The sequence below is a fragment of the Lutra lutra genome, chromosome Y (assembly GCF_902655055.1).
Source record: "Lutra lutra chromosome Y, mLutLut1.2, whole genome shotgun sequence".
NCBI classification, from domain to species: domain Eukaryota; kingdom Metazoa; phylum Chordata; class Mammalia; order Carnivora; family Mustelidae; genus Lutra; species Lutra lutra.
Genome location: NC_062297.1, coordinates 36288 through 324645, shown reverse-complemented (window position 1 = coordinate 324645; position 288358 = coordinate 36288). Strand labels below are relative to the sequence as shown.

General features: G+C 38.6%; 4 protein-coding genes across 11 annotated transcripts in view; 2 read left to right on the top strand and 2 right to left on the bottom strand.

The window, feature by feature from the left end:
• Nucleotides 1–4996, top strand: part of LOC125092606 (ATP-dependent RNA helicase DDX3X-like) — a 16974-nt gene extending 11978 nt beyond the window's left edge. For 2 of the 3 annotated variants that reach the window (XM_047717009.1, XM_047717011.1), the window contains exons 11-17: nt 1–133; nt 226–370; nt 554–735; nt 825–942; nt 1178–1331; nt 2286–2422; nt 2572–4996. The exon at nt 1–133 is cut by the window's left edge and continues 12 nt beyond it. In XM_047717009.1, coding sequence (XP_047572965.1) covers nt 1–133; nt 226–370; nt 554–735; nt 825–942; nt 1178–1331; nt 2286–2422; nt 2572–2651 — 949 coding nt within the window. In that variant the 3' untranslated portion in view covers nt 2652–4996. The remainder of the gene's footprint in view (nt 134–225; nt 371–553; nt 736–824; nt 943–1177; nt 1332–2285; nt 2423–2571) is intronic. The other variant, XM_047717010.1, reaches the window with a different exon arrangement.
• Nucleotides 4997–54130: 49134 nt separating this feature from the next.
• Nucleotides 54131–227082, top strand: LOC125092595 (lysine-specific demethylase 6A-like). Of its 4 annotated transcripts, none has more exons than XM_047716961.1 (30): nt 54131–54618; nt 54825–54888; nt 57488–57596; nt 96447–96496; nt 127610–127668; nt 131604–131724; nt 150748–150802; nt 154422–154456; nt 158577–158670; nt 160864–160990; nt 167727–167825; nt 167950–168169; nt 168687–168821; nt 169410–169565; nt 170083–170172; nt 173773–173865; nt 174819–175193; nt 183911–184689; nt 191715–191844; nt 193579–193684; nt 194174–194379; nt 206443–206507; nt 206587–206661; nt 207265–207413; nt 213271–213385; nt 216279–216466; nt 217206–217347; nt 220874–221000; nt 223651–223821; nt 224889–227082. In XM_047716961.1, the coding sequence occupies exons 1-30, from the start codon at nt 54467–54469 to the stop codon at nt 224913–224915; spliced, it is 4314 nt and encodes a 1437-aa protein (XP_047572917.1). In that variant the 5' UTR covers nt 54131–54466; the 3' UTR covers nt 224916–227082. The 4 variants fall into 4 exon arrangements, with proteins under 4 accessions (XP_047572917.1, XP_047572919.1, XP_047572916.1 ...); XM_047716963.1 differs by having other exon boundaries at nt 173770–173865; nt 175104–175193; XM_047716960.1 differs by having other exon boundaries at nt 173770–173865.
• A 41987-nt stretch (nt 227083–269069) lies between these two features.
• On the bottom strand, nt 269070–278821 carry LOC125092636 (uncharacterized). Of its 3 annotated transcripts, none has more exons than XM_047717033.1 (3): nt 278786–278821; nt 272047–272184; nt 269070–269808 (listed from the first exon to the last, which is right to left on the bottom strand). In XM_047717033.1, exons 2-3 carry the CDS (start codon nt 272073–272075, stop codon nt 269145–269147), a joined length of 693 nt encoding a protein of 230 aa, XP_047572989.1. In that variant the 5' UTR covers nt 272076–272184; nt 278786–278821; the 3' UTR covers nt 269070–269144. The 3 variants fall into 3 exon arrangements, with proteins under 3 accessions (XP_047572989.1, XP_047572987.1, XP_047572988.1); XM_047717031.1 differs by lacking the exon at nt 278786–278821 and adding an exon at nt 276464–276534; XM_047717032.1 differs by lacking the exon at nt 278786–278821 and adding an exon at nt 276405–276439.
• Nucleotides 278822–283427: 4606 nt separating this feature from the next.
• LOC125092608 (protein Shroom2-like) overlaps nt 283428–288358 on the bottom strand; it is a 19064-nt gene continuing 14133 nt past the window's right edge. Inside the window, exon 5 of the mRNA XM_047717013.1 lies at nt 283428–286224. Coding sequence (XP_047572969.1) covers nt 285958–286224 — 267 coding nt within the window. The 3' untranslated portion in view covers nt 283428–285957. The remainder of the gene's footprint in view (nt 286225–288358) is intronic.

The window sequence follows — 288358 nt, the reverse complement described above, 5'->3', positions numbered from 1 at the left end:
GGATGAAGCAGATAGGATGCTGGATATGGGATTTGAACCTCAGATACGACGTATAGTTGAACAAGATACTATGCCACCAAAGGGTATTCGCCACACTATGATGTTCAGTGCTACTTTCCCTAAGGAAATACAGGTATGATTTACTGTTCTTTTAGAACATTTGTAAATAAGTATTTTCAGATAATTTTAAGAAGTTGGAGACTAACAGTGTTTTCTCCTTTTTAGATGCTTGCTCGTGATTTCTTGGATGAATACATTTTTCTGGCTGTAGGCAGAGTTGGCTCCACCTCTGAGAACATCACACAAAAAGTAGTTTGGGTGGAAGAATCAGACAAACGATCATTTCTTCTTGATCTCTTAAATGCAACAGGTGAAGTTAATAATAGTGTAGTGAGAATCTACTTGGATCTCTTTAGCTCCTACCCTTTTGCCAACCTGTCTAAATGATTAAGGCTTATTTTAATTATCTCTGTGTGCTTGCTTTATGGAGTGCAGAGAGAACCAAAGTGCTGAGTTCTTATTAGTAAACAAAACCTTATATCTAATTTTACAGGGAAGGATTCACTGACTTTAGTGTTTGTGGAGACCAAAAAGGGTGCTGATTCTTTGGAGGACTTCTTATACCATGAAGGATATGCTTGTACCAGTATCCATGGTGACCGATCACAGAGAGATAGAGAGGAGGCCCTTCACCAGTTCCGCTCAGGAAAAAGCCCTATTTTAGTGGCTACAGCTGTGTGTATATTTTTATTTTTGAGTTAGGCATGTTTGAATGATGCGCTTTTTTTTTTTTTTTTTTTTTTTAAACAAAAGTTATTTTTCAGGTGGCAGCAAGAGGACTAGACATTTCAAATGTGAAACATGTTATCAATTTTGATTTGCCAAGTGATATTGAGGAATATGTACATCGGATTGGCCGTACAGGACGTGTGGGAAACCTTGGTAAAGTGTTGATTTATTTAATGGTTTGTCATAGAATCCTTAATACTAAAAATTATCTTTCAAGGGAAAACTGATGTGTGACACCAGATAACTAAAATTACTGTTTAAATCTCTAGTTTGATTACATCACATATTACAACATTTTTTATTCCTGCTTACTATTAAATATATGAAGGAAGAGCCCAGACTATTTTATGGAAACCTCAGTTTTATGTATTACTTTGGATTTTTGTAGGCCTTGCCACCTCATTCTTTAATGAAAGAAACGTAAATATCACAAAGGATTTGTTGGATCTGCTCGTTGAAGCTAAACAAGAAGTGCCATCTTGGTTAGAAAATATGGCTTATGAACACCACTATAAGGGTGGCAGTCGTGGACGCTCTAAGAGGTACAGGTTGTTGTTTTGAGCTTCATTATTGTTACCAGCTTTGGGTAGAAAGTTGTGTCCAGGGTTAGCTAAAACACTGCCATTACTTAATATATTTTTGACAAGGGATAGTAGATGTGACAAAAAATTAAAATAGATGTTAATGGGGAGCATGGGTGGCTCAGTGGGTTAATCCTCTGCCTTCAGCTCGGGTCACGATCTCAGGGTTCTGGGATCGAGTTCCGCATGTGCTTGGCAGGGTACCTGCTTCCTCCTCTCTCTCTGCTTGCCGCTCTGCCTATTTGTGATCTCTCTCTGTCAAATAAATAAATTCTTTAAAAAAATATATATATAAATAAAAATAAATATTAAAGAGTTAAATGTCAGCCTGGTTAAGGGCTCAGGATTTTATTTTATTTTATTTTTTTTTTTTTTTAAGATTTTTTATTTATTTATTTGACAGAGAGATCACAAGCAGGCAGAGAGGCAGGCAGAGAGAGGAGGAAGCAGGCTCCCCGCTGAGCAGAGAGCCCGATGCGGGGCTCGATCCCAGGACCCTGAGATCATGACCCGAGCCGAAGGCAGCGGCTTAACCCACTGAGCCACCCAGGCGCCCCAGGGCTCAGGATTTTAGAAACACTATTGGAAGAGTATCATGGCAGTTGAGTTGAGGATTGGAAAGTACACGGGGGGCGCCTGGGTGGCTCAGTGGGTTAAGCTGCTGCCTTTGGCTCGGGTCGTGATCTCAGGGTCCTGGGATCGAGTCCCGCATCGGGCTCTCTGCTCAGCGGGGAGCCTGCTCCCTCCTCTCTCTCCGCCTGCTCCCTCCTCTCTCTCCGCCTGCCTCTCTCTCTACTTGTGATCTCTCTCTGTCAAATAAATAAATAAAATCTTAAAAAAAAAAAAAAAGAAAGTACACGGGAATTGTTGGTTTAATTGAGTTGAAAACATAAACTATGATTTTCCTTTTATTAGTAGATTCAGTGGAGGATTTGGTGCCAGAGACTATCGACAAAGTAGTGGTTCCAGCAGTTCTAGCTTTAGTAGTGGTCGTGCAAGCAGCAGCCGTAGTGGTGGAGGTGGTCACAGCAGCAGCAGAGGATTTGGTGGAGGTAATGTTAATTTTTCCTGTTTATGTCTTAAGTGACTGGTTTTTATTTTTTCTTAAAGTATAATTTATTGGAGAAATTTCCAAGAATACAAAATCCAGTAGAAACTTAAGTGGCTGAACTAATTTCTGTTTTCAAACATTTCTTGATAGGTGGCTATGGAGGCTTCTACAATAGTGATGGATATGGAGGAAATTACAACTCCCAGGGGGTTGACTGGTGGGGCAATTGAATCTGCTTTGCAACGAAGTCACCCTTTTCAAACAAGCTAATATGGAAACCACATGTAACTTAGCCAGACTATATTTTATAGCTTCAAGACCTTGCAGTACATTACCAGCTGTGATTCTCCTGAAAATTTAAGGGAGCTTCAAAGTCACAAGAAGAAAGGAACAATGAACAGCCTTATTCAGAAGTTGAAGACATAATTGCTGTAGTTTGGATTAACTCCCCTCCTGCTTATTATCACCCCAAACTGCATTTATAATTTTGTGACTGAGGATCATTTGTTTGTTAATGTACTGTGACTTTAACTTTAGACAACTTATTATTTTGATGTCCTGTTGGCTCAGTAATGCTCAAGATATCAATTGTTTTGAAAAAATAAATTTCCTGAACTTGGGCTAAAATCAAACCTTGGCACACAGGTGTGATATAACTTAACAGGAATCATTCATCTGTAGATAATAATATGGCAAAAAAACTTAGGCACTTCTTGGTACTTGCAGACTGGAAGAACAACATCTTAAGGCAGTATTAGTTTCAAAGGAGGCAATCCGTACTAAGTTACAGTTCTGACTTGCTCACTCTATCCTGGATAGGCACTCAGAATCTTTTAGTTTTTAAATAAGCCATTCTAGTCAAGATAAGGTGGCATGTATGAATACATTCACATTTTTCAAAGCATCCTTCAAAGTTAATGCAAATAAATACAGCAATTCCTCTTTTAATGTTTAAGTTAGTAATTTTAAGCTAAGCAGATGTGGGCATACTATTACAGGAAGAGTTTTAAGGGTTTGATAACAAAAGTGTTTGAGGGGGATTTCATCTAATTAGATTTTTTAATGCCTGCCATAAATAAATTTGAAATGGTAGGATAGTTGACCATAGTAGTGACCAGTCTTTATGGGCCTGCTTCGGTTTGGGTCTTTAACGCATGCTAGTGTTGATGTTTTTTGGTCAAGAGGATATGAGCAGGAGGGATTATGCAGCAGGCTTTACTTTAATATAGATTCACATTAACTCTTTAAGCTGCGTTGAAATGTTAAAATGGCTTACACTTGTAGACTTTGTAGTTCAGGATAATAAAAACACTAAAATCCTTGAGATCAACAGGTTGGAAATATATAGTAAACTGCATAAGATGTTATTTCTATATGCTGCAGTCTTAACCTATTTTAGTTGCATAGGTTTCCATTATAGTTATAGTCTATGATAAATTTGGCCAAAGATGATTATCCACCATTAAAAATGCCTCTTCTGCTTGAATTCTGTGGTGATTTTGTGGCCAGAATGCAGTAATCCTCAAAAACTATCTTTGTGATGGCATAAGGAGGCAAAAATTTTTCTTAAAAAAGTGCAATAGATTTTCAAGAATATTGTGCCTTGTTCTAAAAACCATGAAGTAGGTGCACTTGACAGTATTGAGGTCATTTGTTAACGGTGCTATTTCACTTAGTATGGGTTTAGACTCCTGTACATTTTGCCCATGACTTTTTACAAAGTACTTATTTTATTGCACATTCAGAGAATTTTATATATATATGTTGTGTGCGTGTCCTTAAACTTCCAATCTTATTTTGTCTCTTGGAGATTGTTGAACGCAGCTTGTTAAATAGATTCTAAAATTTTATTTGGGACCACGGAATGGTAGTTGAAAAAAACTATTTGCACACGACAGATTTTAGATACTTTTTGCTGCTAGTTTGTGTAATATTTATTGAACATTTTGACAGATATTTATTTTTGTAAGCCTAAAATGTGAATTCTTTGAAAGTTTAAAGAAACTTGACCAAAAGACAGTACAAAAACACTGGCACTTGAATGTTGAATGTCACCATATGTGAAATAATATATTTCGGGGTAGTGTGAGCTTTAAATGTTAAGTTCTATTAAACAATTGAGTCAAATTAAGCAGACCCGGCACTGGTGAAACAGCTAGTTGTAACTTTCTGACAAAACTTTAAGACAAAATTGGCAACTTGAAATTAAAACATGCCAAGGTTTTGATACACTTGTCTTAAAATACTAATGAAACACTTCTGAACACTGATAATGAAGTGTCCACATTCTCAAAGGTTCTGTGAGTTTTATTTTAGTTAATGTTTTTGTTTGGCTTGGTTTACAGTGGCTGTCTGGCATATTTGCAATTCTCAAACATGTGGTTATCTTTGTGTATTGTCATACTAGTGACTTTTATATTCAATTTTATCAGTAAGTATGGATTTAAAGCTGCTGAATGTAGATCTTGAATCTCAAGTCAATAAGTTAGTAATTGCTTATTGTATTAGTTTTAGATGCTGGCACTGCATGTGCTGTGTTTATTCTGATTTTACTAAAATAAAAAGTTGAACGTAATCTTGTTGCTGTCAGTTGTGCCTTAATCATGAGATGTAGAAATGAAATTGTACTGTCAACCTGGAGAATAATAGCTTTCCAGTCTCCAACTTTGGTCACACATCAAGGCAAGCAGCCCCTACCAGTTAGCTGATGTAACCAAACCAGCTTAACATGTTAATACAATAGATATTATGAAATTGGCTTTTTTAAGGGAATCAGTCTCAAATTTTTTGTGTTCTGTAGAACTAATTTCCCATCACTGAAGGATAGATACTATCCTGATTTCTAACATCAGAGATTGGCTTTTGTCCTTAAAATTTCTGTAAATGTAATGTAAATGTAAAATCATAGGCTATATTATTTTTCTGAAGATTTTAAGTATTTGAAGTGAGATAATAGAAGAGTGTACAGCGGGAGAGGGAGAAGCAGATTTGCCATCAATTATGGTACTTCATTGGTTGGTTTTTTACTTTGTTGTGGCAGAGGGATGGAAAGATGACCAAGAAAACTGCCTCAGTGCCTTGTTCTTGCACTTAGTTGCTATGTTTCCTGGAACATGATGGTGTTCCCTTTCCATGTGACTAGGCAGGAAACAAATGGGGTAAGGGAAACAATCTTAGGGAGACCTCTTCCCCATTATAAACCCTTTCCAAGGGGCACCTGGGTGGCTCAGTGGGTTAAAGTCTCTGCCTTCGGCACAAGCTTCACATCAGGTTCTCTGCTCAACAGGGAGCCTACTTCCCCCTCTCTGCCTGTCTCTGCTTGTTTGTGATCTGTCAAATAAATAAAATCTTTAGGGGGAAAAAAAAAAAAAAAAACACCTTGCAAGGTGTCCTAGAGTCCTAAGGCTTTCAATAGCAGTTTCAGGGATGTAAATGTAGGCTAGAAACTGCTCCCAACTTTGCTTTCCCAGCAACTACCCAGTTAAATGGTTCATGTTTGCTTATTCTGACATGGAACCCTCTAATTGAGGTTGCAAAGAAATGAGGCTAATGCCTATGTTGTAGGTATACACACCTGAGACTCCCTGACCTTTCATTTCATAGTGTTTAGTTCAACAGGGCAAATTCATGGTGTATCTTGGGGTTCCAGGTTTGTTTGTTTTTTTCCATTGCCTAATATGTATATCTCTGGCTGCCCTAGACTGGCCTAGCATGGTGTCTCAGGATACCTTTATTTATTTATTTTTTTAAGATTTTATTTATTTGACAGAGATCACAAGTAGGCAGAGAGGCAGGCAGAGAGAGAGGAGGAAGCAGGCTCCCCGCTGAGCAGAGAGCCCGATGCGGGGCTCGATCCCAGGACCCTGAGATTATAACCTGAGCCGAAGGCAGAGGCTTTAACCCACTGAGCCACCCAGGCACCCCTCAGGATACCTTTATTAATGGTTTTAGACCCCTGAGAAGTTTTAGACAACTTCAGGAATTCTTCCTATCATCAGTAAGAGCCTCCATCTAGACTGAAGCTTCCAGTCACTTTCAGTCACTAGCTGGAATTAAAATTTTTAAAAGGGGGGTGTGACTTTTAGGATGGGTTTTTATTACTTAAATCTGGAAACCGTGACAAGACATGTCTCGGGTCATTGGGTGACGCAGTTGGTTAAATGTCTGCCTTTGGTTCAGGACATGATCCTAAGGTCTTGGTAAGGAGCCCCATGTTGGGGGCTTGGCAGAGAGCCTGCTTCTTCCTCACCATCTGCCCCTCCCCCAGCTTGAGCACACACACTGTCTCAAATCTTAAAAAAAAAAATGTTAAGCAAAAACACATACCCAGGTTTTCATTCAATATGCAAAAATGAATGCACATCAGAGACCAAGAAATAAAATTCTGAAAAGAAAAAAAGGCCTGTGATATTTGAGAATTAAGTCTTCTATGTGAATGGTTACTTTCAATGACTCTATATAGATCTTCCCCAAAAGTAAAATTTTCTGCAAATTTTAGCTAGTCTCAGTATATACACACCCATGTTGGCTCTCAATCTTTGGGCTTAGTAACAAGCTCAAAGAAAAGGAAAAGCTAAATCTCTAACCCACACCTTAGGGAAACTTCAGGATAAGCCTAGGAAGGAGACATAGCCATAACATAAGTTGATAGAGCTATAGAGAGGAGATAATACCGTGTTTGGAAAAAGCAACGAAAACAGTTCAGTTGCTTCATACTGAGCTCCAGAGTACTAATTGTTAGCCTGTAACTGGTCTTGATATTCAGTGAAACCCTGGATATTGGGTAGTAAGGCCATTTCTAACATTTTTTGCACATTTTTGTGTGTGTGATACTTTTTCTAGAGCATCCCTCTGGGATGAGCATATTTCTTTTCCTATTCATATGTAAAGATAATGCATATTTCTAGGCAAAAATTGGAGTTTACCTACTACCCATTATAAAAGATTTAGGTTCTCTATCATCAGGGTTTTCTGTTTACTGATGCAAATCAACACTGGTTTTTATGTGCAACCACATGAACCAGACTAACTTATCTTGATAGGAGGGCAAAACCTTGTGACAGTGAGAAAACTGATGCTTAAGTTTTAATCACACTCTGGACAGCAGTTACCAGAACTTCTCAACTGATAGAACACAAACCGTCTAAATGACTCATCTGGTCTTGCTGTAAATCATTTTCCAGGTAATAGGTAATTTGCAAATTTTATCTTTTTTTTTTTAAGATTTTATTTATTTGACAGGTCACAAGTATGAGGAGAGGCAGGCAGAGAGAAGGAGGAAGCAGGCAGAGAGCCCGATCATCGAGCAGAGAGCCCGATGTGGGGCTCGATCCTAGGACCCTGAGATCATGACCTGAGCCAAAGAGGCTTAATCCACTGAGCCACCCAGGTGCCCCCAATTTATATCTCTTATTCAGCAAAAACATTCCAGTTATTACTATGGGCTTCCATGCTGATTTCTGCCAAGTGCCACCTTAATGCTAATTGCCTGAGAGTAATTAGAACACTGGGGGTCCCTGACTGGCACACATGGATGAGTGTACAACTCTTGATCTTGGGGTTTTGAATTCAAGCCCCATGTGGGGTACAAAGCTTATTTTAAAAAAAGTGAAAAAGGGGCACCCAGGTAGCTCAGTTGGATAAGGGTTGGACTCTTGATCTCAGCTCTGGTCTTAATCTCTCAGGGTGGAGAGAACCTAACCTATGTTAGGTTCCAGTGTGGGCCCATATGGAGCCTACTTAAAGAAATTAGAAAATGGGTAAAAAGATTTATATTTATCAACACTGTTCCCTGTGTCCAGTTGGACACCAGTCATCAGAAGCTTAAGACAGATATAAATATGCTACAATGTAGGAAAGACTGTTATATAGCATGAGTACAGATGTTGGCTCCAAGACAGGTAATCTAAGAAAACAGACTAAGAATCTTCTTGCCATACAATTTTTGACCCCTCTTGAAAACTGAAGTCAACTCCTTAGCCCTTCTCAAAATCATTAGTGTAAATCCAATGGCATGCCTCCACTGATCACCAACTTTTACCAATCCCTACTTTGGCTTATTTAAAGTCTACCCTATATCCTTATTTCCCACAGTAGCCTTAAACATTGGAAATAGAAAGATGGAAAACATTGCAAAGGAGGTACTATATTACTGCAGACTCTATAGCTTGTTTTATCTAATACATGCTATGGGAAGATGGGTAAACATTGAAGAAACCTTCTTTCCATCTTTTTTTTTTTTTTTAAGATTTTATTTATTTGACAGAGAGAGATCACAAGTAGACGGAGAGGCAGGCAGAGAGAGAGAGGGAAGCAGGCTTCTTGCCGAGCAGAGAGCCCGATGTGGGACTCGATCCCAGGACCCTGAGATCATGACCTGAGCCGAAGGCAGCAGCTTAACCCACTGAGCCACCCAGGCGCCCACCTTCTTTCCATCTTAATAAATCGGTACAGCCTAAAAGATCACTTAATAAAGCCACCATTTCCATCCACAAACCCTTCCTTTCCTGCACATCTCATACCCTTCTATTTTGCCTGTTTTATCCTGGTTCTAACCTGTTGTGCACTGACAGTTTTGCAGCCATGATCCTAAAATGACCCACCATTAGGGTCTTTCTGCTTTCATAGTAGTTGGGAATTTCATCTTCAGAATGCAAACCACTCCATACCCAGACTGCTTCAGGTTGACCTCAAGTAAGCTATCCTCCTACATTTGAGAAGTACATTACTCAGAAAAAAAGTACTTAGGGGGGCACCTGGGTGGCTCAGTGGGTTAAAGCCTCTGCCTTCAGCTCAGGTCATGATCCCAGAGTCCTGGGATCGAGCCCTGCAATGGGCCTCTGCTCGGCAGGGAGCCTGCTGCCTCCTCTCTCTCTCTCTCTCTCTTCCTGTCTCTCTGCCTACTTGTGATCTCTATCTGTCAAATAAAATAAAATCTTAAAAAAAAAAAGTACTTAGGAAATATTTGCCATGTTCTTCCTTTATTCTCCCTGGCCTGTTACCCATAGCATTCTGGTTAGATATATACTTTGTACATTACCCAACAAGGAATGCCTGTGTAGCTCAGTTAAGCAACTGCCCTCAGTTCAGGTCATGATCCCAGGGTCCTGGAATCAAGATAGAGCTCCACATCGGACTCCATGCCCAGCAGGGATTCTGCTTCTCCCTCTCCTCTCAGCTTATGCTCACTTGTCTCGTTCAGGCTGTCTGTTGCTATCTTTTTCTCTCTCTCAAATAAATGAAATCTTACTTGTTAAAAATCTTTTCCTCAAAACCTCAATTTTTTTTTAAGATTTCATTTATTTTACAGAGGATGACACAGAGAGAGGGAACACAAGCAGGAGGAGTTGGGAGATGGAGAAGCAGACTCTCTAAGCAGGAAGCCTAACATGGGGCTCAATCCCAGGACCCTGAATTCATGACCTGAACTGAAGACAGATGTTTAACAACTGAGCCACCCAGGCGCCCCAATAAAATCTTAAAAAAGAAGATGACTGGGTCTTCTTAAACTCCTGATAAGGACAATATAAAGTACAGTAAGTTATTTTGGTGAAATGCAAAATTTTTAGTGTCCAGGCAGGTTACTTTGCTTTCTAAATTAGAAACAAAAATAAGACCAAAAAAAAAAAAAAAAAAAAAAAAAAAAAAAAAACTTTTCAGAAAATTAACAAGAACAGACCAAATAGTCTTAAGAAAATTGTATCCTTTTATTATTTTTTAAAGATTTTATTTATTTGAGAAAGAGAGGGGGAGAGAGAGCACATGCAGGGAGGGACAAAAGGGACAAAGGAGAGGGAGAATCATGCTCTCCACTGAGCAAGAAGCTCAACGTGGGTTCCCTCTGGTCCCAAGACAAAGGTAGACACACCCAACTGACTGAGCCACCCAGTGCCCCTACAATTTTCTTTTTTATATCCATTTAGTTCTTTGTTGTCTTCTTCCCCGTTCTAAAATAACCATCCTGGGGCGCCTGGGTGGCTCAGTGGGTTAAAGCCTATGCCTTCGGCTCAGGTCATGATCCCAGGGTCCTGGGATCAAGCCCCACATCGGGCTCTCTGCTCAGCAGGGAACCTGCTTCCTCCTCTCTCTCTCTCTGCCTGTCTCGCTGCCTACCTGTGATCTCTATCTGTCAAATAAATAAATAAAATCTTTAAAAATAAATAAATAAAATAAAATAAAATAACCATCCTTATTTAGGAAAATTACTTTCATTTCACTTAGACTCATTATTTCAAATGCACCTCAATTTCTCAGACCTTTTCCTTAGCAAAAACAGATATCCTACTTCCCTTGCATACAGAGATGTTTCCCACATTATTTCTATTAGCTTTAATTGCATATATTAGAAGTTTTAGCCTCAAAAACCTTAATTTCTGGTGAAAATTAAGAAATAAGCAATTGTGAACTATTTGGCAAATTTACGAATACAATTTCATAATTCATAGAAGCATACAGTTCTAGAAATGTTGGACATGTCTGCTAACACAACACAAGTCTTTTTTTTTTTTAACTATTGTTTTTAATTAATTATTTATTTATTTGACAGAGAGAGATCACAAGCAGGCAGAGAGGGAGGAGGAAGCAGGCTCTCCGCTGAGCAGAGAGCCCGATGCGGGGCTCGATCCCAGGACCCTGAGATCATGACCTGAGCCGAAGGCAGCGGCTTAACCCGCTGAGCCACCCAGGCGCCCGTTTAACTATTTTTTTTAAAGATTTTATTTATTTGACAGAGATCACAAGTAGGCAGAGAGGCAGGCAGAGAAAGAGGGAAGCAGGCTCCCCACTGAGCAGAGAGCCCAACGTGGGGCTCAATCCCAGGACGCTGCGATCATGACCTGAGCTGAAGGCAGAGGCTTAACCCACTGAGCCACCCAGGCGCCCACAACACAAGTCTTTAATTCTTTTGTAATAGGAGGCCAAAATAGACACTGTGTTTATTTGTTATTTGTCATTGTGTTAATGAATACCCATTATTAAACCTATCTAAGTATAAGGTTTCAGGTAGCCAACAATGTGGAGACTACAAAGTCTCTCTGTATGGGCCACCAAATGTGGTGTCTCTCAGGATCAAATGAGGGCCCACAATGTGGGGCAATCAGGTAGAACCCGGCGGCATGGGCTATGAAAGCATTCACCTGTGGCAGAACAAACAAGATAGAAATTTACTGAATATAGCTTAAGGAAGCAGCAGGCAGGGTGGCTCAGTGCGTTAAGCCTCTGCCTTCGGCTCAGGTCATGACCTCAGGGTCCTGGAATCAAGTCCTGCATCGGGCTCCCTGCTTAGACAGAGAGCCTGCTTCCCTCTCTCCCTGCCTGCCTCTCTGCCTCCTTGTAATCTCTCTCTCTGTGTCAAATAAAGTCTTTAAAAAAAAAAAGAAAGGAAGCAGCAGGCAGGAAAAGGGGGAGACTATCTACAGCAAGGCAGTGTGAGGGAACAGTTATAGTGCAGAGTGAGGATGTATGGGAACATGTGGAATTTTTCCTTTTTTGGTAATGTGCCTGGTTGTAAGTAGTAGCCCACTGATTAGTTAGGCCCTATGGCTATTCTGTGGTGGGTTTCTTAATGAGCCTGTCTGTGTTGTCTGGTCTGTCCTCATTCAGTTCTGTGTGGGCGTGCGCCCTCTTACCTCAATCAAGTTGCATTGCTCAAGCCTGTTGGCTAAAAGTGCCCTCTACATACTCCCCTAAACAATTTGACCTGTAAATCTTTAAGGTTGCTTAGGGAGAAGGTCATATCTTATGTAATTGCTTATGCTGAATGAGGGATGTAGAGATAACTCCACCTAAACTTGTCAGTCCATTAGGACTTCTGTGCAATTATATACCATAGCCTAATTTTATATTAATACACTGATAGGTGATTTGAGTAAAATTCCTTGATGGACTGGCCCAAAGAACTAGGGGGGAAGGGAATTTCTGATGGTATAGGTTAGAATCCCCATTGAACCATTATTACTATAGAGAATTGTTGGATTCTAGAAGAGACAAATTTAACAGATTACAGAGAGGGGGTCAATAATTACAAGTATGACTATTGAGGCCAGGGGATCTAAGAATGGAAGAAGCCAGGATATCCATGAACTGGTTTCATTCCGTAAAAACCATGCTTGTGTTGCATGGTCCAAGAAAGAGGAAAGCAAAAGAAAATTAGGATGAGAAAGACATAAATTAGTCCCAAAGGCACAATGATCATGTTATGAGAGCCCGACATCAGTGGGGGAACAGCTCCGGGAAAGTTATGATTTCTTTTCTTTTTTTTTTAAGATTTTTTTTTTTTTAAATTTATTCATTTGAGACAGAGAGAGACAGAGAGAGCATGAGCAGGGGGAGAGGTAGAGGGAGAAACAGATTTCCCACTGAGCAGGGAGCCCGATGCAGGACTTGTCCCAGGACTATGGGATCATGACCTGAGCAAAAGCAGACTTTTAACTGTGTAAGCTACCCAGGCACCCCAGGAAAGTAATGATTTTTGACATAGATGTGTTGTAGATTTTGGAGTGATTCATGACCTTAATAATAAAAGGGGAAGGGAGCGTCAGCCAACATTTTGAGTTTCATGTGTAAGTTTTGTGAGAAGCCTTTTTATGGTTTGGTTAGCCCTCTCTACCATCTCTGCAGACTGTGGGTGGCATGCTGCACGCTGATGGTATTCTATCTGGAGGATTTCCTTAACTCCTTGTATTGTTTCAGAAAAAGGGGGCCATTCTGTGACTGCAAGAAGGAGGGAAAACCAAAATGGGGAAGATTGTGATTAAGGCATAATAGTGACCTCTGAAGCCCTTTCTGAAGCCCTTTCTGACACCCTCTCTGGTATATAAATATATAATATACATATATATTTATCTTTTTTTTTTTAAGTGGAACACAATGCAGGGCTTGAACTCACAACCCTGAGATGAGACCTCACCTGTTTTAGTGGGAAAGGCTTCAGTTCATCTCAAATAAGTGTCTGCAAAGACAACAGATACCTGAGCCCCTTGAAGGTAGGCATATGCATAAAATGTGTGTGCCAATTCTCCCCTGGAAGAGTCCCTTATGTATGGAAAAGTTGAAGTGGTGTAGGTTTCTGGAGCCTCTCCAGGTTGATAGTGGCTACAGGTGAAATGTGCTTGGGAGAGAGTTTATAAAGTTTGGGAAATGTCCTTGTTTATGAAAAGAGGTCTAATTAGGTCATCAAGGACCTTAGCCCAGAGGTGGGTTGCTTGATGTAAGTTATTAAGAAATTTCCATTGAGGGGCTCCTGGGTGGCTCAGTGGGTTAAGCCTCTGCCTTCGGTTCAAGTTGTGATCTTAGGGTCCTGGGATCGAGGCCCACATCAGGTTCTCTGCTCAGCCAGGAGCCTATTTCCTCCTCTGCCTCTGCTGCTCTCCTGCTGATTTGCTCTTGCTGTCTGTCAATTAAATAAATCAAATACATATTTTTTTAAAAAAGAAATATTCTCATTGGGCCTGCAAATAAGTAAATCAACATACTGAAGTAAGCTCCTCCTTTATTTTTTATTTTTATTTTTAAGATTTTATTTATTTGTTCGACAGACAGAGATCACAAGTAGACAGAGAGGCAGGCAGAGAGAGAGGAGAAAGCAGGCTCCCCACCAAGGAGAGAACCCGATGTGTACCTCAATCCCAGGACCCCAGGATCATGACCTGAGCTGAAGGCAGAGGCTTTAACCCTCTGAGCCACCCAGGCACCCTAAGCTTCTCCTTTAAATGTGAACTGTCTCTGAGCACTCAGGACTTTAGACACTGTCCAAGTTAGCTGTTGAGTAACCCAGGTGAGGGATCCTGCCACTCAAAAATAAGGAGGAACTGAGAATCCAGTGCACTGGGATGCAAAAGGAAGAATCCTACTGATACAGAAATGTTGAGGTTCAGAGCCAGGAGCCTAGAAAGAATTCTTGAGATGTCTTTGGTGCAAAAAGATGATTTTATTAAGCCGCCTGGACAGGACCCATGGGCAGAAAGAGCTGCACCAGGGTCATGAGGACTGGCCCTTTATATCCTTTCTAGTTAACAGGGGTTTAATGATAACATAACTCTTTAAGGAATTTTGGAATCAAGCCTTCCAGGAGCTTGAGGGAGATAGCTGTTGGGAAACAGTCATTTATTACTGCCTAATAAAACCTTATTCATGAACCTCTCAGATGTATATGAGTGGGCCATATGTTTGGGGGATGATTGCCAGCATATAGGCTGGGGCCGGGGTGGCATGGGTAGAGATAAGGGAAGTTTCCAAAGCAATTTTTATATGTTATAGAAGACTTATCGGTTCCTGAGGGTTGGGCTAAGACTTTAGGAAAGTGTCTACATTGGGACATCTGGGGTGCTCCGTTGTTAAGCATCTGCCTTCAGCTCAGATCTTGATCCCAGGATACTAGGATGGAGTCCCCCGTCCAGCTCCCTGCTTAGTGGGGAGTCTGCTTCTCCCTTTTCCACTCCCCCTGCTTGTGATGAAGTCTTAAAATATAGATGAAGTTCAATGATGTAGAGTTTGGAGCCCACGGACAAGACAGAACTCTTGAGCTGTCTTTGGTGTGAAATGGGATGCTTGGTAATGATTGTCAATACTATCTTGGATAAAGTTTCCAAAGAAACTTTGGAAATAAGTTTCCAAAGAGATAAAATTTCCAAAGAATTGTTAAAGTAGACTTACAGGATCCTGGTTGGGGATAGCGATTGGTCAGGCTAGGATCGCCATTTGCTTGTTCTTACTTAGCAAAGCCTTAAGGTGCAAGTAGTTGAGTCTCTAGAGGAATGTCACTCTGCCTGTTTTAAGGGCTTGTCAGTGGGTAAGGAAATTTAATAATTTTTCTTCTACCTCTGTTTCCCACATCATTCCCCCCTGAACAATTTTGACCCTTAAATATTTAAGATTGCTGAGGGTGGAAGGTCTCATCTTCTGTAACTTCTTCCTGCTGAATAGAGGGACATAGATAGGGTCATATCTATGTGATATGACCCATAGATAGGGTCAATATTGGTCAGTTGAGGAATGTGCAGGGGAGTTACGAAAGACAGAGGCAGCTGAATCCATCACTGACAGTAAAGAATTGTCTCTGTGCATTGTAAGGATCATCTGTCATGGTGAAGTCATTGCAGCAATGGAGTCTCGCACCAAGCAGAGAAATATTGAACAAGGTAACACAATAAGATTAGGAAGGCTAGACAACAAGAAGTCCAAGAAAGATCTTTAATTGTTTACCACAATCTTCCTTTAAACCAGTAACTTAACCAATCACTGGGAGTGAAAAGGATTTTGCAGAGTTCCAATTTGGATATTCATATCTTGTATTATAGTCTAGTGACATTTTTGTGATAATCTGGCATCTACACACAACATTTTCTTTTGATGATTGTACATGTGCCACCCTCTGCTTCTGTTAGGACAACTAAGTCCATTATATTTTGTAAAACTGCTTTACACATTTGTGTTTCAGTTATTTAATAGAGAAATGCTATTTTGAGCAAAGTCTTTAGCCATGTACTCGTTAAGACCTTTCATATGTCAAACACCCTCCATTCATAAAGGGGGAACAAAAATGGATGTTAATTTTTCACCAATGAGACACAGAATAAGCTCACCATTGTTTTAAGTTTTGGAAGGCTGGCCAAGTTGGTAATGGTTTTAATAATGCATCCATGGTTCCAGGCAAAACCCAGAGTACAGTGGCATATCCAGCCTGGGGGAAGCTATGAACATGAGTCAGAGTCATATAACATTGGGTCCTGTTAGAGGAGACCATCCTTCAAATTTTGGGTTTCTGCAACTGCAGTCAAGATATCAAGGACTATTCAGTTTTGGAGGGCCTCTCTTTAATTTGTAACAAAAGGCAGTCCATTCTTATTTTGTAGGGACCAAGGGAGTCCAAACCTACAGACAATTTTTCTTCACGAAGTTTTTGTCATCCCCATGGCCTTTTGGTTCAAACCAGTGGCCTGGTGTAAACCCTATATTACTTTCTTTGCTTCCTAAGTTCATATCCTTTGACATCCTTTGAAGTGAATTACAGCTATCTCCTTATGTAGGTGTACAGCCTCAAGAAGGGTCATGATTTTAGGCCCATATTTGATTGGGGAATTATGGCTTGATAATAATTCCCTTTCCATCCAAATAGCTCCATGAGCATGTAGTACCAGGAAGGCATATTTGGAGTCAGTAAAAGTATTGATTTTTAAACCTTTTAACAATTGAAGAGCACAGGTAAGTGCTACTATTTCAGCCTTTTGGGCAGAAGTATTTATTGGTAGGGGTTTTGCCTCAATAGTTTTAATTAGACTAACTACAGCATATCCAGCATTTTTTCTCCCTTATCCACGAAGCTACTGCCATCAGTAAACCAATTATAATCTGCATTTTCAATAGGGGAGTCTTTTAAGTCTGGCCTGCTACAATAGACAAGATCAATGATTTCTGAACAGTTATGTTCTATAGAAGTACAATGGTCAGGGTGACAAGTTATGCAATTGTTGGGGAATCAATCCCATATTCCCGTTGTTTAATCATGCACCATGGGGTTATTATTCCCACAGAATAAAAAGAAGATTGTCTAAATGAGCTACTGTGTAACATCTCTGAAGTTTACCTCAAATTGTCTAGTTTAGGTAAACAACATTTAAAGACAAATCTAGAATTTAATGTCCACATGGTGTGTTATTAAAACAGAACTGTTTCTTGAAAATAACCCTCATTTCCAGAGATAGTCAAATCAGGACTAATTTATTTGAAAAACAAGTCCAGTTTTAACAAACTTGACTTAATTATTTACATAAGCTCAGCAAGAACAGTAAGTGATCATATAGATCTTTGAGAATCTGCTTTGCTGGAACTTCATATAAGGAATCTTTAGGTTGAACTTTAGTAGCCTCTCCAGGCAAGAAGCCAAGCCACGTATTTGCCATCAGACATGCCTGCAATAACTGTAGATTTGGGCAGATTCTGTTTCACAAGGTTCCCAAAGTATCCTGAGGTTCCTGCATCTGCCACGAAGTGACATTTTTTACTCACCTGGTAAGGCTGCTGGGAACTCTGTCAGCAAGGTATCAGTCCAACAGTTTCAGGGGACTCAATAGCTCCAGGTTTTATAAAGTCAACCTTCATTCTTTTAAGCTGTCTGGTCATATATGTCTTTCTCAAATATGACATTCTAGTCAAAGCATTGGTAAAATAACCAGTGTTTCCAATAGTGTCCTGTTGCAAGGAAAACAGATTCTTACTGAACTCATGCAAATGACTGATTGCCATGGAGGAATACTTACTGAGACCTTTTGAGTTTCAGAGGGTTCAAGTACAGAGAAAAGTTGAATGCTTTGATTTGTTTACAAATGAGTATTTTTACATTTCTGTAAGTCACAGATATCTTTTTTTAATCACAAGTAGGCAGAGAGTTGGCACAGAGAGAGGGGGAGGTAGGCTCCCTGCCAAGCAGAGAGCCCAATGTAGGTCTTGATCCCAGAACACTTCCAGACACTGAGATCATGACTTGAGCCAAAGGCAGAGGTGTTAACCCACTGAGCCACCCAGGCACCTGAGTCACAGATATCTTAAGAAAAAGTTTCCTCACAGGGCACCTGGGTGGCTCAGTGGGTTAAAGCCTCTGCCTTCGTCTCAGGTCATGGTCTCAGGGTCCTGGGATCGAGCCCCGCATTGGATTCTCTCTGCTCAGCAGGGAACCTGCTTCCCCCTCTCTCTCTGCCTGCCTCTCTACTTGTGATCTCTCTCTGTCAAATAAGAAGTAATAATAATAATAAAATATTTTTTTAAAAAAAGAAAGAAAGAAAAAGTGTCCTTAGTCTGGAAGAGCAAACATAAGAGAATGAGCAATGTTTAAAATAAGAGAAACAACACTATAATCTTTTAGCTCATATAGTCCCACGTTAGTAATTCTGGTTTAGTTTGAATGCAGCTTTAGTCAGGATTGGAAATTCTTGGGGCATCTGGGTGGCTCAGTGGTTAAGCCTCTGCCTTCAGCTCAGGTCGTGATCTCAGGGTCCTGGGATCGGGCCCCCGTCGGGCTCTCTGCTCAGCGGGGAGCCTGCTTCCTCCTCTCTCTCTGCCTGCCTCTCTGCCTACTTGTGATCTCTGTCTGTCAAATAAATAAATAAAACCTTTAAAAAAAAAAAAAGGATTGGAAATTCTTACCCATTTCAGTTTTAGGATTTTCAGTATATTGAATACCTGAATATTTGTCCTGAAAGTCCTTTATATGAGTCTCCTTGAAGATTAAAACTCATATTACAAGAGAATTAGAACAATTATAAATGACAAAAAACTCAGAAATGGATATTGTTAATGATCTGAGAGTTCACTATGATACTATAGATAAGGAAACTCAGTTATCCCATGACACATTGCCACATTACACTTTCTTTGTTAAAGATTTTATTTATTTGACAGAGATCACAAGTAGGCAGAGAGGCAGGCAGAGAGAGGGGAGGAAGCAGGCTCCCCACTCCCACTGGGCAGAGACCCCAGTGAGGACCCTGGGATCATGACCTGAGCAGAGGATTAACCCACTAGTCACCCAGGCGCCTGTGACACTTAACACTTTAACAGCCAGAAACAGAATGTACCATGCCAAACAAAGAAGCCTAATTACTCAAGATGTTGTTCAAGAGTTAAATCTTGGGGAAGTTTGTTAAAACCTTTTAAAACATAGGCCTAAATAGAATTAGGGATGTTAAAGATCCAATAAACCAAAACATAGAAACTGGTTTGGTTTTGTTTTTTTCTGGGCAGGCAAAGTGAAAACTCTTTAAAACTTCTTAATAGCATGGGGCGCCTGGGTGGCTCAGTGGGTTAAGCCGCTGCCTTCGGCTCAGGTCATGATCCCAGGGTCCTGGGATCAAGCCCCACATCGGGCTCTCTGCTCAGCAGGGAACCTCTCTCTCTCTGCCTCTCTCTCTGCCTGTCTCGCTGCCTACCTGTGATCTCTATCTGTCAAATAAATAAATAAAATCTTTAAAAAAAAAAAAAAAACTTCTTAATAGCAGATCAATTAATCTAAACTTTGTCTTTTTGAACAAAGAAAGCAGACTTTCTATACTAGTGTCTTTTTAAAATTCATTTCAATCTTAGTCCATTCTGACCTAACCTAAAATTCCATTCCAAAGTTTTCCTTCACAAACTTACAACTTTCCTTTGCATTCACTTTTTGTCCCAAGCCATTTCCCTCCAAACAACCACTTCATTTAGGTCAAAATTACCTTCTTTTACCTTCAACAAAGTGCATTCCCATTTCTTATGTCTTTTTTACATGTCTTCTAGTTTTCCACATAGAGTTGTTTCCCTTATTTCCATCCATTTTAGTTATAGTTAGGAATTTTGCACTCTTCATATAGAGGAATTTTGCACTCTTCGAAGCACCTTAATCTGTAGTGATGGCTAAATATTAACCATTTGTGAACTGTTGTAACAGAATTCTTTAGATGGCAAATTTATGAATCACTTAGGTACAAAACATGTTTACCAAGAGTTTTACATATCCTTAATGTCTTTGCAGTAAGTCGAAAGCACAAACCTATGTCCAGTAATCAATGATTTAGCACTTTATCTTATTTGGAAAAGACCTAGGTGTCTAACAAATTTTTTTTTTAAGATTTTATTTGTTTATTTGACAGAGAGAGATCACAAGTAGGCAGAGAATCAGGCAGAGAGAGGGGGGGAAGCAGGCTCCCCACTGAGCAGAGAGCCCAATGCGGGGTTTGATCCTAGGACCCTGAGATCATGATCTGAGCAGAGGCTTAACCCACTGAGCCACACAGGCGCCCCTAGATGTCCAACAAATGTAATTCCAGTTGTCATCCAAGCAAAACTTTAAACTTTCAGGATACCAGAGACTTTGAAAGTTATCTCAGCAATTACCCATGAAAACTTTGAGACAGACAGTGAATCATAAGTTTAGTCATCTCTTTGCTAACAAATTTTAAGAGATAACGTGAGCTTATTTGACCTTCAATGAACTTGGGTAGAAATTTCACGTTTATCTTAATTAAACCAACAAGCTTAACTTGGTTTAAATACTGATTTACGTTTCACCTGGACCCACTCAAGTTTGAATGTTTACCTGAGACACGAGTGGGGAAATCTGGAGAGGGGCAATGTTAGGTCCAGGGGCTGCTCTTCTTGCTCCTTGACAGTGAACAGGGAAGGAGCCGTTGCACAGGAGGCACAAGGACAGTCTAGAAGCCAGTTATGCAGGCCACATGCATGTTGGTGCAGAAACAGGAGAAGGGGGAGACAGAAGAAACAAAAAGTACTGCCAGAAGGCAGAGAAAGGATTCCCGGTTTTAGAGCTCATCAGCCCCAACAGAGAAGCATACATGATTTTTCCCTCCAACAATGGGGGTGGGGTTAAGCAGTCCAGCTCAGGCTAGAGAAGACAGGGAATTTCTCCAAAACAAAGGGTGTTTTGGTAGCTGCTTGTAAATATTCCCTAAAGTCTCCATCTCAACTTAGTCTAGACTAACCCCAGTTGGCTCCAGTTACAGCCATTAACAAGGGAAATGAGGGAGGGAGAAGGAACACAAGTGGAACACAGAGAGATAAAGTCAGAGTCCCCTTTGCTACGGATGGCCTGTGTATCCTCCAGCAACCTGGGTTTACTAAGAGGCTTATTTACATATTTATCATCCAATGTCAGGAGGAGGTTTACTAGTTGACTCATTCAGGCAAATACATTCTGCAAAAGGCCCTTAGGTTGAGGTCCTGGTGTAGAGCAATGAAGGCCTAGGAATGAGCAATGAAGGTATCCTAGGTCCATTTGCCCTATGTCCTGCAGAGGAGATAGTTAGATCCCACTGAGGCCATGCAGTGTTACAGGAGCTCAGTCCTTTCCTAAGTTTTGCAATCCAAATTATTTCCAGTGGGTTAAAAGGCATCCCAAGGCAGAGTCCTTAGGAACTGAAGAAGCCTACTGAGGCATGTTCCCAAAAAAGTAAAGAAAGTCCATTACAAATCCCCCTGATGCCTGGGTAGCATCCCATGCAGGATATGTAAAGAGGTTCCCCTGTGCCAAAAGCGACCGGAGGCATCCCTCAACAAGACATCACTATTGATCATGATCCTGCCTTCCCTTGGAAGACATTCCTGCCATAAAAGGCCCTGGAGGGGTGCTGGTTCCCCTACCCTTCCCCATTAAATCAGAGTGCCTGGTGAATGGACTAAAATACCGTGCCGCGCCATGTCATTATTTGTCCTGAAGGATGCATACTATTTTGCCATTTTAACCCATGAAAAATACTACAAAAGTTTGCCAAGGGGAAATTACCCAGTTTTGTAGCTCTAATAGTAGAGGACACTGACAAGAAACAGTAAAGACTGAAATCCATCATGTCTATGCGACATTCCAACACATGTGGTCCTTGCAGCCAACTTCCCTAGGAAATAGTCCCCGGTTGATTTTAATTCAGTCGGGTACTGGTTTTGGCCTGCTCCTAGTGGAGGTCCTGTGGCCAGAAGTGGCTAGACCAGGGATGTGGAGGGGATCACATTAGATCAATCAGGAGGAAAACTCACACGGGAGTCTTAAGATTGGCAGCCGTCCAGATGACTTAGGTGGCTGTCCCATGCCCAACACAACTTTATATAAGAACAAAAATAGAGGGCAACGAGTTTCTGGGTCTTACTACCATTCTGGCCAGAAAAGCAGACATTCTCCTTCCCGTAGAGTAGCCACAGGCTAGAGGATTACACCCTGAGCAATTGACATACAAGTGTTCCAATAAGACCATATGCCTTGAAAAGCCCCTGAAATGAGACTAAAACAAGAGAGAAAGTACTCACCAATTTTGCACCGAAGCTCAGAGTCCAAATGTAAAGACTCAAAGTCCCTTTGTTGTTGCCAAATGATGAAGTCTTAGAATATAAATAAGATTCAATGATGCAGAGTTTGGATCCAACAGACAAGAAAGAATATTCGAGACGTCTTTTGTGCAAAATAGTCAATTATTAAAGCACAGGGATAGACCCGTGGGCAGAAAGAGCTGCTGCCTTGGGGCTGTGAGGAGTGGTTCATTATATGCTTGCAAGTTGGGAGGGGCTTAAGGAATAAAATAACTCTCTAAGGAATTTTGGAAGAAAAGTTTCCAGGACCTTGAGGGCCAACTATGGTTGGGAAAACGATTATTCATTACCAGTAATAAAACATTTCTATGAGACCTGTTAGATGTCTATCAGTAGGCCATATGCTTGGGAATGATTGTCAACACTATCTTGGAGATTTAAAGATGAAGTTTCCAAAAGAATTGTTAAAGTAGACTTAGAGGATCCTGGTTGGGGGTAGGGGGTCGGTCCAGCTAGGATTGTCCTTTGCTCTTAGCAAAGCCTTAACGTGGGAGTAGTTGAGTCCCTAGAGGAATGTTACTCTGTTTTAAGGGGTTATCAGTGGGTAAAGAAATTTAATAATTTTTCTTCTGCCTCTGTTTCCCAAATCACTTGTGTTCCATCTCTTGCTGTCTCTCTCTCTCTGTTAAATAAATAAAATCTTTAAAAAAAAGTAAAAGGAATGTGTCAACATTGGAACAGCTGAGCTCCCAGATTAAAGTCATTGTACCTGTTTCAAACAATTGGTAATGGGCAGTAGGGAAATTTAATTTTTTTGCCTTTGTTTCCAGCATCACTATAACAGCCTATTTCCAATGGATTTAATCAGATCTTTGCAAAACTGAACTACATCCCCTTTTATCAGTTGTGGGTTAAAAGAAGCACAGGTCAAATGCATTTGCCATGCTGTAATTGTCTCAAACACAGAATTTTCTATTTCTATTTCTAAAGTAAGAGCCATCAGTAAATCAGTAATAATCTGTATTAAGAGCATATATTGCAAGTCAGCAGGAGAGGTTAACAGGTAATCCATCAAACTCAAACAGTCATGGGAAATTTCCTCTATGGAAAAAGGAAGATGGGTATCAGGATTGAGACTATTATAGCAAGTCAGTGACATGAGGCGCTATTAGCAAGATGATTTCATAGGAAGTTATGTGGAAAACAAAGGCAATAGAAAAAATTAAACTTCCTTACTGATGAGGGGGAGAAGCCTGGCTGAGGACAAAGCAAAAGCTGGCACCTTGCACCCCTCTCCACCCGCTCCCCTCGGTCATATATGTGACATTCCTCAGCCACTCCTGACTGCCCTAAAAGAAAAAATATATAGTTAACTTGCAGAGATCATAATCCTGCAAGACAGGAGGGGGGAAGGGGCAAAAAAAATTAAAGTTAAACTGTCAAAGTGGGGTGCAAGATATGTATGTAGTTATGAAGATGAAGAAGTGCCTTGAAAATGCTATATAAACCCTTGGCTTTGAGTGCTTGTTGAAACAAGGACCTTGTTGAAACCTGCTGTGCCCCAGCTGGCTGGAAATAAACCTTGCTGTGTGACTTGCATTATCGAGACTGTTCTCTGTCTAATTGAGGGGCGGTTAACTCCGTACCCTAACAGCACAAAAGTGAGGGGCGCCTGGTGGCTTACTTGGTTAAGTGTCCAGTTCTTGGTTTGGGCTCAGGTCATTATCTCAGGTTCATAAGATGAAACCCCGTGGCAGGCTCTCTTCTTAGTGACAACCCTTCTTGAAATTGTCTCTCTCCCTCCCTCTTTGCTCCCATTCCCTGCCCATGTTTTGTGTGTCCCTTTTTCTGTCTCAAAGCAATAAATAAATAAAAAATTTTTAAATTAACCTTATGGGGTAGCTAGGTGATGGACACTGGGGAGGGTATGTGCTATGAAGAATGCTGTGATGGTGTGTAAGCCTGATGATTCACAGACCTGTACCCCTGGGGCAAATAATACATAATATGTTAAAAAAGAAAATAAAGAAAGAAATAAAAATTTTAAAACCCTAAAACTAAAAAATCGAAACTAAAAAAATAAATAAAATAATATAAATTAAAAAAAAAAACATGAACCTTGTATGCATTCACACATATACATACCAATGCAAGCAGCACAATTAACATAAAGAAGAGCCTTGCGAGAAACTCAGAATACCACAAAAGAATCAAACTATATTGGAAAAGTATGAAACAACCTCAGTGAGGTGGGATGAGGGAAGGCTAACTTAAGTAACTTTGGAAATGAATGTGGTTTATAAAAGCAAAGGGAGGGCGCCTGGGTGGCTCAGTTGGTTGAGCGACTGCCTTCAGCTCAGGTCATGATCCTGGAGTCCCTGGATCGAGTACCGCATCGGGCTCTCTGCTCAGCAGGGAGCCTGCTTCCCTTCCCCTCTCTCTGCCTGCCTCTCTGTCTACTTGTGATCTCTCTCTCTGTCAAATAAATAAATAAAATCTTAAAAAAAAAATCACTATATTTGTATGTTAAAATTGAACAATTAAACAAATAGGTGGTGAATATTCAGGTCCTCACTAATCAAGTGAGAGATCACTGATAAGCAAAGGGAGGATGTTTTAATGATTTACATGATAATGGACTAGCGTTGCAGATATCATTATGAATCCAAGTTTTGCTTAATTTAAAACTGTCTTGGGGCGCCTGGGTGGCTCTGTGGGTTAAGCCTCTGCCTTCGGCTCGGGTCGTGATCTCAGGGTCCTGGGATCGAGCTCCACATCGGGCTCTCTGCTTGGCGGGGAGCCTGCTTCCTCCTCTCTCTCTGCCTGCCTCTCTGTCTACTTGTGATCTCTCTCTGTCAAATAAATAAATAAAATCTTTAAAAAAAAAAAAAAAGAAGAAGATAAACACTGCATGTTTAAAAAAAAAAAAAAAAAACTCTTAATAGGGGCACCTGGGTGGCTCAGTGGGTTAAAGCCTCTGCCTTCAGCTCAGGTTATGGTCTCAGGGTCCTGGGATCGAGCCCCACATCGGACTCTCTGCTCAAGAGGGAGCCTGCTTCCTCCTCTCTCTCTGCCTGCTTCTCTGCCTACTTGTGATCTCTGTCAAATACATAAATAAAATCTTTAAAAATAAATAAATGAATAAGCTATCTTAATAGAGATAACATATAAAGAATAGTAACATATGTGTGTAACAATTTAATTTTCATATGTATATACATTTCTATTAGCTGAGAGGGACTAAAAAAAAAGAATATCCTAGTAGTAACAAGCACATGAAGTGCCTGGATCTTGATTTATTGGTGCTTCTTTTTTTTTTTTTTTTTAAGATTTTATTTATTTATTTGACAGAGAGAGATCACAAGTAGACAGAGAGGCAGGCAGAGAGAGAGGAGGAAGCAGGCTCCCTGATGAGCAGAGAGCCCGATGCGGGGCTCGATCCCAGGACCCTGAGACCATGACCTGAGCCGAAGGCAGCGGCTTAACCCACTGAGCCACCCAGGCGCCCCTATTGGTGCTTCTTAAAGAGTTCTGGGGTTTTTTAAAAATTTTTTGAAGTAATCTCTACACCCAAAATGGGGCTCAAAATTCCAACCCAAAATCATGAGCCACATGTGTTGCTGAGCCAGCCAGTTGTTTCTGGGTCTTGGTTCCTTTTCCTTCTTTCTCTTTCTTTCTTTCTTTCTTTCTTCCTTCCTTCCTTCCTTCCTTCCTTCCTTCCTTCCTTCCTTCCTTCCTTCCTTCCTTCCTTCCTTTCTTCTTTCTCTCTTGCTTTCTTTCTTTCTCTCTTTCTTTCTTTTTTTAAATTCTATTTATTTATTTGACAGAGAGAGAGCATAAGCAGACAGAGTGGCAGGCAGAGGGATTGAGAGAAGCAGTCTCCCTGCTGAGCAGGGAACGAGATGCAGGGTGTAATCCTAGGATCCTGGGATCATCACCTGAGCTGAAGGTAGAGCTTAATGACTGAGCCACAGCACCCGTCTTTTTTTTTTTTTTTCTTCAAGATTTTATTTGTTCATTTGAGAGAGACAGAGCATGAGCATGAGCACAAGCAGGGGCAAGACGCAGAGGAAGAGGGAGAAGCAGGATCCCTGTGGAGCAAAGGAATGGATATGACTCTCTAACCCAGGACCTTGGGATCCATGACCTAACTTGAAGGCAGATGCTTAAAAGACTGAGCCACCCAGGCATCCCACCTAGTTACTATTTCTTAAACACACCAAGCACATCCCTGCCTTACAATTCTTCCTTTTCCCCAATTTCTATACAGACATCATATCACCTCCAAATCTGTGCTAAGTCTCTATCTATTCAAATAGGCTTATGTTCCCACTTCATTGAAATTGTAATCTGCTCATTTCCCCCATATTTCAAATTCTCTCATATACTAGTCCAGTTTTCTTTCTTTTTTTTTTTTTTTCCAGTTTTCTTTCTTAATTTTGTTTATTTTTTAAAGTAAGCTCTACACCCAACATAGGGCTCAAATTCATAGCCCTGAAATCAAAAGTTGCATCGTCTATGGATTGAGTCAGACAAGGGCCATCCATTTTTTTCTTTGTTATAGAATTTATCAATTTCTTACATGTATATTATACATGATTAATTTTTCATTTGTAAGATCCTCTAGTGCCAGGATACCCTTTTGTTCCTTGATATACCAAGAGAACTTTTCACAGGTCCTGGCACAAAGTATTAGTTCAAGAAATATTTTATTTATTTAATTTATTTAAGATTTTTTATTTACTTACTTGACACAGAGAGAGGGCACAAGCAGAGGGAGCAGCAGGCAGATGGAGAAGCAGGTTCCCCACTGTGCAGGGAGCCTGACACAGGCTCAATCCCAGGACTCTGGAATCATGACCAAAGCTGAAGGCAGATGCTTAACTAGGGAGATACCTAGGTGCCTCTCAAGAAAAATGCACCAATGAACAAATTAATCCCAAAGGCAAAAGTGAATGAAAGTTAGCTTAAATGCTAAATTCTACTATGAAAATGTTTACTGAATAAGGAAGAATTTTAATTCTACTTAGGTGACTTTATGTGGACAATGATATCTCAAAGGAAAATGCTCTAAAACTAGGAAGCTAACAACTACACCTTGAACATAAATGAACATAAAGATAAAAGAGAAAGAAACCATTAAGTAGAAGGAGAAAACCAAAAAATCCTTGTAACCACTTACGATTTTTTTCTTTTCTTTTCTTTTCTTTTTTTTTTTAAGATTTTTATTTATTTGATAGAGAAAGAGAGAGAGAGAGAGAGACAGGGCACACAAACAGGGGTAGTGGGGGAGGGGGACGCCGACTCCCCACTGAGCAGGGAGCCCGATTCGATTCAGGGCTCAATCCCAGGACCCTGGGATCATGACCTGATCCAAAGGCAGAGGCTTTAACCCACTGAGCCACCCAGGCGCCCTAATTATGGAAACTCTTATCCATTGTTTCTTGGGCCATCATAACACTTTCCTCTATGATACAGAGAGCAAAGGTAAAAGAAAAAAAAAAAAAAACTGAACTTCCTTTAACTTACAGCCCATTGACAAGTACTTGGGATAGGCAGATAAGCCTTTCCTAAAGGCTTAGTTTGGCATTAGTCCAATCCCCAGAATCCTGTATATCTCCTTCAATATTTAAAAATTCCTTTGGGGAGTGCCCAGCGCTCCTGCTCAGCAGGGAGCCTGGTTCCCCCTCTCTCTCTTTGCCTGTCTCTCTGCCTATTTGTGATCTCTGTCTGTCAAATAAATAAATAAAATCTTTAAAAAAAAAAAAAAGTCTCCATAATTGAAATTCAAGCCCAACAAATTCCAAACAAATTACTAAATTACTATATACTGAAACTACAGTAAACCAAAGGACAGAAAAGATCTTGATAGTTATTCTAAAATAAACAAAAACAAAAAAAAAAAAAAAGAAAAAGAAACAAAGCAGTGGTGCCTGGGTGGCTGGACATCTGCCTTCAGCTCAGGTTATGATCCTGGGGTGTTGGGATTGAGTCCCACATCGGGCTCCCTGATCAGCGGGGGTCTGCTTCTCCCTCTCACTCTGCCCGCTGCTCCCCCTGCTTGTGCTCTCTCTTTCTCTCTTGCTCTCACTCTCACTCTATCTCAAAGAAAAAAAAAATCTTTTTTTTTTAAGATTTTATTTATTTATTTATTTGTCAGAGAGAGCACAAGTAGGGGAGAGGCAAAGAGAGAGGGAGAAGCAGAACTTCCTGCTGAGCAAGGAGCCCCAAATGGGACTCTATTCCAGGACTTGGGATCATGACCTGACCTGAAGTCAGATGCTTAACTGACTGAGTCACCAGGCATCCCTCAAATAAATAAAATCTTTAGAGAGAGAGAAAAAAAAAAGCAAAACCTACAAAAAAAAAAAAAAAAAGCATTACTCTTTAACAGCAAAAATTGACACCAGAAAATAGAAGAATAATATCTCCAAAGGAAGCAGATAGGTTCATCTGGGTGGCTCAGCCAGTTGAATGTCTGCCTTTGGCTCAGGTCATGATTCCGGAGTCCTGGGATAGACTCCAGCATCCAGCTTTTTGCTCAGCAGAGAGCCTGCTTCTCCCTCTCCCTCTGCCCGCCTCTTCCCCTACTTGTGCATTGCTCTCTCTCTCTCTCTATCAAATAAATAAATAAGTATATAAATAAATAAATGATCTTTTTTAAAAAGTAAATAAATAAAGGAAGCAGAGATAAAGAAACTAGAACTAGAACTAACAGAGATAAAGAAACTAGAAATCTGTGTGAAATAACTTAAAAAAAAATTATTTATTTATTTATTTATTTATTTTAGAGTGAAAGAGAGAGACATGAGTGGGAGGAGGGACAGAAGGAAAGGGAGAAGGGGAGGAAATCTCGAGCAGACTAGCCAAACAGGGAGCCAGCAGAGCTCACTGTCACAACCCTGAGATCATGACCTGAGTCAAAATGAAGAGTTACATGCCTAACCAACTGAGCCACCATGTGTCCCCAAACGACGTATTTATTCGGGAAGTCCAGGAAGCAAGATATGATAGTTTTTGTTTTGTTTTGTTTTGTTTTGTTTTGTTTTTAAAGATTTTCTTTATTTATTTGACAGACAGATCACAAGTGGGTAGAGAGGCAGGCAGAGAGAGAGGGGGGAAGCAGGCTCCCCGCTGAGCAGAGAGCCCGAGCACCGAGCTACCCAGGTTCCCAGAAATGATGTATTTTAAGCAGAAGGAAAATGACGGAAAATAGTTTAAGATGAAAAAAGGATAATAACCAAAGATATGACTAAAATAATTTAGTTGAATTAGGGACAACAGAGCAATTAACAGCCAAAATATCATTATAACATATTTAGAGAATTGGATGATTACAGTGAAGTACTGTAGGGTATTTGTATTTTTCAGCAGAAAGATAATATATTAATGAGTTAGATTGTGTTAAATATGTATTTCTAAAAATCACATGGGTGTGGCAGGCTGGCTATTGGATTGCGTAACTCTTGATCTCATGCTTTTAAGTTCAAGATCCACACTGAATATGGAATCTACTTAAATGAATATATGAACCAACCAATCAATAAAATCATAGGAGGGGCGCCTGGGTGGCTCAGTGGGTTAAAGCCTCTGCCTTCTGGTCAGGTCATGATCCCAGGATCCTGGGATCGAGCCCCGCATCGGGCTCTCTGCTGAGCAGGGAGCCTGCTTCCTCCTCTCTCTCTCTCTGTCTACTTGTGATCTCTCTCTGTCAAATAAATAAATAAAAACTTTAAAAAATAAAATAAAATAAAATCATAGGAATATGACTAAAATAAATCTGGATGGAACATACAAATAAATATGGGAAAAATGGAAAGGAAAGGGGCCCCTGGGTGGCTCAGTGGGTTAAGCTTCTGCCTTCGGCTGGGGTCATGATCTCAGGGTCCTGGGATCCAGCCCCACATGTATCTCTCTCAGCCCGCTGCTCTGCCTATGATCTCTGTTTGTCATATAAATAAATAAAACCTTTAAAAAATAAAAAAGAGAGGGGTGCCTGCGTGGTTCAGTGGGTTAAAGCCTCTGCCTTCATGATCCTGGGATTCTGGGATCAAGCCCGCATCCGGCTCTCTGCTCAGGGGGGATCCGGCTTCCTCCTCTCTCTCTGCCTGTCTCTCTGCCTATTTGTGATCTCTGCCTATCAAATGAATAAATAAAATCTTTTTTAAAATTTTTAAAAAATAAAAAAGAGAGGCTCCTGGGTGGCTCAGTGGGTTAAAGACTCGGCCTTTGGCTCAGGTCATGATCTCGGGTCCTGGGATTGAGCCCCGCATTGGGCTCTCTGCTCTGCGGGGAGCCTGCTTCCTCTTCTCTCTCTGACTGCCTCTGCCTACTTGTGATCTCTGTCTGTGAAATAAATAAATAAAATCTTTTAAAAAATAAATAAATAAAAATTAAAAAGAAATGGAAAGGAAAATAAAAAGAAGATAGTCCTTAATCCAATTGAAAGATAGAAATAAGAAACAGACAAAATGAGACAAATAAAAATAGAAATTCATTAAAAAATGAAAGTTATGAAATTTAAATTTAAAAGATAGCAAAATGAAGTAGAAGAGCAAGAGTCCCAGCAGGGTTGCCAATTTGGGCCTCCATTGACAGTCCTTCATTTAAAACTTTTATTTAAAACTGACCCAGGAGCCTGTGGCCTTATCATTCTTGTGGTATCTTGGCTTGACTGAGGACTGGTGATGACATCTTTAATGGCTTAGTTCTTTTTTGGGATTTGGTTATTCTTTGTTGGTCACCAGTGACTCTCACAAAAAAATACACTCCTCCCACTTGCCTAGAGCAGGGAGGTCTGGTTTGTTTCCTTATCTCTGGTTTCCTTATACCTCCGCATTTTGGGGCTTTCTGTGAGCCTAATCCCATAGCCCTATACCTATTTGTTACTACCCAGCCCTGCCTGTCCCTTACTCTAAAATAAAAAATATAGGCTAAATTTTCACTTAAAAGTTGTTAGGATAAAGAAAAAAATTTAACAAAAAAATACAAAGTTTTTTGTTTTTTTTTTAAAGACTTTATTTATTTGACAGAGAGAGATCACAAGTAGGCAGAGAGGCAGGCAGAGAGAGAGGGGGAAGCGGGCTCTCTGCTCAGCAGGGAGCCTGCTTCCCCCTCCTCTATGCCTGCCTCTCTGCCTACTTGTGATCTCTGTCTGTCAAATAAATAAATAAATAATATTAAAAAAATATATATATATATATGTAAGGGAGGGTCTGCTCTTTTTTTTTTTTTTTTAAGACTTTATCTATTTATTTGAGAGAAAAAATAGATAATGACAGAAAGTGTGACTAGAGAGAGAAACAGACTCTCTACTGAGCTGGAGCCCAATGTGGGACTCAATTCCGAGACCCCGGGGTCATGCATGACCTGAGGCAAAGACAGATTGTTAACTGACTGAACCACCATGTGTCCCTGAGGGTTCTGCTTATCTGAACAAAGTTCACAAGTTAAAAGACATATTCTCAGATTAGTTAAAATTAAATTGAGGGGCACCTGGGTGGCTCAGTAGGTTAAAGCCTCTGCCTTTGGCTCAGGTCATGATCTTAGGGTCCTGGGATCTCTGCTCAGCAGAGAGCCTGCTTCCCCCTCTCTCTCTGCCTGCCTCTCTGCCTACTTGTGATCTCTCTCTCTGTCAAATAAATAAATAAAATCTTTAAAAGAAATTAAATTGAGTTATATTCTGTTCATGAGAGTAATACTTAAAACAGAAAGACTGAAAACAGAGGATAAAGATATACTTTGTAAATATAAACAAAGGAAACTGCAGCCCCCTTATTATCAGCTGAACGAATTTTAAAGCAATGAACAGATTAAATTAAACTTTGTGAATGCCCAAATTTTGGCCTATTTTGTTTACTGCTCTTTCACAATATCTAGAAGATGGTTTGACACATACAAGATAGAAAATATATTTTGAATTTGTTTCAGGTGGTAATGTTACTATTCACTAAAAAGAAACAATTGGAAGATACAACAATTCTCTCTAAATTCAGGTAATCATACAACCCAAAACACACAACCGAGGAAGTTACAGAGTTGCAAGGGAACATTAAATTTCTAATACCTGTCTCCATAAATGACAGGTTAATTAATCAAAAAAGTAGTAGTCAAAATATTAAGCCACATCATATTGTTTTATATGTGTGTATGTAAAATTTTTTATCTAACATTTAGAGAATCTGTTTTAAAACATGTATTAAACATTTCACATAAATGGAGTACATATATGTCATACAGTGATTTTCAACGTTGAGAAAGAATTGACAATGCAAACTATGTCTGCTCAGAGTATAAGTAAAGAATAAATCCATAGATGTTTTAAAATCTATAAATACTGGATATTACAAAACACATTCAATAGGGGCCCATAAGTGGCTCAGTCATTAAGCATCTGCCTTCAGCTCAGGTCATGATCCCAGGACTTGTGGGATCAACCCCCATATCAGGCTCCCTCCTTGGCAGGAAGCCTGCTTCTCTCTCTCTCACTCTGCTTGCTTGTGTTCCCTCTCTTGCTCTGTCTCACTCCGTGAAATAAATAAATAAAATCTAAACACACAAACACACACACACACACACACACACACACATTCAATAAAGGATGTGAGAAGATTCTCTCTAAAAGTTGATTTTATTTTATTTTTATTTTTTTTAAAGATTTTTTATTTATTTATTTGACAGAGGGAGATCACAAGCAGATGGAGTCGCACGCAGAGAGAGAGAGAGGGAAGCAGAATCTCCGCCGAGCAGAGAACCCTATGCGGGACTCGATCCCAGGACCCCTGAGATCATGACCTGAGCCGAAGGCAGCGGCTCAACCCACTGAGCCACCCAAGCGCCCCTAAAAGTCGATTTTAAAAGATCTGCAATTGGGACACCTGGGTGGCTCAGTTGGTTGGACGACTGCTTTTGGCTCAGGTCATGATCCCGGAGTGTCTGGATCAAGTCCCACGTGGGGCTCCCAGCTCCACGGAGAGTCTGCTTCTCCCTCTGACCTTCTCCTTGCTCATACTCTCTCTCACTGCCTCTCTTTCAAATAAATAAATAAAATCTTTGAAAATAAATAAATAAATAAAAAATAAAATATCTGCAATTAAAAAAACAAGTGTCAGGGCACCTGGGTGGTGGCTCAGTCAAACATCTGCGTTTGGCTCAAGTCGTGATCTCAGGGTCCTGGGATGGAGTGCCGCATGGGGCTCTCTGTTCAGCGGGGAGTCTGCTTCTCCCTTTTTCTCTCTGCCTGTCTCTCTGTCTACTTGTGATCTCTCTCTGTCAAATAAATAAAATCTTAAAAGAAGAGAGACAATGTAATTTTGATGGTACTTTCCTTTTATACTCAATATTTATTTTTAAAAGATTTTATTTATTTATTTGACAAACAAACATCACAAGCAGGCAGAGAGAGAGGAAGGGAAACTGGCTCCCTGCCGAGCAGAGAGCCCGATGAGGGGCTCAATCCCAGGATCCTGGGATCATGACCCGAGCCAAAGGCAGAGGCTTTAACCCACTGAGCCACTCAGATGCCCCGAGATAATCTTTGATTAGATGGCAATTATCCTTATAAAAGACAAAAGGGAAAGAACTCTTCCAATATATTGACTTTTGAGTTTGTGGCCTGGCCTCCAGAACTATGAGAAAATAAATTTCTGTTGTTTTAAGCCACCAAAGTTCAGATAACCCATTATGACAGCTTTAGGAAACTAATGCAGTTGTTTATCAGCAGAAATCTATCAATGGGGTGCTTGGGCTCTCTGCTCAGCAGGGAGCTTGCTTTCCCCTCTCTCTGCCTGCCTTTCTGCCTGCTTTTGATCTCTCTCTTTCTGTGAAATAAATAAATAAATACATAAATACATAAATAAATAAATAAAATATTTTAAAAAATCTATCAATAAAACGTAATAAATATTCATTGTAAAGCACAAAAGCAATATAATTACCTATATATAATTATAGATGTAGAATATATTTGACTAAATTTCAGAAAAAATTCTTTTTTTTAATATTTTATTTATTTATTTGACAGAGATCACAAGTAGGCAGAGAGACAGGCAGAGAGAGAGGAGGAAGCAGGCTCCCCATGGAGCAGAGAGCCCGATGTGGGGCTCGATCCTAGGACCCTGGGATCATGACCTGAGCTGAAGGCAGAGGCTTTAACCACTGAGCCACCCAGGTGCCCCCATGATTAAAAATTCTTAAACTAAAAATAGAAGTGACTTATCTTGTCATTATGATGGGATCTATGAAAAGCTACTACAAACATCCTGTTTAACAAAACAAAACTGAACTAAAAAATCTTTTCATCTTCAAAAGTTAAACAAAGACATTCATGTACCTCCTCCACTCAACAACATGTTGGAGGTCTAGTCTGTCCAGAAAAAGGAGAAATAAAACTTGAAACAAAAGCAAAGTTTTTAGTGTCAGATAACATGATCATCTATTCAGAAAGTTCAAAATAATCCATACAGGAATTACTGGGGTTAATAAACCATTTAAGAAACTTCCTAATACAAAACTAAGAGAAAAAAAACAAAATCAATTGCCAGGGTGCCTGGGTGGCTCAGTCAGTTAAGCACCTGCCTTCAACTCAGGTCGTGACGCCAGGTTCTTGGGACTGAGTCCCATGTTGGTCTCCCTGCTCAACAGGAATCCTGCTTCTCCTTCCCCTACTCCCCGTGCTTGTGTTCTCTCCCTCGCTGTCTCTGTCAAATAAAATCTTTTAAAAAGAGAGAGAGAGCACAAATCAGGCTCATCCCTAGGTCCTTGAGATCACGACCTGAGCCAAAGGTAGAAGCTTAACTAACTGAGCCACCCAGGTGCCCAAAAAACATGCAACTCTTGATCTCAGGATTATAAATTCAAGCACTATGCTCGGTGTAGATATTACTTAAAAAGTAAAATGTAAATTTAAAATTTTAAAAATTTTATTTATTTATTTTAGACAGAGAGAGAGGTGGAGAAAACACATAAGCAGCATTAGGGGCAGAGGGAGAGAATCTTCAACCATGCTCCTACTAAGCAGGGAGTCTAATGTGGGGCTCCATCTAAGGACCCTGACATTGTGACCTAAGCAGAAATCAAGAGTTGGGATGCTTAATTGATTGAGCCACCCAGGTGCCCCAAAAATAAATTTTAAAAAATCTTTTAAGACTTGAAGTTGACACTATTAATAATAATTGTGCTAAAACAATAAGAGTAAACTAGAGTTGTTAGAGTTTCGATATATCATCACTCTACAAAATTCAACACATTTTCAGTTGAAATCCCAACAAAAGATGCATTGAATTTGCACAATCTGATTCTTAAATATACATGAAATAACAAAAGGCTAAGAACAGTACAATTTTCGGGGTGCCTGGGTGGCTCAGTTGTTAAGCATCTGCCTTCAGCTCAGGTCATGATCCCAAGATTTTGGGATCGAGCCCCACGTCAGGCTCCCTGCTCAGCACGGAGTCTGCTTCTCCCTCTCCCATTCCTCCTGCTTGTGTTCCCTCTTTCGCTGTATCTGTCTTGGCAAATAAATAAATACAATCTTTTAAAAAAAAGAGAGGGGGCGCCTGGGTGGCTCAGTGGGTTAAGCCGCTGTCTTCGGCTCAGGTCATGATCCCAGGTCCTGGGTTCGAGCCCCACATCGGGTTTTCTGCTCAGCAGGGAGCTGCTTCCTCCTCTCTCTCTGCCTGCCTCTCTGCCTACTTGTGATTTCTCTCTGTCGAATTAAAAAAAAAAAAAAAATCTTTAAAAAAATAAAAAATAAAAAATAAAAAAAAGAGAGAAAATAGTACAATTTTTAATCATAAGAGAAGGAGATCTTAACAGGTATGAAGACCTTTCTTGAGGTAATGGTAATTAGGAGAGTAGCATTCATTCAGCTACAGATAAATGATTAAGAGAATTGGCTGGCTTAGTCAGTAGAGCTTGTGACTCTTGATCTCCCAGTGGTGAGTTAAGCCCCATGTTGGGAGTAGAGTTTACTTTGAAAAAGAAAGAAAGGACAAATGATTAGTAGACCAAAGCAGGGATCCCATAAACAGAATAAATAAAAATAGGTTGTAAATCAGGAGATATTCTTCACAAAATAACCAATATCATACTCCTATCAAATTTCCTGCACAAAAATATCTTCCGTGTGTGTGTGTGTATGTATTTTAAATATTTATTTATTTACTTGAGAGATAGAATACCAGCAGGAGGAAAGGCAGAGGTAGAGGAAGAAGGAGAAGCAGACTTCCTGCTGAGCAGGGAGCTGGATGCGGGGCTTCATTCTAGAATCTAGTGATCATGGTGAGATGGTTAACCAACTAAGCTACCCAGTCACCAGCTCCACCGTCATCCCCCCCATCCCCCATACCAGTATATTTTTAAAAATCTAAATGAAAAGCAAAACAAGTTTTTAGGATAAGTAAGTTTTGGAGAATATCTTTATTGTCTTCAGGTAGAGAAGAATTTTCCCCATAAACCATTTAATTTCTTCTATAAGATAAAATACATACCATGAAGGAAAACATTAATAAAATTGTCTATTGGGAAAGCTCTAAGATGGCAATGTAGGATGGTCCTGAACTCACCTCCTCTATTGACACCCCAAATCTACATTTACATATAGTGCAGTTCTTCATGGAAAGATCCCATAAAGAACAGCAAAGGACGGGACTCAGTTAAGTGTCCTGGGATCAAGCCACTGTTTCTCCCTTTCCCTCTGCTTCTCCTTTTCCCCCTGCTTGTATACTTGCTGTCTTTCTTTCTCCCTCAAATAAATAAATAAAATCTTAAAAGAAACAAACAAACAAAAAAACCAGCAAAGGAAATGGAGACATGGTAACAAAGGGAACTTCTCAAGCACCAGTGCTGTAAAGTGCATTGGGAGAGGATAGTATTAAGAGACTGTGAGCAGATTTGTCTGCCTTAGGGCTCAGAAAAAAAGCTGTGGAGTAAAAGGGCAGATACAAAATAAAGAAACCACACCTAAAACCCTGCCAAATGACAGGAAGCTGCTGAAACTGTCTCTAAGTCATAGGAGCTGGGGATACAACTCCATTTCACATTGATAGTATGGATGGAAACAGTCCAGGCATCCTAGCCTGCATACTACCTTATTGAGCTGAGGCTCCTGGTCTGCATTAGCCCTAGTCATCTGACCAAGGTATCTGCAATGGAGCCCACACTTTATCAAGTCTCACTAAGAGCTCAAATCATATTACCAAAATGACACAAATTCAAAGCACAGACCACTTCAGGCCTACATTGCTTTGACTTTGGATGACTCATTGGGGTTCCCCCTGAGGAAGTGTCCCTGAATTCCCCCACGGGTGCTTGTCATGCCCCAGCCATCCAGCCAGTTTACTCCTTGCGCAGAGTGCCCTGAAACAGTCTGGCTTGCATCAATTTCAGCTATAACTAACTCTGCTAAGATATCCTACCTAATTAATAGAAAGTCAGAAAGTCAATCCAAATGAAGAAACTGAGGAGTATACTCCAAATGAAAGAACAAGACAAAACCCTGGATAAGGAAATAAATGAAATGGAGATAAGAAACCTACCTGATGGGCACCTGCATGGCTCAGTGGGTTAAAGCCTCTGCCTTTAGCTCGGGTCATGATCCAGGGGTCCTGGGATTGAGCCCCACATTTGAATGTGCTTGGTTAACTATAAACTTTATCCTCCTTCTTATTTGTCCACAAGACATGTGACTGTTTGACCTTCATCAGTTCCACTGTTGGCTATTGTTTCTATCTAATAAAAGTGAGACCGTGGAGTTGCTCGGGACAGCAGTCTTTTCGACTGTTGTCACCTGCTCCCAACCTCTTGCAGGTGACTTGTTTGTGCCTAATTCTTCTCCCATTCGCCGACTGGAAGTGGCAACAAACTGAGAACCCAGAAGTTAAAAAAGAAAGAGAAAAAAGAGTCAAGCATAATGCTAAGAAAGTAATGAAAAGAAAAGAGAACAAAAGAAGAAAGGAACAGAATAGAACTGCAAAACAACCAGAACACAATTAATGAAATTGCAAAAGTACATACTTATCAATAATTACTTTGTGTAAATGCTCTAAATCCTCAAATCAAAATACACAGTGGTGGGGCGCCTGGGTGGCTCAGTGGGTTAAGCCGCTGCCTTCGGCTCAGGTCATGATCTCAGGGTCCTGGGATCAAGTCCCACATCGGGCTCTCTGCTCGGCAGGGAGCCTGCTTCCCTCTCTCTCTCTGCCTGCCTCTCTGTCTGCTTGTGATCTCTCTCTGTCAAATAAATAAAAATTTAAAAAAATCTTTAAAAAAAATACACAATGGTGACAGAATAGACTATATATATAAAATTTCTTTTTTTTAAGTTTTTTTTTAAAGATTTTATTTATTTATTTGACAAGCAGAGATCACAAGTAGGCAGAGAGGCAGGCAGAGAGAGAGAGAGAGAGAGAGAGGAGGAAGCAGGCTCCCTGCTGAGCAGAGAGCCCGATGCGGGACCCGATCCCAGGACCCTGGGATCATGACCTGAGCCGAAGGCAGAGGCTTAACCCACTGAGCCACCCAGGCGCCCATTTTTTTTAAGATTTTATTTATGAGTCACCTGGGTGGCTCAGTCCTTAAGCATTTGCCTTGAGGGGCGCTTGGGTGGCTCAGTGGGTTAAAGCCTGGGCTTTCGGCTCAGGTCATCATCCCAGGGTCCTGGGATGGAGCCCTGCATCAGGCTCTCTGCTCAGTGGGGAGCCTGCTTCCTCTTCTCTCTGTCTACTTGAGATCTCTGCCTTTCAAATAAATAAAAAAAATCTTAAAAAAAAAAAAAAAAGCATCTGCCTTGAGCTCAGGACATGACCCCAGGGTCCTGGGATCAAGTCCCACATTGGGCTTCCTGCTCGGAGAGCTGCCTCTCCCTCTTCCTGCTGATACCCCTCCTCATGTTCTCTTTCTCACTGTGTCTCTATCAAAAAATAAATAAATAAAATCATTTAAAAAAATAAAATCATTTAAAAAAAGTTTTTATTTATTTAGTTGTCAGAGAGAGAGAGACAGAGAAAGCACAAGCAGGGGAAGTGTCAGGCACGGGGAGAAGCAGTCTCCCCCTGAGCAGGGGAGCCCCATACAGGACTTGATCCCAGAACCGTGGGATTATGACCTGAGCTAAATGCAGACACTTAACTGACTGAACTATCCAGGTGCCCCCGGAATAGACTTTTTATTTAAAAAGACTCATCTAGGGGCGCCTGGGTGGCTCAGTGGGTTAAGCCGCTGCCTTCGGCTCAGGTCATGATCTCAGGGTCCTGGGATCGAGTCCCGCATCGGGCTCTCTGCTCAGCAGGGTGCCTGCTTCCCTCTCTGTCTCTCTCTCTCTGCCTGCCTTTCTGTCTACTTGTGATCTCTCTCTGTCAAATAAATAAATAAAATCTTTAAAAAAATAAAAAAATAAATAAATAAATAAATAAATAAATAAAAAGAGTCATCTAGGGGTGCCTGGGTGGCTCAGTGGTTTAAGCCTCTGCCTTTGGCTCAGGTCATGATCTCAGGGTCCTGGGATCGAGCCCCACATTGGGCTCTCTGCTCAGCAGGGAGTCTGCTTCCTCCTCTCTCTCTCTGCCTCTCTGCCTACTTGTGATCTCTGTCAAATAAAAAAATAAAATATTTTTTTAAAAATGTGCTTGCTATTAATCTCTAGAAACATTTAAAATTTAAAAAATTATCTGATATTCCTGATTATGAGTCTTATAAGCCATGGCCAAGAGACTGATGTGGATGTAATATTTGATCTTCAATTTTAGAGGCAAAAAAACATGGCATAGGAGAGAATTGCTATGAGACAAAAAACAAGCAACTTTCTGGTGAGGCTTATTTCTTTTTTTTTTTTTTAAGATTTTTTATTCATTTATTTGACAGAGAGAGATCACAAGTAGACAGAGAGGCAGGCAGAGAGTGAGAGAGAGAGGAGGAAACAGGCTCCCCGCTGAGCAGAGAGCCCATTGCGGGACTCGATCCCAGGACCCTGAGATCATGACCTGAGCCGAAGGCAGCGGCTTAACCCACTGAGCCACCCAGGCGCCCGTGGTGAGGCTTATTTCTTAGAAAGATTCATCAATGAGCTATTTCTGTGCCTCAAAATATAGTACTGTCTGGTCCCATAGCAGATGGTAGTCAAGAAGTTGACTCCTAAGGTTGAGATTAGAAGAAAGTTTGGAGTGGCCCATCTGGGGGGACTCAATCAGTTAACTATCTGCTTTCAGCTCAGGTCATGGTCTCAGTGGGCTGACATTCAACCGCTCATTGGGCTCCCTGCTCAATGGGGAATCCGCTTCTCCTTCTCTCTCTGATGCTCCTGCTCATGCTTTCTCTCTCACTCAGTTTCTCAGATAAGAAAAATCTTTTTTATTTTTTTATTTTTTATTTTTTATTTTTATTTTTTAAAGATTTTATTTATTTATTTGTCAGAGAGAGAGAGGGAGAGAGAGCGAGCACAGGCAGACAGAATGGCAGGCAGAGGCAGAGGGAGAAGCAGGCTCCATGATGAGCAAGGAGCCCGATGTGGGACTCGATCCCAGGATGCTGGGATCATGACCTGAGCCGAAGGCAGCTGCTTAACCCACTGAGCCACCCAGGTGTCCCAAGAAAAATCTTTTTTAAAAAGGAAGAAAGTTGGGGCGCCTGGGTGGCTCAGTGGGTTAAGCCGCTGCCTTCGGCTCAGGTCATGATCTCAGGGTCCTGGGATCGAGCCCCGCATCGGGCTCTCTGCTCAGCAGGGAGTCTGCTTCCCTCTCTCTCTCTGTCTGCCTATCTGCCTACTTGTGATCTCTGTCTGTCAAATAAATAAATAAAATCTTTAAAAAAAAAAAAAAGGAAGAAAGTTTGGAGGGTAGTCGGAGGCTGGTAGAGGGACATCTGTGCATCTGTTCCATCCAAACACTGTTGAAGCAAGAGGCAGATCCAGAGGACTATTTGGCACCTTTGGCACCTTTACCTGACCCTACCCTACTTCTATCCTGCCATCCCCCACCAAGGGATTCAGTTCTATTTGCAAAAATATAGTAAGGAAGAAAATTCTCTGAGTTTGCTAAGTTTGTGCCATTCTGCCTACACTTGTTAATGAAGGCTTTAAGGAAAAATTTAAGAATATGAATGAATATGGGACCTCTGGTTGGCTCAGTTAATTCTGCAGCTGCCTTAGGCTCAGGTTATGATCTCTGGGTCTCAGGATCAAGCCTCAAATCAGGCTTCCTGCTCAGTAGGGAGTCTGCTTCTCCCTCTGCGCCTCTCTTTCCACCTCCCCCTGCTCATGCTCACTCTTTCTCTCTGAAATAAATAAATAAAATCTTAAAAATATATGAATGAATGTTTTAAGAACAATTAAGCTAGGCTGAATGAAACTGTTATCGTGAGGGCACATGACTGACTTAGTCTGAGGAACATGTGATTCTTGACCTAGGTTGTAGGTTCGAGCCCAACAGTGCTGGTAGAGATAATTTAAAAAATAAAATCTTGGAAAATGTGGATTGGTTTTTTTTTTTTTTTTAAGATTTTATTTATTTATTTATTTGACATAGAGAGAGATCACAAGCAGGCAGAGAGGCAGGCAGAGAGAGAGGAAGGGAAGCAGGCTCCCTGCTGAGCAGAGAGCCCAATGTGGGGCTCGATCCCAGGACCCTGAGATCATGACCTGAGCTGAAGGCAGAGGCTTTAACCCACTGAGCCACCCAGGTGCCCCAAAAATGTGGATTGTTAAAATAAAAATTTAGAGTAACCTGGCTAGCTCAATTTGTAGGGCATATAACTCTTGATCTCAGGGTTATGAGTTCAATCCCATCTTAGGCATAATGATTACTTTTAAAATATTGGTTAAAAATAAGAGTTTTTAACAAAAATGTGGTGTTTTGTCCAATTGGGCAGGTGCCCCCAAAAGTTGGGTGGAAGCCAGCAGCAAGGGAAGTGAAAGCATTCACCTGAGGGAGAAAAAAGAAGATAGAAATTTATTGAATATAGCTTAAGGAAGCAGCAGGCAGGACAAAGGGGAGACTATCTACCACAGGGCAGTGGTGAGGGAACAGTTATTGCTGGGTCCATGGTCAAAGGAGCGAGACGGATGCAAAGCGAAGGTCAGGCAAAGCTTTATTTCGCGCCAAGCATCAAGAATCAAACTGACTGGCCAAGGATGTCTCTTGCAAAGAGGCGATGACCCTCTGCCTTACAGCCTAGCTTTTAAGGGCAAAGGCCATGTGGTTGGGCCTGGCCACCCTCAGGTGGCCAAAGAGACTGTAACACAGAGAAAGCTGCACAGTCCTGCTAAGTCACACATAAGTGACCAATTGAATTACAATTTACCCTACAGTAGATATTTGAACTAGCTTATCACCTTGGTCAGAATAGGTGCCCAAAAGTCACCCAAAGGGCGGGGCCCATACTCCTTGGTAGCTAGGGAGACAGTATGCGCCCACTGATTGAATGCCTCCACCTGGCCTGACCCACCCTTGTCTTTGGGCTTTGTTACCTGGGAATGGTTTCTGGTACTTGTTTTTAAGTAAGTTCCTTGAAGGGGAAGGGGCAGGGCCAGGATGGAGCTGCTCTGGCTAAATAGGCCCTTACATTATAGGGCAGAGTGAGGATGTATGGGAACATGTGGAATTTTTCCTTTTTTGGTAATGTGCCTGGTTGTAAGTAGTAGCCCACTAATTAGTTAGGCCCTATGGCTATTCTGAGGTGAGTTCCTTAATGAGCCTGTTTGTGTTGTCTGGTCTGTCCTCATTCAGTTCTGTGTGGGTGTGCGCCCTCTTACCTCAATCAAGTTGCATTGCTCAAGCCTGTTGGCTAAAAGTGCCCTCTACAAAAAAAAAAAGAAAAGAAAAGGAAAGAAAGAAAAGAAAAGTGCCCTCTACATTCCTCCCTGACAGGTCAAGAATGGCAATTCACATTTGGGCGGAGATGTAATTTTCAGTACTTTATTTCTCCTGAATGAGAAGCAGAGATAGATGTTCCTACCAATGTATCAACATTGGTCAGTTGGGAAATTATTTACTTATTTATTTAAATATTTTATTTATTTATTTGAGAAAGACAGAGGTTGAGTGGAGGAAGAGCAGAGGCAGAGGGACAAGCAGTCTCCCCGCTGAGCAGGCGGCCCAACATGGGGCTCAATCCCAGGACCCAGGGATCGTGATCTGAGTCCAAGTCAGACTTAATCAAGCCACCCAGGCACTTCAGTTAGGAATTTATATGTAGGAATTATGAATGGCAGAGGCAACCCAATCCAGGGTAGACAGCATGTATTAATTTCCCTAAGTAAAAAGGATCATTACTCAGATGCATAGGAATGTGTTTTTACTGTAGATTTGTAAGGACCTATTTTATATTTTTATTTTAGCCAGAGGCTTCCATTGAGGTTAAACAATAACTTTGTTGTTTAACCCTTAAACTGTCCCTGCTCCCTTCCCCCAGGGGACTTAAAAACAAGTCCCGGAAACCAGCTCCAGGTGTGGAGGCCAAGAAAAACAAGGCTGTACCCCCTCGGGTCTGGCCCTGACATAGTACAGCCATCTCGGCAAAGCAAAAGCCGGCACCTTGCACCGGAAGAGTGCGTTAGCAGAAGAATGGCCATCCTGAAGGCCCGGAAGCCATTTTGCTGAGCGCCCCTAACCAGCCCACAAGGCTTACTGTGACTTGAGATAAGAGGAACTAGCTAAAACCTAGGAAGCAACTTAATCATATACCACCAGGGCTGTTAGGCGATGACGCCACAGGGACCAGATGTTAAAGAAAACAAATAGTTAACTTGCAGAGATCACAATCCTGCAAGACGGGAGTCTCCCTTGGTTTGCAAATGTCCTGGTGATTTACAACAAAAAGGGCCATCTCTTCAATGGCCCAATTTCCAGAGACAAATGGCTCAGTTCCTTGAGGTCTAAGGTCGCACCATAAAACTGAAGGAGGCTGAGGCGGAGGGAAATGTAAATAAAGTTAAATTTCTTCTAAACCTAAATCTTGCCTAACCCCAGGGTGATGCTGGGATGGCAAAAGGTTAAACAAAGTTAAACTGTCAGAGTGGGGCGCAAGACATGTATGTAGCTATGGAAAAGTGCCTTGAAAATGCTATATAAGCCCTTGGCTTTGAGTGCTCGGGGTCCTTGTTGAAACCTGCTGCGCCGGGCAGATACTTAGACCCCAGCGAACTGGAAATAAACCTCGCTGTGTGACTTGCATTATCGAGAGTGTTCACTGTTTAATTGAGGCGTGGTCGACTACGTACCCTAACAAGATCAAGATGGCAAATGGATCGACAGGAACAAAGGAGGAGGGCAGGGTGAGAAAAAAAAAAAGATAGCTAAGAGTCAGCCCAGGAAAGGGAAAGGGTCCCAACTCAACGTGTAACATGTGCATATTTGCCCTGGATAAGCTGTAGATGGGAGGGAGAGATTATAGGAAAAGTATTCTTGGCCTCCTCCACAGGCATGGGCAACATGACACACTAATTCTCTGACCTAAGACTATACCAGGGAGCTGCTCTGGCCAGAGACCCTCTGTTGTCTGAGGAAGAACTAGATTAGATCACTGAAGGGCTGAAGAGAGAAAGGAGATGCACAGAGGGGTCTTTCGAAATGGCAAGAGGGGAGGAATGCTTGGGTGGCTCAGTCGGTAAAGTGTCTGTTTTCAGCTCAGGTCATGATCTCAGAGTCGTAGAATACAGCCGGCTCTTGCCCAGGAGGGAGTCTATTTCTCCCTCTGCCTCTCCCCCTGCTGTGTTCCCTTTCCTCAATGTCTTTCTCTGTCAAATAAATAAGTAAAATCTGGGGGCGCCTGGGTGGCTCAGTGGGTTGAGCCGCTGCCTTCAGCTCAGGTCATGATCCCAGGTCCTGGGTTCAAGCCCCACATCGGGCTTTCTGCTCAGCGGGGAGCCTGCTTCCTCCTCTCTCTCTGCCTGCCTCTCTGCCTACTTGTGATTTCTCTCTGTCAAATAAATAAATAAAATCTTTAAAAAAAAAAAAAAAAGTAAAATCTTTTTAAAAAGAGGGGGGGGGTGGGCTAAAGGAGAAATCCCTTACCCTTTTCTGACAAAGGCAGGCTAGCAAGTTCTTCCTGGGGCTTTGGATCTTCAGCAAAGAGTGACCTTGGCCCGAGGCTGTTAGTTCTGTGGGGGAAAGTTCTCAAAAGTTATTGGAAGAATCTGGGGAGAATCCTGGGCCAACTGAGGGTCTGGTCCCCATATGGGTCACAGTGTGGGGGTGACACAATTAGGTAGAGGCAGGCAGTAAAAGAATTTACCCCAGACAGAACAAAAGAAATATAAATTCATTGAATACTTTTCAGTAGAGCAGCAGGCAGGACAGCAAAGGAGACACAATTGGCTGTGGTGAACTAATTTTTAACAAAGATCTAAGTATGGGAAAGCTGCATGTATCTTAGAACAATTTACCTTTGATTTTTGTAGGCATTCCAGTTATCACAAGACCAGGATTAATGTTCACTGAATCTTTGATTCAGATTTTCTAATATTATACAGAAGAATAAATTGTACACCCAAACATGGTAATGATAAACGTAAGTGAAAACCTATAATGGAAAACAAACAAACCTATCATGAAATAGTCACTTTCAACCCAAAAGTATTGCCATGATAAATTTCCTTATGATCTTCCCATCTCTTGTCTCTACTTTCTTGTCATTTTTTTCTTTTTTAAAAAAGAGTTTATAGGGACGCCTGGGTGGCTCAGTGGGTTAAGCTGCTGCCTTCGGCTCAGGTCATGATCTCAGGGTCCTGGGATTGAGCCCTGCGTCTGGCTCTCTCCTCAGCGGGCAGCGGGGAGCCTGCTTCCTCTTCTCTCTCTGCCTGCCTCTCTGCCTACTTGTGATCTCTGTCAAATAAATAAAAATCTTAAAAAAAAAAAAATAAAAAAGAGTTCATTTATTTGACAGAGAAAGACACAGCAAGAGAGGGAACACAAGCAGGAGGAGTGGGAAAGGAAGTAGACTCCCCACTGAACAGGGAGTCCAACATGGGGCTGGATCTCAGGACACTGGACATAATCTGAGCTGAAGGCAGACGAGCCACCCAGGCGCCCCTTCTCCTTTTTTCCTACTAAAACTATGTGCTAAAGATATAACACATTTAAGAGTCTTTATATATTCAGGGGTCTTTGTTAAAACTGCTCACCTTTTCTAGGATCTTGCCTTGTCATTAAAATAAAGCTCCTCAGTTTTTGAGCTGCCCCTACTCTCCCATATTCTGTGTTTCAGAGTCTGTGAGTCCAAATAAAATGTTTAGCATCTTCTTTCATTACTACAGCTGCCTATATACATATTAAGATTTTATTTATTTATCTGACGGGCAGAGATCACAAGCAGGCAGAGCAGCAGGCAGAGAGTGAGGAGGAAGCAGGCTCCCCACTGAGCAGAGAGCCCAAGGCGGCCTCGATCCCAGGACTCTGTGATTATAACCTGAGCCAAAGGCAGATACTTAACTGACTGAGCCACACAGACAATCCAAATATATATATATATATATATATATATATATATATATATATATATATATGCATGCATATATACACACATATATAAATAATATCTAATATTTAATTATTGAGTAATTTAATATTAAAATTAAATAATTATATTATTTTATAATTATATATTATTATTTGTATATTATATAACATATATTTATTTATAATGCATTTAATGTATAAATAAACATACATGATATTATATAAAATAATTTAATGTTTATTAAATAATTGTCAAGGGGCGCCTGGGTGGCTCAGTGGGTTAAAGCCTCTGCCTTCCGCTCAGGTCGTGATCCCAGGGTCCTGGGATTGAGCTCTGCATCAGGCTCTCTGCTCCGCAGGGAGCCTGCTTCCTCCTCTCTCTCTCTCTCTGCCTGCCTCTCTGCCTGCTTGTGATCTCTGTCTGTCAGATAAATAAATAAAATCTTTAAAAAATTTAAAAAAATAATTGTCAAATACTAATATATTAATAAATAATATGTATGAATTTAATATTCAAATAAATATATATTTAAATATTTCATTTATTTGCCAGAGAGACAAAGAGAGCACAAGCAGGGGCAGCGGCAGCCAGAGGGAGAAGCATGCTTCCTGTGGAACAGTGAGACCAACGTAGGACTTGATACCAGAACCCTGAGATCATGACCCGAGTCTAAGGCAGACACTCAAGCAACTGAGCCACACAGGCGCCCCCCCATATTCAAATTCTTTAATAAATTCTTGGGTTTATCACACTCTTACGTTCTCTGACTTCTGTGTTTTTTACAGGTACGTAATTTCTGCCTTGACCATACTATTGTGTATAGCTCTTGCCAATCGATCCTCAGTTATGCAAGAGCTTTCTCTGATTTTGCCTCCCCTGATCTCTTCAGACTGAAGCACATGTCTCTTTTTTTTTTTTTTTAAGATTTTATTTATTTATTTACTTGACAGACAGAGATCACAAGCAGGCAGAGGCAGACAGAGAGAAGAGGAAGCAGGTCCCCTGCTGAGCAGAGAGCCTGATGCGGGGCTCGATCCCAGGACCCTGAGATCATGACCTGAGACGAAGGCAGAGGCTTTAACCCACTGAGCCACCCAGGCGCCCCAAGCACATGTCTCTTTAAGTTCTATAGAAATTTGGGCAAATCTCATGGCAATCATTATACTATATTACACAATTTACTTATACAGCTGCCCAAGTAAGGGTCACTTTGCAGCAGGGTGGACTGTCCAATGTCCTTTGATTTTTCATAAGTAGGCTCCAGCTTTGGGTCCGAAGTCACCAACCTGAGATCAAGAGTTGCAAGCTCTACCAAATGAGCCAGCCAGGTACTCCTACACAAGGTCTTTTTTTTTTTAAGATTTTTTAAAATTTATTTGACAGAGAGATCACAAGTAGGCAGAGAGGCAGGCAGAGAGAGAGGAGGAAACAGGCTCCCCGCCGAGCAGAGAGCCTGATGCGGGGCTCGATCCCAAGACTCTGAGATCATGACCTGAGCCAAAGGCAGCGGCTTAACCCACTGAGCCACCCAGGCGCCCACAAGGTCTTTAATAAATATTTGTTAAATTATGGAATGAAACAGTAAATATTTGGAAAATTTTTCAATTATTACATCTTTATCATTGATACCCTTTCTCTTTTTTACTGGTAGCAACTAATGTAATTCCATGTTTCTGTCTTCAATGAAATGATGGCTACAGTGCCTCCATTTGCAAATGATTTTCTACCTGTTATTTTTCTACCCTTGCTTTTGTGATTCTGGAAGGCCTAGCATAGCCTCACTCTTATGGCCTGATTTATTTATTGATTTATTGATTTATTTATTTTTAAAGATTTTATTTATCCATTTGACAGAGATCACAAGTAGGCAGAGAGGTGGGGGGCAGGCTCCCTGCTGAGCAGAGAGCCCGACTCGGGGCTTGATCTCAGGACCCCGAGATCATGACCTGAGCCAAATGCAGAGGCTTAACCCACTGAGCCACCCGGGCGCCCCTGGCCTCATTTATTTAGTTAAGATATGAAATGCAGCTCCTCAATGGGTGGAAACACAAATCTGTCAGGGAATATAAAGGATTTCTTTGTATATTAGTTGCTACAAAATGTCATTTCAGTGCTTTAAAGCTGGGAGTAGGAAGCCATTTTCTGGACGGTCAGAAATGCTCCATTTTTGGAGATCAGATTGTCAGCATCAGAATTTTGTCAATTAGTTTGTGTAGGGAGTTTTTCAAGAGCTGAGATCACAAAAAAGTCTCTTTCCAACAAACAAAGTAGCTAGATAAACATTAACAACAGTGAAAAGACTGTAGAAGAGAAGGCTGGAAGACATAATCATAGGAAAATGTGCTTGTCAGAAAAGAAAAAGGAAAATAAAAACCTGAGAAAAAGTTATTTAGTATTATTTATAGAACTACATTTTATATTGAAGTCTTTTTGCTTCCTTTCCTTTTTATTTATTTATTTCTTTGAGACAGAGAGGTATCATAATAGGAAAGCTGGCTAATATTTCAAAGTATTGGAATATATGTGGAAAGAGATGGGTCAGTGCTATAACCCTAATTAACACATAACAACCTATAGTGATATCCACATGATGAAGAAAATTATTATCCATACACCCATACCTCAAAAGACTCTAGACTAGGGAAAAAAAAAGCAAATTGTTTTTAAAGTGAAAATTTCTTTTTAAAAAAAATTTTATTTAATTATTTGGCAGACAGAGAGAGAGAGAGAGAATGAGAGCTCATAGCAGGGGGAGTGGAAGACAGAGAAGCAATCTCCCCTCTAAGCAGGGAGCCTGATGTGGGGTCAATCCCCGGACTCTGGAATCATGACCTGAGTTGAAGGCAGACACTTAATCAACTGTGCCACACAGGTGTCCCTTTTAAAAAAGATTTTATTCATTTATTTGAGAGAGAGAAAGCAAAGGTGAAGGGCAGAGGGAGAGGGAGAAGGAGAAGCAAACTCCCCTCTGAGCAGGGATCTGGACGCAGGACTCAATCCCAGGACTCTGAGATCATGACTTGAGCCAAAGGTAGCTGGTTAACCAGTGAGCCACCCAGGGGTCCCCAAAACTGAAAAAATTTAAATTTAAAGTCTGCTCATTCTCAGATCCCTACTTCCTTTCAACTGTAATCAATGCTTAGTTCTTTCATCAAGGCTTATCGATGTCAAGTAGGTAAATCAATGCTTAGTTTTTTCATCAAGGCTTATTGATGTCAAGTAGGTAATCTTTATGAAACCTATAAGAATAGGGAAAACTAAAAAATTAGGCTTGTGAGCAAATATTTTCAAAAGTATTTTTTGATGCTAAAGGATGACATTTAGGTGTACTTGTAAATCCAGATAAATCATGATTTTATTAGGCTGACTTTTAAGATCTTTATACTTTATAACTTACACAGGTTCTACAGTATCTGTATTTCTGCTTCTGAAAATAAATGTTCTAATTATTTGTACTAAATATGTGTCAAAACTCATTATTGAGGGTCATAATTTATTATAGTTAATGTACTGATGTTAATATGGTTACTGAAAAGAACTATTTTATTTACCTAGAATAGATCAAGAAGAGTGCTGTAGAGAAAGGAATTAAACATATGCTATAATCTAAAAAACTAGAGTTAGTTTAATTATTCCTTTCAAAAAAATAATGAAAATATGTCTGTGTACAAAAGTTGCTGGGATTTCTGTAGTTTCTCCTGTACTGTTAGAATTTATTGAGTTAGAGATCTTTAAATTGTCTTGGTCTTTACATTAATCAAAGTTTAAATATATCTTATCTATTTTAGTTGGAGGGAAATTTATTTCCCTAAAACATATAAAACTATGTATTTCTTAACATGTCTATTAAAACTTAGCATTTGGAGGCACCTGGGTGGCTCAGTCAGTTGGGCATCTGTCTTAAGCTCAGTTCGTGATCCCAGGGTCCTGGGATGGAGCCGTATGTGGGGCTCCCTGCTCAGCGGGGAGCCTGTTCCTTCCTTTCCCCCTTCTGCTCCCCCTGCTTGTGCGTGTTATGCCCAAGTTTTCACATCTGAGAGACCACCATGGAGCCAACACCGATGTAATCACACGAGGGTTTATTTGACAAGCTTAATCTTGGGCCCAAGTATACCCGACACAGCAGAGTAGGGACTTGGACCCCAAACCAGAATACAGTCAGAGTTTTTAAAGGCAGAGTTGGGGTGGACTCGGCAGTAGATTATTGGGCCACGACTGCTGGCTCAGCAGTAGGTGAGGAAAGGGGATGTTCAGAAGGGCTATCAGGATAAAAAAGACTGTCAGGATATTGGAGGCCTCGTTATTATCAAGTCAAGGCCGTTTCTCCCTCTAATGAGGTACTAACATGAGAACAATGGGAGTTTCCTGGTGGAATGTCGCATTTCTCCTATCAAGCCTTCTCATTACTGAGATTTAGGTTTAACTTTGTTTCCATTTTCTTCCGCCTCAGCCTTAGCCTCCTTCAGTTTTATGGAGGGGAGGGCGATGTTAGAGCTAAATCGAGGTGGGTACAGCCTTTTCTTGGCCTCCACAGTACACTCTCTCTCTTAAATAAATAAATAAATAAAATCTTAAAACAAAACAAAACAACAACAACAACCTTAGCTGGGGCACCTGGGTGGCTCAGTGGGTTAAGCCTCTGCCTTCGGCTCCGGTCATGGTCTCAGGATCCTAGGATGGAGCCCAGCATCAGGCTGACTGCTCAACAGGGAGCTCTGCCCACACCGCACCCGCCCCCGCCTGCCTCTCTGCCTACTTGTGATCGCTCTCTTAAAAAAAAAAGCCTTAGCATTTTTACTGATAAGAACTGGAGGTTATATCCTATAAATATGTTACAAGAAATTTATTTTTAAATTATTTTTTAAAGATTTTATTGATTTATTTGACAGGGAGAGAGTGAGATCATAAGTAGGCAGAGAGGCAGGGAGAAGGGTGGAGGGAAGTAGGCTCCCCGCTAAGCACAGAGCCATATTCAGGGCTAGATCCCAAGACCCTGAGATATTGACCTGAGCTGAAGGCAGAGGCTTAAACCCACTGAGTCACCCAGGCGCCCCATGTTACAGGAAATTTATTAAGAAACTTCCCTTTTCTGGGGCGCCTGGGTGGCTCAGTGGTTTGAAGCCTTTGCCTTCCGCTTGGGTCATGATCTCAGGGTCCTGGGATCGAGTCCTGCATCGGGCCCTCTGCTTGGCAGGGAGCCTGCTTCCTCCTCTCTCTCTCTGCCTGCCTCTCTGCCTACTTGTGATCTCTGTCTGTCAAATAATTAAATAAAATCTTAAAAAAAAAAAAAAAAAGAAATTTCCCTTTTCCGTACCATTTTTCTGCTTCTCCTACCCTTTTCCATGTGGTGTCCTGTCTGCAGTCAACGTTGAAAAGTCTGGTTCTGCCAGTTTCCAAGCGGTCTTCAGAATGATTTGCATAGATACAGCTATTATGTGTCCATGGGATGAAGTTAGCCCCGAATCCTACTCCACTATCTTCCCAGAAGTCCTAAATTTGCCTTTTGAAAAGACTGGACAGAGGCCTGTTTCTCTCTTGATTATAGGATTCATTTATTTACAATACGGAGGTCAGAACTAGAAAATGGTTATCTTTTATTTTCTAAATTTTCTAAGGTTACTGCATTGTTCAACCTGTCATGCTCTTAATTATTCCCCTTACAGTTCTTTGCAAGTAGCTCCCATTAATATTCCTTATGAGATCAGGACAGCAAATACGAAAGTGGGTAAAAGGAAACTTCCACTAACACAGTCTGGGGATTAGAAGGGAGAGCCTTACTACTCAACTTCAATTAGAGGCATACTTTTAATTAAGACTCCAATAGTAGAATCGTAGTAAGAATGATCAATTACAAGCCCCAAGAGGAAAAGGTATACATGCATTAAATCTTGTAGAAGAAGCTGATAATCCCTACAGTGCAAGGTTGCAGGGGTCTTGCCTCACTGAGTCAAAGAATGAATCTAACAGAAAAAAACTGTAAAATGAAAGTTTATTAAGTGAAGGTGAGAACAGAAATGAAAGAAAAGTATCCTTCTAGAGTCCTGAATGGGCAGCTGGAGGCCTTTTATGGTTGATCTTTTATGGAAAACTGACCAGAGAACTTGGTAAATATTCTAAAACAAGTAAGACAAATATTGTGGGTTTGTATCATGAGACTATTCTGTCTATATTTAGAACAAACAAGGTCGTTGGGACTCCTGGGTGGCTCAGTGAGTTAAGTATCTGCCTTTGGCTCAGGTCATGATCCCAGGGTCTTGGGATCCACTGTTCTCTGGGCTCCATGCTCAGCAGGGAGACTGCCTCCCCCTCTCCCTCTGCCTGCTGCTCCCCCTGCTTGTGTGCTCTGACAATCTAAAATCTTTAAAAAAAAGGAAGAACAAGCAAGGTGGATTCGGTTTCTTCCTTTCACTCTGGTACATATCTCACCGATAACATTTCTCCACATCTGGCATTTCTTTGCGCCTGGTAAGGAGCCCCCCTGGCGAGCCTAGCAGCCCTCTACGTCTCTCCCTTCATAGCCTTGCCTATCCCTTAGGTACAACTCAGGTAACGAGAAATTGTCGTCACCCTGCAGTCTCTTCTTTCTAATGGACTTTCACTCAAAATAATCCTTCTGAATTTTCTTTTTTTCATAAAATGTCTTCCCCTCGTTTGTTGGACTTGGCTATAGTTTTGCCCTAAACTGCATGTTCTGAATTGCAATGCTCTGCTATTGACTTTCACTTTTACGGTTAACACCACCCACATCTGGCAGTTTAGCTTAATTTGATATTTTCCTTAGACACCAAATGAATTGATAAACAGAAGGTGTGCAAAACTGTCATCAAGAGAACATCTGGAGAATTCAGGAAAGAAAACCCGTGAAACGATTCTTTATTCTGAGGCTTCCAGGTCTTTACTTCTTCTCTTTTCAGGTGGTTGAGAAGAAAAGGTAGACAGGGAGTCGTGCGCCGTTATTTCCAGAAGTGCCAAAAGTGCTGGACTCTTCCGCAGTTAGAGGTTCAGTGCCATGCACTATGTAAGAGTAACGCAGGTCTTACCAGACCCTGGAAGAGCCCAGCAACCATACAGATCCTGAATTGCAAAGCACATAAAAGATATCTATGCATCTTTCGCGAGCATTCGCATTCGTAGAACCTCTGCGCTATTTCACGGTCCCCATCGGCTTCTTAATTTAGCCGTCTTCACTCCAGACAAAAACAAAGACCCTACGACTACCCCCTCCCACTATCAGAGTTTACTTAACTAGCACTACCCAAGAGTTCTCTGCGTCTGGTGATTACGCTTTCCCTGACAGACGTGTCTATCAACCAATAACTTGTCCGAATTGACAGCCCTCCCGTCCCCTGGTAGGGGATCGCCATGTGGGCGGGGCGGAGGCAGCTAGCAAGTTCAGTGGAACCTAAACTGACGTGCGTCAACAAAGGTCATGTGACACGAACCGATCACGTCAATTGGCCGTGCCTGCTTTGGGGCGGGAGAAAAGGGCGTCACGGAGATTTGGGGTTCGCACTGTGACACAATTACAACTTTGTGCTGGTGCTGGCGAAGTTTGAGATTCTAGGAAATACTCCCTTTACTGCGAGCTTCCGCCTCTCCTGCTGTCTCCGCCTATTTCGCGATGTGATTCCATAGCCGAGCCCCGCAAACCTGGCATCCACTGCTCTTGCCATTATCTTGGGATTTTTCGTCGCCGTCACCCGGGGTGGAGGCGGCAGCTGCGATAAAGTTGTGCCAGTTTTACGCGACGAGAGCTTCTTTTCGAGCTCTTCACTGGGTGGTGGTGGGTTTCGGCATTGGATTTTACATTTGTTGTGTGCTCATGAAATCCTGCGAAGTATCTCTCGCTACCGCCGCCGCTGCTTTCGGCGATGAGGGAAAGAAAATGGCGGCGGGAAAAGAGAGTGGCGAGAGCAAGGAGGGGTCCTCTAGCTTGACAGCAGAAGAGAGGGAGGCGCTCGACGGATTGGACAGGTACGTCTGCCGTCATTCTCCCAGCTGATTTCGCACCGGCTGCGCGGCTCTCCTGGGAGGCCCATACAGCTTGCTTAATGGTAGCAATTGGGGGCTTATCTCCGCGCTGTGCAGACGGCCTCCGCTACCGAGGCCTTGGGCTCTGGAGGAAACCTGGCAGTGGCTTTCCCGGAGTGTTAACGAGCTGCTTGTATTTCTTTATACAGCCGTCTCTTCGGGTTCGTGAGGCTTCATGAAGATGGCGCCAGGACTAAGACCCTTTTGGGCAAGGTAGGCAATAGCAGGCCCAGACTTTCATTCCCAACCTTGCAGGCTTCCTGCACCCACTGCCTCCGAGATCAATCAACGGCCCTGTGGATGGAACTAAAAGCATCTTTTTGCTTTTCTCTCATTCGGGATACCTTGCTTACGGCCTTACGAAATGTTATTTTGTAGTTTGAGTGGCCGAGACGGCGGCGCTCTGGTGCTCCGCTCAACAGTTATTTCACAACGTTTCGGGTAGGAGATTTCTGAATCCTGTCATCACGTTATAGTGAATGTAAGCACTTCTAAAAATTTCCTACTTACATATTACTTTTCTCCTGGTGGTTGACTTGTGATGTAATTTTTACTGAACGTTTAGGTACGCTTCTTATATCCCTACTTTCAAGAGGAGTAAGTGAAAGTTACTTTACAGCCGTGTAGAGTTTGTATTTTGTATTTAACCTGTAAATACTGATTTGCATGTGACCTTAAGTTGTTTACTTGTTTGAAAGCTGCAGAAACACTGCTGTGAATGCGATTGTAGGAATCTGGAATTTTTTTGGAGTCCTTTTTCCTGTGTCTGATAGAGACCACGGAGGATTTCCTCTTTATTTGTGTGAAAAGTTGTTGGCACTACCCTTTAGTTAATGGCTGCTCCTTCGACCAAGATGGCGGGAAATAGAGGGAGGAGAAAGGAAAGGGGGAGGCGGAGCTTTCGGAAAGGGAAGAAATATAAACAGGGAAATAAAAGCAGTAAGTAGGCCTCTCTATCAGCTAGTGTAGTTTGATGGTGCTTAGTAAAAGCCACTATTATTTAAAAGTACAATTAGTATAGTTCTCAAGTTTCAGATTATATATTTGTAAATCTAGATAATATACCCATCAACCTGTAGCACATGTTGTTACTTTTATATAAGCTGCTGCACAAAAGCCATGCCGTTTCCTTCTCTGTCATTTTTCATCTCCTGAGTAAAATCTGTCTAAAATGTCGGCTGTCATCTGGCACCATGAAAGTTGGTCTGTGTGCAACAAATACCTTCCATTACATATTTTCTACGTAAAGCAGGTTAACTATGAATTTGATTAGTTGATGTTGTAATTGTGAAGGAAGTATTAAATACTTTTATTTATTTATTTATTTATTTGACAGATAGATCACAGGTAGGCAGAGAGAGGAGGAGGAGGCAGGCTCCCTGCTGAGCAGAGAGCCCCATGTGGGACTCCATCCCAGGACCCTGAGATAATGACCTAAGCGGAAGGCAGAGGCTTTAATCACTGAGCCTCCTTCTCCCTCTCCCTCTGCCATTTCCTTGCTTGGTTTTTATCTCTCTGGCTCTCTGGCTTTATATCTCTCCGTTAAATAAATTAAATAAATAAAATCTTAAAGGAAAAAAAAAAGAAAAAGTAAAAATAATTAAAAAATGGATGAAGTTAATGTTAATAATACACTTAATCAAATATCTAAAGTTACTTTACTTTGTTATTAGTGAATTTTTTTTTTAAGATTTTATTTATTTGCCAGACAGAGATCACAAGTAGGCAGCAGGGGGGCGGTGGGGCAGGCTTCCAACTGAGCAGAGAGCCCGATGTGGGGCTTGATCCCAGGACCCTGGGATCATGACCAGAGCTGAAGGCAGAGGCTTTAACAAACTGCTGAGCCACCCAGGTGCCCTATTAGTGAATTTTTAAAAAAGATTTTACTTTTTAAAAATTTTATTTAGTATTTATTTATTTATTTATTTTTATTTTTTATTTTATTTAATTTTAAAATTTTTTATTTTCATTTTATTTATCATTTATTTATTTTTATTTTTATTTTTATTTTTATTTTATTTATTAGAGAGGCGGGAATGAGAGCTCACACATGGTGGGGAAAGGGAGAGGGGAAGGATAAGCAGGTTCCTTACCAAGCCGAGAGGCCAATGTGGGGCCAGATCCCAGGACTCTGGGATCATGACTTGAACTGAAGGCAGATGCTTAATGAACTGAGCCATCCAGGCGCCCCTTATTAGTGAATATTTTATACCTTTTTTATACACAGTCTTTCTGACATCTGTTTTCAAATTACAGTACATCTCAATTTGAACTTGCCACATTCCAAAATTTGAAAATCACAGGTTGTTACTGGTTACTGAAATGCAATAGTCATTTTTCCCCATGCCTATTTGAAAGTAGTGTTTTTTATGAACAAAGACCAAAGTAATTATTCAGATCTCCAACTCATAAAAAGTCATTAAGGAGCTCCTATATTATATATCTTTGGCAAGTCTTTCCCCCCATTTTTTGTAAGGAACATATTCTTTTCATTTCTAGAGCAATTTCTTTCTTTCTTTCTTTTCTTTTTTTTTTTTAAAGATTTTATTTATTTATTTGATAGAGAGCACAATTAGGCAGAGAGGCAGGCAGGGAGAGAGAGGAGGAAGCAGGCTCCCTGTCGAGAAGAGAGCCCGATACAATTCTGGGCCTGATCCCAGGACGCTGGGATCATGACCTGAGCCGAAGATAGAGGCTTGAACCCACTGAGCCACCCAGGTGCCACTAGAACAATTTCTTATAAATACACATTATCTCAAGAAGGATGCAGTTATATTTCTTTTCTCTTAATGCTTATATTTTTCATTTCTAGGCTGTTCGCTGCTACGAATCTTTAATCTTAAAAGCTGAAGGAAAAGTGGAATCTGATTTCTTTTGTCAATTAGGTCACTTCAACCTTTTATTGGAAGATTATCCAAAAGGTAATGTTTTTCTTTTTTAAAAGTTTGGTTTGATATATGTATGCAGATTGTTTTTTATTTTTTGTCTTGGATAAATTGTTTTTGTTTTTTTTGTCACAGACAGCTACTGTTTTTTATTTTATTTTATTTTGTTTTGTTTTATTTTTTTTTAAAGATTTTATTTATTTATTTGACAGACAGAGATCACAAGTAGGCAGAGAGGCAGGCAGAGAGAGAGAGGTGGAAGCAGGCTCCCCGCTGAGCAGAGAGCCCGACACGGGGCTCGATCCCAGGACCCTGGGATCATGACCCAAGCTGAAGGCAAAGGCTTTAACCCACTGAGCCACCCAGGCCCCCCAGCTACTGTTTTTTAATCTCTCCTAAATACATTAGATAATGAGAAAGAGAGTAAGTAGAAATGTGAAATTTTATATAATTTCATGTAAATAGTAAATTTGATCATTCCATAAAACTCTTTTTAAAGATTTTATTCATTTGTCAGAGAGAGAGAGAGCCTGAGAGAGCGAGCCTGCACAGAATGGAGAACAGCAGGCAGAGGGAAAAGCAAGCAGACTCCCCACTGAGCAGGGAACCTGATGTGGGACTCCATCCCAGAACCCTGAGATATGACCTGATCCAAAGGCAGATGATTAACTCACTGAGCCACCCAGGTGCCCATAAAACTCTTAACACCTTACAGTGTAAATGGGTACTTTGCTTGTTCTTGTGAAAATCTGTGTTCTTTAAGATCTTTTTATTTATTTGTCACAGAGAGCGCGAGCGCACAGGCAGACAGAGTGGCAGGCAGAGGCAGAGAGAGAAGCCGGCTCCCTGCCAAGCAAGGAGCCGATGTGGGGAACTCAATCCCAGCACCCTGGGATCATGATCTGAGCAAGCCACAGGCAGCGGCTTAACCAACTGAGCCACCCAGGCGTCCCATATGTATTTTAAAATCTTAATTGGTAACCTGTTATTTAGTTTGATAATTTTGTCTATAAGTACAAATTTGGACATACTAGAAAAAGTAAGTCTGGACAGTTTTCTAGCACCATCAAAGCAGTTCTTAATTTTCAAAAGTGTCTTACAAATTTAACTCAGTTCTGACATTATATACCTGGAGATGTTAAAATTCCATGGGTAAAGGAGTTACTTGTATATGACAGCTCCATTTCAGATACCAGTTGCGAGTCAGGGTTGTTACCTATGCTTCTTATCAACCAGCTATATAAATCACAGGTTCCACAATCCTCTCCTTTGGTTTGATATTTTATTAGAATGATTCACAAATGTCAGGGGAACATTTGTTAATTTATTATAAAAGATGTTATAAAGGATACAGGTTGAACAGCCAAATGAAGAGGAATATAGGGCAAGGAATGGAATTATCCTGAGCTCAGGAACTTATCTCTCTCTGAGAAACCAGGGGTGTATTTACCAAATCAGAGTCTCATAAACTTCTCTAATTCCAATGTCCAACAGTTTATTATAGAGCTTAATTTGCATTATTTTCCCCACCATCCCAGCTTCATTTTGAAACTATTCATAAATTGTCTCTGGCAAAAATTCTGTTGAGACAAAAGAGCCTCTAATGAAAAACAAAAACCATTGCTACCTAAACTCAGGAAATTCAGAATGTTTTAGGAGCTCTCTGCCAAGAACAGGGATAGAGATGCTCTTATATATTTTTTATTCTGCAAACACAAATGGTATTTTTTTTTTTTAAGATTTTATTTATTTATTTGACAGAGAGATCACAAGTAGGCAGAGAGAGGGGGAGAAGCAGGCTCCCTGCTGAGCAGAGAGCCTGATGTGGGGCTCATCCCAGGATCCTGAAATCATGACCTGAGCTGAAGACAGAGGCTTAATCCTTTGAGTCACCCAGGTGCCCCACAAATGGTATTTCTTTTTTGTTCTTGATTTTGTTTTCCATTTTAGTTTGAAAATATTTAAAAGTCCACCTTCATCATATTATATGTAATAATACAGATAATCAAATATAAGTTTGAACTTTGAAGAACATTTCCCATTCATTTAGAGTATTTTTTTTCTCAGAAATAATGGGGCAAGGGGCACCTGGCTGGCTCAGTCATTAAGCATCTGCCTTTGGCTCAGGTCATGATCAGTGAGTAGCCTGCTTCTTCCTCTCCAGGTCTCTGTGCTTGTGTACCCTCTCTCACTATCTCTCTATGTCAAATAAATAAAATCTTTCGGGAAAAAAAAAAAGGAAAGAAAGAAGTGGAGGTAAATAATGAGGTAACCTTTTAAGATCTGTGCTTTTCCTAGTTCTACACTGCTGGCCAAAGATCATTATTCATTTAGTTAAAAATTACTTTGAAAATGCTTTTTCCTCTTTACCAGATAATCTCTACATCAAAGAAAAACCATCCTATAAGTAAGAGTCTGTTAAATTTTTGGTAGTAAATATCTTGGTTGAATTGGATGGTATGTTAAGATTTTTAGCAGACGTGTTCAGAAACAGTTGGATAATTGTTTTTTGTTTTTTGTTTTTTTTTAAGATTTTATTTATTTATTTGACAGAGAGATCACAAGTAGGCAGAGAGGCAGGCAGAGAGAGGAGGAGGAAGCAGGCTCCCCGCTGAGCAGAAAGCCCGATTCGGGGCTCGAACCCAGGACCTGGGATCATGACCTGAGCTGAAGGCAACGGTCCAACCCACTGAGCCACCCAGGCGCCCCTGGATAATTGTTTTAAGACTAAAGAGTTGGGGGGCACCTGGGTGGCTCAGTGGGTTAAAGTCTCTGCCTTCAGCTCAGGTCATGGTCCCAGGGTCCTGGGATCAAGGCCCGCTTCGGGCTCTCTGTTCGACGGGGAGCCTGCTTCCTCCTCTCTCTCTGACTGTCTCTCTGTCTACTTGTGATCTCTCTGTCATATAAATAAATAAAATCTTTTTTTTTTTTTTTTTTTTTTTTTACTTTTTAAAGATTTATTTATTTATTTATTTGACAGAGAGAAATCACAAGTAGGCAGAAAGGCAGGCAGAGGGAGAGGAGGAAGCAGGCTCCCCGCTGAGCAGAAAGCCCGATGTGGGGCTCGAACCCAGGACCTGGGATCATGACCTGAGCCGAAGGCAGCGGCTTAACCCACTGAGCCACCCAGGCGCCCCTAAATAAATAAAATCTTTAAAAAAAAAAAAAAGACTAAAGAGTTGGTGGTATGTTACTTTGGTTTATTAGTATGTATATGTTAAGTATATGTAGGGGAAATACCCAGGAAAACTGCACAGTACTATTTGAAAAGCCCTAAGCCTCCAACTTAAGCTCAGCAAAAGGCAAAAATAAAATAATGGGTAAGAAAAAGGCCAGTTATGGAAGTTGACCAGGGAAAGCACTTTAAACAAGAAAAAGTTCAGTTATGTTTTTGTTCCTTCCACCTTGAGAAGCATTTATGATTCCGCTTCTTGTATCGAGAGGTTGACACAAACGGAGATTTATTTACGTGTAGATTTTCCTTACGAAAGAGTAACTTCTAACTTCTACTATGTTTTTGCAGCTTTTTTGGTATCACTTCTTTCTAGAAATAGTCAGTGAACAGAATCACTATGCCCAAGAGTCCTATTTTAAGATGCTGTATTTTACGCTCAGTCATAAATAAGGCCAGTAACTGGGGAGGAGGGTAGACAGATGGGGTAACTGGGTGATGGACATTAAGGAGGGCACGTTATGGGTGTTACATGAAGACTGACGAGTGCTGGGGCACCTGGGTGGCTCAAGTGGGGTTAAGCCTCTGCCTTCGGCTAAGGTCGTGATCTCAGGGTCCGTGAATCGGGCCCTGCATCCAGCTGTCTGCTCAGCAGGGAGCCTGCTTCTCCCCCCCTCCCGCCCCCCTCCACCCCGACCCTGCCACCTCCCGCTCTCTGCCTGCTTCTCTGCCTACTTGTGATCTCTCTCTGTCAGATAAATAAATAAAATCTTAAAAAAGAAAAGAAAGAATGATGAATGCTGACCTCTACCTCTGAAACCAGAGCCAGGGGCTCTTGCACCCTTGTGGCCCAGTTACCTTACATTATATGTTAATGAGAAAAAAATTAAAAAAAATTTTAAGCCAGTAGTTTACCAGTGAAGTGCTATTTTGGTTTGAGACAGTATAGCATGCTATATGAGACACATAATATGTATTTATAATCCACACTCAACTTCATTATTTAGAAAAAATTTTTTTAATTTTATTTATTTATTTGACAGAGAGAGATCACAAGTAGGCAGAGAGGCAGGCAGAGAGAGATGAGGAAGCAGGCTCCCTGCTGAGCAGTAAGTCCGATGTGGGGCTCGAACCCAGGACCTGGGATCATGACCTGAGCCGAAGGCAGCGGCTTAACCCACTGAGCCACCCAGGCGCCCCTAGAAATGTTTTAAATTAAAGTGTTTATGTGTTTCCCTGGACTTTGCCTGTTCTGTAAATTGGGTAGTAGTAATACAGCAGCTTTATGAATGCTAAACAAAAATTTGACTGGTAGAAAGGAGTTTGACTCCAGTACATAGTTCTTACTAACAATAACCCTTTTTTTAAATAATTTTTTTTAAGATTTTATTTATTTGTTTGAGAGAGAGCCAGTATGAGCAGGAGATGAAGGGGGAGAGAGAAAGGTAGAAGCAGACTCTCTGCTGAGCAGGAAGCCCAATGTGGGGCTCGATCCCAGGTGGTTGGGAATCATGACTCAACCTAAACACAAATGCTTCACTGATGACTCACCCAAGCACCCCTGTCCATAATTTTAATCATAAGGTAACTGGGCCACAAGGGTGCAAGAGCCCCTTGGTCTGGGGGTCCCAGACCAAGCTCTACTGAACACCACTGACAGAATCCAAAGGCAGACACCAGTAATGAAACAAAAGAATTTACTTGTGAGGCTAATGCCACAAGGCTGGGTCCCAGGACCCATAGGATCCTGGAGGACTACCCAAGAGGGCCCCTTTCACAAAAAATGGAAATCAGACATAAGCTAGCAGATGAAAGCATGATTTACGGCATATGTATATGTAGAGAGAGAGATTGAGAGATAAAAAACATGGAGCATCTTGGAGACTCAGAAAGGAAAAGAGCCTAAGTCTCATCTTTATTTGGAGCCTGGGGATTTTTTTGGCAGTTGTAGATTGATGCATGTGTCTTCTTAGGCATCCAGGAGCTGGTCAGAACAAGGATTGGGTCCAGGTGTCCTTCATAAATCATTCATTCCCTGAAGTCAGGGGTCTTGGTATTCAGAGTATTTGTAGTCCCTGGTCTTGGAGAACATTTATGACAACTCTTCCTCATAATTCCTTAGATGTTATCTATAGTGTTGGAAGGCTCTAAAGGTACCATTATCTCTTTGTCCCTTACAAGGAGGATATATGCTATTTTCATATGCATGGGTAGATTGGGATTGGGAATTCAGGTCTGAGCAAGAACAGAATCCAGGGAAGAATGGAGTTCCTTCAGTTTCCTTGTCTAAAGGTCGACATTGGGAAGGCTGCAGGCAAAGAATGTTTCCAAAGTGCTGAAAATGCTTCCAGGTTTATATGAGGAAAATGTTGGTACATGCATGTGGGCAGTAAGGGTCATGTCAGTCATTATCTTGGGGTCAGTCATGGGGTTTTTGCTGACTCAGGGCAGTCCTTGTTGCTTGAGGGGGTAATTTTGGTTCACATCACAGGATGCTTTGCCTGCAGAGTTTGCCCATGTGAAGAGGTGATCTGAAAAGAACTTAATCTTTAGAAAGTACAGACTTAGGTCAAAATGGAGGTAGTTGATGTCCTGTTTCATTAATTTCCTTAATCTTAAAAATTAAGATTTTTAAATGTAAATTTGAGAGCAAATAACAAAAATCCCTTAATTGAAATTGCATAAGAGATTGCCTTTGTTACCTGTATTTAATTATTAGTGTTTTTAATTTCTTTAAGTTTTAAGGCTGATAATTTAGCTAAATTTTTATTTAAAAATGAGGAGGAAATTTTGTGTAGATGATAGTATTTGGCTGGGGTGTGAATAAATATTCCAGGACAATTTGTATTGGAGTTTTATTTTCTCCTTGGTGAGATTAGGTTTGAGCATGTGGTAAATTAGCTATTAGGTAATATTGGCTTTGATTCCTGTATACTCACTTTTGGGGAGACTAAGTTCTATGCCAGAAGTGACCGATTGTGTATGTTAAAATGATGCTGGCGGACAAGGTCTAGGGACCCAGAGGGGGTCCCCCCAGACCCTGCCAAGAGGGTCCCTAGCCCACGCACAAGATGGAAATCAAACTTAAGATGATAGGAGGTGAAAGCAAAATTTACTGAAGATACAGAGAACAGTGTTTGGGAGACTCAGGTTAGGAAAGGAGAGAGTCTTGTCTTGGTTTGGGATCCCAAGACATACACTGTTTGCATCTGAGGGATAGGTAAAGTGGGGGGTGCATATCCTAGCAAGAAAGGAGGAGGAAAAGAAACAAAAAGCAGATTTTTATGAAGGCCTTCAGTTTCCCTTATCTCAAAAAGCTTGATGAGCGTTTTCTTTCCCTCTGCCTTTTTGTGTGTCTTAAGTAGAATACTACTCTGTCCTGGGATATATAGTACAAAAACATAAACATAAAATGAGGGGTGCCTGGGTGGCTCAGTCATTGGGCATCTGCCTTTGGCTTAGGTCATGATGCTAGGGTTTTGGAATGAACCTCATATTGGGCTCCCTGCTCAGTGGGAGGCTCCCTTCTCCCTCTCTCACTCCCCCTGCTTGTGTTCCCTCTCTTGCTATTTCCCTCTCTATCAAAAACAAAAAAAAAACAAAAAACAAAACAAAAAAAACACCTTTAAAAAAAAACTTAAGTGTTTTTTTTTAGTTTATTCATTAAACTTAAAATGAATGCTATCCAGTGATTGGTCTTTGGGTTTGTTTTTTTCCAAAACTAAGCAGGTGGTTTTTTTCATCTCTATATGTTATATGTTAGTATTTGTTGCATATATACATAATTATGTTTTACATTTGTGTATATATGTATACGCATGTATGTATACACCTGTGTTTGTATCTGTCATGTGACAAGTTTATGCATACATTGTACATGTATATTATAAAGTTACATTATATATGTAATGCCATATATGTAATTTTTAAAATGTATTATTTATTTGAGGGGCTTGTGGATGTCTCCCTCTTTTAAGCTCGCCTTTGTCTTAGGTGGATCGAACCCCACATCGGGCTCCCTACTTGGCTTCACCCTCTCCCTGTGCCTGCCATTCTACCTACTTGTGCTCTCTTATTTCTGTGTTAAATAAGCGAATAAAATCTTTAAAAAAAAATATTTTATTAGGGAGAGAGAGCACAGAACAGAAGCCAAGGGTAGAGGCAGTCTCCCCAGTGAGCAGGGAGCTCCGAGTGGGGTTTGTTGGATCTCAGGCCCCTGGGATTACAAACTGAGGCAAAGGCAGGCATTCAACTGACTGAGCCATCCAGTCACCCCAAAAAGATTTCATTTTTACTTAGTGTGGGGCTTAAACTCACAACCGGAAGATCAGGAGTCTTCCGGTCTCCCAACTAAGCTCTCTGGTGCCCCAGTTGGCTTTATTAAACAATAAACAGTTCATTAGGGGCACCTGGGTGGGTTAAGCCTCTGTCTTCAGCTCAGGTCATGATCTCAGGGATAGAGCCCTGTATCCGGCTCTCCGCTCAGCTGGGAGCCTGCTTCCCCCTCTCTCTCTGCCTGCCTCTCTGCCTACTTGTGATCTCTCTCTCTCTCTCTCTGTCAAATAAATAAAAATAAAAATCTTTAAAAAAAATTAAGAACAAACAAAACCTATGCTCTCTGAAAGACTCATAGTATCCTTACACCTTGGAGCACTAGACAGCCCTTACTATGCATGTTTTTTATTTTATTTATTTTTAATTATTTTTAAAGGTTTTATTTCTCTGTTTAAGCAAGAGACAGGCAGAGATGGAACCCAAACAGGGTGAGTGGGAGAGAGAGAAGCCAGGCCTCCCGCAGAGCAGGGAGCCTGAGCCCCTGAACCCTGGGGACATGACATGAGCCAAAGGAGATGCTTAATGACTGAACCACCAAGGTTGCCCCTTGAAGGGCATTAAAAAAATTTTTTTTAATTAAAAAAATTATTTTTAATTAAAATTATTTTTAATTAAGAAAAATTTTAAGATTTTATTTATTTGACAGACAGATCACAAGTAGGCAGAGAGGCAGGCAGAGAGAAAGTGGGGGAGGCAGGCTCCCTGCTGAACAGAGAGCCCGATGCAAGGCTCGATCCCAGGACCCCGGGATCATGACCCACTGAGCCACCCAGGCGCCCCTAATTTTTTTTCTTTTTAAAGATTTAATTTATTTATTTGACAGAAGAAGAGAGAAATCACAAGTAGGCAGAGGGGCAGGCAGAGAGAGAGGGGGAAGCAGGCTCCCTGCTGAGCAGAGTGTGTAATGCGGGGCTCAATCCCAGGATCCTGAGATCTCGACCTGAGCTGAAGGCAGAGGCTTAACCCACTGAGCCACCCAGGCACCCCTTGAAGGGTATTTTAAACAAAAGATTCATTAACAAAACCCACAAAAAGTAAAAAAAAAAAAAAAAAAAAAAAAAAAGAAAGAAAAAAGAAAAGAAAGAAAGAAGAAAAGAGGGCGCCTGGGTTGCTCAGTGGGTTAAGCCGCTGCCTTCGGCTCAGGTCATGATCTCAGGGTCCTGGGATCGAGTCCCGCATCGGGTTCTGTGCTCGGCAGAGATCCTGCTTCCCTCTCTCTCTCTGCTTGCCTCTCCATCTACTTGTGATCTCTCTCTCTGTCAAATAAATAAATAAAATCTTAAAAAAAAAAAAAAGAGAAAAAAAGAAAAGAAAGTATAATACTGAGAAAAAGGACACTTACTTATAGTCTGGGAATCAAGAGAAGATAGTGTTACCTGTTTAGCCTAGCAGTGATAGGTGTCAGGCATTCAAATTTTGCTAATTCTGTATAGGTCCTAGGTCCATGAAAGAATATGCAAGTGTCATAGGTATTATTTACGAGATTACAAATAAATTGTAGTGAACAGGTGAATTTTCTAAATATAGAATTGGTGGATAATGAGAATTAGCTATGTATTTCAGGTAGAGATTAATGGAAAATTTATAAAATATACATATATTTTATTATAATGTGTATTTACTTAAAAGTTATTTATTTTTATTTTTTATTTTTCATTTTTTAAAAGATTTTTTATTTATTTATTTGACACAGAGATCACAAGCAGGCAGAGAGGCAGGCAGAGAGAGAGGAAGGGAAGCAGGCTCCCTGCTAAGCAGAGAGCCCGATGTGGGGCTCAATCCCAGGACCCTGAGATCATGACCTAAGCCGAAGGCAGAGGCTTAACACACTGAGCCACACAGGTGCCCCTAAAAGTTATTTATTTATTTTTAAATATATTTTATTTATTTATTTGACAGGGAGAGAGAAATCACAAGTAGGCAGAGCTGCAGGCAGAGAGAGACGGGGAGGCAGGCTCCTTGCAGAGAGGAGAGCCCGATGCAGGGCTCGATCCTTGAGATCATGACCTCAGCTGGAGGCAGAGGCTTAACCCACTGAGCTACCCAGGTGCCCCTAAAAAAAAAAATTTTTTTTTAAGATTTTATTTATTTATTTGACAGACAGAGATCACAAGTAGGCAGAGAGGCAGGCAGAGAGAGAGAGAGGGAAGCAGGTTCTCTCTCTGCCGAGCAGAGAGCCCAATGTGGGACTGGATTCCAGGACCCTGGGACCATGACCCGAGCCGAAGGCAGAGGCTTTAACCCACTGAACCCACCCAGGTGCCCCCCTAAAATTTTTAATTAAAAAAATTAATTTTTAATTTTTTAATTTTCTGCCTACTTGTGATAGGTAAATAAAATAGGTAAATAAAATCTTTAAAAAAATTTTTTTTAGGGGCGCCTGGGTGGCTCAGTGGGTTAAGCCTCTGCCTTCGGCTTGGGTCGTGATCTCAGGGTCCTGGGATCGAGTCCCACATCTGGCTCTCTGCTCAGCGGGAAGCCTGCTTCCCTTCCTCTGTCTCTGCCTGCCTCTCTGCCTGCTTGTGATCTCTCTCTGTCAAATAAGTAAATAAAATCTTTAAAAAAAAATTTTTTTTTTTTTAAATAAAAATAACTTTTTAAAATAGATTCCACACTCATTGTGAAGCCCAATGCGGGGGTAGGGGGGTTCCAGTCTTTCTTAGCCTCCCAGAAACTCTATCTCTCCCTGCATTCTGTATCTTCAATAAATTCTGCTTTCACTTCTGGCTATCTTGAGTTGATTTCCATCTTATGTGGGGGCTAGGGACCCTCTTGGCAGGGTCTGGGGGACCACCTCTGGGTCTTTGGACCTGGTCTGCCAGCATCATTTTAACAGTCACTCACTTTTGGCATAGGACTTAGTCTCCCTGTTAGTAAATGTATGGGAATCAAAACATTAAAGCCAATATTACCCAACAGCTAATTTACCACATTCTCAGACCTATCCTTAGCAAGAAAAGTAGGAAGAGAGATTGTTATTTTAAGTCTCAGAAAAGGAAGAGTTGCTTTAGCCACTCTGTTGTTTTCAGGGCTCTCCATGAATTGTTTTTGCCAGTGGTGACAGGCTCACTTGCTTTGTCTGAAGCACACATTGGATCTAATGGGGCAGAGTCTGCTTGGCTGTCTTATGCATCTAGGTTGGGGGATTTGAAACATTGTACTTTGCTGACTTTGTTTTGTGAGGCCTAGTCAGGGTTTCTTTCTTTTTTTTTTTTTTAAGATTTTATTTATTATTTATTTGACAGAGAGAGATCACAAGTAGAGAGGCAGGCAGAGAGAGAGAGGGAAGCAGGCTCCCTGTCGAGCAGAGAGCCTGATGCGGGACTCGATCCCAGGACCCTGAGATCATGACCTGAGCCGAAGGCAGTGGCTTAACCCACTGAGCCACCCAGGTGCCCCTAGTCAGGGTTTCTGAAGCCTTGTTTTTCTTTCAGACCTGGAATCCCAGAATACTCTGCATCCCTCTTTTACACTTAATTTTCAGTTGATTGCCCCCCCCCTTTTTAAAGATTTATAGTTTATTTTTTAGGGAGGAACAAGGAAAATAGAGTCTCTGGCATCTTACCCACATATACTGTCTTGAGGCATTTACTTTTGTGATTCTGAATTAGGGTTTTTGGGTATTTGTTTTTTGTTTTTTGTTTGTTTGTTTGTTTTTAAAGATTATTTATTTGACAGAGGGAGAGTGTGAGGGAGAAGCAGACTTCTCACTCAGGGAGCCTGACATGGGGCTCCATTCCAGAACCCCGAGATAACGATTCAAGCTGAAAGCAGACGCTTAACTGACTGAGCCACCCAGACACCCCATGAATTTAGGGCTTTTGAGAATACCTTCTCAGCTTATCATATAATCATATGCCATGTTTCTCATAATTGCTAATCATATAATATTTTTATTCCAAAGAGAATTTTCATGAAACCAAGTGATAGACTATTGAAAACATGACCTCTAAATGTGATCTCTGTCAAATAAATAAATAAAATCTTTAAAAAAAAAAAAGATTTCCATTGTGAATTATGGTTGGAATTATGTACTCTTAAATTACTGTTTATACCTCGTATTCTCCCCAAATGGAATGAACTTGAAAGAAATATAGTACATCTTAGTTTATTAAATGTACTGATGAAATAATGTGGGTTAAGCCAGTGTCCATTAAATTTAACTGCATGGCTCCACGAAACCTCTTTTTAGGATAAATCTTCCTAGAATTGTAGTTTTCTTAATAGTTCCCAGTGGAAAATTCAATCTAAGGCCATGAAACAATGATTCTCAAATTGCAGAGTGTACCAGAAACTCAAGATTATGTTAAATAATCAGGAAGACCCATTCACAGGTTTTTTGACTCAGTTTGTGATAGGGACTGAAGATTTGCATTTCCGAATGGAATAGGTAACTGATGCCTCTTAATATGGAATTATACTTTGAGAAATGTTGACCTAGAAATTGTTTTTTTTTAGCTCAATATTTAAATCATTTGACTATTAATTTATTAGCATGTATTTTTTTCCTTTTAAGCCCTTAAACATTCTCTTAAACTTGAACTTATTTAAAAGCAGGAAATGGACAACTTCAATTTAGATTACTTTCAGGTTATGAACAAAAAAAAATTAAAAAAATTAAAATTAGGGGCGCCTGGGTGGCTCAGTGGTTAAAGCCTCTCCCTTAGGCTCAGGTCATGATCTCCGGGTCCTGGGATCGAGTCCCACATCGGGCTCTCTGCTCGGCAGGGAGCCTGCCTCCTCCTGTCTTTCTCTGCCTGCCTCTGCCTACTTGTGATCTGTCTGTCAAATAAATTAAAAAAAATAATAATTTTTTTTAAATATTAAAAAAAATTTAAAATTAAAAATTAAAGCCTTGCTTTAATAATACCATACTAAAGTAGTATTTACATTTTCTGAGGCATTTAAGTCTGTACATTTTTTTTTTTAAGATTTTATTTATTTATTTGACAGAGAGAGAGATCACAAGTAGGCAGAGAGGCAACCAGAGAGAGAGAGGGAAGCAGGCTTACAGCTGAGCAGAGAGCCCAATGTGGGGCTTGATCCTAGGACCCTGAGATCATGACCCACGCCGAACTTTAACCCACTGAGCCACCCAGGCGCCCCTAAGTCTGTACATTTTTTTTTTTAATTTTATTTATTTATTTGAGAGAGAGAATGAGAGCGAGAGAGTATGAGTCAGGAGGGTCAAAGGGAGAAGCAGACCAGACTCTGCTGAGGAAGGAGCAGGATGTGGGCCTTGATCCCAGGACTCCAGGATCATGACCGGAGCTAAAGGCAGTCGCTTAACTAACTGAGCCACCCAGGTGCCCCTGTACTGAGTACATTTTATGGTCACCTGCTATTGATAGATAATTCTAATGAAAACATTACTGTAGGGCTCCTGGGTGGCTCAGTGGGTTAAGCCTTTGCCTTTGGCTCAGGTCATAATCTTGGGGTCCTGGGATTGAGTCCCGCATCGGGCTCTCTGCTCAGCGGAGAGCCTGCTTCCCCCTCTGTCTCTCTCTCTGCCTGCCTCTCTGCCTACTTGTGATCTCTCTGTGAAATGAATACAATCTTAAAAAAAAAAAATTACTGTAAAATGAGAAACTTAATTCAGTCATATATTAGTGAAGTTCATCATGACTTTAATCCAACTAAAACGTTTCTGTTGAGAAATGATGTTTGAGTTAACCAGTTTGTAGAGTGTGAAGGGAAATGCAGAAACTTTCCAAAAAGGCTCTAAACACACACACACACACACACTCACTCACTCACACAGATACAAAACTGAGCGTTGATCAAAATCAAAAGCAGGCTGAAAGGGGTATTTTGTTTCTGATTAAAAAGAAGTCAAGGGAGGGGCACCTGGCTGGGTCAGTTGATAGAGTGCAATTCCTGATCTCTGTCGGGTTATCAGAAATTATGTAAAAATAAAATCTTAAAACAAAATTTAGAAAACGAAGTACAAGGAAAAGAGGTGATGATAGATCTCAACATGCCAATATCTTCAAGTCACGGTTAATAGACTAAGGTTCTTGGGTTCTCCAGGCAGTAGAAATAGCTAGAATTCCAGGCAGACTTTTTTTTTTTTTTAAGATTTTATTTATTTGACACACAGAGAGAGAAATCACAAGCAGGCAGAGAGAGAGAGAGGAGGAAACAGGCTCCCTGCTCAGCAGAGAGCCCGATGTGGGGCTCGATCCCAGGACCCTGAGATCATGACCTGAGCCGAAGGCAGAGGCTTTAACCCACTGAGCCACCCAGGCGCCCCCCAGGCAGACTTTTATTGGGGCTTATACTTAAGCACAAAGGGAGACAGTACAAAGGAAGGAGGCCTTCAGATTGATTCCCTGAACCAAAGACCAGGGAAGGCTTTTAAAGAAACTAAGGTAGGAAAGGTGTGATCTCTAAACATGAATAGGCAGGAAGAGATAGAAAGTTGGGTGTACAGTTGCAGTGGACAGAACATGCTTTGATATGTATTATATGAATTACCAGCATGTTAAATTTCTACCTCAGGGTGTGATTTTTAATATCATGAGGGGAGGGACGCCTGGGTGGCTCAGTTGGTTAAGCAGTTGCCTTCGGCTCAGGTCATGATCCCAGCGTCCTGGGATGGAGTCCCACATCGGGCTTCTTGCTCGTCAGGGAACCTGCTTCTCCCTCTGCCTCTGCCTGCTATTCTATCTGCCTGTGCTCGCTCTCTCTCCCTCTCTCTCTCTGACAAATAAATAAATAAAATCTTTAAAAAAAAAAAATCATGAGGGGAAATGTCAGTGATAGGTCAGTGCTTAGGGTCCGCCTTGGTGCAGACTGCTTTGGTTGGGTCTTTGTCAGGCTTTCTAGTCAGCTGCTTCTGCATTTCTCTAAGATACGCTGCTCAGGGGTCAAGTTTTAGTTGTAAGGAATTGGGTTTTGTGTTCAGGATTGAAGGGACTGAGTCCAGAGACTTCTCTGTTGCTGGTATTTCTAGTTGTGTGTCTAGCGTACACTGACATCTTAGAGCCTTCTTTGTGTTGCTTCTTTCTGTATTTTGTATTGATTTTCTTTGCATGAATACATTTTTGTTAGCATCTTAAAGATATGTAAGATACAAAAGTCACTTTGAATGAAGACTTTTTTTTCTTTTCAAATTATTGGGTAGTATTCAGATTTTACTCCCTGATAACATTTATTTTTCTTTTCTTTCTTTCTTTTTTTTTTTTTTTAAGATTTTATTTATTTATTGGACAGACAGAGATCACAAGTAGGCAGAGAGGCAGGCAGAGAGAGAGAAGGGGAAGAAGGCTCCCCGCAGAGCAGAGAGCGGGGATGCGGCGCTCTCTCCTGGGGCCCTGGGATCATGACCTGAGCCGAAGGCAGAGGCTTTAACCCACTGAGCCACCCAGGCACTCCAATATTTATTTTTCATGTCATGCCTCAGAATTGATGTTTCTTTTAGAGTAGATGTTTTTATCAAATACATGTCTTTACCAACATTTTATATCCTTCCTCTTGGAAATGTTTCCTTCATAATTTAAAAGTGTCATAATTCTTTTCTGTTAATCCTTTCACTTTGAAACTCCAATGTATATGCCATACCACTTGCCCAGCTTTTATAATTTCCTTAGTTTCTCTTTTTATTTTTTATTCACTTTTCTACTTTCAGACAAATTTTTAAAAAATCATATTTTAATAGTACTACTGAATCATTCATTTCTTCAGTTATATTTCTCTGAATTTCCCTTCTCTGCCTTGGGAAACCTCTCTTACTGTAGAATAATTTTTGTCATTATTTATTTATCTTTTTATGAGATGTTTCTGTGCCAGAGTACATAATATATGAAAGTAGCTATTTTAACCCCTTTTAAGTATATAAGGTGAGACTTTAAATACAATCATGACTGTTACCACTCTACTTCCTATTTAATCATCCTAAAGAAAAGATCTATAGATGTTAAGCTGTAACTCTGCATTCACCACACTACTCAGTCTTTAGTAACCTCTTATCTAGATCATTTCTACAAGTTTACCCGTTCTACGTATCTCATATAAGTGGAATCACACAGTATTGTTCTTTTGTGTCTGTTTTTTTCTTCAATATTTCCTGGTTTAATGTATTGAAGATTCATTCATATTTCAGCAAATTAAAAAAAAATTTTTTTTAAAGATTTTATTTATTTGATGCACAGAGATCACAAGTAGGCAGAGAGGCAGGCAGAGAGAGAGAGAGAGAGAAGCAGGCTCCTTGCTGAGCAGAGAGCCCGACGCGGGGCTCCATCCCAGGTCCCTGAGATCATGACCTGAGCGGAAGGCAGAGGCTTCACCCACTGTGGGTGCCCACCCAGGTGCCCCTCAAAATTTCTTTTTAAGGCTTATTATTCTGTTGTGATATATATATATATATATATATATATATATATATATATATATATATATGACATTTTATTTATCCGTTTCTGCTTATAAACACTGTACTTGTTTCCACCTTTTGCCTGTCAAGACTAGTGAGGGTATTGTAAACATTGGTCTACACCCTGTTACTTAAAAAAAAAAAAAATCTAGTCTGATCAGTCTTGGTTTGATTGCAGTGTTACCCATTAGTAGTCACCCTCTTCTCCCCTCTTACATTCTGGGAACCACTGATTGAGTTTCTCTATAGTTTTGCCTATTCTACATATTTCATATAAATGGAATTAATAATGATTTGCACGGGGCTTCTTTCCCTAGACTTGTTTTTAGGGATCATTCATATTGCACTTTGTATCAATACTTCTTTTCATTTTATGGCTGAATAATATTTCACTGTATATGTATATACATTTTATTTAACCATTCGTCTGTAGGTGGGTACTTTGTTTATTTCCACATCTTGAATCAGTGGTACTGTGAACTTTGGTGTACAATACCTTTTGGAGTAACTGTTTTCATTTATTGTATGTCTGTGTAAGAGTAGAGTTGCTGTGTCATTCATACAATAATTATGGTTTTAGTGTTTTGAGAGACCATCAAAATGTTTCCCACAGCACCTGCACCATTTTATTCTTTTTTTTTCTTTTTAAAGATTTTATTTATTTACTTGACAGACAGAGATTACATATAGGCAGAGAGGCAGGCAAAGAGAGGGGAGGGAAGCAGGCTGATGCAGGGCTCCATCCCAGGACCCTGGGATCATGACCTGAGCCGAAGGCAGAGGCTTTAACCCACTGAGCTACCCAGGCACCCCTCATTTTACTCTTCCAGTAGCAGTATCTGAGGGTTCCAGTTACTTTTTTAAAAAAATATTTATTTATTCATGAGAGACAGAGAGGCAGAGGGAGATCTATGCTGCCCGCCAAGCAGGGAACCTGATGTGGGACCGGATGCCAGGACCCCAGGACTATGACCCAAGCTGAAGGCAGATGCCCAGCCACCTGAGCCAGCCAGGCACCCTCCAGTTTCTTCATATGTCCATGCCAACACTTGTTTTTCCCCCTTTTTCTTCTTTTTAGTGATCATAATATAGTTGACCCTCCACAGTTTTGAGAATCTGCATGTAACTTTTGACTCCTCCAGAACTTTTATTTGTTTAAAGATTTTACTTGTTTATTTGAAAAAGAGAGAGTGAGAGAAAGAATGCATGCGTGTGCCCATACAAGGCAGAGAACAAGACAACTCCCTGCTGGTTCTATTCCATGTAGAATTGTGGTTTTAATCTTTAACATTTTTGTGTTTTTTGCAGGTATATATAAACAACTGATTTTGTGTTGATATTGTAACCTACATCTTTGTATATTTTATTAGCTTTAGCACCTATTATATATTTTAAGATCTTTATGTATAGTCTCATGTGAATAGAAAGTTTTACTTTATTACCAGCTTGGATTCCTTCATTTTGCCCTGGCTAGAATTTATAGTGGTGGCTAAATAGTAGTGGGGAAAGGACCTATCTTTTCTTTCCTTTCCTTTCCTTTTTTTTTTTTTTAAAGATTTACTTATTTTAGAGAGAGTGCACTATTGGGCTTGCAGACAAGGAGGGGGAGGGGTAAGGGAAAGCGAGTGAGAATCCCAAGCAGAGACTCCATGCTCATCTAGGAGCCTGATTGGGGATTCCATCTCACCACCCTGAGATCATGACCTGAGCCACAATCAAAGGAGAGCTACTTAACGGACTTGACACCCAGGGTCTGCCCCTCTTTGACCACCTCTTTATTTTTAAAGATTTATTTATTTGACAGAGGGTGGGAGGCACAAACAGGTGGAGTTACAGAAGGAGAGAAGCAGGCTCCTGCTGAGCAGGGAATCTAATATGGGGCCCCAATAGATATCAGGACCCTGGGATTAGTATGAAGCCCAGGGCAGACAGTCAACAGAACCACCCAGACAGCCCTGTTTTTTTTTTTTAAACTTAAAGATTTTATTTATTTATTTGACAAATTACAAGTAAGCAAAGAGGCAGGCAGAGAGAGAGGGGGCAAAGCAGACTCCCTCCTGAGCAGAGAACCTGATGTGGGACTCAATCCCAGGACCCTGAGACCATGACCTGAGCTGAAGGCAGAGGCTTAACCCACTGAGCCCCCTGGGTGCCCTCCAGGTGGCCTTCTTTGGCCCATTTTTGGTTGTTTTCTTCTAGTTGAGTTTAAGAGCTCTTTGTGCAGTTTTGAAAACAATCCTTTATCACAGGTGTCTTGCAAATACTTTTTTCCATCCTGTGGGAGTTTTGTACCTGCAGTCTTCTATAATTTTTTTTTTTTTTTAAAGATTTATTTATTTATTCAACAGAGAGAAATCACAAGTAGGCAGAGAGGCAGGCAGAGAGAGAGGAGGAAGCAGGCTCCCTGCTGAGCAGAAAGCCCGATGCGGGGCTCGAACCCAGGACCCGGGATCATGACCTGAGCCGAAGGCAGCGGCCTAACCCACTGAGCCACCCAGGCGCCCCTATAATTTTTTTTTTTTTTTAAAGATAATAGAGATCACAAGTAGGCAGACATGCAGAGAGAGAGAAGAGGAATCAGGCTTCCCGCTGAGCAGAAAGCCCGATTCAGGGCTTGATCCCAGGACCCTGAGATCATGACCTGAGCCGAAGGCAGAGGCTTTGACCCACTGAGCCACCGAGGCGCCCTTCTATAATTTTTTAGTTTGAGGAGGTTTTTTAAATATCAGTTCTTTCTGATTTTCTATGTAAACATGTTGTCTGAACAGGTCATTTTATTTCTTCCTTTCAATCTGTATATCTTTCATTTTTCTTCCTTACTGCATTGGAGGACTTCATTACAGTGTTAAAAAGTAGTGGTAAGATGAGACTTCCTTTTTTTTGTTCCTGATCTTGTGGGAAAAATTTGAGTCTCTCACCATTAAGTATCATGTTAATTGAAGTTTTTTACAGATATTCTCTACCCAGTTGAGGAAGTTTTCTTTATTTCCACTTTACTCTATGTATGTTTAATCATGCATTGGTGTTTGATTTTATTAGATGCTTTTCCTTTACTTGTATTATATCGTTACATGGACTTTATTTTTTACTGTATTGATAATGTACAGTACAGGAAATTATTTTGAATGTCGAATTTGCCTTTCATTCCAGGCATCAGTTCCTGTGGGTATCATGTGTGATTCTTTTTCTAAATTACTGTATTTGATTTGTCAGAATTCTGTGGAGGATTACTGCATGTATGTTCTTTAGAGATACTGACCTGTAGTTTATCTTTGATTTTTGGGAAATCTGGCCTCATGGAATGAGTTAGGAAGTATGCCCACTTGCATGTTCTGTAACATGATAAAGAATTGGTATAATTTTTTCCTCAAATATTTGATAAAATTCATCATTGAATCCATCTGGGTCTGTTGCTTCTTGTTCTGAAAGGTTATTAATTATTGAACTAATTTCTTTCAGTCAATATATGCTTGTGTTTGCTTTTTCCAGAGAAAATCAGTTGTTTATATACATATATATTGATATATGTAATATGATGTTGGGGTCTGGGTATGAATTGTCATGAAAGAATTCTTGAGATGTCTTAAAAAGATGGCTTTATGGGGCGCCTGGGTGGCTCAGTGGGTTAAGCCGCTGCCTTCGGCTCAGGTCATGATCTCAGGGTCCTGGGATCGAGTCCCACATCGGGCTCTCTGCTCAGCAGGGAGCCTGCTTCCCTCTCTCTCTCTCTGCCTGCCTCTCTGTCTACTCGTGATCTCTCTCTGTCAAATAAATAAATAAAATCTTAAAAAAAAAAAAGATGGCTTTATTAAATAACGCACAGGTACAGGACACATGGGCACAAAGACCCTGGGATTGTGGCGAGTGACTGATTATATACTTTTAACTTGAGAGGGGTTTAGGGATAGCACAAGTCTCTAAGGAATTTGGAAGCCAGTCTTCCAAGACTTTGAGGAGCGACTGCTGTTAAGGTTATTTACTATTGTCTAGTAAAATGTGAGTCATGAGACCCTTCACGTATATGTCAGTGGGCCATAATGTTTGGAAGATGATTGCTAATATGTCACAGGTAGGGTAGAGACAAAGGACGTTTCCAAAAGGACTTTTATATGTTAACACTTGACAGGATCTAGGAGGTCAGGCTAATACAAAGCTAGGGTTGCCTTTTGCGTCTAAGCAGAGTATTATCATTAAGGTAGTTGTGCGTTCCTAGAGGAAGGTTACTCTGCTTATATCAAGCTGCAGGTTGTAAGGAAATTTAATTTTTTTCTATACTTGTTTTGCGTTTGTTCCCCGTATCATATAGGAGAAGATTTATTATAAGAATTGGCTCCGGTGGTTATAAAGGCCCACAAAATGCCATCTGTGAGCTGGAAAGACACTAAAGGCGGTTTAGTTTTTGGAGTGTGTTGTGTTGTTGGGTTTTGCAGCCTGTAGCCAAGAAAGAATTCTTGAGACTCAAAGCATGGGGACGGGGTGGGGAGGTGGATGTTGGTGGCAGAAAGTGCTGCATTGAGGTCATGAGGAGTGACTGATTATAAACTTGGGGGACATAAGGAAAAACGGAGGTTTTTAAAGGACCTTCTTCCATTAGAGAAGACTCGAGACTTTTTTATGTTAGAGAAGATTCAGGGTCTACTGGAGGCCTTCCTATTAGCAGGCTAAGGTGGTTTTCCCCTCTAGCAAGGCATTAACTTTAAGAGTTGCGAGTTTCGGGGCACCTGGGTGGCTCAGTGAGTTAAGCCTCTGCCTTTCGCTCAGGGCATGATCTCGGGGTCCTGGGATCGAACCCCACATCGGTCTCCCTACTCAGCAGGAAGCTTGCTTCCCTTCCTCTCTCTCTCTGCCTGCCTTTCCACCTACTTGTGATCTCTGTCAAATAAATAAAATCTTTAAAAAAAAAAGAGTTGGGAGTTTCTTGGAGGAATGTTATACTGTGTCTCAAGTATTTGTCAGTGGCTTGAAGGTTGTAAGGACATTTAAACTTACATTTCCTCTGCTTTAGTTTCCCACGTCAGTAGTATAATACATCTAATTCTGGACACCTGGGAGCCGGGGATCTCTGATGTATGTTTAGGATCTTAAGGCCTAATAACTAGAAATTCTGATATCTGAGGGCATGAAAAGATAAAGAGGTAGCCCTCCTTAGTGGTTTGTGGTTCTGTTTAGATACTCTGAGGATTCAGTAGTGTGTGCATTTACTGGTGAGAGGGTATCTTTTCCTCACCTTGTCTGCTGAATCTAATGCTGATCTCTAAATGCCATCATAGACATACCTGTAATAGTAATAGAACACATCATAGACACACCTAATGATATTTTACCTCCTCTCTGGGCATCCATTAAGTTCATAAAGTTGATGCATAGAGTTGATGATCTTAAGTGTTGTTTAGGTTGTCTTATTTTTTTCTTGTATCAATTCGGGTAAATTGTGTCCCAGAATTTATTCATTTCATCCAGGTTATCAAATTTATGAGTATAGAGTCCTAATATTTCTTTTTTCTTATGGTTAAAGACATTCACTCTGTAGTATGTCTATCTTTAATTTTTGATGTTAATCCTTTCTGTTTGTGTTCTCTTTTTCCCTAGTGTTCTCTTTTGCCCCTCTTTTTTTTTTTTTTTTAAGATTTTATTGATTTATTCGAGAGAGAGACACAGTGAGAGATGGAACACAAGGAGAGGGAGTGGGAAAGGGAAAAGCAGGCCCCCCACTGAAGAGGGAGCCAGATTCTGGGCTCAGTCCCAGGACCCTGGGATCATGACCTGAGCCAAAGACAGACGCTTAATGACTGACCAACCCAGGAGTCCCTCCTTTTAATTTTAGATGTCTTTACATTTAAAGTAGGTTTCTTGGGGCACCTGGGTGGCTCAGTGGGTTAAAGCTTCTGCCTTCAGCTCAGGTCATGATCTCAGGGTCCTGGGATCGAGCTCCACATTGGGCTCTTTGCTCAGTGGGGAGCCGGCTTCCTCCTCTCTCTCTGCCTGCCTCTCTGCCTACTTGTGATCTCTGTCAAAAAAATAAATAAATTGGGGCGCCTGGGTGGCTCAGTGGGTTAAAGCACTGCCTTCGGCTCAGGTCATGATCTCAGGGTCCTGGGATCGAGTCCCGCTCTCTGCTCAGCGGGGAGCCTGCTTCCCTCTCTCTCTCTCTCTCTCTCTCTGCCTGACTCTCTGTCTACTTGTGATCTCTCTCTGTCAAATAAATAAATAAAAATCTTAAAAAATAAATAAATAAAATCTTTAAAGAAACCTACTGTTTTTTTTTTTAAATGTAGCTGGTTCTTGGATTTTGATCTATTCTTAAAATCTGTCTTGATATAGGAAAGATGTTAGGGTTTGGCGTCGACGGCAAGAAAGAATTCTTTTTTTTTTTTTTTTTAAAGATTTTTTAATCCCTCTGGGATCATGACCTGAGCTGAAGGAAGCTACCCAGATGCCCTTCCAAAGGATTTTTGTGTGTGGAGGTAGATTTACAGGATCCTGGGGGTTGGGATAATGTTAAGCTAAGACTGCCTTTGACTTTAACAATGTATTAACTAACAGCTGAACTCCCACAGGAATGTTTCTCTGCCTGTTTCAAGGACTTGTCACTGGGCTTTGGCAGGAATTTAATTTTTTTTGTTTTGCCTCTGTTTCCCATATCATTAATTTGAGCCTTTAGACCAGTAATGTTCATAATAGTTATTTTTAAAAATTAACATAAAATGTATTATTTGTACATAATAATTTGTACATAATACCTGTACATTGTACAGGTTTGTGAATCATCAGTCTTACATAATTCACAGCATTCACCATAGTCCATACCCTCCCCAGTGCCCATCACCCCGCCTCCTCATCCCCCCCCCCCCCCCCCCCCCCCCCCCCCCCCCCCCGCAGCAGTCCTCAGTTTGTTTCCTGAGATTGAGTCTTTTATGGTTTGTCTCCTTTTCTGGTTTGTATTGTTTCCTCTTTTTGTCTCTTCTCCTATGATCCTCCACCTTCTTTCTCAAATTCACAAATCTGTGAGATCCACTGATAATTGTCATTCTCTGATTGACTTACCTCGCTTAGCATAATACCCTCTACTTCCATCTGCGTGCCTTGCAAATGGCACTGGGTGTATTATGTTCCATTGATCGATGTGTCTGTTTTTGTCCCCATATCATACTGTCTTGATGGTGAAAGCATTGTAATAGAGCTTGAAGTCTGGAATTGTGATGCCATCAGCTTTGGTTTTCTTTTTCAGCATTTCTCAGGTTATTTGGGGTCTTTTCTGGTTCCATGTAAATTTTAGGATTATTTGTTCCATTTCTGTGAAAAAAGTAATATGTGGATTGCTCTAAGTAGCATAGACATTTTCACAATATTTGTTCTTCCAGGGCACCTGGGTGGCTTAGTCATTAGGTGTGTGCCTTTGGCTCAGGTCATGATCCCAGGATTCTGGGATCAAGTCCTGCATCTGGCTCCCCGATCAGTGGAAGCCTGCTTCTCCCTCTGCCCCTCCCCCTGCTTTTGTGCTCTGTCTTGCTGTCTCTTTCTCTGTCAAACAGATAAAATAAGTGTTCTATAGTTTTCTGAGTACAGATCCTTTGCCTCTTTGGTTAGGTTTATTCCTGGGTATCTTACCGTTTTGGGTGTAGTTGTAAATGGGATTAACTCCTTAATTTCTTTCTTCTGTCTTGTTAGTGGTGTATAGAAATGCAACTGAGGGGCACCTGGGTGGCTCAGTGGGTTGAAGCCTGTGCCTTCGGCTGGGGTCATGATTCCAGGGTCCTGGGATCGAGTCCCGCATTGGGCTCTCTGCTCGGCGGGGAGCCTGCTTCCTCCTCTCTCTCTCTCTCTCTGCCTGCCTCTCTGCCTACTTGTGATCTCTGTCTGTCAAATAAATAAATAAAATCTTAAAAAAAAAAAAAAAAGGAAATGCAACTGATTGCTGTGTATTCTTATATCCTGCCACTTTTTTAATTCCTGTATGAGTTCTAGCAATTCAGGTATTATGTACAAATTATTATGTACAAATAATACATTTTATGTTAATTTTTAAAAATAACTATTATGAACATTACTGGTCTAAAGGCTCAAATTAATGATATGGGAAACAGAGGCAAAACAAAAAAAATTAAATTCCTGCCAAAGCCCAGTGACAAGTCCTTGAAACAGGCAGAGAAACATTCCTGTGGGAGTTCAGCTGTTAGTTAATACATTGTTAAAGTCAAAGGCAGTCTTAGCTTAACATTATCCCAACCCCCAGGATCCTGTAAATCTAGCAGTTTTGGAGTGGAGTTTTCTGGGTTTTCCATAGGAAGTTTCTTATCATCTGCGAAGAGTGAGAGTTTGACTTCTTTGCTGATTGGGATCCCTTTAATTTCTTTTTGTTGTCTGATTGCTGAGGCTAGGACTTCTAGTACTATGTAGAATAGCAGTGGTGATAGTGGACATGCCTGCCCTCTTCCTGACCTTAGTGGAGAAGTTTTCAGTTTTTCTCCATTGAGAATGATTTTTGCATGATTTTATAGATGGCTTTGATGATACTGAGGTATGTACCCTCTGTCCCTACACTTTGAAGAGTTTTAATTAAAGGATGCTGTACTTTGTCAGAACTTTTTGTGTCTATTGAGAGGATCATATGGTTCTTGTCCTTTCCTTTATTAATGTGTTGTATCACATTAGTTGATTTGCTGATTTTGAACCAACCTTGCACTGCTGGAATAAATCGCACTTGGTTGTGGTGAATAATCCTTCTATAAGTTTTTTAAAATTTTTATTTATTTATTTGACAGACAGAGATCATAAGTAGGCAGAGAGGCAGGCAGAGAGAGAGGGGGAGGCAGGCTCCCTGTTGAGCAGAAAGCCCGATGTGGGGCTCGAACCCAGGACCTGGGATCATGACCTGAGCCGAAGGCAGAGGCTTAAACCCACTGAGCCACCTGAATAATCCTTTTAATGTACTGTTGAATCCTACTGTCTGGTATTTTGGTGAGAATTTTTGTATCCGTGTTCATCAAGGATATTGGTCTGTAATTCTCCTTTTTGATGGGGTGTTTGTTTGGTTTGGGGATCAAGGTAATGCTGGCCTCATAAAATGAGTTTGGAATTTTTCCTTCCATTTCTGTTTTTTGGAACAGTTCCAAAAGAATAGGTATTTTTCTTTATTGTTTTATTTTTTATTTATTCATTTTTTAAAGATTTTATTTATTTTTGTGAGAAAGAGAACGTGAGTGAGCATGAGCAGGGGGAAGGATAGAGGGAGAAGCAGACTCCCCGCTGAGCAGGGAGCCCAATGCAGGACTCAATCCCAGGACCCTGAGATCATGACCTGAGCTGAAGGCAGGCACTTAAACAACTGAGCCACCCAAGTGCCCAATTCTTTTTAAAATGTTTGGTAAAATTTGGCTGGTAAGCCCTCTGGCCCTGCCTGGGTTCTTGTTGGTTGGAAGATTTTTGATTACTGCTTCAAGTTCCTTGCTGGAACTTTTCTGTTTCTTCCTAGCTCAGTTTTAGTAGTTTATATGTCTCTAGGAATGCGTCCATTTCTTCCAGATTGTCTAATTTGTTGGCATATAGGTGCTCAAAATATGTTCTTATACTTGTACTTCTTAGGTATTGGTTGTGATCTCTCTTTTTTCATTCATCATTTTATTTATTTGAATCCTTTCTCTTTTATATTGGATAAGTCTGGCCAGCAGTTTATCAGTATTGCTCTTTCAGAGAACCAACCCCTAGTTTCATTGGTCTGTTCTATTCATCTTTTGGTTTCTATTTTATTGATTCCTGCTCAGATCTTTACTATTTCCCTTCTGCATGGTTTAGGCTTTATTTGTTCTTTCTTCAGCTCTTTACGTATAGGGTTAGATGGTATATTTGAGACCTTTCTTGTTTCTTGAGAAAGGCTTGTATTGCTATGTCCTTCTCTCTTAGGACCGCCTTTGCTTTATCCCAAAGATTTTGAACAGTTGTGTTTTCATTTTCATTATTCCATGAATTTTTAAAATTCTTCTTTAACTTCTTGGTTGACCTATTCATTCTTTAGTAGGATGCTCTTTAGCCTCCATGTATTTGAGTTCTTTCCAACTTTCTTCTTGTGATTGAGTTTGAGTTTCAAAGCATTGTAGTCTGAAAATATGCTGGGGATGATCCCAGTCTTTTGGTACCAGTTGAGACTGGATTTGTGACTCAGGATGTGATCTATTCTGGAGAATGTTCCATGTGCACTAGAGAAGAATGTGTATTCTTTTGCTTTGGGATGGAATGTTCTGAATATATCTGCAATGTCCATCTGGTCCAGTGTGTCATTTAAGGCCTTTATTTCCTTGTTGATCTATTGCAGTGAGGGGGTGGTAAAGTCCCCTACTATTATTGTATTATTGTCGATGTGTTTCTTTGATTTTGTTATTAATTGGATTATGTGATTGGCTACTCTCATGTTAGGGGCATATGTGTTTACAATTGTTAGATCTTCTTGTTGGCTAGACCCAGTAAGTATGATACAGGGCCCTTCCTCATCTCTTATTATAGTCTTTGATTTTTAAAATCTAATTTGTCTGATACTAGCTGCCACCCCAGCTTTCTTTTGAAGTCCATTAGCATGGTAAATGGTTTTCCACCCCTCACTTATATTATGGAGGTGTCTCTGGATCTAAAATGAGTCTTGCAGATTGCGTATCAATGGGTTTTGCTTTTTATCCAATCTGATACCCTGTGTCTTTTGATTGGAGTATTTAGTCCATTTACATTAATGGTAACTATTGAGAGATATTAATTTAGTGCTATTGTATTGCCTGTAAGGTGACTGTTACGGTAGATTGTCTCTGTTCTTTTCTGGTTTATGTTACTTTTGGCCTCTCTCTCTGCTTAGAGGACCCCATTCAATAAATTTTTTAGGGCTGGTTTGGAGTTTGCAAATTCTTTTAGTTTCTGTTTGTCCTGGAAGCTTTTTATCATTCCTTCTATTTTCATTGACAACCTAGCTGGATAAAGTATTCTTGGCTATATAATTTTCTCATTTAGCACCCGAATATATCATGCCAATCCTTTCTGGCCGGCCAGATCTGTGTGGATAGGTCCACTGCTAATCTAATGTTTCTGTCCTTGTCAGTGACAAGCCTCTTGTCCCTAGCTGCTTTCAGAATATTCTCTTTGTCTCTGAGAATTGTAAGCTTCATTATTATATGTCAGGGTGTTGGATCTATTTTATTGATTTTAAGGGCGCTTTTCTGTATCTTTGGACTTTGATGCCTGTTTCTTTCCCCATATTAGGGAAGTTCTCTACTATAATTCACTCCAGTATACCTTCTACTCCTCTCTCTCTCTCTTTCTTCATCTGTGATCCCAGTTATTCTAATACTGTTTGGCTTTATGGTATAACTTTAATTAGGATTCTTCCCTCGTGATCCAGTAGTTGTTTACCTTTTTCTCAGCTCTTTATTCTTCATCTTCTGTGTTTGGTCTTCTGTATCAGATTCTCTCTTCTGCCTGATTTATCCTAGCAATTAGAGCCTCCTTTTTTTTTTCTTTTTTTTTTTTTTTAAGAGCCTCCATTTTTATTGGACCTCATTAATAGCCTGTTTGATTTGGACTTGGTTGATATTTTTTTCTCCTGAAAGCGATTCTCTAGTGTCTTCTATGCTTTTTTCAAACCCAGCTTGTATCTTTGTAATTATTCTGAATGTAAATTCCAACATCTTACAAAGGTCTGTATTGATTAGGTTCCTGGCAGGTGCTTCTTATTCTAACTTTTGAGGTGAAATTTTCTGTTTTGTCATTTTGTTGAGAGAAGAACAGATGAACAAAGAGAACAAAATGCTGAAAGGGTAACAGTGACCCCAGAGAAGGAGACCTGAAACTGGGTGGGGGCGGGAATATGATCAGGCTGGTGAACAGAACAGAGCCACCATACACTAGATTCGGGTGTATTTTGGTGTGTTGGGAGAAACTTCATCCCAAAATTTTAAAGAAAGAAAAACATGTATATATACACAAAAATAAAATTAAATACAATGAAGGGATGGAATATAACTGTAAAAATGAAAATTAAAATTTTAAAAAAGGAATTGATAAGTTGGTTGGAAAAGGAAAGAAGAAAAATTTTAAAAAGAGAGAATGTGATCAGGTGAATAGAGCAAAGCCATACTCTAAATTTTGGGTGTATTTTGATCTGTTAGAAGAAACTGCATCCCAAAGTGTGAAAGAAAGAGAAACAATACACACACACACAAACACACACACACACATATATGTATATAGATATACAAAAATAAGGTTGAATACAATGAAGGGATAGAATATGACTGTACAGAATGAAAGCTAAAGGTTTTAAAAAAGGAATTGATAAGAAGTTGGTTAAAAAAGAAAAGAATAATTCAAAAAGAAAAATTAAAAAAAAGATAATTTAAAAAATTAAAGTTGAATCATGGGGAATCATAGGGAAAAGGCCATGAAATCCATGTGCTGTATTGCCCTACCCTGGAGTTTCGCAGTTCTCATTCATCTTGGTAGTGGCTGGATGTTTGCTGATCTGGGGGAGGGAGGGACCTGTTGCTTCGATTCTCAAATGTCTTTGCCCCAGGCAGCATGGCTCTGCCCTTGCCAGGCTAAGTAATCTGTTTGGGTTTGCTCTCTGTAGCTTTGCTTCCCTGAAGGCTTTTCCACACAGCTTTTAGGATGAGAATGAAAATGGCAGCCTCCCAGTCTCTCACCTCAGAGGAGCCCAGAGCTTGGGGTCCTACTCCTCAGTGAACCCTGATAGAAAAGCAGTTAGTCTCCCTGTCTCTGTCTGCACTCTGTATTCCCCTGGCCTGTAAGCGAGCATTTCTGTCTCAAGCACAGAGCCCTGGTTGAAGTGTCCAAACCCAAGAGGCTCCTGCAGCACTCTCCCCGCCACTCCTTCTGTGGGAGGAAAGAGGGGTTCTTCCCGTCCTGCCATTTTTTGGACCCTTACGTAAACAGCAGTGGCCCAGCTGTGCTAGAAATCACAGTTTATGGCAACTGTGAGCTGAGAGCCCATTCGTCAGCCCACTCTTTTCAGTCGGCTTCCCTGCTCCAATATGTGGGTGCTCTTCTACACTCAGGCACCCCACCGTCTTCCTGTGACCTTGAGGATCCTGAGACCTCACTGTCCCAGCGATGGTTCCATCTCCCACTTAGTCAGCTGAGCAACATTCCTCACCAGAGCAGTCTCCTATAAGTTGCAGTTTTGTGCCTTGCTGCTCTGTCACTTGGCTGATGAAGGCTCCTTCCCTCTGCCCTGTGGTCTCTTTTCCCATGTGTCATCTCAGATTCACTCCTCCACACTTCCTATCCTACAGAAAATGATCGCTTTTCTGTTCATAGAGTTGCTGGTATTTTTTTCTTTGTTCTCCAGCTGAGTTCATAGGTTTTCAGAATGGTTTCATAGCTATCTAGCTGAATTCCTGGGACCAGACGAGATTTAGGTCTCCTACTCCTCTGCCATCTTGGACTCTTGGGGGATATAATTGTTATTGATAAAGTCAGATTAATAGCTGCCATAATTACTATTTGTCTTAAAAAAAAAGATTTATTTATTTATTTACTTATTTCTCACAGAGAGAGAGATCACAAGTAGGCAAAGAGGCAGGCAGAGAGAGGGGGAAGTAAGCTCCCTGCTGAGCAGAGAGCCCAATGCGGGGCTCGATCCCAGGACCCTGAGATCATGACCTGAGCCGAAGGCAGAGGCTTAACCTGCTGAGCCATCTAGGTGCCCTGTTTTTTTGTCTTTATTGCCTTTATTCTTCGTTCTTATTTTTTCTTCCATTCTTTTGCCTTTTCTGATTATAAATGATTGCATTTTTTCTGCTTTCTTACCAGTATTTTTTTTTTTTTTTTACATTTTATTCATTTGTTTGACAGAGAGAGATCACAAATAGGCAGAGAGGCAGGCAGAGAGCGAAGAGGAAGCAGGCTCTCCACGGAGCAGAGAGCCCAATGCGGGGCTCAATCCCAGGATCCTGGGATCATGACCTGAGCCGAAGGCAGAGGTTTTAACCCACTGAGCCACCCAGGCGCCCCTCTTACCAGTATTTTTAAGAAAAGATTTTATTTATTTGATAGAGACAGTGAGAGAGGGAATACCAGCAGGGGAAGTGGAAGAGGGAGAATCAAGCTGAACAGGGAGCTTGGTGTGGGTCCTAATCCCAAAGTCCCTGGGATCATGACCTAGCCGAAGGCAGACATTCAACAACTGAGCCACCCAGGCACCCCTCTTTTTTTTTAATTTTTAATTTTTTATTAACATAAAATGTATTATTAGCCCCAGGGGGACAGGTCTGTGAATCATCAGGCTTACACACTTCACAGCACTCACCATAGCACCTACCATGCCCAGTGTCCATAACCCAACTACCCTCTCCCTACTCCCCTCCACCTGGCAACGCTCAATTTGTTTTGTGAGATTGAGAGTCTGTTATGGATTGTCTCCCTCCTGATCCCATCTTGTTTCATTTTTTCCCTTCCCTACCCCTGAGATCCCCTACTTTGCCTCTCAAATTCCACATATCAGGGAGATCATATGCTAATTCTCTTTCTCTAAATGACTGATTTCGCTCAGCCTAATACTCTCTAGTTCCATCCATATCATGGCAAATGGCAAGATTTCATTTCTTTGGATGGCAGCATAGTATTCCATTGTTTGTATATACCACATCTTCTTTATCCATTCATCTGCTGATGGACATCTAGGTTCTTTCCATAGTTTGGCTATTGTGGACATGCTCCTATAAACATTGGGGTGCACATGCCCCTTTGGATCACTACATTTGTATCATTTTTTTTTTTTTTTTTTTACTGCATTTGTATCTTTAGGATAAATACCCAGTAGTGCAATTGCTGGGTCATATTGTAGCTCTATTTCAACTTCTTGAAGAACCTCCATGCTGTTTTCCAGAGTGGCTTCACCAGCTTGCATTCCCACCAACAGTGTAGGAGAGTTCCCCTTTCTCCGTATTCTTGCCAGCATCTGTCCTTTCCTGACTGGTTAATTTTAGCCATTTTGACTGGTGTGAAGTGGTATCTCATGGTTCTGATATGTATTTCCCTGGTGGTGAGTGATGTGCAGCACTTTTTGATGTTTCTTTTGGCCATTTGGATGTCGTCTTTGCAGAAATGTCTGTTTATATCCTCTGCCATTTCTTTTCTTTTCTTTTTTTTTTTAAGATTTTATTTATTTATTTGACAGACAGAAAGCACAAGTAGGCAGAGAGGCAGGCAGAGAGAGGAGGAAGCAAGCTCCCCGCTGAGCAGAGAGCCCCATGCGGGGCTCCATCCCAGGACTCTGGGATCATGACCTGGGCCAAAGGCAGAGGCCTTAACCCACTAAGCCACCCAGGCGCCCCAATCCTCTGCCATTTCTTCATTTGATTATTTGTTCTTTGGGTGTTGAGTTTGATAAATTCTTTATAGATTTTGGATACTAGCCAGGTGCCCCTCTTAACCACTTCTTAAAAAAATGTTTTGAAATTTATACTAGATACTAGAGTAATATACTAGAGTAATCAGTATAAATATAGAAGTAATTTCCATGTCAACTTTCAAATAATGCTTTATTGGACTGTGAGGCATGTTATAGTAAAGTAATCCCAGTTCCTTTTCCTGTCCTGTGTGTCATTGATGACATTTTGTGTTATATATAGGCGGTCTCCAATTTACCGCATTCAAATAGAAGGTGTATTTGAATTTTGAACTTGGATCTTTTCCCAGGCTAGTGATATATGGAAATGATGTGATGTGTGTCTCTGAGCCAGTGGTCAGAGATTTTTGAGATTTTTTTTTGGTTCAAAAAGGTGTTTTTATTCAAGTATGGGGACAGGATTGTAGGGCAGAAAGAGCTGCACTGGGATTGTAAGTGACTGATTATATACTCTCTAAGTTGGGAGGGGTAGAGATAAAGGGAGTTTCTAAAAGGATTGTCATATGTTAAAGAAGACTTACAGGATCCTGGAGGTCTGGCTATTATCAAGCAAACATTACTTTCTGCCTCTAGCAAAGCATTAATTTTAAGGCAGTTGCTGGAGCTTCTTGAGGAGGAGCTCTCTTTCTGAGGTGTTTGTTGGTGGGGTGTAAGTTGTAAAGAAATGTAATTTTATCTACGTTTCTTTTGCCTTTGTTCTTCTCTGCAGTAAGATCCTTTCATGTGCCTCTGGGCCACTGCAGTTCTTACAAAATGATAACTTCTTTCTCTACTCAGTACCATTTACCAAATAAACAAACAGCATTTGATGATGAGCAGGTAATTTATTGAGTAGCCAGAGAATGGGAGAAGAGGAACTCATGTTGTTCCTTCTTCTTCTTCTTCTTTTAATTTTTTTTAAATTTTTTTTTATTTTTAAAATTTATTTGACAGAAAGAGACACGGCGAGAGAGGGAACACAAGCAGGAGTGCGAAAGGGAGAAGCTGATTCCCTGCTGAGGAGGGGACCCGAAGTGGGACTCATCCTAGGACCCTGGGATCATGACCTGAGCTTTAGGCAGACGGTTAATGTCTGAGCCAACCAGGCACATTTTTGAATAGGTCTCATGGTTGGGGTTTTTGGTTAGGGTGACTTAGGGACTGGTATGGAAGCTGACCTAAGGTCATGACCTAGAGAAACAATTTGGGATTAGAATCAAGAGTGTGACCTCTTGGGGCGCCTGGGTGGCTCAGTGGATTGAGCCGCTGCCTTCGGCTCAGGTCATGATCTCAGGGTTCTGGGATCGAGTCCCGCATCGGGCTCTCTGCTCAGCGGGGTGCCTGCTTCCCTCTCTCTCTCTGCCTGCCTCTCCGTCTACTTGTGATCTCTCTCTGTCAAATGAATAAATAAAATCTTTAAAAAAAAAAAAGTGTGACCTCTTTTCTTCTCTAAAGTGGATGCAATTTGGTTCTGTTATGTTAATGGTACTGTTATGTTACTGGTACATTTTTATTATTACAGTTAGATGATAATAATCTGGAGGAAGGTCATCAGGCATATGAATAGGATGAAAGTGAAAAGTGGATAAATACGTTTTTTTGAAACTGTTTGGAGCTTGTCACTTCTTGGAGCTCTGGCACCAGTTTCTGCTAAGTATCACATGTAGCAGGGATGGAAAACTTGGATTATTGTGGCTTGTTTGGAGCTTTTTAAAGAAAAAGTGAGTCTCTGGGGATGCCTGGGTGCTTCAGTTGGTAAAAGACTAATTTCGGCTCAGGTCATGATCCTGGAGTCCAAGGCTCAAGTCTGCATCAGGCTCCCTACTCAGTGGTGAGTCTGCTTTTCCCTCAGACCCTCACGCCTCATGCTCTCTCTCATTTCCTGTCTCTCAAATACATCTTTAAAAAAAAAAAAAAAAAAGGTGAGACTCTGGTGAACACAGCAAGTCACATATTCTAATAAGTCATGGGTTCATGAGGGTAAACGTCCAGTATACCAACCACCTTTCTATACCCATGTAATGATTGCAATCATCTGTTTTTTCATTATGATATTCAATAAATTATTTGAGGTATTCAGCACTTTGTTATAGATCTCATTTTTTTTTTAAAGCGGCTCATGGCCCTAATATCAAGACCTGAGCTGAGATATAGATTGAAGACTTAACTGAGCCACCAGGCACCCCTCAGCTTTTTATTATAAAATAGGCATTGTGCTAGATTTTGCCCAGCTTCAAAAAGGCTAATGTGAGTGTTCTGAGCTCATGTAAGGTAGGCTAGGCTAAGCTATTATGTATGGCAGTTGGTTATATTAAGTGGGTTTTCCATTTATAATAGTTTCAACTTACAGTGGGATTATTATTTTTTTATTTTTTAAAAGATTTTATTTATTTGACAGATCACAAGTAGGCAGAGAGGCAGGCAGAGAGAGAGGAGGAAGCAGGCTCCCAGCTGAGCAGAGAGCCCGATGTGGGACTTGATCCCAGGACCCTGGGATCATGACCTGAGCCAAAGGCAGCGGCTTAACCCACTGAGCCACCCAGGCGCCCCCCCCCACTTCACTTTGAAGTGATAATTTTGCTTTAGGTTGGCTTCTTCCCCTCTTCCCTAGAATTTAAGTATTCTACTCCCATCTTCTGAGAGTTTGAATAATTCTTACCATTGCTTTTCTGTAGGAAAGGTGATTTTTCTCCCTCTAGTTTCTGGATTGTTTTTAAAAAATCTTTTCGGGACGCCTGGGTGGCTTAGATGGTTAAGCATATGCCTTTGGCTCAGGTCATGATCCCAGGGTCTTGCTTGGATCAAATCCTGCATCGGGCTCCCTGCTCAGCAGAGAGTCTGCTTCTCTCTCTGCCTCTTCCCTTGCTTGTGCTCTCTCTCAAATAAAGTCTTTAAAAAAATTATAATCTTTTAGTTTCTCTTGTTTAAAATGATATGCCATGGGATACCTGGGTGGCCCAGTTGGACCTCTACCTTCGGATCAGGTGCCATGGGATACCTCGGTGGCTCAGTTGGTTGGGTATCTGTGTTCGGGTCAGGTCTGTGATCCCATTGTCCTGGGATTGAGTCCCACCTTGGGCTCTTGCTCAGCAGGGAGTCTGCTTGTCCCTCTCCCTCTGCCTCTACCCTCTGCTCGTGCTCGCTTGCTCGCTCTCTCCCTCTGTATATCTCAAATAAATAAATAAAATCTTTAAAAAATAAAAGTAATATGCCTAAATTACTTTTGCCTTTGGACATTTTTTCCTCCTTGGTGTTCTCTTGAGCTTCCTGGATCTGTGATTTATTTGTCTGGCATTAATTTTGGTAGAAATTCTTTGTCATCATTATTTGAAATAATTTCTTTTTTCTCCCTGTTTTACCTTCTGGTAGGCCAATTACACACTGTTCAATTTTTTTGTAGCCCCACAATCCTCTTATCTCCCTCTCCCTGCAGCAATTATTCCCCAGTTTTTCGGTTTTTGAGGATTCTTTTGATAAATTCTTTATCTCCAATATTCTTTCCCCACCTGTATCCAGTCTACTAATAATCCCATTAAATACATTTTATATTCTTGTTACAGTGTTTTTGAAGTTCAGCATTTCTTCTTCTTTTTTTTTTAATTTATTTTTTATTTTATTTTTTTTTAAGATTTTATTTATTTATTTGTTAGAGAGAGAGAGAGCGAGCATGAGCACAGGCAGACAGAGTGGTAGGCAGAGGCAGAGGGAGAAGCAGGCTCCCGCTGAGCAAGGAGCCCGATGTGGGACTCGACCCCAGGATGCTGGGATCATGACCTGAGCCGAAGGCAGCCGCTTAACCAACTGAGCCACCCAGGCGTCCCTCAGCATTTCTTCTTGATCCTTTGTTACCATTTCTGTCTTCTCTGGTTCCATTGCTCTTCTGTTCTTGTATGCTGTTCTGTTTATGTACTAGTTATTTTTAGCATATTGTATTGTTGAATTCCCAGTGTGATAAATCCCATAAATTTCCATTTTCCTTCTGATGCTTGTTTTTTTTCAGATTGTGTTTTTGCCCTTCATATGTCTTGTAAACTTTTTCTAAAATTTGGATTAGTATATTAATTAAAAAGAACTGCTATAAACGGTAATGTGGTAAAGTGAGAGGGGTGAGGGAAAGTGTCTTATCAAGACTATGATTAGGTTTCCCTCTTTAGGGAACCTTTGCCTTTGTGAAGTGAATTGAATTTTTCTGTTTCTGTTTCCCCACTTAGAATAAGAGGACTGGAGTGGGCTGGAGTTGGGTGTTTCTCTTAACGTTTTGCTACCCTGACCTTTTACTACTTAGCCGTTTGCTCTGGGCAGTGTATAATATGCAATACAATGTGACTCATTGTATTATGAATTGGTTGTTTAGAGTTGTTTAAAAATAAATCCTTTAAAAAAATAAAAATAAACCCTTAATCATTTAGTCATTTCTTAGACATGAAATGTAGTGTATTAATGAGATAAGGATTCTTATATACACTCATTATTTCTAGAGCATTAAGTTTGCATACTTAAAAATTCTGATTATTTTTTTTTTTTTAAGATTTTATTTATTTATTTATTTGACAGAGAGAGATCACAAGTAGGCGGAGAGGCAGGCAGAGAGAGAGAGAGAGGGAAGCAGGCTTCCTGCTGAGCAGAGAGCCCGATGTGGGACTCGATCCCAGGACCCTGAGATCATGACCTGAGCCGAAGGCAGCGGCTTAACCCACTGAGCCACCCAGGCGCCCTGAAAAAATTCTGATTATTTTAATTTTATGAAAATATTTGAAAAAAGCAAGTTTAGAGTGTGTGGTTGGGTCCGTCAGCTAAGTGTATGCCTTTGGCTCAGGTCATGACCCCAGGGTCCTGGGATTGAGTACCTCCTGGGGCTCCCTGCTCAGCTGGGAGTCTGCTTCTCCTCTGTGCCTCACCCTGTCCATTGCTTCTGCTCTCTCTCAGCTATCTCAAATAATAGTAAAAAGGGAAGGAAGGAAGGAGCGAGGGGGGGGGGGCAAGTTTCCCTTTAGTTTTTTCTTTGTGTAATGAAGTCTATGGAAGATTGGATTTGATTTGTTTTTGAGAGAGCTTGAGCGCACTTGTGCTTGAGAGACCTTCACAGGTGTGTGAGGGTGGTGGAGAACCTGAAGCAGGCTCTATCCTGGGCTCCATCTCACGACCCTCAGATGGTGGACATGAGCTGAAATCATGAGCCAAAATCAAGAGTCTGTTGCCCAGTTGTTGAGCCACCTAGGCCCTCCCATGGAAGGAATTTAGATAATATTTACAGTTCTATTGTGAAAAATGTCTAAAATCGTAAAAATGATTGAGATATGAAAATCCTCAGCATATTACACTATGTACTAGCTCTTCTTCTGGTATACTACTGATAGGTCATTTTACTTGTACTTAGAGGGGCAAGTAAAATGAGCTCATTCCTAACTATTTTACTGTAAATGTTTCTCTTGAAGTAATTTAAGAAATAAATTTAGGGGCGCCTGGGTGGCTCAGTGAGTTAATAAGCCTCTGCCTTCGGCTCAAGTCATGATCTCAGGGTCCTGGGATCGAGCCCCATGTTGGGCTTTCTGCTCAGCAGGAAGCCTGCTTCCTCCTCTCTCTCTGCCTGCCTTTCTGCCTACTTGTGATCTCTCTTTCCATCAAATAAATAAATAAAATGTTTTTAAAAAAATTTAAAGACTTTCAGGTACTGTTGAAAATGTCAGAATTTCCTGTGCTCTTTATTTTTTAAAAATTTTATTTTTTTTAAAGATTTCATTAATTTATTTGAGAGTATAATAAGCTGAGGAGAAAGGCAGGAAGGAGAAGCAAACTCCCCACTGAGCAGAGAGCTGGAGGTAGCCCTCTATTTTAGGACCCTGAGATGAGCAGATGGCAGTCGCTTAACCCACTGTGTTGCCTATGTGCCCCCCCTTTTTTTTATGTGCCCCTTTTTAATTTACTTTAGTGTTGCCATAAATTCTAATAGGTTTATGTCATATCTCTTTTACCTTTTTACCTTCTGTGCCTTTTTTTTAGAGTTGGCAGGAACTGCTTCAAGTGATCCCAAACCTTTTATACCTTTGGATGGTTTAGGGAGCATAGGAATAACCATTTCGAAATTAAACTGAAACTAGTGGTAGCCCAATGTTGATTGTATTGATAAGGGAAACAAAAGCAATAGACATAAAGCTTAAATTAAATCTCCTTATGGCTTGCAGCCCACTGATATCTGAAACTGCAAAATGTGACCTTCCTTAAGGAACTTGGGGCTGTTTTGGTGCCTTCATGGTTATGGGTGGTTTTTATTCTTTTTTTTCATTTTTCATTTTTCATTTTTATTTTTTAAAGATTTTATTTATTTATTGGACAGAGAGACACAGTGAGAGAGCGAACACAAGCAGGGGGAGTAAGAGAGGGAGAAGCAGGCTTCCCACCAAATAGAGAGCCGGATGTAGGGCTCAATCCCAAGACTCTAGGATCATGACCTGAGCTGAAGGCAGATGTTTAATAACTGAGCCACCCAGGTGCCCCATTGTTTATGTTTTATTAAAGAAAAAAGTCACCTTATCTTAATAGCAGCTAGTCCCTCAAGGTCCTGAAAGTCTTCCTTCCATATTCCTTCTAGACTTACACTATCTCTAATGCCCAGTAATTAAAAAGTATATAATCAGTCACTGCTCACAATCCCACTGCAGCTCTTTGTGCCCATGGATACTGTCCCCATGCTATAATAAGGTCATTTTTTTGGACCAAAAATATCTCAAGAATTCTTACCCATTTGCTCATAAACTCCAAACTGCCAAATTTCATCAGTTTCAACAGAAGCGTGTATGTATGTGCTTTTATTTTATTGGGAAGTGAGTTGCATTTTTGAGGAAAAATTTAAAAATTTATTATATTATATAATAGGCTTAGAAAATTACCATGAGGAGCGCCTGGGTGGCTCAGTGGGTTAAGGCCTCTGCCTTCGGCTCAGGTCATGATCCCGGGGTCTGGGATCGAGCCCCACATCAGGCTCTCTGCTCGGTGAGGAGCCTGCTTCCCCCTCTCTCTCTCTGCCTCCCTCTCTGCCTACTTGTGATCCCTGTCAAACAAATAAATAAATAAATCTTAAAAAAAAAAAAAAAGAAAAGAAAGAAAATTACCATGAGATTTGTTCCATGAGGGAAACCAAAATGATTGAAGTAATTGTCAAGACTGGACATTTATTTAAGCAAGGAGAAAATCTGATAATGTTTTTATATTATAATGATAATGATTGCCAGTAGTTTATTTCTGTTGTGTTCATAGATAATTTTATTGGTACCCATAAATAGTAAATTGTTTGCTATTTATATCATAGTGTGCTGAGATGCAAGCTAGAGGGGCAGCTTATTAAAATCTTTGGGGCACCTGGGTGGCTCAGTGGGTTAAGCCTCTGCCTTTGGCTCAGGTCATGGTCCCAAGGTCCTGGGTTCGAGCCCTGCATCAGGCTCCTTGCTCAGCAGGGAGCCTGCTTCCCTTCCTTTCTCTCTGCCTGCTGCTCTGCCTTCTTGTGATCTCTCTCTCTCTGTCAAATGAATAAATAAAATCTTTATTTAAAAAAATTTAAGATCTTTGTTGTATGGATTTTCAAATGAGACATAAAAAATTCACTAATAATTACTTTTCTTTTTTCAGCATTATCTGCATATCAGAGATACTACAGTTTACAGACTGATTACTGGAAGGTTGGTACACATTTCAGTGCCAGATTTGTTTTCTTATTTTGGGACAAATTATACAACATTGTAATGCTAAGTAATTGGAAAGAAAAGATTATTTTCTGTAGCTGTTTTGTGTTAAAGTATCTTGTTCCTCACTGGTATTTTTGTAACATATTCTTAGTAAAAGATACTAAGTGTGGTGTGTTAATAACAAAGCGAAAGCAGGGAAAAAAAAAATTACTAATCTTTTTTAAGTCCAGAGCTGGGAATAATGAAGGATGGAGGATAGTTTTTTTTTTTTTTTTTTTCTTCCCCCTAAGGTGGGTGAGCTAGGCTGCCTGCTAAGGGAAAGATTCCTTATTTTTATATTTTCTCTGTGATGGGAACTCTGCAGAGAATTAAAATTAGTTTAGAAGGTCTATTTAAATGAGGAATTAGGTGTAAGGATAAATTATCCATTGTATTATATCCATTTAACCAGATAAACCAGTAGGTTAATCATTCACAGCATATGTACTTCCAAGTATGGTATAGGAAGCTGAATAGATTGCTTTTCAACAATAGTCACCATAAAGGAGGCTGGGTGGCTCAGTCCAGTTGTTAAGTGGCTGCCTTCTGCTCAGGTCACGATCCCAGAGTTCTGGGATTGAGCCCCACATCAGGCTCTGTTTGGTGGAAGGTCTACTTCTCCCTCTCTCATTCACCCTGCTTGTGTTTCTCTCTCTCTGTAAAATAAATAAAATCTTAAAAACAAAACAAAACACTAACTGTCATTATTTTATGCCATAAAATCAATGTATCTTATAATATGATATAAGCCATAATCTGTTTAGGTATAACTGCCATGAGGATTAGTTATAGATAATGTGTGCATGAATGGGAAATTTTAGGGTATGCAAAATCAGTGTGTTGGTCCGTAATTTAAATAAAAATGGAATGGAAAGAAACAAAACTGAAGTCTACTTAATCCATAAATATTCTAATAAGGTTTCGTTAAATTTGTTGACTAATTTTTCTTTTGGTTGCGTATTACAGAACTACAATTCAGTCAACCATAGAATGCATCCTTTTGAAGGTTAAAATTCAGTGTTTTGTTTTTCTTTAAAAAGATTTTATTGTTGGGGAGCCTGGGTGGCTCAGTGGGTTGGGCTGCTGCCTTCGGCTCGGGTCGTGGTCTCGGAGTCCTGGGATCGAGCCCCGCATCGGGCTCTCTGCTTGGCGGGGAGCCTGCTCCCTCCTCTCTCTCTGCCTCCCTCTCTGCCTGCTTGTGATCTCTGTCTGTCAAATAAATAAATAAAATCTTAAAAAAAAAAAGATTTTATTGTTAAGTAATTTCTCCACCCATTGTGGGACTTGAATATGCAACTTCCAGATCAGGAGTTGTGTGTTCCACTGATTGAACCAGCAAGGTGTCTCATGTTTTTTAATTAATAAAGTTGGGTAACCATCACCATTGTCAGTTTTAGAATATGTTCATCATATGAAAACAAAATCCTGTATTCTCTTCCCTAATTCCTCCATAACCCTTTCTCAAGGAAACAATTAATTTGCTGTTATGTATTTGCCTAGTTTGAACTGGTCTTTTCACTTAACATGTTTTCAAAGGTCATCCCTACTGTAGCTTGTATAGCCAGTCCTTAATTTTTTTTTTTTTTTTTAAGATTTTACTCACTTTAGAGATCGAGTGAGCAAAATGGGGGGAGGGGCAAATGGGTTGGGGGAGAGAGAAAATCTCAAGCAGACTCTATGCCCTGAGTGTGGAGCTGGACTCGGGTCTTCATCTTAGGATTCTGAGATCATGACTTAACTTGAAATTAGGAGTTGGACTTAGCTGACTGAGCCATACAGATGTCCCCCAGTACTTAAATTTTTTTTTTTTTACAAAATTTTTATTGCAGTGTAATTAACACAGAGTGTTAATGTTAATTTCAGAGGCATAGTATTGTGATTCACAATTTATGTTAGTCCTAATCAAGATAAGCGTACTCTTAATTCCCATCACCTGTTTCACCCATCCCCACTGACCCACTTGCCTTCTGGCAACCATTAGTTTGTCCTTTATAATTAAAAGTCAGTTTTTAGGTTTGTCCCTTTTTTCCCCATTTTTCATTTGTTTTGTTTCTTAAATTTCATGTATGAGTGAAACAGTATAGTATTTGTCTTTCTCTGACTTACTTATATTGCTTAACATTATAACCTCTAGATCCATCCATGTTGTTTCAAATTACAAGATTTTTTTTTCTTTTTAATGACTGAATAAGATTCTGTCTTATCCTTTCATTCAGCAAGAAATGGGCTGCTTCCACAATTCGACCATTGTAAATAATCCTGCAATAAACATAGCGAGTGCATGTATCCTCTTGAAATTGTGTTTTTGTATTTTTTTGTGAATACTCATTACTGAAAATACTAGATCGTAGAGTAGTTCTGTTTTTCACTTTTTGAGGAACTTCATGTTTTCCAGAATGGCTTGTACCAGTTTGCATTCCCACCAATTGTGAAGGAGTGTTCCTTTTTTATCCACATCTTTGCCATACCTTGTTCTCTCCTGGATTTTTGATTTTAGCCATTCTGAAGGTGTGTGGTGATATCTCATTGTGTTTTTTGGTTTTTTTTAAGAATTTTTAAAAAGTGGGGCGCCTGGATGGCTCAGTGGGTTAAGCCGCTGCCTTCGGCTCAGGTCATGATCCCAGGTCCTGGGTTCGAGCCCCACATCAGGCTTTCTGCTTAGCAGGGAGCCTGCTTCCTCCTCTCTCTCTGCCTGCCTCTCTGCCTACTTGTGATTTCTCTCTGTCAAATAAATAAATAAAATCTTAAAAAAAAAAAAATTTTTTTAAAAAGTAATCTCTATGTTCCATGTGGGGCTGGAGCTCACAATCCCGAGTTCAAGAATCACATGTTCCACTGACACCTAACCACGTGCCCCAGTATGTCATTGTGGCCTTGATTTACATTTCCCTTATGTTGAGTAATCTTGAGCATCTTTTCATAGGTCTGTTGGCCATCAGTCTTCTTTGGAGAAATGTGTGTTCATGTCCTCTGTCCATTTAAAAAATTGGATTATTTGGGATTTTTGTTTTTGTTTTGTTTTGTTTTTTGGTGTTGAGCTATATAAGTTGTTTACATATTTTGGATACTAACCCTTTATCAGAGATTTCTTTTGCAAGTTATCTCCTCCCATTCAGTAGGTTCCCTTTTAGTTTTGTTGTTTGTTTCCTTCATTTTGCAGAAGTTTTTTTTTTTTTTTTTAAGTATTTTATTTATGTGACAAACAGAAATCACAAGTAGGCAGAGAGGCAGGCAAAGAGAGAGGGGGAAGCAGGCTCCTTACCAAGCAGGGATGTGGGGCTTGATCCCAGGACCCTGGGATCATGACCTGAGCTAAAGTCAGAGGCTTTAACCCACTGAGCCACCCAGGCGCTCATTGAAGAAGATTTTTATTTTGATGTAGTCCCAATAGTTCATTTTCACTTTTATTTCCATTACTTTAGGAGGCGTACTTAAAAAAAAAAAAAAAAAAAATTGTTAGCGCCAGTGTCAGAGAAAGTCCTGCCTGTGCTCCCTACCATGATTTTTATGTTTTTCAGGTCTAACATTTAGGTCCTTAATCCATTTGAGTTTCTTTTTGTGTATGGCTTAAAAAAGTGATCCAGTTTTACTACTTTGCATGTAGTTTTCCCCACACCATTTGTTGAACAGATTGCCTTTTTCCCATTTGTAATTCTTGCCTCCTTTTTGAAGATAAATTGACGATGTAATCATAGATTTGGTTCTGGGCTCTCTATTCGGTTCCATTTATCTGGTGTTTATATTTGTGCCACTGCAATACTGTTTTAATAATACAGCTTTGTGTGTAGTATAATTTGAAATCTGGAATTGTAAAACCTCAGATTGCTTTGGCTATTCAGGGACTTCTGTGATTCCATAAATATTTTAGGATTGTTTATTCTAGTTCTGAGAAAAATGGTGTTGGTATTTTGATAAGGATTGCATTTAATGTGTAGATTGCTTTGGTAGTGTGGACATTTTAACATTTTGTTATTCCAGTCCATTCGCTTGTTTCATTTTTAATTCCTTGGATCACTGGTTTTATAGTTTTCAGAGTAAAGATCTTTCAGCTCTTCAGTGAAATTGATCCTAAGTATTTTATTTTATTTTATTATTATTATTTTTAAAGATTTTATTTATTTATTTGACAGACAGAGATCACAAGTAGACAAAGAGGCAGGCAGAGAGAGAGAGAGGGAGAAGCAGGCTTCCTGCTGAGCAGAGAGCCCGATGCAGGGCTCGATCCCAGGACCCTGGGATCATGACCTGAGCCGAAGGCAGAGGCTTCAACCCACTGAGCCACCCAGGCGCCCCTATTTTATTATTTTTGATGCAGTTGTAAATTGGGATTGTTTTCTCTTTCTGCTGCTTTATTATTGTATACATATGCAACAGATTTCTATATGTGATTTTCGTAATCCTTCGACTTTTCTGAATTCATTTATCAGTTCTGGTAGTTTCTGTTTGTTTGTTTTAAGATTTTATTTATTTGTCAGAGAGAGCACAAGCAGAGGGGAGCATCAGGCAGAGGGAGAGTGGAGGGGGAAGCAGTCTCCCCGCTGAGCAAGGAGCCCAGTGTGGGACTCTATCCCAGGACCCCGGGATCATGACCTGAGCCAAAGGCAGACACTTAATGGACTGAGCCACCTAGGTATCCCCAGTTCTGGTAGTTTTTTGGTAGAGTCTTTATAGGTTTCTATATGGAGTATCGTGTCATCTATAAATAGTAAAAGTTTTACTTCTTTCCAGATTGGATGCCTTTTATTTCTTTTTGTTGTCTGATTGCTATGGCTAGGAGTTCAGTATTCTGTTGACCAAAGGTGCGGAGAATGGACATTCTTTTTTTTTTTTTTTTCTTAAGATTTATTTATTTATTTGACAGAGATTGCAAGTAGGCAGAGAGGAGGGCAGGCGCGGGGTGGGGGGAAGCAGACTCCCCGCTGAGCACAGAGCCTGATTCAGGGCTCAATCTCAGGACCCTGAGATCATGACCTGAATGGAAAGCAGAGTCCCAACCCATGAGCCACCCAGGCGCCCCGAGAGTGGACATTCTTGTCTTATTCCTGACCTCAGAAGAAAAGAACTCCGATTTTCATGTGGAGTTTTCATATGTGACCTTTATTATGTTGAGATATGTTCCCTTTAAACATACTTTGTTGTGTTTTTGTCATGAATGGTTGTTTTACTTTGTCAAATGTTTTTCCTGTCCTTATTGAAATGATACAGTTTTTATCCTTCATGGATGTGATGATTTATCATATTAATGAGACTTCTAAATATTGAACCACTTTGGATCCTAGGACTAAATCCCACCTGATTGTGGTGAATAATTTTTTAAAAATGTATTGCTGTATTCTGTTTTGCTGATAATTTACTGAGGATTTTTGCATCTATATTCATCAAAGGTATTGGCCTAGGTTTTTTTTTTTTTTTTGGTAGTTTTTATGTTTTTGGTATTAGGGTAATTCTAGCCTCACAGAATGAATTTGGGTTTTCCTTCCTCTTCTATTTTGGAATACTTTGAGAAGAATATATATTAATGGTGTGCCTGGGTGGCTCAGTTGTTAAGCTTCTACCTTGGGCTCAGGTCATGATCCCAACGTCCTGAGATCGAATCCCAGATGGCGCTCCCTGCCATTCCCTGCTGGGTGGGAAGTCTGCTTTTCCCTCTCCCACTCCCCCTGCTTGTAATCTGTCTTGCTCTTTCTCTGTCAAATAAATAAAATCTTGGGGCGCCTGGGTAGCTCCATGGGTTAAGCCTCTGCCTTTGGCTAGGTCATGATCTCAGGGTCCTGGGATTGAGCCCCGCATCGGGCTCTCTGCTCAGCAGGGATCCTGCTTCCTTCCTCTCTCTCTGCCTGCTTGTGATCTCTGTTAAATAAATAAAATCTTTTATAAACAGAATATATGTTAACTCTTCTTTAAGTGTTTGGTAGAATCCACAGATGATCTCTGGTCCTGGAATTTTTTTTTTGTTTTTGGAGTGTTTTCATTTTGAATTCAATTTCATTGCTGGTTATGGGTTTGTTCTCAAATTTCCTATTTCTTCCAGCTTCAGTTTTGGGAGGTTATATGTTTTTAGGAATTTATCCATTTCTTCTAGGTTGTGGAATTAGTTTGCATATAATTTTTCATGTTCTTTTACAGTCCTTTGATTTCATTGGTGTTGGTTGTTATGTCCTCTTTCATTTATAATTTTGTTTATTTGTGCTCTCTTTGGAAGAGTCTGATTTATCAATTCTGTTGATGTTTTCAGAGAACCAATTCCTAGTTTCATTGATTGCTGTATTTTTTCGAGTTTCTATTTTACTTATTTTTGCATTCATCTTTATTATTTCCTTCTATTGGTTTTGGGCTTTCCTTGTTCTTTTTCTAGCTTTTTTATTTATTTCGTTTTTAGAGATTTTATTTATTTATTTGGTAGAGAGCAAGCCTAAGTAGGGGGAGCAGCAGGCAGAGGGAGCCGGAGAAGCAGGCTCCTCACTGAGTAGAGAGCCTGATGGGAGACTCCAGTCCCAGAAGCCTGAGACCCTGACCTGGGCTGAAGGTTGATACTTACTGACTGAGGTACCCAAGTACCCTTTTTTCTAGGCTCACCTTTTTTAGGTACTAGCTTAGGTTATTTGAGACTTTTCTTGGTTCCTGAGGTAAGTCTGTATTGCTATAAACTTCCTTTTAGAATAGCTTTTGTTGCACCTCAAAGGTTTTGGACTGTTGTTTTCATTTTCATGTTTTTTTTTTTTTTTTTTTTTTAATTTCCTCCTTGATTTCTGTATTCACCCATTCGTTGCTTTTAGTATTTTGTTCTTTGATTTCCATGTATTTGCCCAGAGTTCTTCCTGCAGTTGATTTCTAGTTTTCATTTTCATAATGTTGTGTTCAGGGAATATGCATGGTATGATTTTGATTTTTAAATTTTATTTGTTGACACTTGTTTTGTGGGCTAATAGGTGATGTCTTCTGGAGAATCTTCCATCTGCACTTTAGAAGACTGTATATATTGTTGCTTTAGGATGAAATGCTCTAAATATATCTGTGAACTCCATCTGGTCCAGTGTGTCATTCAAAGTGACTGTTTTCTTGTGGATTTTTATTGATTTTTTGTTCGGATCATCTGTCCATTGTTGTAAGTGTTTAATAGTAAGTGCTTAGATTCCCTTACTGTTGTCTTACTGTCAGTTACTTCCTTTATGTTTGTTAACTGCTTTATTTATTTGATTGCTCCCATTTTGGGTACATACATATTTATGACTTTTTAAAATGATTTATTTATTTATTTGACCCAAGGAACACAAGCAGGGGAAGTGGCAGGCAGAGAGAGGAGGAGGGAAAAGCAGGCTCCCCACTGAGTAGGGACCCTTACAAACAGATTATAACCCAGGGTTCTCTCTTTAGAAGCTTTTATGTGGGTGGAGCTACAGTCAGACTTCCCCATCCTATACTTGGGGCTGCAATTGTCTAGTCTTCCCCAGGGCAAGAGTCTTTTTGGAGTGATGCTGACCCCTACTGGGGCTGGTTGCACACTAACTGTGGCCTGTGTCGTGGATGAACTCTGTCCAGGAGCATATTGGAGGGGCAGATCTGCAAAGTGCAGTGTTACAAGTTAAACAGTGAGTTTTTTCTTGCTGGGGTCCATATGCTCCATTGCCAGGCATATGCCAGGTTGCGGGTGGGGTGGTAGGCAGCTGAGGGAGATGGTGCCTGTCAGCTCCCCTGTTCCAAAAAGAGTCTCCCAGGGACCTTTGTTCCTACAGGACATGCTCTGAGATTAGTAGATAACTCTCTCTCTCCCTTATGTACAGGCATCTTTCAAACTGCTGCTTCTATGCCAGATTTCCCTTAGCTTTTTGTTTTGCTGTCTTATTAGTAGAGGGGACTCAGTTTCCTCTAGAAACTAGACTCTAGTTTCCTTTATAATTTCAGGTATTAAAGTCTGTCTTTCGTAAGAACTCATACATTTGGTATTAGGGGATTGTTCTTCCCTGCTTGAGCTCACTGTGTGGGTGTTTGTGCCTTTCCCCTTCTTGCTCAGGGTTGTTCCTCCCTCTTACACTCGTTCTCAGATCTGTTCAACTTCCCGCTGTGTCTTCTCTCTTCCTCTACCTTGTTCTCTGTGGCCTCTGCTCTACATTTAGTTGTGGAGTTTGTTCTTGATCTCTTTGGGTTGTTTCTGGGTTATTTACACTGATATGGGTGTTACCTAGGTGTATCCTTGGGGCAGATGCCTTAGGATCCTCCTACTCCATCTTTCCTGGAAGGCAGCTTCATTACATTTAATAGCAAAATTCCTGTATTTGGATATTCACTTTATTCTGTTAACTGTTGATAGACATTTACTGTCTGTTTCCCATCTTTTGCATATAATGATTCATGCTACTGTGAACACTTTTGAACTTGTTTTTGTTGAATGCATGTTTTTATTTCTTCCGGAATAGAGTCTGATGCTAGTAATTAAAATTAAATTATCTGTAAGGCCAGGGTGCATACTGTATGTACCATATTACATTCTCACATTCTGTATTGAAGATCCCAATTCTTCCTTAATCTTGTAACACTTGATTCTGTCTTGAAAAAAAAATTTTTTTTTTTTAATTTGAAGACTTACTTATTTGTTTTAGACAGAGAGCCCTTAGAAGTAGGTAGAGGGGCAGGGGGATAGGGAGCTGATCTCAAGTAGATGCCCTGCTGAGCACAGGGGTCTAACACAGAGCTCATCTTCACCTGAGCTGAAACCACAAGCAGAGTCATTAACAGGACCGAGACATGCAGGTGCTCCTGTCTTTTCAAAATTCTTAATGGGTATGAAGTAGTAGTTTCCCATTGAAGTTTTCTTTTTAAGATTTTATGTTTTTATTGGAGGGAGAGAATGTAAGAGAACAAGCAGAGAGAGTGAGTGGGACAAGCAGACTTCGCTCTCAGCACAGAGCCAGACACACAACATGGGGCTTGATTCCAGACCCCCCAGATCATGACCTGAGCAGAAACTAAGAGTCTGACGTTCAGCCGAGTCATCCAGGCTCCCCTCTGTCTGAAGTTTTTATTTTCATTGCCCTCAAGACTAATGATGTTCGAACATTTTTTCTGTTAATTGGCCATTTATTTGTGTATTTCTTTTTGAGAAATGTGTATCAGATTCTTTGTCCAATTGTAATTACTTATCTTTAATATTAATTTGCTAGAATTATTTATCGTATATTTATAGAGGTTTTCTCCTGTTTTGTAGGTTGTCTTTTCATGTGTGATAGAATACTTAAAGGCACAAAACTTTGCTTAACCATATATCTATTTTTTTTCTTATGTTGCTTCATGCTTTTTGGTTCCTTTATACCCATTAACAATATGTAGCTATAAAATTAATTCTTGTTTTTTTCTTTTAAAAGTTTTAAAGTTGTTACTCTTACTTCTACATCCTTCATCATTTTGAGATAATTTTTGTATGTGGTGTGAGATCAAATTCAAACTTTATTCTTTTTGCAATTGGGTATCTATTTCTCCCACTACTCTTCATTCAAAACGTAATTTTTCCCTGTTTTGACTCTGTTAATAGTCTCTTGACCTTATATGTGTGGGTTTACTCCTAGAGTCTCAGTTTTATTTCATTGATATATTCTACATTCAGTGCTACATTTTGCATTTTATTTTTAAAATCTACTTATATTGTTGAATCTAAATTTTGTCTCATAGGCAGCAGATAGACGTTTATTATAAATGGAATTGTTTTTGTAGTTTTATTTTTCAAACATTGAAGTGTGAGAATTGTATATAGATTTTATATTTTCACCCTTGCTGAACTTGTTTATCGATAGGTACTCTAAGTTATTTTGGATTTCCTATGTGTAAGATTGTGTCATCTGCAAATATAGATTATTTTACTACTACTCTTCCAGCTTGGATGCCTTTTGTTATTTCCTTTTTTCTTCCCTCCACCCCTTTCCTCCCTACCATAATTGGCTTGATTACAATCTCTAATAAAATGTTAAGTACAGTTGCTGAGAGAAGGCATTTTTGTTTTGCTTCTGTTTTGAAGAGGAAAACATGTCATTTTTCATCTAGTATGATGTTAATCGGGGAAATTATTTATAGCCCTCTTTTATTAGGGTAGGAAGATCTCTTAATTGTGTTTACATCATGAAAAGGTGTTGAATTTGGTTGGATTTCTTTGTGTCTGTTTAGATTATGACTCCTTGTTTGATTCATTTAATTTAATTGATTGATTATTTAAAAAATACAGTCAATTTCAACCTTGGTAGGATTACTTTAAAATTTCATTACATTTTGTTCAAAGATACAGTTGATTCTTGAACAACAGGGCGTTCAAGCCATCAACACTGTGCATGAGAAAATCTGTATATAACTTTTGACTTCCCAAAACAGTTAATTGCTAATTGGTAATTTGAAGGCTAACTAATAAAATATTTTGTATGTTATATGTATTATATACTGAATTCTTAAAATCAAATAAGATAGAGAAAAGAAAATGTTAATAAAGTCACAAAGAGGAAAAAACACATTAATAATACAATACTGTATTTATGCAAAAAAATCCAGGTAAGTGAGCCCACATAATTCAAACTCGTTTTTTTTTCCCATCTTTTTTTTTTTTTTAATAATTAAAAAAAAATTTTTATAAACATATAATGTATTATTAGCCCCAGGGGCACAGGTCTGTGAATCGCCAGGTTTACACACTCCACAACACTCACCATAGCACATACCCTCCCCAGTGTCCATAACCCCACCACCCTCCCCCTAACCCCTCTCCCGCTGGCAGCCCTCAGTTTGTTTTGTGAGATTAAGAGTCTCTTATGGTCAAACTTGTTTTTGAAGGCCAGTTGTTCTTTACAGTCTTACAGTTCCTTTTAATTTATTCTTATTTATTTTATGTAATTGGATGTGGTTTTATCTTGGAGAATGTTTCATGTGCAAAGGAAGAATGTAAGTTCTGCTTTTGTTGGTTTAGGTGTTCTCTAAATATTAACTTTTCTGTGTTGAAAGTTTTCAGGTTGTTTTCCTGTTGAATTCTGTTTCTGTCTATGTTGAATATGAGATTGAACTATTGGTGAATTGCCTACTTTTGGGGGTCAGTTTTGTAGGTTTTTTGCTTCATATATATTCTGGTGCTCTCTTGTTAGGAGCATATATGTTTATAGTTATTATATGATTTTAATGAATTTTTTTTTTTCATTTTTATGGAGATATAAGTGACAAAACTGTTAGTTTATTTTTTTTATTTTTTATTTTTTTAAAGATTTTTATTTATTTATTTGACAGAGAGAGAGAGAGAGAGACAGATCACAAGTAGGCAGAGAGGTAGGCAGAGAGACAGGGGGAAGCAGGCTCCCCACTGAGCAGAGAGCCCCATGCGGGGCTTGATCCCAGGACCCTGAAACCATGACCTGAGCTGAAGGCAGAGGATTAACCCGCTGAGCCACCCAGGTGCCCCACTGTGTTAGTTTAAAGAATACATATAACTTGTGTTTAAGATATATAATGTGTTGATCTGATACATTTATGTTGCAAAATACTTGACATGCTTGCATTAGCTGTTACATTTATCATGTCCTAAAAATACCATTTTTTGGTCTTGAAAACTTAAAAATTTTGCCCTTAACTTTCAAATACATGATAGAGAGATTGATATCTTCACTGTCCTGATTAATTTCCAGCAACTTACTTACTTTTGTTTTGAAGTAGTTTCATATTAGTACAGATAATCAGAATTTTTTTTTTTAAGATTTTATTTATTTATTTGACAGAGATCACAAGTAGGCAGAGAGGCAGGCAGAGAGAGAGGGGGAAGCAGGCTCCTCACTGAGCAGAGATCCCGATGTGGGACTCGATCCCAGAACCCTGAGATCATGACCTGAGCCGAACGAAGGCAGAGGCTTAACCCACTGAGCCACCCCGGCGCCCCGATAATCAGAATTTTTATAATTGTTTTCATGATATATTGCTGCCCATCTTTTTATTTATAATCTGTGCCTTTGAATGTAAAGAATTTCTTCTGAAGGTAGTATGTAGTTATTTTCAGTTTCACCCAGTGTGATAATTTGCACATTCTCATCGTTTAATTCCATGTATGTTTTAATCATTCACTTAATGGCTGTACATTTGTCTTTACTTTTATATGTCTCTCTCTCTCTCTTTTTTTTTTTTTTAAGATTTTATCTGACAGAGAGTCAGCGAGAGATGGACCAAAAGTAGGGGGAGTCGGATAGGGAGAAGCAGACTTCCTGCTGGGTAGGGAGCACGATGCGGGGCTTGATTCCAGGACTCTAGGATCATGACCTAAGCTGAAGGCAGAGACTTAAGGACTGAGCTACCCGGGAGCCCCTCTATGTCTGGTTTGGGGTTTTTTTTTTGCTTGTTTTTCTTTTTCTTTTTTTGCCTCAGTTCTTACATTACTGCTTTCTTTTGCAGAAAGCAAATTTTAAAATATAATTTAATTTTTCAGACTTTTCTCATTTTATCTTTTTGAATTATTTCATTAGGGGTTGCTTTAGGGCTTACCCATGTACATACTAAGTTATGAATTTACTTAATTGAAATAATTTACTCCTTGAAATGTAGAAACAAAAATTATTCTTTTTTTTTTTTTAAGATTTTATTTATTTATTTGACAGGCAGAGATCACAAGTAGGCAGAGAGGCAAGCAGAGAGAGAGAGAGAGAGAGAGGAGGAAGCAGGCTCCCTGCTGAGTAGAGAGCCTGATGCGGGGCTCGATCCCAGGACCCTGGGATCATAACCTGAGTCCAAGGCAGAGGCTTTAACCCGCTGAGCCACCCAGGCACCCCGAAACAAAAATTATTCTTATATACCCCTACATATGTGTGTCCTTTTTTATTCTTGCAGACTTTATGCCTGTAAGTGTTGAAATTCCAGCATTTACATTGTTGTAAGGTACACATTGTGTAATAGTATAATTTTAGAAGATTAGTTTATATAATTTGTCAAGTTTATTTTTTATAATGATTGTATTTATTTATTTATTTGACACACAGAGAGAAAGAGACAGCAAGAGAGGGAATATAAGCAGGAGGAGTAGAAGAGGGAGAAGCAAGCTTCCTGGTGGGGCTCGATCCCAGGACTCTGGGATCCTGACTTGAGCCGAAGACAGATGCTAAACAAATGACCTATCCAGGCGCCCCAATTTATCAACTTTAAAAAAAAGAAAGATTATAGTTTTGTTAGCTTTTTAAATTATTATTTTTGATTCTCGTAATTATTTTGTATGTTTGATTTACTTGTATCCCTCTGTGCCTTTTAACATTTATTTGGGAGGGAAATTTGCTTAATACAGTGTAGGAATTCTGGGTGTAATGATTGCACTTTTTCCACAGGCCTTGTGTTTTTTTCTCCCTTATTTGATTAATGAACAGGTGGATTAGTTTTGTAAAGTATATTTCCCTCCTGCAGTGTGAAACCTCTGATGATCCTGTTTGGAGGTTGCAGCTTTGAGTATGCATGTAGTATGTTCTGGTGGTTTTTAATGTGGCCAACTTTTTCCCTCACAACTGTCTCCAGCAGTGAAGCTCTACTAGTTGCTTCTATGATGTTTAGTTTTCTTTAAAGATTATTTATTTATTTGTCAGAGCGAGAGAGTATGCAAGCACAGCACAACCAGGGGAAGATATAGAGGGGTAGAGAGAAGCAGACTTCTGTCGAGCAGAGAGCCTGATGCAGGACTCAATCCCAGGACCCTGAGATCGTGACCTCAGCTGAAGGCAGACGACGGTTAACCGACTGAGCTAATAAGGCATCCTGATGTGTAGTTTCCTGCAGTACTTCAGGACATAAATTGTTCTACAGATACCGTAATTAAAGTTTGGCTCTTTTGCAGTAATAGTTTTATGGTTGTGGGTTTTTTTTTTTGTTTGTTTGTTTTTAAAGATTTTATTTATTTGTTTGACACAGAGCACAAGCAGGGGGAGCAGCAGGCAGAGAGAGAGGGGAAAGCAGGTTTCCCACTGAGCCAGGAACCTGATGCAGGACTCGATCCCAGGACCCTGGAATTATGATCTGAGGTGAGGGCAGATGCTTAATGGACTGAGTCACCCAGGTACCCCAGGCGTAATAGTTTTTGAGGTGGTTGCTTGGGATTTGTCCTGATTTCAGGAAAGCTTTTGCTGTTTGGCTCTTTCTGTAGGTCTATGTGGTAAGCTGTCTCTGACCCGTGGGCTTCTAATTTGCTCCTAATTACAATGTGTGGGTTCTCTTCCCAGCACAACCAGATAATTTTCAGATACCAGGAGGATGTCCTACAAGTCAACTAAAATAGAGCGTCAGACTCAGTCTCATGAGGCATCCTCACCCTGCCACCTTCAGATGCCAAATGAAAGTCCAAGTTGACACTTGTGACTGACCATAGATTGGAGGTTCCTACCATTGTTACCTGAAACTGGGTTCACCTTTTGTTGGGCATTGTACCCAAAGACTCAATGAAGCCAAAAGATTGAACCAAGCCAAAGAATTTGAAAAGGAAGGTTTTACTTGGAACAAGTAAAGGAGGGCACTGGGGATTTTTTCAAAGCTGTATGTTCCCAAAAAGAATAGGGGCTGGTTTTAAGGTAAGGGTGTGTACATATTTATGAAGTGGCTTTCACCTTGGGGAATACATCATGGAGCAGAAGTCATCTTAATGTAACCAGTTCTAGGTCTAAGTCACAAGGTCTGGCCAGGGTCTGCATTGCCTGTTTTCTGATTCTAGTTAGAGTGTGGTATTTGAGTGCTCAAATGTGTCTAAATCCTGTGGAGATAACTCTAATATCTGTATCAGGTCAGTCTTCATTTTTGAGTTAGTACTGATTTATTGTCCATGATATATGTAGACTGTCTCCTGATTTGGCAGTGTTTGTCTGTTCATTCATAGTATGTTGGGAGACCTTAAAGGACTTTTGTCAGGAAAGCTATGTGTGTTTGTCTTTTTCTGGGGACCAGTATCTCCTTGTGCTTATATTTATTATGTAAGGTTTTCAGAAGCAGGCATTTGGAAGAGATGCATTAGGCAAAATGTGGAGAATATGTAAGGGGCCTCCATTTTCTCTGAATGTAGCACTCTGAGCATTTCCACGTATTCATCAAAAGAAGCTCTCTGAACCCCACCTGTAGATTTAGGAGACTTTATTACATAGATACGATTGACTAAAGCATTGATCATTGAAGACTGAACTCAATCTCTAGCCCCTCTCTCCTCTATGGAAGTTGGAAGTATGGAGCTGAAAGTTTCAACTTTCATCCTATCACATGGTTGGTTCCTTTGATGATCAGCCCTATTCTTAGGTAACCTAGGGGCACCAAATATATATTTCTTACTATAAAACTTTATTACAAGGTTTACCTTAAATATCTATGTCTTTTGTTTTACCACAATGTTGACTTCTTCTGAGAGTCATCTTATTCTTGAATTCCTCCATTATTCATTGGTAAGTGAAGTCAGTAGTTTTGGTAAAACTTTGTAGCTTAGTGAAGCTCTCTTCTCTGCCAAGATCTCTGAACCACAGTTTTTTATTTGGGTCTTGGGACAATGGTAAGTATAGTTTTCATTGACACTCTTGTTTTAGGGAGTTAAAGTGCTAAATGGGATGTTTGGCAGTAGCCTCAGATCTTCTCAAACTTGCTTCTTCTGGTATGGCCACCCTCTTACCAGCCCACCTGGTATATAAAAAGATGGTGGGGCTCCACTCTTCTAAGCGCCCTCTTTCCAACATAAGAGTCTTTGCCCCATGAATGGTGATTTCGTATGCATAAGAGAGTTAGCCATCCGTTCTCCTAACCCCATTCCCACCTGCTGTCAGGTGGAGTTTAGTTCTCCAACATACAGCTAGCTATTACTCCTCTCTGGAAGATACAAGATCCCTTTACTTGGGAGCTGGGGCAGAAGAAACCTGTATTCTAGATTGTACCCTTCTGAGATGAGTTTCTGTCACAGTAATGTAAGAGAGTAGATGGAAGGTTTCATGGTTCAAAGTCCAAAGATTAATCTTTTTTGTGGATTAGTAGTTTTTCTTCCACTAATGGTTTTGCATTTGCTATACAGTGTTAAGACATTTACAGATATTTTAACTGGTTATACTTTTTTAAAAATACTCTATTTATTTGACAGAGTATTAGCAGGGGGAGTAGCAGAAGGAGAGGGAGAAGCAGTCTCCCCACTGAACAGGAAGCCTGATGTGGAGCTCAGTCCCAAACCCTGGGATCATGACCTGAGCTTAAGCCAAACACTTAACTAACTAACTGAGCCACCCAGGAGGTCTGATTGTACTATTTGCAATGTTCACCATTTTTTCTGGAAGCTAGTCCACTTTACATTATCATGCAGAACATTGAATTACCACTTACAATTTTATATTTATTTGTGTAGTTTGATTTAACCATAATGTCTCTTTTGGGGAATGTTCAGTAGTGCTCTTGAAAAGAGCATTATGTAATATTTACATAATGTAGTCTCTTCTACCCTTTAATCTTAGTGTGTTTTTATATTTGAAATGTGTTTCTTTTTGTTAGCGTATAAACGGTATCTCCTTGTTTTTTTTGTGTGGTTTTGTTTTTTTTTTTTCTTTTAATCTGTTCTTAAGATCTCTGGGGTTTTATTTTGTTGTTTTTTGTTTGTGTTTTTTTTTTCAAATTGATAAATGCTTTTTACTTTTTTGTTTTTGTTTTTTGTTTTTTGTTTATTAGAGAGGGCACAAAGGGAGAGGGGGAGTGAGGAGCAGACTCCTCACTGAGTACGGAGCCTGATGTGGAACTCAATCCCAAGACTCTGAGATCATGACCTGAGGTGAAGGCAGACGCTTAACAGACTGAGCCACCAGGTCCCCTGATCTCGCAGTTTTAACTGTGCAACTGGGACAGAGAGGCCATGCCTCTAGGAGTCCAAACAACCAGTCCAGTTTTAGCCACTCGCCACTGACAAAATCCAGTGGTACGTGGTGAAATAAGGAGTTGATTTCACTGAGACTGACATCAGAAAGACAGTGGACCGAGGTCTCAAAAAACTGTCTCCAAAGTAATGAAAAGAGTTCTAAGTTTATGTAAGGAGATTGTGGGATGAAAGTGGGTAGGTATATACATGTGGGCAGTAAAGGTCAGGTCCATCCATCATTGTCTTGAGGTCAGTCCCGGGGTTCTTGCTAGTTAGGGCAGTCCTTACGGTTTGAGGGGTAGTTTTGTTGCCCATCACGAAATGTTTTGTCCTCAGCGTCTTTTGCTTCAGTTGAGAAATAAGCTGGAAAAGAAGAACTTAATCATTTAGTACACACAGAGGTCAGAATGGAAGTAGTTGAAGTTCTATTTTGATAGGAATCTTTAATCCATTTTTATTTAATATAAATTACTATTTATTTATTTATTTATTTTTTATTTTTTTTAAAGATTTTATTTATTTATTTGACAGAGAGAGATCACAAGCAGGCAGAGAGGCAGGCAGGCAGAGAGAGAGGAAGAAGCAGGCTCCCTGCCGAGCAGAGAGCCCGATGCGGGGCTCGATCCCAGGACCCTGAGATCATGACCTGAGCCGAAGGCAGTGGCTTAACCCACTGAGCCACCCAGGCGCCCCTATTTATTTATTTTTAAAGATTTTATTTATTTATTTGAGAGAGAGACAGTGAGAGCATGAGCGAGGAGAAGGTCAGAGAGAGAAGCAGACTCCGCATGGAGCTGGGAGCCCGATGCGGGACTCGATCCCGGGACTCCTAGGATCATGACCTGAGCCGAAGGCAGTCGTCCAACCAACTAAGCCACCCAGGCGTCCCAATTACTATTTTTTTAAAAGACAGAGATTCCGGGGCGCCTGGGTGGCTCAGTGGGTTTAGCCTCTGCCTTTGGCTCAGGTCATGGTCCCGAGGTCCTGGGATCAAGCCCTATATCGGGCTCTCTGCTCGGCAGGGAGCCTGCTTCCTCCTCTCTCTCTACCTGCCTCTCTGCCTACTTGTGATCTCTGTCTGTCAAAAAAATAGATAAAATCTTAAAAAAAAAAAAAAAAAGATCCCAAGTAGGCAGAGAGGCAGGCAGAGAGAAAGGAAGGGAAGCAGGCTCCCTGCTGAGCAGAGAGCCCGAAGTGGGGCTCAATCCTAGGACCCTGGGATCATGACCTGAGCCGAAGGCAGAGGCTTTAACCCACTGAGCCACCCAGGTGCCCCGGGATAAGGGATTATTGATTGCTGTGTTGACTTAGCATCATTCTTGCTAAGGATTTTAAAAGGAAGTACACAAGTGGGCCTAGGAGAAGGCTCAGGAATCTGAATAAAGTTTGGTCGAACTTGGAATTTTTGTCAGTTCACCCTGTTACTTGAGGGAATAAAAAATTCCGGGGAGCCTGGATGGTCCAGTTGCTTGAGCATCTGGCTTTTGGTTTCCGCTCAGGTTGTGATCTAAGTAGGGGTGGTAAGATTGAGCCACATGTTGGGCACTGAGTTGCTTGGGTTTCTCTCTCCCTCTGTTCCTCCCCACCATGCTTTCTTGCTCTCTCTTTTAAACAAAATCTTTATTTATTTATTTTTTAAAAAGATTTTGTTTGTTTATTTGACAGCGGGAGAGAGATCACAAGTAGGCAGAGCAGCAGGCAGAGAGAGGAGGGGAAGCAGGCTCCCCTCTGAGCAGAGAGCCAGGTGTGGGGCTTGATCCCAGCACCCTGAGATCATGACCCGGGCTGAAGTCAGAGGCTTAACCCACAGAACCAGCCAAGTGCCCCTTAAACGAAATCTTTAAAAAAATATATTCCTTTCCTTAGAACAACAAAAGTCCATTTATTGTTGAGTATCCTTTCATTCATTAAGGAACTGCTGAATTCTAAGTTGAGACTTAAGTACCAGAGGGTATGCTTTATGGTGCTACCCATCAGGCACTTAAGAGAAGTTTCTACGAAAATAAGAGAAAAACAATGATTAATGTTAAAAACCAGTTTCTGATTTCAGAGAGTATCCAGCTAAGATTTTGTGATGTTGGGTTGAAAGCCCTTTAGATGGAAGGGTAAGGACAGCAGTGGCAATCTAATGATTTGCTGGTTTTCATTTTGGGTGTCTGTGGTGATGATATTTGTTGTCCTGTTGAACTGAGTGGCCCACATAAGTACCAGGCAGAAAGGTTCTGTATTCATGATCTGTTGCAGTGATTTCCTTGAGGTTTGTATCAGGTATCCAGTTTTAACTTGGAGGGCTTCAGGAAAGGCCATTAGCTCTAAATTATTCCAAATAGAATGGAAAAAATCAGAAAGTTCAATTTGGGGAGTTGTAGCCAGATATTGGGGGAAAGTAGAAGAATTTGGGGTTTGAAATGGATTGACAAGGGCCACTTGTGTGGCTCATTTGGTTAAGCATTTGCCTGGTGATTTTAGCTCAGATCATGTCATAAGTTATAAGTTGGCTTGAGATTCTCTTCCTCTCTTTTTCTCTCTGCCCCTCCCCTCATACTCATATGCTCTCTCTCTCTCCCTCTAAAATAAATAAATAAAGGAAAGAGAGGGGGGGCACCTGGGTGTCTTAGTAGGTTAGGGCCCCTGCCTTCGGCTGGAGTCCTGATTCCGGGGTGCTGGGATTGAGCCCCACATGGGGCTCTCTGTTCTGCAAGGAGCTTGCTTCTCTGCTACCCCCCGCCTGCCTCTCTGCCTGCTTGTGATCTCTTCCTATGAAATAAACAAATAAAATCTTAAGAAAAAAAAGGAAAGTAAGAGGGGCACCTGGGTGGCTCAGACATTAAGCATCTGCCTTTGGTTCAGGTCATGATCTCAGGATCGTGGGATTGAGCCTGGAATCTGGCTCCCTGCTCAGCGGGGATCCTGCTTCTCCCTTTCCCACTCCCTCTGCCAGTTCCCTCTCTTGCTGTCTCTCTCTCCCTCCCTCCCTCTCTCTAATATAAATAAATAAATAAAATCTTTAAAAGAAGAGTAAATAAATAAAAATAAAGAGATAGGCAAAATATGCAAGATGGGACCCCAAAAAAGAGAGTTTGCATTGAAACATAATTTTTCTTCATTCAATCAGGGTATTTGGAGTAATACTAATTTGTTTATACAGCAAATCTTGTATCATTAAACTTGGTCCTGATTTTTTTTTAAGATTTTATTTATTTATTTGAGATAGAGAGCAAGCAGGAGAGCAGGAGCAAGGGAGCAGAGGGAGGGGGAGAAACAGACTCCCACTGAGCAGAGAGCCTGACTCGGGGCTCCATCCCAACACTCCAGGACCATGATCTGAGTTGAAGGCAGACGCTTCACCAACTGACCCACACAGGTACCCCTTGTTTTTTTTATTTCTGAAAAATTTTATCTATCTTTATAAAAAATTCCATAACCCCCAAACTTGGTGTGATTATGTATGTAAATGTAGCAAGAATATTGATTGGCCACATAGGTACTTGAGTTGACTTTGGGACTTTTCATAAGAAATCTTAGATTGTGGGGTACTTGGGTAGTTCAGATGGTTAGGCGTCTGCCTTCAGCTTGGGTCATGATCCAGGTCGTGGGATCGAGGCCTACATAGGGCTCCTGGCTCAGCAGGGAGTCTGATTCTCTTTCTCCTGCTGCCTCTCCCTCTACTTATGCTTTCTATCTGTATCTCTTTGTCTTAAATGAGTAAATAAAATCTTTTTTTTTTTTTTTTAAAGAAATCTCTGCTTGTACTTTTCTAAGTCTCTTGAACATAGGAACACCTTGCCTCCAAATTTTTCCTGTACTACAAGTAGATTTGGGTGAATTACTTTGTTCTTAGGATCACAAAAGTATACTGAGATTCCTGGGCCAGTGTGGATGTAACCTTCTTTTTGAAATGTAAGGTGGAAAACCCTGTACAACAGGTACAATGTGGTTTTTTCAATTAAATAATGTGTCAGTACCGTAGGGAAATTGGTCAACTACTGGGGAAATGGAGGAAAGGAAAATTATGTCTGGAAGACAGAACATTCCTTAGGATGTTTCTTAATATTGCAGTGCCCTGGGATTAATGTCAGTAGGAAACTGTAAGAACGGAATCCAATGCTGCTAATGGTCAGTTTTAGAATGTATAATTGGATTAGAGTCACTTAGTAGCGGAGGATCTGGAAGCTTCTTATTTGTCCCTTGAAATATGAAGTAAGGGCTTTTGGGTTGGGAAGGGCCATATGGAAACCATATTCACATCTTTTATCTGGTCTGTGCAGAATACAGGTGGACCTTAAAGACTCACCATGGATGTGGATTATTTTAAGCTTAATCTAGTGGTAACTGTAACTTCAGTTGCTATATTATATGTAGTTTCATTAATTGAGGGAGAGATTTATTTATTCCAGAGAGAGAGAGCAAGCAGGGGTTGGGGGTAGGGGCAGAGGGAGGGAGAAAGTCAAGCAGACTCCCCACTGAGAGCTAAGCCTGACATGGGGCTTGCTCTCACCACCCTGAGATTACAACCAGAGACAAGAGCTGGACACTCAAAACAATTGCACAACCCAGGCACTCCACTCATATCCCTTTTGAATTAGTATTTTTGTATTCTTTGGGTAAATACCTAGTAGTGTAATTGCTGTATTGTAGGGTAGGTCTTTTTTTAACTTTTGAGGAATCTCCATACTGTGTCCCAGAGTGGCTGCACTAGTTTCCATTCCCAGCAATAGTGTTAAGAAATTCCCCTTTCTCTTCATCCTGGACAACACTTGGTGGTATCTTATGTTGTTGATTTCAACCATTCTGACAGGTATTGGGTCATATCTCATTGTGATTTTGATTTATATTTCCCTGATGATGAATGATGTTGAACATCTTTGTATCAGTTGTTGGCTAAGTAAGAAACAAAACAAATAAGCAAGGTGGAGGGGTGGGTGGGGAAGAAAGTTGCAAGCAAGAAACAGATTCTTGACTTTACAGAGAACACATTGATGGTTACCAGAGGGGGGCTGGATGGGGAGCTGGATGAGGGGCTGGGTGAATTGGTGATGGGGATTAAGGAGTGCAGCCATTGTGATGAGCATTGGGTGATGTATGGAAGTGTTGAATCACTGTATCATACACCTAAAACTAATTTGGTATGTTAATACTGGAATTTGAGTGAAAATTTGAAAAAAAATCCACATACAAGTAAGTTCATGCAGTATACATCTTGTGTGCTTTATTTCACTTAGTGTAATAATCCTCAAGGTCTTCCCATGTTGTAACAAATGTACAAAATTTCTTTCCTTCTTCCTTCCCTTCCTTAATTTTCCATCGTGTGTGTGTATCTCTCTCATATTCTTTTTATTTGCTCATCCATGCAGGGACTTAGGTTGTTTTTCATGTATTGGCTAATACAAATAATGCTGTAGTAAGCATCCAGATGGCAGGTATTTCCTGAGTTAGTAATTTTGTTTTCTTTGGGTATATGCTTAGAGGTCAAATTGCTGTGTCAGGTATAGTTGTAGGTCTCCCCCCCCCCCCCGCCGGCCTCTTTTTTTGGGGGGGGTGGAGAATCCTTTGGTCTATCAAATTTCATTCCCTCCAACAGTGTGCCAAGCTCCCTTTTGCCTACATTCTAATCAGGGCTTATCTCTTGTCTTTTTTTTTTTTTTTTTTATAGTAACAGGTGTTCAGTGTTTTCTCATAGTTTTGACTTACTGATGATTAGTATTAGCAGCTTTTCATATAGCTGTTGGCTATTGACTTGTCTTCTTTGGAAATATTATCTATTCTGATCTTCTGTCTATTCAGGCAAATTTGCCTTTTTTTTTTTTTTTATAATATTTTGATTTTTGTTTTGTATTGAGAGAGAGCACAAGTGAAGAGAGGGAGGACAAGCAGACTCCCTGCTGAGCAGGAAGCTGGTGTGGGACTCTATCCCAGGACCCCAGTATCATGATCTGAATGGAAGTCAGATGCTTTATCAACTTAGCCACCCATATGGCTTTGTCTCTTTAAAGGAAAAGTGATTCTCATAGGTAGCATGTCATTGGACCTTCTTGTTGTTTTTTTTAATCCATTCAGGCATTCTTTGTCTTTTCAGTTAAAGAATTTAATCCATTTCTGTTTAAAGTAATTATTGATACAAGGATTTACAAATACCATTTTAATATTCTCTGATGTATTACAGATCGTTTGTTCTCTTTTCCTTCTTGGTGTTCTCTTTTGTGATTTGATGACTTTTAGTGGTGTGCTATGACTTACTTTTTTATAGTAATCTTTTACATAACTGTGAGTTTTTCCTTTGTATTTACCATGAAGCTTACAAAAAATATCTTTTAAATAACTTTCTGCTTTAACTTTATACACATACAACTTATATGTACATACATGTAAGTTTATACACATAAAATAGTTTTTCAATTAACATTTGATGTTCTTTTTTTTTTTTTTTTAAGATTTTATTTATTTATTTATTTGACAGAGAGAGAGAGATCACAAGTAGGCAGAGAGGAAGGCAGAGAGAGAGTGGGAAGCAGGCTCCCCGCTGAGCAGAGAACCCGATGCGGGGCTCGATCTCAGGACACCGAGACCATGACCTGAGTGGAAGGCAGTGGTTTAATCCACTGAGCCACCTAGGCGCCCCTACATTTGATGTTCTAATTAATGTATATTTTACATAATTTATCCAATAATAAATTGTTACACTTAAAGTTATTTTTAATACTTACATTTTTAAACTTTTAAATTAGATTTGTAAATAAATTATATACTACTGTCAGTATATTAAGAGAATCTGAATTTGTGTATTTACCTTTACCAGTGAGTTTTACACAGACATTCATGTTTTTACAGTGTTAATTATCATCTTTTTATTTTTCCTGAAAAACTCACCTTGGAATTTCTTGTACAGGTATAGTGAGTTGAAGTTTCTCAGTTTTTATTTGTTCAGGAAGAGCATTTCTCTCCTTCCTTCTGAAGGACACCTTTCAGAGTTGAGAGTTTTTCTTTCAGTATTTCAAGTATAACCTATTATCTTCTGCCTTGCAAAATTTCTGGTGAGACATCTGCTTATGGTCTTGGTGTTATATTCAAAATTTGGGTAGGTCAAGAAATTTGCTTCCCTTTCTGAGCAGGGTCATGGAATGATTTCCTTGGCTATTAAGGGCTGGATGTTTGAGCACTCTAATGAGACGGGGTGGCTCACCAAGCCGTCTTGGGCAGGTAGGACCATTGTGTCAGTTATCTGGATAGGTGGAACTACTGGGTAAGTTTTCTGGTAAAGTGCTGTGGTAAGTGGAGCTATCAGTTGGGTAATGCATCTTCCTAAATGTGTTCTGGTTAGGCTTCCTGATAGAGTAAGATTGGTGGCTATACTCAACAGTGGGTAGAGCCAAGAAATGGCTTTTCTGCTCAGTAGAGTCGTAGAATAGGCTCAAAGGCTGGCATGCCTTGTTGGCTGGGGACTTGAATCTGAGAGAACTGCAAACTGAGCTCCTTGACCAGCTGGACTTTCAGTCATGGCCTCTCTGCTCAAGTGCTGATTTAAGTAGTGTTACAAGGTGGAGTATGCATCTTTCCTGGTTTACTGGAGTGGAGGATGCACTTTGCCTAGGTAGACCTATAAATTAATTTTCCTGACTTGGTAGGGTAGTAAAATAGACTTCAGAGCTGGAAAGGCTAATTGTTTGGTGTTCTGAATCAGGCAGAACTTTGTACTGAATTCACTCTTCTGACAGGGCTGGTGGCTTGGTTCTGCAGGTAGAGTTGCTGGCTAGCATCACTACTTTGGTGCCACTGCAAAGAGGACTTTGTTTAATAAGATCTGTGTGCTGGTTACTGTAAGTCCATCTCCTCCCCTGCCTTCCTCAATCGCATTTTGGTTCTTAGCAGAAAGTCTCACATATTCTCTCCAACATCTCTGTGAGAGGAGGCTTGTAGTGTAGTGGGCAGCTCTGAAATAAATCCATAATGGAAGGGGAGCTAGATGTCCATGTTGGACTCTAAAAACTTTAGGCCTGGGGGTGCCCTCTTGATATGTTGCTAGCTTGGTAGTGGATCAGTGCAGTAAGAATATAGCTATTTGTCTTATGTTTCTAATGCGTGCTTCTCAGTCTCTGTGGTTCAGGGATGTGCTTTAGTCTCTACTCTTGTGTTCTGCAATTTTCACAGTACTGTCCTTTCTGTTGCTACTTGTAAATTGGTCTTTTAGTGAGGGGGACGTCTGGAATGACTTGTGTTGTATCCTGATAATTTTACCTTGGCACCAAATAACTATTACTCATATACATTTTTAATTATTTATTTATTTATTTTTTTGACTGGGGACTATGGGGTCCAGAGTTGGACAGAGAGAGAGCACACAGCAGGGAGAGCAGCAGAGGAACAGGGAGAAGTGCTCTCTCTCCTGAGCATGGACCCCAGTGTGAAGCTCCATCCCAATACTGAGCTGAAGGCAGATGCTTAACTGACTGAGCCACTCAAGCACCCCTACTACAACTCTTACCGACTTAACAGCAAAATTTTTCCTTCCTTTCCCCATTACTCTCTGCTCAGGTAGTAAAGAGGTGTTCGTCCAAAGAGAGGAATTTTTCCACCAGGAGATACAACAATGATTCTATCATACTGAAAGTTGAGACTGCTCCTTGGCCATTTGGACTCCTCATTTTTTATTTGAATTAACAACAGGCAAGGCAGAGAGTTCTTTTTTCTGGCCATGCCGATTCATCTTGATATGCAGGGGGAAATTGGACTCTTGTTTTACAGTGGATGTAAGGAAGATTATATATTTAATATAGTAGATCCCTTCGTGCATCTCTTAACACGACCATGCCTTTTGATATAAGTTCAAAGGGAAAACAACAAAAACTCATCACAGGGTGGAATAGTAATGGCCCAGACCTTTTAGGAATGGTTGGTATAATCCTAGCAGATAAAGAATGATGACTGGCTGAAGTGATTTGCTGATAGCAAAGGGAATAGAGAATGATTAACGAAAGAAGGTACTTCTAAATATCAGACATGATCACTTGACGATAGCACCAAAGACTTTAAATTGTCAAGTGTGCATAAAGTATTTTTTTCTTCCTCTTACTTTACTCTCTGATTATGTAATGTAATATGTATCAATTTTATATCATAGTATTTAAGAATTCATTTATAGGGGCACCTGGGTGGTTCAGTGGGTTAAAACCTCTGCCTTCAGTTCGGGTCATGATCCCAGGGTCCTGGGATCGAGCCCCACATTGGGCTCTCTGCTCCGTGGGGAGCCTGTTTCCTCCCCTCCCTCTCTCTGCCTGACTCTCTGCCTACTTGTGATCTCTGTCAAATAAATAAAATCTTTAAAAAAGAATTCATTTACAGAATTTTAAGGAGAAGTGATACTGTGACTGAAGGTCTTTATCTCCCCTTCTGTAGAGGGAGCTACCCGTTCTGGTGGTGTCTTTGCTCAACACTATACCAACAACACCCTGTTCTGGGTTGTATACGTGATAGTTGTACCCAGTTCAGAGTTCACTTGTATAATCTTTTCTTTTTTTTTTTGCCAGGGTGTGAAGGGGGTGGACTTTTTTTCTTTTTTACAGTTAATTTTATATGAGAGCCCAGTTAGACTGGGCCTAAATGTCTGTTTAACATTATTTCGGTATGGCTTTAAGGTTTCTTGATGAGATTAACGTATCTGTAGATGAGCTAAAGCTGATTTTCCTTCCCAATGTAGGTGGGCCTCTATCAGTTTTGAGACCTAATTAGTACAGAAAGGGTGACCATCCTGCTAATAGGTCTTTGAACTATGATTCTGTAGTTTCCAGCCCTTGTACTGGAATTAAAACATTTATTTTTCTGTTTCTGACTTGATTATTCAGATCACTGTATTTGTCAGCCTGCATAATCTCAAGTCAATTAGTTCCCTCTAATAAACGATGGACACACAGATATATATGCACACCTTCTCTCCTTCCCTGATGGTTCTCTTTTCCTGGACATGCATCATATGACATTATTGAACCCTTTTATTTTTTATTTATTTATTTATTTATTTATTTATTTATTTATTTTTAAAGATTTTATTTATTTATCTGACAGACAGAGATCACAAGCAGACAGAGAGGCAGGCAGAGAGAGAGAGGGAAGCAGGCTCCCTGCTGAGCAGAGAGCCCGATGTGGGACTCGATCCCAGGACCCTGAGATCATGACCTGAGCCGAAGGCAGCGGCTTAACCCACTGAGCCACCCAGACGCCCCCGAAGGCAGAGGCTTTAACCCCCTGAGCCACCCAGGCGCCCCAGTCTTCATTTTTTTTTTTTAAGTGAATTTGTAAACATGTAAAACCTATTTTTAGCATTGCAGTTTGCATAGAAAGATTGTGAGCCCAAATTGAATACTGAACCATTCCTTCCTGATCTGTGCTCTAGTGTATCTACTCAAAATTAACAGTATTTCTATTCATTTCCTTTTTTTTTTAAATTTAAGATTTTATTTATTCATTTGACAGAGGTCACAAGTAGGCAGAGAGGCAGGCAGAGAGAGAGGGGGAAGCAGACTCCCCACTGAGCAGAGAGCCCGATGTGGGGATGGGGGCTCAGTCCCAGGACCCCAGGAACATGACCCAAGTGAAGGCAGAGGCTTTAACCCACTGAGCCACCCAGATGCCCCTCTATTCATTTTCTTTGAGAAGTTACACATTTTCTGTTGTTGTCTTTGTCTTTGCCCCAAAGAAATTTATCATCTTAAGGGGAGGTCTGTGTGTTCATAGCCTGCTTAACAACTACTTTTTTTTCAATTGTCCCAAGGGACTCATGAATCTCAGACTAAAGAGCTAGGTGATTGGGTGACCATAACCGGAATGCCAGTCTTAAAAGTTGGGCACCTAAAGGTGTGGTCCAGACACTGTTCCTTAAGATGAAGGAAGACTGGAGTTTACATCATGATTATGAGAGGAAAATGTGGTGCGAGTGTTTTGGTCTTTTCTGCCTGTTTTGATGTTGGGTATTTTCTTAGTTCCTTCGTATGTAGAAGTCAGCTAGTTTCTGGGTTTTATTTAGGGAACTAAACTGAAAGTAGCTGTATATTTGACCCAACCATGAAGAGAGGGGAAGTTAGAAGCCTCCATATATCTCATCATCTTGGTAAAATTCAGAAAAATTAACATTTTTTTAAACACAGACACTTCATACAGGGTTATTAAAATGATAATCATATGAAACTATAATTATTTAACTGGGGTTTGTGATGGACATTTTGACAAATTATAAATCCTCTAAACCTCACTTGATTTCTGATTGATACAATGCAAGAATTTAATAAATTATGTATTTTGTAGAAAATTATTCTTAATCTTCAAAGTAGGTATAAAAATAGCAAAAAAGCTTTAGGGTCATTTTGATGTTAAGGTTTTTTGGTGTCCTTTTGCATAGATCACCATGATTGTCTCTGAGAATACCCTTGAGATTTTCCTCTGATTAGGGTACACTGATATTATTTGGATGTGTTGCTTTTCTTTTTCTCCAAAACGTTGTCTTTTTTAGTCTTCCCATCTTAGTAGGTAGGAAGAGATAACCTCTTTTTTTAAGGAGGAGATATCTTATTAAGATTTTGGTTTTCATTGTTGTGAAAGGTAATGATAAGCATTTCTCCATACACTTACTAACTGTTGTAAGCTTTATTTTTTAATTGAAATATATTTGATATATAACACTAAAAATTAAGATGTACATATGCTAGTTATATATATGTGTGTATATATATAGTAATATGATTGTCACTGTAGCTATAATTAGCATCTCACATTGTATAATTATCATTTCTTCTTGGTGGTTGGAATAGGAAGTTTTTGGTTTTGTTGTTGTTGAATAGCAAAGCAAGGTTTATTGAGTGATAGTAAAGTGATGGTACAGAGCTCCCGAAGAGGGTTGTCCAAGTTTTTTGTTGATAATACAGTATGGTTTTCTGTGTTCACTGTAATGTGCTCTAGATCTGGAGGGGTTATTTTGCTATTCACTGGTAGTTTGAAACAAAACCTATCCTATCCGTTCACTTCCCTTACCCTGATAACCACCACTTACTCTGTTTTAAGAGGTTTGGCATTTTTAATACCACACGTGATTGATACCATACAGTACTTGTTTTTCCCAGACATATCTTACTTAATCATCATTGCTCAAGGTCTTCCCATATTGTCACAAGTGGGAGGATGTATTTTCTTATGGCTGCATAATACCCCAATGGGTTTATGCACTGTATCTTATTTATCCACTCATCTGTGGTGGTATGTTAGGTAGTTTCCATATCTTGGCCACTGTGAATAGTGTTGCTGTAAACATGGGGGTGCATATAACCTTTCAGTACCTTGTTTTCATTTTGTTTGGATAAACGCCCAAAAGTGGAATCACTCTGTCATATGGTAGATCTAGTTTTTTAAAGAACTTGCAAATTATTTTCCATAATGGCTCAACCAACTTATATTTCAGCAGTGTTTCCCTTTTTTCCATATCCTTGCAAATACTTGTTACCTCTTCACATTCTCATTAGGAGAAGTAAAAGTTGATATTTCATTATGCTGTTGAATTGTATGTCCCTGATGGTAAGATGTTGAGCATCTGTTTTTTTTTGTTTGTTTTGTTTTTGTTTTTGTTTGTTTGTTTGTTTTACCTGTTGGTCATCTGAATGTCTTCTTTGGAACAGGTCCTCTGGTCATTTTATTTTATTTTATTTTTATTTTTAAAAGAGATTTTATTTATTTATTTGGCAGAGGGAGAAATCACAAGTAGGCAGAGAGGCAGGCAGAGAGAGAGGTGCGGGGAAGCAGGCTCCCTGCTGAGCAGAGAGCCCCATGCAGAGCTTGATCTGAGGACCCTGAGACCATGACCTGAGTGGAAGGCATAGGCTTAAGCTACTGAGCCACCCATGCACCTCCGTTTGGTCATTTTATTTTATTTTATTTTATTTTTTTTAAAGATTTTATTTATTTATTTGACAGAGATCACAAGTAGGCAGAGAGGCAGGCAGAGAGAGAGGAGGAAGCATGCTCCCCGCTGAGCAGAGATCCTGATGTGGGGCTTGATCCCAGGACCCTGGGATCACGACCGGAGCCTAAGGCTGAGGCTTTAACCCACTGAGCCATCCAGGCGCCCCTGTCTGGCATTTTAAATTAGACTTTTTGTTACTAAGTTTATGTGATTTCTTTATATATTATTATGGATATTAACCCCTTATCTGATACATGGTTTGAAGAAATTTTCTTCTCTTTTGTAGATTACCTTTTCATGTTTTTATTGTCGTTGTTGTGCAGAAGCTTTTGAAGTAGTCCTTGATGTAGTCCTACTTGATGATTTTTACTTTTGTTTCTTGTCATACTTAAGAAATCCTTAGCAAAACCACTGTCAGGGAGCTTCTTTTCTACATTTTATTGTAGGAGTTTTATGGTATCGGTATTGGATTAAGTCTTTGATCCACTTCAAATTAATTTTTTGAATTAGTATAAGAAAGGGGTCCAGTTTCATTGTTCTGCCTGTATTTATCCATTTTTTAAATCCTATTTGAAGACATAATCCTTTTGCCAGCACGTATTCTTGACTCCCTGGTTGAGTAATAATAGTAGACTGTAAATGTGGGGGTTTAATTCTGGGCTCTCTATTCTTTGCTCTTGGTCTGTAGGTCCATTTTTATGCCAGTACTGTAGTACTTTTACTAAAATAGATTTGTAATGTAGTTTGAAAGCAGGAAGTATTATACCTTCTGCTTTGTTCTTTCTTTGGATTACTTTGGTTGTTTGGGGTCTTTTCGGGTTTCACACAAATTTTAAGATTGTAATTTTGATTGTTTTCACTGTGGACTTCATAAAAAAGAAACTGAAAATATTAATTCAGGTAGTTTGGCTTCTGCATTACATGTCACCTTATGACTTCATTGTTTCTTTTCTTTTTTTATTTTTTTAAGACTTCATTTTTTATTTGAGAGAGAGAATGAGAGAGGAAGAAAGAGAGAGAGCATGAGAGGGGGAGGGGTCAGAGGGAGAGGGAGATTTCCCACTGAGCCGGGACTCCAAGATCATGACCTGAGCCAAATGAAGAAAGTTGCTTAACTAACTGAGCCACGCAGGTGCACCTCATTGTTTCCTTTAAGTGTATTACAATATGTGATAGAATTTTGAGAACATAAAAAGGATGTCATATGTACTAGATTTCTAAATAATCTAAGGGATAGATGTAAAAATTTTTACTGTGGAATTTCTTTTCTTCTTTTTTTTTTTTTTAACAGAATGCTGCCTTTTTATATGGCCTTGGTTTGGTTTACTTCTACTATAATGCATTTCACTGGTAAGTTGACTTAAACTTTGTGTTTCCATTTAGTGTGTATGTGTGTGTCATAAACACATACAATATTTTACTGTTTGGCTTATCCCTCATTGCCTCCACTCAGCAAATTTGCTAACACCTTGAGATCACCAAAAATTTGTAACTTGATTATAAACTCTCAATACCTACAGTTAGGAATAATGAAACCATTCCTCCATTGTTGAGGAGTAACTGATAGTCGTATGTAAGATTTTGTAAAGTACAGGAAATTCTTTGGGTCTTGTCCTTGTTTGTTTTCATTTAAGCTATATGAGAATCTGAGAATAAATTGGCAGTGTTTTACAATCATGTTGGATGGATCATTTGAATTTTTTTTTTACAGAGATCGTAAACATTCATTGACCAGTTTTTGTTATGGTTTCCTAAAGTTGGATATTTAGCTTATAGTTGGATGACTTTCCCTGCTGTGACTATTCTTGCTCTTTGGCTTTTGGGCCAGTTACAAGGGCTGCATTGTTTGTTAAGTAAACTTACGAATTAGAGATGCTGTAAGTTTTTTCCTACTAAATGACATATTGCTTTGAGTATTCTTAAACTTAAGCTAAAGACTTTCCTTTAGATGAATAACCTTTCATCCTTTAGATGAAAAACCTATACTGAGTAGATTAGGACGATTTTAATTAAATTCTCTATAAATTTCTTACAGATCCTAGTCACAGAATTTTTCTTTTTTTTAAGATTTTATTTATTTCACAGAGAAAGATCACAGGTAGGCAGAGAGGCAGGCAGAGACAGAGAAGCCGGCTCCCTGCTGAGCAAAGAGCCCAATGCGGGGCTTGATCCGTAGACCCTGAGATCATGACCTGAGCCGAAGGCAGTGGCTTAATGCATTGAGCCACCCAAGTGCCCCTAGTCACAGAATTTTTTTTTTTTTAAGATTTTATTTATTTATTTGATAAATCACAAGTAGGCAGAGAGGCAGGCAGAGAGAGGAAGGAAAGCAGGCTCCCTGCTGAGCAGAAAGCCAGATGTTGGGGCTCTATCCCAGCACCCTGGGATCATGACCTGAGCCTAAGGCAGAGGCTTTAACCCATTGAACCACCCAGTTGCCCCTAGTCACAGAATTTTTAATTCTAAACGTTAGAACTAGTTAAGTCCTTTAAAGATCGTTTGATTTTAAAACTCTTATTGTTGATAATGGTAAGTAAGATGTCTATATTTTTATTCATTCTTACATAATATTTAGTGGTAAAAACCAGCCTTATGTTCAGGACCCTAATCTTAATTAATACATATTCTACTAAAAGAAAAAAGTGGCATCATTTGTACACAGTGACATTAGGTTCATAGCCTTCTGATCACTTAAAAATGGGAAGACATTAGAAGGTTATAGAAGTGAGAGGTGGGACTTAGAAAATAGAAGAGATCTATTTAGGAATAAGACTATAACTTACACTAAATGAATAATTTGTTGTACTTTGCTGTTTCTTAAGATGGAAGGATGACTATTTAAATCATTACTTACAGTTCTTTGTGCTAGCAAATACAGTCATTTTAGCCAGCCACAAGAAGAAACCCAAGGTAAGGTTGAGAACAAACAACTGTAATGTTTAGTAGTAGTGAGGTTTCTATGTACCTTATGTTGCATAATTTTCACATAGCTATGATAACTCATAAGCCTTAAAATTAATATAAGAACATAAAGTTAGAAGGGATATAAGTTAGTGTAGATTGAAAATACTGCTTTTAATATTGTGTATGACAATGTTGGTTGTGAATGATGAATGTAAATTTTGATAATTTATTTTTTTTTTAAGATTTTTTTTTTTTTTTTTAATTTGACAGAGAGATCACAAGCAGGCAGAGAGGCAGGCAGAGAGAGAGGAGGAAGCAGGCTCCCCGCCGAGCAGAGAGCCCGATGCGGGGCTCGATCCCAGGACTCCGAGATCATGACCTGAGCCGAAGGCAGGGGCCCAACCCACTGAGCCACCCAGGCGCCCCATTGATAATTTATTTTTAAGTGATGTCTGTATGTTTTTTCTACCTTTTAAAATGCTTAATTTTGGGGCGCCTGGGTGGCTCAGTGGGTTAAAGCCTCTGCCTTCGGCTCAGGTCGTGATCTCAGGGTCCTGGGATCGAGCCCCGCATCGGGCTCTCTGCTCGGCAGGAAGCCTGCTTCCTCCTCTCTCTGCCTGCCTCTCTGCCTACTTGTGATTACTCTCTGTCAAATAAATAAATAAAATCTTTAAAAAAATGCTTAATTTTGTAATAAGTGTATATAGAAACACTCTACTTTAAAAGTAGGAACCTGGGGCGCCTGGGTGGCTCAGTGGGTTAAAGCCTCTGCCTTCGGCTCAGGTCATGATCCCAGAGTCCTGGGATCGAGCCCCGAGTCGGGCTTTCTGCTCAGCGGGGAGCCTGCTTCCCTTCCTCTCTTCTCTACCTGCCTCTCCTCCTGCTTGTGATCTCTCTCTGTCAAATAAATAAAATCTTAAAAAAAAATAAATAAATAAAAGAAAAAAAAATAAAAGTAGGAACATGACCAAAATGATTTACTAAAGACATGTGTTTTCTGTAGCTTACATTATTATGAGTTTGTTTTATAATACGTATTGTAAAATGTGTGTTAATTGAATTACGTTATCAATAAAGATTCCAATCAACAATAGGCTATTAATAATTAGGTTTTGGGTAGTAAAAAGTGGTAAGTGAATTTTCTTGTTATGATGGGAGTTGGTGCCCTTCATCCCTGCATTGTTTAGGGGTCAGTTGTAATTGAGATTCAAAAATCTTTTTAGCTTGTATCATACTCTTTTTTTTTTTTTTGAGGAGATAATTTACATAGATCAAATACTAAAAAATATTCAAAATATATCTAGCCTATATTTTTCTCTACTCATAATGAAAACTTATTAAAAAGACAAAATAATTAAGATGGTACAGAATTCAACAAAGATAGATAGACAAATGAACGTTGACATAGTTGAGGAAAGCAGAAGCAGTCCCACAAATATATGTCCTTGATTTATGACAAAGGTGTACTCCATTGCTATTGGGATAATAATATTTATGGAAAAGACTGTATTGTAGGAATTCCATATGGAAGTAGTAAATACTAACTCCTATATGTAACACATTATACCAGTGATAGTTTCCAAGGGGAATGTATAGAAAAATGTGGTGGGAGAAAGTGAAGTTTCTAAAAGTAGATTTATGGAGCTGTAAAGAGTGAAGATTAACATTCTTACCCTGTTGGTCTTTTAAAAATGTTCCTACCATTAACTGTCTGACATTCTTCACAAACATTTAAGTTAGTATTTTCTTTTTTTTTTTTAAAGATTTTATTTATTTATTTGACAGAGAGAGATCACAAGTAGGCAGAGAGGCAGGCAGAGAGAGGAGGAAGCAGGCTTCCCGCTGAGCAGAGAGCCTGATGCGGGGCTCAATGACCTGAGCCGAAGGCAGAGGCTTTAACCCACTGAGCCACCCAGGCGCCCCTTAAGTTAGTATTTTCACTTAAAATGTTATGAACCCTTTAAAAATTGTTGAATGATTTGTAAATTTTGAGGAAAAAAAATCGACTGAGATTCCATACCTATTTCTTTTTTTTTTTTTTTAAAGATTTTATTTATTTATTTGACAGAGAGAGATCACAAGTAGGCAGAGAGGCAAGCAGAGAGAGAGGGGGAAGCAGGCTCCCTGATGAGCAGAGAGCCGGATGCGGGGCTCGATCCTTGGACCCTGAGATCATGACCTGAGCCGAAGGCAGCGGCTTAACCCACTGAGCCACCCAGGCGCCCCTCCATACCTATTTCTAACTTTAAAATGGTCGTTAGTAATGTTTTTATAAAGTTGTAATTTCTGTTAAAATTGTGTAACCAGAATGTTTCCTGGACTGCCAGGAAAAGTACATGTAAATATTAGAACCTTAGATTCTTTTTGTCTTTGTTTTTTAGGGCAATTAAAGCATTTCAGGAGGTGCTTTATGTCGATCCCAGTTTTTGTCGAGCCAAGGAAATTCATTTACGACTTGGGCTTATGTTCAAAGTGAACACAGACTATGAATCTAGTTTAAAGGTAGGTATCTTGGGTTTTTTTTGGATACTCACTATTCCGTGTGTGTGTTTGTGTGTGTGTGTGTTAAATGTTAACAGTACTGAAAAATGTTGGTATTACACTACCACTTAAAAAATGAATGCATTTAGGATAGAAACCTAAAGGGTTAAAAAGGGTTGAATTTCAGGGTATTTGATGGTAAGATTTGCTAGATAAATGTTTAGTGTTTTAGATTTTGTTTACTTGGTTTGTTTTTACTTTATCTTTAAAAATGTTTAATCCTAAGGTTTGTTATTATGGAACATGGTTTTTATTCATTTGCGCGTGTAAAATGCTGGCCATTATAAAGACAAAGAGAAGTTGGTTATCGATGCTGTGCCAGTAATCTTTTGCTAGCCTTTATTTGAGATTGATTAGAAATGTCTCCACTTCTAGCTAATGGCAAAACACCTGTCAGAGCAAAATTCAATAAGAGATTCTTATCTGTTGAGACTGCTAGTTTTTGAGTAAAAGTATCACTGGAAAAAACAATATACATTATTGTTAAACACCTTAATTCTAATGTAAATACGATTTGTCAAAACTTATGATTTTCCAGTTTCAGTGTTTATGCTATCATTTTATGTTTTCTGAGGTTCTTAATGGGATTAGAGTTTCTTTGCAAAACAAAAGCATTGCTCTTTGAAAGAATTCAGGTTTCTGGGGAAAAACAACAGATTTTGTGAATGTGACCATTTTGAATGTTTGCTCTTTTCCTGATATAATTCTATTATAGAATATCTTGGTTGCAAAGGTGGTTCGTGTGTGTGTGTGTGTGTGTGTGTGTGTGTGTATTGCATATGGCAGGACTTACTCTGAGCTCACTAACATGCAGATGCTAAATAGACGTTATTTCAAAATTGTATTGGGGGTCACCTGGGTGGCTCAATTGTTAGGCAGCAGTCTTCAGCTCAAGCCACCGTCCCTGGCCATGGAATCCTGCTTCTCCTTCTTTCCATCCACTGCTTGTGTTCTCTGTCTTGCTGTGTCTCTCTGTCAAATAAATAAATAAAATCTTCAAAAAATTTATAAAGAATAAAAATAAAAAAATAAAAACTGTATGTGATTAGGAATCCCGTAAACCACCCTTAATGTCAGTGATTTTCTAGAAGTCAGTGGACTCAGAAAACAGTTGTATTTATGGCTGGTTTATTACAGTTAAAGAATACAGGTTAAAATTATCAAAGAAGAAAGTACAAAAAGATGGAGTCCAGGAGAGACAAGAGTCCTGTTTATCCTGTCCCATTGCAGAATCATGTGAATAATATTCAATTTTCCCTGTAAAGATGTGTGATAACATAACAGGATTCCCAACCCTGGATCGTTTATCCAACCCTTTCTAAGTTTTTTTTTTTCTTTTCCATTGTATGTGTGACGAAGTTTTAGAATATGAGTGAGTGGAGTGGAGTCTGGAGCTGACAACCAAGAAAGGATTCTTGAGACATCTTTGGTGCAAAATGGTGGTTTATTAAACATCAGGACAGGACCCGTGGGCAGAAAGAGCTGCTCTGGGATTTTGAGAAGTGGCCCGTTATATACTTGAAAGTTGGGAGAGGGTTAGGGATAGCATAAGTCTCTGAGGAATTTTGGAAGCAAAGTTATCTAATAAAACCTTAGTCATGAGACCCTTCAGATGTGTATCGGTGGGCTGTATGCTTCCGGATGATTGCAGCACACATCTTGGAGGGTTTAGAGATAAAGGAAGTTTCCAAAGGAATTTTTATATGTTAAGGTAGGCTTAAAGGGGATCAGCCAGGCTAGGACTGCCTTTTGCCCTTAGCAGAGTATTAAGGTGAAGGCAGTGGAGCCAATAGAGGAAGGTTACTCTCCCTGTTTCAAGGACTTGTCAGGGGGCTCTAGGTAGTAAGGAAATTTAATAACTTTTCTTCTGCCTTTGTTTCCCACATTACGTGTGTAATCTTGGGCATTGATAATGCGGATATGGAGAGCATACCTGGCTGACCTTACTTAACTCAGTCAACAGCAGCTCCTTCTAAGGTCAGACTGATAGCATGTGGCCTCAGGCCCTCAGCAAAAGTAATGGTCTCATAAATCATATGGATGACTCAAGGCTCTGGGTATAGAAGGGCACACTTTAGGATATTCCAAGGATTTATTTTATTTTTCTTTTTTATTTATTTTCATGTTTTTCAAAAGATTTTATTTATTTGAGAGAGAGAGCACGAGCAGGGAAAGGGCAGAGGCAGAGGGACAAGCATATTTTCCACTGAGCGGGGAACCCAACATGGGGCTCTACCCAGAAACCCTGGGATCAGGACACCTAATCGACTGAGCCACCCCGTTGCCCCTCTTCCAAGAATTTAGAGATTATCTCTCAGGATTTGATCAAGGGCCAGACATTTCTCTGAAAGTACAGTGTTTGCACAGTGGACATCTGAATTAATCCCTTATTATGCTCTGTATTCTTTCACTGCCTTGATTCTTCAGATGTTTAAAGTAATGAATTTAGTTGTCTCTGCATTTTAGGAACTTAAAAAAGAATGGTACTGAGCGCACAAATATTCGGTCAAGAACATAAGAGCCATTGCTGGTAAACTAAAGAATTTAAATTACATAGTATTGCTAAGGAATAAGTCCAAGGTTAAAATGCAGCAGATGTAGAGAGTGGAATCACATACATCACTTTCATGTTTAGAGAGGCATTTATCAGACTGTATATTATGGGAATTTAGTGGAATTAAAATGTAAGTATGGCTGTGACGATTCGAAGATTTTAACCCCTTCTTGACATTCACAGTATGTATATTAATATATCAAAAATGCAAATATGTCATATAGCACAAAATTAATACGGTGTTATTTTTTGGCAACATGTTATATCACAGGTGGAGGTTTTTTTGCTTGTTTTTTGGAGAGTTGTTTCATAGGTGTTCTGGAAATAACATTGGGAGTCTAGAAGAAAACCGAGAAAAGCACTTTTTCTCTTAAATATGGAATGTGTATATAAAGTTAGTGAAGAGAAGATAAACTGAATAATAATAATACAGTAGTTAGTACTACTAAGATCCGTTTTAAATTAAAGCTGAGCCATGATTTAGTGATTTGGCAATACTTACAATATCCCTTATTTACACTGAGCAGCTTTAGATAATGTTCACCAGCTGGTGAAAGTAGTTTTATTTAACTGATGCATAAGAAAAAATGTCCTGTATGTGCCTTTATTTCCTTAGCCTTAGGTAGGGAGTTCCAAACCTTCACATGATGTTGATTTTAATAAAAATGTCTTAGATACATGCAACTTTTTCTGTATACTTCTTTCCTTTGTTAAAGCTTCTGACAGCTTTCTTTTTTTTTTTTTTTTTTTTAAAGATTTTTTATTTATTTATTTGACAGACAGAGGTCACAAGTAGGCAGAGAGGCAGGCAGAGGGAGAGGAGGAAGCAGGCTCCCCACTGAGCAGAGAGCCCGATGCGGGGCTCGATCCCAGGACCCTGAGATCATGACCTGAGCCGAAGGCAGCGGCTTTAACCCACTGAGCCACCCAGGAGCCCCTTCTAACAGCTTTCTGGTGCTAATCTCATCTGTGTGAAAAATAGAATATTGGGATGTTTTTGACCATTAGTCTTTATATGTTATTTCATTTTTATTTCATCCTGGCCTTTGCTTTTTAACTTTACTCTTTTAATAGAAATACGGCTTGTCTGTTGTGGGACCATTTTAACCATCAGTAAGTTAAATTCAGGAGGAGAAATTTATGTATATTATGATATAATTACTTAGCATTTTTAAATGAATGATGATATGAATCAGAATGAAAATCTCCCTTTAGGAGGTCGTTAATTTTCCTAAGTTGGGCTGTAGTACTTTAACCCAGTCTAGCCAGGTATGTAACCTCTCTAATAACACTGTGGTATTTTATAGTGTAATATATTAGTGTAGAAACTTAAGTCCCAGGTCCACTTTGTTGAAATAATGGTAAACACTAGTTTATGTCATAATGGTAAACACTAGCTCATTTCATGACTAGTTCATGTCTAGACTTAAGCATTAATGATTCAGTTGTTCAGATATGAAATCAAGGATCCATCTTTTCTTTCTGTCTTTTCTTTCGACTTTTCCATCTTTGATTAAGGATATTTACCAGGCATGAAAGAAGTATATTCTCTCTCCTATGTTCATATGTAGGGAGAAAACTAGTGTAACGATGGTGGAATGGAAATGGAGATATTTATTTATTTATTTATTTATTTATTTATTTAAGATTTTATTTATATATTTGAGAGAGAGAGGGAGCATGAGAGTGGTGAGGGGCAGAGGGAGAAGCAGATTCCCCACTGAACAGGGAGCCCGATGTGAAATTCGACGCCCGGACTCCAGCATCATGACCTGAGCCAAAGGCAGTTGCTTAACCAACTGAACCAACCATGTGTCCCAGTAATGGAGATATTTAAAGTATTCATCTTCTTGAATTGAAAAAAATTCAGTTTTGTTCAGATGCCATTTTAGTAGCATTTTGCAACAGCTTATCCTATGAAGCTGTAGTTAAGTTACCTTTCAGTGAAGAAATGAATTCAAGGTCTCTAAATTTCCTATGCATGAGTATTTTTTAATGGAAATATAATTTAAGTTAATGAATTTCTTTTTAAAGATTTTATTTATTTGAGAGAGAAATAGAGTGAGAGAGAGCCCAAGCAGAGGGAATGGCAGAGGTAGAACCGACTCCCCACTGAGTAGACAACCTGATGTGAGGCTCAACCCCGGGATTCCAGGATCATGACCTGAGCTGAAGGCAAAGGCTTAACCAGTTGAGACACCCAGGCGCACCTGAAGATTTTTTTTTAAAAGATTTTATTTATTTGAGAGAGAGAGAGAAAGATAGAAATAGGAACACAGAGAGGGAGCATGAACGTGGAAGAGAGGGAAAAGCAGGCTCTCCACATAAATTGATGATTTGTTGAGGATGTTTTACAGATGTGAAATATTCTCATCCTCTGTTTCATGATTGTTAAATTTTGGAAGATGTATATAACAGGAATAGAAGTTGTTTCTGTTGGGGTCCATTATCAAAGGAAGGAGACTTAAACAAAGTGAAAGTTATGCAAAGCTTTATTCTGTGCAAAGCATTAGAAGTCAGACTGACCAGCCAGGGCCGCCTTCAAAGACCCCATCCCGATCTCACAGGCTGGTTTTTATAGGGCATAACCACAGACCTCAAGGTACGTGGCTTCTATTGTTAAAGTGTTTACTCCCAGAAACTGCTGGGGCGTTTATTCCCAGAATGAAGTCCATGGATGTAAACAACAGTATGTCTACCTAGGCAATATGGAGTTGCTCTGCCTAAGCAGGCCCCAATAGGGCCCAATAGGCCTGTTAAACAGGTTTTTTTTTTTTTTTTTTTAAGATTTTATTTATTTATTTGACAGAGAGAAATCACAAGTAAGCAGAGAGGCAGGCAGAGAGAGAGAAGGAAGCAGGCTCCCTGCTGAGCAGAAAGCCCGATGTGGGGCTCGAACCCAGGACCTGGGATCATGACCTGAGCCGAAGGCAGTGGCCTAACCCACTGAGCCACCCAGGCGCCCCAGTTAAACAGGTTTTAACATTAAATTGGCGCTAGCAGTTTCATGAGCTTCTGAATTATAATTTGCACTGAAAAATGTGATGTATTGCCTCTTTGCTAGAAGGGAAAAGATCATTAAAAAATTCTTCTTAGGGACGGCTGGGTGGCTCAGTTGGTTGGGCAGCTGCCTTTGGGTCAGGTCATGATCCTAGTGTCCTGGGATCGAGTCCCACATCGGGCTCCTTGCTCTGCAGGGAGCCTGCTTCTCTCTCTCCCTCTGCCTGCCATTCTGTCTGCCTGTGCTTGCTCTCTCTCCCTCTCTCTCTGAGACAAATAAATAAGTAAAATCTTAAAAAAAATAAAAATAAAAATAAATTCTTCTTAAATCAGAATTTTAGATCTGCTTCACAGTTGAAATTCAGTTGAAATTGTTTATATTGCAGTTAACACAGATTATTTTATAGGTAAAATATTATCATCAGAATATTTCTCCTATATATTCATATGATTATATTTCATAATCTCATTTGTAGTGTTTTATATTAAATCATAATCTGGAATTTAATCCTTTAGCTTTTATGTAGTTCACACTTTCTACTGCATCAGTAGGCAGATTGTTTATTTAGCAGTTCATTGTTGTTGTTATTACTAAATTATTATTTTGGGGGGCACTTGGGTGGCTCCCGTGGGTTAAGCCTCTGCCTTTGGTTTGGGTCATGATCTCAGGATCCTGAGATCGAGCCCCGCATCTGCCTTTCTGTTCAGCAGGGAGCCCGCTTGCCCTCCCCCTCTCTCTGCCTGCCTTTCTGCCTCCTTGTGATCTCTCTCTCTGTCAAATAAATAAAGTCTTTAAAAAAAAATATTTTTGTGGTAAGGCTTTCTTGATGAAGAAGGTAGTTACGGGGTTTATAGTCTGAATAAACTCCTTAATTTTGGTAGGTATTCCAGATTACTTTGTCTTTGCTACTGTATTTTCAGAGCATACACAAGAGTTTCATACAGAATTCAAATTATTAGCATATTGTAATCTCTAATTCATTATAGATTCATATAATTTAGAAGTATTTCTGTTTGTCAAAAGACTGAAAATAATTTCATTGTAAATTTCACATGTATTAAAAATGGTGACATTTAAGCAATGTATGTATTCATCAGATTGTAATGAAAAATAAAGCACTGCTAGCTTTATTTGCTTTTCTACTAGTTATTTCCTGAATGCTTGTTGTGTGAGAGGAAGGTGTATGCAGAATTATTTTCAAAGGCCAAAGACCTAAGAAAAACCCCAACAAGGTCTAGCTTGATAAAAAATGGTTTATTAAGAAGACTTAGGGACAGAAGTTTATCTTGGGCAGTCTCAAGGTCAGTAGAGCTCTGCAACTCCACCTCTCCTAAGACCTGCTTTTATAGCCTTAGAAGTTGGGAAAAATGCTTAAGGAAGAATATTGTGTGATAGAATAAATTTCAGAATAAATGTGTGTCACAGTCCTATAATTATGGCAGATCAGGAACATTATGACAGAAGGTATACCTAAGGGTGTGGTTAAACAAAGGAAAGAATGTGGTTTGGTGTCTGTTATAGTCAAGAAGGCTTTATGTTACAGAGTGCTCATCATAGCAGATTTGTTCAAGATGGCATTAGTTTGGTTCACACCATACCACAAGTTATGGTATAATTGGAGTGTGGTACTTCAAACAACCTCTTTTGCATTTTGAAATAAATACCTTTAATACAGACTTTCAATTATGTTTTGGCAGTGTTTGGTTTTCTAGGCTTAACAATATAAAGTGCTATTTTAGTAGAAGCCTGCATGAACATTATTAATGAAATAGTATCTGTTTCTATTAGCTTAATCGATACTTTTCCCCAAAATAATTGTTTAATTTTTAACTTCTGAAAAATTTACTAACTGATGTTTGATAGCCAGACAAGAAGGGAATGAGGAAGTAGAGAAAAACATGTATTGTTCAGAGGAAATTTGGTAGAGGAAAATCAGAAACTTTCCACAGCACCCTGCTGTCCACAGGGGTGGATAGCGGGTGGGTGGGGGGAGAATATTCAAGCTGGAACAGCACTCTGACATCAGAGCCCCATGTGGGGCTTCTGAGATCGTGACCTGAGCCAAAACCAAGAGTTGGACAGTTAACCAACTGAGCTACCTGGTATGCCAGGAACTTTCTACTGTTTAGGAGAGATATACAGCCCAATGTTTGAGGTTTACTTTATGGCTAGGACTTCAGTGTGAACATTTTGATAAAGATAACTCATTTTTAACAAGATGGAATTGGGAGGGTGACAAACCATAGGAGACTCTTAATCTCAGGAAACAAATGGAGTGTTCTGGGGTTGGGGGGATAGGAATAAGGTGGTTGGGTTATAGACATCGTGGAGGGTATGTGCTGTGGTGAGTGCTGTGAAATGTGTCAGACTGATCATTCACAGACCTGTACCCCTGGGGCAAATAATACAGTCTATATTAATAAAAATAATTTTGAAAAGATAACTCATTTTTATTTGGGAGTAATGCAGTAGTCCTATAAAAATGTCAAGCTTGAGAAAAACGTAACTAGATATTTTGTTTCAGAAAGACCACTCTTCGGAGGTGTAGTGAATTCATTTGAGGATTGGCATGGAACTACATTGAGAATTAGATCCTGGAAAAGAAGGCAGAATGTGTATAGTTTTTGTCACATTCCCTTTAGTGGCATAGTGTTGACCTTCTTTGTTGGTGGTATTTAACTGTTTTTTTATGTGAGAGTTTTTATATGACTTTAACGTCTTCCACAAGTATTTGGTTACCTATGGAGACTTTTATTCTCATGTGTATGTTTTTAAAGGGTGTAATTTCAGGACTTTTGTTTGTTTTCCAAACCAGGAAGACCAATATAACATATTCAAAACAAATATAACAGGTTGAAGAAAAAACAAATAAATCTCCTTATATATTAGTGAATTTAGCAAGCAGTTGGCAGTGTTAGAATCAGAATTATGGCAGGCATGACAAATAGATGTACTGTTACTGTATGTATTTTAGAAGTTTAGACTTTTAATATATTTAGTCAGTTTTTGAAGTTTTTGATTCAGATGATTTAGTTGTACCAGGTTTTTTTTTTTTTTCTTTGAAGATACTATTTTTATTTGAGTGGAAGAGAGAAAGAGAGCATAAACAAGGAGAGAGGTTGAGGGAGAGGGAGAAGCAGACACCCTGCTGAGCAGGGAGCCCAATGCAGAACTCAATCCCAGGACCCGAGATTATGACCTGAGCTGAAAGCATATGCTCAGTTGACTGAGTCTCCCAGGTACCCCATTTATACCATTTTTTTAATGGAGAAACAAGTTCCATGGTTCTTTGCTCTCATTCTTGGTAGCTGGTAGGATATTGAAATTTACTACTTTGATTAATGAATGGGAAGGCTGTGTGTATTTTAAACTAGAAGATCCGTCTTTCCTGGTAGGAAACAAAACAGAATGGATGATAGGCCACGTGTCCTTCTGGCGATGGAGCAAATCTAAGGCTTTCTCACCAACTCAAGTTTGGGTCATGTGTTGTGCATCGAGATTGCTGTTAAAGGAATATACACTGTGTACAATGGAAATAAGTGGGCTTGCTTTTTGAAGTTTCTTTTTCTGCATTTTTAAGTAAGCTATGCCCTTGGACTCAAATACTAGACCCTAAGATCAGGACTCACGTGTTCTACTGAGTCAGCCAGCCAGGCATTGCTTTCATTCATTTTCAGTGACTAATTATTATGTAAAATAGTCTCAAAAAACCAACCAGTTTTCCACGATTTCCTCACTTCAACACTTTAGTTATTAGTTCAAAAAATTGAGGGCGCCTGGGTGGCTCAGTTGGTTAAGCGACTGCCTTCAGCTCAGGTCATGATCCTGGAGTCCTGGGATCGAGTCCCGCATCAGGCTCCCTGCTTGGCAGGGAGTCTGCTTCTCCCTCTGACCCTCCCCCTTCTCATACTTTCTCTCTCTCTCAAATAAATAAATAAAATCTTAAAAAAAAAAAATTGAGACATGATATATAGCATTATATGTATAGTGTATGTACACAATTCAGATGTACAATGTGATTTGATATTTGTATATATTGCTAAATGATCACAAGAGTAAGTTTGGTTAACAAGTATCATCATACATAGGAAAAACATTTTTTTTCTTGTGATGAGAACTTTTTAAGTTTTTTTTTTTTTTTTTAAGATTTTATTTATTTATTTGACAGAGACACAGTGAGAGAGGGAATAGAAGCAGGGAGAGTGGGAGAGGGAGAAGCAGGCTTCCTGCTGAGCAGGGAGCCTGATGTGGGGCTCGATCTGAAAACCCTGGGATCATGACCTGATCCAAGGGCAGACGCTTCACTGACTGAGCCATCCAGGTGCCACTAAGTTCTATTTTTTTAAAGCAACCTTTAGATATACAGTACAGAATTTTTCACTACAGTTGCTGTGTTATATGTTACCTCTCAAGACTGACTGACTTATTTAAGACTTCACAGACTGGAAGTTGTATCTTTTGGCCCCCAGCACTCATTTTGCTCATTCCCCACCCTTTGCCACTGGCAGTCACCAGTTTGTTTTCTGTATCTTTGAGCTTTTTGAAAAATTATTTATTTTTATTAAATTTTAAAAATTGTTTAATTTCAATATAGTTAACATATAGAGTTATCTGTTAGTTTCAGTTGTATGGTGATTTAGTACTTCCATACAACACCTGGTGTCCATCACAGCTGCACTCCTTAATCCATATGACCTGTTTCAACCATCCAGCACCCATTCTCACACAGCAGTGGCAGGGGGGGCTCCTCCGCCCTAGTAACCATCACTTTGTTTTCTAGAGTTAAAAGTCTGTTTCTCAGTTTGGTCTTTCTTCCTTTTTCCTTTGATTGTTTCTCAAATTCTACGTATGAGTGAGATCATATGGTATTTGTCTCTCTCTGACTTACTTCACTTAGCATTATACTCTTAGGATCAGTCCATGTCATTGCAAATGGCAAGGTTCCATTCTTTTTAATAGCTGAGAAATATTCCCTTGTATCGTATACCACATCTTCATTTTCCATTTGTCTCTCGGTGCATACTTGGGCTGTTTTTTTGTTTGTTTGTTTTTGCTTTTTTAACTCGGCTGTTATTTAAAAAAAAAAAAAGGTACAATAAAAATAGAGGTGCATGTATCCCTTTTGGTTAATATTTTTTGTATTCTAACCCAGTAGTCTGATTGCTGGGTCATAGGATGAGCTCTGTTTTTTACTACTTGAGGACACTTTGTACTATTTTCCAGAGTGGCTGCAGCAGTTTGCATTCCTACCAATAGTGCAAGAGGGTTCCTTTTTGTTCATATCCTCTCCAACACCTGTAGTATATTGTGTTGCCTTTTAGTTTTCTTGATTGTTTCCTTTCCTGTTCAGAAAGCTTTTTTTTTGGAGAGAGAAAGAGACTGGGAGAGGGGCAAATGGAGAGGGAGACAGAAAATCTTAAGCAGGCTCTAAGCCCAGCTCAGCCCAGGACCCATGCAGGGCTCTGGATCATGACCCTGAGATCATGACTAGAGCCAAATTAAGAGTAAGATACTTAATAGAACCAGGTGCCCCCCAGAAGGTTTTGATTTTGATGAAGACCCAGTAGGTTATTTTGCTTTTATTTTATTTTCCTTCCCTCAGGAAACTTACCTAGAAAAATGTTGCTATGGCCAGTAGTCTAGGAGGTTACTGCCTGTGTTATCTTCTTGGATTTTTATGGTTTCATATCTCACATTTAGGATTTAATCCATTTCAAACTTGTTTTTGTGTATTCTCTAAGAAACTTGACTAGTTTCATTCTTTCCCATGTTACTGTCCAATTTTCCCAACATCATTTATTAAAGAAAATGTCTTTTTCTGATTGCTCTATTTGTTTTTAAAGTTGTATTTATTTATTTGACAGAGAGACACAGAGCACAAGCAGGGGGAGCAGCAGGGAGAGGAAGAGGGAGAAGCAGGCTCTCCACAAAGCAGGGAGCCAGATGTGGGGCTCAGTCCCAGGATCCCAGGATCATGACCTGAACGGAAAGCAGATGCGTAACCCTCTGATCCACCCAGGCGCCCTGCTTTCTGTTTTTTAAATTCGGGTTTTTTGAAATTTTATTTTCTCCATATACATGATAACATAGGATTTTCTTCTTACTTCACAAAACACAATACCCTCTAGGTCCATCCATGTTGTTAAATGGCAGGATTTCATTTTTAGTGATGGATTAATTTCCATTGTATATATGTATATGCTGATAAATACAGTATTTTTTTTTAAATACAGTATTTTCTTTATTCGTTCTGTTGGGTCCGTTATCAAAGGAACGGGACTGAGAAAAAGTTACGCAAAGCCTTATTCTATGCCAAGCATTAGACGTTAGACTGATGGGCCAGGGGAACAAGACTGAGACAAAGTGAGAGTTATGTAAAGCTTTATTCTATACCAAGCATTGGAAGTCAGACTGACCGGCCAGGGCCGCCTCCGAAGAGAGCGACGCCCCCGTGGTCTTACAGGCTAGTTTTATAGGGTACAATCGCAGACATCTACATATGTGGCTTTGGCTGATTGGATGTCTCCTACCTGTGTGTTTTAGTAACGGTTACCTGGAACTGGTACTAGTAACTGTTGAGGTGTTTATTAGACAACAAAATGGCCTAGTTTTAGGTGTGTGTTTTAGTAATAGTTACCTGGAACCAATATAAACAAAATGGCCTTGTTTTAGGTGTGTGTTTTAGCAACAGGTACCTGGAACTGATATCAATAACTGTTGAGGCATTTATTACCCAACAAATTGTCTACCTAGGCAACATGGAGTCACTATGGCTAAGTAGGCCCAGGCAGGCCCTAGGGGTTTAACATGTTTTAACGTGGAATCAACCCCAACAATTCATCTATCCTGATAGACACTTAAGGTGTTTCCCTCTCTTGGCTATATATAATGCTGCTAAGACCATGGAGGTGCATATATCTTTTTTGAGTTAGTGTTTTAGTTTTCTTTTGGGGCGGGGGGACCCAGAGGTAGGATTGCTGAATTGTATTGTAGTTGAATTTTTAATTTTTTGAGGAATTTCCATACTGTTCTCCACAAAGGCTGAACCAGTTTACAATACCACCAGCAGTGCATTCCTCTTTGCCAACACTTTTTTTTTGTTTTCTTGATTCTACCATTCTGACAGGTGTAATGTAATATCTCATTATAGTTTGGATTTGGATTTCCTTGATGATGACTAATGTTGAGTATTTTTTTAATCACTGGTAGGCCATGTTTAGTCTTTCTTGGAAAGTTGTCATTGCAGATATTCTGCCTATTTTTAATCAGATTTTTTCTTTTCTTTTCTTTTTTGCAATTCTGTTTAATGAGTTCTTTATATATTTTGGTGGTTAACCTATCTGATAAGTGATTTGTATATATTTTTTTCTCATTTGGTATATTGCCTTTTAATTTTGCTGGTTTCCTGTGCTGTGGTTTGATATAGTCCATTTTTTTTTTTTTTTTTTTTTTGGTCTCTGTTGCCTTTGTTTTTTGTGTAAAGGTTTTCAACGTTCTCAGTGTTTGAAAATGTTTAACATTTTATGTTGTCTTTGGTTTGGATTTCTGCTTCTGCAAGACAGGTTTCATTGTAAGATCTAGACTACTCAGATTAAATGCAGGGTGATTTAAACTATATACAACTCTTTGGTTTGGGGGATTTTACTGTAATAAGAGTACTGAAATACTATTATCTTAAATTCTTTTAGGGTCAGTTTGTTGTCTCATTTAGGAAAGGTCTTTTTCACACATTACATTGTAATATCCAGTTTCAAGATAAATAAGAATTAAGCATAGAGTGTGAGTGTCGTGCCATTCTTCCTGTGCAAAGGAAAGCATTTAGTAAATATGTTTTGCTTTTAGTAGTACATATATTTTAAAATAGTTTTGTCTTGGGGCGCCTGGGTGGCTCAGTGGTTAAAGCCTCTGCCTTCGGCTCAGGTCATGATCTCAGGGTCCTGGGATCGAGTGCCGCATTGGGCTCTCTGCTCAGCAGGGAGCCTGCCTCCTCCTGTCTCTCTCTGCCTGCCTCTCTGCCTACTTGTGATCTGTCAAATAAATAAAAAAAAATCTTAAAAAAGAAAAAATAGTTTTGTCTTGGGTGCCTGGGTGGCTCAGAAGGTTAAAGCCTCTGCCTTTGACTCAGGTCATGATCCTGGGGTCCGGGAATCGAGTCCCATGTCGGGCTCTCTGCTTGGTAGAGAGCCTGCAACCCTTCCTCTCTCTCTGCCTGCTTGTGATCTGTCCGTCAAATAAATAAATAAAAATCTTAAAAAAAAAGTTTCATCTTGCTGTGTTATCACATTAAGGAGACATATTTGGCTTGCAGAATGAGAAAATAGAAACACTATTCTAACTACTCAAATGTTGGAAAAAAAATTTTTTTTAAGATTTTATTTATTCATTTGACAGAGATCACAGTAGGCAGGGTGGGGGTGGGAAGCAGTCCCCGGCTGAGCAGAGAACCCGATTCAGGGCTTGATCCCAGGACCCTGGGATCATAACCCAAGCTGAAGGCAGAGGCTTTAACCCACTGAGCCACCCAGATGCCACAAATGTTGGAAGTTTCTTTAGTAAATTCACATATCAGTTTTGGTTTATTATTAACCTTATATTTTCAGATTATAGTAAATATACATGTAAGAAATAGTATAAAGAGTTTGTAAATCTCCTCAAAGTTTCATCCAGTGTTTATATGTTGCATGTCTGCAGTGTGCAATATATTGTGATCAGAATTGAATATTGCTAAAAATCGGGGTTTTTTGGAACTTCATACCCTCTGTGTCTCCATGGTTCTGTGCGTTATTTGTTCTTAATAATCCTTAATATTGGTATATTAATGACTAAAGTATTTACTGTTTAAAGGCCATATTCATGTTAATAATTTGTCCCATTTCAGGAAATAATAGGTATAATTCTTTTAAAGGTTTACTAGTTTTAGAGAGAGAGAGCACACACTGGGAAGTGCAGAGGAAGAGGGAGAGAGAAACTTTAGCAGCATCTTTGCTGAGCTTGCAGCCGGACATGGAGCTTTATCCCAGAATCCTGAGTTCATAACCTGAACTGAAACCAAGAGGCTGATGTTTAATCGACTGTATCACCCAGGGGTCCCCAGAATACATTTTAAAGCTTTAAAACGTATGAAATGTATTATATATGGGTTAGCCTAATTTTTTTCAGGTATTCTCTTGAATTATTAAAGTATTATTATTTTTATTATACTGTATCATACATAATACTAATTATTTTATTTTATTATTTTTAAAAGATTTTATTTATTTATTTGAGAGAGTGAGAGAGAGCATGAGAAGGGAGAAAGTCAGAGGGAGAAGCAGACTCCCCGTGGAGCTGGGAGCCCAGTGTGGGAGACACTTGATCCTGGGATTCTTGGATTATGACCTGAGCTGATGGCAGACAGGCAATGAACTGAGCCACCCATGCGCCCCAATACTAATTATTTTAGACATTGAAATGTGTGCATCATTTAGGTGTACAATTCAGTGACATTAAGTATATTCATAAGGTTCTGTAACTGTCACCACTGTTCATTTCCCATGTTTTCCAGCATAGTACAAAAATTCTGTAGCCATTAAATTGTGGGTTCTCATTCCTTTGTCTCCCAGGTCCCGGTACCTCTGTAATATTATCTGTCTCACTGAACATAAGTGGAATCACACAATACTTGTGCTTTTGTGTCTGGCTTATTTCACTAAACATAATTTTTTTAGGGTTTATATGTATTCTTATACCAGTGTTCCATTTCTTTTTTTTGGCTCAGTAGTACACATTGCGCATATATAACAGTCTTTTTATTCATTCACATATTGATGGACATTTTGTTTTTTCCACTTTGGTGGTTGTGGACAATGCTCCCTTCACCGGGAGTCTGCTTCTCCCTCTGCTCTTCTTCCCACCTGTTTTCTCAATCTCTCTCTCTCTCAGTTAAATAAAAATATTTATTTATTTATTTATTTATTTATTTATTATTTTTAAAGAATTTATTTATTTATTTGACAGACAGAGATCACAAGCAGGCAAAGAAGCAGGCAGAGAGAGAGGAGGAAGCAGGCTCCCTGCTGAGCAGAGAGCCTGATGCGGGACTTGATCCCAGGACTCTGAGACCATGACCCAAGCTGAAGGTAGAGGCTTAACCCACTGAGCCACCCAGGCGCCCCCTTAAATAAAAATATTAAAAGAAAAAATAAGGAAAAAGTAAGGATTTTTACAGTGCCTGTATAATGTACATTCACACCAGCTTACAAAGGTTTCAGAATCTTCACATCATTGCCAGCACTTCATTTTCTTTCCTTTTATTTAAAAAAAAATTATCAATCTTCCTTTTTTTAAAATGAATTGATAATACATTGCGATTTTATTTTGCATTTCTGAAATGACTAATTTTAAGTGCTTTCTGATGTGTATTGACCATTTGCTTTGTCTTTGGAGAAATATTTACTCAAATTGTTTGCTCATTTTTAAATTGGGTTCTTTGTTCTCCTGTTGAATTATAGGAGGTTTTTTTGTTTTTGTTTTGTTTATTTATTTATTTATTTTTAAATTTATTTATTTTTTTAAAGATTTCATTTATTTATTTGACAGAGAGAGATCACAAGCAGGCAGAGAGGCAGGCAGAGAGAGAGGAGGAAGCAGGCTCCCTGCTGAGCAGAGAGCCCGATGTGGGACTCGATCCCAGGACCCTGAGATCATGACCTGAGCCGAAGGCAGTGGCTTAACCCACTGAGCCACCCAGGCGCCCCTTGTTTTGTTTTTTTAAAGATTGTATTTATTTATATGGCAGACAGAGATCACAAGCAGGCAGAGAGGCAGGCAGAGCCCGATGCAGGGCTTGATCCCAGGACATTGGGATCGTGACCTGGACTGAAGGCAGAGGCTTTAACCTTCACTGAGCCACCCAGGTGCCCCATTTTATAGGATTTTTTTAATATACTCTGGATATTAATGTCTTATCAGATCTATGATTTGCAAATAGATTCTCTCAGTCTATGGGTTTTCTTCACACTCTATGGGTAATCTTTTTTTAATCTGCAGAATATTTTAATTTTTTGTTGTTGTTGTGTATGCCTTTAAGTGTCATAGCTGAGAAGTTACTGCCTGAATTAGAGTTTCTAAAGATTTTCCTTCATATCTTCTAGCAGTTTTATAGTTTGTTATATTAACATATTTGATCCATTTTGTGTTAATTTTTGTGTATGGTGTAAGATAGGGTTCAGCTTAATTCTTTTCCATGTAGATGGCCAGTTTTCCAAGTACTGTTTGTTAGAAAGGTTGGTCTGCATATCTTGCACAAGCCTAACAGGCTTGTGTTGCCACTCTTAAGTGTTTCTGCCTTGGATGCTATTTGCAACTATATTTTGATTACAGTATCAGAAACCTTTTTTTTTTTTTGGTCATTATCTGAGGCTGTTTGAAGAAGCATAGTTACATATTCCAGTGAATTCCACATTAATTCTGCATGTAAGAGTAGTTTTTAAAACTTGGAGAAGATAGTGTTTGAACTACTTGTACAACTTGGTATTTCAGACTTGAAATAATCAGTATGTTTCACAATTTTTTTTTAATATACACATTGTATGTATGAATAGCATTTTTTAGTTGATATTTTAATAATTTGTCCTGTGGTAATGATATTATAATTCATTATTTTAGTATTAAAAAATAAATGAGAACTTTAAAATGTAATGTACTTTGTGGGACTACTTTGTAGAATGATCAACAGGCCTTATTTTTCATTTAACTTTAAAAATTCAAGTGCTTGGGGCACCTGGGTGCCTCAGTCATTGAGTGTTGTCTTTTGCTCAGGTCATGATCCCAGCCAGGGTCCTGGGATTGAGCCCACGTCTCCCTCCCTGCTCACCGGGAAGCCTGTTTCTCCCTCTCCTACTCCCCTGCTTGTGTTCCCTCTCTTGCTGTCTCTCTGTCTCTGTCAAATAAACAAATAAGATCTTTAAAAAAAAAAATCAAGTGCTTATTGTTTTCTGTTGAGCAGTTTATGTTAGTGATGTTTATGGTGGCAAGTAATAGATGTTACAACCTAGTGTTTTTAGTAACAATTAGTTTTTTCATGTATTAACGTTATCTGTGTTTTTAATATCTACAAATATATAAATGAATGACTTGTATATAATTAGTATATTATGTATTATTAGATATCCTATAATGTAAATTATATATTATTAATTAATATTAGCAAATATTCTGTTTTATCATATAATATAAATTACATATTGTTATGCATTAACTGATTAGCACATGATTGGTAATATTAGTATTTTATGTAATATGTTTATTCAGGATATACTAGATATAAATTTGTCTAGACAGTTACAAATCTTTTTTTTTTTTAAAGATATTTTATTTATTTATCTGACAGAGAGAGATCACAAGCAGACAGAGAGGCAGGCAGAGAGAGAGAGAGAGAGAGAGGGAAGCAGGCTCCCCGCTGAGCAGAGAGCCCGATGCGGGACTCGATCCCAGGACCCTGAGATCATGACCCGAGCCGAAGGCAGCGGCTTAACCCACTGAGCCACCCAGGCGCCCTAGACAGTTACAAATCTACATTGTGCGTTATTCTTATTTGATAGAATAAGTAGTAGTGCGCTATATTGTTAGTATTACATTTAATGAATGATTCTTCATATTTTACACACAATATATAGTTTTTAAAAGGATAGTATAATCAGCCCACAGATGAAATTGAACATGGTTTGTTTTAAAATTTTACTTATTTGAGAGAGAATGAGGCAGGAGGTGGGGTAGGGGAGAGGGAGAAGCAGACTCCCTGCTGAGCAGGAGGCCTGACATGTGACTTTATCCCAGGAACCCAGGATGATATTTAACTGACTGAGCCATCCTGGTGCCCCGAACATGGGTCATTTGATACAGATGTGGGATTACAGCTTTAAACTGTCTTGAAATACAGTGATATGGAAGAATCAGTGAAAGCAAATATATTTTATTCTTTAAGATAATTCTCATAGAATTTTCTTGTTTCTGAATTTGAAGTTTCATTTTGAAATAATTTTTAAAAAAATCATTTATGTTCTTAAAGATACCGTTGGACTTTTCCATTTTTATATAATAAATTATAAAGCATGAGTCATTAAATATTTCTGTAACTTAATTTTTTGCTTGAATACTGAAATAGGTTTGTGTTTTCCATCTAATAGAAGTACTACACACAGGATAAATAAAGTTTTTTATCCCTCGCATTTTTCATTTTTAGCTGTCTGATGGGAATAAATAACTTGGTAACACTTTTCTTTCCATAATAGATTTTGAATGACATTAATTTTATTTGGTTCACTATTATGTTTTAGTTGTGTAACATCTTTTCATTATTATATGTTAGATCTTACAGAGCCTAACATAGAAAAGTTGATTTTACGAGCTCTGAGCTTAATGTGTTAATATTTTTGCTTTTCTCTCACAGCATTTTCAGTTAGCTTTGATTGACTGTAATCCCTGTACTTTGTCCAGTGTTGAAAGTAAGTATTTCTAAGTATAATAAGTCTTTTGTCTCTTTGGGAAATCATGACCATAAATACCTTTTCAAATCTACTGTATTTTTGTTTCTGTCTTTGAGTTGTTGAGAATAAGAGTGGAGCACAAGCCTGAGTCAAAGACTTTACATGATTGATTTGGGAAGGTGGGGGTTGTTAAAGATAATCAACACAATTACTTCCTTAAGAATAGAAATGTCTAGTTTCTAATTGAGTGGTATCACTAGTAGTGGTTGTTCAACTATCTACTTTAGTGGAAAAATGATTTCTTTTCCTTCTGTTAATATTGTTGAGGATTTGAATATTTCTCAGAGCATGACTTGAAATTCTTATGCTTGTAAAATTGGGAAGATCATAAGAATTCAAAGTGAAGTTAAAAACTGAATGGAAAATTTATTTCATTTTGTTAGTAAATCATAAATGTATAGTTTCTTTAAATAAGTGTATATTTTTTTTCTTTAGAAATAGCAAATGAATGTGTACCATTAGTATTTTTGAAAATAATTAGGTGATAGAAGAATGTCATATATATTTTCTTTGGAATAATATTCTAGTATAGTAATTAATAAAAATTAAAGTTTAAATTTCAAGACTGTTGTTGGCACCAGTGTCCAAATTTCAGTGTGTATAATTGAAAAGTGCTAGGTTGAACATTTTTTGTAGTTGTATTTTTATGCCAATGTCAAAGAACATTTAAGAATGAAATACCTTATAAAAGATAACACTGTATCTTACACAGTTGTGAGCCAGAGACATGGAATCTGAGACTATAATCTCGAGGAAGTTCAGATGGTATTTGGGTGCAAGTTAGCTAATCTTTGGTTTCTTTACCATTTATTAGATTCATGTGAAGTTTGGGAAATTGAGATAGTGATTTTCCGCGTCTCTTTACCTTATTTCTTTTTACCTATAATCCAGTTTCCTTCCAATAATGATGTAAGATGAGATTAGTAGTAACTGGAGTTGGCATGGTAAGAAGAGCTATCTTGAGAAAGGGCATCAAGAAAGAAAATTGGAACATGTAAAATAAAGATTTTAGCCTTTAGATAAACTATCTTCACCCGTAAAGTTTCTTAGCCTGTAAAATGAGCCTATGAAATAAAATATCTTTTTCTTTTTAAGATTTTATTTATTTATTTGACAGAGAGAGAGAAAGAGAGACAGATCACAAGTAGGCAGAGAGGCAGGTGGAAGCAGGCTCCCCGCTGAGCAGAGAGCCTGATGTAGGACTCGATCCCAGGACCCCAAGATCATGACCTGAGCCAAAGGCAGTGGCTTAACCCACTGAGCCACCCAGGTGCCCCTGAAATATCTCTTAATTACAGAATTAAATAACCTAAAAAATGAAAATAACTTACAAATAGACTCTCTGTTAGTTGTTAGTAATAGCTGTTAGTTGGTTTCTTTTTGTTTTGTTATCTTGTGATAGTAGTTTGTCCTCTCTAGGGAAGACATTTTTATTCTTTTTTTTTTTTTTTTAAGATTTTATTTATTTATTTGACAGAGATCACAAGTAGGCAGAGAGGCAGGCAGAGAGAGAGGAGGAAGCAGGCTCCCTGCTGAGCAGAGAGCCCGATGCGGGGCTCGATCCTAGGACCCTGGGATCATGACCTGAGCCGAAGGCAGCGGCTTAACCCACTGAGCCACCCAGGCGCCCCAACATTTTTATTCATGAAAGGGGATTAACATGCAGTGTGTAACCCTTTTTTGTACCAAAAAGTTGTTTTAGAGTTAAATACAGAATTTTGAGGAGAATTTCTTTTTTATGGAAAGGAATTTATGGATACCTAATGCAGTGTTCTCCAACCTGGATATAGAGAAGTTACTAGAAGGGTGGGGAACTTCCTAACTGAGAGTTTTCCAGGCCTTTATAACCAGGCTGACTGAACCAGGATCTTTCTTTTTTTTTTTTTTTTTAAGATTTATTCATTTATATTAGAATGAAAGAGAATGAGCAGCAGGTGGGGGAACAGATGGAGAGAGTCCTCAAGCAGACACCCTGCTGAGCATGGTGCTTGATCCCAGAATAATGACCTGACCTGAACCTTTACCAAGAATGGTAGCAACTGGGCCAGTCAGGCACCCCTGAATCAGAATCTGTAAAAGCTAATCTTTTTTTTTTTTCCCCAAAGATTTCATTTATTTATTTGACACAGAGAGAGATCACAAGTAGACAGAGAGGCAGGCAGAGAGAGAGAGAGAGAGAGAGAGAGAGAGAGGGAAGCAGGCTCCCCGCTGAGCAGAGAGCCCGACGCGGGACTCGATCCAAGGACCCGAGATCATGACCTGAGCCGAAGGCAGCGGCCTAACCCACTGAAACACCCAGGCGCCCCATGTAAAAGCTAATCTTAAGAATTTGAATTTTTTTCACGCTTCCTAGAATGAATTTTATCTTTGTGGTATTCAGTGAGAGAGAAAGTTTGAGTAAGAAGAAAAGGAGAGAGACAACATCTTGGTACTTTTCTTCCAGCAGATTTCATCACACTGTGAGACTGTCCTTAAAAAAAAAAAAATGCACATACATAAATAATCTCTATATAATTTTGACAGGTTCTCCTACTTAGAGTCTAACTGACAAAGCAAGAAGAAAATAATGTTGTTGTTGTTTTTTTAAGATTTATTTATTTATTTATTTGACAGGTAGAGATCACAAGTAGGCAGAGAAAGAGAGGAAGGGAAGCAGGCTCCCCGCTGAGCAGAGAGCCATACTTGGGGCTTGATCCCAGGACCCCGGAACCATGACCTGAGCCGAAGGCAGAGGCCTTAACCCACTGAGCCACCCAGGCGCCCCAGAAAATAATATTGTTTTTTTTCATTAATAAACGAAAACCATAAAATGCACAAAGCTAAATTTTAGTTAAATTTTGTGATCTTACTTTATTGACTATTATGGTCTTCACTGAATCAGTAATCCTCCAGTGATTGGGAATTGGGCAATAGTAAGAACTCTCAAAAAAGGGAAGTAAAAATGTTCTACTTTATTTGATTTTTCACATGTATTTACTTCATAATCTTGCTTTTTAGGTGGTTTGACTTTTTTTTCTTTTTTAAATTAAAGCTGCCTAATGCTAAAAACCTGAAAAGTACTCATTTCCCCATGTCTTATTTGTATTACACTGATCTATTACTTATAAGGAAGTACTTTTTTAGGATTTACTGTAAAGGCACAGCTTTTATAAAAACATGTCTATTAAATAGTAACTTTATTTGTAAGGTGAAAGTTTGCGAATGTTGTGTTATGATATATACATTTAAAAGATATATTTAGTTATTATTGCTTATTTGAGCTTCATATAACATTTATTGATTTTTTGATTTATTGATTTTTAATGCTCCAAATATGTTAAAGTTTTCTAGAGTTAACATTAAGTAATTAAAATTACATTGTAATTTAATAATGACTTCCAGTAATGTTTTCTTTATATGCTTTTGGTCTTTAGCAGATTTATTTTCATGTTACTTAAGTAAACACAAAAGACACACTCCTAAATAAAATTTATAATATTTAGTTTTAGCATTTCCTTATATTTTACATTTTCTTTATTTTTATTACATTTTGTCAACTCTCCTGTAATTAATTCTTTTCCATGATTTCATATTGCAGTTCAGTTTCATATTGCCCACTTGTATGAAACCCAGGTAAGTGTTTTAACTAAACAAGAACAAAATCTTAGAACCAGATCCTCCTCATGCTCTAAGCGAAATGAATTTTATAAGGCAATTTCATGCTTTAATTGAAATAATCCATTTGAATGATTTCTCAGCATATACTCCTGCATATATTTAATATAATCATATGTATATATTTATACTTACTACATGTATTTGCAATATTGCTTAGTGAAAAAGATATGAAGGTATTTGAGGTTTGTTTTCAATATGTGTATAGTGTTTGTACTACCTTCAACTCACTGTAATTTAATAAATTCTCCAGAAACTCTGCTTGCTGAATACTAGAAGCTGTCCTTTAATATGGCTTGTCTCTAAACTTAAATCATTTGCATGCTGTGAAATGACTTTACTTCAGTTTTCTACCATTTGATATTAATGTCTAATTTATTTTACAAAATGTTTGTGGAGGTTTATTTTTTATTTAAAATCAATTAATTTACATATAGAGTATTATTAGTATCAGAGGTATAGTTTGGTGATTCATCAGTCCTGTGGGACATGAATGCTCATTACATCACATGCCCTCCTTAGTGTCCATCACCTATTTATCCCAGCCCCCAGACTCCCTCCAGCAACACTCAATTTGTTTCCTATGATTCAGTGTTTCTTATGGTTTGTCTCCCTCTCTCATTTTGTCTTGTTTTATTTTTCTCTCCTTTCCCCTATGCTAATTCTGTTTTGTTTCTTAAATTCCACATATTAGTGAAATCATAATGATAATTGTCTTTCTCTGTTTGAGTTATTTCCCTTAGCATAATTCCTTCTAGTTCCATACAGGATGTTGCAAGTGACAAGATTTTGTGGTTTTTGTTTTGCTTTGTTTGTTAGATGGTTGAGTAATACTGCTATATGTATGCCACATCTTTATCCATTCTTCTGTCTATGGACATTTGGGCCCTTTCCATGATTTGGCTATTGTGGACATTGTTGCTATAAACATTGGGGTGCAGTGCCCCTTCAGATCACCACCAGTAGGTATTTACCTTAAAGATAACAAATCTTTACAAAAAATCTTTTTTGTAAAGTATCTTTTTGTAAAAGATTTGTATCTTTAGGGTAAGTACCCACTAGTGCTGTTGCTGGGTTGTAAGGTAGTTCTGTGTTCAATGTTCTGAGGAGACTCCATATTGTTCCAGAATAGTTGTGCCAGCTTGTGCTCCCATCAGCAATATAAGAGAGTTCCTGTTTCTCCACATCTTTGCCAACGTCTGTCGTTTCCTGACTTGTTAACTTTGTTTGTGGATGTTTATAATAAGACATTTTAGAATAGTTTCCTGTGTTTTTGTGTAATACTGAAATGCCTTTAAACATCTTAATATCATTAGGCCACTTATAGTCGGCATGCCTTTCTTTTTAATCCTTTTAGTGATATAACTAGAGTATTTTACAGTTTTTGCCTTTTCCAGAACGTCAGATTTGGAAGCATAGTATATTTACCCCTTTCAGATTGGCTTTTTTCATTTAATGTGCATTTAAGTTTCCTTTATTTCTTCATGGCTTGATAGCTCAGTTCTGTTTAGCTCTGAATAATATTTTATTGTTTAGATGGACTAAAGTTTATTAATACATTGACCCTATGAAGGATATCATATTGTGGCAATTATGAATGAAGCTGTGAAAAGCATTTTGGCCCTTTGTAAATATCACTCATCCCCTCTATACCTAATTCCATGAGAAACATACCTAATATAATGAGACAAAGTTTTTCTCATGGAAAGATAACTGAATTTTGTGAAACGGTTTTAAATTTTGTCAGGTGTTGAATCTTCACATTTTTTTCTGAGCCAGCTTTGGCCTTTGCGCTCTGGGTGGGGAGGGTGGTCTGCTTGAGATTCTTTGCCTCTGCATATCCCCCTGCTTGTGTTTGAGATTCTTTTCCCTCTGCCATCCCCCTGCTTGTGCATGCATGTGCATTCTTTTTCTCTCAAATAAATAAATCTTTTTTAAAAAACCCTTTTACACAGCAAAGGAAACAATCCACAGAGTGATAAGATAGGTAACAGAATAGGAGAAAATATTTGCAAGCCATTTAATACAATAAGGGATTAATCTTGCAAATATATAAAGAATAAATGTAACTCAACAGCAGAAGAAATCTAGTAACTGGGTTTTAAAATGGGTTAAGTGTTTGCATAGAAATTTCTCTGTTGAAGACATATAGATGGCCAGCCTGTAATGAAACAATGCTTATTGTCATTAATCAGGGAAATTTAAATAAAAACCATAGTGAGATATCATTCAAATCTATGTGGACATCTATAATAAAAAACTAAAAGGAAATGTTGGCTAGGATGGAGAGTAATTGGAATGTGGTATGCTGTTGGGATGGCAAAAATGGGGCAGATACTGTGGAAACCAGTATATAAGATTTCTTCAAAAAAGCTACCGCAGGATACAGTAATCTCACTTCTGAGTATTTATCCAAAAGATTTGCAGTCAGGATTTCAAAGAGATATTTGCAATCCTGTGTTCACTGTAGCACTATTCATAATAGGCGGGATGGGGAACAATTATTGACTGCTAAATACAATGTTCTTTCACAAATGAATGGAGAAAGAAAATTTGGTGTTCTATACAAGTCTTTTATATTCTCAGTAAATTTTTCTAAAAATTTTTAAAAAGATTTTATTTATTTATTAGGTAGGTAGAGAGGCAGGCAGAGAGAGAGGGGGAAGCAGGCTCCCTGCTGAGGACTCTCAGATCATGACCTGAACCGAAGGTGGAGGTGTTAACCATTACTGAGCCACCCAGGTGCCCCCTAAAAATGTTTAAGTAGAATTGTTTTCTGAATTTCATTTTTGGATCATTCTTTACCTAGTGGGTAGTATGCAACTGATACTTGGTTATTAATTTTATATCCTGTAACTGATAAATTTGACTTGGGTTTTGTGTGGGGAAGTCTTTACCATTGTATGTACAGGCATATTTGTGGATGTAGAGTTGGTGTCTGTTTGTATATCTGTAAATGCACATCTGATAGAAATAAAAACTGAATTTTTTTCTCCTAAGATTATTGTTTTTGGTCACATTTGGTTAGGGAAGAAACTCAGAATTATTAGCTTCAATGTATACATTTATTTGAATTAGTCATGTTGCTCTGCTCATTTAATACCAATATGCTTGAAATTACATTTTTATCCTTTTGTTATTATGCTTACAAAATGACTGATTGCTTTTCCAAATACATTAAAGAGATAATGCTTTAACTGATGAATCTCTAAACTCTGCCTCTGATACTAATAATACATTAATATGTTAATTAATTGAATTTAAAGTTTTAAAATGATGATGTTTTGTAAGTTTGTTAGTTTTTCCTGTTATGGAGTTGTATTAAGCACGAACACACTAATAGTAATAGAGTTTAGTCTTATTAGTACTTTTTGGGGAGAACTGTGGGCAGTGGACTCAATTAGAAATTTGCCTGTACCTTAAATATCATGAGCATTATTTGTATCATAACTGTGGAACAAGGGTTAGGTCTTTAACCCTGTGTATGTGTTTTTCAAGACTATTTTCAACAAGAGAGATGTATAAAGTTAAAATGTTATCTACATTCCTCTTGTGTTAGGTTTTGTAAAACACAGTACTACTTAACTGTATTTGCTTTCTACTTTGAATCTTTGAAAGTCTTCCCAGTTAGTTATACATTTAATAGAATACTTGTACAAACAAACAAAAAAGAAAACTTATACAGCTTTGTGAATGTTATTATAATGTATAAGGTTGAAGTTAACTCTATTTGTAACTTTTGGGATATAGCAGATTTTTTAAACGTTGTATTTTGTTGACACGCTGTTATATTGAATGTTAATTTTATCAGCTCTTAGTGTTCTGCATCATAGCTGTCCAGGGTTGAAGAAATATTCCATTAATAATTCACTTTGTACATTCAGTTATTTTTTTATAACAGAAACTTTGTATTATCTAAATTCATATAGTACAGATTCTTTATAGTATACATTTTAGTGTTCTTACTATTTCATTTCTCGAAAGTTAATTAAATCATGTCATCAATTCCTTATTAAAATCTTTATTTTTATTTAAAGATTTATCCTTTTATTTTTCTTTGACTTCTTTTCTACTTTAGAGGAAATATCATTCTGCAAAAGAAGCCTATGAACAACTGTTACAGACAGAAAACCTACCTGTACAAGTAAAAGCAATTGTTTTACAACAGTTAGGTATATAAAGATTTATTTTCTACTATAGATTCCTTTAATTACAGATGTTTGGGTGGTTGGTGGGTGCAGTTGGAACTCTTCTGATTAACAGTCCCTTTTTATTTGAAATTATGCATTAAGTTAATGATAACGTGTGTTAATTTGAGATTTTATTTAAAATACTTCATATTGTAAGTGTTCTTCTATAACTATTATTCCCTTTCCTCTTCTGTCCAGAATTGATTTATACCCACTTTCTAACACAGTCCATCTCAAAAACCTATCTAACTTAAGTGCTTCAGTGCAACTAGTCTTTTTAAACTCTCCGTATTAACCTCTTGTACTTGATCTCTGGAGTAAGTTTGAGTACTTTCATATGCATACCGCGTTATGAAGTTAATAAATTGACATCTTTCACACAGCTTCTGAGTGGCTGTTGTGCTTCTTTTCATAGACTTATTCGCAATATGAATTAGTGGAACTATGGCATCTAAAAATTATAGAATATTTCACTCTGTATGTTCTACGGCATTTCTTAAAATATTATGTTTTTCATAAGAAAATCTAATGTTTAATGTAAAGGTAACATTGTTATTTCTTAGAAGATAATAATGAATATTCCTTAGTAATGCATATTATTAGTTACTCATCATGTCTATTTTATATTTTGGTTGGAGTTTGTATTTGTTTTCACTGTTTCTATTCGGTTTTGAACAAATAATTCTAATTTTAATGAAGTTTGTTGATTTTATGCCTGTCTTCATAATGTCATTTGATTATTCTATCTGTGTCAAAGTAATTAAGCGTAGTTTTCCCTTAGTGTGGTATTTTTGTAAAGGTAATTTTATGCACTTCTTTAGATTCAAAACTGAAACACTGGTTTCTTTTGCCTTAAATGTAAATTTAACATATTTTGTCATGTTCTGGTTTTTCCATTATCTCTCTGTTTCTGTTTCTGTAATTATGAATCTGTTTATTTTTTTTAATTAATTATTTTTAAAAATAAACATATAACGTATTTTTATCCCCAGGGGTACAGGTCTGTGAATCGCCAGGTTTACACATTTCACAGCACTCATCATAGCACATACCCTCCCCAATGTCCATATCCCCACCACCCTCTCCCATCCCCCCTCCCCCCAGCAACCCTCAGTCTGTTTTTTGAGATTGAGTCTTTTATGGTCTGTCTCCCTCCCAATCCCATCTTCTTTCATTTTTTCTTTTCCTATCCCCTAACCCCCCCACATTGCATCTCCACTTCCTCGTATCAGGGAGATAATATGATAGTTGTCTTTCTCCAATTAACTAAGCATAATACTCTTTAGTTCCATCCACGTCATCGCAAATGGCAAGATTTCATTTCTTTTGATGGCTGCATAGTATTCCATTGTGTATATATACCACATCTTCTTTATCCATTCGTCTGTTGATGGACATCTAGGTTCTTTCCATAGTTTGGCTATTGTGGACATTGCTGCTATAAACATTCGGGTGCACGTGCCCCTTTGGAGCACCACGTTTGTATCTTTAGGATATATACCCAGTAGTGCAATCGCTGGGTCATAGGGTAGCTCTATTCTGAACCTGCTTATTAAGCAGGCACTCTGTACTGCTCTTACTGCCCTTTAAACCCATTTTTCATTAGTTTTCCGTAAGCCTTGGAGAGTTTTTGTTTATTATTTTTGTTCTTGGCTAAATACTGTGTTTAGAATGTTGATGAAAATACTCAGTATCAATAAGATATAGAGCCTTACACTCTAAGGTTTTTAAAAATTACTTAGCTGATGTATCTTCTTTGATTATGTAAGCTTTTATATATTTATTCCTTAGAAATCAGTATTGGCTTGCTACTTGTTTTAATATTCAAAGGAAAAGTAAATTAATCATCTTTATATTTTTGGTGTGTAGGATGTGATTTTTAAAAAAATTAAATTTGGAAAAGGAAAATCCAGGGCTACTAATTTAGTGTCAGTGCATTGCCCTAAATAAATTAAATTTCTCTCAGCTCTTTAAGAGCCCTGAGTGGCATTGACTCTACCTTTTTGAGTGAGGTAGACTTCCCTATAGCTATCTTTGTAGTTTTAAATTTGGGGGAAGTTTGAAACCAGATGAATAAAATGTACAGAAAGGATTTTATTTGTGTTTTTCATGATATTCTTAACAGTGGAAAAATAGTTGGATCACAGGTAAATGCTTATTATTTTTTAATTATAGGATGGATGCATCATAATGTGGATCTACTGGGAGACAAGGCCACCAAGGAAAGCTATGCGATTCAGTATCTCCAGAAGTCTTTGGAGGCAGATCCTAATTCTGGCCAGTCTTGGTATTTTCTTGGGAGGTGAGATTAGACATTTGAATTGTCCTGCATAGAGTTAATTTATAATCTAAAATGTTAGTTTATATAATATCTGCTCTTTTTTATAAATACATGATAGCAGATTCTTGATTGGTAAAACTGGATCACTCTAAATTTGGTACTTTTAGTGAGAAATTCTTATTTTGCTTATCAGTTTTTATTTTTACCTTGTCTTCATGGTCCTTGCATTACAGTTAGTTTTTGAAGTATTAAACAGTTTTCAAGAGACATCAGATACTAATCACTGATACTGTTTTTCAATTCAGTATATAATTTTGTCCCTTCTGTTATTTCTATCATTTTTAATGTATTTATTTGATGTTTCATTTTTATTCTCCCTGATAACCTATGGTAAAGTTCATTTGAATAGTTTGAGATGTTAATTTTCATTTCACATAAATGAAAATACTAGATCTGTCAGGTTGATTTCCTCAGAGTTACATACTTAATTGTCTTACTTTGATTTAATTGTAAATTTCACCTGATTCTTTTTCTCTTTCTTTTTTATTATTATTATTATTATTATTTTTTTTTTTTTTTTTAGATTTTATTTACTGGGTGCCTGAGTGGCTCAGTTGGTTTAGCGTCTCTCTGACTCAGGTCATTTTCCCAGGGTTCTGGGATCAAGCCCCACATTGGGCTCCCTGCCGAGGAGCCTACTTCTCCCTCTTCTTGTTCTCCCTCCTCCTGCAACTCCTCCTGCTTGTGCTTTCTCTCTGTCAAATAAATAAATAAAATCTTTTTTAAAAAAAGATTAAAAACATTTTTTTAATCTTTTTTTAAAATAGATTTTACTTATTTGAGAGAGTGCACGAGTGGTGGGGAGGGGCAGAGGGAAAGGAAGGAGCCAGCTTGCCAATAAGCAGGGAACCTGATGTAGGGCTAGATCCCAGGACTCCAAGATCATGACCTTAGGTGAAGGCAGATGCCTAACCAACAGAACCATCTAGGTGTCCCTCATCTGATTCTTTTTTACAAGGAATACTTTATTTTGAGAAACTTCGTCAAGTCTAATTCAGATTTAGTTTTTGTTTGTTTGTTTTAAAGATTTTATTTATTTATTTGACAGACAGAGATCACAAGTAGGCAGAGAGGCAGGCAGAGAGAGAGGAGGAAGCAGGCTCCCTGCTGAGCAGAGAGCCTGATGTGGGACTTGATCTGAAGGCAGAGGCTTAACCCTGATATGGGACTTGAGCTGAAGGCAGAGGTTTAACCCACTGATCCACCCAGGCGCCCTAGATTTAGTTTTTATGTTAACTTTAGTTTTTCTGTAATGTGTAGTTTTTTTTGTTTGGTAAAAATAAATAAGGTAGATTATTGTTAGGTTTTTTTTTTTTCTTTAAAAAATTTTTTATTATCTATTAATAATGTTTAATAACAACTGCTAAGTTAACTACTTTTATTGTACTTTTTTCTAGTTTCCCCAGGACTTATAGAAGAGTCTAATTTGAGTTGTTTGTAATATAAAACTTGTAAGTCCAAACTTAGTCTCTCTCGTCCACTTAAAGTTCTCAGAAAGAAGCTGAATCTTTTCTCTCTCCATTGTCTTGCATTGTATAATGAACAAAATGGGTATATAATAAATAAGTAAAATAGCATTTGGATTTGGAACTAATTTATTATTCTTAGCTTTGTATAATGAGTGTCTTTTAAAAAAATATTTTATTTATTTATTTGGCGGAGAGAGACACAGCGAGAGACGGAACACAAGCAGGGGGAGTGGGAGAGGGAGAAGTAGGCTTCCCACCAAGCAGAGAGCCCGATGTGGGACTCAATCTCAGGACTGTGGGATCATGACCTGAGCCGAAGGCAAATGCTTAATGACTGAGCCACCCAGGCGCACCCATAATAATGAATGTCTTAGGACTTAGTGTAAAACAGGCTTATTATGGGTCGCCTTGGTGGCTCAGTGGATTAAGCCTCTGCCTTCAGTCAGGTCATGATCTCAAGGTTCTGAGATCAAGGTCCACATTGGGCTCTCTGCTCAACAGGGAGCTTGCTTCTGCCTCCACCTGCCTCTCTGCCTACTTGTGATCTCTCTCTCTGTCAATAAATAAATAAGATCTTTAAAAAAAAAAAAAAGCTTTTTTATTAGAAAAAGAGAGAGCTAAGAAATTTGACTTCTAATTGTTTTATGGATTAGTACTGTTACTACTATAGATTTTAGGAGTGTAAATAATATGATACAAAATGAGAATTTTTAGCATAATATGCACTATGTATAGCTTTTTAATATAAGAAGTTATTACTCTTTAATTACAAATATAAACAGTTTAAAATGAAATATGTTTGAAATTAACATTTAAATAATGATGTACTTCTCTATCTAATTGAGAACAGTATTCCACAGAGGGCTTTGCCCATAGACAGCTGATATTAAAACATGGACCTGTGCTTTATTTTTAACTTTTTGGATAAAATTATCTGAATGTGCAGAACATTTTCTTGACTTCTCAAATAGAAGATTTAATCTTTTTCGGGCTCAGGATTATATTATTATAAACAGTAATTATTTTCAATCTTATTTTTTCTGTGATTTCTATAATATAATATAATAAACAATATAATAAAATATATAATTTTGCTTCTTTTGCTCTCATCTGCTGTCTAACTAATGTATTATTTTAATTGGCTTTATTGCTACAGAAACTAAGTTTGCAAAAATATATTCTGAAATTCATTAAAGCTTTGAATGAGAATCTCATTGTCAGTAGAATTCATAGAGAAATACCATGACACTAGTATTTCAGAGACTTTTATTTGTTAACCACTGCTTCAAGGTTGTGTTGCATATTGTTGCTTATTGCTTGGTGTATGTCTGTAAAAGTGAGATGGTGAGCACCTGCGTGGATCTTTTGAATATGTGTCTGCCTTTCCCAGCTCTGGTTGTGATCCTGGGATTCAGGGATTCCCTGTTTAGCAGGGAGCCCACCTCTCCCTGGTCCTCTGCAGTTCCCCATGCCTGTGCACTCAGTCTGTCTCTCTCTCTCAAGTAAATAAAAATACACCCCCCCCCCCCAAAAAAAGGTGAGATGGTGATATAGTAACATGGTTATCTTACACATAAGGAAAATGAGTCCAGAGAAGTAAACTGGTTTCCTTAAGTAATGTCACAGAAAAGTAGTAAATGTCACAGAAAGAGCTGGAACTGCAGAGGTGGAACTGAAGTTTACTTGGGGCTCCTTGTATTACAGGTTGGCCAACCTTAAAGGAACCTAAACAAGTTGAATTAGGGATACAGTTGTTTTGATTGGACTCAGACTTGGGCATATTGACATTCTCTCTTGACTTTTAAAAAGGGGGCATGAAAATGCTGGTTTCAGAAATTATTTCTTATTTCTTTGGCATTTGGGTGAATGTGTTAGATAATCTGAAATTTTGTTTTGTTTAAAAATATACTTTTCTAATGCTATTCACATCATCTCTGATGTCTGTCCCTGTTTCCAGTTACCGCTAACTCCCTTTTTAATTCTCTGTCCAACAGAGATTTTATGCACTCTCTAAAATCACTTTCTCTGTTTCCTTTACTGGTGTTTCTTCTGTCTGTCAGCCCACAAATTAGTCATCTTTCATGTTTATTTCTCCTCACTTCTGTTTCCTGAACATTAGAAATGTACACACCAAAATATCTTTTAAAACCTCATTTATTGGGGCGCCTGGGTGGCTCAGTGGGTTAAGCCGCTGCCTTCGGCTCAGGTCATGATCCCAGGTCCTGGGTTCGAGCCCCACATCGGGCTTTCTGCTCAGCAGGGAGCCTGCTTCCTCCTCTCTCTCTGCCTGCCTCTCTGCCTACTTGTGATTTCTCTCTGTCAAATAAATAAACAAAATCTTAAAAAAAAAAAAAAAAAAAACCTCATTTATTGGGGCACTTGGGAGACTCAGTTGGTTAAGCATCTGCCTTTGGCTCAGATCATGATCTCAGATTCTGGGGTCAGCCTCCAAATCAGGCTCCCTACTCAGCTGGGAGTCTGCTTCTCCCTCTTTACCCTGCTTGTGCTCTCTCCCTATCTGTCTGTCTCTCACTCTCAAATAGATTAAAAAAAATTTTTTTTAATGTTTTATTTATTTGAGAGGGAGAGGGTGAGAGAGCTTGATGGGTGGGGGAGGGTCAGAGGGAGAAGCAGACTTCCCACGGAGCAGGGAGCCTGACGAGTGGGAGACTTGATCCTGGGACTCTGGGTTAATGACGTGAGCTAAAGGCAGTTACTCAAGCAACTGAACTACCCAGGCGCCCCAATAAAAATCCTTTTAAAAAGGAAATAAAAGGGGCGCCTGGGTGGCTCAGTGGGTTAAGCCATTGCCTTCGGCTCAGGTCATGATCTCAGGGTCCTGGGATCGAGTCCCACATCAGGCTCTCCGCTCGACAGGGAGCCTGCTTCCCTCTCTCTCTCTGCCTGCCTCTCTGTCTACTTGTGATCTCTCTCTGTCAAATAAATAAATAAATAAATAAATAAATAAATAAAAAATTAAAAGGAAATAAAAGCTCATTTATCATGTTTTTCTTAGAGTAGCCACTTTATTCTTTTTTTACTTTATTCTTTTTCACAATAATTTACTTTTTTTTTAAAAGATTTTATTTATTTATTTGACAGAGATCACAAGTAGGCAGAGGGGCAGGCAGATAAAGAGAGGAGGAAGCAGGCTCCCCACTGAGCAGAGAGCCTGATATGGGGCCCTATCCCAGGACATGGGGATCACGACCTGAGCCGAAGGCAGAGGCTTTAACCCACTGAGGCACCCAGGTGCTCCAATAATTTACTTTTTTATACTGAGTTTTACAGTATCTCCTTTAGTATGTGGTGAAGTCAGGGAGTCTTCAGTCATTTGGTATTATTATTTTTATACAATTTTCATTACTTTCACTTTAATTCTGGCTCATGTGTGTGTACTCAGAATTACTTTAATTCTGGCTCATATCTGTGTACCAGCCTTGTGGCTTTCTGTCGCAAATCTATTTTCAGTCTTTGATATTTCAGTTTATACGTTGTTAGAAGATTAATGTTCTGTAAAGTGCTTTTGTCATGACACTTCCTTTTTTAGAAGGACAAACTCAAGTTGATCAAAGTTGGATTTAAATTTTCCATTTGTAGACTGACTAACATTTGTTTATATGAAATGCCTTTTTTATCATTTCTACTATAATCTGATTCCCATCCATTTGGATTACATGAATTAAAATTTAAATGAGTAATAGTAGTGTTCATCCTACACTGGCTGTACAGTTAAAAGTATTAAACATTTCTTGCTATTTTGTATCCTACAAAGCCATAAGAAGTAATATGACCCAAAAAGTTCCATTTTGGAAACACATATTTAAATAATTTCTGTGTCTTAAGAAAACAAATTTAAAAACAAAATTACTGGGGCACCTGGGTGGCTTAGTGGGTTAAGCCTCTGCCTGCGGCTCGGGTCATGATCCCAGGGTCCTGGGATGGAGACCCCATCAGACTCCAGGCTCTATGGGCAGCTGGCTTCTTCCTCTCCATCACTTGTGCTCTCTGATGCATGCACTCTCCCTCTCTCCCAAATAAATAAATATAATATTTTTAGAAGAAAAAACTTGAAGTTCTTGGGGCGCTTGGGCGGATCAGTCAGTTGATGTCTGGCTCTTGATTTTGGCTCAGGTCATGGTCTCAGGGTCCTGGGATGAAGCCCCACCTCAGGCTCCTGGCGGGATGGGGAGCCCTTTTCCCCCTCTCTCTCTGCCTGCCTCTCTGCCTACGTGTGATCTCTCTCTCTGTCAAATAAATAAATAAAATCTTTAAAAAAAAAACAAAAACCAAAATTACTTGTTGGGTAATTTCTATAGTCTAAATTTTTCTTTTCCAACAGCTAACATATAGAACAGTTTTTCTTCGATTCATTTTATATAAAGTTATATGGCTTGGGGTTTTATTTGTTGTTTTTTATTTTGTTTTGTTCTTGGTTAGTTGGTTGTTTGATAAAGTCTCCATATACTGTCCTTTGCTCTTAATATTTTTAATATAACTGCTTTTTTAAAAACAGGGTTAAAATACAAATTATTTAAAATACCTAAATTGGGAGTGCCTGGGTGGCTCAGTCGGTTAAGTGTTTGACTCCTGATTTTAGCTCAGGGTCATCAAGTCAAGCCCCACTTGATTTATTTAAAAAAAAAATAAGTAAAATAAAATACCTATTAAATTAGATAATTAAGATGGTTTATGCTGTCTTTCACATTCAGTTTGCTCAGTATTTGAAATTTTCATGAATTAAGGAATGTTTGTTCTGAGTGCTGTAAGTTTATAAAGAAAAACGCAGACTGTTAATCAATTTTTTTTTAAATTTATACCTTTAATCTTCATCTAAAGGAAACCTGAAGACAAACTGCATATAGAGACCTGTGTGCTTTAGTCTTGAATATTATGGCATTGAACAAATTGGTAATGATTTCAGTAGAGTTCAATATAACGTGTTAACACTTAGAGGAAAGTTCATTTAATAGCGAATTACAATATATATAATAATTACATATTTTTGTGTATTTAAGCATGTATGTACACGTACATTTATAGTAGGCTTTTAGGTTTCTTTTGTTTCTATATACATCATTTTGGCAATAAATATAGTTAACTTAAATATTAATGGAATATTGTGTATGTGTATGTATATGTATATATACAAACAAACGTGCGCATGCCCCCCCACCCGTTTGTCTATACCCATACCCAAATACACATAATTTTTTCCTCTGTTTTAGGTGTTATTCAAGTATTGGGAAAGTTCAGGATGCCTTTATATCTTATAGGCAATCTATTGATAAGTCAGAAGCAAGTGCAGATACATGGTGTTCCATAGGGTAAGCTTTCTGTATATAGAATTAATAGTATTTTCATAGATACACAAATTTATTTTAACATATGTAATATACTGTGTATTACTATTATACTCTGTTTCAGACAGTTTATTCTTTCTCTTTTCAGTGTGCTTTATCAGCAGCAAAATCAACCTATGGATGCTTTACAGGCCTATATTTGTGCTGTACAGTTGGATCATGGGCATGCAGCAGCCTGGATGGACCTAGGCACTCTCTATGAATCCTGCAACCAACCTCAGGATGCCATTAAATGCTACTTAAATGCAACTAGAAGCAAAAGTTGTAATAATATCTCTACACTTGCAGGAAGAATTAAATTTTTACAGGTAAAAAATTGAGATAGCTTATTTTAAAAGACTTTCCCATATGATAACTGTCGTGAGGAGGGTGGCTGGAAAGTGTGTCTCTTTCTTTTGTTTTCATGTCAGTAACTTTTTTCGTAATTTTTAATATTTTGTGATATTTCACTTTTCATTTAAAGTAAAAGATGTAGTGCTTATGGTGTTCTTTTGCACATTTACTTTGTTGATACACATTAATTTGCATGATTTTTCTGTGCACTATCTACATCTTTAAGTCATAGCATTTTAGAGAAAAGAACACATCGTTTTCCACTCTTGATTGAAATTTCCTGTGAGATTTCTGAAAAAGAGAAAGTGGTTTTGTTCTGACTCACATGAGTATATTCTAGTTGCCCTTTTTATATGGAACATATAAAACCCCCAAATTTAGACTCTATTTTCTGTAAGAAATAAATACTTGTAACATTGAGGAAGATTTAGTGGACTTGCTCTTACTCAAGTAGGCCTGTGTTAAATTTGCTTTTTACATAATTTTTCCTAGGCTCAGTTGTGTAACCTTCCACAAGGTAGTCTACAGAATAAAACTAAATTACTTCCTAGTATTGAGGAGGCATGGAGCCTACCAATACCCGCAGAGCTTACCTCCAGGCAGGGTGCCATGAACACAACACAGCAGGTGAGAAGTTGGGTTATCTTTGTAGGTGCCCAGCTTTAAGGGTTCTTTCCAATCTGTAGTGCTCAAACTTATATTACTAAGTATATGATTGGCTTTTTTTTTTTTTTAATAAAAATTCTTCCAAATTATATGCAATGGATTTTATATCAAAATAAAACTTCCTTTGGGGCACTTGGCTGGCTCAGTCAGAAGAGCATGCAACTCTTGATCTTTGGGACCATGAGTTCCAGCACCACCACGGGTGCAGAGATGACTAAAAAAAATAAATTTTATAAAGTAAGAATAAAACTTCCTCTAAAATGGGAAGAAAGTTGGGGTACCAATTTCAAAACTTTTATATATTCTCATAAATTCAAAAGGGTTTTTTCTTAAAGGGACTATTATACAGTGGTATATTAAAAATGAAAGTTCTTCAAATGAAGGTACACATTCCTCCATTAATGATTCATTCAGTTTAATTTTTATCACTATCTGTGATGTCCACATAACTTTAAAAAGTATGCAGCTTATAATAAATTTCTTTAATTTGAAGGGATGGATTATGAATATATGGAACCATATTTTTTGTCTTACTTCTATGATCCATAGGCTTACAAAGCTCATCACCCAAACACTGAACCTGTACTAGGCCTCAGTCAAATACCACTTTCACAGCAATCCTTGCCAGTACATATGATTACTTCTAGCCAAGTAGATGGCCCATCCAGTCCTGCCAAGAAGAAAAGAACATCTAGTCCAACAAAGGTATATATGTATACGTAGAGAAATGGAAAATCCCAATCAAAAGTGAAGCACTATGTCTTTGAAATTTTGCCTGTCAGGTGTTTTTAACTTGTGTACATCAGAGTGAAAGATTTTCAGTTTTCCTGTTACCTAAACAGCATTTTATATTATACCAGTGATGTAAGCATCATTTAAATTTAGAAGTTAGTGATAGATACTTGAACAAGTAATTTTATTCATTTCTTACTTTTATAAACTTAACACACTTATATCCCACCTAATGGGCAGCTTGTTAGCTGTTTGAGACGTGATTTACATAAGAGGCTTTTTAGGTGGAGGTAAAGAAGAACGTATGTTTCAAATTAGAAAGCTTTCAAATTGATTATACATTTTAGTTATTTTTAAAATAATTTAAATAGATAAGTCCTGTATATGTGTAAGTGTTCCAGTTACAGTTGTTAATGTCTCACTTGTCATAACTATTAATGTATGAATTTAACTAAATATTCCTTAATTTCTTTAAATAAACTTTCCTCAGAATAGTTCTGAGAACTGGAATAGAACTGTTTCACTTAATCCAGTACAACAGCAAGTTCATTCATGGTATTTGACACCACAGAAATTACAGGTATGAAATATATGTGTGTGTGTGTGTGTGTGTGTGTATAGGTATGTGTATATAAAATTTTTTTTGTTGTTTAAAAAAAAAAAATTCCAGGGTGCCTGGGTGGCTCAATGGGTTAAGCCGCTGCCTTCGGCTCAGGTCATGATCCCAGGTCCTGGGTTCGAGCCCCACATCGGGCCTTCTGCTCAGCAGGAAGCCTGCTTCCTCCTCTCTCTCTCTGCCTGCCTCTCTGCCTACTTGTGATTTCTCTCTGTCAAATAAATAAATAAAATCTTAAAAAAAAAAAAAAATTCCAGGTAGTTTTGGGGCACCGGGCTGGCTCAGTTGTTAAGCATCTGCCTTCAGCTCAGGTCATGATCTCAGGGCCCTGGCTGGGATTGAGCCCCGGGTCAGACTCTTTGCTCAGCAGAGAGTCTGCTTCTCCTTCCTACTCTCCTTCTCTGCTCTCTCTCTCAAATAAATAAACAAAATCTTAAAAAAAAAAAACCATACATAATTTTAACATACATAGTTTCAGGTGTACAATGTAGAGACTCAGCAGTTTCATAAATAACCCTGTGCTAATCATAACTGCAAACTTTAATCTCCAGCATCTGTTTAACTCATTCCCTCATGGGTAATCATCAATTAGTTTATAATTAAAAATCTGTTTCTTAATTGTCTCTCATATTTTGCTCTCTTGGCTCATTTGTTTTTTTAAATTCACATGAGTGAAATCATATGACATTTCTTTCTCTTACTGACTTATTTCACTTAGCCTAGTAGTCTCTAGCTCCATGCACGTTGTTGCAGATGGCAAGATTTTTTTTAATGGCCAAATTCCATTGTATATATACCATATCTTCTTTATTCATCAGTTGATGGACAATTGAGCTGCTTCTGTATTGTTGCTATTGTAAATAATATTGCTATAAAAATAGGGATGCATGTATCCTTTAAATTAGTGTCTTCATATTCTTTTTTGTTTTGTTTTGTTTTCATACTCTTTGGGTAAATACCCAATAGTATGCTGAATCATAGGGTAGCTTTATTTTTAACTATTTGATGCACTTTGGTAATGTTTTCCAGTGTGGCTGCACCAGTGTGATAGAGGGCAGTTCCTTTTCATCTGCAATCCTCCCCGACACTTGTTTTCTTGTGCTTTTTATTTTAGCATTCCTACAGCTGAGGGTATTTTTTTCATTGTGGTTTTAATTTGTATTTCTCTGACCATGAATGATATTGAACATCTTTCATACATCTTTTGACCATCTTGATGTCTTTGGAAAAATGCCTGTTCATGTCTTCTGCCTGTTTCTTCACTGGATTTTTTGGTTTTGTGGTTGTTGAATTTGAGAAGTTCTTTTTAAACATTTTGGTTACTATCCCTTTAGCAGATATGTCATTTTCAGATACCTTCTCCCATTTGGTAGATTGCCTTTTAGTTTTGGTGATTGTTTCCTTCACTCTGCAGGAGATTTTTATCCTGATAAAGTCCCTGTAGTTCATTTTTACTTTCATTTCCCTTGCCTCATGAGACATACCTATTGAGAAGTTGCTATGGGCAATATCAAAGAGTAATTATTATTGTCTGGGGGTGCCTCGGTGGTACAGTGGGGTGTCCCAACTCCTTGTTTTGGGTCAGGTTATGATATTAGGGTTTTGGGCTCAAGCCCTGTGTCAGTGTCTGTGCTCATTGCAGAATCTGCTTCAGACTCTCTCCCTCTTCTAGTGCCCCTCCCTGCTATATGCATACTCTCTTTGTGTCTAAAGAAAAAAATATATTGAAAAAAGAAAAAAAGGGTTACTGTCTGTGCTCTCTTCTAGGATTTTTATGGTTTCAGGTCTTACATTTAGGTCTTTAATCTATTTTGAGTTTATTTTTGTGTATGATGTTAGAAAGTGGTCCAATTTCATTCTTTCGCATGTTGCTGTCCAGTTTTTCCAACAACATTTGTTGAAGAGACTTTTTTCCCAGTGTATATCTTGCCTCCTTTGTCAAAGGTTAACTGACCATATACCTGTGGTTTGAAATATTCTTTTGACATATTTTCCCTCTATTTTAAAGCAAGAGGTAATAACCTTTAATCTTTTTTAGTCATTAATTCTTAAGATTGAATGGCAGTAAACCAAATTAATTGAAGTGTAATGAGCCTACATCTTTTAGAGTAACAGATTGAAATTGAAATTCATTTTATCCTTTTATTTTTTTATTTTAATTTTTTATTTTACGTATTTATTTGGCAGAGAGGCAGGCGGGGGGTGGGGGAAGCAGGCTCCCTGCCTAGCAGAGAGCCCGAGCCCGATGCGGGGCTCAATCCCAGGACCCCGAGACCATGACCTGAGCCGAAGGCAGAGGCTTAACCCACTGAGCCACCCAGGTGCCCTTATCCTTTTATTTTTTTTAAAGCAATAACACATGTATGTGTTTGAAATGCAAGAGTTACTAGAAAATACAGGGTATACAGGTTAAAGAATTATTCTTGTTCCTTAGTCTAGCCATTTAATTTCTTTTTCCTATAAATAACTAATGTTAATTGCTTCTTTTGCATTTTTTTTCCTAGAGATATGTTGTACATGTACAAAAAATACACTTATCTTATAGATTCCTTTTTGTTTTGTTTTAAAGATTTTATTTATTAAAGAATGTGTGCAAGCAGGAGCAGGAGAGATGGGAGGAAGTAGGCTCTCCACTGAGCTGCAACCGCCCCCCCCCCCCAAACCCCTAACATCAGGCTTGATCCCATGACCCTAGGATCATGACCGGAGGCTTTGCTTTTTTGTTTTCTTTTAAACAAGTAAAATGTATATACATTTAGAACTTTGGTATTTGTTTCTTTTACAGATGTATCTTCAAAACCTTTTCATGTTTATGCATTGCTTTATTGTTCTTTTATGGGTATAAAATGTTTTAGGACTTCATGGAGGCCACGCATTCTTTAACCAGGTTCCTATCATTGGACTTTTTAGGTGATTTCCATTGTTCCTGTTACTAACAATGCTGCTTCTAAGCTCTTTTTTTAATACTACATTTTTGTTACTTAAATAGTTCCTGATGCCTGTCGTTGGATTTTTTTTTTTTTTCTGTCGTTGGATTTTTTAAGGTGATTTCCATTGTTTCTGTTACCAACAATGCTGCTTCTAAGCAAATTTTATTTATTTTTATTTTTATTTATTTATTTTTTTAAAAGATTTTATTTATTTATTTGACAGACAGAGATCACAAGTAGGCAGAGAGGCAAGCAGAGAGACAGAGAGAGAGGAGGAAGCAGGCTCCCCGCTGAGCAGAGAGCCCGATGCGGGGCTCGATCCCAGGACCCTGGGATCATGACCTGAGCTGAAGGCAGAGGCCTTAACCCACTGAGCCACCCAGGCGCCCCTAAGCAATTTTTTAATACCACATTTTTGTTACTTAAATAGTTCCTGATGAACTTGTTTTTTAATCTTTCCTTTCTTAGATTTCTGGAAAGACTGCATTTTGGAATTGATTACTTGAGGTTAGAAATCACAGCATTTGATTACACAAGAGTTCCAAATTTATCATCATTTTTCAGAGTGACAAGTTGCCTGACAAACTTCTGTTTCTTAACTTTATCTTTGTATTCTCTTTTATTTTTCTAGGAGTTGGAACAGCTGCGTGCAAATAGAGATAATTTAAATTCAGCACAGAAACTGATGCTGGAACAATTGGAAAGTCAGTTTGTCTTAATGCAACAAGTATGTATTTTATTTTTATTGTAATGTTTATTACCATGGTAAATATTTTTCCCGAGTACAATATCATTTGAGAATATATTAATCATCATTTCTATTTTCTACACATTTTGTAGAACTTATATTCTGGGAGTGTCTGGGTGGTTCAGTCCTTTCAGCATATGACTTAATCCCAGCTGAAGTCTTGATCTGAGGGGGGTTAGTTCCTTGGGCCTCAGGCTGTGCTTGGAGCCAGCTTTTACTTACTTACTTATTTATTTTTAAGATTTTATTTTTATTATTTGATGGGAAGAAAGCACACAAATAGGGAAAGCAGCCGGAAGAGGGAGAAGCAGAGAGCCCAATCTAGGGCTTAGTCTGAGGATCTTGGTATCATGACCTAAGTTGAAGGCAGACGCTTAATGACAGAGCCATCCAGGTGCCCCATGGAGCCTACTTTTAAAAGAAAAGACAAAACACAGCCGTAAATTAATTTAGAACAAAACACTCCCATGTATATCTTTTTATCTTTTTTTGGGGGGGTAAATAAGTCCATAGGACAGGTGTGTTAGAACACAGAAATACATAGAACATAGTACACACTTGTTCTATGGACTTACTATTATTTTAAAACTAAAGTATTCCATCTTGAGGTGGAGATGTTTGTAAGGAATGTTTATTATGCAGGATTTGTCATAAATGTAATAGAATGGAAATTTGAAATCCCCCATTTTATGATATAAAACAAGGCCTATAGTTTACTGTTTATTTTAAAATGCTTTGTTTTGCCATTTTAACACTGAATAAAGAATTTTCTTTAAGTATATAATGAAAAAGATTTTTGGTTTCTCCATGTTTCATTTTTGAAATGTATATTTTTTAACTTAGAGATATTAAATATCATAATAATAATAAGGGATATATCGATTACATATTTTCAGAATCACACAAGCAGGTTTTCTTCTTTCTTTTCAAAGGGACAGACAGGACAGACTACTGGAATTCCTAATGGGCCAATAGCTAACTTATCACTGCCTACAAACTTTAGCCAGCAACCACATTCTTCTCTGCCTAGAGAATCTAGTGTCTCCCAACCTGAAGTACGCTCTGCTTGTTTTGAAAAGCCTTTGTCCAGTGGACCATTTTCTGGAGGCTGTGCTCCTTTTGGCACATCAAAATCACTGGGGAATACAGACATTACTTTGGTAGGCAATAATTATGTAACAGGAAGTGGAAGTAATGGAAATGTGCCTTACCTGCAGCAAAACATACTCACTCTACCTCATAACTGCACAAACCTGACCAGCAGCACAGAAGAGCCATGGAGAAAACAGCTGTCTAACTCCACTCAGGTAAAAGATTATCTCTCTACTTTGTTTGCTCTTAAATAATTTTTGTTTGGCTTGTGTATATTTTCAGAAGAAGAAATAAAGTTTAATCAATAATCTTATCTATAAAAATTACTTTTAAATAACTCATAATTGTATGATAATTTTAAGTGTTAAATTTTACAATAGTACTAATTAAAAGACTGCATTGTAGAGGAATTCTAAGTTCATAGAAAATGGAGTAGAATGTACTAAAAGTTACCAAAATTACTCCATCCTTTGGTTCCCCATCCTACATATCTTGTAGTAGTGTAGCACAATAATTGCAGATGATAATGTGTTATTAATACACTGTTACTAACTAAACTCCATAATTTATATTGATTGTTTTTCTTTATGTTATTATTACATTGGTCCTGACAAATTGGTAATGACATATATTTACCTTTATGGTGTCACACAAAGTGGTTTGACTGCTGTAAACATAACCTGGGTTCTTTCTATTCTTCCTTGACTATCCTGAACCTGTGCCAGTAACAGTTTTATTATCTCTACATTGTTGCCTTTTCCAGAAGTTCATAAGTACAGTATGTTGGCCTTTTTGAATGGCTTTTTTCACTTGCCATTATGTATTTTAGGTTCTTTTTTTTTTTTTTTTTTTTTAAGATTTTTTAATTTAACACACAGGGGGATCACAAATAGGCAGAGAGACATGTAGAGAGAGAAGGGGAAACAGGCTCCTTGCTGAGCAGAGAGCCCGAAGCAGGGCTCCATCCCAGGACCCATGATCTGAGCTGAGGACAGAGGCTCAACCCTCTGAGCCACCCAGGCACCCCACATTTTAGCTTCTTGCATGTCTTTCTTTGACATAATAGTCATTTTGTTTTTCATTACTGAATCATATTCCATAACTTGAATTTACCAGAGTTCAGTTATCCATTTACTTACTGAAGGACTTGATAATTTGTACATTTTTGCAATTCTGAATAAAGCTGCTATAAACATGTATTGCACTTTGGATGGATATAAGTTTTCATCTTATGGGGGTAAAAACCTAAGAGTATGATTGCTCGTCATAACACAATGTTTAGTTTTGCATAAAACTAACAAATTACCTTGTAAAACATTGGGACAGTTTTACATTTCCATCTGTAATGAATGACTAAGTCTACTTTTTGTTCACTTTTCCCAGAATTTGATGGTCCATGTTTAAACATGAAGGTTTTTAGTTTGGGCAGGTTAAAACAAAGTACAGATACATTGGGTAGTTTATAAACAACAGAAATTTCTTTCTCACGGTTAATGGAGGCTAGAAAATTCAGGATCAGGGTAATGGAAGATTTCGTAATTGTTGAGGCCCTCTACTAATCCTAGTCAGCATTCTTCTCACTGTCTTCAAATGGCGGAAGGAATGAAGACACTTTCAGGATCTTTTTTTTTTTTTTTTAAGATTTTATTTATTTGAGAGAGACGGAGTACACATGAGTGAGAGGCAGAGGCAGAGGCAGACTCCCCACCTGAGCAGGGAGCCCAATGGAGGGCTCTATTCCAGGACTCTGGGGTCTCTTTTATAAGGGCACTACTAATCTCTTCCTTGAAGGAATTTCCTTATCATTTCCTAAAGATCCCACGGGCAGTGGGGTTTGTAGTTTGGGCTTTAGTAATTTTAGTAGGGGTATGGTGGTATCTTATCTTTTAGTTTTACAAATCTCTAATGTGTTTGGAGCATCTTCTCATTCCATCTATATTAACTTTTGAGGCATGTGTTCAGACCTGTGTCTAACCTGTGTCCATTTTTCAGTTGTACTAGTTTCTTTTTATTAAAGATTTTTATTTATTTATTTGACAGAGAGAGATCGCAAGTAGATGGAGAGGCAGGCAGAGAGAGAGAGAGAGGGAAGCAGGGTCCCTGCTGAGCAGAGAGCCCGATGCGGGCCTCGAACCCAGGACCCTGAGATCATGACCTGAGCCGAAGGCAGCGGCTTAACCCACTGAGCCCCCCAGGCGCCCCAGTTGTACTAGTTTCTTAATGTTGGGTGTTAGATGTTTTTTCTTCCTTCTATATTTGATAGTCCTTCACCACATAGGTATATTGTGTTTTCTTCCCCAATTCCTACTTCTTTTTTTTTTTTTTTAAGATTTTATTTATTTATTTGACTGAGCGAGAGATCACAAGTAGGCAGAGAGGCAGGCAGAGAGAGAGAGGAGGAAGCAGACTCCCTGCCGAGCAGAGAGCCCGACGTGGGGCTCAATCCCAAGACCCTGAGATCATGACCCCAGCCGAAGGCAGTGGCTTAATCCACTGAGCCACCCAGGCGCCCCAATTCCTACTTCTTTTCTCATTCTTTGACAGTGCCCCTTAGAGAGCAGAAGTTTTTAGTTTTAATGGAAGTCTAGTGTACCAATTCTTTCATGATTGTGCCTTACAAGTACTATTGAAGAAGTCTTCACCATGGCTAATGTATCTAGATTTTCCCCTATGTTAATCATGCAGTTTTGTACTTCTGCATTTTACATTTAGATCTGTGATACTTTCAGTTAATTTTTTATGAAAGGTGAAATACCAGTGTAAAGGTTAATTTTCTTTAATTAAAATTAAAACTTAATTTTAAATTAAATTTAATTAATTAATTTAAGTTAAGTTAAAACTTTAATTTAAAATTAGTTGTTCCAGCACCATTTAAAAAAAGAATGTATCTCTCCATAATAATGCTTTTGCTCCTTTATCAAAGTTAACTATGTTTATGGTCTGTTTCTAGGCTGTATGTTTCGTTCCCTTGATCAGTTTGTCCACAGTGTAGTTCTTTGATTAATATAGTTTTATACCAAGTCTTAAAATCAGGTAGTGCAGAATTTTGTGTTGGGTATTTTGGATGTTTTATTTTTCCATAAACACTTAAGAATGACTTTGTAAGCATTCAGAATAATTGTGCTGGGATTTTTATTTTAATGCATTGAATCAGTGGATGAAATTTATAAGAATTGACATCTTAAAATATCTAACTATGAGGGGTGCTTGACTGGCTCAACAGCCAGTTGACTGAATGACTCCTAGAACATCCAGCTCTTGACCTTGGGGTATGAGTTCAAGCCACACTTTGGGTGCAGTGATTACTTAAAAAGGTGGGGAGAACTAACTGTAAATATGGAATATCTCTTAATTTTAGTTTTTCATCACGTTTTGTTTTTCTTACAGAACTTTTCATCATGTTTTGTTCTTATAGATCTTTTCATCATGTTTTGTTCTTACAGATCTTTCACATGTTTTATTAGATTTATCCCTAAGTATTTCATTTTGGGGATAGTATTGATGTGAATGCTATTAGTGATTTTTAATTTGAGATTCCATTTGTTCATTGCTGGCACAGGAAAGCAAGTGACTTCTGTATTATACCCATGTATCTTTAATATTGTTTATTAAATCCATGAGGTTTTGTTGAGTTTTAAACTTGCTATTTGGGCAGTTATGTAACCTTCAAGGAGTGTCTCCTCCCTTTCTTCCTCCCTTCCTCACTTTCTTCCTCCCTTCCTCACTTCCTTTTTAAGATTATTTATTTGGGAGAGAGAGAGCAGAGTGAACACACGAGTTGTGGGAAGAGACAGAGGGAGAGAGAGAACCAGGCTCTTCGCTTAGCAGGATCTCAGGACTCTGGGATCATGACCTGACCTGATGGCAGACCCTTAACCAAATGAGCCTTAGATATCTCAGTGCCCCTTCTTTCTTTATTTTTAATTTATTTCCTTTTTATATCCTTGCTTTATTGCATTAGAGTTTTTAGCATGGTTCTGAAAGAATTGTGAATAGGAACATCCATGCTTTGTTCCTGATCTTGGGGAATGCTTTGCGTTCCTCACCCTTCATATAATGCAGGTGTAGTCTTTTTAGAGATATTCTTACCAGAGGAGGAAGTTGCTCTGTATTCCAGGTTTACAGGAGTAATTTTACCATGCTTGTATTTGCTTTTCTTTTTCTGTATAGATCGTACAATCATATGGTTTTGCTTTTTCAGTGTTTTAATGTGATGGATTACAATGAGCGGTTTCCTAATGTTGAATCAACCCACATACCTGGGATAAATACCGCTTGGCCATGGTATATAATTCTTTTTATACATAGTTAGATTCTTTGCTGATATTTTGTAGAGGATTTTTGCACCTGTGTTTATAATACATATCCCCCCCCCCTTTTTTTTGTTACTGTCTTTTTATAACATCTTTGGTGATGTCATATAATGTTTAGTATTGATATTAAGATAATCATTATCTTAACCTCATTAAGTATGGTTATGAAATGTTCTCTCTGCTTCTATTTTCTGGGGCAAACAGTAGAGCTTTAGGATAATTTCTTCCTTAAATATTGGGAGAAACTCAACCAGTAAATTCATCTAGCTCTGGTAGTATTTTCTGTTATGGCAAGTTTAAGTTTTGGCAAGTTTAAGAATTAAGTATAGTTCACATACAATGTTATATTACTTACAGGTGTACACGTAGTGCTTCCACAATTCATAGATTAGGCAGTGTTCACCATAATAAATCTAATTCCTTTCTGTCACCATGCATAGTTACACAGTATTCTTTACTATATTTCTTATCCTGTCCTTTATATCCTGTAATGTATTTTATAACTAGAGGTTTGTACTACTTAATCCACTTAAATTGCCTATCCACATACAACCCTCCCCTCTGGCAACCACCAACTTTATTACTGTATTTGAGTCTGTTTCTGTTTGTTTATTTATTCATGTATTTTTCTGTTTGTTTATTCATGTAATTTGCTTTTTATATTCCACCTGCAAGTGAAATCATAAAATATTTGTCTTTCTTTTACTTATTTAATAAAATATCCTCTAGGTCCATCCATGCTGTCACAAAGACAGCATTTCATCTTTCTTATCATTAATAGTATTCCATTGTATATTTTTATACTACATTGTTTTTATCCATTCATCTATTCATATACTCCGATTCTTTCCATAATTTAGCTGTTGTATAAATAATGCTGCAGTAAACAGAGGGTAGCATTTATTTTTTCAAATTAGTGGGGTTTTTTTTTTCCTCCTGTGGGTTAACATTTAGTAGTGGAATTGTTGAATAATATGATGTTTCTGTTTTATAATACTCTTTTATTTTTTTATTCTTAATACTCTATTTTAATAGTCTTTACTCAGCATTTGCTCCAATTTACATTTCTATCAACAGTCCATGAGAATTCCTTTTTCTCTACGCCTTTACTAACATTTAGTTATTTTGTGTCTTTTGATTCTAGTCATTTTGACAGGTGTGAGATGGTATCTTATTATGTCTTTAACTTGTGTTTCCTGTTGAGTGATGTTGAGCATCTTTCCATGTGTCTGTTGTTCATCTGTATGTCGTCTTTGAAAAACTGTCTATTTGGGTCCCCTATCCATTTTTTAAGTCAGACTATCTGGTTTTGGGTATTGAGTTATTTATTAGTTGGGGATGCTAACCACTTATCAGGTATATCATTTGCAGGTTACCTTCTCCCATCCCATACATCGTCTGTTTCTTTTGTTGACTATTTCCTTTGCTGTGTAAAAGCTTTTATCTTAATAAAGTTCCAGTAGTTCCTTTTCGATGTTTTCCCTTGTCTCAGGATTCATATCTAGAAAAATACTTCTGTGGCTGACATCTATGAATTAATGTTTGTTTTTGTTCTACAAATTCTGTGGTTTCAGGTGTTGCATTTAGGTCTTTAATCTCTATTGGGTTTATTTTTGTGTATAGTATAAAAAAGTGGTCCAGTTTCATTTTTTTGCAGGTAGCCATTCAGTTTTCCCAACACCATTTGCTGAAGCGACTGAGACTGGTTTTCCCCCATTGAATATGCATGGCATTTATTTTCTTATGAGTACTTGGAACCTTTCATCCCACTGTTGTCTGGTATAAAAAGTCTTTTGTTTCTCTTAAAACTCTTATATTTTATTGTGGTGAGTCATTTTCTTTGCTGCTTCTGGATTTTTTTTTTTTTAAGATTTTATTCATTTATTTCACGGAGAGAGATCACAAGTAGGCAGAGAGGCAGGCAGAGAGAGAGAGAGGGAAGCAGGCTCCCCGCTGAGCAGAGAGCCCAATGCGGGACTCGATCCCAGGACCCTGAGATCATGACCTGAGCTGAAGGCAATGGCTTAACCCACTGAGCCACCCAGGCGCCCCTTCTGGATTTTCTTTTTGTAGATTTTGGCAAATATTTTATTATGATGTCTCAGGTGCAGTTTTTTTGTTTGTTTTAGTTAGGGTTTCTATACTTAACTGAGTTAGAAACAAGATTTTTTTTTTATTAATACAGGGAGATTCTGCCTTTTTTTCTTTCAGTACAGTTTTTGGTGGCCTATTCCTCTAAGTTTAGGCATTTTTTCTATTAGGTATTGTTCACTTAAAGTCTGTATTATAACTCTGTGTTTAATGTTGTTTTTTTTTCCCTCAATGTATGTTTTTTACCTTAGTAAAAAGGTAAAAGGAACCTCTGAATTTGTTTGTTCACAGCCACCATCTTGTTTTTATCTCTGGTTTTAACTTTTAGTCTAGTCTCCTGAAATATTTCCCTTTGTGCTTAATAGGTTGGGGTCTAATTCTGATTTCTTATTAAATTTACTAGGGTCTAAAACTAATTTATTATGATCAGCATTGTGACCATAGTCCCTCAGGCTTCTGTTGGCTGTCTATTCAGTGTGGGTTGAGGACTACATTGAAAATTTCAGTCTGTTCTCAAGTCCTTCTTTACTTTCAGTGTACCATGGAGTCCTGTTAAGAGAATAAACTCGAAGTACTCTGATCTATAGCTATAGAAGTAATACATTACTGCTTTTAAAATCTGTATGTCAGTTTGATGATGGTGAATGCGTTTTTTAATTGCCTACCCACTTTTGAATAGTATTGATTAGATGACAATATTTGTTACTTTTATGAAAATTGATTTTATACAAGGATTTTAAAGATTTTATCCTAATTACTCCATGATTATTCTTTTACTTAATTATTCCTCACTAAAGTATCCTTTGTACACTTAACCTCCATCATTTTTAATGTTTCCAGCATTAAAGTAGATAAAATATAAGTGATATTCTTGATTTAAAATACATTATTAGCTTAGGGTATCTTCGGTGGTAAAACAGTATCAACAGCATGCTGGCAGATTTTAATTGGCTACCTAAGACTGACTTTACTGTGTACATTACTTAATTCCGTTTCATATGAAAGCAGAAGGCTTTTGCCTTGTTGCTAAATTAATTACCAACTTAGAATTACTAATTCTAAGATAATCTCTAGCGTTTTAAGATTTAACTCCATATAAAGTTTCATATTAAAATATGTTAATGTATAGTTATATTTCTAACTCAAGAGGAGTTGTTTTCATGTTCTGTTATTAGAGTAGCTTGGGAAATATTAAACCATTGTTTTCTTATTCCATATTACTTTAATCAGTATTCCTTAATTACTGTATTGTAAAACAAAATGAGAATCTATTTAGAGCAGTTAACTATGCCAAAGACAAATTTCACTTAAAATTAATTCATTGTATATTTTAATTCCATGGATAAGTTTCCTGTTGGTTCAGAACTTAATGATTTAAAAAACTATCCCATAAAAATGCTCTAACATTATCCATATATTCTCCTAATCTTGTGAATTTAGGAAAAAGTGCCATCAATTCTTGAGTAATAAGTGAGGAACTACACATAAAATGTCTGTGGGTTATGAGCGGTGAGGGTGAGAATATAGAAATCCATGTAAGTTATTCCTTGAAATATGTTCATAGATTTAATAGTTTTTGGGTTTTGGATGAAAGATACGTACCAGATTTATATTATAGAGTAACTGGTAATTTCAAAGATTTAGTAAGTACACTTTCTGTATTAAATTTATAATACTTTAAAAATTTTTATTTATTTATTTTTAAGATTTTATTTATTTATTTGACAAAGATCACAAGTAGGCAGAGAGGCAGACAGAGAGAGAGGGGAAGGGAAGCAGGCTCCCTGCTGAGCAGAGAGCCTATTGTGAGGTTCGATCCCAGGACCCCGGGATCATGACCGGAACTGAGGGCAGAGGCTTTAACCCACTGAGACTCCCAGGCGCCCCTATAATACTTTTTAGATAAGTGATTTGTGCTCTTTAGTTTGTGTAATGGCTTTACTTGGTAATGACCATATGTATTTTTTACCATATGTAAATTTACAGATAACATTTCCATAAAGGTGAAAATCTATATAACAGAAGTGAGCATTAAAAATTCTTAAAGCCCAGAGGCGCCTGGGTGGCTCAGTGGGTTAGGCCTCTGCCTTCGGCTCAGGACATGATCCCAGGGTCCTGGGATCGAGCCCTGTATCGGGCTCTCTGCTCAGCAGGGAGCCTGTTTCCTCCTCTCTCTCTTTCTCTCTGCCTACTTGTGATCTCTGTCAAATAAATAAATAAAAATATTTTAAAAAAAATCCTTAAAGCCCAAATATGAAGAAATATCTTGGCACACTAATACAAATTATGCAGCCCAGTTATATAATTTTTGCTAAAGATTCTGACCATCTTAATCAGTGGATTATGGGACCTTGTAAAAATAAGTTTTAGGTTTTAGATTATTATACTGCACATTTAATTGCTTATTTTTGTGGCTTATTAAACATTTTGATCCTCAGTACTGTTCTGTGTATGTATTCTGAGTTTGCGTAATAATAGATTTAAACAAATCTTGGTAATTTCTTTCTTTCTTTTTTTTTCCCCCCAAGGGGCTTCACAAAGATCAGAGTTCACATTTGGCAGGACCCAGTGACGAACAACCTCCCTTTTTTACTGGGCCTGCCCAGTATCTCGAGGCAGCTAGCACTGCTATTCAGAAACAGACTGGACTTCGAACTCTGCCTAACAATTCAGTAACACAGGGAGCTGCTTTCTATCACCTCTCCTCTCCTATTCCTACCTCAGGTGGACAACAAGGCATTACCTTTACCAAAGAGGGCAAATCTTCAGGAAATCAATCCTTGGTGCCTGAAACAAGCAGGCATGTTGGAGACAAACCTAATGGCTGTGCTGGTGTCAAAGGACTTTCTAATCATGTTCAGCAGTTGATGGCAGAACCTCTTTGTAGTCCTAACCATGGAGATTCCACATCACCAAATATACAAATTTCAGACAATCCTCAGGTCTCTGCCTTGTTGGTTGGAAAAGCCAATGACAGTGGGGGTAGTGGAGCTTGTGACAAAGTCAGTAATTTTCACCCCACTATTTGTACAAAGACTAATAATTCTGTTGCCTCTTCACCCTCTTCGGTCATTTCTACTGCAACACCTTCTCCAAAATCCAGCGAACATACAGCTGTACACAGTGTTCCCAGCCTTAATAGTCCTCACAGTACGTTACATACATTTAATGGAGAAGGTCTAGAGAACTCACAGAGCTCTGTAAAAACGGACCTGCCTATAATTAGCCAAAAGACTGGTCCTCATATTATACCATCAATATCTGTGTCCATATATTCAAGTTCCTCAGAAGTTCTGAAGGCATGCAGGTTAGTATGGGGATGTCTGTCACAGAATGGGAATGGTTGACTACTATTGAGATCAGTAAATAATATTTTGACTTTATAAGTAATAGAAATTATGTTTCAGAAAAAAACGTAAACTGATAATAGTCATCTAAAATAACAATTTCAAAAGCATCTTTTTTATGCTTCTTATTATGGTTATAGTTTAGCAACGTATCACATGTGAAAAACATTTCTACAACCTGCTTTACCTGAGAGGAATGCCTTTTTTTTTTTTTTTTTTAAGATTATTTATTTATTTATTTGACAGAGAGAGAGAAATCACAAGTAGGCAGAGAGGCAGGCAGAGAGGGGGAAGCAGGTTCACCGCTGAGCAGAGAGCCCGATGCGGGACTCGATCCTAGGACCCTGGGATCATGACCTGAGCTGAAGGCAGAAGCTTTAACCCACTGAGCCACCCAGGTGCCCCGAGAGGAATGCTTTTAACTAGTATTGTCTTCTGTTGGTTATCTGAGTTATCTGCTTCTCCACTATTGACCTTATACTGGGAAATAAAACCTGAGAATGATTTAAATCATATTTGGTAGAAAACAACAAAGCCTGGAAAACTACACTGTATGTTTTCTTCTGTTAACACTTTGACTGTAGAAGAAGTTATAAAGTAGCCACTCTGGTAAGGGTTAGCCATATTCTGCTACTCCCAGAAATTCTTTTCTTAAGTGCTTGCCTTCCCACAAAAGAAGAATCAAAGAATAAGGAAAACTTTGTTTTGGTATTGTGATACAAAATAGATTTCCCCCTCTTACAGATCTTAATTTACCTTTTAAAAATACAGATTTACTCTGGTATGATTCACATACCACATGTCACTCATTTAAAATGTATAGTTCAGGGGCGCCTGAGTGTCTCAGTATTTAAGCATCTGCCTACAGATTGGGTCATGCTCCTAAATTCCTGGGATTGAGCCCTGCCTCAGGCTCTCTGCTTGGTGGGAGGCCTCCTTCTCCCTTTCCTACTCTTGCGTGTATCTCTTGTGTTTTCTGCTATTCACAACTGAATAGCTTCTGTACTGCTTGTATGTCTCTCTCTGTCAAATACATAAGTAAAATCTTTAAATAAAGTAAAATGTATACAGTTCATTGGTATTGTAATGTATTCCTAGGTAAGGGCAAGTATCACCACAGTCAAATTTACAGGAATTTTAGCACCTCAAAAGGAAACTAATTAACAAGTTTTTAATGTGGTTTTTTTTTTTTTTAAGATTTTATTTATTTATTTGACAGAGATCACAAGTAGGCAGAGAGGCAGGCAGAGAGAGAGGAGGAAGCAGGCTCCCCGCTGAGCAGACAGCCTGGTGCAGGGCTCGATCCTGGGACCCTGGGATCATGACCTGAGCCGAAGGCAGAGGCTTTAACCCACTGAGCCACCCAGGCACCCCACAAGTTTTTAATGTGTTTTTCTGTTTATACTAAACCCAATAGAATCTAATCATAAATTAAATAATAAATTACCTTTTTCCTTTCTTGAATTTACTTATAAATGTACTTTTTCATTGTTTAGAGACACTAATAAAACTTGGATAAAGTAAGTGCTTAGGGTAAATATATGAAATGCTCTATAAGGTTTTTATTATGTAACATTTGAAATTTGAACACTGATACATTGGTTTTTTTATGTATTTATTTACTTATTTATTTATTACTATTTTTTAAAGATTTTATTTATTTGTCAGAAAGAGAGAGAGAAAGCACACAAGCAGGCAGAGAGGCAGGCAGAGGTGGAGAGAGAGAGGCGGAGAGAGAGTCAGGCTCCCCGCTGAGCAAGGAGCCCGATGCGGGACTCGATCCCAGGACCCCGGGATCATGACCTGAGCCGAAGGCAGAGGTTTTTAACCCACTGAGCCACCCAGGCGTCCCTACATTGGGTTTTTTAAAAGATCTTTTTAATTTGAGGTTGAAATTAAGTAAAATAGAAAGTAAGTGCAGTTTAAATATTTTCGAAGTACCTTGGCTATTTACTACATGTTTTGAATTTCATAGTTGAAAATAATTCTTACTTAATTTAAGACTCTAAATCTCCTCTTGAAACTGCTGGTTATGTATTTCTCTATGTGATGAATCTAAAACTTGCTTAGATGTGAATTATTAGATTATTAGGATTATGAGTCAGCCATTAAATGTGTATCACTGAGAAAGTTAAGCAGTATAGCACATTTAAAAAAAATTTTTTTTAAAGATTTTATTTATTTATTTGACAGAGATCACAAGTAGGCAGAGAAGCAGGCAGAGAGAGAGGAGGAAGCAGGCTCCCCACTGAGCAGAGAGCCCGATGCGGGGCTTGATCCCAGGACCCTGGGATCATGACCTGAGCCAAAAGCAGAGGCTTTAACCCACTGAGCCACCCAGGCGCCCCACATTTTAAAATTTTTTATGTAATTTGTACTTAGCAGCCACCTAATGTGGAGTAATGAAAATAATTAATATTTTATGTAAAGTTACGGTCAAATGAAATTGGTATCTTTCATATTTTTTAGTAGATTCGAGATTTTAACCTCATCTCATTTTTGAAATGTCTGTAAATACTCAGTTTTGGGTAAACAAGGTTAAGATTCATTTTGGCTTAGGAACAGCTAAAAGGACTTCTTCCTTATGTCAGATATGATTTTTTTTTTCATCTTTTTTTTTATTAATTTTATTTTTTATAAACATATAATATATTTTTATCCCCAGGGGTACAGGTCTGTGAATCACCAGGTTTACACACTTCACAGCACTCACCATAGCACATACCCTCCCCAGTGTCCATAATCCCACCCCCCTCCCAACCCCGCTCCCCCCATCAACCCTCAGTTTGTTTTGTGAGATTAAGAGTACTTATGGTTTGTCTGATTTTTATTTTTTAAACTTGGAAGTATTGGGGTACCTGGCTGGCTTATTTGGAAGAGTATATGACTCTTTATCTCAGGTTTGTGAGTTTCAGCGCAACATTTGCTGTAAAGATTACTTAAAAATAAAATATTTAGAAATAAAGTTGCCGGATGCCTGGGTGGCTCAGTGGGTTAAAGCCTCTGCCTTCGGCTTGGGTCATGATCCCAGGGTTCTGGGATCGAGCCCCGCATCGGCCTCTCTGTTCTGCGGGGAGCCTGCTTCCTCCTCTCTCTCTGCCTGCCTCTCTGCCTACTTGTGATCTCCGTCTGTCAAATAAATAAATAAACAAAATCTTAAAAAAAAAAAAAAAAGAAAGTTTTGTTTTTTTTTTAAATATTTTATTTTAAATCTTTAAATCAGACAGAATGGCAGGCAGAGGCAGAGGGAGAAGCAGGCTCCCTGATGAGCAAGGAGCCCGATGTGGGACTCGATCCCAGGACGCTGGGATCATGACCTGAGCCGAAGGCAGCTGCTTAACCAACTGAGCCACCCAGGTGGCTGATTTATTTATTTTGTTCACAACTCTGTACTTTTGCCCTGGGGTTGACTCTTGTATTTTTAGCAGAGAAAAACTTGTGGTTTCTTTCTTATCAAAAATATGCATTAGTTCTGTGAGAGAAATTCCTATAGTTTCTGACTTGCACTTAATAGGTAGAAATGTATTAAGCAATTACCATGTGGTTTCATTGTATTACTTGTTCTAGGTTTTCTTACATATCAAAAACAGCAGAGAAAAACTTGTGGTTTCTTTCTTATCAAAAACATGCATTAGTTCTGTGAGAGAAATTCCTATAGTTTCTGACTTGCACTTAATAGGTAGAAATATATTAAGCAATTACCAGGTGGTTTCATTGTATTACTTGTTCTAGATTTTCCTACATATCTGTGTTCCTCATAGGTTTTTGAAGTCAATTTTATTTTTATTTTTATTTATTTTTTCTTTTTTTTTTTAGAGGGAGAGGTGAGGGGCAGATAGGGAGAGAGAGAATCTTAGAATGGCTTAGCAACCTCTCAGTCTCCAACCCTGAGCCAGACCTTAGGTTCCATTCCACAACCCCAAGGTCATGACCTGAGCGGAATTCCAGATCCAGGCACTTAACCAGCTGACCCACCCACGCGCCCTAAGTCATGATTATTTTTAAAGTGCTATTTGGTTCATCTTGGTTGCACTTACGGTATCTTGCTTTTCTTAGGAGTTTAGTTTGTAACTTCAGTATTCAAGAGATTGAATTAGTGTTAGCTCTCTTGCGCATGTCTTTTTTTTTTTTTTTAGAAATATATTTACACTTCACATTGCTTGAGTTTTCTGTATATCCGTATTCTGTTATAGAATTGTAAAAAGTATGGAGACATACACTATCTATCCTTTTTTATTACGTAGTCTTTTTTTTTCATACTGTGAATAGCTGAACTTGATGCCACATTAAATTGGCTTAAAAGACTTTGAAGAGCTTGTTAATATTTGACCCATATTTTGTGGTATTCTGAAATATTATCTGTTATATTCTATCACATTTCTCTCTATGAAACAAGTTTTTTGTAATCAATCTGAATTGTATGTACTATAAAGTGATACATAATCCAGCATTGAAACCATTTCTTTATTATGTAGAGATTGTATTGAGTCTTAATGCATTGGTCTAAGAAGATACTTGCATTTTCCCTTTATCAGCTTTAGACAGGTAGTTTTTACTTGTGAAAAGCAGTTATTCTGTGGATTTTGTAAATTAGAAACAGTTCTGTATTTTAAAACTTAAAAATGTATCATATCTAACTGGTAATGTAAACAATATGGGTCATCATGTTTTGTAGGTACTGGAACTATTCATTTAACGTTTAACCTTAATAAATACTTACAAGTATAGAAGTTTAGTTTAATATAGGCCTGCACATTGTTTTATTTTTTTAAAAAGTAATTTTAAACCTTTTTTTTTTTTTTTTAAGATTTTATTTATTTATTTATTTCTCAGAGAGGAAGGGAGAGCACAAGTGGGGGGAGTGGCAGGCAGAGGGAGAAGCAGGCTCCCCATTGAGCAAGGGGCCCGATGTGGTACTCAATCCTAGAACCTTGGGATCATGACTTGAACCAAAGGCAGATGCTTAGCTGACCAAGCCCCTCAGGCGTCCCTTTAAACCTCATTGTTGATTACAACATTAGAAGTTCTTTATTGCAGTTAAAAAAATAAGTTATATACCCTCAGAGCTATTTAATATGGCATCTGTATAGTTGACAGGTATTGTACTTGAAGCTTAGTTTTCATTACCCCAAAGGCCTAACTTTGAAAGTTTTTTTCTTTAGCAAAAATAGTTAATCAAGAAATGATAATTTTGCTTTCAGTTTATGTTACTATATGATCTGAAATTTTAAAAACCTAATCTGTTCTAAACGCAATTACTGATATATATTTTATTTCCCAAAATAGTTTGCAGATTCTTTCAATTTTAGTATTTTTAAGAATGGTTTTCCTTACATATCTTAATTCATCAGTTATTTTTTAATGTGGTAATTAGGGCAATCTAGTTGTTTTTTATTTTATTTTATTTTATTTATTTATTTGACAGAGCGAGAGCGAGCAGAGGTAGGCAGAAGGAGAGGGAGAAGCAGGCTTTCCACTGAGCAGGAACCTGGGATCATGACCTGAGCCAAAGGCAGACACTTAACCAACTGAGCCACCCAGGCGCCCCAATCTAGTTTCATTTTTAAAAAATATTTTAGTCGGGGAGGGAGAGAGAGTGCATGCACATTTTTCGGAGGGACAGAGAGAGGGGGAGAGAGAGAGAATCTCAAGTGACTCCCTGCTGATGGTGGAGTCCTGCACTTGCTCCATGCCACTACCTCTGAGATCATGACTTGGGCTGAAACTGAGAGGCTTATGCCCAACCAACTGAGCCACTTAGGCATCCCAGTTTCAGTGATTTTAAAGACTTAACAGTTTTCTGTATTTGTTTTGAGGGTTTTTTTTGTTTTTGTTTTTAAATTTTAAAACTTTAGAAATATTCCTGTAGTGTTCATATACTAAAAAAAGTATGCACTGGGGAGTAATTTTCCTGTACTTCAAAAATTTGTAACTTATATATATTTCACAAAGGAAAAAATATTAATCCAAAACTACACATATTATTCTTTAAATTATTGTAATAAATTAGAGTAAAATGATGTCCTCCTGAATATTAGGGAATTACACAAAATCAGTTTTAAAATAGAAAACATGGTCTTTCTGGATTTGATTGACAAAGAGTTACTCTGGAAATAAGACATTTAGGAAAAGAGACAAATCTTTTTTTTTTTTTTTTTTTTTTTAAGATTTTATTTCTTTATTTGTAAGAGGGGGAACAGCAGGCAGACGCAGAGTGAAGCAGGCTCCCCAGCAAGGAGCCGGATGCAGGGCTTGATCCCAGGAACCTGGTATCATGACCTGAGCCTAAGGCAGATGCTTAACCAACTGAGCCACCTAGTTGTCCCATGAAAAGAGACAAATCTTTTTTTTTTTTTTTTAAGATTTTATTTATTTGACAGACAAAGATCACAAGTAGGCAGAGAGGCAGGCAAAGAGAGAGAGGAGGAAGCCAGGCTCCCTGCCTAGCAGAGAGCCTGATGCAGGGCTCCATCCCAGGACCCTGAGACCATGACCTGAGCCGAAAGCAGAGGCTTTAACCCACTGAGCCACCCAGGCTCCCCAAAAGAGACAAATCTTAATAACATTACTTTCTTCTTTTTTTGGTTCAAAGTAGTCTTAGTACTAAGTGAAGAAAATCTAAAGAGGAAACCTGTTCGTAAAATTGGATTTTATATTTTCAGGCAAGAAAATAAATTGGAAAATTAGAAAAATTTTGTTAATCAAGTTATGTGGATATGTAGTGTATTTCACTTAGGTTTTCTTAAATGATACAAGAAATCAAAGTGAATTTCTGCCAAAATTAAGTTTTTTGTAATTTTTAATGAATGGATACCAATAACTTAGCATGACTTTATTTTTGTAAGTGCTATATATACTTAAACCTTAGGTATTTTACTTAATTTTAATATTTAATAAAAAATTTTACTTAATTTTACTTTTTTCAACTTTCTACTCTCAAAATTAATGTATAGCTGATACATTTTTTCTGCTTATTATTTTCCAGGAATCTAGGCAAAAATGGATTGTCTAATAGTCATATTTTGTTGGATAAATGTCCACCTCCAAGACCACCAACTTCACCATACCCTCCCTTGCCTAAAGACAAGTTGAATCCACCCACACCTAGCATTTATGTGAGTTTGTTTCACTGACAAAATACGAATATGTCACGTGTTTAAATTTGTCTTTTGAAGATAAATTTTTATACCAATGTGGATGCCCTTTTAGACAACATTAAATTTTTTCTCACAAGTTGATGATTCTGGAAAAACATATCTTATCCCAGAAGATGATAAATAACATTTCTCAATTTAAATACCAACCTCTTTTTATGAAAAATTATTGCTACACAGCGTGCTTTTTATTTACATGTTGTCTGTGATTGGTTTGCGCTAGACTGACAGACTTAAGTAGTTAACAAAACAATGTATAGTCTATTAAACCAAAAACATTTACCACCTGTCCTTTTGTAGAAGAGGTTTTTGTTTTTGTTGTTGTTTTGTTTTGTTAGATTTCATTTATTTAATTGACGAGAGAGACTGCAAGAGCAAGAACACAAGCAGGGAGAATGGGAAGGGGAGAAGCAGGCTTCCCACTGAGCAGGGAGCCCGGTGCAGGGTTCAGTCCTAGGACCCTGGGATCATGACCTGAGCCAAAGGCAGATGCTTAACGACTGAGCTGCCCAAGCACCCTAGAAAAGGTTTTTGGCTGGTGGTTTATTCAGAAAGATTTGTTAAAGTTAATATTTAAGTATCATCTCACAGGTGGACGGGGATTATTGGAGAGTAGCAAAAGAATTGTTTTTGTGTCATTTTTGGTTAACATTGTTTTATTTTTTATTTTTTTAAAATATTTTATTTATTTGACAGAGAGAAATCAACAACTAGGCAGAGAAGCAGGCAGAGAGAGAGGAGGAAGCAGGCTCCCCACTGAACAGAGAGCCGGATGCGGGGCTCAATCCCAGGACCCTGGGATCATGACCCGAGACAAAGGCAGAGGCTTTAACCCACTGAGCCACCCAGGCGCCCCAGTTAACATTGTTTTAAATGTACATTATATGTCTTATATTTTAGAAAATGTACATTGTTAGTAAAAGTTGATATAAACCAAAATAATTGATTGTTCCCCAAAGAGTTTTGTTGTCCATCCTTGCTATATTCCCTTAGAAATGTGCAAAAAAAAAAAAAAAAAAAAAAGTTTTGAGCTAAAAGTTGAATAATAAGCACTAAGAATGAATTTATTGATAGGAGATATTGAAATTTGGCCTTTTCTTTTCCCAGTGTTATATTATCCTTTATCAAATTAAAATGTATGCATATGTTCTTGTGAAGGGAAGATGTAAGATAAACATAAAATAAACTTGAGGGAATAAATGAAAAATGAATACTTTATAGGTCTTATTGAATCATTTTTTAATTTTGCTTTTAGTTAATAAAAAGCACTTTGATGTTGAACATTAAGTTTCACTTCTCCCACCTCTTTCATACAAGAAGTATTCAAGTACAGTTAAAGTACACTTAGGTAATCCTTTGAACTATTAAAATGTTTAAATATCATCATATCAGTTTTAGTATAATGTGATACAGTAGTGTAATATAACACATTGGTAATTTCATTTGAAACTATCAAATTAAGATGTGTTTCTTTAAGAGAAATTTATGTAGCTATTAACTTCTAATAATTTCCTGCAAAAACTAATGATAAAATCCTGTAACGTGTAGCAACACAGTATTAATGGTTAAGATACATTTTAAAATGTAAAAATTAAAAAAAATTTACATGTAAAAATGATGAAAAAGTGAATAGAGATTTGCACTATAATTTTTAATCATTTTTATGAAATCTAACAAAACATTTTAATTTTACAGTTGGAAAATAAGCGTGATGCTTTCTTTCCTCCATTACATCAGTTTTGTACAAATCCCAAAAACCCTGTTACAGTAATACGTGGCCTTGCTGGAGCTCTTAAACTAGGTAAGATTGAAAAAAGAAAGCCTGAAGTTGTTGTTGTTGTTTTTTTTAATTATCTTTAGTATTTTAAAACACTGGCAAAAACTTTTTTTCCCGTTCAATGTTCAGTGTTCTTTTGTTTTTCTCTCTGCCTCTTTAGATTATCTTTAGTAGGTGATGCCATTACTGACATATTTTTGATGGATGTTTACTAAGTTTTTAATTGGGTTTCGTTATGCAACATTACTGTTACAGGTTATGCAATGGAAGTCTTTCTAAGCTATAGAATATAGGTAAAATTATATCCTATTTGTAAGTGCTATAGCTCCTTTTTATATCCTGTCATGATAGTTATGTGTTTCAAGGAGTTGCTTTGCAATTGTGGCCGTACATGGCTTCAAGTAGTCTTCAGGAAAATGGATAGAGTTCCTTAAAGATTTTCCTACATACTTTTAAATGTCCAGTGTACCACATACAATTTTATTTATTAACACAACTTATTTATTTATGAAGATCTTGGACTTTTCTCTACCAAAACTTTGGTAGAAGCTAACAACGAACATACTGTAGAAGTGAGGACACAGTTGTTGCAACCAGCAGATGAAAACTGGGATCCCACTGGAACTAAGAAAATCTGGCGTTGTGAAAGTAATAGATCTCATACTACAATTGCTAAGTATGCACAGTACCAAGCCTCCTCCTTCCAGGAATCATTGAGAGTGAGTATTTATTTCCTGGAGATTATTTTGCTAAATGCCCATTACTTTTATAATAATCTGTTAGTTTGTAAAACTGTTTTATAAGTGCTGCACCTTAGAAATTACTGAACTATTAACAATTTAAGCAAAGGTGAAGATAAAAAAGAAAATTTCTGTCTCACATGATATCTTCTAATTTTGAAGTATTTCAATTAAAATAGTAAACTAAGTCTACATAATAGTTGTAGAGTGATTTAATATTAAGGAAAACTATCTGAGTAGGTCTCACGTTCATTTAGTCAAACATCAAAAGGTGTTTTCACTTTGTTTTTTATGAAACGTACTCTTTCTTTGTCACTTGTAGTCTTTAAAGAAAACTGCAGGAGAAGCAAAAATGTCTCAAAATATATGAGAAGTACAAAAATAAAAAAGAATGGTTCTAGGAAGTAAATCAGAAATTGAAACCTCTAGCAGTTACTTAAAATAGATCTTTGTGGATTCTTTCACATTAATTATCAGATCACTAAGTACATTTTTCAAACATTTCTCAAATTATGTTTTGTTTTTAATTTGAACTGTGTATTTGAAGATGGTAGACAGTTGTGAGTGTAGCATCAAGTATGGAGTTACTGTTGCACATTCTGTTTGTAAACCTGAAGCTTGTATAACATTGTGTTTCAACTTATATGAAAATAAATATAAGTAAAGTAAATAATAAAATTAAAAATCATAAAAGTAAAAACTGGGGTGCCTTAGTGGCCTAATGGTTACGCATCTACCTTTGGTTTGGCTCGTGATCCCAAGGCCCTGGGATCAAGCCCCACATTTGGCTCCTTGCTTGGCTCTTCACTCCCCCTGCTTGAGTTCCCTCTCTCACTGTCTCTCTCTCTCTGTCAAATAAATAAAATCTTTAAAAAAAAAAAAGAAGTAAAAACTGACTTTGAACTGAGTATATTACAGACAAAATACTGCAGAAATCTTATTAAAAATAGGATAAGCATTCTTGTTGAAGATCTTTTTAACTATATTTCTTTAAAAGAAAGACTAGAGTCTTTTTTAAAGCTAGTCAACTCTTTAAAGAATACATGAACAAGTACTAACGCAAATATATCACATATGGTATAAAGTTTTAAATTTGTAATTTTTCATGCCATTTATTTTTAGAAGTGTTTAAGGTTCTGACTTCATTTTACATTTTTTATAATTGATGCCAGAAGAATCAATGACTTATGTGTGAATTATGAATATATAGAATTTTTTGTGCTAAGGTATACATTACAAATTTACATTTCTATAATTTTTACATGTGTAGTTCATTGGCTTTAAATTCGGAGTGTTGTTCAGCTATCGCTACTATCTGTCTCTAGCATTTTTCATCATTTCACTCTGAAACAATCTTTTTTTTTTTTTTTCTTTCAGTTTTATTTGTCAGAGAGAGAGGCAGAGGCAGACATGGAGATGCAGGCTCCCCCCTGATGCGGGGCATGATCCAAGGGATCATGACCTGAGCCCAAGGCAGATGCTTAACCCACTGAATCACCCAAGCACCCCAAAAATATCTTTCTTTTAAGTAGGAAAATCACCATTATCTTTTTTCCATAATCCCTGGTAACCACTAATCTACTTCCATTTCCTATAAATGAGACAGTTCTGGTTGCTTACAGAAGTGAGATCATATATTTGTCCTTTTGTATCTGGCTTATTTCTTTTAGCAAAAAGTCTTCCTATACCATGTATTTTGTAGTACGTATCACAATTTCACTCCTTTGAAAAGCTGAAAATACTCTGTTGTATATATACAACATTTTGTATTTCCATGTATCTTTTGATTGCTATTATTTTCATTTGTCTATTGTGAATAATGCTGTGAAAAGTTGGGTTTAAATATGTTTTTACCCCTCCTTTCAGTTTTTTGGGTCTATGGCTATAAGAGGAATGGCTATATCATATGGTAATCCTGTGTTGAGTGTTTAAGAACCTGTTTTCCACCATGGTTATGTCATTTCATATTTCTATTAATAGTGCATACCAGTTCCAGCTTCTCTACATCCTCCCAGCACTTGTTATCTGGCTATTTGTGAAGTTTTCTTTATCATTTTTTTCAGTAGTACCTATTGTAGTGAGTGTGAAATGATATCTTATGGTTTTGATATGCATTTCCCTTACAATTAGTGATGTTGAGAATCTTTTGCTGATTAGCCATTTGTGTACCTTCTTTGGAGAAATATCTCTTCAGTTTCATTGCCCATTTTAAAATTTAAATTCTTTTACTTTCTTTTGTTGCAGGAGTTTTCTTTGTATTATTGTTGTTAATCCTGTATCAGATATGTAATTTGCACATTGTTTCCACCATTTTATTTCTTCTTTTCACTTAAGATTCATGTATTTATTTGAGAGAGAGATATTGTGTATGGGACGAGGAGTTACTGTGCCTGGGGAGAGGAGAGGGAGAAAAATCTGAAGCGGAGTACCTGCTGGGCATGAGCCCTATGTATGGTTCAATCTCACAACCCTGAGATTATGACCTGAGCCAAAATCAAGAGTCAGTCAACCAATGGAGACACGCAGGAACTCCCAACCAATGTAGTATCATCTAGAGAATTCCATTGCCTAGAAATTCTATGTCCTTTACCTAATTACAATTTCCTTCCAGGGTATCATTGATATTTTTATGTCTCTAATTTTGCCTTTTCCAGAATGTCAGATAGTTTGAATATATTTTAAGTAGCCTTTTCACATTGGATTCTTTTATGTAATAATATGCATTTAAATTTCCTCTATGTCTTCTTGTATCTTGAGAACTCATTTTTGTTTATCTTGAATAACATTTCCTTTTCTGGGCACATACCACAATCTATTTACTAATCTACCAAAGGTGAAAGAAGAAAAATCGCACTGTAATTTGATGGAACCAACCTTGCTTTGTTCCTGATCTTGGGGAATGCTTTGCGTTCCTCACCCTTCATATAATGCAGGTGTAGTCTTTTTGTAGATATTCTTTTTTTTTCTTTTTTTTTTTTTTTTTTTTAATTTTATTTATTTATTCGACAGAGAAATCACAAGTAGGCAGAGAGTCAGGCTGAGACAGAGTGGGGAAGCAAGCTCCCTGTCGAGCAGAGAGCCCGATGAGGGGCTCGATCCCAGGACCCTGAGATTGCGACCTGAGCCGAAGGCAGAGGTTTAACCCACTGAGCCACCCAGGCGCCCCTTTTTGTAGATATTCTTACCACAGGAGGAAGACGCTCTGTATTCCAGATTCATGGGAGTAATTTTACCATGCTTGTGTTTGCTTTTCTTTTTCTGTATAGATCATACAATAATATGGTTTTGCTTTTTCAGTGTTTTAATGTCATGGATTACAATGAGCGGTTTCCTAATGTTGAATCAACCCGCATACCTGGGATAAATACCGCTTGGCCATGGTATATAATTCTTTTTATACATAGTTAGATTCTAGTTGCTGATATTTTGTAGAGAATTTTTGCACCTGTGTTTATAAGACATATTCCTTTTTTTTGTATTGTCTTTTTATAACATCTTTGGTAATACCTTAAAATGTTTAGTGTTGCTGTTAAGGTAATCATCATCTTGGTCTTGTTAAGTGCACTAAGGAATTCAGCCAGTAAGTTTCACCTGGCCCTTGTGGTGTTTTCTATTATAGAAAGTTATTTATTATTGATGGAATTTCTTTAATAGTTACAGGCTCATTTAGGTTCTCTTTCTTCTCATATTATATTTGGTAGACTGTATTTTTCAATCTTACCCAGATTGTCAAATTATTCTTTAATGACCATGGTATTTATAGTGATGTCCAGTATTTTTTTTTTCTCCCCATGAGTGAAGTCTCCCCCCCCCAGTCCCCAATTAACATGGTTATAGTGATTTTACTAATCTGTACAAAGAGCCATTTTTTGGTCTCATTTTTTTTTTTATTTGTTGATTTTCCTTTTTCAGTTTATTGACTTCTGTTTTAAATCTGAATGTTTCTTTTTGCCAACTTACATTAAATTTAATTTACTCTTACTTTTTTAGTTTCCCGTGGAGGAAACTTAGATGAGCAGATCTTTTTTCTTTCTTTCTTTGTTGTTTTTTTTTTTTTTAATGCGTTGATTTTGCTGCATTTCAGTTTTCACAAGTTGTGTTTTCATTGGAATTTAGTTCAGAATAATCTTTTGAGAGTCCTTCTTCAACCATGTGTTTAGAAATGTTCTTTAATCTCTGTACATTTGCCTGTCTTTGTGTCAGTGATCTGTGGCTTAGTTCCATTATTGTCTGTGTTTAGGTGTTGTATCATCTGGTATTTTATTTTATTTAATTAATTTATTAATTAATTTATTTTTTAAAAGATTTTATTTATTTATTTGACAGAGAGAGAGAGAGAGAGAGATCACAAGTAGGTAGAGAGGCAGGGAGAGAGGGAGAGGGAGAAGCAGGCTCCCCGCCGAGCAGAGAACCCGATGTGGGGCTCGATCCCAGCAACCTGGGATCATGACCTGAGCCAAAGGCAGAGGCTTTAACCCACTGAGCCACCCAGGCACCCCTTATCTGGTATTTTAAATGTGTTAATGAATATATGCGCTATGAACTATGTTCTGCTATTGATGTACTAGTCTGTAGTTGTCCATTATATTCAGTTGGATATGTTGAATTCCATTACGAAAGTACTAATTTTGTGCCTGTTGAATCTGCCTATATCCTAATAGAGGATTGTTGAAATCTCCCAGCTGTAGTAGTGGATTCTTCTACTTCTTGCAGTTCTATTAGTTTTTGCCTCATGTATTTTGATGCTTTATTGTTAGGATCACGTTAGTATTATTTTGTTTCCTAGAGGAATTGATCACCTTATTGTTGCATAATGGCTCACTTTGTCTCGGACATCTCTTTTGTTCTAAAGAACAGTCTGTCTGAAATTTTAATACTAATTATCTTTACTTTCTTTTTTTTTTTTTTTTAAGATTTTATTTATTTATTTGACAGACAGAGATCACAAGTAGGCAGAGAGGCAGGCAGAGAGAGAGGAGGAAGCAGGCTCCCCGCTGAGCAGACAGCCTGGTGCAGGGCTCGATCCTGGGACCCTGGGATCATGACCTGAGCCGAAGGCAGAGGCTTTAACCCACTGAGCCACCCAGGCACCCCCTCTTTACTTTCTTTTGCTTGGTGTTAGCACGGCTGTAGTTTTCTCCATCTATTTATTTTTGAAGGTATAATGTGTATTTCTACAGAGCACATGTATTTGGGTCTTGTTTACTCACTCTTGACAGTTTCAGTGTTTTAATTGGTATGGTCAGACCATTTGTATTCAAAGTGATTCTTGATATGGTTAGATTATGTCTTCCATTTATTTCTTTTTTATTAATTGTACTTATCATTTGTTCTTATTTTTTTCTCCCACTCTGCTTCTACCTTTTTTTTTTTTTTAACTTGGACAAAGTATATGATTCTTTTTTTATCTCTTTTATTCTAATAACACTTCCAATTCTTTTTAAGTTTTTTTTTAGGGGTTGCCCTAGAAATTGAACATTACGCTTGGAAGTAATACAGATACACTGTCCAATAACACTATACTGTTACAGGGTTGGTGCATGTATTTTATGATTACATTTTATTTGTTTCACTTACACATAAGCAAATATGTAGATAAACATATACATACGAGCATATAAAATCAAACACCTTATTATAACTAGGAACAAAAGGTAACTTGTTATGTTAATTGAAAAGAAATAAAATATTATGTTTGTCTTATATCAAACATAAAAATCAACTCAAAATGGATTAAAGAGTTAAAAGAAAGAAATGAATTAATAAATTAATAAATTAATAAATTAATTAATAAAATTTAAAAAAATTTTATAATAAGAGTTAAATGTAAAATCCAAAACCATAGAACTACTGAAAGAAAACAGGGTTGCACTCCTTGACATCAGTCTTGTCAATGGGTTTTTTGCCCAGTTAATAAAAGCAAAACTAAACAAGTGAGACTGCATCACACTAAAAACTTGTGAACAGCTAAAGGAGCCATTATCAAATTGAAAGGCAACCTACTGAAAGGGAGCAGATATTTACAAATCTTACATTTGATATGGGGCTATTATAGAGAGAGAGAAGCTCTTCTCTTGAGAAAAAGAAACATCTAATTTAAAATGAACAGAATATCCCAGTAGACATTTTTCTAAAGAAGACATCAAAGAGGCTCACATCACAAATAGTGAAAGACATTCAGAGCAAAAACCATAGTGAGATATCCCCTCACTTAATAGCCAAAAGAAAACTACTATTAAGAAGAGAACAGATAAGTTTTTATAAGAATGTGGGGAAAGTGAACCCTTGTGCACTGTTAGTGTAAAGCAAACTGGTGTAGCCACTATGGAAACCCTGTTGGGGTTCCTAAAAAATTTAAAAACAGAACTAGCATATGATCCAGTAGTCTTGTTTCTGGTATATATTTGAAGGGAATGAAATCACTCTCTGGAAAAGGTATCTCTTTCCTGTTGTTATTATAGCATTTTTACAATAATCAAGACAAGGAAACAGTCTTAATGTCTATCATAAAGGGATAAAGATTGTGTGTGGAAGTAGGGAGCATGGAGGGGAGAGAGAAAATATTTTTCAGCCATTTAAAACAACATGGAAATACTACCATTGGCAAAACCTAGAGTGAACCTTTAAGGCATTATGCTAGTGAAAAAAGGCAAAAAAATAAATACTATATTACTTATGTGGAATCTGGGAAAAAACAAACTTCTAGATACCAGGAATTGGTTGAGGGCTATACAGAATGGGTGAATGTGGTCAAAAGATAAAAAGTTTGAGTGATAAGGAAGACCTGTGAATATATTATACAATATGGTGACTATAATTAACAATACTGTATTACATATTTGAAAGTTGATAAAGACAGTAGTTTTTTAAATTTCAGTTTGAACCCATTCTAAAAGCACTTAATTTCTTCTGCTCTCAGTCCTCTGTTTTAGGAGTGTAGTGTCGTATTTTATATACTTTTATTTTGTGTATCTCTTTCTGATTTTTACAGATATATCTAATTTGACTGCTCTTTGCTTCCTTGTTTTCTTACTCCTGCATAGTCTTTCTTTTCCACTCAAAGGAATCCCCTTTAATATTTCTTGTAATCTACTTTAGTGCTTATGAATTCCTTTAGCTTTTGTTTCTCTGGGAAACTATATTTCCTATTCTGAATGACAGCCTTGCTGAATAGAGTATTCTTAGCCAAAGGGTTTTTTTTTTTTTATTTCAGTACTTTAAATTTATCATACCAATTCCTCTGGTCCTGCAGAGTTTCTGGTGAAAAATCAGCTAATAGCTTTTTGGGTTTCCCTTGAATGTAACTGCTTTCTTTCATCTTTTTGCTTCTACAGTTCTCTCTTTATCACTACTTTTTGCCATTTTTATTACTATGTGTCTTGGTGTGGACATCCTTTGGTTGATTTTATCAAGAGTTTTCCATGCCTCCTTGATCTGGATTTCTGTCTTCCAGATTAGGGGAATTTTTAAGTGATACTTAAAATAAATTATTTTTCCCTTTTCCTTTTTCTTTTTGAGATCCCTTAATGCGAATGTTTTTATGCTCAATGGTGTCACTGAATTTCTGTAACCTATTCTCATTTTATATTATTCTTTTTCTCTTTCTTCTGTTCATCTTGATGGCTTCTGATTTCTCTTGTCTTCTGGGTTGCTGAGCCACCTTCTACTTCCTCTAATCTATTCTTTATTCCCTCTGGTGTATTTTTAATTTCAGTTACTGAGTTTTTCATCATTGATTGCTTCCCTTTAATGTTTTCTGTCTCTTTGTTGAGGGTCTTCTTGAGATCCTCCAGAAATAAGCATGTTGCTTATTTCTGGGATGTTGTTGGTTTGTTTGTTTTAGATTTCTTGCTGTGATATTGTCATGTTCTCTCATTTGGTACTTATTTCAGTGTCTCTTCATGTTGCCTAACTCCCTGGGTTTGTTTCTGTGTGTTAGGAAAGTCAGCTACATTTCCTGTTCTTGATAGTAGTGCCTTTATGAAGAAGGCCTGTGGTATCGTGCAGTGCGATTATGTACCCTGTTCCAGGGTGTCTCCTGTATGTGTGTTATATACGCTCTACTATTATGGCTGAGCTGTGTTTGCCATCAGGCCAGTCATCTGCAGTGGCTCTCTTTGTCTTTTGTAGGTTTGGTTCCTGCGGTTGTTTTGTTTGTTTGTTTTTTAAGTCAAGAGAAGAGAGTTGTTTTTTTGTTTGTTTCTGTTTTTAAGATTATTTATTTATTTATTTATGATAGCTACAGCACACAGACAAAGGAAAGGGAGGGGCAGAGGGGAAAATGAAGGGGAGAGAGAGAATCTGAAGCTGACTCCCCACTGAGCATTAGAGGCTTATGCAGGGCAGGGCTTGATCTCCCCATGAGATCATGACCTGAACCCAGTCCGAAAAGTTGGGTGCTTAACTGACTAAGCCACGAATGCATTCCTGGTCCCTGTATTGATTGTTATTGGACCAGTTTGGGGCCTCCTTAGGCTTGATTTGAATCAGACCAGGCATTTGCCAGTTACATTAGCACACAACTCTGTGTTGTGCCTGTAGAAGCTTTTCTTTCTTTCTTTTTTTTTTTTTTTTAAGATTTTATTTATTTATTTGACAGAGAGAGAGGAAGGGAAACAGGCTCCCTGCTGAGCAGAGAGCCCGATGCGTGGCTCGATCCCAGGACCCCGGGATCATGACCTGAGCCAAAGGCAGAGGCTTAAACCACTGAGCCACCCAGGTGCCCCTGTAGAAGCTTTTATTGATAGGCAGTCCTGTGGCCAGAACTGATGTCTGGTCTGCTCTGAGTCCATCTCAAGGGTAGTCAGATTGATATGTGTGGTTGGTTATCTTTTCCTTGTCCCTTGGGCAGAATTCCCTTTAGGATGGTGTTGCCCCTAGATGAGGCTACTTGCGTACTGGCAAGCTTGTGTTGCCACTCAGGATATACTCCTGCAGAGGCCAAGTCCACAGAATAATGCAGGGGTGGTGCTCACAGTGATAGCAAGGTGTGTACCTGTATGCTGTGGGGAGTGAGGGGGGGACATGGAGCTTCCTGACTGAGGCTATTGGGGTTAGAGGGGACATGTCCACGAGATAACCAGGGCAGGTCACACTTTCAGCAAACTAATTAGAGAGTGTTGACACTGTACTGGTTCTGGAAAGTTTCCAAGTATCCTGGTTGGAGGGCAAGAGAAAAATGGTTTCCACCCACTTCTTTTGTTCTGGAGAAGTGCTTTGCCCCTTCAGCACACCTCTGAGATTAGTAAACAAAATCTTTCACTTTTCGCACTGCCACTACTGTGCTGTGTCTCTATGAAACTGTTTATTTTATGTCTTTAAGAGTGGGTGCTCAATTTTCTATCACTGTCCCAGCTCTTCCAGAGCCCAACCCACAGATTTAGGAAATTGTAGGTGTTAAATCTGGTTTTCAAATCCGAATGTCATGGAGCTATACCTTTCATGTGTGGGTCTAGATTCTCCCTCTCTTTTAGCCCAAGGTATCCCTCCCTCTCATGGACAGTCCTGTGAGTTTGTTAGGCTTGCTACCATATCTCTACCCTTCCTACCCTCTTCACTGTGTTCTCTTCTCAGTGTTTACCTGTGGCAAGCATGCCACTCCCCAACCTCAGCTTCCCACCCCTATGTGTTGCCCTGGAGTATGTGTTTTGTTTTGTTTTTAAGACTTATTTATTTGAGAGTGTTTGAGAGAGAGAGAACATGAGTGGGGGGCTGTGGAGGGGGGGTGAAGAGCAAAGGGAGAGGGAGAAGCAGACTCTGCTGAGCAGGGACTCTGGGATAGTGACCTAAACCAAAGGCAGCCACCCAGTCAGTTGAGCCACCCAGATGCCCCTGCCCTGGAGTTTTTAACTCTTAGACATGCTTACATTGAGTCTTTGGCAGATTGTGAATTATGTTTCATTTTTCCTGCCACAGCATTGTTTCCAGTGGAGGTCTCGTTTCCTTTTACGATTTTTTACTACCTGTCTCCAGATTTGGATGCAGTATTTTGCCCCTGTGTCCTCACGTCTTTTACTCATCTGAAAATAGTTGATTTTTAGATTTGCTTAGCTTTTTAATAAATTCTTAGTTCACTGTGCCTGTTTCTGCTCTTCTAACAGGTCCAAACAAGTCCTCGGTCAAGTATTTAATTTGCAAATACTTTCCTTGTTCAATAGCTATGTTTTTCACTTTTTGATGGTGTTCTTTGGAGCACAGAACTTTATTTTCTATCAATTATTACTTTACTTTGATTGCTTTATCTTTGATGTCATAACTAAGAAATGACTGCCTAATCTATGGTTATGCATTTTACTCCTGTATATTTTATTTTAAGAATTTTATAGTGGTGGGGTGCTTGGGTTGGATAAGTGTCTGCTTTTGGCTCAGGTCATGATCCCAGGGTTCTGGGATCGAGCCCTGCATCAGACTATAACTGCTCAGCGGGAAGCCTGCTTCTCCCTCTCTCACTCCCCCTGCTTGTGGTCCCTCTCTTGCTGTGTCTCTCTCTGTCAAAAAATATCTTTTAAAAAATTTAAAAAAAATTTATAGTGGTACATCTTTCATTTATATCTTTGATTTATTCTGAATTACGGTAAAAGGAAGGAATCTAATTTCATTCTTTTCAGTGTGGATTTCCAATTGTTTTAGCATCATTTCCATATTTAATTATATTAGCACCTTTGTCAAGAGAGTAACATTTTTATTTAGCTTTTAAATTCCTCTCTAGTGCTGTGTGCTCTATTATTTTTTATTATATGTAATATAATATGTGATGATATATATATAGTCTCAAAAAATTAGACTATACAGAACTTGTTTATATGCCCTTCATTTTGTTAGTATTAATGCACACAGGCAGGCTCAAGATGACTAAACAAAATCACAACTTAAAATCGTAAATCTTAATTTTTCTTACTGTAAACATCTATAGCTATATTTGTACTCCTGGGCAAACACTCTTCCGGTTTAGAACATGTACTTCTGTCTTGCTACTTGACATTTGTAAAATAACTTTTTTAAAAAAATTTTATTTATTTATTTATTTATTTATTTATTTAGATTTTATTCATTTATTTGACAGAGAGAGATCACATGTAGGCAGAGAGGCAGGCAGAGAGAGAGGAGGAAGCAGGCTTCCTGCCTAGCAGAGAGCCCAATGTGGGGCTCGACCCCAGGACCCTGAGATCATGACCTGAGCAGAAGGCAGCAGCTTAACCCACTGAGCCACCCAGGCGCCCCTGTAAAATAACTTTTAATAGCCTCCTAAGTTGCTTTTATTTTTTTTTTTTCATTATCTTTATGAATTTGTGGCAAGCATAAAAACCTACATATTTCATTCCAGAACAATATCTATAAGGGAAACAAATTTTGCCTTTTGTTTTTGAAATATGGAATAGAGTGTTGTTCTTGGAGTTACGGATGTACCTCCAGAATTTTTTTCCTAAAAAAAGCCTCATTTTTTATATTTTTACTTTATTTTATTTATTTTATTTTATTTATATTTTTTATTTGAAAGAGAGAGAGAATATGTCTGACAGTTAGGGAAGAAGCAGAGGAGGATGTACAGGAACAAATAGGCTCCTTAGCCAGCTTGGAGTCTGAGGCAGGGCTTGATCTCACAACACTGAGATCATGATCTGAGTGGAAATCAAGAGTCTGACACTTAACTGACTGAGTCACCCAAGTGACCCTTTTATATTATTTTTATTTTTCAGTTCTCTTTAAAGTTCTCTTGTAATCACTTAAAATGAAATTCTTCTACCATTTTCAGAAGTCTCATGGTCCACAATAAAATTAGAATCGGTACATGTTTTTCTTATTTACATAATACCTGACTTTTATAATATTAATTTTGCGAATGATGGAGGAAGTTAGTACCATGCCATTTGGCTTGATTTTTTATTTAATGGCATCAGTGAAGATATTTTATGTGAAATGTGCGTATTAGAAACTTAGTTTTGAAATGAGTGTGCAGTGCTCATGTAGGTGAAACTGTTTTATTAATTATGTAATGGAAATTGTAGCCTGAAATACATACTGAGTGTTTCTGCTAATCTATAGGAAGAAAATGAGAAAAGAACACAACATAAAGAATATTCAGATACTGAATCCATATCTTCAGATTCGTAAGTACCTTTAATGTTTGTTCAGTATTTCTGTCCAAAATTCATGGACTTAATATTCTTTAAAACCTTTTTTTTAAAGTTCTGGAAGGAGAAGGAAAGGACCTTTTAAAACCATAAAATTTGGAACCAACATTGACCTCTCCGATGACAAAAAGTAAGTCCTCAAGTTATGTGCAGTTTGAATCACAAGATTGAAAACTGTCTGATTTCATATATATTTTTTTTTAATCTTACCATTGAAGTCTTAGTTAAAAACACTACCATTCTGAAATGATTTTTGCTAGGTTTTGCAATAGATTTTAGTTACTGAGGAATATCAACACATTAAATATACAAATTAGAAAAGAAACATTTTTTCTTTCTTTTCTCTTTTTTAAGGTTTTATTTATTTATTAGAGAGAGAGGAAGAGAGCAAGAGCCGGGGGGAGGGTCAAGGGAAGAGGGAGAAGCAGGGAGCCTAGCATCCTGACCTGAGCCAAAATCAAGATATGGACATTTAATCGACTGAGCCACCCAGGCGCTCCTCTTTTATTCCTAAAATTATAAATTTTTAGGATTTAATTCTTTTTAGTGATTTTGATTTATTTCAGAATTTTTTTCCTTGCAAGAGTTAACATTCTACTACTACTAACCTTAAAAATGTAATAATTTGAGATTTAAATGTGTTTCTGATTAGAACACAGTACTTTCAGAGACCTGGTAAAGCTCTTAAGTATTTGCAACAAGATGACACTTTTGATCTATTACTTTATTTCAGGTGGAAATTGCAGCTACATGAGTTAACTAAACTTCCTGCTTTTGTGCGTGTGGTATCGGCAGGAAACCTTCTAAGCCACCTTGGTCATACTATCCTGGGCATGAATACGGTTCAGCTGTACATGAAAGTTCCAGGGAGTCGGACACCAGGTTATTTTTGTGAACTAATATATCTTGTATAACTGAAGAGTTTAATCAGATATGAAACACACGTTCAACCAGTTTCTTCCCATTTGTAATTAATAAAGTCAGAAGCCAAATGGGTTTTTAATGCTTTCTAATACATAAAAATATTTGTAATTGTTTCTATAAATTAGCTGAGAGTAGTTTTCTCTATGTGCCTTTTTTTTTTTTAATGTGTAAACATGAAAATAATCCAAAACATTTAACTGGGAAGGAGGCACTAAATCAGTAAGGAGTAAAGGAGATAAGCAGTTTAAAAGCTTTGTCTTTATCCCATTGATTGCAAGCTCAGTGGTTTGCCAAATTTTTTTTGCCACAGTTAAAATTAGAGCTATGTCATAATAATGAACTAATATTCTTACTGTTTAAAAAAGAATTTCTTTGAAGATATTAAATATTTAATACACCAATATTTTCTATTCTGTTCTATTATGTTTCATTTTATAAAAGTGTAATTTGGAAATTTTCTAGTGAAGGAGCCAATTGAATTTCTTCATGGTGATTCTAAGTGTTTTAGGTTCTATAAGCCACAATGTAAAATTGAGGATATTTTGTAGATACTCATATAATGGAAAAAATATTTATATTACTTCTTATTGATGAAGGTCAAAATAGAAAATAATTTAGTACAGTTTTTCCTTCTCATGGGAGAATAAATTTCACTTCATTGGGGTTTGGGGTTAGCATTCCCTATGAGAGTCAGCTACAGATGTGCATCTGTGAAAGCTGTTCTACAATGAGATCTATGTATTTCATCTTTAAAAAATGTCTTTTCACACAAATAGGCACTATCAAATACTGTCAATCTATAATCCTATTTTTTTGAGCATATTAATTGGTTGGAAAGCATTTACCGAATTTTAGTTCTTTTACTTGATTTTTTTTTTTTAATTTTTTAAAATTTATTTCTTTGACAGGCAGAGATCACAAGTAGGCAGAGAGAGAGAGAGAGAGAGAGGTGGAAGCAGGCTCCCTGCTGAGCACAGAGCCCGATGCGGGGCTTGATCCCAGGACTCTGGGATCATGACCTGAGCTAAAGGCAGAGGCTTTAACCCACTGAGCCACCCAGGCGCCCCTTACTTGATATTTTTGTTTTATGTCTCATTTTGCAGATTAATCCTTTGCAGTTTGCGTTTGGAATGTTCTCATTTGCAGTGCAATATGGAAAGGTTTCCTACTCTGCATTGATTGAGATTTGAAACATGGTATTAGATTTGTAGTTTGTGCTTGAAAAATATATGCTGCAGATATTGGAGGGAATGGATGTCTGGCTTCTTCAGTTTTTAAAAATACAAAATATAGAAAACAACTTGCTAGTACTCGTAATTCCAAAAATACTGTTTTGCAAATGACTTTATAATTTAAGTTTTGCTTTATAATTTTAGGACTCTCTAAAGAATCGTTTTGAAGGTGCGCCTGGGTGGCTCAGTGAGTTAAGCCTCTACCTTCGGCTCAGGTCATGATCTCAGGGTCCTGGAATCAAGCCCCACGTTGGGCTCTCTCCTCAGCAAGGAGACTGCTTCCTTCTCTCTCTCTCTCTCTCTCTCTGCCTGCCTCTCTGCCTACTTGTGATTTCTGTCAAATAAATAAATAAAATCTTTAAAAAAAAAAAGAATTGTTTTGAAAACTGTAACAAAATTTTTTTTATCTGTCAGTGTTCATTCACTAACCACAACTAACAGTTGCTCTCAAGCAGAAAATGTTGAGTTTCAACCCTGATGGTCTAAAAATTATAATTTTGGGGCGCCTGGGTGGCTCAGTGGGTTAAAGCCTCTGTCTTCGGCTCAGGTCATGATGCCGGGGGCCTGGAATCGAGTCCCTTCCTCTCTCTCTGGCTGCCTCTCTGCCTACCTGTGATCTCTGTCAAATAAATAAATAATTTTAAAAAATTAAAAAAAATTATAATTTCACTATTGCCAAATCATGGGTCGGCTTCTATTTCTGACAAAAACTCAGCTAATATTCATTACCAAGAATGGTACATAATCAAATATCTACCAGTCAAATAATATTGTGAGGGATGCCTGGTGGCTCAGTTGGTTGGACGACTGCCTTCGGCTCAGGTCCTGATCTGGGGTCCCGGGATCGAGTCCCGCATCAGGCTCCCAGCTCCATGGGGAGTCTGCTTCTCCCTCTGACCTTCTCCTCGCTCATGCACTCTCTCACTGCCTCTCTCTCAAATAAATAAATAAAATCTTTAAAAATATATATATTGTGAATAGCCATAGGCATTATTCACTTTATGTTTTAACAAACTTCTCTAGTATGTCCATGCAAATTCACACATTTTCTCCACCATCAGTTTCTCCACCATCCAGTTCTAATGGATTCCATTGTAGCAGTATATAATGTTTCCCAACTTCTTTGAAAATATTCTGACTGTAGTTTGTCCTATAAAGACTAACACTTCAGGGGTGCCTGAGTGGCTCAGTGGGTTAAAGCCTCTGCTTTCGGCCCAGATCATGATCCCAGCCTGGGATCGAGCCCTGCATTGGGCTCTCTGCTCAGCGGGGAGCCTGCTTCCTCCTCTCTCAGCCTGCCTCTCTACTTGTGATCTCTGTCTGTCAAATGAATAAATAAAATCTTAAAAAAAAAAAAAAAAGACTAACACTTCAGTCACTTAACATTTGTCTTAATTCCTCAATTAGTTAAAATACGAATTAGCAAATACAAATTAGCAAAATCTGTTGACCTGTTAAGGAACAAGAAAAACTGCCTAAAATTATTTACCTTTTTATTATAATTGACTATTTGTATTGCTCTCAACATCTTCACTGAGTAGCTGTTCTCAAAAAAAAAAAAAAACCAATAAACGACTTAATAGTCTGGAACCATTTCATTTTCTCCAGATACAGTGATTTTTTATTCACTGAAGTGAAATACAATTTTATTAACCCATGATCTGTTCACCACTTTTTTTTGCTTGGCCAGACACTGACTTTTATTTCAGTCTCAATCTTTTTTATTTTTATTTTTTTCTTTTCCTCCTCCTATTTGTTTAATATTTGAAAAGAGGTTCAATGATGAGATACTGCATTTAACTTTTTTAATTTTTTTGTCCATTGTTTTTCTGTAAGATAGGTACATTGTAATGAACACTTTTGCAGTTTCAGTGTACAATCATCTTTTTTGCATAGCAAGTATATCCTTGTGTATTAAATACAATACTTATACTGTGAAATGGAGAAAATTATTTGCATTACCGCATGAAGTTCATTTATCTTGCTTTAACATGATGGATATGCACTGGTCTTTTTTCAGATAAAATATTGAAATATGGTGATATGTTTATCAGCTGAAATGCTGATGAATTATAGCTGCCTTAATACAATATTTTACCAATCAGCAGTGAGAACTAATGCTAATGTGTAATATTGTTACAGCTGCTTAATTGTGATTTGTTGAATGAAAAGACTAATATGCAAAACATAAACCAGTGGTGTATTTGTGTTCACCAGTGGTGTATTTGTGTTCCATGAAAGTCTTCTAAACAAGAACACATGTTTCAGCCATGGGCAGTAGTTTGCCATCCCATGATTTAAAATCTTAAAAATCTTAAAATTTTCACCCAGCACAAATCATCTTTGTTTCCTTTGCATTTACATAGATCATGTTACATATCATAATGCAAATATTTAACAATCTATGAATTCTGGCAACTATCCATAAAGGCATATAGGAGCAGCAAATAACCTGGTTCTATATATGTACTGATGCCTGTATAGCCTGTGTATAAGCCTCTTCTACTTCTGTTTTGTTTGTTTGTTTATTTATTTATTTATTTATTTATTTATTTATTTATTTTTAAAGATTTATTTATTTGACAGAGAGCACGAGTAGGCAAAGCGGCAGTCAGAGGAAAAGAGAGAAACAGGCTCTCCACTGAGCAGGGAGCCTGATTGGCAGAGCTCAATCCCTGGAGCCTGAGATCATGACCTGAACTAAAGGCAGACGACTGAGCCACGCAGGCGCCCTTCTGTTTTTATTTTTATTACTTGTATCAGTTAGAGTTTGCCAGAGTGCTTGCTTCTTTACATTTTCACTGTATATTAGCCATATAGTTTGTTTAAAGTAGGTTGTTGCTTATTTTTAAATGAGTTAGGGTTTGTGACTTTTCTTATTAAAATCTGAAAATCTTTTTTTTTTAAGGTTTTTTATTTATTTATTGGACAGACAGAGATCACAAGTAGGCAGAGAGGCAGGCAGAGAGAGAGGAGGAACAGGCTCCCTGCTGAGCAGAGAGCTGGATGTGGGGCTCAATCCCAGGACCCTGGGATCGTGACCTGAGCTGAAGGTAGAGGCTTTAACCCACTGAGCCACCCAGGCGCCCCAGATCTGAAAATCTTTTTGAAGAAATGCTGACTCAGGGTCTCCTTTGAGATTTTCCATATTTATTCTTCTCAGGGATTTTGATGTTAATGGAACTCATTGAGTGGAATGTTTATATTCCCAGGCCATTACTGTAAAGTCACTTACATAATACTTTATCACTAGTAGTGTTAAAGTTGAGATAAGGAGAGTTGTAGTTAATGAGAGAAGACTTTAGAGTCTTTATCCTCGTCGTCATTAATACTTTTGTAATACTAAGCAGGAATTGCATATGGCAAAGGGTTTTTTGAAATATATATATAATTATATATTAATTATTATATATTATTAATTATTTTAATTATATATTATATATAATATAATTAATATATAATTATATAATTCTATATTAATTAATATATAATATAATTAAATATTATATATATAATTAGACTGAGTTGGTTAAGGTTTATATCCAATTTGGATATAAAAGTAGATGTATGAAAAACAAAGGAAATGAAAATTCTTTTAAAATATTTGAGGGAGAACAAAACCTAATAGATCACTTCTTTGTCATTGTGCCTAAAAGTGCTTGAGGTTTCTAATATATTTGTATAGCATTACGGTTTTTCGTTTTGTTTTGTTTTTTTAAGATTTATTTATTTGACAGAGATTACAAGTAGGCAGAGAGGCAGGCAGAGAGGGGAGGGAAGCAGGCTCCCCACCAAGCAAAGAGCCCAATGCGGGCCCCGACCCCAGGACCCTGAGATGATGACCTAAGCCAAAGGCTCAGGCTTAACCTACTGAGCCACCCAGGTGCCCCTGTATAGCATTCGTTCTTTAATAGCATCCTTTATAATAACCCTGTGAAATTTCTTAGAGGAAATTTTGTTTAGTATATTTTATAATTGGTATAATTCCAAAGAAACACTTTTAAATTGCTGTTTACTTGGTAATGATTTTGTTTCTGTTCCAACATACATAGAAAAGGTACCTTACTATAATAATTTACATTCTGACATGATCTTGAAATGTGTTCTGAAAAATTCAGATTGTTCTCAGATCATTTATTACAAAGGTTTTTTTTTTTTTGTTGGTTTTTTTTTTTTTTTTTTTTTAAATAAATCTGTCATGATGTCCTCAAATCTCAAATTTAAAACTCTGTGCCAGGATAATATCTACCTACTTGTGGATAGAAGCATTTATAATTAATATGTCAACATCAAATTGGGATTTATAAGAGCTGTGGAAGAGCAACAGGTTGTTAAGCAACCAAATTACATTTTGAAAACCCTCCCTCTTCTTTAATTCTTTGATACTCTAAGAATTGAAAGTATTTTATGGAGGAGGAAGTAGAAATAATGACAGTAAGTAATATTAATTGCTTATCTTATGCTGTCTTCTGATTTATAAGCATATTTTTCACTCTTAAAACAACCCAGTGATTTAAAGGCACATTTTCTCCCATTGAATTTACACTATAATAATAACTCTTGTTTTCCCTTTTTCTTTTCAGGTCACCAAGAAAACAACAACTTCTGTTCTGTTAACATAAATATTGGTCCAGGTGATTGTGAATGGTTTGTTGTTCCTGAAGATTATTGGGGTGTTCTGAATGACTTTTGTGAAAAGTAGGTTTCTGAACAGATTTTGTTTTCAAATAATTTTGAGAAGACATTATAAAGGGCAAAGTATGATGCTAAATTTCCAAATATCCAGAAATTTTATTTTACCTTTTTATTTTTTAATCCAGAAATTTTATTTTAAATGGTATTATTTGAAATCATTTTTACTTTATATTCTGCAGAATAACACTAAATGAAAAATGCTATGAAACCAGTTCATGTAGTAACAACAGGTATGAATTCAAAAGACAGGGAGTTAAGAAATTTTTTTAAAGTTAGCTTTAAAAATTGTTGAGTATGAATGCACATTCTTTTCAGATGTACTTTACAGAAAAATATGATTTAATTATAAATGAAATTAGAAATGGTAAGAATTCAAAAATTAACCATCCTTATGCCTTGCTAATAATTCAACGATGTATGTCTCTAACAATGAGCCTAAAATGATAATGTTCAGAGGCAGGTGAATTCCCTGCTATTTAAAGAGTTGATTATGATACTGGTAAATGATATGTTTATGAAATGTAAAAAATTGGGTGAAATTCTAATAATTATTAACATATGTGACCTTTAAAATGAGTACACATTTTATATATCAATTTTGGAGGGCTTTTTAACTCAGTATATTTGATTTAGTAAAAAGTTTGATGGTAATTTAAACAATTTAGAGTTTTCTTAATGGCAAGGTATGATCATTTTTTATTCTCTTATGTATAATTTTTCTCATGTTAAGAAAAGGTCAGATTTCTAAATATTTAAAATTTATCAGGAAAATAATGTTAAGTAGGGTATAGGAAAGATCTGATGGGAAGTCTCTTGTGTGTTTAAGAACTGTTTCTTTTTTTAAGATTTTGTTTATTTATTTTAGAGGGAACATGGGCACGCATACATGCACACATTTGAGTTGGGGGAGGGTAGAGGGAGTGGGAGAAAAGAATCTTGAGTGTACACTGAGTGTGGTGGAGCCTGATGCCGGGTTTGAACTCACGACCCTAAGATCATGACCTTAGCTAACTGAGCAACCCAAGTGCCCTAAGAACTATTTCTTAAAGTTATAAGGAGGTGTATCATAACTTTCCATGTACAGTACAAATATTCTTACTATTCTGAGTGGGAACTATTTTCAGGGTTTAACTTCTTTAAAATAGAATGGGTATATTTAGGTCAAAGGTAGAAAACATATGGAATAATAATCAAGTTAGAGTAATTCATCTTAAGTTGAAGAAATCACACTTAGCATCTCAGGTTTTCTGTGAAGTTTATTTTGCAAAGAACAGAATATAGCTGCCTTTTTTTTTTTTAAGATTTTATTTATTTATTTGACAAAGAGAGCAAGAGAGGGAACACAAGCAGAGGGAGCAGGAGAGGGAGAAGCAGGCTTCCCGCAGAGCAGGGAGCCCAATGTGGGGCTCAATCCTAGGACCCCGGGATCATGATATGAGCCAAACGCACATGCTCAGTGGCTGAGCCAGTCAGGCGCCCCCAGAATGTAGCTTCAAATATTTAAGACTTTTATATTTATTTCAGGGCTATACTTAAAATCTTTAAATCAACCACTGTTTTTAAACTTTTGAAGGAAACATATAATCTGTTTGCCTTCGTTGGCTTCCCCCCCCCTTTTTTGTATGATGTTTTCTCCACTTTAATGTTGTCAGGGTATGGGTAAAATAAGGTTTATACCATGATTGTAATTTTTACTTTCTTGTTTTCTCTCCCTCCCTCTTCCTGACCCACTGCCCCAGGTCCTCTTCATGTTTTTCTGACAACATTCCAGAGTTTTCAGAAAACACAGTTTTCAGCAGTTCATTTATCAGTATCTGCTAGACTTACCTCTAGAAAAGTCCTTTCATTTTAGGAGGAAAAAGGAAGAGAGACAGGTTCCATGTACACAATTCCAAGACAGCCATTATCATTTTTGTTAAGAAAAAATAGAAATAAAACAGAAGTAGGGCAAGTGCTTTTCTTTGACCTTCATAAAGGAACAATTCTATGATTTGAGTTTTCTCTTGAGAACATTAAATAATTGAAGTACCTATAACAAAATTCTTACAGAAAAGAATTGGTATTGTAGTTACTTTAAAATATTTCATATTGTGATGAAGAAGAATAATAAAAAGTCACAATTTTTAATAAAAATTTGAGTTTGGTCTCTTTGCATTGCTGCTGTTGGTGGTGATTCATGTGAAGAAAAAGGACTTTATATTGATGGGAATTGAGGGGAAAGTTTTTGTTCTTATACCTGCCACAGTGCTTCTGGCTCAGAAGTTAAGTGGGTTCTTGTAATCCCTACTCTCAATTTCCTATTTATTTATTTAAAAGATTTTATTTATTTATTTGACAGAGAGAGATCACAGGCAGGAAGAGAGGCAGGCAGAGAGAGAGAGAAGGAAGCAGGCTCCCCGCTGAGCAGAGAGCCCGACGCGGGGCTCGATCCCAGGACCCTGGGATCATGACCCGAGCCGAAGGCAGCGGTTTAACCCACTGAGCCAGTCAGGCGCCCCTCAATTTTCTTTTTAGAGATTCCTTGATATTAAAAGGTTATTCAGAAAGAAAGGATAAATCAGAAAGAGAATTAAAAATTAGTCTAAGTGTAGTTTGAATCTTTGACTTTTGGACTTCTGAAAAGAATTTAAGCATATAGTATAGATAGATCTTTGAATTATCCTACATAATCATGTGCTACATAATCATGTGCTATTAGTATTTTTTTCAGGATTACCCCTTAATATTTACAAATCTCAACTTTTGAAACATGCAGTTCTTTTTACAGTGCTAGTAACTTTTAATGAAATACATAAAGTATCTTTTAACATTTGGAAATTGTCGCCCCATCTTTTATGAGACATTAAAAAAAAGTTAGTTCATTGTTATTTGTTCCTTCCCACCTATCTCCCCCCAGAAATAATTTGAATTTCCTGATGAGTTCTTGGTGGCCCAACCTTGAAGATCTGTATGAAGCGAATGTCCCCGTATATAGATTTATTCAGAGACCTGGAGATTTGGTCTGGATAAATGCAGGCACTGTCCATTGGGTTCAGGCTGTTGGCTGGTGCAACAACATTGCTTGGAATGTTGGTCCACTTACAGGTATTTTAATAATCTGTAAATAGATTTTACATTTTAAAGAATTATTTCTAATTGGTGGTATTCTGTTAGAAAATAATTCACTAGGTATTGGAAAATTGTGTCTCCTTGGGAAAGTCTTATTTGTATGGATAGTGCATTCAAGTTAATAAGTGAATATCTAACAACAAATATTTGGACAGCTAACACATGTATGCTTTTGTAGACTTGGTGTATATACTTTGGATATATCACAGTGTTTTGTGTGGCTTTTATGGAAGATCTGGTATATTATAGGAATAGTCAACCTTCTCAGTTATTAAACCTTGCTTAATATATGTAAGGTAAAGAACTCAGATTTGGAGTAAGAAAGACTTGATTAGCTTTGTTAATTTTTCGACTTAGGGCAAATATTTTAACCCCTCAGGGCTTAATTTCCTTACTTAGAAAATGAGAATTCAAATCAGTAAAGATTTGAAAGGATGAAACAAGATGTAAAATGAGCCTCACAGTACTATTAAATGCTGTTTGCATGATAAATATTTTCAAAACTTTTTAATTTGGGGGGGCTTGAACTCCCAACCCTGAGATCAAGAGTCTCATGCTCTTCTGACTGAGCGAGCTAAGTGCCTCTACATGATAAATATTTTTAAACTATTAAACTATTCTTTTTTAGAATTGGTGTTAGGTGGTAATAATTATCTTCATACCTTTTGTTAGTTGGGGTAGCTTTATAACTTAAAAAAACTTTGTTTTCTCCTAGCCTGTCAGTATAAATTGGCAGTGGAACGGTATGAATGGAACAGATTGCAAAGTGTGAAGTCAGTAGTACCCATGGTGCATCTTTCTTGGAATATGGCACGAAATATCAAAGTCTCAGATCCCAAGCTTTTTGAAATGATTAAGTAAGTGTTTACAAATCACTATAGTCCCTGTTTTTATGGGGTGTGGGGAAATTGGTGGAAATGTTAACTAATCAATATTTCCCCCCCAAATTATTATGTCAGTTAACATCAAGTGATAAGATGGTCTACAAGTCTTCACAAAAGAGAATCCACATGTTAAAAAGTATTTTCTTCATTTACAGGCTATAATTATTATGATACAGAGAGGAATAAAGGCATATATACATGATTCTATACCTTTAAAGTTAGAATCTGTTCTTTCTCTTGCTCTCTCACCAGAATGATTTCCAAGACAACTTTACTTTTAATATTGAAAGTCTCCCTGTAGCAAGAGAGAGTGAGAATGTGATTTTGAAATAAAAGTCCAATAAATAAATTAACATTTATAATAGTGATTTAACGAAAATGGTTGAATTTTCTGGCTTCTCTATCTAAACCATCTCCTTTTTAGCTTCTTAAACTTAAAACAAGCTAATAAATTAGCTTACAAAATTAATAGATTACCAATTTGAATACATGTATTGTAGTAATTTCTCATTTATTGACCTGGTTTCCATTCCATTTGTTTTACACGTTTATTTGCAGTAACATATTTTTAGACCCTGCCACTTACTGTATTTCTCCAAATTGTAGTGTATATGCTTTTCTTTCCTTCTCTGCATCACTATCACCAATGAAAAATCATTCTATTCAGAGAAATATGAAATATTATCGATTATAATAATTACGCTGCTGTTTTTTTCATTGTTATTTATTATTGTTTCCAGGGCATATATATGTATATGTGTATACATATGTATATGTGTGTGTATGATTCTTAAAGAATAATACTATTTTCCTAATAGTGCTGGTAAGGATTTGAGGAAACAAAATGTGATTCCCTAGCACTTAGAATCTCATTTTCATAAGAGAAAAGTGAGGGAGAGTAATAGGCAGAAAGTGAAGAGAGTATAGAGAAGATAACATTATAAGAAAATTTTGTCTTTCTGTGCTCCATTTTTCCCTCATTTGAAGAGATTGATAGTAAAGCCTCTTGGCATTGGACTTTAGTAGTGCAAGTATGTAAACTATCTGATCTCTGATACTGTTTATGAATGCACCTCTTACTGACATTTTCCTAATGACAGATTGCTGAGTTCATAAGCATTGTTGCATCTGCAAGTAAAAATTTACAGGGTTTCGGACATTATTTCAGCGGTGAAATCACATTGGAAAGGGGTAGGCCGAAGACATCAGTGAATGCTGCACATCTAGTGTATAGTGTTTCATATTGGATTTTTACTTTTTGTCTCCTCTAGTACTTTCTTCAACACACATGCATATATCACAAAGCTTTCCTTATTTTGAAATATAAATCTAGTAAGGCAAAGTTTTGTTCACAGTTATTTTAACTTGAAAAATTGCTAAAGGTAAACTGAAAGTGTTACTGTTTCATATGATACTTAAGAATTTTTCATGCAGCTTTAGACTTGAAATTATTATGCTCATTTTGTTTTTAAAGAAGTTAATAACTTATATTCTTAAAATCCTCTTACTCCAGGCTTATTTGTGTGAGTTTTGATACAGAATTTTAACCTGATACAGAAATACAAATTAAGAGAAATTTAATATGATGGTCCTATCATACTGTAATATGTAATTACTCACTTAAGAATCATGTATTTATTAAGCATTTTCTCTGTACCAGGCAGTCTTATTGCATTTAATAAAATAGACAAAGCCTTTGCTCTCATGAGTCCTGCATTCTAATGGGAAAGAAAGAGTAGGAGCATTGTAAACACTGAAGGAGGTTAGTTTTAGGTACTGATAATACTCAATTCTTTCAAATAATTACCTAAGTATTTATAATAACTGATCCAAATTCTAAGTCATTAGCAGTTCAGTCTGTTAACTGCAGTTGGTTTGGACCTTATCCCAATGGGTTATACTGTTCACAAATGTAGTTATTAACATCACTTTTATTAAACTGATCATTGGTAGTTAGGATTTTTAGAATAATTTTAGAGCTAGAGTGTGCCATATAGATCATCTAGTACAACTCTGCCTTCAAAGGGGAAGTTGAGGCACTTAAATTCATGGGAATGTTAGCAGATATTTCTGAGCAATGATAACAAATGATAGAAAAATTATCACTATTTATGAGAATTGACTTGCTAACCTTATAAGTATGAACGTTAGAAAAGTATAAAGTTGGGGTTTTTTTTTTAAGATTTTATTTATTCATTTGACAGCACAAGGTGGCAAAGTGGCATAAAGAGGGAGAGGGAAAAGCAGGCAATCTGCCAAGCAGGGAGCCTGATGTGGGGCTCAATCCCAGGATCCTGGGATCATGACCCAGGCTAAAGGCAGCTACTTAACCAGCTGAGCCACCCAGGCGCCCCAAGTACAAAGTATTTTTTAAAAAGGTTGTTAATGGGGCGCCTGGGTGGCTCAGTGGGTTAAATCCTCTTCCTTCAGCTCAGGTCAGGATCCCAGGGTCCTGGGATCGAGCCCCGCATCGGGCTCTCTGCTCGGCGGGGAGCCTCCTTCCTCCTCTCTCTCTCTCTCTCTGCCTACTTGTGATCTCTCTCTGTGTGTGAAATAAATAAAATAAAAAAAATAAAAATAAAAAGGTTGTTAATATATGGGCACCAAGGTGGCTTAGTCAACTAAGCCTCTTACTGTTTCAGCTCATGTCATGATCTCATGGGTCATGTGATTAAACCCTGTGTTAGGTTCCATGCTCACCTCGGAGTCTGCTTAGAATTCCCTCCCTTTGCCTTCCCTCCCACCCCCAAATGCACATATACTCTCTTTCTTTTTAAAATAAATTTTTAAGGGTATAAAAAGTTCGAACCAATAATATTCTTTTTATCCTTTAGTACTATAGTTTAAGCTGATTTTATGTTCTTTAATGTCTAAATCTACAGTTTTCTGCTTTGGAGAAGTTCCAGCATGGAATTCAGACTGATTTCAGAGATGAAGAACTTGACTCTATTATAAATTTACTCCCCCCCCCCTTTTTTTTTTTTAAGATTTTATTTATTTATTTGACAGAGAGGGATCACACAAGCAGGCAGGTGGCAGGCAGAGAGGGGAGGGGGAAGCAGGCTCCCCACTGAGTAGAGAGCCCAATGCAGGGCTTGATCCCAGGACCCTGAGATCATGACTGGAGCCAAAGGCAGAGGCTTAACTCACTGAGCCACCCAGGTGCCCCTATAAATTTACTTCTTTGGAAAGTTCTCTCAGTTTACCCAAATCAGAGCAAAAATTAAGATCATATTTTTGAACAAGAGATGAGTGTTTTGTAGATTAAGGTTGTATTTTTGTATTCAGATACTCTTTGTATTTTTGTATTCAGATACTCTTTGTGCTTTAGTATTACCATTGTGTTAAGGCATGTTATATGTGAAAAAATTGACAAAAGAAAAATACCATATCAATAAACTGTAAAACCAAGATACTCAGTTATACACAGATGGTATATCTTATATGCTACAAATATTCAATATTCAAATGTTGTCATAAATAATTTTCTCCACAATAGGTACTGTCTTCTAAAAATTCTAAAGCAATGTCAGACACTGAGAGAAGCTCTTATTACCGCAGGAAAAGAAGTTATATGGCATGGGCGGACAAATGATGAACCGGCACATTATTGTAGCATTTGTGAGGTAACTGCTCTTGCTGACAGTTGTTTTATTGTAGAATCTCTAGTTTGGGGGTGTGTTTTAAATTACAGATTTACCTATACTTTTATATAATGCATTTTTTTATTAACAATTATATTAAATTTTCATCTGATGGTATAATATTTCATTTAACTTAATTCAGAAGTAATGCCTACAGAAGCATTCATGTAGTAATTCCTTACCAGTTGACAATTATCTTGGATTTTAAACTAGCAGTAATCTACAATAAGTATACAAATGCCAGCAAACTTATCTATTTCTTTGTAGATCCAGGCATATCAGTCATAATGCAATTTATTAATATAGTTGTTGGTTTTTTCCTTTGACCGAGGCTTCCATAAAGTACAGAAATAAAAGATTGGTACTTCCTGGAGAGGAGCTTACTTCTACTTGGAGACAGAATGTAAACAAGTTATAGATGCACATGAAAGTGATGAATATGAAGCTGGACATGTATGGACTGTTATAGAAACAGTGAAGAAAATAATTGCTCTTACTGGTTTAGAACTTACAGGCTGTTTTAAAATTTGACTCCTAAGGACTGTAAAAGGAGATGGGTTTAAGGAATTTGATCTTTACTTTAATGTCGTTGAAGCCATAGAAGTTTCAAGCAAGGCACTAAGTGAAGATGTGTGTTTTATTAGAATCCAGCTAGAAGGCACAGGTGTCAGTTTGGAGAATATTGGAATGGTCTTGAGGGTTTAACAAGGGTTCAATTAAGCTAGTCTTTCATTTTAGGAATATAAAAAGAAAGGAGTTTAAAAGTGTTTAGGTCAGCAGGGTAGTTGATCACATGGGGAATGATGACAAGTTCAGGAATCCCAAATTTTAAAGTTTCGTATACTATGTTATTTATGGATAGTAATAAAACACCTTAGAAACTGACATTTTAACAGTCCTGTTCTAATATTATTTTAGTTGGTAAGTTTTTGTCATAAAATCAAGCAGTGGTTAAAGGACCCACTTGGATAGGAAATTGAAAATCCAAACTAAATCTTGAAATTGTGTGATAGCGGGGTAAACTGACTGTATCCCTTGGCTATTATAATATTGTGTAATCTCATCAAAATATGTTATTATAAGATCTACGAGATTCTTTCAGGTTAGGTGTCATACTTCAGTTAAATATATAATCTTCAGAGTATTTGAAAACAAAAGTGTTGCAGCTGTTATCCCGAATTTTGCTGGAGCTTTACAAATCATTATGGTTTCTATATTAAAGAGGTTCTTACTATCTTCCGGCGTAATACTCATGAATATGCTGCCTGTACTTTTCTTTAATATACAGGCCTTACAAGTGACCACTTCTTTTTACTCATCTGTCAGCTAAAAATAACTAGTTAATGGGGTTACTTGGTTGGCTTAGTTAACCACATAACTTTTGCTCTCAACTCAGGTCATGATCTCAGGGTCCTGAGTTCAAGCCCCACATTGGGCTCGCTGCTCAGTGTGCGGCCTACTTTAGGGCAAAAAAACCCAATCTGAATATATATATATATATGTATATACATATGTATATACATATATATATATATATATATTTTTTTTTTTTTAGGATTTTATTTATTCATTTATTTGAGAGAGTGAGAGAGAGGGAGCATGAGAGAGGAGAGGTCAGAGGGAAAAGCAGACTCCCTACTGAGCAGGGAGCCCAACAGGGGACTCAGTCCTGGGACTCCAGGATCACTACCCAGGCTAAAGGCAGCTGCCCAACCAACTGAGCCATCCAGGCACTGAATATGTATATTTCAATTACTTTGTTTTTCCTTTTATTATTAGCTTTCATTAAATATTGATGATACATGCTCTCAAGGTCCAAATTTGAATAAAACATAGTCACCACTTTTATGGAGCCAATCTGTGAAAGGAGAGAAGTATCTAAACACAAACAGCTAATGAACTGTTAAACACTACATCAAAAACTAATGATATACTGTATGCTATTTGAACATAATAATAAAAAAATTATAATTTTGAAAAAAAAAATAAACCCAACACTATGGATGCTATCATAGAGAAGTACAAAGAATCATTACTTTTACCTGATTACTTATACTGATATTTTGGATAAAATAAAAATAAGGTGACCTTTATCAAACTGAGTATTAAACTTTAGAAGTTTATTTTTGTTTTTTTGTTTTTTTGTTTTTAAGATTTATTTATTTATTTATTTATTTATTTATTTATTTATTTATTTATTTATTTATTTGACAGAGATCACAAGTAGGCAGAAAGGCAGGCAGAGAGAGAGGGAAGCAGGCTCCCTGCCGAGCTGAGAGCCCGATGTGGGACTTGATCCCAGGACCCTGAGATCATGACCCGAGCCGAAGGCCAGCAGCCCAACCCACTGAGCCACCCAGGCGCCCTAAACTTTAGAAGTTTTAATCAGTATTTGATTCCCTTGGATCGGTCTCTAAATACATATTATGGCTCTCGTTTTTGCCATACAAGTAAACCTGGTATATCAAACATACAACTATGAGGGTGTGTATTTTTTTTTTTTTTACATACTTCCATTTACAAAAATCACTGTCCATAATTTCACGTAAAGTAGAATTCCATAGTCACATTATAGTGCTGCAATCCTACAACTCTCCATTCAGTGCTTTTTTTTTCTCTTTTATTAAAATAGGTGGAGGTTTTTGATCTTCTTTTTGTCACTAATGAAAGCAATTCTCAAAAGACTTACATAGTACATTGCCAAGACTGTGCACGAAAAACAAGTGGAACTCTGGATAATTTTGTGGTGCTAGAACAATACAAAATGGAGGACCTGATACAAGTCTATGACCAGTTTACATTAGTAAGTGAATTCTATATGTGAGTACATAATTAGCTGGGTTTTTGAAGCAGCAGTGTTTGTTTTTGGTATCTGATAAATACAATTTATAATAAGATATTTAAATTTTCTCTTGGCTCAGTAGATATTGCATAATAATGAGATATTTCTGTGTTTTCCTTATACTTTAAAGCCCTTTATCCATGTGCAGTTGATACACATTACTATTTTTTCTTTTCAGTAAGAATGGCCTAAATAATAACCACAATAATTACATTTGAAAGTCTTTGTTTTCTTTTATAATACTGTGATAGTCTTTATGTTATTTTATTTCACTGATAAAAGATGGGTTACTTAATTCTATATGGATGCTCTATAAGGAAATCAGTATTTTTTTAATGTACTCGTGTTTTCAGAGATCACTGCATTTGTTTAAAATCTGTTGCTTATCTTAAGTGCTAAACTCTTGGGAATATTTATGTTTTTTGGCTTAATGGTATAATATATAAGGTGTGGAAAAACTAAATTCATATTATTTTAAATGCCATTTTTATGATTTCAAGGACATGTAGAGATACCATTTATATCTGGCTTTGAGTGGCAGTAGGATTGGAAACATTTAGTCATGAACTGTTGGCATTTTTCTGTGCTTTTTCTTCAAAACTTTGAAATCTAGATTCAGATATTTTTAATTAAATTGTTCTCAGAATTGCTTGAAAAAGAAAAAAATTATGACAAATATGTGAAATATGTATTCTACCAGAGAATTGTTCATAAGCCAATCACTCACTACCCAAATTTTAATTGACTTTTCAAATTATTTTCCACACTACTCTTTCAGCAGTCTAAAAAAATAGGTCTAAATGTTCCATTGTGGTTTTTTGTGTTTTTTTTTTTTTTTTAATTAAATTTTGAACTACAGAAAAATGGGGTAATGTTTCAGAACCCTGTTGAATATTGAACTTTGTGGGTATTTGGTGTTGCTTTCTAACTCATGTCATCAATAGGCTGTATGTTGATACTCCTGAGCCAAGAGCTGTATTAAGGATTAATATGCAAAAATAGTTAACATACCTTATTTTTAATTTTAGGCTCCTTCATTGTCAACATCCTCTTGATACTAGACCGTGAATATTAAATGACACCTTTTCTGCTCATCAGGAAAGGTCTTGCTCCACTGGTTTTATAGCTGTTCATAAGACTGCTGACTAAAAGCTACGTCTATGCAACCTTCCAAGAATAGAGTGTCAACCAACTGGATGTAGGAGAACACTGCCTCTCCTCCAGGACTCTCACAAAGTTGATCCAGCTGTAACTAATCATAATGGCATGTTTTATGATCTGACAGTATGTGGCAATGTCCGACTACTGACTTGAAGATAACCTTTTTCTATATTTCTGTATTTCTGGACAGCTAAATTAGTTTTCCTCTATAGTTTTCCCTTTCAGAATTTTTGTGAGGAAAAATTAATGTTATAGCTGGCCAGTCACTTGTTAAGATGTTTAATGAATTTCAAATCTTTAATCAACTTTTTTTATGTAAAAAATTAGATGAGAAAGCTTTGGGGGTTTTGTTTGTTTTGTTTTGTTTTTTTATCATTTTATATTTTTGTCTGTTGTTTGAGGCCACAGTGATTACACTTCTAATTTCCAAAATAAATGTTAAGAAAAACTCCTAGCCTAAGAGCCAAGACACAAAGATAATGGATTGCACATAGTATAAGGAATAAACTTCAGATTTGTGATTTTTCTTTCTAATCCTGACACAGATTTACACTATTTATGAATACATATTTATTGCTTGAAAATATTTGTGATGGAATGTTGTTAATTTTACCTGAGATTTACCTGCCATTAAATATTAAGGAGTTCTGTAATTTTAAACAGTGCTCCTTTTACATTTTCTATGTGTAAATAAAACTGTGTAGTATTGTACAGAAACTTTTATTAAAATTGTTTAATGTTTAAAGGGTTTTCCACAGTTTGAGTTTTAAAAAAGACTTCCTGTAAAGACCTAGCTTTTGTTCATTTTCAAATCTGATTCTATGTATTTTATATATACATATATATTCACACACGTATAACATAGAAATAAAAATATATAATTGTATAAAGATAAAACAGATTTTAAAATTTTCACATTTATGATCATTTTTGAGCTGCCTGCTGTAAAGTAGTGGCTTACAAAATATGCTTTTTTAAAGTAAATGTCTTTTCAGCCTGTTTTATTAAGTTAGTTATTGTAGTGATAGCCAGTATTTCAGGCAAAATGTATATTAGAAAACAAATAGTGAATTTGAGATTTTAAGGGAAACATTATAAAGTTTGATAAATTTTATTTATCACTTTTTTACTACAGAAAAGAGATTCAGACTGATGATGGCTTCCGCTGCAGAGAACAAATACGTTAAATGACTTATTTTTAAAAATTAGATAACTTTGAAATTCCATACTTTCCGTTTGTTGAATATAGCTGAGGAAGGAAAGAGGAGAGATACTCAAATTCTGTATCACTAGTCAATTTCAAGAAGTTCTATGAAGGCTTTTGTTTCATATGAACAAATAACATAACCATATTAATCTCATTTTATATTAAAACCTGGTTTCTACCTCTACTTTTTCTGAAGCATTTGGCATGTATTCTCATTTTATCACAGTGTTCTAAAACTTTCCTATGGACCTTTGGTGGAGTTCTATAAATGAAGTTGCACAAATATCTAAGAGAATTTTTAATCTTATCTAGTGAACTGCCTTGAGAGATTATATGTGTCAAGTATCTCTTTTCAAATAATACTCAAGTATTCTGGCTTCCTAGAAATAGTTTAAAGAAGAAACTTGTAGATACTTTATTAAATTAGGTAATAATTTTTCCAGAGTTAAAATCTTAACAGCAATCATCATGGTATAATTTCAAAGGAAAATAATTGCAATTCTGTTTTAATTAAGGGAAAAAAAAAGTACTTCATCCTACTCAGTTATTTTATAATTATTGTTATTTTTGTGGTTCTTTTGTAAAAGCTCTTATCCAGAAGTCATTGGTAATAAAAGTCAAGACATACTTTTTCCCCTCCCCAACTTAAATTCCAAACCAACCCCCGGGAAACAAAAATTATAAAGTACTAATAGTATATATATGAGTATTTCTTAACCACTTCTGTTTTGTATTACTTACAAAACATCTTATTGTCTCATCTCTTTTTGAAATGATTAATTGCCATGATTAATGTAAATTGAATTTATTGAATTGACTTGGACATAAATATGACTTAGTTCTGTTTCTTAATATATTTGGGTTATATGTTAAGAATTGTACTTTTAAGAAGGTTACAGTTATTAAATAGGATAGGAAGTGAAAAATCAAACATATCAGTATTACTTAGAAGTATATCTAGATAATGAAGTCCTCTGTTATGTATTTCATCAATTTAACATCCTTTGCAATTTGGATTTGGAGGGCATTAAAGAAATAGATTCTCTCTTTTTGTTCTTTTACTCCTAGAGGTGTGACACTCATTAAGATGTCTATCCAGGTGCCCTCAATTAAATTTGTATCATAGCACACACATTACATAAAATAGCGACTAATCCAGAAAGAGTGCACTTGGTCATATTCTTTTCTGTTTGTTACAATTTAAATAGGAACTCTAATTCATGGCATATAATTTATGAAAATCATAAATTTTGTGCAGTGGATATGCAATTCAGTTTGCTATATTTACCCAAATCCTGGCTTCTGCGTTGTCTGAAGAAGTAAATTGAGAATTAGGACCTTCATGTTTGTCAGTCATATCACTAAGTAGACTGGAAGTTAAAATCCCGCAAAAGAGAAGGACAGAGAACTCTTTGGAATAAAATTACATAACAAGGAAATGAGATAGAGCAAAGAAAACACCAAAGAGAAAAGAGGAGATAACATTTGTCACATCAGAGCTTTTGAAAAAACTATGTCTAAGTCATGAAAAGAGAATAAACGAAAAAGATGTTAGCATAGCAAGTGATACTAGTCTGAGCAGCTTTAATGAAGAAATGGGAGTAAAGACTGATAGCCATGGTGAGGCTAAAATTATGAATTTGAGAGGGATCAGTTGTGTCCAGAAACACCCTAGATATGAGATTATCTTCTTTGGTAAATGCTAGACAGACTAACAACTTCATTTGATTTGATTTGATTTGATTTAGTTTTATTTTTTTAGTAATCTACACCCAACATGGTGCTTAAATTCATGACCCTGAGATCAAGAGTCACATGCTCTTTCAACTAAGCCAGCCAGGTAACCCCAGGTTACCATATTTAAGCAACATTTTTATAGCATTGACCTAGAGTGCTTTATACAGTACTGTTCTCTTTCAGTATTTGAAACAACCCAGATAATGTTTTGCTTTTAGTATGATTTAATTATACATACTATCATGCATTTATACAGAGCATCATTCAAAGGGTTTTTTCAAATGTGCCTATTTAACCTTCAGTGATCTTTGGGTAGGCACTTGTTTTATTTTACAGATAAGGTATTAAGGGCTGGAAAGATAAAGATTTAAATTCTGGCTATATTACTCTAAATGGAGCGTTTACTCCATCCTACTATAGAAAATTCGGAATTGAAAGTGCTTAAAAAACCTTTTGTGTTTGAGGAATCTTTTCATTGTTCTCTCTTTAAATTTGAAAGCCTGTAAAGTAGGCATATGTATTTTGTGTTTTTTTTTAAAGATTTTATTTATTTATTTGACAGAAATCACAAGTAGGCAGAGAGGCAGGCAGAGAGAGAGGAGGAAGCAGGCTCCCTGCTGAGCAGAAAGCCTGATGTGGGGCTCGAACCCAGGACCTGGGATCATGACCTGAGCCGAAGGCAGCGGCTTAACCGACTGAGCCACCCAGGTGCCCCTGTATTTTGTTTCTTAATTACATTTTAATTTTCACATAATTGGGCATTCACTTGCAATGGTAAGAAAATAGTAACACAATTTTTGTATGTAGGTTAGTGTCTTTGCCCCAGAGGGAACATCCTGCAGAACTATAGTGTAATGCGCTATTTCAAGTTATGGATTATAATACAGTCAATATACAGAATATTGCTTTTAGGGCGCCTGGGTGGCTCAGGCAGTTAGGTAAGCTCAGACCTCTACCTTCATCTCGGGTCATGATTCCAGGGTCCTGGGATCGAGCCCCACATCGGGCTCTCTGCTTAGTGGGGAGCCTGGTTCCCTCTCTCTCTGTCTGCCTGCCTGTTGTCTGCTTGTGATCTCTCTCTTGCTCTCTGTCTGTCAAATAAAAATAAAAGAGTTTAAAAAAAAAAAAAGTACTGCTTTCACCATTTGGATCTCTCATGTTGCCTTTAATATTCAAATCCACTACACTTACCTGCCTTTTCCTGCCTTTGACTCTGGCAACATTGTTATATTCTCTATTTTTCTAATTTAGCCATTTCAAGAATATTCTAAAGGAAACCATGAAGCATGTTACTTTTTGCTAAAGGCTTCTTTGTAGTGTAATTCCTGGAGATGTGTCCAGGTTGTTGGCATGTATCAGCTTTCTGATTTTGTTGCTGAGTACCATTCAAGGTATGAATGTACCACAGTTTAGCCATTCATCTAATGAAGAACATGTGTATATGGTGTTTGAGCTATGCTAAATAAAGGTATCGTATTCATGTACAGGTGTTTGAATGGACACCTTTTATTTTTGTGGGGTAAATGCCTAAGAGGACAATTGCTGGATATATGGTAGTTGTACATTTAGTTTCAAATATATATATATTTTTCCCCAGAGTGACTGTACCATTTTTCATTCCTTTAAATTTTGAGGAATTGCTCCAGTTTTGTTTTTTGTTTTGTTTTTGTTTCTTTTTTCCCCACGTAGTGATTTCTCAGTCTTTCATAATCCTATTTTTGATGTACACCCGTAGTGATAAACTGTCTTAATTCTAATTGGTGTTTTGTGGTTTTGTTCATATTCGGTATTGCTAGAGGTTTATCAACAATATTGCCCATGTGGTTTTGAGAACCAGAATTTTGTTCTGTTGATTTCTTTAGTTTTTCCATTTTGTTGATCTCTTTTGTGCCATACTTCGGATTTATTTTAGTGGGTGGTTTTGTTTGTAAATATAGGAATTTAGTTTTAGAAGTCTTCGCTTAAATATTTGCAAATGTCTTATCAGATAAAGGGCTAGTACCCAAAAATCTATGAGTAATTTATCAAACTCAACACCCAAAGAATCCAGTCAAGAAATGGGCAGAGGACATGAAGAGACATTTCTCCAAAGATTTGCAAATGGCTAACAGACATGAAAAAAATGCTCAACATCTCTTGGCATTAGGGAAATTCAGATCAAAATCACAATAATATACCACCTCACATCAGTCAGAATTGCTAAAATTAACAGGTCAGGAAATAACAGTGTTGGTAAGGAGGCAGAGAAAGGAGCCCTCTCACACTGTTGGTGGGAATGCAAACTGAATGTAAACAGTATGGCGGTTCCTCAAAAGATTGAAAATAGAGCTACCCTGTAACCCAGCAATTGCACTATTAAGTATTTACCTGAAAGATAATAATGTAGTGATCCAAAAGGGCATCTACCCCAGTGTTTATAGCAATAATGTCCCCTTAAGCCAAACAATGGAAAGAGCCCAGATGTCCATTGACAGATGAGTAGATTAAGATGTGGTAACACACAGATACATAAACACACATTGGAATATTACTTAGCCATTAAAGAAAATTAGTGCCATTTGCAACAATGTGAATGGAGCTAGAGGTAAGTGAAATAAGCCAGAGAAAGATAATTTTATCTCCTTGTGAAATTTAAGAAACCAAACAGGATCTTGGGGAACACAGGGAAATATAAAACAAGACAAAATCAGAGGAAGACAAAAAACTGTAAGAGACCCTCAATCATAGGAAAAGAACTGAGTTCCTGAAGAGGAAGTAGGTGCTTGAGAGGGTGGAATAACTGAGTGATGGGTAGTAAGGGCACATGATGTAATGAGCAGTGGATAGTACATACAACTGATTAATCACCAACCCCAAGTTTAAATAAAGCAGCTAGGGATCTCATTGAGCAATGGGGGAAAAAAGAATTACTATACATATTTAGTAAAATAAATTTTTCTTAAGTGTTTTGTTTTATCTCACATTTGGTAGGTTGCAATTTGTTGTTTTTTGTAAAATTCCCTGTGGCCTTTTCCTCTTAAAAAATATTTAGAATTTGGGCACCTGGGTGTCTCAGTTAAGCGTCTGCCTTCAACTCAGGTCATGATCTCAAGAGTTCTGGGATGGAGTCCCCCATCACGCTCCCTGCTCAGAGGGGAGTCTGCTTCTCCCTCTGCCCCTGACCCCACTTGTGCTGTCTAGCTCTCAAATAAAATATAGAGACCATGTATTGCATGGAGCACTGGGTGTGGTGCATAAATAATGAATTCTGGAACACTAAAAAAATTTTTAAAAATTAAAAAAAAATTTTAAAAAGCTCATTGCCCATCTAAATAAATAAATGACAACCATATGATCTAGCAATCACACTACTAGATAACTACCCAAACAACAAAAATACCAATCCTTTCTTGGCACATTCTGGTTGCACAGTTGGTAAAGCAACTGCCTTCCATTCATGTCATGATCCCAGGGTTCTGGCCTTCCGGCTCAGTGGGGAGCCTGCTTCTCCCTCTCCCTCTGCTGCTTCCCCTGCTTATGAACTTTCTCAAGAAGAAAAAATTTTAATATTAAATATTGCATTTATTTCCAAGTATTTAAATATTTTCCTGGTTATTGTCTTCTTATGTTAATGATTTCTAATTTGGTTCCATTTTGGTCAGTGTATTGTGTTTCAGTTTCTTTTAAGTTGATTTTTACGTTAGGTCTCAAGATGCAGTCTTTGCTGAATGTTTTGGGGTGGTGAAAAAATTGTATATTGTGCTTTCAGTAGAAGTGTCCTGTGTATTTTAATTAGTTCATTTGGTTGGTTGATTGATTATAAATTGGGCTCAGATTTTTTGTATCCGTGCTGATTTTCTATATAGTAGTTTAACAGTTGTTGTGTCAAACTTTCTAAAATACCTGACTTCAGGGTGCCTGAGTATTCAGGGTACCTGGCTCAATCACTTAAGTATCTGCCATCTACCTTTGGCTCATGTCATGATCCAGGGTCCTCGCCTGGAGCCCTGCATCGGGCCCCCTGCTGAGTGGGGAGCCTGCCTCTCTCTCTGACTTGTGCTTCCCCTGCTTGTGCACATGCACTCACTCTCTCTCTGACATAAACATGAATCTAAATAAGTAAAATACCCAACTTCAGATTTGGGATATGTGTATTTCTCTTTTCAGTTGTATTCCTTTTTGTTTATTTTTAGTCTCTCTTACTTGCTCTGTTAAACATTTAGGATCATGTTTTCTTGGTGGTTTGATCTTTATCATTATGTATCATCTCTCTCTGTTTTTAACAATTTTCTTTGCTCTGAAGTATCCTTTATTAGATACTAATACATCAGCTCCCTCTTAAAAATTTTTGTTTTATATTGTTAGGTTTTGTTTATTTTACTTTCAACTTAAATTTGTGATGAATTTATTTAAGCAGCATGTAGTTAGTTGTCTTTTAAGCCACTTTGCCAGTCTTTGAATCTTGAGTAATGTATGTATGTATAGACTTCACATTTAAGATAGTTTTGGTATTTTAGGGCCTCATACTGCTGTTTTCATTATGTTCTCAGTTTTTCTTCCATTACTTCTCATATTAATGTTTTCTTTCCCTCTGACTTAACTTGAAAATATTTTGAAATTCTGTAGTAATCTACATACAGTGTTTTGAGTATGTTCTTTTGACTAGTTTTCTTAGAAATTGCTTTACGTGTTAAAACATACATTTGAAACTTACCCCTGTCTACCCGTTTTCCCCTTGAAGTGTGGAAACTTTACTTCCCTTTATCCCTTATTTTTTCTTTAAAGATTTTATTTATTTATGACAGAGTGAGAGAGGGAACACAAACAGGGGTTGTGGAAAGGACTGAGCAAGGAGCCAATGCGGGGCTTGATTCTCAGACTCTGGAATCATGACATGAGCTGAAGGCAGACACTTAACAACTGAGCCACCCTGGTGCCCCTGCCCTTTCCACTTTTTTTTTTTTTAGATTTTATTTATTTATTTGACAGAGATAGAGATCACAAGTAGGCAGAGAGGCAGGCTGAGAGGGAGGGGGAAGCAGGCTCTGTGCAGAGCAGAGAGCCCAATGTGGGGCTCAATCCCAGGACCCTGAGATCATGACCTGAGCCAAAGGAAGAGCTCAACCCACTGAACCACCCAGGTACTACCCCCGTCCCCCACTGTTTAAATAGTATGTAAATTATTTTCTTTATATTCACCAAGCATCACATCAGACAGTGTTCTAATCAAGAAATTCTTGAGAAGTTATTCATCACCCTAATTTTTCCTTGTTTTTGTTGACCCTCTTCTGAACCTTCGGCCCACCCATTTCATTTCCTTTTTGTTTAGAGAATTTGATTTGGCCTTTATTTATTATTATTTTCTTTTACCTTTTATTTATTTGTCAGCAAGAGAGAAGTAGAGAGAGAGCACAAGCAGGGGAAGCAGCAGAGGAGAGAAGCAGGCTTCCTGCTGAGCAGGGAACCCAACTCAGAACTTGATCCCAGGACCCGGACTCTGGGATCACAATGCTTAACTGACTAAGCCACTCAGGTGGCTCTGGCCTTTCTTTAAATAATGTTTTAGCAACTAGTATTTTGAGTATTCCTTCATCTGAGACTTTTTATTTCTCCTTAATTTCTGAAGGAAAGCTTTATTAGTTATGCAGTTCTGGATTGACACTGGTTTTTTGTGTTCTGTTGTGTTTTTTCAGTACTTGAGAAATCATGTGTCATTTCCTTCTTCCTGTAACTTCAAATCAGAAATCGACTGTCCTTCAAATTCTTTGAGCTCTTATGCTTTTGTCTTTGTCTCTGACTTGCTTTCCACACTTTTTCTTGGTCAGTAATTTTCAGAAGTTCAATTATATGTTTAATGTGAATTATTTTGAAATTCATCCATTTGATATTCATTTGGCTTCATTTGGTTTGATACTGATCTTTGACAAATAGCAGATGTGTGAACCATTATTTCTTATAATTTTTTTAGTCTCTTTGCTGTGTTCATTTTTTCAACCTGTTTTCGTTTGTTCAGCTAGGTTATTCTGACAGTCTGCTCTTGTTTTGTTTTGTATTTTGATTAATGGATTTTTCAGTTCTGTGCTTTACATTTGCATGTCTTGTTATTTGTATTTCCTGAGATTTTCTATTGGTAGTTCTAAGAGATTTGTAATTTCGTGTTGAAGTATTTGTATGATTGTTTATTTAAACTTAATCTCGGATACTTTTAGCATCTGATTCAAACTTTTTTTTTTTAAGTTTTATTTATTTATTTATTTGACAGAGAGACATCACAACCAGGCAGAGAGGTAGGCAGAGAGAGAGGCAGAGAGAGAAGAAGGGAAACAGGCTCCCTGCTGAGCAGAGAGCCCGATTCGGGGCTCGATCCCAGTACCCCAGGACCATGACCTGAGCTGAAGACAGAGGCCCAAACCACTGGGCCACCCAGGTGCCCCATCTGATTCAAACTTTTATCTATTAATATTTCCATCATTTTATGATATTCTAGGAATTTGTGTGACAATTTTCTATTGTATCCTAGCTGTTTGTTATTTTATTATCAGGCTCTGAATCCTATTTAATCATTTTTCAGACCTCCTGCTGAGATGTTGCCTGAGGGCCAGTTGGGTGTGTGTGTTTAGCTTCCTCCTGTGCCCCTCTGGCACTACCCCCACAGAAGATAGGCTTTGACAGTGACTTTTTGAGATCAATAGGACAAAATTTAGTTCTTTTTTGGCAAAAATTAACCCTGATTTTGGAATTGGATTACCAAATGATACAGGTCGATGAACAGGAATGTTTCATCTTGCACTAGCTTTATGTTACTAGATTTTTTTTTTTTTTTTCATTTCTAGAATGGAAATGAATGTGGTTCGGTTGCACTGAGATCTGTAATTGTTAAAATATGTTTTTTAAAGATTTTATTTATTTCTTTGTCAGAGAGAGGACAAGCAGGGGGAAGAGCAGAGAGAGGTACAGGATCATCGCTGACCAGGGAACCTGATGCAGGACTCAGTCCAAGGACCCTGGGATCATGACACGAGCCAAAGGCAGATGCTGAGCCGACTGGGCCATCCAGGCACCCCCTTCATTATTAAAATATTCAGGGATGAATAAGCAATAGGAAGAGGCAGTGAAGATGGGAGAAATACTTCCTATTTTTCAATAGATTTCTGGGGCACCTAGCTGACCATGTGACTTTATCTTGGGAGTTCAAACCCTACCTTGGAGGTACAGCCTACAATAACAAATGATAAAAACTAAAAACTACTCTCTTTCAAATCTTGAAAAGGTGGGTGAATGCCTGGCTGGGTCAGTTGGTTAAGGTCTGAATCTTGATTTCAGCCCAGATCATGATCTTGTCGTCCTCCCTTCTCTCCCTGCCTCTTTTCCTACTTGTGATCTCTGTCAAATAAATAAGTAAAATATATTTTTTTAAAAGATTATTTATGTCTGTGTGAGAGAGAGAAAGAAATGAGTATAAACAGGGAGAAGTTGCAGAGGGAGAGGGAGAAGTAGGGAGCCCGACACAGGTGTCCCCAGGTTTTGTAGTTTTCTTAATTTATACTCCATTCCGTTTTTCCCCCTGCCATTGAAATGAGGATATTATCTTCCATCTTGCTCTGTTTACATGCTGGCTATGACTTTCATATTTTAATTTTATATTCTACTATTGAATTATTGTTGCATTAATTTAGATTTGATTCTATGGAGTATTCCAGACAATCTGAAGTGATCCACAAATAGTAGTGATTGTACTTTCCCCTCACTGTTAAACTTTTGATTCTAATGTCTAATTTCACTGTGTAGTATCCCTAGAACAGTATTTGATAGTAATACAATAGCCAACATTATTCCTGATTATAGTGGAAACACTTCTATAATTTCCCTATAGAGACAAGATACTAACATTTCATATTTAGTCATTTTTATGACTGTGTTAAGTAGCTATAGTGACTTCCAAATTGGTGAACACATATTCAGATAGGGTGGCATGTTCCTGAGTTATATTCTAACTTAGAGTGGTGGAAGCACAACATCCAGAGATGTATCAGGCAGGAAAAGTTAAGGAAAATGTAACTGATGTGCATAATTTAATACTCCAGCAAATAATATTACCAACCTGAAAATGGTTTATTGAGTAAAGTCAAAATAGCAGCCCAACTTCCAAAATCATCTTTGATGCTTTAACCAAATAAAATACAAGTAAAAATAGAAGAACTGCGTTCAACTACCAAGGGAAATTTTGAAGTGGAAAATTGCTATTGTGTGCAGGTGAGAAAATCCTCACTGACCCCACTTCACACTTGGCCCACTGTTGATTGTACTTTCCGTACAGGGAAAAGCTTTCTGACCTATAGAACAAAGGTTATCCTTAGATGCACCCCATCACTGTAGAATTTAGACCCACTATGACCTCACCCTGAGCTACCTGTCAATGTGGCTGCAACATCTGTAGGTCAAAAGTGACCACAGGCCGCATCTAAATAACATCATGCTCAAAATGGAACACGTTGTGACTCCCCAATATGGCTTTGAGCATGAGGCTCCATCCTGGCTCAGTGCTTTCCAGGCTTCCAAGGTATGCAGTTTTTCCCGTAGCATCCAGGGCCTTACCCCAGGATCACAGCCTGTGCTTTGGTATCTTCTTTCATGGGATGGTCCAAATTGAATCATTTCACCAGCTTGTGCAGCCTCTCCAGACATTACTGTTGTTGATTCTCTACTACTTAGCACAATTCAGTACTCAGCCACATCTGTGCCTATTTTGAATCTGCCACTTACGCGGCTTCTGTGGAAAATAAAAGAATTCCTCAACAGGAAAAAAAAAAGCTCTTGATTCTTATTTTACTTAGTATTTCAGTCATGAATGGGAGTTGAATTTTATCAACAATTATCACCCCAGCATTTTTACAGATGATTATAACTTTCCTAACATGGATTGATTAATATAGAATATGATATTAATGAATTTTCTAATATTGAAACAGCTTCACTTTTGTAGACTGAACTTGATTTGATCTTGCCTTGTTTTGTTGTTTATTTGAGAGAGATAACAAGTAGGCAGAGACACAGAGGCAAAGAGCCGTGGAAGCAGGCTCCCCGCTGAGCAGAGAGTCCAATGCGGGGCTCAATCCTAGGACCCTGAGATCATATCCTGAGCTGAAGGCAGAGGCTTTAACCCACTGAGCCACCCAGGCGCCCTGTCTTTTTTGGGGGGATGGGGGCAGTTAGTAATCTCTGCACCTAATGTGTGACTTGAATTTATAACCCCAAGATCAAGAGTTCCATGCTTTTCCAATTTGGTAATGTGGTGTTACATTACGTTTGTTAATGTAAATTTTTATTTGAAATTATCTTCACAAGAAGGTGCAGAATTAGTATATAAACTTTCATCAATCAGTTTAATGCAATAGGGACAAAAAACTATGCTAAAATTTAAAACAAGGAGATTTTCAAATATACAGTATTTGTTAAGTACAACACTACAAACCTTAATTCAGCTTTTACAAATACAAAAACGCATACGTGTTTATGGAATTTGGTTCAAGTAAATTTACATAACTACTAACAGTTAAGATACAAAATTCTTTCCTTGCAACAATGGAACATCCTGATGCTAATGTTTATAATACTACCTATCAGTCCCATGACTACCTTGGAAACTACTTATGAATTTAAGTACTAACAAATTTATATCTCTAGATTTGTCATTTTGAAAATGTTATAAAATGCAAACAGTAGGGATACCTGGGTGGCCAGTCTGTTAACCATCTGCCTTCAGCTAGGTCATGATCTCAGCATCCTGGGATCAAGCCTCATGCTGGGCTCCCTGCTCTGTGTGGAGTCTGCTTCTCCCTCTCCCCCTGTCTGTCACTCACTCTGCTTGTGCTCTCTCTTCCTAACAAATAAGTAAAATATATTTTAATAATGCAAACAATATATGTATTATATTTGTGGCAAAATATACATAACAAAATTTACAATTTTAATAATTTACAGGTGAAGTTCATAAGCATTAAGTACGTTCACAATGTTCAACTATTCATTTGAAGAACCTTTTCATCATCTCACAGAAACTAACCATTAAACATTAATTCCTCATTCCTCATCTTGTTGCTGGTGTCTTTGTCTCTGATTTTGTCTGTTTACCTTAATAAGTAGAATCACAAAAGATTTGTCCTTTTGTGGCTGGTTTATTTCACTTAAAATAATGTCTTAAAATTTTGTTTATGTTGTAACTCATATCAGAATATTCTATTTTTAGGGTTGACTAATATTCCATTGCATGTGTTTTGTTTACTCATTCATTCTTGGATGGACATATAAGTTGGTTCCATGTTTTAGATCTTGGGAATAATGCTGCTGGGAACATTGATGTACAATTAGTTACATGCTCAAGTTGCTGGTACCAATTCTTGCAGATGTATAATTAGCATTAAAATCACTGAATCATACAGTATTTCTACATTTGACTTATTGAGGAATTGTTAGACTGTGTTTTATACTAGCTGCACCATTTTTCACTCTCCCAAGTAATTCACAAGTGTTAAAACTTCTCCAGCATCCTTCCCAAAGTTGTTATTTTCTGAGGGTTTTGTTTATAATAACCATCATGATGGCTGTGGAGTGGTACCTCATTATTATTTTGTGTTGCATTTTCTTAGTGTTTAGTGATGTTGGGTATCTTTTTATGTGCTCATTGTTCATTTCTGTAAGTCCTTTAGAGAAATGTGTATTCAAGTTGCCCATTTTTTGTTCAGATTCTTTGGTTATTTGTCATTTGTGTAATGTCTGATTCTACCCTTTCTGCACAGATTTATTGAGCTGTAATTGAAATGTAACATTGTGTAAGTTCAGTGATACACTCCTTTGTGGCAACATAATTACAATAGTAGGGTTAGATAACAAAGAAATATGTGTATCACTTTTCATACTAACACAAGTGAAATAAGAATTATATATTATTATATTATAAGGTGCCTCAGCGCAGTAGGTAGCACATCAGTCTCATATTATATTATATTTTGTTTCTTCTTTTGTAATGAATTATTTAATGTATATTTAACATATAAATAAATATAAATATCATATTATAGTTCTATTTTTAATTTTGGGGGGTATCTTCATACCATTTTTCATAGTTGATCTACCAATTTAACTTAATTCCCAATAACAGTACAGAAGTTTTTCCTTTTCTCCAATCAAATGTATCTCCAGTCAAATTATCTCTTAAAATGTGAGAGATGATATCTCATTGTGGTTTTGATTTGCATTTTCCTGATTAGTGATTTCGATCACTTTTTCATGTTACTATTGGCCATTTGTGTGTACCAGTTCTGCTCATTTTTGAATAAAGTTTTGGTTTTGTTTTTTTTTTTTTGCTGTTGAGTTGTATGATTTCTTTATATATTTTAGATATTAACACATCATTATCTAATGTGCAAATATTTTCTGCCATTGGTAGATTGAATTTTCATTTTGTTGATTGTTTCTATTGCTGTGTAGAAGCTTTTTAGTTTGATGTGGTCTGGTTATTATTTTTCATTTTGCCTCTGGGTTGGTTTTTTGTTTTTTGTTTTTTGTTTTTGTCAATTCCAGAAAATCATTGCCAAGATTTCCTATATTTTTTTTTAGAGTTTTATAATTATTGTCTAATTTCTTTTACCAATGTCTTACAGTTCCAGAGTACAGGTTTCTCATTTCCCTGGTTAAATTTAGTCCTAGGTTTTCTTTTTGACATAATTGTAAATGGCATTGTTAATTTCTTTTTTTTTTTAAATAAAGTAGTTTTATTTTTTATTTTTATTTTTTATTTTTTTAAAGATTTATTTATTTATTTGACAGACAGAAATCACAAGGAGGCAGAGAGGCAGGCAGAGAGAGAGGAGGAAGCAGGCTCCCTGCTGAGCAGAGAGCTAGATTGGGGGGTCGATCCCAGGACCCTGGCATCATGACCTGAGCGGAAGGCAGAGGCTTTAACCCACTGAGCCACCCAGGTGCCCTGTGAGTATTTTATGTGCTGTTGAATTTGGTCTGCTAATACTTCATTGAGATTTTTGTGTGGTTGGTTTTTTGCTTTTTGTTGGTTTTTTTTTTTTGTGTGTGTGTTTTGTTTTGTTTTGTTTTTAAAAGATTTTATCTATTTATTTTAGAGGGAGAAAGCTTGAGCAGGGGCAGAGGGAAAGAGAATCCCAAAGATACTCTGTTTAAGCATTAAGCCTGGTGTGGAGTTGAATCCCATGATGCTGAGATTATGACCAAAGCTGAAATTAAGAATCAGGAGCTTAACCAACTGAACTATCCAGGTGCCCCTTAGTTGAGGTTTTTTACAAGATGTTCATCAGGGATATTGGCCTGTAATTTTCTTCTTAGGTGGCATTCTTGTTTGGGTTTGGTAATAGGATAATGCTGCCCTCACAAAAGTATATCAATGGATGCAAAATAAGCATTTAACAGTTCAGTATCTTGTCTTGAAAAAATTCATGAGAAATAGTATAAATGGACCATGCCTCAATGTAATACAGGTCATAAATGACAAGCGCATACTTAACATCATGCTCAATAGTGAGATGAAAGCTTCTCCTCTAGATCAAGAAGAGGCAAAGGATGCCCATTTTCATTTTTTGTTCAACACAATATTGGAAGTTTTACCAACAGCATTTAGACAAGAAGAGGAAAAATCATCAGGATCATAAAGTAAGAAAAATTATCTGTTGCAGATGGCAAGATCATATATATATATAAAGACCAAATATATATATAAAGAAAACCTTAAATGTATACATAAACACTACACATGCACATACATACAGATAACTATTAAAATAACACAATTTTACAAGATACATTTCATATCAAGATACATTGTAGGGACGCCTGGGTGGCTCAGTTGGTTAAGCTGTTGCCTTTGGCTCAGGTCATGATCCCAGGATCCTGGGATCGAGTCCCACATCGGGCTCCTTGCTTGGCAGGGAGCCTGCTTCTCCCTCTGCCTCTGCCTGACACTCTGTCTGCCTGTGCTCCCACGTGCTCTCTCTCTCTCTCTCTAACAACAACAACAAAAAGATACATTGTAGAAGATACATTGTAGAAGATACATTGTATATTTTGTCACAAGATACAAAATCAGTATACAAAAATCAGTTGAATTTCTATATACTAATAATCTATCAAAACATATTAAAAAGGGCACCTGGGTGCCTCAGGTAGTTAAGCATGTGCCTTCAGCTCAGGTCATGATCTCAGGGTCCTGGGATCCATCAGGATCCCTGCTCAGTAGCGAGTCTGCTTGTCCTTCTTCCTCTCCCTCTCTCTCCCTCTCTCCCTCCACTCATGCTTTCTCTCTCTCTGGCAAATAAATAAATATAATGTTGATGGGGCGCCTGGGTGGCTCAGTGGGTTAAGCCGCTGCCTTCAGCTCAGGTCATGATCTCAGGGTCCTGGGATCGAGCCCCTCATCGGGCTCTCTGCTCAGCAGGGAGGCCTGCTTCCTCCTCTCTCTCTGCCTGCCTCTCTGCCTGCTTGTGATCTCTCTCTGTCAAATAAATAAATAAAATCTTTAAAAAAAATAAATATAATGTTGAAAAAAGATATTAAGAAAAAATCTCAATTGCATTTGTGTCACAATAAGTAAAATACTGAGTATTAAATTTAACTGAGAATGTAAATGGATATTAAGAACTATAAAACTTTGATGAAAGAAATTGAAAAGAGGCAATAGAAAAATACTGTGTTCATGAGTTAGAAGAATTAACAGTATTAAAATGTCTGTACTTGGCAAAATTCAGTGCAACTGCTTTCAACATTTGAAAGGATTTTCTTGTGACAGAAATACAGAAAAGAATCCTCAAATGTGTATGAAACTAAAAAGGTCCCATATAGGCAAAGCAATCTTGGAGCGGAACAATGAGAGGCATCACAGTTTATGATTTCAAGCCATGTTACAAAACCACAGTAATCAAAACACTATGGTACTGACATAACCAAAGATAACCAATGGAACATAATAGCCTGGAAGTAAAGCATGCATATATGGTCAATTTATTTATAACAAATAAGGCAAGAATATACAGTGGGGAGAGGATAGTCTTTTCTTTTCTTTCCTTTTTGTTCTTTTGTTTTAGGTTTTTTTCACCTAAGATTTATTTATTTTAGGAAGAGAGAACCCTTAAGCAGATTCCTCTCTGAGTGTGGATTCCTTCGTCGGGCTTAATCCCAGGAACCTGGGATCATGACCTGAGATGAAACCCAGAATGGTCTGCCTAACCTACTAAGCTATCTAGTACCCCAGGATTGTCTTTTTGATAAATGGTCTTGGGAGAAAAACGTCACGTCCAAAAGTATGAAACTGAACTCCTATCTTACACAAAAAGTAACTCAAGATGGATAAAGATTTAAACATCAGACTTGAAGTCATAGAACTCATAGCTGAAAACAGTCTTGGTGATGATTTTTACAACAGTTAGCAATGTAAGGCAATAAAAGCAAAAATAAAGAAGTGGGATTGCATCAACCTAAAAAAGCTCTGCCAAGTATAGGAAAGTATAGGAAACATTCAAAATGAAAAGGCAATATACAAATGGGAAAAAAAGTTTGCAAATTATGTATCTGTAACAACTATATGTATAACATATAAATATATATTTATAATATAAACTTAAATAAATTTTATTTATTAAAATAAAATTGATTATAGTATTTATAATAAACATTATATAATGTATAATATATAAATAACTATATATAATAATATAGTAAATATTTATAATAAATATGTAATATTTACATTTTATTTATTTATTTATTTATATAAAGAACTCATAGCACTCAATAGCCAAAGCAGTCTGATTTAAAAATGGGCAAGGAAGGATGCCTGAGTGGCTCAGTCAAGCATTTGCCTTTGGTTCAGGTCATGATCTCACAATTCTGGGATCAATCCTTACATTGGGCTCCCCTCTAAGGGAGGAGGAGCTCCCTCTACCCTTCCCCCTGCTCATCCTTTCTCTCTCTGAAGTAAATAAAATCTTTTAAAAATAAAAATAAAATGAGCAAGGATCTGAACAGATGTTTTTTCAAACGTTATCCAAATATCCAACAAGTACAAAAAAGTTCCATGTCACTAATTCTCAGGTAATGCAAATCATACCACAAGGAAATATTATCTCACAACACCTGCTGAAATACCTACTATGATGAAAAAGACAAAATATATCAATCCTTTGGGGCGCCTGGGTGGCTCAGTGGGTTAAGCCGCTGCCTTCGGCTCAGGTCATGATCTCAGGGTCCTGGAATCGAGTCCCGCATCGGGCTCTCTGCTCGGCAGGGAGTCTGCTTCTCTCTCTCTCTCTCTCTCTCTCTCTCTCTCTCTCTGCCTGCCTCTCTGTCTACTTGTGATCTCTCTCTGTCGAATAAATAAATAAAATCTTAAAAATATATATATATCAATCCAGTGAAGATGTGGATAAAAGGGAACCCTTTCTTGTACATTCATGCAGACACTAAGGAAAATAGTATGGAGGTTTTTTAAATACAAAACTACATATCCAGTAACTAAAAATAAAATCTTAAAAAAAAAAAAAACCCAAAAATTCAAACTGTTCCCCAAAGTTTTAGGAAATATGTTGAAACTCAGTTTATTTATGTATTTATTTTTAAGTAATCTCTACATCCACCCTGGACCTCAAACTTAGGAATCGAGATCAAGAGTTGCTTACTTCACTCACCCACTCAGCCAAGCACTCCTGAAATCAGTTTACAGGGCCTAAATTACCATGACCAAAGACACACACACACACACACACACACACACACACACACACACACCACACACACACACACACACACACATCCTCAGTAAAATACCAGTAAACCAAATTTAACAGTATTACAAGGCTTATATATAATGACTAAACAGATTTATCTTTGGGAAGTAAGAATAATTCCAAAAAGAAGAAATGACAAAGTTTACATAATCACCTCAAAATATCCAAATTTTGATTTGACAACATTCAACACATTTCCGTCATTAAAAAATACCCTTAAGAAACTAGAAATAGGGGCATCTGGGTGGCTCAGTGGTTAAGCCGCTGCCTTCGGCTCAGGTCATGATCTCAGGGTCCTGGGATGGAGCCCTGCGCCGGGCTCTCTGCTCTGCGGGGAGTCTGCTTCCTCCTCTCTCTCTGCCTGCTTGTGATCTCTGTCTGTCAAATAAATAAATAAAATCTTAAAAAAAAAAAAAGAAAGAAAGAAAGAAAGAAAGAAAGAAAGAAACTAGAAATAGGGGGAGCCTGGGTGGCTCAGTGGGTTAAAGTTCTGCCTTCACTTCAGGTCATGATCCCAGGGTCCTGGGATTGAGCCCCACATCCGGCTCTCTGCTCAGCGGGAAGCCTGCTTCCTCCTCTCTCTCTGCCTGCCTCTCTGCCTCCTTGTGATCTCTGTCTGTCAAATAAATAAATAAAATCTTCAAAAAAAAAGAAAAAGAAAAAGAAACTAGAAATAAAAGAATACTACCTCAACATAGCAAAGACCATATATTAAAAGTCCACAGTTAAAATCATACTCAACAGTGAATAGGTGAAATCTTTAAAATCAGAAACAAAAGAATCCTAATTTCTGCCACTTTAAGTCAACATGGTTTTGAACCCTGAAACTAATGGAACTCTGTATGCAAACTATACTGGATTTAAAATAAAATAAATTCCTCAGGGCACCTGGGTGGCTCAGTCATTAAGCATCTGCCTTTGCCTCAGGTCATGATTCCAGGGTCCTGGGATCAAGCCCCACATCGGGCTCCCTGCTCAGCGGGGAGCCTGCTTCTCCCTCTCCCACTCCCCCTGCTTGTGTTCCCTCTCTCACTATCTCTTTCTGTCAAATAAATAAATAAATAATATTTTAAAAAGAGAAATGTTAACGGAAAATTTTCAAGTGGAAATGTTATAATCTCAAAGAAGAAAATTATAAAAAGAAAAAAAATTCACTGGTGAAAACAAACCATACTCAAGGTAGTAGGTAATCACTTATAACCCTAGTATGAAAGTTAAAAGACAAAAGTAGCAAAATGAATTACATTTACAATAATTAACAAACTAATAAGATATAAATATGACATTATATACATAAAAGATGGAAAAAATAAAAATGTAGCTTTACGAATGACCATCAATTTGATACAGACTACTAAATGTTCACTATGTTACATATAAACCATGGGTAACCACAACCCCCCCCCCCCAAATTATAATAGAGACACAAAAATGAAAGGCAATCCAAGTATAATAATAGACATATTTAAAAAAAGGAATCTAAGAGACACCTGGGTGGCTCAGTGGGTTAAAGCCTCTGCCTTCAGCTCAGGTCCTGATCTCAGGGTCCTGGGATCGAGCCCCGCATCGGGCTCTCTGCTCAGCGGGGAGCCTGCTTCCTTTCCTCTCTCTGCCTGCCTCTCTACCTACTTGTGATCTCTGTCAAATAAATAAATAAAATATTTATTTAAAAAAAAAAAAGGAATCCAAGCACAATACTAAAGAAAACTATCAAACACAATGAAACAGAGCAAGAGAAGAAAGGAACAGACAAGAACTAAAAAAACAACCAGAAAGAAAAATTAACAAAATGGGAAAGAAAATACATACATATCAATATTTATCTTAAATGGACTAAATGCTTCAGTCAAAAGATATAAGGTAACTGAATAAATAAAAATACAAGACCCTTCTATACGATATCTAGAAGAGACTCACTGCAAACCAAAGACATATACAAAATAAAAGTGAGGGAATGGAAAATAAAATATTTCATGCAAATGAAGGCAAGAAAAAGAAAAAGATGGGTAATAATATTTATACCAGATAATATACAATAGAAGACAATAGAAGAATGACTAACCAGTTAAACATCTGTCTTTTGATCTTAGAATACTGGGATTGAACCCCTATCAAGCTCCCTGCTCAGCTGATGGTCTGCTTCTCTCTCTCCCTCTGCCTCTCCCCCCACTTTTGTTTATGCTTCTCACTCAGTATAAAATAAAATTTTTTTTTAAATCTTCAAAAGAAAGACTAATGAGAGACAAAAAATTGCATTACATAATAATAAAAGGATCAATCCAAGACAACTTTAGCAATTATAAATAACTATGTACCACATAGATCACCTAAGTAGATTAAGCAAATGTTAACCCCATAAAGGAAAAAATTGATTGTAACACAATAGTAGAAAAGGACTTTAAGTCACTCACGTCCATGGATAGATAATTGAGAAGAGAAAAAGGAAAATGTCTTTGAAAATCACATTAGGCCAAATAGATTTAACAGACATACAGAGAACACTCCATCCAAACCCAGCAGAATGCACATCTTTTCAAGTGCAAATGAACATTTTCCAGGATACATGACATGGCAAACCACAAAAGGTGTCTCAATAAATTTAAGAAGACTGAAATCATAACAAGAATACCTTCCAACCACAGTGATATGGAACTAGAAATCAATCACAACAAAGAGCTGGAAGAAACACAGCTAAAAAATGTCCTACTAAACTCCAATGAGTCAAGAAGAAATGAAAGAGGGGCACCTGGGTGGCTCAGTGGTTAAGCTTCTGCCTTTGGCTCAGGTCATGATCTCGGTGTCCTGGGATTGAGCCCCACATCCAGTACCTTGCTCAGCAAGTAGCCTGCTACCCTCATCCACCTCTCTCTGCCTGCTTCTCTGCTTGCTTGTGCTCTCTGTCCTGGGATTGAGCCCCACACCAGACTCCCTGATCAGTGGGGAGTCTCTTTCTTCTTCTCCTTTCCATTCATGCTCTCTGGTGCTATCTTTGTTTCTCTCTCTCTTTCAAATAAATAGATGTAATCTTAAAAATAGGAGTAAATTTAAATAAAATAAAATAAATTTCTCAAGTTCCATTGATTTCTGGCTTCCCTTAGTTTTGGGTAATGGGAGGACCTGGAATATTAGAAAACAAGAAAAGGAGAGATATCAATATGTTTTACTCTGTTTCTCTGATCTTACTATTAGATTTTTTGCAGCATCTTCTTCATGGGACCAACTTTTGTCAGACCAACTGTCCTGTCAGTCTTAATTTATGCTCCAAAATTCTACCGGGAATACAGTTCAATGGTTCTAGTTTGCTCCAGATGAACACTTATAGCTGAATTCTGGTAAAATTACCCAATGTCTCTTTTTGCATAGTGGAGGGAGAATTTTTCTTTTGTTGCTTCTCTCTTGGTTTCCTCACCATCCCCTATATAAGTTTTTACCACTTACGAAATCAATTCTATGTTAAATTCCTTCACATTTTAAAGACCTAGATAATTCTAGAAGCATGTAGATGTTTTCCTAATTGTATATTGGCTTACTATTGAAATTAATAAAGTGATTTAAGAGAAGCAAAGCTCTTCTTTACATACAGATATTAGAAGGAAATATGCATTTCTATCTTCTAAATAATCCAAATAAAGTAAATATAGCTATTAAAAATAATGATCGTACATGAATAGATTACCCAAATAATCAGTGAATTATTACAGGTTGTTTCTCACTAATAGTATCTATCATTCATATGTTGGTATAAATGTCTTCTGTATTTTCTTTATTTCAAGATCTCAATTGTAGGATCAGTGTGTGTGTTAGTCTCACTGGAATAAGTAGAAAACAAAGAAAGAATAAAGGAATAGCTCTTAAAGTTTCTTTTTGATGTAGGATATATTATTAATGTTCATATTTCATTGACCAAAACAAATCATTTAAGTGAACTTGACATTAATGGGGAGGGAGTATACTGCTTTTGAAGATGGTCCACCAGAGAAAGAGGAGGCAATTTTAAATTATAATAAGACCTATAATTTTTAAGTCATAAAGAAATACAGTAAACATAGTACCATGATAAGAAAGCTAGAGTTTACCAACAATTTTACATATTATTTTAGTGGAAGATGCTGTGATTTATCAGTTGCATATAACCACAGTGCTCATTGCATCACGTGCCCTCCTTCATGCCCATCACCCAGATACCCAACCCCCACCACATACCCTCCACCAAACTCAGTTTGTTCCCTAGAGTTAAGACCTAGTGTACAGTTCTATGGATTTAACAAAATAAACTTATGTACCCATGACCATAGTGAAGATACAGAACAGTTTCATCACTATAAACTTTCTTCATACTATTTTCTCCAGTCCATGATAATCACTCTTTTTCAAATACTGTGGCTTGGGCTTTTGAGAATGATTTTCAAACTATCAGTATGTTTTTTTATTCCCACTGGTAATTTATGATAATTTCAGTTTTTCTACAGGCTTAGAAGCATTTGATATTTTTATTGTTTTTGTTTTATTTTTCAGTCTTTCTGAATAGGTATTCAGTGGTCAAGTCGTGGGTTAGTGTTAATTCAAGTAAGATAACTAGGGCAAAATATTTAAGGAGGTTATTCACTGTCAGGCCTTAGCATGTCAGGCATTTCTAAAATTTTATACTATAGTTTCCTTCCTTGCTTATTACAGTCTTTAGTCCATATCTTGTTAGTGATATCTTAATAGCTTTAATATTTTCCTAATGACTGTTGAGATTATTGTTACGTGTTTATTTGCCATCTTAAAATCACATTTGGTTGAATATCTGTTTTGGCAAGATCATGTCTTCAGAGTTCTTTATAAATTCTGGATACAAATCCATCAATGTATGTGGTTTCTAAGTATTTTATTCCCAGTTTGTTAACTCGTCTTTTCATTCATTAAGACTGTACTCTGCAGAGCAAAGATTTTTGATGAAGTCTACTTTATCAAAAATTTTCCACTTATGTGTTATGTATAAGATCCTGGGTGACCACCAATTGCACTACTGGGTATTTACACCAAAGATACAAATGTAGTATCTAAAGGGGCACCTACACCCCAATGTTTATAGCAACAATGACCACAATACCCAAACTATGGAAAGAACCCAGATGTCTATTGACAGATGAATGGATAAAGATGTACTAAATATATACAATGGCATATTACTCAGACACCAAAAAATTAAAATCTTGCCATTTGCAATAATGTGGATGGAACTAGACAGTACAATGCTCAGTGAAATAACCTACAGAAAGAGAAATACCATATAATTTCACTCACATGTAGCATTTAAGGAACAAATGAGAGGAGCATAGAGGAATGAAGGGAAAAATAAATTAAGATAAAAACAGAGAGGGAAGCAAACTTTGAGAGACTTAACTCTAGGGGACAAACTGAGGGTTGATGGAAGGAGAGGGTGGGGGATGGGATAACTGGATGATGGGCATGAAGGATGGCAAGGACAGCACATAATGTGATGCACACTGGATGCTCTATGCCACTGATGAACCACTGGCCTCTACCCCTGAAACTATTTATACATTATATGTTAGTTAATTGATTTTAAATAAGTTGTTTTTTTTTTTAAAGATCCTGGATCAGAATATTTTCTCATCTGTACTCTTGTAAAAGTTGTATAAGCCTTTGATCCATTTGAGGATTTATTTATTGTACAAGGTGGAAAGTTTAGTCTAAGACTCATTTTTTTTTTCTGCCTCTTTATGTTCAATTGTCCCAAAACCATTTGTTGAAAAGATTGTCTTTTTTCACTGAATTGCTTTGACTATTTATTAAAAATCAATTATCCAGGTTCTTTAATAAGTCAAAGGTAGAACTATGATAGGAGTCAGCAGTTTTACTATTGGGTATATCTATTATCCATCAGCTGATGAAAGGATACACAAATATAGTATTAGAAAAGAATAAAATTCTAGCATGCTAAAATATGAATGAACTAACAACATTACATTAAGAGAAAGAAAAAAGACCAAAGATTTAAAAAAAAAAAAAGTCGGGACGCCTGGGTGGCTCAGTGGGTTAAGCACCTGCCTTCGGCTCAGGTCATGATCCCAGCGTCCTGGGATCGAGTCCCACATCGGGCTCCTTGCTCGTCTGGGAACCTGCTTCTCCCTCTGCCTCTGCCTGCCATTCTGTCTGCCTGTGCTTGCTCTCTCTCCCTCTCTCTCTCTGACAAATAAATAAATAAAATCTTAAAAAAAAAGTCACTTATTGTGTGATTCAATCTATATGAAATATCTACAATAGGTAAATCCTTAGAGACAGAAAGCAGATAATTGGTTCTTTGGAGCTGAAGGAAGATGATGAGACAATTGGTAACCTAGTAAGTACCTGATTCCATTGATGTAATGAAAATATTCTGGAATTAGATAGGGTGATGGTTGAACAACTTTGTGAATGCACTAAATGTGCATTATGGTAAAAGTCAATTGGCCATAAATGTGTAGTTCTATTTCAAAATTGTTTTTACTAGGATAGTTATTTTGCATTTCTGTATGAGAATCAGAATGTGTATTTCTATAAAACTTTTGTTGGGGTTATAATTCTCATTATCTATATGCATTGATCTGGAAAGAATTTACATCTTATGCTGTATCTTTCAATTCATGAATACCCAATGTCTTACTGTCCATTAGAGCATCTTTCTTTGTTTTCATCAATATTTCAAAGTTCTGCACATTCTGAGGTTCTGAATTTTGTAAAAAAAATTTTGTGGAATATTTAATTTTTGTTAGTATTATCATTGGCCCTTTTTAAAGGTTTGAGGCTTCTCCTTGAACATTTTTAATACAAGCATTTCTTTTTCTTTTTCTTTCTTTCTTCTTCTTGTTCTTCTTCTTTTTCTTTTTGATTAACATATAATGTATTATTTGCCTCAGGGGCACAGGTCTGTGAATCATCAGGCTTACACATTTCACAGCACTCACCATAACACATGCCCTTCCCAGTGTCCATAACCCAACCACTCCATCCCTATACCCCTCGTCCTGGCAACCCTCAATTTCTTTCCTGAGATTAAGAGTCTCTTATGGTTTGACTCCCTCCTGATTCCATCTTGTTTCTTTTTTTTCCCTACCTACCTCCACATAATGTCCCTGCACTGGCTAATTCCTCATATCAGAGAGATCATATGATAATTGTCTTTCTCTGATTGACTTATTTCACTCAGCATAATACCCTCTAGTTCTATCCACGTTGTTGCAAATGGCAAGATTTCATTTCTTTTGATGGCTGCATAGTATTCCATTGTGTATATATACCACATCTTCTTTATCCATTCTCTGTTGATGGACATCTAGGTTCTTTCCATAATTTGGCTATTGTGGATATTGCTGTTATAAACATTCAGGTGCGGGGCGCCTGGGTGGCTCAGTGGGTTAAGCCGCTGCCTTCGGCTCAGGTCATGTTCTCAGGGTCCTGGGATCGAGCCCCGCGTCGGATTCTCTGCTCAGCGGGGAGCCTGCTTCCTCCTCTCTCTCTGCCTGCCTCTCTGCCTACTTGTGATTTCTCTTTGTCAGATAAATAAATAAAATCTTTAAAAAAAAAATAAATAAACATTCAGGTGCACGTGCCCCTTTGGGTCACTACATTTGTATGTTTAGGGTAAATACCCTAGCTCTATTTTCAACTTTTTGAGGAACCTCCAGGATGTTTTCCAGAGTGGCTGCACCAGTTTGCATTCCCACCAACAGTATGGGAGGGTTCCCTTTTCTCCGAATCCTTGCCAATGTCTGTCGTTTCCTGACTTGTTAGCCATTCTGACCAGTGTGACGTGGTATCTCATTGTGGTTTTGGTTTGTATTTTCCCTGGTGCTGAGTGATGTGGAGCACTTTTTCATGTATCTGTTGGCCATCTGGAGAGACAGGTTCCATGTACACAATTCCAAGACAGCCATTATCATTTTTGTTAAGAAAAAATAGAAATAAAACAGAAGTAGGGCAAGTGCTTTTCTTTGACCTTCATAAAGGAACAATTCTATGATTTGAGTTTTCTCTTGAGAACATTAAATAATTGAAGTACCTATAACAAAATTCTTACAGAAAAGAATTGGTATTGTAGTTACTTTAAAATATTTCATATTGTGATGAAGAAGAATAATAAAAAGTCACAATTTTTAATAAAAATTTGAGTTTGGTCTCTTTGCATTGCTGCTGTTGGTGGTGATTCATGTGAAGAAAAAGGACTTTATATTGATGGGAATTGAGGGGAAAGTTTTTGTTCTTATACCTGCCACAGTGCTTCTGGCTCAGAAGTTAAGTGGGTTCTTGTAATCCCTACTCTCAATTTCCTATTTATTTATTTAAAAGATTTTATTTATTTATTTGACAGAGAGAGATCACAGGCAGGAAGAGAGGCAGGCAGAGAGAGAGAGAAGGAAGCAGGCTCCCCGCTGAGCAGAGAGCCCGACGCGGGGCTCGATCCCAGGACCCTGGGATCATGACCCGAGCCGAAGGCAGCGGTTTAACCCACTGAGCCAGTCAGGCGCCCCTCAATTTTCTTTTTAGAGATTCCTTGATATTAAAAGGTTATTCAGAAAGAAAGGATAAATCAGAAAGAGAATTAAAAATTAGTCTAAGTGTAGTTTGAATCTTTGACTTTTGGACTTCTGAAAAGAATTTAAGCATATAGTATAGATAGATCTTTGAATTATCCTACATAATCATGTGCTACATAATCATGTGCTATTAGTATTTTTTTCAGGATTACCCCTTAATATTTACAAATCTCAACTTTTGAAACATGCAGTTCTTTTTACAGTGCTAGTAACTTTTAATGAAATACATAAAGTATCTTTTAACATTTGGAAATTGTCGCCCCATCTTTTATGAGACATTAAAAAAAAAGTTAGTTCATTGTTATTTGTTCCTTCCCACCTATCTCCCCCCAGAAATAATTTGAATTTCCTGATGAGTTCTTGGTGGCCCAACCTTGAAGATCTGTATGAAGCGAATGTCCCCGTATATAGATTTATTCAGAGACCTGGAGATTTGGTCTGGATAAATGCAGGCACTGTCCATTGGGTTCAGGCTGTTGGCTGGTGCAACAACATTGCTTGGAATGTTGGTCCACTTACAGGTATTTTAATAATCTGTAAATAGATTTTACATTTTAAAGAATTATTTCTAATTGGTGGTATTCTGTTAGAAAATAATTCACTAGGTATTGGAAAATTGTGTCTCCTTGGGAAAGTCTTATTTGTATGGATAGTGCATTCAAGTTAATAAGTGAATATCTAACAACAAATATTTGGACAGCTAACACATGTATGCTTTTGTAGACTTGGTGTATATACTTTGGATATATCACAGTGTTTTGTGTGGCTTTTATGGAAGATCTGGTATATTATAGGAATAGTCAACCTTCTCAGTTATTAAACCTTGCTTAATATATGTAAGGTAAAGAACTCAGATTTGGAGTAAGAAAGACTTGATTAGCTTTGTTAATTTTTCGACTTAGGGCAAATATTTTAACCCCTCAGGGCTTAATTTCCTTACTTAGAAAATGAGAATTCAAATCAGTAAAGATTTGAAAGGATGAAACAAGATGTAAAATGAGCCTCACAGTACTATTAAATGCTGTTTGCATGATAAATATTTTCAAAACTTTTTAATTTGGGGGGGCTTGAACTCCCAACCCTGAGATCAAGAGTCTCATGCTCTTCTGACTGAGCGAGCTAAGTGCCTCTACATGATAAATATTTTTAAACTATTAAACTATTCTTTTTTAGAATTGGTGTTAGGTGGTAATAATTATCTTCATACCTTTTGTTAGTTGGGGTAGCTTTATAACTTAAAAAAACTTTGTTTTCTCCTAGCCTGTCAGTATAAATTGGCAGTGGAACGGTATGAATGGAACAGATTGCAAAGTGTGAAGTCAGTAGTACCCATGGTGCATCTTTCTTGGAATATGGCACGAAATATCAAAGTCTCAGATCCCAAGCTTTTTGAAATGATTAAGTAAGTGTTTACAAATCACTATAGTCCCTGTTTTTATGGGGTGTGGGGAAATTGGTGGAAATGTTAACTAATCAATATTTCCCCCCCAAATTATTATGTCAGTTAACATCAAGTGATAAGATGGTCTACAAGTCTTCACAAAAGAGAATCCACATGTTAAAAAGTATTTTCTTCATTTACAGGCTATAATTATTATGATACAGAGAGGAATAAAGGCATATATACATGATTCTATACCTTTAAAGTTAGAATCTGTTCTTTCTCTTGCTCTCTCACCAGAATGATTTCCAAGACAACTTTACTTTTAATATTGAAAGTCTCCCTGTAGCAAGAGAGAGTGAGAATGTGATTTTGAAATAAAAGTCCAATAAATAAATTAACATTTATAATAGTGATTTAACGAAAATGGTTGAATTTTCTGGCTTCTCTATCTAAACCATCTCCTTTTTAGCTTCTTAAACTTAAAACAAGCTAATAAATTAGCTTACAAAATTAATAGATTACCAATTTGAATACATGTATTGTAGTAATTTCTCATTTATTGACCTGGTTTCCATTCCATTTGTTTTACACGTTTATTTGCAGTAACATATTTTTAGACCCTGCCACTTACTGTATTTCTCCAAATTGTAGTGTATATGCTTTTCTTTCCTTCTCTGCATCACTATCACCAATGAAAAATCATTCTATTCAGAGAAATATGAAATATTATCGATTATAATAATTACGCTGCTGTTTTTTTCATTGTTATTTATTATTGTTTCCAGGGCATATATATGTATATGTGTATACATATGTATATGTGTGTGTATGCATATACACACATATGTAAATTATATATATAGCATTTATATATGCAAATATGTAAAACGTTATTTGTATATAAGCAAACAAACAAACAGGAGAGGAAAATTTAGCATGTCTTTCAAATCTGTTGGCCAGTGTCTTTAAAATCAGTGCTGGTTTACAGGGCGCCTGGGTGGCTCAGTGGGTTAAAGCCTCTGCTTTCACCTCAGGTCGTGATCCCAGGGTCCTGGGATTGAGCCCCACATTGGGCTCTCTGCTTGGCAGGGAGCCTGCTTCCCTTCCTCTCTCTCTGCCTACCTCTGATCTCTGTATGTCAAATAAATAAATAAAATCTTAAAAATAAAATAAAATCAGTGCTGGTTTATTATGAACAATTTCAATTCTATATTGAAAATTTTGTTCTAATAAGTCTATTCAAACAAAGCTGAGGCCATGGTAATATGCCTATTCACTGGCATATTCAGAGGCCATTCAATTTTGATATATATTTGAAATTTAATTTAGAAACATTGAAAGAGCATTTAGTCAAAACTCATGTAGTAATTGCTATTAAAAATCTACACACAGTGGTCATTTTTCAATTTCTCTATCAAGGTCATTACTTCAAGTCTGTGTCTTGAAAATATCCACTGGCTGGTCCAAAATGAACTATTTTTTCCCAGTGCCTTAAAATTTTTTTGTTTTTAGGGTTTACGCACAATGAATCATTTGTCTTTGAGAACCACAGAGTTTATGCCAGACACTGTTGTTGGCAATGAGGATAGACAGTATGTAAGACAGAATATTTGAGTTGATGTGGTTTAAATTTTAGTGGAGACAGACAGGCAAATTTTGAATCACGTAAATAAAGTACCATTAAATAATATAAGTAAAATAAAAGAGGGCAGTAGTTTTTTGTTTATAGGGTAGATAATGCTGCTTTTGCTTAAGTGACTTCTAAGGGTGTGATTTCTACACCTGGACCTGAATAATGAAAAGGAGATAACCATGAGAAGACCTGGGAGTAGAGTAGAATATATCAGGCCTACAAAAGATATGAAAGGCTTACATCAGAACAACTTTGGTATACTTTCAGATAGAAAAGCCAGTAGAACTGTGGCAGAATTAGGAAGGGAATAGGTGTGGTAGTGAGTTCACATAAATGATCAGATACTAAATTATAGACTGATTTGTAGCAGTGGAAGTGGAGAGGGATCACTCTACAAAAAGTTGTGAAACTAGAACTGAAGGGATTACACACAGATTGGCTTGTGGGATAAGAAGAAAAAAGGAATCATGAAAAGATTATCATCTTTGTTGTTCTTAACTATTCTTCATCAACTTAAAATATCTCTTACTGGGGCGCCTGGGTGGCTCAGCGGGTTAAAGCCTCTGCCTTCGGCTCGGGTCATGATCTCAGGGTCCTGGGATCGAGCCCCACATTGGGCTCTCTGCTCAGCGGGGAGCCTGCTTCCCTTCCTCTCTCTGCCTGCCTCTCTGCCTGCCTGTGATCTCTGTCTGTCAAATAAATAAATAAAATCTTAAAAAAAAAAAAAATCTCTTACTACCCTCAATAACTTTCTAGACCTGTTCCACCTTGTCTCAGTATTTCAAATGAGGGATAGCAAGACTTCATGATAGTAGATGTTCCCATTTTCTGTGGTGGAAGTTTGTTTGTTTGTTTGTTTGTTTGTTTGTTTGTTTAAAAGATTTTATTTATTTATTTGATAGAGAGATCACAAGTAGGCAGAGAAGGGGAAGCAGGCTCCCCTGTGAGCAGAGAACCCAATGTGGGACTTGATCCCCAGAACCCTGGGACCCTGACCTGAGCTGAAGGCAGAGGCTTAACCAACTGAGCCACCCAGACGCCCCGGTGGTGGCAGTTTAAATTGCATGGTCTGAGTTGTGGCAGAAGTCTTAATATTGAATTTGAATATATAAATTTAGGTTGTCTTCCACTTAAATTACTGAAGACCATTTTCATCCATATTTTCATACACATTTTTTTTTTAAACTTAAGCGAATCTCCTTATTTACCTGTGCTCCATTTCTGCTGGAAGTTCTGGATGGTTGGGTCTTTCTTAAAGTACGTGCTTATAAACTGTGGAATTTTTTTTTTTTTAAGATTTTTATTTATATATTTATTTGACAGAGAGAGAGAGAGAGAGATCACATGTAGGCAGAGAAGCGGGGGTAGGGGGGTGGAAAGCAGGCTCCCTGCTGAGCAGACAGCCCAATGAGGGGCTCGATCCCAGTACCCTGAGATCATGACCTGATCTGAAGGCAGAGGCTTAGCCCACTGAGCCACCCAGGTGCCCAGACTGTGGAATAATTTTTTTTTTAAGATTTTATTTATTTATTTGACAGAGAGAGAGAGATCACAAGTAGGCAGAGAGGCAGGCAGAGAGCGAGGGGGAAGCAGGCTCCCTGCTGGGCAGAGAGCCCGATGTGGGGCTTGATCCCAGGACTTTGAGATCATGACCTGAGCTGAAGGCAGAGGCTTAACCCACTGAGCCACCCAGGTGCCCCAGACTGTGGAATAATTTTGAAGGTTGATCATTTATTATAATTTCAGAATTCTACATACAATTTTGTCTGATGTTTAATTGGCACTCTGATTGAAAGTATTAACCAGAGTCTTTTAGCCACCCCTGAAAATGTACCTCTGTCAGCCAAAGATGCATACATGTATAGCTTTCATTTAATCAATATTCAAATACTAACTGAATGGAAGACCTGGGGTAAGCCCTGGTGGTTTATAAACACTGTATAAATTCCGTTCTTTGTGTCGTTTTCCAGTAGGGAGTTAGGTAGAGATAAGGGAGGCAGGAAGGTAAAAGATTGTTGTATATAAATCTACTAGTGCATGGATTGAAAGATGTAGATTAAAACATATTACAATTATGTCAGCTATCCCTCAATAAAAATAATATCCAGTAAAGGGGTGCCTGGTTGGCTCAGTCATTGGGTATGCACTTGTTGATCATGGGGTCGTGAGTTGGAATCCCATGCTTAATATTAGAGTTACTTGATTAAAAGAAAGATAGATAGATCTAGGTATCTTCAATAAAAACATAACAATACATCTTTTAGATGCTACAGAATCTTGACAGGTTTCAGGGAGATAAATTGTTTTCGGAGGGAAGGTAGCTTGTGTGAAGGATAAAGTGTAAAAATGAGTGTAGAAGTTGATGTAGGAAAAGAAAGCGTGAAATATCCCTTTGGATTTTCATGTCATGGGTTCTAGACGTCCTGTACTAGGTAAGTTTGGTAGGCTGTATTCTAAGCTTAGTTCTATTGAAGTGCTTAACAGAGATTAGTTACTACAATATTCCCAGGTTACATGTGTAGTTGGAGGCAGAGTTAGCATTTTACACACAATATGAAAGAATTTGTTTGTAACTGATACATCACTTCATTTGGGGGGAATTAGCAAGATTGATCAGCTGGATGCAGATTTTGGAAAAAGCTGATGGAAATACAGAGCTTAAGAGAGCAGTCAAAGGAATAAATATTCTATCTAGTAGTTTGTGATTGCCTGGAGAGGAAAACAACAGAAAAAAACAGGGAATAAACAGAGAAGTGAGCAATGGGAATATATCGTTAGAGAAATAAAGAGGACAATGTACTCTTTTCCTGTAAGTTCAGTTTTACTGTATAATACTGTATGCATCATTGCTGAAGATCACATACCACAATATATACACATTAAATCTTGGACCCTGTCAAATAGGACCCTATTTGACCTGTCCAATTTGACCCTGTCAAATAGGTTATTTAACCTGGTTTGTGACCTGTATTAGGGTTTCCACGTGTGTGTGTGTTCTGTGTCTGTATATCGTGATTCCTAATAAACAGTCTTGCATTACTTTCTCCTTGCTTTGAGTTATGTCACACATGACTTCTAGGTATTTTTTTAATTTATCCACAGCAGTGTGGCTTTTCACTTTGATACATCCTGAAGTTACTCTTGTAGAGATAACCAGTGAATAACTATTTTAAACATAGGGTGACACAGTTATTATTGATAACCATTTCTCCCACTGTTGAATTTAGATGTGTGCTTGAGTTTTTCCATTATTTTTATTGCTGTATATTCACCATTTTAAACCTCATTTCAATTTATATTGAAACATAAAGCTGTTCCCAGTTTTTAGAGGACACAAAAGCAACTAGTGATAAGTACAATGGAAAATATATAGAAAGATGCTTACAAACTGTGAGTTTAAACAATTAAACTGGTGTTTAATTGGCACTCTCCTTGTTCCTAACTATTCTGAATCCAGAGTAGGGGTGGTGGTGTACTGCTTTTTAGATAGATCTTCATAGTTGGCTCATAGTTAAATACAGTGTACTTAACTATAGTACATCAGTCAAAAAGAAAATCAAAATTTGCCTTGCGACTTATGCACTCCACTTTCTGTACTGATTATGTTTAGAGATTTTTTTTTTCTTTACTTCATGTTTACTGTGAACCAGCTTGATGATTGGGCACTTTGGCAAGGTGCTTACAAGATATGATCCATTCTTACAGATCATATCACTTAACACTTAATTGGAAACAAACCATTAAAATATGTGACTTTTCCTTTAATGGAAATACTAATAAGGAACAGTGGGGAAGCAGAAAGGAAGTCTCTTTTAAGAGAAGATTCAAGAAATACTTCACAGAAGAAATAGTTTAGGTTATATAGTCCCTTACTCCAAACTTTTTGGTCTAGATACATTTTGAAATTCAGATTTGTGTTTGTTTTTAAATATATATAGAATTATATTCTCCCCTACTAGCAGTCTGGGGCAGCATTCTCTTAAACATAAATATAGACACTCAGTGGGCTAATAATAACCATAAATAATGTCATTTCAATACCATACAAGCTTTATAGAATTTAGGACAATTTCATATAAATTTTGTATAAGTTAATTATATTATATTTATTCTCCATTTAATTTATATTTGGACTGGTGATATAATAATGGCAGATGGTATTTCTACCTACCAGCTACTTAATTTCTTACTGTTTTAAGTCTGAACTTGCTTTTTTTAAAGATTTAATTTCATTTATTTGATAGAGATAGCTTGAGAGAACACGAGTAGGGGGAAGGGCAGAGGGAGAGGCAGACTGCCCTCTGAGCAGGGAGCCTGTCCTAGGTCCCTGAGATCAAGACCTGAGCCAAAGGCAGGCATTTAACCGACTGAGCCACCCAGGTGCCTCTCTATTCTTTCTTAAAGTAGTCTATAACATGCTTGATTTTTCTATGTAGTTTCTTCAAGTTTAGTATCCATACATTTTATTCTATAAAGACATTTGTCTGAATTACCATTTAGTGTGTTTTTAGATTTCTATAGTTTAGCATTTTACCCAGAAGACCCCAATTTTTACTCATACTGTACTTCATATTCTCCCTATTATCTCCTCAAATGGCAACAAGGAAAACGATGGGTAGTGTGTATATTTGTTATGTTGATTTTCATCTGTCAGTTTAGAATGCAGGGAACTTAGAAGATTCTATCCTGAATACTGAAGACACATTGCAATAATTGCAGTCTTTAAATTTCTCTTTGAACTTAAATTAGCTATAGGACTTTATTTCACATACCTTTTATGTTACAAATTAATCACATTTCTTGTGGAATCAGACTGAAACTAAAAGCTCTTGTGTCTTTCTGCTTAAGCTTTATTTGCTCATTTATAATAGTTGAAGAACATACAAACATTTGGCTAAAAATTTCAGTAGCAACTGCTGCTAATGAGAAGAATTTTTAATTTGGAAGTAAAAAATACCAAATTTGCAAGGTTTTTGTTTTGTTTTTTAAGATTTTATTTATTTGACACAGCGTGAGCGCATCTGTGTTCATCAAGGATATTGGTCTGTAATTCCCTTTTAAATGGGGTCTTTGCAAACCATAAGTGACTCTTAATCTCACAAAACAAACTGAGGGTTGATGGGGGGAGGGAGTTTGGGAGGGGGGATGGGGTTATGGACACTGGGGAGGGTATGTGCTATGGTGAGTGCTATGAAGTGTGTAAACTGGGCGATTCACAGACCTGTACTCCTGGGGATAAAAATATATGTTTATAAAAAAAATTTAAAAAATAAAGGGGGGTCTTTGGTTTTCGAATCAAGGTGATGCTGGCCTCATAAAATGAGGTTGGAATTTTTCCTTCCATTTCTATTCTTTGGAACAGTTTCAGGAGAATAGGAATTAATTTTTAAATATTTGGTAGAATCCCCTTGGAATCCGTCTGGCCCTGGACTCTAGCTTGTTGGGAGATTTTTGACGATTGCTCATATCTCCTTACTGGTTATGGGTCTGTTCAGGTTTTCTATTTCTTCCTGGTTCAGTTGTGGTAGTTTATCTGTCTCCAGGAATGTATCACTTTCTTCCAGATTGTCAAGTTTGCTGGCATATTGTTGCTCATAATATGTTCTTATAATTGTTTGTATTTCTTTGGTGTTGGTTGGGATCTCTCCTTTTTAATTCATGATTTTATTAATTTGGCTCCTTTCTCTTTTATTTTTGATAAGTCTGGCCACAGGGTTATCAATCTTATTAATTCTCTCAAAGAACCATCTCCTAGTTTCGTTGAGTTGTTCTATTTGTTTGTTTGGTTGGTTGGTTTCTATTTCATTGATTTGTGCTCTGATCTTTATTTCTCTTCTCCTGCTGGATTAGGCTTTCTTTGCTGTTCTTTCTCCAGCTCCTTTAGGTGTAGGGTTAGGTTGTGTACTTGAGTCTTTCTTGTTTCTTGAGAAAGGCTTGTGTGGCTATATACTTTCCTCTCAAGACCACCTTTGCTATATCCCAAAGATTCTGAATAGTTGTGTTTTCATTCTCATTTGCTTCCATGATTTTTTTCAATTCTTTAATTTCCTGGTTGACCCATTCATTCTTTAGTAGGATGCTCTTTAGCCTCCATGTATTTGAGTTCTTTCCAAATTTCCCCTTGTGATTAAGATCTAGCTTCAGAGCACTGTGGTCTGAAAATATGCAGGGAGTGATCCCAATCTTTTGGTACCAGCTGAGACCTGATTTGTGACCCAGGATGTGATCTATTCTCGAGAATGTTCCATGTGCACCAAAGAAGAATGTGTATTCTGTTGTTTTGGGATGGAATGTTCTAAGTATATCTGTGATGCTCATCTGGTCCAATGAGTCATTTAAACTTTGTTTCCTTGTTGATCTTTTGCTTGGATGATCTGTCCATATCAGTGAGGGGGGCGTTAAAGTATCCTACTACTATTGTATTATTGTTGATGTGTTTCTTTGATTTTGTTATTAAATGGCTTATATAGTTGGCTGCTCCCGTGTTAGGGGCATAGATATTTAAAATTATTAGATCTTCTTGTTGGGCAGACCCTTTGAGTATGATATAGTATCCTTCCTCATGTCTTATTGTAGTCTTTGGCTTAAAGTCTAATTTATCTGATATAAGGATTGCCACCCCAGCTTTCTTTTGATGTCCATTAGCATGGTAAATTGTTTTCCACCCCCTCACTTCAAATCTGGAGGTGTCTTTGGGTCTAAAATGAGTTTCTTGTAGACAGCATATTGATGGCTTTTTTTTTTTTAAATCCATTCTGATACCCTCTGTCTTTTGATTGGGGCATTAAGCCCATTCACATTCAGAGTAAACTATTGAAAGATATGAATTTAGTGCCATTGTATTGCCTGTAAGGTGACTGTTACTATATATTGTCTCTGTTCCTTTCTGGTCTACTACTTTTAGGCTCTCTTTTTGCTTAGAGGACCCCTTCCAATATTTCCTGTAGAGCTGGTTTGTTGTTTACAAATTCTTTTAGTTTTGTTTGTCCTGGAATCTTTTTATCTTTCCTTGTATTTTCAGTGTTAGTGTAGCTGGATATAGTATTCTTGGCTGCATGTTTTTCTATTGAATGCTCTGAATAGATCATGCCAGTTCTTTCTGGCCTGCCAGGTCTCTGTGGATAAGTCTGCTTCCAGTCCAATATTTTTACCATTGTATGTTACAGACTTTTTATCCCAGACTGCTTTCAGGATTTTCTCTTTGTCACTAAGACATGTAAGTTTTACTATTAGATGACAGGATGTGGGTCTATTCTTACTGATTTTGAGGGGTGTTCTCCTTGCCTCCTGGATTTTGATATTTGTTCCCTTTGCCATATTAGGGAAATTCTCTACAATAATTCTCTCCAAGATACCTTCTGCCCCTCTCTCTCTTTCTTCTTCTGGGATCCCAGTTATTCTAATATTGTTTCATCTTATGATAGCACTTATCTCTTGAATTCTCCCCTCATGGTCCAGTACTTGTTTGTCTCTCTTTTGCTCAGCCTCTTTATTCTCTGTCATTTGGTCTTCCATATCACTAATTCTGTCTTCTGCCTCATTTATCTTAGCAGAAAGAGCCTCCATTTTTTATTGGACCTCATTAATAGCTTTTTTGATTCCAGCTTAGTTAGATTTTAGTTCTTTTATTTCACCAGAAAGGACTTTTATTTTTCCAGACAGGGTTTCCTCTAGTATCTTCCATGCCTTTTTCAAGCCCTGCTAGCACCTTGAGAATTATCATTCTGAACTCTAGATCTGACATATTACGAATATCCGTATTGATTAGGTAACTAGCCCTTGGTACTATGTCTTGTTCTTTTTTGTGTGTGTGTGGTTTTTCCACCTTGTCATTTTATCCAGATAAGAATATATGAAAGAGGGGCGCCTGGGTGGCTCAGTGGCTTAAGCCTCCGCTGGTCATGATCCCAGGATCCTGGCATTGATCCCCACATTGGGCTCTCTGCCCGGCAGGGAACCTGCCTCCCCCCCCTCTCTGTCTGCCTCTCTGCCTACTTGTGATCTATGTCTGTCAATAAAGAAATAAAATCTTAAAAAAAAAAAAAGAATATATGAACAAGAAAATAAAATACTAAAAGGATGGCAAAGATCTCAGAGAAATATGTATTAACCAAATCAGAAGAGACCCCAAAATGTGAGGAGAAGGGGGGTAAAAAGAAGTTTAAAAAAAAAAGTGTTTTTTTTTTAATAATAAAAAAAAAAATATATATATATATATATATATATATATATATATATATATATATATACATACATACATATATATTAGACTGGTTAATAGAATAGAGCCACCCACTTGATTTGGGGTGTATTTTGGTCTCTTAGAAGACATTACCTCCCAAAATTTTAAAGAAAGAAAAACTTAGACACACACACACACATTCAAAAATAAGAGTAAACAGCTTGTTGGGGAGCCTGCTCCTCCCTCTTCCTCTGCAGCTCTCCGTGCTTATGTTCACGCTCTCTCTCAAATAAATGAAATCTGAAAAAAAAAAAAAAAAAAGGTACTAATATTGAGTTCCTTAAAAGTGATTAAATTGCATATTACATTCCCACTTCTTTCATACAAACAAATTAGCAACATTTTTGGTATTACCAGTAACCTGTTTAATACCACATTTTCCCAAAGTCTTCCATTTATTTCTGTAAAACTTCCTGCCTCTACTATCTCCTACTTCAGGTAAATATCAATTAAAAACATTTTATAATGTTTTATTATAAGAACACTGAGACACATTTAGAAAGAAATATTGTAGAAAGTTTCTTGTTCCTTTCTTATTTTTATAAACTTTCAAGAACTCCATACTTTAAAGGACAATGTTATTTTAACAGAATGACAAATATATTTTCTAAAAAGCCAATTTATAAAGCTGTGCTATACTGTAAAATTGTATAGTCAGTTTAATACATTATGATACATTTTTTCTTTTTAAGATTTTATTTATTTGAGTTGGGGGAGAGGGAGGGCAAAAGAGAGAGAACATGGGAGTGAGGGTAGATGGAGAGAGACAAGCAGACTCCCTGCTAAGTGTGGAGACTGACAGGAGACTCAATCCCAGGAACCTGAGATTATGATCTCAGTGGAAATCCATACACTTGCCCAACTGGTCCACCTAGGAGCCCTGTTATCAGATATTTCGAACTAATTGTATTTTACGTAAAACTTTTATTAGAAGTGAATCAATGGGGTAGTACGAGACATCATGCTATCAATTTTATGCGCATTGCCTCTACACACCAATTCTGACTGGATATACTTTTGAAAGCCTTCAAGGTGAATTAAATTGTTCAAGGACAAGGAGTAGTTTATATGTGAACTACAGTTAAAGACACCAAATTTTCAGTATAATACTATAAGGCATAATTTTAAAGACTGAATTCAACCTATGTTGGTGTATAAAATTTGTACAAAATCAGAAACTGACATGTATGAAACTTCTGTACAATTAATCTCTGATGTTTCATCCTACTTTCTTTGACAGAGAGAGATCACAAGTAGGCAGAGAGGCAGGCAGAGAGAAGCAGGCCCCCCGCCAAGCAGAGAGCCCGATATGGGACTCGATCCCAGAATCCTGAGATCACGACCTGAGCCGAAGGCAGAGGCTTAAACCACTGAGCCACCCAGGTGCCCCTCATCCTACTTTCTATAGTTAACAAGTGACTGCCAGGTGAAAACAATGACTAAATAAAATATATATTTTTTAATATTTTATTTGACAGAGACAGCAAGAGAGGGAACACAAACAGGGGGAGAGGGAGAAGGTAACCTTTGCTGAGCAGGGATCCCAATGCAGGGCTTGATCCCAGGACCCTGGGATCATGGCCTTAGCCGAAGGCAAACACTTAACTGATAGAGCCACCCAGGTGCCCCTAGATACAGTACTAAACCACAGAAACAATACTTCTATTGTATAAGACTTTATTAATCCTGATGTATTTCCATGTAGTAGTTTTAATTAATTTTTTAAAAGATTTTTTATTTATTTGACAGAGAGAAATCACAAGTAGGCAGAGAGGCAGCAGAGAGAGAGGAGGAAGCAGGCTCCCTGCTGAGCAGAAAGCCCGATGTGGGGCTCGAACCCAGGACCTGGGATCATGACCTGAGCCGAAGGCAGCGGCTTAACCCACTGAGCCACCCAGGCGCCCCAGTTTTAATTAAATTTTTAAGAAGTTTTTTTAGATATCATTTATTTGTTTGAGAGAGAGAGAGAGCACACAAGTAGGCAGAGAGGCAGGCAGAGAGAGGGGAAGAAGCACGCTCCCCACTGAGCAGAGCGCCTGATGCGGGGCTTGATCCCAGGACCCTGAGATCATGACCTGAGCTGAAGGCAGAGGCTTAATCCACTGAGCTGCCGAGGTACTACATTTTTTAAAAATATTTTATCTAGGGGCACCTGGGTGGCTCAGATTCAATTATGCTTAGATTCAATTATGAATTGCCAAATTTACTGCTGCTCTTTAGAGTATCAGTATGAATACTGTTAAACCTTCAGCTGGAGTATACTTTGTTATTTATATATGTATATGTATTTCTTTATATTTTTCTTACTGGGATTGACAAGCAATAAACAAGAGAAACTACAGAAAGCCAAAGACATTGGCATATTTCAGAAAACTAGGAGGGTTACTTATGATACAGAGTTGTCAGACACCAGTATTACAGGGCCTTTAAAGAATACTGCTATCTGGGGCCCCTGGGTGGCTCAGTTGGTTAAGTGACTGTCTTCAGCTCCGGTCATGATCCTGGAGTCCTGGGTTTGAGTCCCGCATAGGGCTCCCAGCTCCACGGGGAGTCTGCTTCTCCCTCTGACCTTCTCCTCACTCGTGCTCTCTTACTGCCCTCTCTCAAATAAATAAATAAAAAAAATATTAAAAAAAAAAAAGAAAACTGGTGTCCAAAAATGCTTTAAGGCTATTTATTTCAACAATTATTTTATTTTGCTGCAATTATTGTAAAGGAAGTGTTTCATCAGTTTAACTATTATAACTATGCTTACATTATGAGAGGAGTGGATATATTTTCTGGGTTTTCCACATATCAAATTGCTTTGCAAGCTGTAAGTAAAATGTAAAATTATGATTTGTGATGAAAAACTGTGAGTAATTGTGCCTTTGTTTTCATTACATTAAGTACAGCTTAATTTTCCAGGAATGACAAAATACTGCTTAATTTAGAATATAGCGATACCTTTAAGTGTGTGTATGTATGTGTTCACAGGATGCATATGGTATATTCCTAAGTTATAATTTCAGAAAAAAATTCTCTAGAACTGATTAACTTTACAATATTTTGGTATTTATACTCACCAAAATGACTGCATATTCTAAAACCCAATTCTGAACTATAAGTGATATTCAACAATGCTACATTAATTAGATGTATTATTAATGAGTTTCTGATGCTTCCTAGCAATTCACATGTGATTTTATTTTATTTTATTTTATTTTTTAAAATATTTTATTTATTTATTTGATACATCACAAGTAGGCAGAGAGGCAGGCAGAGAGAGAGGGGAGGAAGCAGGCTCCCAGGTGCCCCTCACATGTGATTTTAGATCTACATCTTAAACCTAAATAAACAGATGAGGGGCACCTGGGTGGCTCAGTGGGTTAAAGCCTCTGCTTTCGGTTCGGGTCATGATCCCAGGGTCCTGGGATCGAGCCCCGCGTCAGGCTCCCTGCTCAGCGGGAGCCTGCTTCCTCCTCTCTCTCTCTGCCTGCCTCTCTGCCTACTTGTGGTCTAAAAATAAAATTAGTCAAAAAAAAAAAAAAAAAACAAAACAAACTTAAAACAAAAACAAAACCAAAAAAACCCCTAAATAAACAGATGAGTAGGGTATGTTAAAAACATTCCTATTCTTTTTTTTTTTTTTTAAGATTTTTATTTGACAGATCACAAGCAGGCAGAGAGGCAGGCAGAGAGCGAGAGGAGGAGGAGGCAGGCTCCCTGCTGAGCAGAGTGCCCGATGTGAGGCTCGATCCCAGGACCCCGGGATCATGACCTGAGCCCAAGGCAGAGGCCCTAACCACTGAGCCACCCAGGCGCCCCAAAGACATTCCTATTCTTTAAGTAATTTTACCTTCTTCTTTTTTGTTTTTTAAGATTTTATGTATTTATTTGACAGAGAGATAAAGAGAGAGAGGGAATACAAGCAGGGGGAGTGGTAGAGAGGGAGGCAGGATCACCTCCCAGCAGTAGCTTGATGTGGGACCTGATTCTAGGACTTTGGGATCATGGTCCAAACCAAAGGCAGATGCTTAACATCTGAGCCATCTAGGCAACCCAAGCTGTGCCTGTATTATTTGAAAAATAGTTTTCTTTTAAATCCTCAACATGCCATCACATTCATTAGCTAGGTTTGTTGGTTATCTGTAACAGAGGTTTTCAATGGGGACTAATTTTGCTCCCTAGAGGACACTGGGAAATGTCTGGAGACATTTTTTTGGTCTCAACAGTGTGAGGAGAGAAAGTGCCCTTGTCATGTAGTGTGTAGAGACAATATATGCTGATAAACATCCTACAGAGTACAACATAGTTCTGAATTGATTGTGTATATTGATGCTTGCACCCATGTGCTTGCATTACAGGAGTACTTTTTTCCTGCCTTTGACTTCGTTTTCTTTCCTTCCTTCCTGTCTTCCTTCCTTTCTTTCATGCATTCTTTTTTTTTTTTTTTTTTTTTTTTAAGATTGTAGTCATTTATCTGACAGAGAGAGAGCAAGCACAAGCAGGGGAAGCAGGAGGCAGAGAGAGAAGCAGGCTCCCACTGAGCAAGGACCCTGATACGGGACTTGATCCCAAGATCCTGGGACCATGACCTGAGCTGAAGGCAGTCACCTAACCAACTAAGTCATGGAGGCACCCTGATTTCTTTTTTAGAGATTTTATTTATATATTCAAGAAAGAGTGAGGAAGAGAAAGTACAAGTTCGGGTTAGGGTAGAGGGAGAAGCAGACCCCACTTAGTGAGGAGCCCAATATGGGACTCTATCCCAGGACATAGAGATCATAACAGTAGCCAAAACTAGGCATCTAATCAAGTGAGCCACCCAGATAGCCTGATTTTTTTTTTAAAGATTTTATTTATTTATTTGACAGACAGAGATCACAAGTAGGCAGAGAGGCAGGCAGAGAGAGAGGAAGGGAAGCAGGCTCCCTGCTGAGCAGAGAGCCCGATGCGGGACTCGATCCCAGGACCCTGAGATCATGACCTGAGCCAAAGGCAGCGGCTTAACCCACTGAGCCACCCAGGCGCCCCCAGATACCCTGATTTTTGACACAGTATGCAGATAGTGTTAATAATAATAGTGTTAATAAGGGAAATCTGTGTTCTAAGGTGGCCGACCAATCTATCAGGGGAATCCCAGTCTTGGCCCCCGGGCCATTCTGGGTTTTCACTCCTGCTCTGCCTGCCATAGGCACAAAAGTGCCACATATAGAGAAGCAAAAGCATGTAACTACCCACTTTGTACTCGGGGCTCAGACCTTTGGAGATCACTCTCCTCTGAGCCTGCCTCCATTAAGTAAATCTCATATCCTCCAAGTTCCCCCAGCGCCGCTGCTTCACTCGGATGATCCCATCCAGGTTCCATAACAGTATGTTTGCCTACAGCTTCAAAGAAAGGAAGATGTTTGCAGAACAGAGAATAGGACAATAAAAGCTGCAGGCACACTCTGAAAAGCCAAACATGTTTTATTTTAAATGAGTAGATGATTAGAACAATATATGTAGGTAGGATATTTCTTTTAAAAAAAACGCTGACAGCCATTACAAGAGTAGGCCCTTCATTCAGATCATTCATTTTGGACATTTGCTCACAGCCATGGGTTTCACTTGACTCCACTGTTTCATGGAAAATGTTTCACAGAAGAACATGGCAGCACTTAATAGCGATAGGGTGGCAGTTGTAACTCCTAGTGGGAACACATAGGAGAAGTGTTTCCTTATTAGCATTGCTTTTCCAATGGGAAAGCTAAGTGGGAATTCAAGGGTGCTTTGGCCATAAAAATCCACAGCAAAATTCCAGCTCACTGTAATCATAGTACAACTACTGCTGAAGACAAGGAAGAAGGCAGAGATGTTGTAACACGATCGAAGGAAATCTGGGTGTGGGACATGGATCCAGCACACTAAAAGTGCCATTGAGCCAAAAATCAGGACTACTGACTTCATAAAATTCGCTAATAGTATCAGGTCCTGCCCATACCAGATTTCATCTGAAATGACCCAGCTATCATTCATCCTGTTACGCATGGGCAACTCAACAATGGAGCCAGAGATGTTAAATCTTTGAAAATAGAAAACTTCCCAAAGTCCAATGAACACAATGGGAACAACGTTGCTGTTAAACTCCCATACCCGCCAGGATCTGCTGCTGGCTAGGCTAATGCCCAAAGCCCAGGCCAAATAACTAAAGAAGAGGCCCAACACTTTGAGAAAAGAGTGTTTCAATTCAGATTGACTGAAGACAAGTTGGAGGCATCATGAAGTCAAGCCAGGAACGCCAAAGAGAAAAAAATAAACACGGAGTGAGCCACAATTTAAAAAATGCTAAATATTGCTGTCTTGTCCATCTTGTCTAAAAGTTACATGTAAGTGTCCTACATATATATTGGCTTTCAATTAGTGTTCTAAATATTTTACGCAATGATAGAATGACCATGGTAACAGTATTTATTTGCAAAACATTTTTGGAATGCAATGTGACATATCTCCCAAGAGTTGAAATGCTCACCCTCTTACTCAACAATTCCAATTCTGGGAATTATAACAAGGTATTCATAACAGTATGCAAAAATATGTAAAGGAAGATCTTAGTTTTAGCACCATCTATCACAGAGAAAAACTAGAATAATAATAAATGTCTAGCAATAGAGGAATGATTAACTACATTATTGTACACCCAAGATTACATTTTAAGGTCATTACTACCAATGACTTAATCCTGTGAATTGTCTGAACAAATTTCTATAGTACACAAAAAAGAAAAAGCAAAACAAATATATATCGTATGATCATTTGTGTTAATAGAAAACACACATAATTTCTTTACAGTTCCACATATAGATATGTACATATACTTTCAGAAAATTTAGAAGTATGCGGGATGCCTGGGTGGCTCAGTCAGTTAAGCATCTGCCTTTGGCTCAGGTCATGATCTCAGGGTCCTGGTATCAAGACCCGCATTGGGCTCCGTGCTCTGCAGGAAGCCTGCTTCTCTCCCTCCCTCTCCCTCTCCTTGTGGCTTCTCCTGCTTGTGCTCGCTCTCAAGTAAATAAATAAAAAATCTTTTTAAAAAATGGGCCATTAAAAATTTTTTTAGAAGGATGCACACAAAAAGAGTAGGGGCAGAGACTCATCCATATTTTCCTAAAATTTATATGGTTTTTAATAAAGTACGTACTTTTATTATTTTTTTAAAAAGATTTTACTTATTTGACAGAGATCACAAGTAGGCAGAGAGGCAGACAGAGAGAGAGGAGGAAGCAGGCTCCCTGCTGAGCAGACAGCCCGATGTGGGGCTCAATCCCAGGACCCTGGGATCATGACCCGAGCCGAAGGCAGAGGCTTTATCCCACTGAGCCACCCAGGCGCCCCAAAGTACATATTTTTAAATGAAAAACAGAATAAACATGACCTTGACAATCTATAATGTGTTGCGAACAAAACATCCTGCCTATTTAATTTTTTTGCCCACCGCTTGTTTAAAACTCTATCTTTAGACTTGGATTCTTTTGATTACTACTTAAAAACAGTTTAATTTTTTGTTTTAAACTTAAGTAGGCTCCACATTCAGTGCAGAGCTCAACACAGGCCCCAAACCCACAACCTGGAGATCAAGACTGAGCTAATATCAAGAGCCAGATACTCAACGAACTGAGCCCCCCAGGTGTCCCAATAAGTTGATGTATTTTGCATGATGCAAAATCTAGATTGTGGCCAAATTACTTCTTTTTCCATTTGCATCCTTGGAGCTCATGACAGGGATAACCAGAACATGCTTTTCTTGGAGCTTCTCTCTCTGCTGATTAGCAGAAGGGAATTAGGCAAGGCTCAGAGGGGGTTGGTGTATTAATAACATCAACGATTTCCTGTGCAGAAATACACCTCCTTGCTATGAAGACTGATATTCCCAACATCGTATCTGCTGTTGCACAATCTCCTGGGGAATGTGCTTTCTAATGGCACGAAAGCAGGTATTTTGGTGACATTGGACAAATGAGTTTGGGGTCGCCTGCGAGGCTGATTGCCTCACTGTCCAGGAATAGTATTTCTTTACCAATGTAGGTCTAAAATGAACAGACCACAGGACCCGTGAGTTTTGACAGCATAAAGGAATTAGGAAAGAGATCATCACAAATACAGGAAAATATGCCAGTTCACAGAAGTTTTGCTACTTCTGTATCTGAAACCAGAGGGGTGGGAATATGTTTTTCCTGAAGAACAAATGTGAAAGACTCCCTATATCTTTTTTTAAGATTTTACCCAAGGGTCCCTGGGTGGCTCAGTGGGTTAAAGCCTCTGCCTTCAGCTCAGGTCATAATCTTAGGGTCCTGGGATCAAGCCCCGCATCGAGCCCCGCATCGGGCACTTTTCTCAGCGGGGAGCCTGCCTCCCTCCTCCTCTCTCTGCCTGCTTGTGATCTCTGCCAAATAAATAAATAAATAAGATCTTTAAAAAAAAAAAAAAAAGATTTTACCCAAGGGCCATGTAGAAGTAGTCAAGCATTTAGAAGAGTAGAGAAAGGCAAATAGTCTTCATAGCAGTAGGAAATTTCAATCAGGAAGGGGAAATGTTCCAGTCAACATTAAAAGATCCATGAAGACAGATGATCCACCTGTAGTAAAAGAAGTATGGTTAGGTAGAGTTTGGGGCTCTGAACAAAGCCCAACATATCGTGCTTTTTACCAAATATTTATTACACATACCTTATGTTTTGTATAGGTCATGACCCATTCCAAATAGTTTTTGAATATTAAAACATTCAATCCTACACTTTAAAATTATTTACTACTTCTAGGACTAAGCTAAAATTTCTGGTACTCAATGGGTATTAATACCATTCTGGATTATGACATGAAATCTTAGATATTAACTTCTGTTACATGGTATTTTTGTTATTCGATATTCCCATGGGGAAAAGTTTGTGGATCAATAAAGCAAATGATGTCAATATTGTTATTTCTCCAAAAATTTTACTCAATCAAAAGGGTATACACAATAGAGGCAATGTAGATTTACTGTCAATATAATGAGGCTAAATAAAGTTTCCAAGGAATTCTGAAAAAAAACAAAACAAAACATTTAATCCTTGTAACAGCCCAATGATAGATGCACAGCTTTGATCCCATTTTCTAGATGAGGAGACTGAGCACAGGGAAGTAAAGTAACTTACACAAGGTCACATAGATATAAAGGGCAAAGACAGACTTTGACACTGCTTCTTGGCTCTCTAATAGCAGATGGCATTTATTCACATCTTTAAAGAGAATAAAAAGTAGACAAATTCTAGGTCAATTACAATCATGGCCATCTGTCATTTTTTCTACTTTACTGTAATAAAATACATCACATAAAATTGGCTTTTTAACCATTTTGAAGTGTACAGTTCAGCAGCATTAAAGATATTCACATTATTGTACATAATTGCAATCATCCATCTCCAAAACTTTTTCACCTTCCAAAACTGTACACTAGGTTTATAGTATTAATTACTTATTCAACAATAATTAAAATTCAGATCCAATAAGACCAACTGGCAGGTGAGGAAATTTTTTTTAATGAAATTTCCTTAATTCAAGCAATGAAACATTGAATCAATGAACTAAAGGCACAGAAGATAACAGAAAGAAACAATCACTTTCTGACCAGATTGCCTCTGCCATGGTCTGGAATCTTTGGAATATTTGAAAGAACATCCTGTATTTGTGGGACAGGTAAATCAACCCACTCAAAAAAAAAAAAAGGAAAAATCAACCCACTCAGAAACATCATGAAGGCAGCCAGACATGCCACAAGACATGGCAGCCAGACATGCCGATTTCCTGAGTGTTCAGCTTGAAGGGTATAGAGACAGATGAGGGGAGGGGGTGATAGGGGCTGGGGGGTGGGGGAGAAGGTAATATCCTGCTCACTTATCACTGAGTGATAACACTGGAGGCCAGGTTCAGAATTCCCGAAGCAATGAATGGATTGAAGGTGGCGTTCTCCCGCAGAATTCCCAGGAAGGCATTCCTGAGCGCAAAAATGATGGAGGCTTGCCCCAGGAGGCCTAGTATGCAGGCAATCAGCAGGTTTTGGGAAACATAAATATCAAGGGGGAGATAAGCGTCACGGTAGCTGTAACGGTGACACAGGGTGGCTTTGTTATGGTTGCTGACGTGGTGGTAAACGCAGACTTTCCACATTCCCAGGCACACCAGGCCAGAGAGCAAGAGGGAGGTGTTGTCCATGTACTACATGGTCCAGTCCACGAGGCCCATGGACATAGTGGTGAGAATCCATCCTACAGTGGCGAGAGCAAAACCTGCTACTTGGTGATTTTATTTGACAGAGATCACAAGTAGGCAGAAAGACAAAGAGAGAGAATGAAGCAGGCTCCCTGCTGAACAGAGAGTCCGATGCGGGGCTCTATACCAGGATCCGGGATCATGACCTGAGCCAAAGGCAGAGGCATTGACCCACTGAGCCACCCAGGTGCCCCTGGCTGTTCAAGCCTTTTAAGGCACTTCTGCCATGAGCATGATTTTTTAAAAATAGAAACAATAACTAAGGCTTCATTGACATTATGAAGCAACTGAGGATGAATTCTATCATAACTACACTGTAGGAGGTTATTGTTTATTCATTTGCCATAAGACTCAGCAGATTTAACAGTAGGAGAGTATTTCGTCGCAATGCGGGAAAACACCCGTGGTAGGTGAATTTAAAACAGATAATAAACCTCCCAAGTTTGTAGTGTGATCTTATTTTTGCCCACCCTAAATAAGCAAAACAACATGCCTCTATTGGGATTACTAGTGATTTTTTTTTCATTTTTAAAAAAGATTTATTAATTTGATAGTACAAGCAGGGGGAGCAGCAGAGGGACAGGGAGAAGCAGGCTCCCCACTGAGCAGGGAACCCAACGCAGGACTCGATTCCAAGACCCTGCGATCACGACTGGAGCCGAAGGCAGGAAGGCAGTCGCTTAACTGAGCCACCCAGGCGGCCCATTGTTTCGTGTTTCAGGGTAAGAGTCTATTACTTTCCCAAATGGGGAAAAACAGGGGCACAGGCCGGGACGCAAGCATAGTGATGAGTATGAGCGGGAGTGGAGGGCCGTGCATGGAGAGCATGGAGGGCTCTGGACCTCCCGTGGGGGCCTCCCACACTGGCATGTATTTATTTACCATTCACGCGTGGTTTGCGTGTGAGCAAGAGGTGTGTATCTGCGAGGAAAGCCATTAGAAATATCTTGCTCAGTGAAAATGCATGTTGCAGAAGCAAGTATATAGAAATGGCTCGGTTGGGGTGCCTGGGGGATGTGGATGGTTATGTCCGACTCTTGGTTTTGCCTGGGGTCGTGATCTCAGGGTCGTGAGATCCAGCCCCGCGTCAGACTCTGTGCTCAGCGCAGAGTCTGCTTGGAATCTCTCTCTCTCTCTCCCTCTGCCCCTGCTCTCCCCTCTCCGCCCCACCCTCCCGTGCTCACTCTCTCTAAATCAATGGCTCCATGTCAGTGAAAACTAGGGCGAACATCTAACACATTTAAATATGTATAAACACAATATATACAAATAGGAAACATGCTTGCATATGAAGAGAGAATTCCTGGGTGCGGGAAATGTTTAAGAGTTGTGACCTCTGGGAAGGAGCACTGGGTAAGGGCCCTGGAGGTACAGCCTTCCCTTGGTGCCCAGGATCCTCTCTGCCACGGTCTCAATTTTCTGCCAGAAACACGTAATGCTCTTAAAAGGTAAATGATTAGGTAGTTAACCGAGAAGCAGGACAGAGGCAGGTCGCAACACCGCGGAGGGAGGTGAGTGTTGCTGGGCCCCGGGCTGAGCTGGACCTTGGGGGAGGAGGGAGAGGGAGAGGAGGGCATGGGAGGACTTCGTGGGGAGCAGCCTGGCCTCCCGAAGCACTTCCGAGCCCCAGGCTCTGTGCCACGTCGGCAGTTCCTAAACTTCTTGGTCTCAGGACCAAAAAGGTCTCTGCACTTTGCACTTGGAAGCAGGAGAGGCAGGCAGTTACTGGGTCAAACGTTCTGGAGACCTGTACCCTTAAAAATGGTTAAAATGATCAATAATGTGATATATATTTTCCTGCGATAAGAAACAAACAAAAAAAAGGTATTGACCCCAAAGAGTTTTTGTTCCCACAGTTTGCATTCACCCATACTTACTGTATTAGGAATTAAAATGGAGAAATATAAGATTGCTTATTAATTTATGTAATAAATATTACATATTAACAAGGATTTTTATGAAAACTGACTATATTTTCCAAACAAACAGAACTTAGAGGATATCGCTTACAGCAATCTACAAGTTGTGTGTAAATGATACACTAAATCCTATAGACGGAGGGAAAGAGGCATACATCAGCAGAAGCGCAGCTCAGGATAGAGATGGGGACAACCGAAACCACCACCTACTGTAGGAGGGACAAAGGAATTGTGGGGTTACCCACCTTGCACAAACGGTTATGATAGCATTTGTGGTGCTTGTCGTAAGTACTCAGTGGCACACGCCCTCCAGCTGGGCAGAAAACAGTGTCTCAGTTACTAATAATTCACTTAGCAGGAGGCCGGGACCCAGGCGGGTGGAGACTTGGTTGAGTGCGCCAGATGGGTCCCCGGAGGCCTCCTCCAGAAAACTCCAGCTCAAACCTGAGCTCATCTGTAGGATGGAGACCCAGCCCAGTGCTGATGGCCTGTTGAGTCAGAAACTCCTAACAGAACCCCTAGGCTCTCTGTAACCCTGCCAGGAGGCCAAGAGGAACATGATCACATTCTTGCTCTCATGTAAATGTTACAAAGCTCCATGACCTAATGGGAAAAGTGGACACACTGACCCGTTTGTCTTTGGCTCCGGGGGAGATCTGCTTCTCGCCATCAGTCTGGGGTTACTTACCTTCTGCGGATGCTTGCTATCCCCTGTGCCATCAGGCAGCCGATGCCTTCTCTCCTAACAGGCCACTTCCAACCCACCATCGGATGAGACCACTGGGACTTTGAAGGATGTTGTCACAACAGTTTGGATCTCATCTCCTCAAAGTCCTCTGGCCCCACTTATGAACCACTGACAAACCTACATCAGCACTTATCCAACATTCTAAAACCTTGGGAGAGAATTCTGGAATAATGGGGCCATTGTGACATGGGAGCTGAGTGGAAAGGACAGCCATTTTAGGGTTCGTCTACCGTTTGCTAAAAGGAAGGAGGACTCTCTAAGAGAATCATAAAGGCAATGCCGTACTCCTTAGGAGTTCCTCCTTACTTCCTGCTCCATCCCACCCCCACCCCTGGTTCTTATAGATCTGCCTGTTCTGGGTAGCTCCCATAAACAGAGTCCTACCATACGCGGCCTGTGTGTCTGGCTTCTTCTGAACATCACGTTTTGGGGGCTCATCTATAGATGTGTGGGGACTCTGTTCCTTTTCATGGCCCAGTAATATTCCACTGTACAGCTACACTACCATTTACTTAGCAGAAGGTGGGCACTCGTGTGGTTTTCCTTTTTGGGCTGTTATGAGGATGCTGCTGTGAACGGTAATGTCTAAGTGTGTGTATGGATATGGTTTCATTTCTCTTGGGTATGCACCTAGGAGCGGAACTGCTGGGTCACAGGCTAACTCTATGTCTACATTTTGGGGGACCACCAAATTGTTCCCCTACATGGCCGCACCATTTGCTAATCCCACCAGCAAGGTAGGAGGACTCTACTTTCCCTGCCTCCTCGTAAGGCTTGCTGTGGCTCGCCTATCTGGGTTTGACGACTGTGTATATGGAACCACCATGGGCGCTCCGTGTAAAGGACCCTTAGGAACAAGAGGCACTTTAAGACTGAGCCTCATTGTAGTTTTCTGGTTATTTTCTGGCCTCAGGAAGTTTAAAACACAGATAATCTTACCAGACTCTGGCTCATAACCTGAACGTAGTTTCCAGCCTTCGAATTTAACAGAGCTTTGTGAACTCTGAAATGCTTTCTCCAAGATGGGAAACCTTTCAGTGGAGTGTTCTAGTAGGTGCTAGTCTTCACTAACATTTGTAACGTATACCTCACGCTTTGCCTGACTTCTGATGCGTCTTTGGTTCAGACTGGAAAGCTCTAGGTCTAAGGGGGAATGACGGCCTGTCCCAGAGACGGTCAGATTTTTTGTTTGTTTGTTTCACTAGCCAAGGAGACCCAACTGGAGGGCTCCATATATCGGGTAATGGGAGAATATGAAAGAGAAAAGGGAGAAGCAGAGGGTGAGGACACGTGCAGAGAAGCAGTTTCAGCAGAGATGGGCCTTGTGGAGGATGAAAGATGGACCTGAAACCGGGCAATGAAATACCAACAAAATAAGCGGTGGTGACCTACAAAAACCCCGTGAGGCTGTCTCACGACGACGTGCCTGTGGCGTCACAGCACAAAGGCTACGGAAGGGAGAGAGAAGTGGGGTTAGGTGGCGCCGAGGGGAAGGGCACCGCGCCCTGCGCTGGTCAACCCCGTCCACCGCCCTCGGTCTGCCCTGGTGGGGGACGCTGATGTGCTGCCACTCGAATCCACGCCAGGAGACCAGGAAGGGGCATCCGGATGGGAGAGCAAGGAACAGCAAGTTCATCTTTGAGAGCGACTGAGACGAACACTTGTAGGATGATCAAGGAGTCAAAACACAATGGAGGACAGGAAACACGATAAAAACTCGAAAAATTAAACGTGAAATTACCGCGTGATCCAGCAATCCCAGCTCCTGGAGCAGACCCAACGGGAGAGAAAGACACCCGCGCCCCCCACCCCCCGCCCCGACATTCACAGCCAAGAGGCAGAAACCCGAGTGTCCAGCACGGATGGCTGGAGAGACAAAACGGGGTCTCTACACCCCCCCGAGTCCCTACTAGCCTGAAAGAGGAAGGGAGTCTCACACCGGCTCCGACTTGGATGAGCCTTGCAGACACCGCAGGGAAAAGTCCCTGGGACAAAGCTCGGGACTCGCTTCCAGGCAGCACCTTGAGCAGCCGGAGTCCTAGACATGGGAAGCAGGACACGGTGGCCAGAGGCTGGGGACAGAGGAATGTGGCAGGTGGTGCTCCACGGGGACAGGGCTTCCGTTTGGGAAGAGGAAGGGGTCCCGGATGGGGATGGTGGGGGCCATCATACACGTGCCCCCAAACCGCACACTTAGTGTGGTCAAGCGACCCGTCTGTGTTCTCCTCCCCACCGTCACACACACAGCGAGAAGGGCCGTACCTCCGCCCAGCAGGGACGTGGTCTCCCGGGGAGCGAGTGTCTGGGGAAGAGGACAGTCTGCTACCCGGCTGGGCGTGGAGAAGCCCACGCCGCTCCTCTAAGGCCACCTTCAGTGCTTCTCCGTGGCGGCCCTTCCGCAGGGCCCACAGGAGATCTCTGCTGCCGCACCGGCCAGCCGCCCGCTTTTAAGGCCGTCCCCCCCGCCTTCCGCGGTCCCCACATTCTACCCCCCATTGTCCTGGCTTCCCAAGTTCTCGGTTGCTAGGTATGGGGGACGCCCAGGGCGGGGCTCAGGCAGTTAACAAGACGGCAGCCTCTTGATGGCAGCTTGGGCCTTAGTCTTAGGGTCGTGAGTCGGGGCCCCTGTTGGGTTCCATGTGGGGCCCACTCAAAAGAGAGTAAGAGAACACAAAAATAAAAACAAAAAAATAAAACAAACCCTTGGTTGTTCAGTCCCCAACGCCAAGATGCACTGTTCTTTCACTGATCAGCACACCCCTTTGCTTTCTTTTCTTCGTCACGTATCCTCTCCATCAGGTTTTCTTTGAGGGGTAGGTAAGGCTTACCAGTGGACCATCAGAGACCGCTTTTTTTTTTTTTTTTAAGATTTTTATTTATTTGACATAGAGATCACAAATAGGCAGAGAGGCAGGCAGAGAGAGAGGGGGAAGCAGGCTCCCCGCTAAGCAGGGAGCCCTATGCGGGGCCCGATTCCAGGACCCTGAGATCATGACCTGAGCCAAAGGCAGAGGCTTTAATCCACTGAGCCACCCAGGTGCCCAGAGCCCGCTTTTAAGATATATCTCAGTCAGACCTGTCTCCTTGCTGCTTCTCTTGTCCCTGGCACGGCATGTAACCCACATCTTCAGGAAGGATGGACTGTTTTTTTTTTTTAATAGGCTGTGGCAATGTGTGTAGGCAGGTGTCGGCAGAAATGGCACCCACCAGGCCATGCCGCGCTGTGAAAGACTGAGGGCAGCTAACACTAGAGACGATGCCCTTACTTCATGTGGGAGCGCCTCCTTTTCTCTGAGCCGGGACTACAGCCTTGTTGACACAACACATACACGGGGGAGACCGTCCGGGCTATGCGTAATAATTCCTCATCTGTGAGAAACTGACCTACGATTGGGAATAGCTTCCAATGGGGCTTCTGTAGACATGAAGTTCCTGGAAAGTCCTATCACGTCAGCTGACCAGCACCTAGGACTAGTTCTATATAGAAACCCAAATTTCTCCAGAATTGCTTAGTGTTTCCACGATAAGGTATTTATCCCAAGAAAATGAATAGAGATATGTACAAAGATGTAAGCGAAACACACACCCAGTGACCTTTATAACCAAGGTTACAACTGGGGAAGAACAAGAAAAAACTCCATTCCGAGAATACACTCGGTGAACCATGTATATCCTTCGAGTGCATTATTACCCAGCAATTCAACACTATGTTGAATAGTTAAGGGAAAAGTTCCCGACACTTTTCTTTTAAAGATTTTATTTATTTATATGAGAGAGAGAGAGACAGCATGACCAGGAGGACAGGCACAGGGAGAAGCAGACTTCCTGCTGAGCAGGGAGCCCGATGTGGGATTCGATCCAGTACCCCTGCATCATGACCTGAGCCAAGGGCAGATGCTTAACCCAACTGAGCCGCCCAAGCGCCCCTCCACCAACCTTGTTAAATAGAAAAATTTCAAAAATGTGATTGGTATACTCCTGCTTCTTTGGGGGGGAAAAAAGGAAAGGAGAGAGAGGAGGGAAGGAGATACGTGAATGTGTTACGACCCTTGGCAATAGGTCTGACAGCTTGAGCATCTTTATCTGCGCCGGAAGGACGATAACCATTCTTGGCGCGAGAGGGAATAGAGCATGCGAAGGGCCTGATCGACCCACAGGGGTCCCAGGGAAAAGCAGAGGCGACCTCACGCCGCTCCGTGACGCACACTGTATGCCCTGCTTTGTTCACTTGCTTGTTCAATACTTGTGGGTACAGTGAGCGCTCACTCGTACCAGGCACCCAGCAGACAAGCATGGATATACACAGCTCCCCACCTTGAGCTCTGAGGGCTGATGGCCTCGTGGGCAAGCACGCTAGAGAAACTCAAACTGCACAAAGCAGAACAGGCGCTGGGGTCAGAAGCACACGCAAGCACGAGCCCCGAGACTCGTTCCGCTGGATCCTGCTCAGGACAACATACTGGAACTGCACAGACGGGAGCTCCTCTCCCCAGAGGACATGAGAGGACTAGAGAGATACGAGGCAGGGCGTTTGGAGGAGCAAAAGGAAAACCTTGAAAACTGAAAAAAAAAAAAAAAAATCTAACTTTTCCATCCTGAAACAGCTTCAGACCCACGAAAACGTTGCGAGCGGCACGGACCTCTCCAGCCTCCACCCAAACTTGCCAAATGCAAATCGCTTACGTAGCCACGGTGCGACTACCAGAAGCCAGAAATCACTGTGCACACAACACTACGATCTCGGGACTTGCTCCGACGTCACCGCGAGGCCGGCGCATGTCCTTTTGCTGCCCGGGATGCGTCCTAGGGTCAAGCATGTTTGCCGGGTTGCCTGTTTTGAGTAGCCCCTCTATCTTTCATCATCTTGGCCCCCCTTCCTACATGACGAAGGAAAGAAAGCAAAGAGGTGCTGATCAATGAAAAAACGATGTGTCCTGGTGTTGGGACCTAACAACCAAGGGTTGGTTTTACTTTTTTGTGTGTCATCTTATTCTCTTTTGACTGGGCCCCATGTGGAGCCCAACTGATAAGGCTTGGCCTTGTTTTTAAAGAACTTCCCTCACTTTGGGATGTAAACTGCATCCTTCTTTTAAAGCCCTCCAGGGACGGCAGCTGTGTCCCCCTCCTGGTGCCATCAGCTGCGTGAACACCCCTTGACGTGGTCTTCGCCAGGTTGGAGAACGCTATCAGGCAGGCCTCGACTTTGAATCTGATGACCAGATGGAAGCCAGCGGAGCTCTACGCTTTGGTTGAATCTGCGAAAGACCCTGTCCCTGCGCTGTACTACCACCTCTGTCCTCTCCGCCTGCCTGTCTCAGGTGGCACTGGCAGGGCCAGGAGCGTTTGGGGCATCTGGTGGAGAGGCAGGAGGCTAGGACTACACAGTTTGGGCTTCGTGGGATGCTCACTGGATCACGTTGACTCAAGACGCACCACGTACAAGAATGAACCCACCGAGCGTCGCGCATTGTCTTTCTTCTCTTTAACGGGAGATGCAGAAAACATGCTTCCAGAATGCCTGTCTTGTAAGGCACAGACGTGCGACAGAACAGCAGACAGGTCTGAAAATGGAGTGAACATCTGGGGTCCCCACATCCCAGACCGTGTGTCGGGGTACTCCAGGGCGCTCACCCTCAAGAAGTCTGACAGGCCTGCAGCAAAGACCACACGGTCGCCAGCGTGGTTCACCAGCCTGAGCACGCAAGGGCTCGGGGACAGAAACACACACTACGTCACCCGTGGGTCACAGGACATGGCGGCAGGATCGCAGCCTCGCAGCCTCGCAGCAACCCACGGCCACATCTGAATTGTTCCGTTACTCCTCTCCTGACCAATTCAGAACTCAGACGCCACGACCTCAAGTAGCCTGGGCAGAGGCCAGAAGTGAAAACAAATGGGCGGTATTCATCCACTTTTATAAAAGCCGAACTTGTGCATTTTTTCCCATTCTCAGTAAATACGCACTCCAACTCTATTCAACAGACCCTCCCCTTCCTGTCTAGCCTGCAGGTCCCACAAACCTTCTCCAGAACAGAACCTTTCTGATCCTCCCAAGCAGAGGAAGTGCTCCGCTCTGGCAGGTCCGCTCCGGGAAGGCGCTCCCCCCTGGGTGCAGATGGGACCCGGGACACCCCAGAGCGGCACTGTCACAGCGCTCTCCTGAACCCGGCCCGACGTCTCAGCACGTGAGCATGGGTGAGCTCGGCTGAGCTCCGCAGCCTTTCCCCAGTTCCAGAGGGCGACCCTCGGAGGCTCGGAGAGACCAAGTGCTTTGCCCATAGCCACCAGGCTAGGAAGCGGCAGAGGGGGCCTTGCTCGGGGAACCTGACTTCTGGGTCCAGGATGCTGCTGTGGGAGATGGAGGCCAGCGCTGCTTCATCACACCCTGTACCCACCCTCTGGCACATGACTTCACGGTTCCTCCCACCCAAGCAAGGGGACAGACCCCCCCCCACCACTCTGTGTTCAGCTGGGGGACTCCCTTTGACAGCGGAAGGTACGCAGGTGTGACAGAACCAGGTACGTGGGAAAACAGCTTTGCGACCACGATGGTTCTCTCACGCACCTGCCCTGTCCCCAGGCCAGACTGCCGGTCCCAGGAGCACGATGCCAGACACGCGGAGCAGAGGGCATCAGGATCTACGAATTCATGAGCTCCAGAGAGGCGTCTGCGCACAATGAATTTTCATAGCTGCCTGTTACACAGCACCATGGCGGCAACAGCTAACTGATCCAGCCTGGGTCCCCGGCTTTGTCCTGACTGCAAACGGATGAGCCTGGGGTAGACTGGCACAGGGTGACACACAGACCAATCCCCAGCCCCCCAGTTTATCAAAATCTGACCTATGGTGAGGACGGTCTGGTTACTTACAAAAGACGTAACACAGGTAAATCGGAGACATGCTCCATTCACTCCAAGACACCATTTATTTTGTTAAAGTCAAGCAGGACGATGTGTTGAGAGGTGGTGAGTGTCGAGCATGAAGTACGTACACATTTTCCACAGTGGAAGCAGGATAAAAGCCACGGGCAGCGGCCCTGACTGAAATCCCGAAGTACAGGGCATCGCAGAGCCGAGTTATGGCGGGGGGAGGAGTCAGCCACCACCTACGAACGCCAAGGGCAGAACGTTAGCACCAGGCTGTTCTTGTATGCAATAACATGGTATTTACAAAGTTACGTCCACCGACTCACTGGACTCTTTGGGCCCCCGCTAACCAGACGTCTAAGAGGCCAACGGGAGGGGCACAGGACCGTAAAGGTGACATGTGCTTTGCTGAAAGCGCAGTGGAGCGTTCCATATTGCTACGTAGAAGAGAACGTCCTCCAGAGACCTCAAAAGGCTGGACACAGACACATAAATTCCATTATTCACATTTTACATATTTATCATCAAAATGGTTCACAATACTGTGTTTGAGGGGAAAGGATCACAGATAAAAGCTTTGTGTAAATTAAAAGCAAAATACAGTCAAATTACTGCGGTTGTCCCCGTGGGGGAGAGTGACAGAGGTCCGGGGACAGCCGGCCTCACCTTTTCTGAAGTGACCAGTTTTCACAGCAAGGGACTACATGAGGAGGCAAGGAGGACACTTCATTGGCAGAATGGGCATTCTTCAAGTCGGAAGTAGCTTAATTTGATAGGAATGACAACTTGTGAAAAGGCATTTGTCTCTTTGGCATGGCTGGGTTGCCAGGAAGAGTGTTTATTGCCTGCATGACTGAAGCCTGCCAGTTTGGACCCCTCTGGGCAGGGGCGCACAGACATCCGTGCCGTGGCTCAGGAGTCCAGCTCACTCCCCGGTGCAGGAAGTACAGACATCGGTCAGTTAAGACACTCGTGTGCACGTGTGTTTCGGGAAGGGAACACTCTGCTGACAAAAGGATGTCCCCCCACCTGTTGGAAAACTTCCACAGCAATACGGGGAAACGAGGATCCAGATGATCGCTTTATCAAACAAGTATCTGCATATCACCCCGACAGGAAGTCATCGTGGGGTTCCCCTGCCATTTTCCAGGCACCAAATCAGAGGAGTGTCTGGGAAGCAGCACAGCGGGTCTGCAGCGACACAGATAAAACACCGATGACAACCAAGCCGTTGGCGGGCAGACATTGTCCCACGTGCCAGTTTGCCATGCACACCTGTGCCCTGTTCAGTGGAGCGCCAAGTTATGTCTCTTGCCCACGTGCTAACGGGGCTGTGTGCTCTCTTGCTGTGGAGCTCTGAAAGTTCTCTGCACGGTCCAGATACAGATCCTCCGTCACAGACGTGACCGGCAAATCTTTTCTCCCAGTCTGTGACTTCTCCACCGGAAATGGGCAGCATGACAGTGTTTTGTGAGTGAACAGACTCTCGTTAGAATCTTGTCATTTCAACCAATGAAAAGGCCACAGAACCTATAGAATCTGTGGCCAAAGGTCAGGTTTAGGGCTCGTAGAGTCCATACGGCCTCTGAAAGGCCAGAGAAAAGGTTTTTACACGTAAATGGAACGGAACCCTTCCACGGCATGGTAGTGGATTTGAAGAGGCAAAAGGGGACAAGAAGCCAATGATGGTTAATGACCCAGTGCACACAAAGTAAGCATTCTGGGGAAAAAGGAGCTTTAGAAATCTGCTGCTGGTCTCAGGAAACAGACGTCTAGCAAGCACATCACACTACGGGACATACTATAAACCGAGTAATTTCTCTTTGCAAGGAAACAGCCCTGGAACCGGGATACCAGGACTGAAACTATCTGCTCTGTGCCTGTGTTTTACAGCATGCACGCTATTTCTCTAAGTGGCGATTTCAGAATGAGTGAATCCAACATGTTGGTGACTTGTTCCACGGTTGGTTTTTAACCACTTGGAAATGATTCACCTTTCCAAAATGTTAATGCATGACCATCACAGATCATCACAGTTCTTGCTGGGGGACAAGGAAGGAGGACAATGAATGGTCCACACCACCTGACGAACAGGGAGGACACGTGGCAGCCCATGCTTTGGATGAATCACAGGACAAGACGTGCGCCAGGGTCTCCCCTCATGCACCTTACGGACCCGCTCAGCTTCCCGAGCGGCTGCTTCAGGATAGGAAGATGGGAGGAAGGGCAGACCCACCCGTGGAAACGACCCCTTGCATGTGCCACGCGGCAGGAGCCCACAGTCTGGACTGCACCAAGACGCCATCCGTTGGAGCCCGCCGCCACGAGTGTGACTTGCAAAGGAAAGATGGCTAACGGGGAGACATTCTGCGGCACATTCAAAAGGGGAACCAAAGAATTAAATAGACCATCGCAAACACACACACAGTTATTGCTTTCCTAACAGCCGTTTTGCTACCGGAGGATTTGTGCTCCAGGAGCCAGAGAGAGGCTGGGGTTCCTACTCGCCTCCTCAGGAACGGAGCGCCCGGCGCCAGCTTCCGTCCTCCGCCAGGGAGGGCTCCCCTTATTTGGCTCTGTCAGGCTGGAGGCTGTCGAACAGGCACTTCAGCTGCTCCTCCCCCAGGTGTATCTTGTCCTCCAGTTCCCGCTGCTCGATGATGAGAGCCGACTTCATCTTCACGAAGTGCTCGTAGTCAGCCAGGCTCTCCTCGCTCAGGTAGCTGGCCAGGATGTCGAGCACGACGCGCTCCCGGCGGTCCAGGTTCTCCTTCAGCTCCTTGGCGTCCTCGTGCTGCTGGATGAGCATCCGCTGCTTCTCGAGCAGTGACTGCTGCGGAGAGAGAGAAATGAACCCGCTGAGGAGCAGGGCTGGAGCAGGGCTCCGGCCGACAGCCCGACAGTGCCGGTGAGGCTGGAGCTGGGACAGCCAAGACAGCGATCCGAGATCGCACGGGGGCTGGGACACACAGGTTGGGGGCTGGAGATCGGGATCCGTGGGACAGGGGCGAACGCACTGGGAGGCCACGGCCGGCCCCAGGCCTGGCCCGCCCGTAAGCACCCTCAGGCCTGTCCCGCTTCCACTTCTTCCCACGGGCCGTGGCCTTGAATGGCTCAGAGAAACAGCCGGGATGACAAGGGCTGTCCAGACATAGACAACTACAGAATTCCGAGAAGCTCGAGAGGTGTGACGGACTTAGGGATGCCAGGTGAGCCACAGGCCTGTCTGTGACAAGACTATGGGGAAGTCGGCAAAAGGAAGAGATGCCTAAGAACTCCCAGAGCAGGATCCTACACGCTTCTGGCAGGAGGAGCCTCTGTGCAAACTTGCCGAAGGATGCGGTGAGGGAGCGAGGACGGGCAGAAGAGACAGGGCGACGGGGGACACTCCCTGGGGGGCACAGACAACCCCATTCCCAAAACGTGGCCCTCATAGTCACTCTCTGTTTATGAAACACACACGAACCAACCCAACCCCCTTCGAGATTAATGAAAACTAAGAAGGGAAGCGCTGGGCACATTCCGCAGTATCTCCCAGTGTCCGCCGAGGGAGGTGGGGATTCAACTCCCTGGCCACCAGGACAGCCCCTTCGGTTTTCCGCCACTTTGCGTCTTGGCCACGGACCGTTCCCGACAGCTGCGCACGAGCGTCTGGGACATGGCAACGCTTTGCAAAATGCCCAGGCACAGGGACAGCGCTGGGACGCTTGGGCTGTTAACGCCATCTGGGCTGAACGGTGACAGGAAGCTGCACAGATTTCGGGGGAGGACCCGACGTGTTCGCACTGACCCACGTACTCAATTTCTAACTGCAAAGATGGAGGGAGACTTGTAAAACCTCCCTCCGTGTCTTCTAAATGGTTACCATGTCCGTCTCTGAAAACCTTGGCTTCCCCAAGCTGCAGCTGCCTGACAGGCTCTCCTCTGCTGGCGGTGTTGCTGGACACTGGAGCACTGCACCGCACCTGGCCAGGGCAACGAGACCCTGCGTTTAGAAGACCCCCGCGATGCAGTGAGGGCTGCTGATGCACGCTCCCTACAGAGCCTGGTATCTGAGAGGACCATGGCCATGGTCCTTAGTGCTGTGACTCTTTATAGCATCTGCTCAACTTTTTTAAAGAAGACTTTTTTTTATTCATTTGAGACAGCAGAAGCAGAGGCAGAGGCAGAGGGGGAAGCAGACTCCCCCACTGAGCAGGGAGCCCGACTCGTGGCTTGATCCCAGGACCCCGGGATCATGACCTGAACCAAAGGCAGAAGCTTAACCCACTGAAACCCCCAGGCACCTCTATCATCCCTGAATTCTAAATGAAGTCTCTGTCCGTTGCACACACAGAGAGGGAAAGATGGATTAAAATGGGCTGAGCTGCAAAGACCACACTACCTTTTCCCTCAAATTAATACCTGAGAACACTGAAATTACATATAAACAAATCTGTTTCCTATTTATGTTATTTTCCTGTTTCTAGATAGACCTGGAGAAGATGGGCAAGACAGAAACATGGAATCTGAACACCACCCAAGGGTCTCAGTTGTTTAAATGCTCCTATAGCACGTTCAAATGGTGGTTACTAATGACTCAGCGAGGCCCAGAACTACAACAGTCTGAAAGCCACACTCCAGAAGATTTACGTGGCCGACACCCTCTCACGGGGAGTAAGGGAGAGGGCTGCCTCTTCTGCCTCCCTTTCACAGAAGTTAAGGTGTCTTATCAATATTCAAGATGACCATCTGAGGACCTACCAAAGAATCAAACTCAATGTTTTACTGGTATTTGACCCAGGAAGGAAAGGCAGCAAAGCAAACATGACTTCCTGTGTCTTGCATGTCAGAAACGGACACAGAAACCCGCTAATAGACATGCTCCAAGCTGCACACCTCGAGAAAGGGAGGAAAGGCAGACAAGGCCACTGGTTCTCTCCAGACTGCCGTGTGCACTCCCGTTAAAAGCAGCAACGAAAGTGAAT

Coding starts and splice junctions, on each gene's coding strand:
- LOC125092636 (XM_047717033.1), bottom strand. CDS start 272,075: ATGCTTGACTACTTCTACATGGCCCTTGG. Junction 269,809..272,046: donor TACTTCTACATGGCCCTTGG/GTAAAATCTTTT, acceptor ACTTGTCTTCAG/TCAATCTGAATTGAAACACT.
- LOC125092595 (XM_047716960.1), top strand. CDS start 54,467: ATGAAATCCTGCGAAGTATCTCTCGCTACCGCCGCCGCTGCTTTCGGC. Junction 184,690..191,714: donor GAAGTTCTGAAGGCATGCAG/GTTAGTATGGGG, acceptor ATTATTTTCCAG/GAATCTAGGCAAAAATGGAT. Junction 216,467..217,205: donor GAATGTTGGTCCACTTACAG/GTATTTTAATAA, acceptor GTTTTCTCCTAG/CCTGTCAGTATAAATTGGCA.